The 243,793-nt window shown below is 38.6% G+C and overlaps 1 protein-coding gene and 1 long non-coding RNA gene across 7 annotated transcripts; both read right to left on the bottom strand.

Moving 5' to 3' along the window:
• Positions 1-81,701: 81,701 nt before the first annotated feature.
• Positions 81,702-98,994, bottom strand: VCAM1 (vascular cell adhesion molecule 1). Its single transcript, XM_004329799.4, has 9 exons — positions 98,797-98,994; positions 97,979-98,254; positions 95,425-95,745; positions 93,900-94,166; positions 91,645-91,920; positions 89,122-89,442; positions 87,977-88,243; positions 85,967-86,233; positions 81,702-82,614 (listed from the first exon to the last, which is right to left on the bottom strand). Exons 1-9 carry the CDS (start codon positions 98,858-98,860, stop codon positions 82,454-82,456), a joined length of 2,220 nt encoding a protein of 739 aa, XP_004329847.2. The 5' UTR covers positions 98,861-98,994; the 3' UTR covers positions 81,702-82,453.
• Positions 98,995-115,926: 16,932 nt separating this feature from the next.
• LOC141279687 (uncharacterized) lies at positions 115,927-234,920 on the bottom strand. Of its 6 annotated transcripts, none has more exons than XR_012334335.1 (4): positions 234,524-234,920; positions 134,059-134,088; positions 128,865-128,894; positions 115,927-118,617 (listed from the first exon to the last, which is right to left on the bottom strand). It is a non-coding gene; the product is annotated as an uncharacterized lncRNA (long non-coding RNA). The 6 variants fall into 6 exon arrangements; XR_012334334.1 differs by lacking the exon at positions 234,524-234,920 and adding an exon at positions 154,774-154,890; XR_012334336.1 differs by lacking the exon at positions 128,865-128,894.
• Between the last annotated feature and the right edge of the window lie 8,873 nt (positions 234,921-243,793).

Raw genomic sequence — 243,793 nt, forward strand, 5'->3', positions numbered from 1 at the left:
GCGACAGCAGCGGCAGGAGTAAGAGGTGAGGCTGTGAAAGGATTTGAAGTGGCACACAAGAGGTGTCTGACACCGCATTCTATAATCAAAAACTATGCATTGGGGCTTCCCTGGTGGCGCAGTGGTTGAGAGTCCACCTGCCGATGCAGGGGACACGGATTCGTGCCCCAGTCCGGGAAGATCCCACATGCCGGGGAGAGGCTGGGCCCGTGAGCCATGGCCGCTGAGCCTGCGCGTCCGGAGCCTGTGCTCCGCAACGGGAGAGGCCACAACAGTGTGAGGCCCGCGTACCGCAAAAAAAAAAAAAAAAAATGCATTGGACGCTAGGGAACTACTCAATTCAATTGGGAGAGGGCATATCAAGGGAAGGATTCATGGATCTCTATCCCTGGAGAACAATGTCCTCCAATAAATGTCATCATGCTTGTTATAGTCATTGTAACATTCCATTTTTATCATCATAGTTTGTTACCTACCTTAGTCTTGGATTCTTTTGGGTTTTAATTGAATATCCATCTTTGGTAGGGAGACCAATGCTTCTGCTGCTATAAAAAGTGCAACTTGTTGATGTGAAGGTGGAATGAATTCAAATGCTCCTAGTTTGATAGTGTGAAACACCAAATCTATCAGATCAACAGCACGGGACCTTTTAGAGTCTCTACAAATAGGATGCCTGTTTTGTTTTCTGGACAGATTCCCAGCACTTGTCTTTTAAATGCAGGCTTTAACACTGTATTTGCTTTATAATTCTCACCTCTCTTTTCCTTTCTTAACTTATCTTTAGCAACAGGAGAGGATTTGGGAGCTATAACAAAATGGTGACAAAAAAAGTAGACTGGGCTTAGTACATATTCATAGTAATGTGTGCAATGTCTGCAAAATTCTTTCTTATGTTTTGCCTGAACATAAATATTTACAACAGAAGCCAAAGCTGACTGTAAATAGCCATTTTTATTCTATTAAAAAGAAACTATGAAATCAGGTCTTTCATAAACTAGCTTTGTGTCTTTGGGTAAATAATGTAAACTCTCTGGGTTCCAGCTTATTCTTTTGTACATAATGTGTTTTGGTTAAATAAATTTTATTCTATTTTAAAATTCTATTATTCAGGCTTTCATTCTGCAATAAAATTTCCAATCACCAAGGAAGCCCAGAAAAATACCAGGAAATGTAACATTATTTCAATTATTATTATTACTGAGTTTCAAATTTCACTGGTGTTAATAGTTTGATTTAATAGCACCTTGTTAATGGAGTTTATTCTCTTAACCAGGGAAAAAGTAACATCCAAATGCCTGTTATACTGGACATATTGTCTTTAGATTTTTATCACTTAAAAGAGGCAGAAAAAAAATACTTTTCATACTGTTTAAAGGAAATGAAACAATTAATTTCTAATAGCAATAAATCAGTTAAGTGAAAGTTCTACACACCACACCCCTTGACGAGCACCTTGAAAGAAAGATTAAAACTGTTGCAAAATCCTTGTAGCATCAAAAACTCCCAATTTTCTTGGGAAGTTCCCCTGATTCCTGAAATTCAGAAAGTCTAAAGAACTGGATCTGATGAAAACTGAAAGAAAATCCCCTAACAATTGTGTTTAGCAATATTTTAAAAGAACAAAGTTTAAAATCTTAGTGAGTGAATTGGACCGGATGTGAGACATTCTGAGATCATCTTCTTTGACCTGATTGCTATCAGACATAAAAATAAAACCAAACCAGTAGACAGGAAGGGCTGCACTTCTCTGCATAAAAATGAAAGCTAATTAAACTCTCTGACAGTAATGAAACTAAAGAATGAAAAGTAAAAAAAAAAAAAAAAAAAAAAAAAAAGAATGAAAAGTAAAGAAGGTGAAGAAGAGGAAAAGAAGCTTCTAAAACTTAGAAACAAGAAAAGTAGTTTTACCGTGCAGGATGCTTTTGACTACCTTCGCCACCAGTGGCACTATCATTTATTAAATTTCTGTTTCCCAATATTCCACTGAATATTTTACGTACATTATACTTTACGTGCATGGATGGATAGCTCAGCTTGAGGGTAAGTGCATCTACTTAAGCAGTTCAGTTGCGTCGTTAGATTTGGGCAAATCTATTTTCATGAAGGTGCTGAGGATCCCCCTGGGAAATGACTAACCTTAAACAAAGAACCAGATATCACATGCCTAACACAATATCAAGCCTTAGTCATCAGAAAAGAGGAGAGAGGAGAGTTCACCCACTCCTCAAGTGACTTTTGTGTCACTTGGATTTATGCCTTCCTCATGGACCCTTTCTGGGTCAGGGAGAGAGAGTCAGGTGAGAGTGAGAGAGAATGTGCTCTAAAAGAGCATTTCCACTAAAACCCTGAAGTATTGGTACTCCTCTAATACAGTGTAACATAAACGAGGGAGAGAGACATGTCCCTTATTTATCACAATCCAACAAATAGTTTTAGCACATTGAGGGAGAAGTGTGTAGCAGGTGACTATAGAGCCCTTTGGTGAGAGGTAGCAAATGCTTAAGAAGGGCAGTGGAATCTGCTGGATGTCCCATGATAACTGACTGGATATATTCAGTAGCACTTCTGGAAATTCACTATTATTTCCAGAAAGTTTGGAGGCCAAAAAATGGGTGTATTCCAGGAAAGGCTAAATGGTCATAACAAATGTGTCACTTCTGTTTACAAGCCAGCATTGAGAAGAAGTCCTATAGCCTTGCCTAACAGCACGTAGGCAATATTGGGGAACCATAAAGGGTGGATACTGTAAGAAACAACAGGTGAGGGCAAAAGCTTGTGAAATATACTCTTAATTTGACCTCATTCATTCTCACATACCAGTGAGACCAAGGATAATAGTCTATATACATAATACTTTTATTTAATCCTCATGACAGATTCAGAGGTTACATAACTTGCTAGAAGTCACACAGCTGTTTCAGTTCTGCTTGACTCCAAAATATTTTTTTTTATTATTCCGTGTTTGCCACAAAGCTATATGCTTTAAAATAACCCCAAACATTCACTAAGTTCCTGCTCCATTCTTCATTATCTTATTTAGTTTTTTTACAACAATCCAGCGAGGTAAGATTGGTATTATCCTCAATTGGCTCAGAGAAGTTAAATGATTTGATCTAAGTCACAAAGCCTGCAAGAAGAGATATGGCTTAAGCCCAGATTTCCTTCCTTCAACTGGAGAGCTATTTCCATTCACTCTTTCACAATTGCACCCAGAAAGGTTAAGAATTTGCCCAGGGTCACACAACTAGCAAGCAATAGACTGGAATTTCAAATCAAATCACACAACTGCCAGTCTCATGCTTTTCGCATCACAACGCCTCTCCTTAGTGATGCAGACACTTCATTTATACCTATTATCAATGCCATCGATCTCAGGCTGTAAAACTTAGTTCACTGGAAACTACTGGTTCATTCAGTGACTGCTACTCTGGAGAATAATAGCTTATTTCTAATTTAAAACTTTATTTTTCATTTGAATATGTCATTGAACATCTCTAAAGCATAAACTCCTTTGTTCTTCACACTTTGAACAAAAATAACTTTTCCATTAATTGTATTAGACATCAAGTAGGCAAGACGAATGCTTAACCCTAACCCATGGGATGTTTTCAAGGCAGAATCTATAAAGAAAAACTCAAACAATGTCAGTTGACATAAGTTCAGATGGAAAACAGGTGAAAGACTAACAGGAAAAAAGAATTTAAGGGAAATAGATACTAAATACTGACTAAGGATTGAGCACAATTTTTTTTTCTAAATGTGTGTCATGAAAAATGGTAGGAAAGAAATCCTATAGTGAGAATATACTAGGGTGTAGATAGAATCAAAGCAGGAGGAGAAAACTAGAGAAAGTCAAGAGTTGTTTGCATATCAACTAATTTACAGGTTATTTCTCACTGCAAAATCCAGCCCTATGCAGATAGGGTTTGAGACCTGTCTCAAGTAGATTAAACTTTGTTTATTGGTAAATAGACTGATTTCTGCATACGGGATCTCAACTACACTCTGTTTAAAAATAGCCTTTAATAACAGGACATATTTCTAAGATGACCCACACTAATCTATCTTGAAATTATTGTGAAAACAAGGGGTGTTTAGACTTAACTTTCACCATTTTCCCTAAAGGGCAAACAACTGGCTCTAGTTAGAGAGACCATTAAAATGACTGCCTTTAAATCCAAAGTTAATGCAGAGAGTCTACAGCAGGGTCTCAACTCTGTCTACTCTTTTTTTTTTTTTTTTTTTTAGCTATGTACAGTCAATTTTAATCTATACTTTAAAACTTCCAATTATTACCATTTAAAATATTTTCTTGGCAGCTAAGTCATCATAAGTGTAAAAAAAAAAAAAACCCAGGAAGTTATCTACTTTGTAATAAATGAAATGTTTGCTGAATAGTAAGGCTATGCTATTTTTGGAGACGTTTATGTTTACATTTAATTGAAAATCATTATAATTCAATATAATTACTTCACAGTTAAATAACACCATTTAAACTACAAGCTAATAAAAAGGAATGAAATTATTTGTAATGAGGTGGATGGACCTAGAGTCTGTCATACAGAGTGAAGTAAGTCAGAAAGAGAAAAACAAATACCGTATGCTAATGCACATATATGGAATCTAAAAAAACGGTACAGATGAACCTAGTGGCAGGACAGGAATAAAGATGTAGACGTAGAGAACAAACTTGAGGACTCAGGGGAAAAGGGGAAGATGGGACAAAGTGAGAGAGTAGCACTGACATATATACACTACCAAATGTAAAATAGCTAATGGGAAGCAGCTACATAGCACAGGAAGATCAGCTCGATGCTTGTGACTATCTAGAAGGGTGGGATAGGGAGGGTGGGAGGGAGGCTCAAGAGGGAGGGGATGGGGGATATATGTATACATATAGCTGATTTGCTTTGTTGTACAGCAGAAACTGACACATTTTAAAGCAGTTATACTCCAATAAAGATATTAAATAAATAAATAAACTACAGGCTAATTTCCACTACTGCCATAGTTAAACATAATTATTTCTTTTTTATTTCTTTTTTAAAAATTTATTTTTTTAACTTTTATTTTACATTGGAGTATAGTTGATTAACAATGTTGTGTTAATTTCAGGTGTACAGCAAAGAGTGAATTAACTCAGACTGAAAAAGACAAATATATGATATTGCCTATATGTGGAATCTAAAAAAAATAATACAAATGAACTTATTTACAAAACAGAAACAGACTCACAGACTTAGAGAACGAACTTATTATGGTTACCAGCGCGGAAGTGTATCAGGGAGGGACAGGTTGGGAGTTTGGGATTGACATGTACACACAGCTATATTTAAAAGGGATAACCAACAAGGACCTACTGTATAGCACAGGGAACTCTGCTCAATACCTGTAATAACTTAAATGGGAAAAGATCTTGAGAAAGAATAGATACTTCTATGTAGATAACTGACTACTCTTTAGAATCGCCTGAGGAACTGTCAATAAACATTGCCAGGTGCCCCCCCCACCCCCACCCCCGCAGTCATTCTAACTTGATTGGAGTAGGGGAACCCAAACAACTATGTATGTTTAAAATATTATTCCCAGGTAATCTGACATCTAATCTATAGCCTTCCGCTATCAGTAATGTATGAGCATACATTTCTTTGAATAATCAGCCAGCCCACCCAAACAAACACAGCACAAGCCCTAACACATGGAAGATTAGCCATGTCATGCTGTGACTGGTTTGAGTTATTATTATGTTTTTAGTTTAATAGTTTAATTATTAGTGTATTCTTAGCAAACGCATATCATGACTGGTGATGAATCACATTTTTAATATGAGAAATCATAACAAGTCGGTGTTAAATCTTTTACCTTAATGAACATGGTAAAAACCTTTTCCACATCTTATTGTTAAATTTAAAGCTTTATCTTTAGCAATTCTCTCTGTTCACGTCTGTGCACTTCCTTGCACAGGGTTTGATGGCTCTCAGCGTGTCTGCTGTCTTTGTTCTTATACTCACCTATTCCTTTGTAATGTGGTAATTACTTTTAAGATAAAAGCCAGTCCCGACTAGGAGAGTACTGAGCTATTATTACCACTGGCTAATGTACCGCTGGAAGAACGTGCACAGTAAGCCAGAAAAATGGTTTTTCTTATGTTCTCTTATTGGTTTATTACTACAATTAAGGAAACCTTGGGCAAAATTTAGCTCTTAAGCAGAGAATAGAGATGGGGAAAAATAAAGTACATAAAGATGAGAAACAGTGAGTTTTCAGGGAGCAATTACTAAACCTAAGTCATTTTATATCTCAGAAGAGCAGGGTTTCAGCATCCGACCCTGATCCACTGGTGGAGAGGGAGTCTGAAATTCTATATATCCTCTGAAATGACAAGCAAAATAACGTGTGTGTGTATGTGTGGTTTTCGGGAGGTAGACGCCCTTGACCTTTACCAAAGGCTTATGAGTGAGGCATCAACAAATTGATTTGAAGGAAAATTCTCTGCTCAAGTCTTCTCTTTCTTACCAGTAACCAATACTGACTTCTTTGACCACTCTTCTCTTAGGATCCCTCTGCTGGTATAAGTCCATTAAGTACGTGCTACATTGCTTCAGTGTGTCCTTGCAAGAATTCCTAATTAATGAATATTGGAATCAGGCTTGCCTCTTATGTACAAATGCCACTAGGGCCAGGATTTTAATTTCCTGAACAACAACTGCTGCAACTTCTCTTCCTTTCCTGCCAACACTGCATCTAGTGATATTGTCTTCATCTTCTTTTTCCAGACTTTTTCATGTCTACTTGGTGGGTGGGTGGACCTGCTAGCTAGGTGCCATTGAGGCTTAGCACCTACCTAGATCCATGCTCTTCTCCTTTGCTCCATGGAGGGGCAGGTTGACATCCTCAATGAGAGAGCAAGACCTCAGCTCTCCTGAGTGAGCAGGAAGATAGAAAACAGGGTCACCATCTCATTATTTCTTAACACTGCATCAAAGTCTATCCATTTATTTATCCATGGCTCTATTCTTTTGCATGGAGAATTATCTATTTCCTATTTCAGTGCTGTTGGAATGCATTTGTGTGTGTGTGTGTGTGTGTAATTGTGTAGAGGGTGTGGTCTGAGGAATCAGGCTGTAGGAATGGGCTTATGATGCCCTTTCCTGATAATCAATGCTCAAGGCCAGACTGGTTACACAAAGTTCTCTGATATTTGAAGCAAGCTGTTGGCTTCAGCTCTACACATCAGGAGCCTGGTGCCATCAACCATGTCAATAATAATTGCTCTTATTTATTGATACTTACTGCATATAAGGCATATAATTTGTGTTATCTCATTTAATCTCCACAATAATCCTCTTAGATAGGTCCAATTATTATTCACAGATTATTATCTACAGATAATAAAATAAAGATTTAGTGTAACCAAGTAATTTGGGTGTCATACAACTAGTAACTGGTTGAGTTCGGAATTAAACAGAAGTCTGTCTGACTCTAGAGCCTCATGCTCATCAGTATTAACTCCATGTCATCTGGAAGGATCCAGTCTCTAGAGTAGGTAGATCCACAGTCAGGGAAAGGATACTCGTGTGAGCTTGAAGCCCAGGGAATAGAGCATTGGTTACGTATTTCTCACAGATATTTAAGAAGTACTTTCCTGTATCAAAAACATTGAAAGTAACAAGTTTTGATATGACCTTAAACATAATCAAAACAACAACAACAGCAAACAATATATTTAGTCACTTTAGACCTTGAAAACATCTAAATGTCCCCTTCAGAATATCCACAATTATTTATCTGCTCATCACAATTTACAGTGACTTTTCCTCAAGGAACAGATTTTTAAAATTAAAACTAGGAGATTGGTTCAAGATGGTGGAGTACACAGATGTGCTCTCCCTCTTGAGAGAGCAACAGAATCTAACTGCTGAACAATCATCGACAGGAAGACACTGGAACTCAGCAAAAAAGGTACCCTACATCCAAAGACAAAGGAAAAGCCACAATGAGATGGTAGGAGAGGCGCAATCACAATAAAATCAAATCCCATAACTGTTGGTGGGTGACTCACAAACTGGAGAACATTTATACCACAGAAGTCCACCCACTGGAGTGAAGGTTCTGAGCTCCACGTCAGGCTTCCCAACCTGGTGGTCCAGCAATGGGAGGAGGAATTCCTTAGAGAATCAGACTTTGAAGCCTAGTGGGATTTGATTGCAAGACTTCAACAAGACTGGAGGAAACAGAGACTCCACTCTTGGAGGGCAAACACAAAATAGTGTGTACCTCCTAGTATTGGAGGGTCTCCTGCAGAGGAGGGGTGTGGCTTTGTCTCACCATGAGGACAAGGACACTGGCAGCAGAAGTTCTGGGAAGTACTCCTTGGTGTGAGCCCTCCCAGAGTCCGCCATGAGCACCACCAAAGACCACGGGTAGGTTCCAGTGTTGGGTCACCTCAGGCCAAGCAACCAACAGGGAGAGAACCCAGCCCCACCCATCAGCAGAAAAGCAGATTAAAGATTTACTGAACTCTGCCCACCAGAGCAACATCCAGCTCTACCCACCACCAGTCTCTCTCATCAGGAAGCTTACACAAGCCTCTTAGATAGCCTTATCGACAAGAGGGCAGACAGCAGAAGCAAAAAGAACTACAATCCTGCAGCCTGTGGAACAAAACCCACCTACACAGAAAGATAGAGAAGATGAAAAGGCAGAGGGCTATGTAGCAGATGAAGATACAAGATAAAAGCCCAGAAAAACAACTAAATGAAGTGGAGATAGGCAATCTTCCAGAAAAATAATTCAGAATAATGATAGAGAACATGATCCAGGACCTTGATAAAAGAATGGAGACAAAGATCAAGAAGCTGCAAGAAACGTTTAACAAAGACCTAGAAGAATTAAAGAACAAACAAACAGAGATGAACAATACAATAACTGAAATGAAAACTACACTAGAAGGAATCAATAGCAGAATAACTGAGGCAGAAGAACGGATAAGTGACCTGGAAGACAGAATGGTGGAATTCACTACTGCAGAACAGAATAAAGAAAAAAGAAAGAAAAGAAATGAAGACAGGGTCCCAGAAGGAGAAGAGAGAGAGAAAGGTCCTGAGAAAATATTTGAAGAGATTATAGTTGAAAACTTATCTAACGTGGGAATGGAAATAGCCACCCAAGTCCAGGAAGCACAGAGAGTCCCATACAAGATAAACCCAAGGAGAAATATGTCGAGACACATAGTAATCAAATTGGCAAAAATTAAAGAAAAAGAAAAATTATTGAAAGCAGCTAGGGAAAAACAACAAATAGCATACAAGAGAACTCCCATAAGGTTAACAGCTGATTTCTCATCAGAAATTCTACAAGCCAGAAGGGAGTGGCATGACATATTTAAAGTGATGAAAGGGAAGAACTTAAAACCAAGATTACTGTACCAGGCAAGGATCTCATTCAGATTCGACAGAGAAATCAAAAGCTTTACAGACAAGCAAAAGCTAAGAGAACTTAGCACCACCAAACCAGCTCTACAACAAAGGCTGAAGGAATTCCTCTAAGTGGGAAACACAAGAGAAGTAAAGGACCTATAAAAACAAGCCCATAACAATTAAAAAAATGGTAATAGGAACATACATATCAATAATTACCTTAAATGTGAATGGATTAAATGTTCCAACCAAAAGACACAGGCTCGCTGAATGGACACAAAAACAAGACCCATATATATACTGTGTACAAGAGACCCACTTCAGACCTAGGGACACAACAGACTGAAAGTGAGGGGATGGAAAAAGATATTAAATGAAAATGGCAATCAAAAAAAAGCTGGAGTAACAATACTCATATCAGATAAAATAGACTTTAAAATAAAGAATGTTACAAGACACAATGAAGGACACTACATAATGATCAAGGGATCAATCCAAGAAGAAGATATAACAATTATAAATATATATGCACTCAACATAGGAGCACCTCAATACATAAGGAAACTGCTAACAGTTATAAAAGAGGAAATCGACAGTAACACAATAATAGTGGGAGACTTTAACACCTCATTTACACCAATGGACAGATCATAGAACAGAAAAGTAGTAAGGAAACAGAAGCTTTAAATGACACAATAGACCAGATAGATTTAATTGATATTAATAGTACATTCCATCCAAAAACAGCAGATTACACTATCTTTTCAAGTGTGCACAGAACATTCTCCAGGAGAGATCACATCCTGGGTCACAAATCAAGCCTCGCTAAATTTAAGAAAGTTGAAATCATATCAAGCATCTTTTCTGACCACAATGCTATGACATTAGAAATCATTTACAGGGAAAAAAAAGTAAAAAACACAAACACATGGAGGCTAAACAATACGTTACTAAATAACCAAGACATCACTGAAGAAATCAAAAAATACCTAGAGGCAAATGACAATGAAAACATAATGATCCAAAACCTATGGGATGCAGCAAAAGCAGTTCTAAGAGGGAAGTTCTTAGCAGTACAAGCCTACCTCAAGAAACAAGAAAAATCTCAAATAACCAATCTAACCTTACACCTAAAGGAACTAGAGAAAGAAGAACAAACAAAACCCAAGGTTAGCAGAAAGAAAGAAATCACAAAGATCAGAGCAAAAATAAATTAAATAGAAACAAAGAAAACAATAGCATAGATCAATAAAACTAAAAGCTGGTTCTTTGAGAAGACAAACAAAATTGATAAACCATTAGCCAGATGCATCAAGAAAAAGAGGGAGAGGACTCAAATCAATAAAATTAGAAATGAAAAAGGAGAAGTTACAACAGACACCGCAGAAATATAAAGCATCCTGAGAGACTACTACAAGCAACACTATGCCAATAAAATGGACAACCTGGAAGAAATGGACAAATTCTTAGAAAGGTACAATCTCCCAAGACTGAACCAGGAAGAAATAGAAAATATAAACAGACCAATCACAAGTAATGAAATTGAAACTGTGATTTAAAATCTTCCAACAAACAAAAGTCCAGGATCAGATGGCTTCACAGGTGAATTCTATCAAACATTTAGAGAAGAGCTAACACCAATCCTTCTCAAACTCTTCCAAAACATTGCAGAGGAAGGAAAAATCCCAAACTCATTCTATGAGACCACATCACCCTGATACCAAAACCAGACAAAGATACTACAAAAAAAGAAAATTACAGACCAATATCACTGATGAATATAGATGCAAAAATCCTCAACAAAATACTAGCAAACAGAATCCAACAGCACATTAAAAGGATCATACACCATGATCAAGTGGGATTTATCCCAGGGATGCAAGGATTCTTCAATATACACAAATCAATCAATGTGATACACCATATTAACAAATAGAAGAAGAAAAACCATATGATCACCTTAATAGATGCAGAAAAAGATTTTGACAAAATTCAACACCCATTTATGATAAAAACTCTACAGAAAGTGGACATAGAGGGAACCTGCTTCAACATAATAAAGGCCATATATGACACACCCACAGCAAACATTGTCTCAATGGTGAAAAACAGAAAGCATTTCCTCTAAGATCAAGAACAGGACAAGGATTTCCACTCCCATCACTATTATGCAACATAGTTTTGGAAGTCCTAGCCATGGCAATCAGAGAAGGAAAAGAAATAAAAGGAATACATATTGGAAAAGAAGAAGTGAAACTGTCACTGTTTGCAGATGACATGATACTAAACATAGAGAATCTTAAGGATGCCACCAGAAAACTAGTAGAGGTAATCAATGAATTTGGTAAAATTGCAGGATACAAAATGAATGCACAGAAATCTCTTTCATTCCTATATACTAATGATGAAAAATCTGAAAGAGAAATTAAGGAAATACTCCCATTTACCAATGCAACAAAAAGAATAAAATACCTAGGAATAAACCTAACTAGGGAGACAAAAGACCTGTATGCAGAAAACTATAAGATACTGATGAAAGAAATGAAAGTTGATACAAAAAGATGGAGAGATATACCATGTTCTTGGATTGGAAAAATCAACATTGTGAAAATGACTATACTACCCAAAGGAATCTACAGATTCAATGCAATCACTATCAAATTACCAATGGCATTATTTAAAGAACTAGAACAAAAATCTTAAAATTTGTATGGAGATACAAAAGACCCCAAATAGCCAAAGCAGTCTTGAGGGAAAAAAAATGGAGCTGGAGGCATCAGACTCCCTGACTTCAGACTATACTACAAAGCTACAGTAATCAAGATAATATGGTACTGGCACAAACACAGAAATATAGATCAGTGGAACAAAATGGAAATCCCAGGGACAAACCCATGAACCTATGTTCAACTAATCTATGACAAAGGAGGCAAGGATATACAATGGAGAAAAGGCAGTCTCCTTAATAAGTGGTGCTGGGAAAACTGGACAGCTACAAGTAAAGAATGAAATTAGAACACTCCCTAACACCATACACAAAAATAAACTCAAAATGGATTAGAGACCTAAATGTAAGACCAGGCACCATAAAACTCTTAGAGGAAAACATAGGAAGAACACTCTTTGACATAAATCACAGCAAGATCTTTTTTGATCCATCTCCTAGAGAAATGGAAATAAAAACAAAAATAAAGAAATGGGACCTAATGAAACTTAAAAGCTTTTGCAAAGCAAAGGAAACTACAAACAAGACAAAAAGACATCCCTCTGAATAGGAGAAAATATTTGCAAATGAATCAACGGACAAAGGATTAATCTCCAAAATATATAAACAGCTCATGTAGCTCAATATTAAACAAACAAACAACCCAAACCAGAAATGGGCAGAAGACTTAAATAGATATTTCTCCAAAGACGTACAGATGGCCAAGAAGCACATGAAAAGCTGCTCAACATCACTAATTATTAGAGAAATGCAAATCAAAGCTACAATGAGGTATCACCTGACACCAGTTAGAATGGCTATCATCAGAAATCTAAAAACAACAAATGCTGGAGTGGGTGTGGAGAAAATGGAACCCTCTTGCATTGTTGGTGGGAATGTAAATTGCTACAGCCACTATGGAGAACAGTATGGAGGTTCCTTAAAAAACTAAAAATAGAATTACCATATGACCCAGCAATCCCACTACTGGGCATATACTCAGAGAAAACCATAATTCAACAAGACACATGCACCCCAATGTTTACTGCAGCACTATTTACAATAGCCAGGTCATGGAAGCAACCTAAATGCCCATCGACAGACAAATGCATAAAGAAGTTGTGGTACATATATACAATGGAATATTAGTTGGCCATAAAAAGGAATGAAATTGGGTCATTTGTAGAGACGTGGATGAATCTAGAGACTGTCATACAAAGTGGAGTAAGTCAGAAAGAGAAAAACAAATATATATTAACACATATATGTTGAACCTAGAAAAATGGTACAGATGAACTGGATTTCAGGGCAGAAATAGAGACACAGATATAGAGAAGAATCGTATGGACACCAAGGGGGGAAAGTGGTGGTGTTGGTGGTGGTGTGATGAATTGGGAGATTGGGATTGACATGTATACACTAATATGTATAAAATGGATAACTAATAACAACATGCTGGGCTTCCCTTGTAGCGCAGTGGTTGAGAGTCCGCCTGCCGATGCAGGGGACACGGGTTTGTGTCCCGGTCTGGGAAGATTCCACATGCCGCGGAGCGGCTGGGCCTGTGAGCCATGGCCACTGAGCCTGCATGTCCAGAGCCTGTGCTCCGCAACGGGAGAGGCCACAACAGTGAGAGGCCCGCATACCGCAAAACAAACAAACAAACCAAAAAAGAACCTGCTGTATAAAAAAATAGATAAAATAAAAAGAAAAATTTTTAAAAACATTCAATCTAATTACACTTTATTTGTTTAATTATCAGAAAATATCAGTATACTATTACTTATCTATATTTAAATAACTGTTTTAAAACTGATTTTTACCTGCCCAGCCATGTTAGACATTATATCCATTTTATCTTAGGATATGACATAAAACTTATGGAATCTCTCTTTACTTTTTTATCCATAAATTGTATCACATATCTGCCACTTGATTGCAAACTTGATCTTCTGCACTCAGTCATGAGGGGATACTAGGCCCCAAAAAAACCTTTTTATTGTTTTTAATATTATACTAATAACTCTCACTAATTTGAATAGTCATTCATCAACTTTTATTTTGTTTCTTTTTATCTGTTTTACATTTTCTTCTTCTTCTTTTTTTTTTTTTTTTTTTTTTTTTTTTTTGGTGTGTGCCAGCCACTCTAGAGGATAGAAGATAAAGGCTTCAGAGTTTTTCTACAGGAAGTCATTGACAGATTTTTTATGCCCCTGGAATATTTCCCAAGAACACTTGATCACCTAGTAAAATTTATGTTAAGAACAATGATACTACTGATCAATATAAGACATCTAATTACCTAACACACTTTACAATATCTAGTAAATCCATACTTTTATTATCAATAATTGATGGAAAAAAGAGAAATGTATGTGAAGACTAAGAGACATGAAAAGGACATAAAGTTGTTTCTTGAGAAATCAAGTGGCCTGCCTTATAAACAAGTGATCTTGTTCATACATTAGTGCCCAAACCTATTTATTTCTCTGAAGAAATCATGTTTTCTTCAAATTATATACATCTTTTCATGCTCTAAGCTATGCATGAGGAAATCAGCCCAAAACACAATCTCAGAATCATCACAAAATAAGAAACTCCTTTTTCTGCTGTGATTTTTAAAAATCTTTTCTGTATTCCTACTTCACTAGAAGAATCCTCTTTTTTTGAAGCCTACTTACAATAAAATCTATCTTCTCATTTTATGTTAGAATCCTCAAAGACCACTTAAGGAGATCCTGGCTATCCCACATGAACAAGGATCAGTCAGTACTGAATCACTGGAATTCCATCACTGTAAAAATAACTCTGAAATTATAAGCCTAGAATAGAGCTATGGGTGTTCAATCCTTCATGACAGGCTGATTTCTGAAATTATTAGCCTAGAATAGAGCTATGGGTATTCAACCCTTCATGACAGACTGATTACTGCCTTCACACTTCTGGAATAGAGTCACAGCCTATATTCCTACAAATACCCAACAATTTAAATAATTACACCTATGAGCTCTTTTCTGAAAGTTTGCCCCATAAGTCCTTTATCATAAGCATCAGCAATCTGTTAAAAATCCATGGTTTCTGCTCCTTGTTCTGTTGTTATAGCAACCATCATACCATAGACATATGCAAAGAAAAGAACACCACCTAACCAGTAACATCAAATTGTCGTGACAATTGCTATGTTAAATACAAAATGGCAAACCAATTTCTAACTGCTGAAGCATAAAATCAAGGTACAACCATACTTTCAGATCTCTTTTAGCAAATATGTATAATAGTGATGGTGGTAGTGTTGGTAGTAAGTGATGGGATGGCTTGGAAAGCAGAGTTTGGAAGAGATAAGAGAAAAACACATTAGACACCTATGTAAAATGAGTTTGTGCAAAAGTTAATATTCAGTGTTAATTGAGACTCTCCAGGCATTGAAAGACAACTAATTATAAAGTGAGTAGCTCCTATGCAAATATAAATTATGAGATCTGTGTTTTACCCATCTAATAAAAAAACTCACCTCTTTTGTGCATCTTTCAGTTTGAAGAGATGTTTGTAAAATGTCCCTTATGGCTAGTCTGATGAGTTATTCCACTAAAGCTAGGAAAATCTTAATGTGGCTCCCTAGGGTTCTAGAGCAAGATCATGCCATGAGCAGGGGAGAATTACACGCCATTCAGAAAAGAGCTCTTGGCATGCTACCAGGCACACAGGTAAAGAAAGATCTGACTGTGAGGCAATAAGTGACTATCTGGCTAGAGCTGTTCATCATAAGTTGAATTTTGTCAGACCTACCAAGTCGTAAGATCAAGTATGCCCAGCAACAATTCACTGTAAGATGGAAATGGAATATCTGGAAGCAGGCATGAACATGGGCCAGAGGGCACAAATAAACTACATGAGTAAGTATCCCAGATCCACTAAACACTTGCAGGGGCCCTCATCCTCACCTTACATCTATAGCCATGGAGGTGGAGGGGCAGCGTATTCCCTTTGTGATGAGCTGATGGAGGATGAAAAAGACCAAGCTTAGTTTATGGATAGGTTGGCTCAATGTGTAGGTGCAAGCTAAAAACGGCTGCTGCATACTGCAATCCTTTTGAGGAGTGGCTCCAAAATTCAGTTGTGAAGGAAAATCCTCCCAATAGGCAGAGCCTTATAGAGTGCATACTCTTCTTTGTGTAGAAATGACCTAAAATAATAATATGCATAGACTCCTGGGTAATGGTGAATGGCTTAGCTGCATATTTAAAGGGCCTGTGAAAAGAAATACTTGAAGATCAGGGATAAGAAAGTCTGGAGAAGAGGCATGTGGATGACCTAAGGAAGTGGACATAAAATATGCAGATCTTTGTATCACATATCAACACCCAACAAGGATCACCTATAATGAAAGAGGCACTAACTTATCAAGGAGACAGAATGACTCAGCTAATTGACATCATCCTGCCTCTCTCTACAGCCATTCTTGTGCTAGCGCAATGGACTCTTGGAGCAGACATGTTCACAGTGATGAAGGCTTATGTGCAAGGCTTATGTGGGCTCCCATTCACCATGGTTGATCTAGCTACTGCTGCTGTCAAATACTCAACCTGCCCCATATACAGCCTGATCCCTAGAAGAGACCAATCAATCAGTTGGAATGAACTTGAAAGCAACAGGCTCAGTTGGAAGATCACAGAGTGCCCTTTATAAACCCATCATGGGACCAAGCTATTACTCTGGGTTTATACTTGAAAGTTTTGATTTCCATTTGATAGTCAGATGTTAGAGATATTTACTTTCATTTTCCCTATTAACAATTAATATTTAGCTTGATAGTTTTCACCAAATAAAATGCTGCTGAGCCTTGCCCACTAAAATGGAAACCATCAAAATTGAAATCAGTCATCAATCAGTCCAACGTGTGACTAAATCATTTTGGATAGATCTGGGTATTAATGAGACCAAAGTTGAAGTCACTGACCTTTTTAAAAATTTTATTTTAAGAAGGCATGTTTTATTTTTAGAATATGTGCAGCAGAAACTACCTGGTATATATCATCCATCTTCTGCTTGCCACTCTAATCCCAAGTCAAATTGGTATAATAAGTAGATTTACTTCCTCCTCCTTCTAGCCCTAGGTTATGGAACTCCTTAATATTACTCCTTGGTGACCCATATTTCTGATATTGAACTCAAACTAGGTCAGTGCCTACTACTCAAGTTTAACATAAGACTGGTGTACTATGATAGAAACATGCCTTAGACATATCAAGCACTCAAAAGGTATTTGTTAAATGAATTAATATGAATAACTAATTTCACAAGACATCAGTATTCGTAGGAGCTTCAGAAAATATTTTAAAATCATTTCTATCCCCTATCTTCCACACCTAATCAATCATTCTTTTACCTCCTGACTATGTCCATCTATAATCCATCTACTTCTGTTCAGTTCCACAGCCACCACCTAGTCTCTACCACTATCATCTATTGCTTGCATTACTGTTAATTGGTTTTAGGTCCCCTCCAATATATCCTTTACAGGGCAGTTAAGTGATTTTAAAGTGAAAATCTGATCACTTTATACCCCTGTTTAAAACACTTTAACGACTGCTCATTGCTCTTAGGATAAAGACCAACATACTTACAGAGACTTTAAATTCCTCCAGACCTGTCTTCTGTCCACCTCTCTGGCAATGGTGGTTCTAGAGTTCTATTAGGGTCAACGACCTGAAAAGTGAGGTCTGGATACCTCTCTAGAAGCTGAAATTAAGCAGCAAATGCTCTGCTTTTCTGATTTATGGGGGGTAGTTTCTATAGCTGATGATCTCTTAGGATGCAGCTGCTTTCCAGCTATACTCCCTTCCACTCTTCCTCATTCTTGTTCTGCTCCATCTTTGCTGGCTTTCTTTCAGTTCTCAGAATGTCCCAAGCTCCTTCCATCAGGGTCTTTTTGTTTGTCACTCTTTCTACCTAGAGCCATTTTATTGTTCTAAATATTACTCATCCTTCAATTTTCAAATTAAATGTCATTTCCTCAGGGAAAACTTTCTTGGACTAGGGTGGTTCCCCAAATCATAGGCTCTGATCTTCAAACATGTAGCATAGTCTCTCCCATTAGACCAAAAGCTTTGGGGATGCAGGAGCAATGTTTGTCTTGTTCACTGTAGTCTTCCTAGTGCCAAGCTCAGTGCCTGATTCATTCCACCCATGTTTGTTGAATGAATGAACTGCATTTCAGTTTGCACTGTAGTTGGAAGATACTTTACTGATAATGAAATTGGGTCATAGGATGGTTGCTAGTATTGCTCATGGTCTTATAAGATGAGTAACAGCAATATCAGAAGTGGAATGCTATACAGAACATTGATTCTGGACCCAGAAATCTTTATACATATGAACTCATTTAATCCCCCTACAGCTATATGAAATAGGTACCATTAGGTTAACTTACATGAGGTCACACAGAGATGAGTGATGGAACCAGGACTTGAACTGCTTTGACTCTAGGCGGAAATGACCATTCCAAATGCACCAGTAGAACTGTGAAAACAGACAGAATATAGCCTCATCACAGGCAGAGAGAAAATAAGCAAGTAAAACAACAAAAAGCAAGGATAATGGTAAGAATTTGAGGGCAGACCATGCTGAACAGATATATTCTTTTAAACTGAATGTGCATCTTGTGAAGTTACATGTATTCAGATGTGTCCTGTTAATTTGGTAACTATCATCTGTGTCCCAAAGTAAGGATGGAGGTGTATATTGTGGCTGAGGAAGCTGGAGGAATAATAGTACTTCAGATTTGATGTGAAGAGCTGTTGACATCTGGATGCTCCTTCTGGGAAAGAAAGTTACCCAGGAGTGGAGCTTGAGACTGTGACATGAGTAGTGCTAAGAGACCACCTGCTGCATATCACCTCTTACAAAGACACTCGGCAACATTCTCAAAGCCAAATGGAGAAAACATTTGTGTTTCAGAGAAAAAGGGGAAGAGGAGGGAGAGAGGAGAATATGACAAGGAGTAAAAGAGGATAGAGAAAAGAGAGACTAAGGAGAGACAAGGAAAAAACGGATGAACAACAGAGTATGAGACATGGCAGCATTTGCAGTATAAGTTTTAATGATTGTCAAAAGAACATTCTCAGAGATTTCATTCATTTAGAATGTGAGTGATGGGATAAGTGGGTTTTGTCTTTATTAATATTTCTACTGCTCTTTCTAAACATACCACTTTAAGACAGCAAAAAGAGGAAGAACTACAATCCTGTGGGACGAAAACCACAATCACAGAAAGTTAAACAAAATGAAAGAGGAGAGGATTATGTCCCAGATGAGGAACAAGATAAAATCCCAGAAAAACAACAAAATGAAGGGGAGATTGGCAACCATCCAGAAAAAGAATTCAGAATAATGATAGTGAAGCTGATCCAGGATCTCGGAAAAAGAATGGAAGCAAGGATTGAGAAATGCAAGAAATGTTTAACAAAGACCTAGAAAAACTAAAGAACAAACAAACAGAGATGAACAATACAACAACTGAAATGAAAAATACACTAGAAGGAATCAATAGCAGAATAACTGAGTTAGAAGAACAGATAAGTAACCTGAAAGATAGAATGGTAGAAATCACTGCCTCAGAACAGAATAAAGAAAAAAAAATGAAAAGAAATTAAAACAGTGTAAGAGACCTCTGGGACAACATTAAATGCACAAACATTTGCATTATAGAGGTCCCAGAAGGAGAAGAGAGAGAGAAAGAACGTGAAAAAATATTTGAAGAAATAATAGCTGAAAACTTCCCTAACATGAGAAAGGAAACAGTCATCTAAGTTTAGGAAGTGCAGAGAGTCACAGGCAGGATAAAGCCAAGGAGGAACACACTGAGACACATAGTAATCAAATTGACAAAAATTAAGACAAGGAAAAAAATATTAAAAGCAACAATGGAAAAACAACAAATAACATACAAGGGAACTCCCATAAGGTTATCAGCTGATTTCTCAGCAGAAACTCTGTAGCCCAGAAGGGAGTAGCCCAATATATTTAAAGTGATGAAAGGGAAGAACATACAACCAAGAATATTCTACCCAGCAGGGTTCTCATTCAGAGTTGATGGAGAAATCAAAAGCTTTACAGGGCTTCCCTGGTGGTGCAGTGGTTGAGAGTCTGCCTGCCGATGCAGGGGACACGGGTTTGTGCCCTGGTCCAGGAAGATCCCACATGCCATGGAGCAGCTAGGCCCATGAGCCATGGCCACTGAGCCTGCGCGTCCAGAGCCTGTTCTCTGCAACAGGAGAGGCCACAACAGTGAGAGGCCTGCGTACCACAAAAGAAAAAAAAAAAAAGCTTTACAGACAAGCAAAAGCTAAGAGAATTCAGCACCACGAGATCAGCTTTGCAACAAATGCTAAAGGAACTCCTCTAGGCGAGAAAGAGACCACCAACTTAAAACAACCTTTTACCTATATAGACTCTATATCAAAACATTGTGGGAACAGCAAACCCCAAATCTACAACAGACACATACACAAAAAGAAAAAGCAACCCAAACACAACACTAAAGCTGGTCATCAAACCACAAAAGAAGAGCACAAAAGAGGAAGGAAAGAAAAAACACATAAAAAACAAACCCAAAACAATTAAGAAAATGGCAATAGGAACATACATATTGATAATGACCTTAAATGTAAATGGATTAAATGCTCCAGCCAAAAGACATAGACTGGCTGAATGGATACAAAAACAAGACCCATATATATGCCGTCTATAAGAAACCCACTTCATACCTAGGTATACATACAGACTGAAAGTGAGGGGCTGGAAGAAGGTATTCCATGCAAATGGAAATCAGAAGAAAGCTGGAGTAGCAATACTCATATCAGATAAAATAGACTTTAAAATAAAGACTGTTATAAGAGACAAAGAAGGACACTATATAATGATCAAGGGATCAATCCAAGAAGAAGATAAAACAATTATAAATATATATGCACCCAACATAGGAGCACCTCAATATATAGGCAAATACTAACAGCCATAAAGGGAGAAATGGACAGTAACACAATAATAGTGGGGGACTTTAACATCCCACTTTAATCAATGGACAGACCATACAGACAGAAAATCAATAAGGAAACACAGTCTTAAATGACACATTAGACCAGAAGGACATAATTGATATTTATAAAGCATTCCATCCAAAAGCAACAGAATACACATTCTTCTCAAATGCACATGACACAGTCTCCAGGACTGATCACATGCTGAACCACAAAGTGAGCCTCAATAAATTTAAGAAAATTGAAATCATATCAAGCATCCTTTCTGACCACAGTGCTATGAGATTAGAAATAAACTATAAGAAAAAATCTGCAAAAAACACAAATACCTGGAGGCTAAACAATATGCTACTAAACAACAAATGGATCACTGAAGAAATCAAAGAGGAAATCAAAAAATACCTAGAGACAAACGAAAATGAAAGAACAATGATCCAAAACCTACGGGATGCAGCAAAAGCAGTTCTAAGAGGGAAGTTTATAGCAATACAATCTTACCTCAGGAAACAAGAAAAATCTCAAATAAACAATCTAACCTTACACCTAAAGCAACCAGAGAAAGAAGAACAAACGAAACCTAAAGTTAGTAGGAGGAAAGAAATCATAAAGATCAGAACAGAAATAAATGAAATAGAGACAAAGAAGACAATAGCAAAGATCAATTAAACTAAAAGCTGGTTCTTTGAGAAGATAAACAAAATTGATAAACCTTTAGCCAGACTCATCAGAAAAAAGGGAGAGAACTCAAATCAATAAAATTAGAAATGAAAAAGGAGAAGTTACAATGGACACCACAGAAATACAAAGGATCATAAGAGACTACTACAAGCAACTGTATGCCAATAAAATGGACAACCTGGAAGAAATGGACAAATTCTTAGAAAGGTACAATCTCCCAAGACTGAACCAGGAAGAAATAGAAAATATGAACAGACCAATCACAAGTAATGAAATTGAAACTGTGATTAAAAATCTTCCAACAAACAAAAGTCCAGGAGCAGATGACTTCACAGGTGAATTCTTTCAAACACTTAGAGAAGAGCTAACACCCATCCTTCTAAAACTCTTCCAAAAACTTGCGGAGGAAGGAACACTCCCAAATTCATTCTATGAGGTCACCATCACCCTGATACCAAAACCAGAAAAAGATACTACAAAAAAAAAGAAAATTACAGACCAATATCACTGATGAATATAGATGCAAAAATCCTCAACAAAATACTAGCAAACAGAATCCAACAGCACATTAAAATGATCATACACCATGATCAAGTGGGATTTATCTCAGGGATGCAAGGATTCTTCAATATACACAAATCAATCATTGTGATACACCATATTGACAAATTGAAGAAGAAAAACCATATGATCATCTCAATAGATGCAGAAAAAGCTTTTGACAAAATTCAACACCACTTATGATAAAAACTCTCCAGAAAGTGGGCATAGAGGGAACTTACCTCAACATAATAAAGGCCATATATGACAAACCCACAGCAACCATCATTCTCAATAGTGAAAAAAATGAAAGCATTTCCTCTGAGATCAGGAACAAGACAAGGATATCCACTCTTGCCACTTTTATTCAATATAGGTTTGGAAGTCCTAGCCACGGCAATCAGTGAGGAAAAAGAAATAAAAGGAATCCAAATTGGAAAAGAAGTTAAACTGTCACTGTTTGCAGAGGACATGATATTATACATAGAAAGTCCTAAATACACTACCAGAAAACTACTAGAGCTCATCAATGATTTTGGTAAAGTTTAAGGTTAAAAATTAATACACAGACATCTGTTGCATTTCTATATGCTAAAAACAAAAGATCAGAAAGAGAAACTCAAGAAATAATCCCATTTACTACCACATCAAAAAAAAAACAAAAAACCCAGGAATAAACCTACCTGAGGGGACAGAAGACCTGTACTCTGAAAACTTATAAGATGCTGATGAAAGAAATTGAAGACAACACAAACAGATGGGAAGATATACCATGTCTTGGATTGGAAGAATCAGTATTGTCAAAATGCCTATACTACCCAAGGCAATCTACAGATTCAGTGCAATTCCTATCAAATTACCAATGGCATTTTTCACAGATCTAGAACAAAAAGCCTTAAAATTTGTATGGAGACACAAAAGACCCCAAATAGCCAAAGCAATCTTGAGAAAAAAAGACAGAGCTGGAGGAATCAGGCTTCCTGACTTCAGACTATACTACAAAACTATAGTCATCAAAACAGTATGGTAATGGAACAAAAATAGAAATATAGATCAGTGGGACAGGATTGAAAGCCCAGAAATAAACCCATGCACCTACAGTCAATTAATCTACAACAAAAGAGGCAAGACTATACAATGGTGGAAAGACAGTCTCTTCAATAAATGGTGCTGGGAAAACTGGACAGCTAAATGTAAAAAGAAATGAAATTAGAACATTCTTTAATACCATACACAAAAATAAGCTCAAAATGGCTTAAAGACCTATATATGAGACTGGACAGTATAAAATTCTTAGAGGAAAACATAGGCAGAACAATCTCTCACATAAATCGCAGCCATATCTTTTTCAATCCACCTCCTAGAGTAAATAAAAACAAGAATAAACAAATGGGGCCTAAATAAACTCAAAAGCTTTTGCACAGCAAAGGAAACCATAAACAAAATGAAAAAACAACCCAGAGATTGGGAGAAAATATTTGCAAATGATGTGATTGACAAGGGATTAGTCTCCAAAATTTACAAACAGCTGATGAGGCTTAATATCAAAACAAACAACTCAATCAAAAAATGGGCAGAAGACCAAATATACATTTCTCTAAAGAAGACATACAGATGGCCAAGAGGCAAATGAAAAGATGTTCAACATCGCTAATTAATAGAGAAATGCAAATCAAAACTACAATGAGGTACCAACTCACACCAGTCAGAATGGCTATCATCAAAAAAATCCACAAACAATAAATGCTGGAGAGGGTGTGGATAGAAGGGAACCTTCCTAGAATGTTTGTGGGAAAGTAAACTGGTACAGCCACTATGGAGAACAGCATGGAGGTTTCTTAAAAAACTAAAAATAGAGCTACCATATGATCCACCAATCCCACTCCTGGGCATATATCTGGAGGAAAACTTGGTCTGAAAGTATACATGCACCCCAATGTTCATTGCAGCACTGTTTACAATAGCAAAGACATGGAAGCAACCTAAATGTCCACCGACAGAGGAATGGATAAAGAAGATATGGTGTATATATACAGTGGAATATTATTCAGCTATTAAATAAAGAGTGAAATAATGCCATTTGCTGCAACATGGATGGACCTAGAGATTGTCATACTGAGTGAAGTAAGTCAGACAGAGAAAGAGAAATATCATATGGTATCACGTATATGCGGAATCTAAAAAGAAATGATACACATGAACCTATTTACAAAACAGAAACAGACTCACAGACTTAGAGAACGAACTTATGGTTACCAGGAGAGGAAGGGATAGTTAGGGAGTTTGGAGTTGACATGTATATACTGCTGTATTTAAAAGGGATAACAAACAAGGACCTACTGTGTAGCAGGGGACCCTGCTCAATATTATAGGTAACAATCTAAATGGGAAAAGAATTTGAAAAAGAATAAATACATGTGTATGTATAACAGAACCATTTTGCTGTACACCTCAAACTATCACAACATTGTTAATCAACTATACTCCAATATATAATAAAAAGTTTTTAAAAAATAAAACATACCACTTCAAAAATAGTAATGTCATCTTTATAATGATCATTGTCAGTCTCACTCTGTCTTTTTTAAATATATTGGTTAAATACAGTATTTATGAAGTTGTACTTGTGGATTAGCCTGTCACTTCTCTTAGACTCCCTGCAAGCTTCCTTCTAGAAGCTCGATATTTATGCTGTACCCCAGACCTCAGGCCTCTTAGATATCTAGTCCTTTGATACTCTGTAAGTTGGGTAAAGGGTTAGGCCTGGATCAGAATGATCTTATCACCATTTCTAGTAAGACCAGGACTTACCTCACTATAGACTCTATTTTTGAGTACTAAGGCAGCATGTGCTTATAAAAGTGAACACATATACACAATTTTTAGCATAAACTATGAACTAGTTAGACTTTTAGGTAACTCAGTTTGAATAGAACAACACCAGAGAGGGGTGGGATTCTGATTCTAAGAGGGAGAATGTAGTGTGGCATTCAATCAGAAGTGAGGGAAAAAAGCAAAGCTCAAAACTGGAGAGTTTGTCCATGTACCATATATAAATTGGGAGTTGTGTTGTCTTCTCCCAAATCCCCTCTAATAATATAGGTGTCATGTGCAGTACAGTTGGTGTACTTCACAGGTGAATATTATAATCCTATGAAAGCATTTTGAGACTGCACGATGTGAGTCATGACAAAAATCTCAAGAATTATTATCATTTCTCTTCCACCCAAGAGGGCTCAATTTTTGCATCTCATCTATAGCAATGTACATTATGAAGAACTAATAAAATGAAATAAGATGAAAGCAATATCAAAATATAAAACAAAGCACAGATCATAAAGTACTAATTTCTTCAGTTAAATTATATTGTTCATTTTTAATGGAATGATTAAAGATAGAAAATCTGACATTACATTTTTTTTTTTTGTGGTACGCGGGCCTCTCACTGCTGTGGCCTCTCCTGTTGCGGAGCACAGGCTCCGGACGTGCAGGCCCAGCAGCCATGACTCATGGGCCCAGCAGCTCCGCAGCATGTGGGATCTTCCTGGACCGGGGCACGAACCCATGTCCCCTGCATTGGCAGGCGGACTCTCAACCACTGCGCCACCAGGGAAGCCCTGACATTACACTTTTTAAAAATCAAACTGGGAGGCTCAAAATTTATGTTAATACTTTCTCTTTGTATTCTAAATTTCCTTCATAATGGAATGTATATTTGAAATCTATTTGGTCTGCTAGTCAATTTATTTTGTATCGATGTGATTTCATGTAGTGAATTATTATTTTTTGCTTATTTAACTAGTTCTCAACATGTTACAAAGCAGACTATCCCCCCAATCAAATCTGCTACAAATATAGTTTTTACTTCTGTTTTATACAGAAGCTAGGTTATTAACAAATTTATTCTAATTCTTTCATATGAAAATTTATTTAATAAATGCCAGTTATTGACGTATTCCAAACCTATTTTTATATAGATAGGCCACTACTATTTAATACATATTAGCAAGCTCCTTGGAGTTGTTTTCTTTATGACAATTACATATCATTTTAATCTTACATGTAATGGGTCACAATTTCTTATTTTTCAATTCAGTTGCCATCACTACAACAATGATACTTTCTTGGGTATATTTTCTTCCTTCTGTTTCTTTTCTTTCACTCCTTCTTCCTGTGTGGTTTATTTTTATTTGTTTTCTCCTATTCATTTGAACTTTATCAACCTTAAACTTGGTTATATTTAGCCTTCATATATGTACCACCTAGAAAAGCATTCTAGTTTCTAAAGACTGCATGTGTTACATCTTTCTGTCAGGGCCTGCTCCAAATATGACATTATTTTAAACAGGAATTAATTGATTATCAAAAGTAATATAATACCTACCAGTAACTATTTGATCTTTATGATACTCAGGGGCTAAAGTTCTTGCTCAGGAAAAAAATTAAATTAAATCCATAAATATAAATAACATATTTAGATTAAAATATAGCTACATAAATCAATTCACAAGCAGTATATTGTACTAGTTCCTGCATGATGCTTTGTGGCACACAACTGTGGTTTGAGGTATCAAAAAATACTGAAACTCCATTGCAGTCCTGGCTCTGCAGAGCTTCCCTCTCATCTCCAGCAACTTAGCGATCATTTGAATCTTTGTCAGTTGAAAGGCAGGAGATTGTGCGATATCTTGCTTAGGTGTCACCGTATTGGTTGAGCCCCTGGTTTGTGGGACAGGTCTGCCCACCTATCCTGCTATGGTAGTCAAGTGCATAAGGATGACCTAGTTTCAGAATCAGATTCTTTCATTGTGCTGTTGACTTAACTAGCATGTCTTTCTGAATTTTAGAACTTTTTGTTTTGTTTTGTTTTGTTTTTTCACATCTTTATTGGAGTATAAATGCTTTACAATGTTGCATTAGTTTCTGCTGTACAACAAAATGAATCAGCTATACATATACATATATCCCCATATCTCCTACCTCTTGCGTCTCCCTCCCACCCTCCCTATCCCACCCCTCTAGGTGGTCACAAAGCATTGAGTTGATCTCCCTGTGCTATACAGTAGCTTCCCACTAGCCATCCGTTTTACATTTGGTAGTGTATATATGTCAATGCCACTCTCTCACTTCATCCCAGCTTTCCCATCTGCCCCATGCCCTCAAGTCCATTCTCTACATCTGCGTCTTTATTCCTGCCTGCCACTAGGTCTCTGCATGCCTCATACCTGACCATTCTCAACGTGTGTGTGTGTGTGTTTTGCCTGTGTGTATGTGTTAGTGTGGTTATCCTGCTAGCTCTGACCTTCTTAACACCCTTTCTTCAGTCCTTTCTTTAGGCAGTTGATCTGTTGAATATTCTGCTGACTGCATGTCCTCAACTTGCCTGAATATCCAGGAAGTTAAAAATCTGACTCTTCTGTTCTGAAAAAGCATAGGTCCAGTTTGATACTTTACTTTTAGTGAATCACATGGATAAGTCATTTGGGAGGGAGAGGTAACACTGCACTTTGCTAGACATTTCCCTCCTTTCTGAGTCCATCCTACCATGTCTGGCTTTGTGTGTCTCATCATCCTCTCATCTTCCAGTGGTCGGAGCTAACTGGTAACTTTGAGGCAAAAGAGCTGAGCTTTCATATTCCTGCACTGGGCAGTCCTTGACTTCAGGCTGCTGGGCAGTTTCTGTGCTCAGGGAAGCTGGGCAAGGGATCCCAGTAGCCCAACGGCAGTTCTCTGAAGAAGGTTGCCTGTGCCAGCCTTTAGGAGTAAAGCATACAAACCAGGGAGATGGATACCCAGAATCCATAAAAGGGATCTAAAGGCATCTGGATGAAGTGACACCGTGACCACTACACTAACTCCCATGGCAGTTAGTGCCTGAAGTAGATGCATGAAAGCATCTACATTCCCCTAGGAAATGAAGAGAAAGGGAATTGGCATTTCCTTATGCATCTGAACCTGTTCATTCTTTAAAGAGACATTTATGTTGACTGGTTTATGGCATTTATAAAATTTGTTTTCCATTGAAATTGTCATTTGTAAATTTGCAGATATGTACTAATTCAGAATTTTAACTGTTTATTCAACAAAAGAAGGAAATATTTACTTTGAAAAAAAACCCTCTGGGGGACTTCCCTGGTGGTCCAGTGGTTAAGACTCTGCACTTCAAATGCAGGGGGCATGGGTTCAATCCCTGGTTGGGGAACTAGAATCCCACATGCTGTGCGGCGTGGCCAAAAAAAAAAAAAAACCCTCTGTAGGTTGTAGAAAAACCATAGTAATGTATGTGACTGTCTGGTGGGATGATTATCTGTTGATGATTGCCTCTGGCTGTTGACCAATTTTGCATCACTGTAACAAATTCATCTCAGTATTTTGATTGTCTGTATACGTGTCTACTCTTTGAATTCTCCTTTGAACCAGTTGCAAAATCTTAGTGGTTCCCTTACAAACTAGTCTGGTTGAATAAAATCTTTGACACTTAAAAATGAACTTTTTTCTACAAGTTCCTTTATTAATAAATCTCAGTGTAGAAGAACAAGGTCCCCAAAAGACCCATATGATTAAAAGTGCAAATTTACTCCAACCTGGGATAAAAAACAAATAGCAGGCCTCAACTATCTAGGCCATAGAAATTTAGTGTGATTAAGATGCTTTTATCACACAACTGTAGTGCTGAACCATATTTGACTAACTTATTTTTTATGTCATTGGGACAAAATATGTGGTATGACTGAGCCGATAGACTGCATTATAATACAGTTTAAGGTCAGAACATCAAAAATAACAACAAAATAAGAGCAATGTTTTAAAGTCAAGTGACTGAATCAAGGTACATTTTTTTTTAAAGCAAAAAGTGCTAAAAATATTCCTGATACTTCAAAAACAAGATTATATATAATTTAGCTGCACATTTTAGTCTATTCTCTTTATATGCATGATGGCTTATTCTTCACCCTCTCCCAACTTATACTTGCTTTACCCCCATTAAATTATGTGCTATGTAGGTATAAAAAAATAGTAGTATCGACTTCCGGGAAGATGGCGGAAGAGTAAGACGCGGAGATCACCTTCCTCTCCACAGATACACCAGAAATACATCTACGCGTGGAACAACTCCTACGGAGCACCTACTGAACGCTGGCAGAAGACCTCAGACCTCCCAAAAGGCAAGGAACCCCCCACGTACCTGGTTAGGGCAAAAGAAAAAACTAAACAGAGACAAAAGGATAGGGACGGGTCCTGCACCAGCAGGAGAGAGCTGTGAAGGAGGAAAAGTGTCCACACACTAGGAAGCCCCTTCGCGGGTGGAGACTTCGGGAGGCGGAGTGGGGGAGCTTGGGAGCCGCGGAGGAGAGCACAGCAACAGGGGTGCGGAGGGCAAAGCGGACAGATTCCAGCGCAGAGGATCGGGCCGACCGGCACTCACCAGCCGAGAGGCTTGCCTGCTCACCCGCTGGGGCGGGCGGGACTGGGAGCTGAGGCTCCGGCTTTTGTCGGAGCACAGGGAGGGGACTGGGGTTGGCGGCGTGAACACAGCCTGCAGGGCGTTGGTGCGTCGCGGCTGGCCGGGAGAGAGTCCGGGGAGGGGTCTGGACCTGCCGAAGAGGCAAGAGACTTTTACGTCCCTCTTTGTTACCTGGTGCACGAGGAGAGGGGATTAAGAACGCTGCTTGAGAGAGCTCCAGGGACGGGCGCGAGCCGCGGCTAAGAGTGCGGAGCCCAGAGACGGACATGGGACGCTAAGGCCGCTGCTGCCGCCGCCAGGAGGCCTGTGTGCGAACACAGGTCATTAGCCACACGCCCTTCCGGGGAGCCTGTGCAGCCCGCCACTGCCAGGGTCCCGGGATCCAGGGACGGCTCCCCCGGGAGAACGCACGGCGCGCCTCAGGCTGCAACGTCACGCCGGCCTCTGCCGCCGCAGGCCCACCCCGCACTCCGTGACCCTCCCTACCCCCCCGGCCTGGGTGAGCCAGAGCCTCCGAATCAGCGGCTCCTTTAACCCCGTCCTGTCTGAGCAAAGAACAGACGCCCTCCGGCGACCTACACGCACAGGCGGGGCCAAATCCAAAGCTGAGCCCCTGGGAACTGTGAGAACAAAGAAGAGAAAGGGAAATCTCTCCCAGCAGCCTCAGAAGCAGCGGATTAAAGCTCCACAATCAACTTGATATACCCTGCATCTGTGGAATACCTGAATAGACAACGAATCATCCCAAATTAAGGAGCCCTGTGGATGAAAGGCTCTTGGTGCTGCAGCCAGGAGTCACTGCTGTGCCTCTGAGGTGGGAGAGCCAACTTCAGGACACTGGTCCACAAGAGGCCTCCCAGCTGCACATAATATCAAACAGCAAAAATCTCCGAGAGATCTCCATCTCAATGCCAGCACCCAGCTTCACTCAACGACCAGCAAGCTACAGTGCTGGACATCCTATGCCAAACAATTAGCAAGACAGGAACACAACCCCACCCATTAGCAGAGAGGCTGCCCCAAATCATAATAAGTCTACAGACACCCCAAAACACACCACCAGACGTGGACCTGCCCACCAGAAAGACAAGATCCAGCCTCATCCACCAGAACACAGGCACTAGTACCCTCCACCAGGAAGCCTACACAACCCACTGAACCAACCTTAGCCACTGGGGACAGACACAAAAAACAACAGGAACTACGAACCTTCAGCCTGCAAAAAAGGAGACCCCAAACACAGTAAGATAAGCAAAATGAAAAGACAGAAAAACACACAGCAGATGAAGGAGCAAGATAAAAACCCACCAGACCTAACAAATGAAGAGGAAATAGGCAGTCTACCTGAAAAAGAATTCAGAATAATGATAGTAAGGTTGATCCGAAATCTTGGAGATAGAATGGACAATAGAATGGACAAATTGCAAGAATCAGTTAACAAGGACCTAGAAGAACTAAAGATGAAACAAGCAATGATGAACAACACAATAAATGAAATTAAAAGTACTCTAGATGGGATCAATAGCAGAATAACTGAGGCAGAAGAACGGATAAGTGACCTGGAAGATAAAATAGTGGAAATAACTACTGCAGAGCAGAATAAAGAAAAAAGAATGAAAAGAACTGAGGACAGTCTCAGAGACCTCTGGGACAACATTAAACGCACCAACATTCGAATTATAGGGGTTGCAGAAGAAGAAGAGAAAAAGAAAGGGACTGAGAAAATATTTGAAGAGATTATAGTTGAAAACTTCCCTAATATGGGGAAGGAAATAGTTAATCAAGTCCAGGAAGCACAGAGAGTCCCATACAGGATAAATCCAAGGAGAAATACGCCAAGACACATATTAATCAAACTGTCAAAAATTAAATACAAAGAAAACAAAAGCAGCAAGGGAAAAACAACAAATAACACACAAGGGAATCCCCATAAGGTTAACAGCTGATCTTTCAGCAGAAACTCTGCAAGCCAGAAGGGAGTGGCAGGACATATTGAAAGTGTTGAAGGAGAAAAACCTGCAACCAAGATTACTCTACCCAGCAAGGATCTCATTCAGATTTGATGGAGAAATTAAAACCTTTACAGACAAGCAAAAGCTGAGAGAGTTCAGCACCACCAAACCAGCTCTACAACAACTGCTAAAGGAACTTCTCTAGGCAAGAAACACAAAAGAAGGAAAGGACCTACAATAACGAACCCAAAACAATTAAGAAAATGGGAATAGGAACACACATATCGATAATTACCTTAAATGTAAATGGACTAAATGCTCCCACCAAAAGACACAGATTGGCTGAATGGATACAAATCCTTACATCCAAAATTCCAAAGGAGAATTCTTAAATTTCTTCTTGGCTATTTAGTATAGAATAAACTTAAAATGTCATTTCTTCTTAAGAGTAGGCAAGTATTTTTCAGTTTCTATTTTTTCTAATTATATTCACTAGTTTGGGGTCCTTTAACAGGCGTGAACATCTGTTATTCCAAACAATAAAAATAATCAAGAAGTATTTAAAACTCAATCCAAGAAAAATATTTAACTTGAGATATTCTGCTTATTTTGTAGAAAAATTCTGGAATGTATGAGAGAGTGAGTCTGCTGGACCATCCTGTCTGTATACACATGGTTCAGAGCCAAGGCAGGAAGCACCCTTCCACTCTCACTACCTCTGTTCCAGCCTGTCTACCTCATAGATGCAAGGGACCACACGCCCATGTGAACTGGACTTAGAGAAGGGCCTCAAATCAGGCCTAATGAATTGAAAAGCATGAAATATTTCTGTGCTCTAACTCTATATTCAGCCCATCTTTATACCATCCCTCAAATGAAGTGGCAACTTTAGAAAAGTATTGTTTTTAAAACTAGCAAATTCCAACAAAAGTTACACTGTATGTTTTTATCAATTTAAAAATCTTTTGCTTTAGTTTTTTGTTGGACATGTAAGGCTATTAACACAGATGTTCTTTATTAGTTCTGTAATTTCAAAATAATCTGCAATATGAAATCAGGACTTCAAATGGTACACCAGAGTCAGAAACCACAAATTAAAGACATTTTGAAAGTATATCTCTTCTTTAGAGACATGGGCAAAAATAAATTTCTCTTTTGCAGTTAGTTCTCAAGATCGTATGGAGAATTCAGTGTACACAAACCTATACTAAGCATCTCATTCAGTCTATAATCTAAGATTTTAAGCTATGTTTTTATTTTTCCATGTAAAAAAAAAGTTGAAAACAATTAACTTCTTAAATACTGGTAATCATAGTAGGTTGCACTAGTTGACTCTAAACTGTCATTATTTTAGCTAGCAAAACAGATAGCATCTTTGATCTGATCTGCATTAAAAATTCTCAATTTCAGAAAACTTATCCATTTTCTTTAGCCAGGCTTTTATTCTGGATACCTATCTGTCAATTCTTTAAATCCAAGATTAAATGCCACACCCCCTTACTCATCACTTCAAAGTCCAGAGCAAATTCTCTTAAAACTACTTTAGCCTACATTGGCTTCTCTGTTCTTGATACTTCAGAGTTTGTCTCACACAATTTTTCACTCAGTTTCATCCTCCCTATATTTTTCTCTTGTTTCAGAAATGCAGTCTTTTCCTTTAAATTTCTAGCTCTTTGAGGTCAGAGACCCTATCTTATGTCTTCCTTAGTCTCCACAGTGTCTTATACAGTTCTAGACATATATTAAGTGCTCAATAAAGACTTGAATTTTTTTTAAAAAAAAAAAAGGATAGTCTCTTCAATAAATGGTGTTGGGAAAACTGGATAACCACATGCAGAAGAATGAAACTGGATCCCTATCTTACACCACTCACAAAAATTAATTCAAAATGGATTAGACTTAAACATAAGACCTGAAACTGTAAAACTCCTAGAAGAAAACATAGGAAAGCTCCTTGACATTGTTCTAGGCAATGATTTTTTGGATCTGACAACAAAAGCATAAGAAACAAAAGCAAAAATAAATAAATAAATGGGATACATTAAACTAAAAAGCTTCTGCACAGCAAAAGAAACCATCAACAAAATGAAAAGGCAACCTACAGAATGGGAGGAAAATGTGCAGATCATGTATCTAATAAGGGGTTAATATCCAATATATAAAGAACTCATACAACCCAATAGCAAAACAAAAACAATCCAAATAAACAAAGTCTGGTTAAAAAATGGGCAGAGGAAAAAAAAAATGGGTGGAGGAACTGAATAGATATTTTTCCAAAAGAAGACATACAAATGGCCAAGAGGTATGTGAAAAGGTGCTTGACATCACTAATCATCAAGGAAATGCCAATTAAAACCACAATCAGATAACATCTCACACCTGCTAGGATGGCTATCATCAAAAAGACAAGAGCTAACAACTGTTGAAAAGGATGTGGAGAAAAAAACCCTTGTGGGAATGTAAATTGGTACAGCCATTATGGAAAACCGTGTGGAGGTTCCTCAAAAAATTAAAAACAGAACTACCATACAATCCAGCAATCTCATTTCTGGGTATATATCCAAAGGTAATGAAAAGAGGATCTTGAAGAGATACCTGCACCCCCTTGTTCAATACAGCATTATTCATAATAGCCAAGTTATGGAAACAATCTGTTTCAAGCAATGGATAAAGATATGACATATATGTGTGTATGAATGTGTATATACATATTTATACATGTATATACAATGAAATAGTATGCAGCCATGAGAAAGAAGGAAATCCTACCATTTCTGACAACTTGGATGAAACTTGAGGGCATTATGTCAAGTGAAAAACTTCAGCAAGAGAAAGACAAATACTGTATGCATGATATCATTTATATGTGGAATCTAAAAAATCCAAACTCATAGCAACAGAGAGTAGAGTGGTGGTTACCAGGGGGTGGAGGTAGAAGAAATGGGGAGAGAGTGGTCAAAGGATACAAACTTCCAGTTTATTCAGTTATAAAATGAAATCATTCTGAGGATCTAATGTACAGCATGATGATTATAGCTAACAATGGTGTATTATATACTTGAAAGTTGTTAAGAGAGTAGATCTTAAATGTTCTCATCACAAAAAGGAAATGGTAATTATATGACTGGATGGAGGTGTTAGCTAATGCTATGGTGGTGATCATTTTGCAAAATACAAGCATATCAAATCAACAGGTTGCACACTTTAAATTTATACGTCAATTATATCTCAATAAAGTTGGAAAAAAGTGGAAGGGGAAAAAAAAATAGTAGTATCTAAGTAATAGACATGCGTTTTTAAAAAAATTAACAAACACCATGATGATAACAACTGGAATTTTTTCCTCTCAGAGGACAATGGAATTGCAAGGCATTCCATTCACAAATATTATAGTTCAATAGAAACTTTATACACATACCCCCAAAAGTCTATACCAGATTAGGCCACTTTACTAAATCACTAAAACTAGAAGTAATGAAAACATTGTCATAATTTTTTAGAGCCGTAAAAGTCTGAGGCACTCTGGGAAAGATGTTCTCATACAAGTAGAGCATGTCAGAGATATCAAGTTATCTTACAAGAAAGTCACCAGATACCCAGTAATCAAGTACACTCTAATGACAATGACTTTGATTTGATATGAATTCACTGGATGCACTCCCATTTGGACTGAACTACTGAAAGGAACACAGATATTGGGCAGCTAAGGTGGGCCTGCCCTCCTCCATGGTATTATACTGGGAATTTAGGAAATTAGTCTGAGTTGTTTATTGTAAATCACTATGTCCTTAAGGCCATCAATTCTCTTTATAAATTGCTGTTTCAACATAATTTGACAAAACTCTCAAGTGACTGTAGCTAAATAGCCTGGATTGAGAAAGGAATGGGAAATATAAATCAGCTTAGCTATCTTTACGTAACTGAGTGGCAAACAACAGAATCTTAATGTCAGCATTCCCAGTTTCCAGTAGTTATAAACACAGCCTTCCGCTTCCTAATGAACTACCACTTTGGCTCTACAGCACTGCTCATTCTTTCATATTTCTGGTACCTGCATTTTGTTCTGTTTGTTTTACTCTGGCTGTTTGGGGTTCTAAGAGAATCTACTTAGAAGGGTCTTGGCATTCATAGGTTTAATATTTAGGAATATGAAAAGCTGTGGAAACTATTGATAAGTAGGTGTTAGTGCCAATGAAAATATTTCAAGTAATCAGATTTTTCTTTATGTGCCATATTCAGTGAATGCACAGCAGACAGTATTTTATTATTTTTTAAATTTAATTTTATTTATTTATTTTGTATACAGCAGGTTCTTATTAGTCACCCATTTTATACACATCAGTGTATACATGTCAATCCCAATCTCCCCATTCATCCCACCACCACCACCACCCCGCCACTTTCCCCCCCTTGGTGTCCATACATTTGTTCTCTACATCTGTGTCTCTATTTCTGCCTTGCAAACTGGTTCATCTGTACCATTTTTCTAGATTCCACATATATGTGTTAATATACAATATTTGTTTTTCTCTTTCTGACTTACTTCACTCTGTATGACAGTCTCTAGGTCCATCCATGTCTCTACAAATGACCCAGTTTTATTCCTTTTTATGGCTGAGTAATATTCCATTGTATATATGTACCACATCTTCTTCACCCATTCATCTGTTAGTGGGCATTTAGGTTGCTTCCATGACCTGGCTATTGTAAATAGTGTTGCAATGAACATTGGGGTGCATATGAGCAGATAGTATTTTATTTCCAGGCTTGTTACCTGCAGGGTTTTTCCTTGGGGAACTGACAGAACACTGTCAGTTCTCTGAAATATGTCAACATTAATGGAGCATTGAGAGAGCATGGCTAAATAATTACTGGTTTGCTCATCTCAGCTGGGGAGCTCATTTCTCTCTGTCTTACATTCAAAGTCTTTTGAAAGTCTGTTTACTTAATCACTATAAGGAACATATAGAATCATGCAAACTAATTGAAGAGACAGATTCTCACAAGTGGCCAAACTTAGTTGTTCATTATTTCAAGGCAATTAATTCTATTTCAGGCTCAATGATACTGGTAGTTATTAGTGCTATCTGTCAAATATTCCTGTTTCTGCCCCATTCTGGGCACTTGGCAGGTTCACAATTTTATGCCCCTTTATTGCTAGGAAGAGAAACATATGAAAAGTTCTGCACAATGAGTTATAAGTAGAATGGTGTTTGTCACTTTGGGGTTGGAATTCTTGGTTTTCACAGTGAGACCCTCCAGATCTTGCTCTTTCCTTCTGCATGGTGATGGATAATTTTAAGAAAGATAATGGCTGTTCTATCAACCTGGGTCCATGAGTGACAAGGATGAACTGAATCTCCCAAAACCCACCTCACTGTCCTCAAATGGATACGAAACATGAGCAAGGAATTAATCTTTGTTGTTTTAAGCCACTGAGCTTTTAAGGTTGATTGGTACTACCTTAACTGATATCTATACTCATGCAGAAGTAAAGTTATAAATTACTAGTTGGACGTGACGGGAGAAGGAGAAGGAAAATACTTCAGGGCAGTGTATATCTGACCACAGAGATTGTTGGACAACCTGCCTCCAATTTCACAATCTTTACTTGGCTCAAACTCGCATTAAGATTCCTTTAATAGTGGCATGCTTCAGCACTGTATGCCACTAATAACATGCTTCTCAGATAGTTTCCCAATGGGGCTCTATGTACAAGATAACATAGAAAGACCTAAAAATAATATGGCTAAAATATGTTGATGCTTTGAAATGAGTTCTCTGCAATTTCTAAATTTAATTCAAGTCATCACACTGTTGCCTTGCAACCTCGTGGTGGTGCTTTCCACCTGAAACTGGTCCTGGTACTCAGTACTGCTGTCCTCCGAGGGCAGGTAGAGACCTAAGAAGGAGGTAGATCACTCCAGATTGGTAAGTGGTAGGTTTAATAAACAACTTACATAGAAGACTTGCCTTGGGTGGCCACAAGTTAAGTAGATCTCCACACCCACTACCAGAATCTTAAAAAGTTTATGTAGAGGCTTAACTGAGTCCAGTCACGTACATAGTCAAATGGTCTCATCACCGCGTTATTATCTCAAGGATGTATCCTTGGGGGAGCATCTGGGAGTGGAGAAGGCAAGTGGAACACACATTCCAAGGACAGGGGTGAGGAGCCTCCAATGCCTGGGTCCAGCTTGTGGGTCAGACCTGCGATCATATCTCTTGACGACCTCCCTCAACTCACACTCAACACAGCGGTGGAGACAAACATCTTTATATTCAAGAGCGCAAACTTGTGGATGAAAAAATCCACATATTTTTCTAAGTATTTTGTGCTATGGACTTAAAATACATTTTCTCAATGAATTCTGAACACTTCTTTGTGATCTGGCATTGTGATCTCCATGAACTGGTAATGTTGACAATTTACCGTTTTCATTTACAAAGCATTATGCTAGGTGCTTTATATACATTGACATATTCATTTACCATAGCAAGTCCATGAAGAGGAAGCTGAGATTCAGAGAATTTAAGAAAGCTAATTTCAAAGCCTGTAATGGCTCAATATTGCAGTGGGTGCTATGGAGGGATTATGATCATTAGAAATTTAGCATCTGTTAGAAAGATGACTAACACAGACGTTTCCTGATATGAAACTGAGAAAACCTCTGGCAAAGCTAAATAAATATAGCCAGTAAGTTCCTTTTGTAAAATACTATTTCCTCTGAGATTTTCCCCATTATCTGTCGGTTGCAACCATAGCATCTATTCAGTGGTATGAATAGTCATTAACTTTATTTAGCAAAAACATTATTACACATTAACTGAGATCCAGGTATCTTCATCCCTTTTTCTGTGCCCTAGATCTCGGCAGATTTTGCATCCACCTATGATCCTCTCAATTCAGTATCTTTAAATCTTTCTGTCTCATTTATTCAACTTGCACCCGGGGCTGAGAATGCAATCATCTGAGAATATGTTCCAGTAGTACAAGAAGGACATCACTTCATCTTTATTTGCAGGTGATTATTTCTCCTAACTTAATTGGACCCGTAAAATGTAAGGAGGCAACTGGAGAAGCTCAGACACTATGAAACTGAATTTAGAATGTAGACGCAAGAAATGCTAGGGCCTTAAAAGCAGAAAAGGGCATCCCTGACATGGGTAAAATCTTTTTATTCATGCTCAGTTTTCTGCTATGTGTTTCCCAAATGTGTCTCTTTCTGTAAGTACACTGCTTTGCAACTACCTCTATCAGCTCTTTCTCAGGTTTGGTGGTTTCTCCATTCTCGTCACCATTCGCCTAGCTCCAGCACTCACAATCTCCATGCCATCAGAATCTCTTCACTCTGGTTCATTTTCTGCAACATAGTCTGAATTGGTATCCTGAAACAAATCTAGTCACGTTTCTTTCATCCTTCAGATATTTGTTGGCTTCCCACTACCCGTAAGGGGGAAATAATTATGCATCACAGCCTGACATACAAGACACTTTGCAACTCAACTCAGTCCCAGCTTTCTTCTTGATCCTCCTTTACTGACATTTCCTTCTGAACTTCTTTCCTTCCTCCATTCCCAGCTCACCCCACCACCTGACAGGTTAATCACCAAACATCTCGCTCTTCCCAGAGTATCATGAGATATTTTCAGGTCAATGTGATCTGGGAGCTGGCTAGAATGCCTTTCCTTTGACTTTTCCATCTAGAAAACTCACACTTACTCTTTGGTGAAGCCTTTCCCAGCTGCCTCAGACAAAGTTCATCAGCCTCTTTATGAGACCAGCAAAGCTCTTTGTTCCCATTTATAGCATAGACTTCATTGTATCATAACTCATCTGCTCATAGGTCTCTCTTTTCTACTAAATTGGGAGCGGGGCCTATAATGTCTTCTGCATCGTTGTATTTCCTGTGGCTTGTGTGGTGCTTGGTACATAGCAAACGCTCAAAATTGTTTGCTGAATAAAAGGAGAAAGTTTTGCCCCTTAGTATATAAGTTACTAGTCCAAAATGGTAACTCAATCATAAGAAACAGACACTGTGGCCCATCACAGCCACTTGTGCCTCCAATTACTGAATTCTAGCAAGGGCTCCACCGAAACAAGACAGGCAGTTCTCCCGCAGGAGTTTCACACAAATACCTAGGTAAGCAGCGTTGCTATTTTGGGCATCCTGTCATCTCCCACTTGTCTCCAGAGCAATTGTAGAATGAGCTTTGTGCTGGCACTGATGTCTTAGGAATGTAAGCTCTGTGAGCTGCCACTGCTGTTTGTCTTCCTGTCACCCGCTGTCTTCTGAGCAGGCCCTTCGCATTGTGTCAAGTGTCCTGATTCAGATCACATCAAGACAGATGGCATGGTCCTCATGCAGGATTTTGATAGATAAGCTCCCTAGCTCTAGGTTAACAGAACACTTTCCTCCCTTGGTGCATGAATATTCAATAACTTCAACACTCACACGCAATCTCTGTTCGGAAAAGGAAATATACAGCAAGAATGAGAAAACCACACATGTCTATGGTCATTTTCTTTGGACATGTTCCTAGAAAAACTTGCTTCCACATATTATCCTTTTCCCATCCATAAAGACCCAATTTAAAATCTGTCTGGGAATCTAAAATATGACACAAATGAACCTATCTAGGAAACAGAAACAGACTCACAGACATAGAGAACAGACTTGTGGTTGCCAAGGGAGAGGGGTGGTGGGGGAAGGATGGACTGGGAGGTTGGGGTCAGCAGATGCAATCTATTACATACAGGATGGATAAACAAAGTCCTACTGTGTAGCACAGGGAACTGTACTCAGTGTCCTGTGATAAACCGTAAAGGAAAAGAATATAAAAAGGAATGTATATATAAATGTATAATGGAATCACTTTGCTGTAAGCAGAAATCAACACAACATTGTAAATCAACTATACTTCAATAAAAAATTTTTTAATGACTAACAAAGACATAATAAAATAAAATAAAATCTGTGTTGCTCAGGAAGCTTCCTCCTCTGTGCAGCCACTGTTGCAGTATGAGAGAGACTCTGAGTTGCTCTTTCAAAGGGTTCAAAACTTACCATTGTCAACGTTTTCCCCAGTGACTGCCAATTGTGTTAATGTGTCACTGCCAAAATTCATTCTTCAGTCATCTGTGAGCTTTCCCCCTTGTAGACAAGTCTGTTTATATATTCATATTCCAGTGACAGAGAACATATGGGCTGACTCATTCCACTGTAGCAGTACAGAATCAACAGTTTGCTTTAACTTAGCTAATTAAACCTTAAAATTAGATAACTGATTATATTCTCTACACAAATGGCCAGAGTATTTGGGAGCATACAATTATCACAATCCTAACAGCTATTCTAGTTTATTTTATGTTTATGGCTCTTCATTCCTACAGTTTTAAACAGCAAGCCTGGTTGGAGGTCATTTAATTGGTTCAGCATATAAAAAGTGCCCCCAACTTGCGCTGACTCATCAGCATTTTAATGTTACAGCACATACATGCATATAATCCCAGCTCGAGTTCCTTGCTCAGCAAAGTTAGAAGATGAGATTTTTGTACTTTTAAGAGTTTCTAAAAATATATACAGTAAAAAAGACAAACGACATGGTTAGTGTCTTTTGTTGTCTAAAAAATTCCTATTAGATCTTAACATATGGTTTGGATTATTAAAACTGTCACTGCTGAGATAATTTTTATATTAAAAGTAAAATAGTAGTAGACTGGGAGTCAGCATGCCTACATTATAGGCTCAGAGAGGTTAGACTGTGAGATTTTTGGAATCTTTAGCTTTCCAAAATTTCATTTTCATAGCTTTAAAATGAGAGGACTGAACCCAAAATAGTGTTTAACTTCTTCTTCTCCTTACTCCCCCCTCCTTCTCTTCCTCTTTTTTATTTTCTCTCCTTTTTCTTCTTCATTTTGCCATTGACCTGGGAGAGCTAACAAAGTTGTATGCATAGGCATGTAACCAGAAAAACAGAATTCCTCCCAATTTACCCCTGGGGATGTTGCATGGACTGGCCTCACAAATGCATATTTCCTCGCTTCAGCTCACAGAGTGTGATTGTGTCTTGCCTGGAAACACTATTTGGCCTAAAGCGATGAACACTGTAACTTCACAGTTTCTGTCAACTCTTGATAGATAGATTGATTTGAAACAGCTTAGAAACCAGAGGATGAACAAAACGGCTGGCAAGTGGGAGCGACTAATATGTTGGCTGATATTGTGAGGGGCTGTTCCCTTTGTAGGCAGGGGTCTGCACAGATTTTCTTACGTGTCGGGAAAATGTTTGTTTTTAAAATATGGAACTAGGTTACACTGTTTTCTAGAATAAATATGTGTCTCTGGGAGATGGTCTTGCCTGCGCGTGTGTTGATTCATTGGCTGAGACGGTATGACTGGTATGGCTTGTTCTTTTATCTCCCACTAGGGGGAGATTTTAAAGGGATCATACTCTGAACCATCTTATTAAAGCTCCACCAATGGGTTAAGCTGCACTGAATAAATCAATCTTTGGAAATTGCACTGTAGGGGACTTTATATTCCACGACTTGTCTCATGGGGGCAAGAGATGAATTCTGATGCAACTAAATGTCTGTCTCGGAATCTCCATACATTTTGGGCGGCAGACAAATTAACCTTAGTCTTTTCTGTGTAACTTCCCTACAAACCCTATAATCTGGGGTGTATGGAGTGCTGTCATGTGCAGAGAGTATGTGGGGAGGGGAGCCTATTTGGGTCTGGTCATTTGTCCACTCCAATGATGCTGAGATGCCACCATTCTTCACCATGTGGTCCCTTCAGGTCTCTCCCGATTCTATGCCTCGGTTCTGGGAAATAAATTATTTTGCTGAGCTCCCTGTACTACCATTTTCCTCGGTGGGGCTAGCCATCTTCCCTGTGCATGGATAGAAATCAGGCCTCAGGTCACCCCGCCTAAGAACACATACAGCTCTCTCGCTTGGGCTCTCTCCCTCTCCTTCCCCTCTTTCTCCTGCTCCCCTCTCTTTCTCTTCTTTTACTCCCTTTCTCTTTCCCTTCTCCCCAGTCAAGGGGAATCTTCTGGTGTAATTGAACAGGGAAGAATCCACTTCATAGCTTCACTCAGATATTTAACAGACATTTTAAGCTTCACATGTGCAAATCAAGACTTCTGAGTTTAGTTCCTCAAACTGCTACTTCTTCAATGTTCCTCATCTCAGAAAAGTGGGACTTCCTCACACTCAGAAGCCCCAAACTTGGAAAGTAATCCTTGATTCTTCCCGTTTCCTCACCCTCCTTATGCCAAATCTTCACCTGTTCATCCTCACATCCAAGTCTTACTTTCCCCTGTTTGTTTTGTCACAGAGGGACTGAATCCTGCAAGCTGTACTTCCCAGGGGTCCCTGGCAGCCAGCTGTCAGCATTGGCAACAGATCAGAGGGCAGGAAAAAGAGAGAAGCCAGGGTGTTTACCCTTCCCTGTGAGTGAGCCTCAGTAATGGCTGCATCTCCAGCCTCCTGAGGAACAGTTTCCCCCCCACCCTCGCCCCCGCCCCCCGCCACGTGTTCCAGTTACCGCCAAAAGCCCTGGCTTCTGGGCTATAATAGTATAACATCCTCACTTCATCCTCCCAGCATGGGGACAAGAGTGGCTTTCTGCTGTTGCCAACCTCTGGGAGGTCTCACCATCCTATATGGCTCCTTGGGTCTTGGATCACGTGTACAAATGATTCCTCCTTAAGCTCCCTCCATCGCGTCTTATTGGTCAGGCTGATATCAAATGCCCACGCTTAAACATATCACTGGCAAGAGGAATGGGATGAACACAATTGGTTTACATTAATCCACTTTCATCCTCTGGGACTGTAGAAGAGCCATGAATCTCGTAGCTACTGAATATTCATTTCCCCATTAAACGCGTTCATTCCCAGCAGCTGTTTCCACTATTTCTTAATCAAAAGAGGAAAATGATAAAGGTATTCAACTCTGTTTATTTATCTACATATTTGGAGGTATTAGTAAGTATTCTGAGAATGTTTTCCTACTCGCTGAACGATTTGTGGGAGCGGCAGTGAGATTAGAAACTGACACTAGTTCTGTTTTTGTATTTTGCTAGAGAATTTCATGTTTTTGAAATGTACTACTTTAGGCTATGCCCTTATTTGACTGTTGTGGGTGACAAAAGAGTTGCTGTTTTAAAAACAATTTTTCTCATTTTTTGTTGGGAAAGAGAAGTTCTGTGAGGAAATTTTTATTGACCATCTTAATGCAGAAGTCAAATGATATTTATGTAAAATGTAATAACGTGTGACGTTAAACTATATTGCATAAGGATGCATTGCTAAGAGGTAAAACTATAAAGAAAACTGCGGAAGTGAATACTCCAAGTGTCAGGATGGTGGTTACTCTGTGGGGAGAGAAACATTTGTTCTCTGGAAGAACCACGTGCTGCGTGCGCTACGTGTGCTTTGTGCATTTTTTCCTGTCTGTGTTGTATTTCACAATTGAAAAAGAGTTTAAAATATCAACAACTATTGCAAACTGCAGGACATTTCTCCTTAAAAGAAAATTAGATTATGCCACTCACACACTTAATAGTCTCTAATAATTTCCCAACACAATTAAAATCAGATCTAATTCCTCACTGTGGACCCCAAGGCTTTACAAGATCTAGTGTCCATTCACCTCTCTAACTTCTCCTATCTATTGCCTCTTGCTCTCTAATCCTCACCCACTCTAGACTTAAATTCCTTGAATATGTCAAACTCACACCCACCTCCAGGTTTCTGTACTTGCCATTTCCTCTGCTTAGAATATTCCTTTCCAAACTCTTCACAAAGCTAGTGCTACCTCAGATGTCATATTCAGCTCCCGGTTTACCATCACTCAGATGGTTTCTCTTAATACTGCAGCTATGTAACCCCCTGCCCCCACATTCACCCCATCCTCTCCCCACCACTGAGCTCTACCCCATTGCCTTGTTCTGTTTCTTTCATATACTTATCACCACATGAAATGATGAATAAAAGATATTATTTCATATACTGATCATTACTTGAAAGTGTCTTGTTACTGTGTTTACTTGACTGTTGCCACCTTCTACTAGAATAGAAATGTTTCTATTTTATTCATTGTTTTTATGCCCAGCACCAAAACCCAACATGCACAGAGCAGATGCTTACTTGTTGAATATTTTTTGGATACATAGTATTTCTTTATAACAGTATCTGCCTGTGAACGTAAATTATCTTAAGGTGTCTCTCTCAGGGGCATCTAGTGTATCTCCTTAATGGGTTTAAACCAGGAGTCAAGCAATGCTGACTGGGTTAAGACAGATGATGTAAGTGAATGAAGCTTCCCAGGTCAAAGAAAGGATAGTGGTGGGAACTAAGGTTTCAGCCTCTACTCAGACACATGAAAACAGCAGCCTAGGGTGGCTAGACCTTCTAATTGTTAAGAAAGTCAGAAATTCAAATTTCTCTGTGAAATGTGTCAACTTATTAAATGTTGGCCCAAGTTTTTAAAAATTCCATATGAACCTAGTAAAACATATCTGTGGATCAAATTTAACTCTGGGGTCTCTGGTTTGAGATCTGGTTTAGGAAATAGGAAACAAAATGGCAATCAAAAACCTACTCTGGGAAATAAGTATAGAGTCTGTTATCAGATTAAATGGAGGGAAGGAAAAGGGGAAAATAAGGGTAAAATAAAAGTTAGATTGACATCTCAATTATCCTGCCACAGGGTTTTTCTGAGTGGATAGTCTATGTGACCTTTTGTTACATCAAGGTGCTAAGATTGGTTTTACAGAGAGGAGTGAGAAGGCAGAGTTTTATTTGGGTTTCATGGAGAAAATGAGACAAAATGGTATCTTGAGGAAGGGAGGCTAGATGGAAATAGAGGGACTCTTTCCTTATAAAACCCATCACTGCTGTCTCTAGAGTAAAAGGAACACCATGTGATGAGAATCAGAAACCCATTAGAGACAATTTATGGAAGGTCTTGAAGTATATAAGGCAAAGAGGGTAGGAGCTGGGTTGACTTGGATGTACGTTCACACAGACTGGAGTAGCTTACATGGGAAAACTAGCCAAATAATGAAATCGCTAAAGAAAGAACTTTGCTTCTTTAAACCAAGAACTGTTTCAATTAATTAGCGATGTCTTGATCTGTTCATTTAGGCACAAACTATATCTATTCAATAAATATCAAATACGATTTTACTTTGTATATTATCAGGCAGAACAAAATTAATCATCAGCTAAGGCTGTCAGTTTCCACGGGAGGATTAGGTCTAGTTCTCAAACGAGTCATTTTCATAAATATAAATAAACATCAGATCTTTCAGATGATGAATGGAGGAAATTCAGCTCTGTTTACGGGAATGGGTCCTGAAATTGCTTTCTAGTTAACAGATGACTCCAAGTGCTTTCATTTGATGGTGAAAAGTGCCTGCCATACCCAAACCTACAGTCCAACAATAACCAAGAATATTTGATCGTAGCCATAGCCCAATAACATAAACATTGACAATAAAATTTGAATATTTGAGAAGTGAATTTATAAAAAGAATGAGGATGACGGTGATGAAGACTCAGCAGGTAAGAATCAGAATAAAAATAAGGCATGGAGAGAAAATCAGAAAAGGAAGAATGACTTACGAATAGAGAGTTGGAGATGAGAGGAAATAAGAACACTAAATTTAAACAAAACAAAACAAAGTGGAAAGGAAACTATGGAAAAGGAAGACAGAGGCAAGAGAAGCAGGATAAGAAAGATTATAACAGTAGCAGGAAAATGTTTGCTCGCAGATGTGGGAAGCCTCATAAATTTTGCAACGAGACATATGATGGGAGAAACAGGAGGTCCTTCTGCAGAATGTATAGTTAGAACAAAATTGTTTTTCTCATGTTCTAATGCTGACTTCTGAGTTCTGCTCTAGATAATGAACAGTTACCAGTAGACTGAGTGCCCTAAGTTCCAATTTCCTAAGTGGAACTTGGGCAAGTGACAGAACTTTTCCCAAGGAGGATCCTGATTTGTGTGACAAAGGACTTTCTGAAGCTGCCCTTAAAATAATACCTCCCACTGGGGAGCACTAGCTTCTCACAGGACTCTGGGGCCCTCTGGTCATTGGAGCACAACCAAAACCCATCAATTATCATCACAAATGTCCATTTCTTAAAATCCTTCTCATTTTCTCTTGCTTTGCTAATAGTGCTTTCAAATACATTGCTTGACAGACCCCAGATGGTATTTTATGGCAGTTTTTACTCTCCATAGGCAGAGAGCTGGCCATATAAACATAAGCATACACTAATAATCTGATCTGTGGATAAGGAAAGCTTATGCAATGCAGTGCAAGAAATCACAAAGAAAAATAAAGATACCACATAAAAGATTTCTGTAAATTAAAAGCAAGTTTAAAAAGAAGACCACAAGCTGAGGGAAATATATTTTCAAATTTACTATGTACTTCTGAATTGCCAAAGTAGTAAATGGTAAAAAAAAAAATAAAATACAAGCAATACAGAAGATATGTATGGAAAAGTGAAAGTGACTTTCTTGCCTTCTCCTTGACTTAATTCTCACTCTGTTAACAGTTTCTTAAGAGTTCTGCACACATATAAACGCTTTTCCTATGCACAAACATACCCCAAGTGTCTCCATCAGCCTTGCACTCCTCTCCCACCTCTAAAGGATGACCTCTCCCCAACATATGTAGGGGAAGAGGAGATTTTCCTTAATGAAGCTTTTCCTAGAGAAATATCTAGTCAGCAGAGTATCTTAATGTCTGTTCTGCTTGGATCACATTCTTGTTGCTAAACATCACTTCCAGAGGCCATAGACAAACTTCAACAAGATGCTGTTTGCTCTCCAAACATGAGCCACAGAAGGACTAATGTGGAGTAGGCTGCATTTCCCTTTTATACCTCAGCTTCTCATCCTCCCCGGCACCACCACAAGGGGTAGAGATTTTACCAAAGTGGTGAACTTAGGGGGAAAGCATAATGCTGTATGCTAAGTATGACTTTCCTTAAGGTTTAGGGAAAACAAAAACCAAGAGGAACACCATCCATGGGCAAGACCCAGTGCCCCTTAGTTTCACATTTCAGCTCTCTCTTCTTCTAACCTTCAGCAGGGAATTTTTTTTTTTTAAGGAAAACACAAACTGTGAGCAAAAAGATGGTCTTTTAATTGAGATATTCCCAGGATGCCTTAGTAGATAATCAGTGATAGCTGTTGACACACAGAGCCCCACACAACAAGCCAGGTGGAATGAGAATATGTGGGCACTCCAAATTTAGCCCCTTCAAGGTTTTCCTGGCCTATGTGACTCAGACATCTCTTTATTCTGATGAATGTATAGTAAATATTCAGCCAAACACACATGCACACACATATTCAAAGTAAAATACTAATTCTCAGAGACTGTACTGTGTGAACCATTCAGGAGAAATAGAAATATAGTCATAACTGATTCAAAATTTGTGATGTGTGTATTTCACTTTGGAGTTCCTATTTCACATTATTTTTCAGGATGGAGTTAATTGCTTTCTTTCAGTCGGAAACCCCCTCATTCTCAAACTCTTTCAAATTAGGCTCCTTTGTACCTGTGTGGGATAAGAAAGGAATTCAGTAAAGAGCAATGTCCCTTTTAATGGCTGTACCCTTAGCTAACCAGTTTAAAGTTAATCTGGTTTATAATAACTCAGTTAAATTCTTAATTAAGAGTTTTCCATTTGAGAGAAGTGAAGACTGATTTTATTCTTCCAGTAACAAACACACCCACTGATATATAGTGTTCTATTTTATAAAAGAGAGTAATACTGTACACATCTTAAAGATTGTCAGGAAATACATTTGTAGAAAAATTATAAAAGGGTTAATACCCTTGATAAAAAGAGCTCTTATAAAATCCATCTTTAAAAAGTTTGTAATAGCTAGATGGGCAAAAGAACAATACCATTTATAAAGAAAACTAAATAATAGAGTAATAATATGTGTATCTCTACAGATATATAAATCAAAATAAAGTAACAATGAGACATCATTGCTGTTCAGAACATTTACAAAAATATAATGAGAAACCTGGTAACAGTATGATGAGATGAGCCCTCTCATCTAATCTTTGTAGAATTATAACTTAGTAAGGCTACTCTGAAAAATAATTTGGCAATATGTATCAAGATATCTTCCCTTAGTACTTCTAGTGTATTAAACTCTTCTATATAAATGATAAGAACTATTGATTAAAATTTATGCATAAAATTTTATTTTGATATTAATTAGAGTATCTAAAATTTATAAACAACCTAAACATCAAACATTAAGGAACAATACAGATATATTACAGTGCATATATGCCATAGAATATTATGTAACCTTTAAAATTGTTTGCAGATCTTCTCTTTACTAACATAGGTAAAGGCATATGATACAATGCTTAGTGAAAATTCAGGATATAAAATTTTTACCATCAACATAAAAATGTATGGATTGACAATTGAATAAGCAGTGGCTAATTCTTGTTGTTTAAGGTTTGAATATTTAATACATTCTTCATCCTTTGTTAATTTTTTTCCAAAATTTTCCACAATGGCCACGTAATACTTTTATCACCAGAAAAATAACCCCTTGTATTTAAAAACTGTGAACAAAGTTAATATGTTAGACATAGGCAAAATATCAATGACAGAGAGAAAATGGTGAAAGTAGGAGCTGATCTAAGGGCTTTCTGACTCTAAAGCCAGAATGTTTTCAAAACAGGCACTATGATCTGAAATCTTATATACTCTTGAGTAAACAACATAAATTTTACCTGTAGGCCCATTGAAAAGCCTTGGAGTGATACTTTATAAGTCCAATTAACCACATTGGAAAAAAGAGTATCCATCCATACTACTTCATAGTTTACTTAGAAAAGGAAATTGTTACCCCAAAAGCTATAGTGAGTTAGACCTTTATATTTAGAACAATAGCACACTATTATTACAAAATCTAGTGCTTACTTTTATAATGTTAATAATTAACATTGAGGTGTATATTAACAAGTACATAAGCAAAAAGTAATTCACAACCTCAGAAAATTTTAAAATTATAAATTAAATTTGAAACCATGTAAATTAAGTTAACTATATCCCTTAAGAAGGGACCATATAATGATTCAGGTTTAGATAAACTAATTACAGATTCCTCTGGGGACTTCTCACACTGAATGGACTGAAAAAGCCCTATTTAATAAAATCCAGAAGTCCTGTAATAAATCCACTAGTTAGGCATTTAACCTAGTAATGCTCAGTGGTCAGACTTCAGGATGCATTCAGCATTTCTAAAAACAAGAAGTTCAACGTGAACTGAGGAAGCAAAAAAAATCCCTATGTCCTTTCATCTGAAGGGCAAAGGGCCAAATAAGAAGTTTGTGGAAATTCTACTTGACATTAGCATTCTCTACAGAAAGCAAAAGAGAATTCACACAGTTATTCCTTAGGGTAAATGGGTTGGTGCTCCAAGATGTTTCCAAATACTGTTGAGCAACTGAGAGTGTAAAATGCAGCAAAACCCTATATGGCAAAAGTAGAGATAGTTGAACACTCTTTTGTATTGTTTTCTCATCATAATCTGTCAGTAGATAATTAGACCAAAAATGGGGAAATTATATATAATATAGTCACAGAATCAACACATATTTATTGAGCACTTATTCTAGGTCCCAGAGATACACCAATAAGGCAATACTCCTGTTCTCAAGGAGCTGATGTTCTAGTGAGGGAGCACATAAGTAAACAATACATGATATCACTTCAGGGAGCAGTAAGTGCTATGAAGAAGAATGAGCAAGGGTTAGAGTAACAATACATGGTTGTGTGAAGCCCTACTTTATATAGAGAATGCTGGAAAGGCCACTCAGAAGAGGTCCAATTTAGACAGAGTTTAGAAGGAAGTGAGAAAACAAACTATGGCATGATCCAAAAGAAGAGTGTTTCCAGGTAGAGGGAAGAGGATGTATGAAGAGCCAAGGTGGAAACAAGCTTGACACAGTTTAAGGAGAGTACGAATGGCTGAAGTAGAGGGATCAGGAGAGTTAGAGATGAGGAAGCCAATGAGGAGCCAGATCATTTGGAACCTTAACAGCATAATTAGGATTTTATTCCAAATGCACTGGAAGCAATTGGAAGGCTTTAAGAGAGAGTGTGATGTGAGCCAGTTTGCTCTGAGTTTTGACTGCTGTGAGGGAAATAGATTTTTCAGGGAAATAAATGCAGAAATAGGGCAACTGTCTAAGAAGGTATTATTGCAGTAGTTCAGGTGTGAGATGATAGTGGCTTGGACTAGAGTGATAGAGATGAAGGTGGTAATGAATGATCGGATTGAAGATGTGGAGAATAGAGCCAGCAGAATGTGCTAATGGACCAGATTTATCATATGCGATATGGAGAAAGGTCAATGATGATTTCCAAGGTTGATGATGGAATTTCACTAAGTTGTGAGCTAAGGGAGAAGCAGGTTTAGGGGTATCAGGGAAGAGGAAGATTGGGAGACAGTCAGGAAATTACTATGTTTTGGATATGTCAAATTTGAGATGGCTGTTAAATATCCAAATGAACATAGCAACTAGGTAGTTGTTTACTAGAGTCTGAAGCTCAGGAAAGAGGTTTGGACAATAGATATAACAGTTATAAATTTGAGGGTCATTAGACTATAGATGAGATTTAAAGCCATAGTAATTGAGATTACTTAGGAAGTAAGGGTATCAAGAGAAGCTAAGGATGGAGTAGTACTGGACCACTTCAATAATTAGGAGTTGGATAGATAATGAGGAGCCATCAAAGACATGGAGAGGGAGTGTCCAGTGAGGCAGGAGGAAAACTAATAGTGTGGTATCTGGAAGCTCAAGGGGAGAGAGTGTTTCTAAAAGAAGGGAGGTGCCCAAAAACCAAGTAGTACAAGAATTGACCTTTGTATTTGGCAGCTTGGAGGTCACTGTTGACCGCAAGGAGAGCACTATGTGGGAGGTGGATACCAAGGCCTCAATAGAGTGAGTTAAAAGACAATAGGAGGTGAGGAAGTAGAGGTAGCAGAAATAGATTACTCTTTCATGGAATTTTGCTGTGAAGAAAGCAGAGAAATGGAGACATTGTATGGGGAATTGCTGGCAGGGAGGATTTTAAAATATATACATATATGTATACATTCCTTTTTAATACTGAAAGATACTAAAGCATGCTGATGATTGGAATATCTCAGTAGAGAGTAAAGATTCTCTATGTCTAATAACAAACAATTCTAATGTTTTAAATTTTCAAATAATGAAAAATCTGTTAAAAATTTAATATTCAGAGAAAAGAGGTGGGTTTTTTTCCATCTTTTGTGGGGTAGAAGTCTGAAAATTTGGGAAACTACTTGAGCACTGTTGATGAAAAGAAGGAGGGGGATTATAAATAATACATTGATACACTGACTAAATGATTTACTGATTTTTTGAACCACTCTTTGAATAGGTAATGTTATCATTTTCATTTTATAGTAAGAAAAGTAAGCTGAGAAATGCTAAGTAATTTGTCTAACATTAGCAAGAGGGAGAGCCAAGATTCCAAATTAGACCTGGTTTACTCCAGAGCCTTAATTCTTAACCATTAGAGGCAGATGTCCCAAAAAAGTCCTGGTTTGATATACTCATCAGTGACCCGCATTTATTTAAGAAGAGCTCCATTAATGTAAAAAACAAAAACTCTTTGGATGGAGTTTTGGTTCTGTTAATGGCAGAGTAGCTTGTATAAGATAAACATTTTTGCAAATAACACTTATACACTCTGGACAAACTATAAGAAACAAGTTAATTAAGGTATTGTCGAGTAACCAAAAACAGTCAGAAGTTGAGGATTTGACCCTTAAAAGAAGAGAACCAAATTGAGTGATATATATACCTGTATGGCTTTCTTCCTGGGGTCATTCCCTAGTCCATAAAATGTAGGATGATAGAACTCAAGCAGAATGTTACAATTTTATTGGCCTAAAGCGTTATAGAAGGAAATTGGGACCACCAGAGCAAATAGAGTTGAAGAGAAACTACAGAACCACAAAAGACCCAGAATAGCTAAAGCAATCTCAAGCAAGAAGAATAAAGCTGGAGACATCACACTCTCTGATTCCCGACTATATTACAAAGTTAAAGTAATCAAAACAGTATAACTCTGGCAGAAAACAGACACATAGACCAATAACACAGAGTAGAAAACCCAGAAATAGTTGCATGCCTATAGGGCCAACTAATCTTTGACAAAGGTGCCAAGAATACACAATGGGGAAATAATAGTCTCTTCAACAAATGGTGCTGGGAAGACTGGAGCTCCACATGCAAAAGAATGAAACTGAATCCTTTTCTTAGACCATATACAAAAAATCAACTCAAAAATGGATTAAAGACAAACATAAGACTGGAAACCATAAAATTCCTAGAATGAAACACAGGGGGGAAATTCCATATCACTAGTCTTGGCTATGATTTTTTGGATATTACACCAAAGCACAGGTAAAAAATAAATAAATAAATAGAACTACATTAAACTGAAAAGAACAAAATGAAAAGATGGAAATGGCAGAAAATATTTGCAAAATATGTATCTGATAAGAAGTTAATATCTAAATTATACAAAGAACTCATACAACTCAAGAGCAAAATAAATAACCCAATTAAAAATGAACAAAGGACTTGAATAGATATTTTTCAATAGAAGACATACAAATGGCCAACAAATACATAAAAGGTGATCAGGGAAGCATAAATCAAATGAGGTATCGCTCCACACCTGTCAGGATGGCTATTAGCAAAAAGTCAAAAGATAACAAGTGAAGATGTGAAGAAAACACAAGGATGTGAAGAAAAGGGAACCCTTATGCATTGTTGGTGGGAAAGTAAATTGCTACGGTCATATAGAAACTGTATAGAGGTCCCTCAAAAAATTAAAAATAGAACTACCATATGACTCAGCAATCCCAATTCTGAGTCTATATCCAGAAGAAATAAAAAGACTAAAGAGATATATGCACTCCCATGTTCATTGCAACATTATTCATAATAGATATGGGAGCATATCTATTATCTTTCCATAAAAGATATGGAAACAACTTAATTGTCTGCCAATGGATGAATAGATAGAGTAACTTTGGTATATGCATACAGCAGAGTATTATTCAGCCTTTAAAAAGAAGGAAATCTTGCCATTTGTGACAAGACAGATGAGCCTGAAGGACATTATGCTAGGTGAAATAAGCCACATGCAGAAAGACAAATATTTCATGATCTTACCTATAAATGGAGTCTAAAATAGTCGAAGTCACAGTAGAGGGTGGTTACCAGGGCATAGAGGTGGGGAAGTGGGGAGGTGTTGGTGAAAGGAAACAAACATAATATGAATAAGTTCTGGAGACCTAATGTAAATTATAGTGTCTATCATTAATATATTGTATGCTGGAAATCTGTTAAGAGAATAGATCTTAAGTATTCTCACCACACACACACTCACACACACACACAAAATGTAACTATATGAGGTGGTGAGTATGTTAATTAGCTTGATTGTGGTAATCATTTTACAATGCATATGTACATTAAGATATCACATTGTCCACCTTAAATATATACAATTTTTATTTGTCAATCATACTTCAATAAAGCTGAAAAAAGATAATGAAAAGAAAAATAAAAGAATTGAGGGGAAATGCCAGAAATAAGGGAGTCATAGAGCGGGGAGCCTCAAAATCTACTTATAAAGTCAACTCAAAACATTGGCTAAATTCTGACTGTACAAACATAGGCAATACTCTAATAATAGCAGGAAGGCTGAGAGAGCTGAAGAGATATTTTAATTGTTGCCCTTCTAAGCAACATTTGGTGGTCAAAGTCCACCAAATTACAAGATCTTGGTAACCATTTTGGGCTCTCTGTTGAAACCCCAGAAGGGCCATGTCTTAGGAATAAGACTACACTTCCAGACAAAGGGATTCACTGAAAACTAAAGGCAAAACTGAAATAGATTCTCTCAAAAAAAAGTGTACAATAAATCTTCTATGAGTTCAAACAATTAACTGCCTGTTAGAACAAACAAAACACTCTTTAGAGGAAGATAATAGAATCCAGAATGTTTATACTGTATTATTCACAGTGTCCAATAAACAAGCAAAATTAATAGACATACCAAAAAACTCAAGAAAGATAAGACTCAATAGAAATGAACCAGATGTTGGAATTAGAAGAAAAACTGTTTAAAATAACTATAATAAATGTATTAGAGTCTACAGGAAAAGATGGACATAGTGGATGAAGAAATGGGGAATTTCAGGAGGGATTTAGAAACTGCATAAAGAGCATAATGGAAATCCTAAAGATAAGAAACACACCTAAAATCAAAAATTTTGGAAAGTATTAATAATAGATTGAATACAAAAGAAGAAAGATCAGTGAATTTGAATAAAGGAAAATAGAAGTCATGTAAGCTGATGCACACAGAGAAAACAAAATTGAAACAAAAAGAGAGCAGATACTAAAGGACTTGTTGGAAGTAACAAGTAGTAAAATATGTGTGTAATAGGAGATACAGAAGGACTGGAGAGAGGATGGGGGGTAGACAAAACATGAAGAAATATAAGCTGAAAATTTTCCAGATTTTCTCAGAGTAACCCACACATCCAATAATGTCTGCAAACCTCAAGCAGAATGAAAACTGCATCTAAGCATGTCAAAGCCAAACTGCTGAAAACTAAAAGTTAAAAACAAACATAAAAGTAGCCAGGAGAATAAAATGCATATTAAATATAAATAACAGTAAGAAAATTAATTCAGACCTTGAAGGATAGAAGTCAATTGAAAAACATCTTTAAAATGCTAAAGGTAAAAAAAAAAAAGTCAATTAAGAATTCTATATTCAGGAAGTTATTCCAAATAACAAAAATGAAAACAATAGATTCAACATAATTCCTATCAAAATTTCAACAGGTTTTTTATTTTTACAGAAATGGAAAAGTTGATTGCCAAATTCATATAGAAGTGCAAGGCGCCCTGAATAGCCAAAATAATCTTGAAAAAAAGAATAAAGTCAGATGCTTCACATTTTCCAATTTCAAAACTTACTACAAAGCTACAGTAATTGTAACAGAATGATACTGGCATAAGGATACATTTATAGACAAATAGAATAGAATTGAGAGTACCTAAATACACCAATACATCTATGGTCAATTGGGTTTTGACAAGGGTGCTGGGTCTGTTCAATAGAGAAACAAGTCTCTTCAACAAATGGTGTTGGGAGGGAGACCTTCAAGATGGCAGAAGAGTAAGATATGGAGATCACCTTCCTCCCCACAAATACCTCAGAAATACATCTACATGTGGAACAACTCCTACTGAACGCTGGCAGAAGACCTCAGACTTCCCAAAAGACAAGAAACTCTGCATGTACCTGGGTAGGGCAAAAGAAAAAAGAATAAACAGAGACAAAAGAATAGGGACGGGGCCTGCACCACTGGGAGGGAGCTGTGAAGGAGGAAAGGTTTCCACACACCAGGAAGCCCCTTCACAGGTGGAGACTGCGGGTGGCAGAGGGGGGAAGCTTCAGAGCCACAGAGGAGAGCACAGCAACAGGGGTGCAGAGGGCAAAGCGGAGAGATTCCCGCACAGAGGATGGATGCCGACCAACACTCACCAGCCCGAGAGGCTTGTCTGCTCACCCGCCGGGGCGGGCGGGGGCTGGGAGCTGAGGTTCGGGCTTCGGTCGGAGTGCAGGGAGAGGACTGGGGTTGGCGGCGTGAACACAGCCTGCAGGGGGTTAGTGCACCACGGCTGGCCTGGAGGGAGTCCGGGAAAAGTCTGGACCTGCCGAAGAGGCAAGAGACCATTGTTTCAGCGTGTGCAAGGAGAGGGTATTCAGAGCACCACGTAAACAAGCTCCATGGATGGGCTCAAGCTGCGGCTATCAGCATGAACACCAGAGAAGGGCTTGAAAGGCTAAGGCTGCTGCTGCAGCCACCAAGAACCCTGTGTGCAAGCACAGGTCACTATCCACACCTCCCCTCCCCGGAGCCTGTGCAGCCCGCCACTGCCAGGTTCCCGAAAACCAGGGACAACTTCCCCAAGAGAACACATGGTGCGCCTCAGGCTGTGCAACGTCATGCCGGCCTCTGCCACCACAGGCTCGCCGCACATTCTGTACCCCTCCCTCCCCCTGGCCTGAGTGAGCCAGAGCCCCACAATCAGCTGCTACTTTAACCCTGTCCTGTCTGAGCGAAGAACAGACGCCCTCAGGCGACATACACGCAGAGGAGGGGCCAAATCCAAAGCTGAAACCCAGGAGCTGTGCGAACAAAGAAGAGAAAGGGAAATTTCTCCCAGCAGCCTCAGGAGCAGCAGATTAAAAGTCCACAATCAACTTGATGTACGCTGCATCTGTGAAATACCTGAATAGACAACGAATTATCCCAAATTGAGGTGGTGGACTTTGGGAGCAGCGATATGCAATATTTTTTTCCTTTTTCTCTTTTTGTGAGTGTGTATGTGTACGCTTCTTTGTGTGATTTTGTCTGTATAGCTTTGCTTTTACCATTTGTCCTAGGGTTCTGTCTGTCCATTTTTTTGTTGGATTGTTTTGTTTTTCTTTTTTTATTACTTTTCTATTTTTTTATTATTAATAATTATATTTTATTTTTTATTTTAATAACTTTATTTTATTTATTTATTTATTTTTTTTCCCCTTTTCTTCTGAGCCGTGTGGATGAGAGTTTTGGTGCTCTGGCCAGGTGTCAGGCCTGTGCCTTTGAGGTGGGAGAGCCAAGTTTAGGACATTGGTCCACCAGAGACCTCCCTGCTCCATGTAATATCAAACAGCCAAAGCTCTGCCAGGGATATCCACCTCAAGGCTAAGACACAGCTCCACTCAATGACCAGCAAGCTACAGTGCTGGACACCCTATGCCAAACAACTAGCAAGACAGGAACACAACCCCACCCATTAGCAGAGAGGCTGCCTAAAATCATAATAAGGTCACAGGCACACCAAAACACACCAACGGATGCGGTCCTGCCCACCAGAAAGACAAGATCCAGCCTCATTCACCAGAACACAGGCACCAGTCCCGTCCACCAGGAAGCCTAAACAACCCACTGAACCAACCTTAGCCACTGGGGGCAGACACCAAAAACTATGAACTACGAACCTGCACCTGTGAAAAGGAGACCCCAGACACAGTAAATTAAGCAAAATGAGAGGACAGAGAAATACACAGCAGATGATGGAGCAAGGTTAAAACCCACCAGATCAAACAAGTGAGGAGGAAGTAGGCAGTCTACCTGAAAAAGAATTCAGAGTAATGATAGTAAGGATGATCTGAAATCTTGGAAATAGAATGGAGAAAGTACAAGAAACATTTAAGAAGAAACTAGAAGCACTAAAGAGCAAACAAACAATGATGAAGAACACAATAAATGAAATTTAAAATTCTCTAGAAGGAAGCAATAGCAGAATAACTGAGGTAGAAGAATGGATGAGTGACCTAGAAAATAAAATAGTGGAAATAAATACTGCAGAGCAGAATAAAGAGAAAAGAATGAAAAGACTTGAGGACAGTCTCAGAGACTTCTGGGACAACATTAAAAACACCAATATTTGAATTATAGGGGTCCCAGAAGAAGAAGAGAAAAAGAAAGGACTGAGAAAATATTTGAAGAGATTATAGTTGAAAATTTCCCTAATATGGAAAGGAAATATTTAATCAAGTCCAGAAACCACAGAGAATCCCATACAGGATAAACCCAAGGAGAAACACACCAAGACACATATTAATCAAACTATCAAAAATTAAATAAAAAGAAAAAAATATTAAAAGCAGCAAGGGAAAAACAACAAATAACACACAAAGGAATCCCCAGAAAGTTAAACAGGTGATCTTTCAGCAGGAACTCTGCAAGCCAGAAGACAGTGGCAGGACATATTTTAAGTGATGAAAGGGAAAAATCTACAACCAAGATAACTCCACCCAGCAAGGATCTCATTCAGATTTGACAGAGAAATTAAAACCTTTACAGACAATCAAAAGTTAAGAGAATTCAGCACCACCTAACCAGCTTTACAACAAATGCTAAAGGAACTTCTTTAGGCAGGAAACACAAGAGAAGGAAAAGACATACAATAACAAACCCAAAACAATTAAGAACATGGTAAAAGGAGCATACATATCAATAATTACTTTAAATGTAAATGGATTAGATGCTCCAATCAAAAGACATAGACTGGCTGAATGGATAAAAAAAACAAGACCCATATATATGCTGTTTACAAGAGACCCACTTCAGACCTACAGACACATACAGACTGAAAGGGAGGGGATGGAAAAAGATATTCCATGCAAATGGAAATCAAAAGAAAGCTGAAGTAGCAATTCTCATATGAGACAAAATAGAATTTAAAATAAAGACTATTACAAGAGACAAAGAAGGACACTACATAATGATCAAGGGATCAATCCAAGGTGAAGATATAACAATTGTAAATATTTATGCACCCCACATAGGAGCACCTCAATACATAAGGCAAATGCTAACAGCCATAAAAGGGGAAATTGATAGTAACATAATCATAGTAGGGGACATTAACACCCCATCTTCACCAATGGACAGATCATCCAAAATGAAAATAAATAAGGAAACACAAGCTTTAAATGATACATTAAACAAGATGGGCTTAATTGATATTTATAGGACATTCCATCCAAACACAACAAAATCTTTCTTCTCAAGTGTTCATGGAACATTCTCCAGGATAGATCATAACTTAGGTCACAAATCAAGCCTCGGTAAATTTAAGAAAATTGAAATCGTATCAAGTATCTTTTCCGACCACAATGCTATGAGACTAGATATCAATTACAGGAAAAAATCTGTCAAAAATACAAACACATGGAGGCTAAACAATACACTAGAAAATAACCAAGAGACCACTGAAGAAACCAAAGAGGAAATCAAAATATACTTAGAAATAAATGACAAAGAAAACACGACAACCAAAAACCTATGGGATGCAGCAAAAGCAGTTCTAAGAGGGAAGTTTATAGCAATACAATCCTACCTCAAGAAACAAGAAACATCTCAAATAAATAACCTAACCTTACACCTAAAGCAATTAGAGAAAGAACAAAAAAATCCCAAAGTTAGCAGAAGGAAAGAAATCATAAAGAGCAGATCAGAAATAAATGAAAAAGAAATGAAGGAAACAATAGCAAAGATCAATAAAACTAAAAGCTGGTTCTTTGAGAAGATAAACAAAGTTGATAAATCATTAGCCAGAAAAAAAGGGAGGGGCTTCCCTGGTGGTGCAGTAGTTGAGAGTCTGCCTGCCGATTCAGGGGACAGGGGTTCGGGCCCCGGTCTGGGAAGATCCCACATGCCGCGGAACGGCTAGGCCCATGAGCCATGGATGCTGAGCCTGCGCATCCGGAGCGTGTGCTCCGCAACAGGAGAGGCCACAAGAGTGAGAGGCCCATGTACTGCAAAAAAAACAAAAAAAAAAAAACAAAAAAAAAGAAAAAGAAAAAAAGGGAGAAGACTCAAATTAGAAATGAAAAAGGAGAAGTAACAACTGGCACTGCAGAAATACAAAGGATCATGAGAAATTACTACAAGCAACTATATGCCAATAAAATGAACATCCTGGAAGATATGGACAAATTCTTAGAAAAGCACAAACTTCCAAACTAAACCAGGAAGAAATAGAAAATACAAACAAACCAAACACAAGCACTGAAATTGAGACTGTGATTAAAAGTCTTCCAACAAACAAAAGCCCAGGACCAAATGGCTTCACAGGTGAATTCTATCAAACATTTAGAGAAGAGCTAACACCCATCCTTCTCAAACTCTTCCCAAATATAGCTGGGAGGAACACTCCCCAACTCATTCTATGAGGCTACCATCACCCTGATACCAAACCAGGCAAAGATGTCACAAAGAAAGAAAACTACAGGCCAATATCACTGATGAACATAGATGCAAAAATCCTCAACAAAATACTAGCAAACAGAATCCAACAGCACATTAAAAGGATCATACACCATGATCAAGTGGGGTATATCCCAGGAATGCAAGGATTCTTCAATATACGAAAATCAGTCAATGTGATACACCATATTAACAAATTGAAGGACAAAAAACATATGATCATCTCAATAGCTGCAGAAAAAGCTTTTGACAAAATTCAACACCGATTTATGATAAAAACCCTCCAGAAAGTAGGCATAGAGGGAACTTACCTCAACATAATAAAGGCCATACATGACAAACCTACAGCCAACATCATTCTCAGTGGTGAAAAACTGAAACCATTTCCACTAAGATCAGGAACAAGAAAAAGTTGCCCTCCTCAACACTATTGTTCAACATAGTTTTGGAAGTTTTAGCCACAGCAATCAGAGAAGAAAAAGAAATAAAAGGAATCCAAATCAGAAAAGAAGTAAAGCTGTCACTGCTTGCAGATGACATGATACTATACATAGAGCATCCTAAAGATGCTACCAGAAAACTACTAGAGCTAATCAATGAATTTGGTAATGTTGCAGGATACAAAATTAATGCACAGAAATCTCTTGCATTCCTATACAATAATAATGAAAAATCTGAAAGAGAAATTAAGGAAACACTCCCGTTTACCACTGCAAGAAAAAGAATAAAATACCTAGGAATAAACCTACCTAGGGAGCCAAAAGACCTGTATGCAGAAAACTATAAGACACTGAAGAAAGAAATGAAACATGATATAAACAGATGGAGAGATATACCATGCTCTTGGATTGAAGGAATCAGTAATGTGAAAATGACTATACTACCCAAAGCAATCTACAGATTCAGTGCAATTCCTATCAAATTACCAATGGCATTTTTAACAGAACTAGAACAAAAAATCTTAAAATTTGTATGGAGACACAAAAGATCCCAAATAGCCAAAGCAGTCTTGAGGGAAAAAAATGGAGCTGGAAGAATCAGACTCCCTTACTTCAGAGTATACTACAAAGCTACAGTAATCAAGACAACATGGTACTGGCACAAAAACAGACATATAGATCAATGGAACAGGATAGAAAGCCCAGGGATAAACTCATGCACCTATGGTCAACTAATCTATGACAAAGGAGGCAAGGATATACAATGGAGAAAAGACCTTCTTCAATAAGTCCTGCTGGGAAAATTAGAGAGCTACATGTAAAAGAATGTAATTAGAACACTCTCTATCACCATACAAAAAAATAAACTCAAAATGGATTAAAAACCTACATGTAAAGCCAGACATTATAAAACTCTTGGAGGAAAACATAAGCAGAACAATCTATGGCATAAATCACAGCAAGATCCTTTGTGACCCACCTCCTAGAGAAATGAAAATAAAAACAAAAATAAACAAATGGGACCTAATGAAACTTCAAAGCTTTTGCACAACAAAGGAAACCATAAACAAGATGAAAAGACAACCCTCAGAATGGGAGAACATATTTGCAAATGAAGCAACTGACAGAGGATTAATCTGCCAAATTTACAAGCAGCTCAATCAGCTCAATATCAAAAAAACAAACAACCCAATCCAAAAATGGGCAGAGGACCTAAATAGACATTTCTGCAAAGAAGATACACACATTGCCAAGAAATACATGAAAGAATGCTGAACATTACTAATCATTAGAGAAATGCAAATCAAAACTACAATGAGGTAACACCTCACAACAGTCAGAAGGGCCATGATCAAAAAAATCTACAATCAATAAATGCCGGAGAGGGTGTGGAGAGAAGGGAACCCTCTTGCACTGTTGGTGGGAATGTAAATTGATACAGTCACTACGGAGAACAGTATGGAGGTTCCTTAAAAAACTAAAAATAGAACTACCATATGACCCAGCAATCCCACTACTGGGCATATACCCTGAGAAAACCAGAATTCAAAAAGTGTCATGTACCACAATGTTCATTGCAGCTCTATTTACAATAGCCAGGACATGGAAACAACCTAAGTGTCCATCATCGGATGAATGGATAAAGAAGATATGGCACATATATACAATGGAATATTACTCAGCCATAAAAAGGAATGAAACTGAGTTATTTGTATTGAGGTGGATGGACCTAGAGACTGACATACAGAGTGAAGTAAGTTCAGAAAGAGAAAAACAAATACCATATGCTAACACATATATGTCAAATCTAAAAAAAAATGGCTCTGATGAACCTAGGGGCAGGACAGGAATAAAGATGCAGATGTAGAAAATGGACTTGAGGACATGGGAAAGGGAAGGGGAAGCTGGGACGAAGTTAGAAAGTAACTTTGACATATATGCAGTACCAAATATAAAATAGATAGCTACTAGGAAGCAGCCACATAGCACAGGGAGATCAACTCGGTGCTTTGTGACCACCTAGAGGGGTGGGATAGGGAGAATGGGAGGGAGACGCAAGAGGGTGGAGATATGGGGACTTATGTATATGCATAGCTGTTTCACTTTGTTATAAAGCAGAAAGTAACACACCATTGTAAAGCAATTATGCTCCAGTAAAGATGTTAAAAAACAAACAAACAAAAAAAACAAATGGTGCTGGGACAACTGAATAACCATATGTGAAAGAATGTAGTTGAACCTCTGCCTCACACCACACACCCAAATTCACTCAAAATGGTCAACGACTAAGTATAAGAAGTCAAACTATAAAACTCTTAGAAGAAAATATAGAAGCAAACCTTCATGAACTTGTTTTCTTAGTTACAACAACAACAAGAAAATAGATAAATTGCACTTAAAGTAAAAAAAACTTTTGTGTATCAAAGGGCATGGTCAAGAAAGTGAAAAGATAACCTATAGAGTGGGAGAAAATATTTTCACATTGCATATATGATGCGGTTTAATATCCAGAATATACAAAACCTCCTACAATGCAACCAAAAGACAATGCAATTTTTAAATGAGCAAAGAACCTGAAAAGACATAGCCAAAAAAGATATACAAGTGGCTAATAAACACATAAAAAGATGTTCAACATCATTAGTCATTAGGGAAATGAAAACCATGGTGAGATAGCACATCACACCTACTAGGATGGTTACAATTTTTTATTAAAGGAAAATAACACATGACGAGAATGTAGAGACACTGGACCCCTCATACATTGCTAGTGGGAATGCAAAATTGTGCAGCTGCTGTGAAAAATAGCTTAACATTTCCTCAGAAATCTAAACATAGGCTATTATCCAGCAATTCCATTCTTACCTCAAAGAATTGAAAACAGGGACTCAGACAGATAATTGTACACCAAAACTAATTGTAGCATTACTCATAATAACCAAAAGGTGGAATCAACCCAAGAGTCTATCAACAGATGAATGGATAAACAAAGTGTAATTATATACATACAGTGGGATGTTGTTCAGCTGTAAAAAGGAATGAAATTCTGATATATGCCTCAACACGGATGAACCTTGAATACTATCTATAATAGGCAAATTCGTAGGGATAGAAAGTAGATTAGAGGTTACCTGAGGCTAGAAGAGTAGAAGTTATTTAATCGTTGGCCACAGAGTTTTTTGGGGTGATGAAAAAGTTTTGGAAATAGATGGCGGTGATACTTGCACATTAGGAATGCAATTAATACCATTGAACTGTACACTTAAGATGGTTAAAATGTCAAGTTTTATGTTATATATATTTTATCACAATAAAAAATTTTAAATTGTATAAAAAAGAAAGCAAATACATTTTAAATAATCAAAAACAGATTAAAAATGTTGTCAGCACCTCTGCCTTGCAAGGAATGTCAAAGCTTTTCGTCCTGAAAGGAAACAATATAAAAATGGAAATCTTGATTGAAAGGAAGGAAGGGAAAGAACAGGATATTGTAAATATGTGGGTAAATATAAAGGTCTTTCTCTTCTTAATTTCTTTAAAAGTAAATTGACTAAAAGCAAAAACAATAACAATGTATTTTGGGTTTAAAACATATTTTGGGTTTTAAACATACAGTATAAAATGTATGATAATAATAGCACAAGCAGAGCAAGGGTTATAAGTGAAACTGTGCTGTTGTAAGGGTCTTACATTGTATATCTAATAGTATAATATTAATTCTAGATAGATTGTAACAAGTTAAGTATGCATATTATAATCCCTAGAGAAAGCACTAAATATAATAATATAGAGGTAGTTAAAAACATAAATAGAATAGATAGAATGAAATTCTTAACAATACTCAACTGAAGGGAAGATAGGGAAAAAAAACTCACAAAACAAAGCAGACAAATAGAAAACAAAGAGGTGATAGATTTAAACCCAACCATATCAATAATTACATCAACTGTAATGAACTAATATAATTAAAAAGCAGAGATTGAAGACTACATAAAGAAGCATGACCCAGTTATACAGTTTAGAAAGGATGCACTATAAAGACACAGTTTGAAAATAAAAGGGTAGAAAAATATGCAATAAAAACATTAAGTATGATATAGTCATACCAGTCTGCTATGAACATCAAAGAAAGGAGTCTTCAAGACAGGAAAAATCATCAGGGATGAAGTTATTTGATGATAAAATGTTCAATTCATCGAAAAGATCTAATGATACTAAATGCTTATGTTCCTAATAACAGTCTCAAAATACATGAAGCAAAAATTGACAGAACTAAATGGAGAAATAGATAAATAGATTTGTTTCTACATGTTGCTAGATTTGATTTGCTAAACATTTTTCTGTCTATGGATACATGAATTGGAAGACTCAATATTGTTAAGATGTTAGTCTTCCCCAAGTTGATATATAGATCCAAGGCAATCCCGTTTAAATTCTAAGCAGTTTTTTTTGGTTTTTGTAAAGACATATGCTAAATCTAAAATTTATGTGAGAATTTAGAGGACCTAGAATATAATCTTTAAAAAGATAAATAAAATTGCAGCTGTTACACAAACTGACTCCAAAACTTATCAACCTATTAAAAAGCTACAATAATCAAAGTAGTAAGGTATTGACAGAAGTAGAGAGAAATAGACCAATAGAACTGTATAAAGAGACTAAACATAAACATTTTTTAAAGTTAAATGATTTTTTACAAAGCATCAAGATAATTCAATGGAAAAAGGAAAGTCTTTCAACAAATGTGCTGTAACATAGAATATTTGTGTAGAAAAAAAAATGAATCTCAACTGCTACATCATGTGATACATAAATATTAATTTGAAATGGAGGATGAGACTAAACTAAAAAACTAAAACTATAAAGCTTCTAGGAAAAAAATTAGGAAAACATCATGATTTTCTGGTACCTAGAGATTTCCTAGAACTCCAAAAGCACTAACCATAATGTAAAATGTATATAGTGTAGTTTGTCAATATTAAGAACTTCTGCTTTCAATGAAACACTGATAATAAAACAAAAATGTAAGCCAGACTAGGAGAAAATATTTGCAATATGTATATCTGACAAAGGACTTGTATCTAGGTCATATAAAGAACTTCCATACTACATCATCATCACCATCACCACCATCATCATCACCAAACAACCTGGGTTTTAAAATGGACAGAAGATTTGAAAAAAAAAAAAACAAAACAGTTCATAAAAGAGATTATATATGAACATGGTCACGAGACATATAAAAGCCTCTTTTGACACCACTAGTCTTCAAGGAACTACAAATAAACACCACCATGATATGCCACTCCCTATCTACCAGAATGGTTAAAATTTAAAAGACCAACAATACTAAGTGTTGTCAAGGATGTGGAGCAAGAGGAGCTCTCCTACTTTGGTGGTGACTGTATGAAATGGTATGACCACTTTAAAAAGTTTGACAGTTTCTTATAAAGTTAAATGTACACCAATCCTATGACCCAGCAATTTCACTCTTAGTTTTTTAACCCAAGAGAAATGAAAACACACTTGGTGGTGTTGGTTCTGAGCTCTTTTTTTTTTTTTTTTTTGTGGTACACGGGCCTCTCACTGTTGTGACCTCTCCCGTCGCGGAGCACAGGCTCCGGACGTGCAGGCTCCGGACATGCAGGCTCCAGATGCGCAGGCTCAGTGGCCATGGCTCACGGGCCTAGCCGCTCTGCGGCATGTGGGATCTTCCCAGACCGGGGCACGAACGCACATCCGCTGCATCGGCAGGCGGACTCTCAACCACTGTGCCACCAGGGAAGCCCTGGTTCTGAGCTCTTTAAAAGACATTTTCATAAACAAGCTTTCTAAAACATCTCCACTTCCTTACATCTCACTTACTCCTCCAATCACTGTTATCAAGCATCATTCTCTGGACTCCCCTGAAATCACTGAAATCAAGCATCTCAAGTGCTTGAAAGTTCATAGTAATTAAAGAGGTTTCCTTGGTTTGAGATCAGCTGGAGTGAATAGTGTTTCATGGGTTTGATTATTCTCAACCTGCTCTGTCATATCCTGGATTAGGGTAGCTACATTATGGTATATTTTGTTGATCATGTTGACTCTATACACAGCCAGCTCTGTAATTTAATTAGGCAATGGGACCTTAGATGCCTCCTCTAGGCTGTCTTATATCCCCCACTCCCGACCCACCACCCCCTAGTTCAGGCCATCATTACTTCCTTTATATTTCTGCAAGAATTCTTACCTAATGGCTCTCCCTCCTCTCTCATAATACGCGTCTACTCTTCACAGGGCTGAGTGAGTAAGGTTCCTAAAGCACATCTCTGTTCAAATAACTTTGTGTTTCCTTTTGCCAGCAGGATAACATCCATACACTTAGGGTTGATGTTCAAGGCCCACCACAATCTGGTCCTGATTTAGCATGTCCTGGTCAATTTAAATACTTGATTCCAATTCAGCTGATCAGGGCAAAATTGCAAATAAAAATACCTCATATTTACTGAGTGTTTACTCTGTGCCATTCACAGATTATCCTTAGCATGGTTGTCACAAGATTTGACCTAAAGTGATCTTTGTCCTAACCTGACTCTTGCTTTGTCATTCTGTCATCTCACCTTAACCACCAGCTCTGTTACTTCACCTTCTTCATCCATTTCAGTCCCTCTGATTATGGCATCCTGAGTTTTTGGCTTCTCTAGTTGCCTCTGCCATCATTTCCTTTGAGTTCTGTATTCTTATCACCATGACATTTGTCCAACTTTCCTGTTTGTTAACTAACCCTTTTTCTTGTCCTCTAGATGCCCTTCTTAGAATTACCACCACAGGAAGACTTGTTGGCACTGACCCCAGCAACTTGGGCTCTATTCTATTCTTTGGCTTTGATATCACAGGGGTGGACCCTGGACATTCTGAACCTAGCCTTCCTGGTTTATTATAAAATCATGCTGTAGATTTCCTAGAATGTCAGGTTTAAAAGGAATCCTAAAGTCTATAACAGTACAACCACTAACTGAGTTAAAAACCCTATGTTCTTTCTCTTATTTTGCTCATTCCTTTGAATAGTGCTTCAAATATTTGATGGCAGAATTCATATCCCTAAGTCTCCTGTTTCTAATCTAAATATCCCATTTTCTTTAGTCATTGTCTCCAGCTTGACTGATTTCCTCAAAATTAGCTTTATTTTTATTACTGCCCCTTTTACAATAAATGGTGGAAAGAATTTTTTTTTAATGTCCCAATTATGTTCTGACCAGTTTGGGCTAGAATAGGGCTTTATGTTATTTACTATTAACTTTTACGTAACTTTCCCCATGATGATGATTGGGATCTTTTTAAATCCTTGTTCTGGAATCAGTGTATTAGTTACTTCCTGCTTCAGCTTCAGTCTCATCTCAGATCCGAATCACGGTGCTGGGGTCAGAGTGCCATGCTTCTTCCCACAAAGGGCAGCAGCTTTTACTAACTTCTCTGCAGCAATGTACAGATATACAACATATTGCCGTGGGTATGTCCAGATATGTCATGAGTGTTGGAGAGTTCTGCACAATTCTCTTCTGCTAATTGTAACTCCCACTCATCTCGCATTCACTGAAACCATCTGAATGCCAGTGAGGGACATATTATCAGATAGAAAACGTTGAATCCATGTTGATTTACTTCTTAGCGTTAGTAACAAATTCCTCTTCACACACAACTGATTGAAACACATCCATGTGCTTATAACAGATGAGATTCCTCCACATACGAGACTTCCTCTAGGTACTGATCAATAGTACACCTAGTACGCATTGGGTAGTCATTTAACCAGTTATTCTAACTGTTCCACATCCTCTCCAAACATTTAAAAAAACTTTATCAAACCCTTGCCAAAACTTTGATTTCATCATGTCTATTGCATTCCTTTTATTTAGAGGCTTCATGAAAAATAAAAACTAGTTTGTCTTAATTTTCTTTCCCCTTTCAAGTTCTGATTATTACTGCTCCATTTTTATTTTTAAAAGCTTTAGAATCTTAACAGGGTCCATGTCAAGCTCCCCTTTCTATGCTGTTTCTATGCAATCTACCTCCATTCATCAGGATTAGTCAAGAATTAGCGGATTCCTTTTTCTTTGTAATTGGGATGTGATTCTCCTCTCTAATGGACTCATTCACCATCCCCAGAACACACCCTCCCTTTTCTCTCCTCCACCCGCGCCACCCCCCCTCCCCACGAACCCCTACCCCGCTGGCTCTCCTAGCCTTTGCTTAGGGTCTGGAATATCCTGTTCTATTATGTAACTGTGTCTGTATGTCTTGGCTCCTCGGCTACAACCATAGTTTTCTGAAGGCGGGAGCCCTTTATTATACTTCATAGCGTCTAGTGAAGAGCAAAGCACCTAACAGTCCAGTAAAGACATACTTTCTGAATGGATGAATGAGGACACATTAATTTTTCTTAGCTTTTCTTCATGTGAATACTCCTGCAAAAAATATTCCAGCATATATGCCTTCTTGTGAACGGATGCTTTTATATCTAGAGAGTCCCAAGAGCTAAGCTATTTGTATTAAAAAAATAGATGTTGCTAGATTCCTTTTCCCAAAGACTTTATCTGCATTTCTCCCAGCCATGTATAGGAGCATTGCTTTTCTCACAGCTCTTTTAGCAATAAGTATTTTGTGTTGGATTTTAATCTTTGATGAGTTCATTATTAAACATTTGCAATATCTTTACTATTAAGTTTGCACATATTTTCATATGTTTTTTGATCTTTTTGATTTTCACTTCTGTGAATTTGTTCTTATTGTGAATATTCAGACTCTTTGCCCATTTTCCTGTTTGGTTGCTTGTCTCTTTTTATCAGTTTAAAAAATTTTTGTGTATTATTGTTATTTATTCTCTGCTCAAACTTAGCATTGCAAAAACTCTTTCCAGATAAATTGTTTGTCAGGCAGTGTTGGTGGTACAGTGGTGAGCATAGCTACTTCTAAATAAATTGTCTTTGAGCTTGTTGTATACTTTTCAATACTTTATGTCTTTCAATAAGATTTTATAGTTTTCTTTATAAATTATATTGACAAATTTATCCCTAATTATTTTGTAGTGTTTGTCAATATTGAGAAAATTTTTTCTCATTTCTATTTCTAGGCCCGTATTATTAAAATAAAGTTATTGATATTTGAATATTCATCTAGTATCCACCTATTTTTACCATTACTGCTTGTTATTGTTGTGGTTGTTACTCAGATTTATTGGGTGTTCATACCATCAGCAAAAGCAGATAAGTTGATCTCATCGTTTTGAGACTAGTTATTTTATGTTCTCGTTGTTTTGCATTATCTAGAACTTCTAAGACAATGTTTACTAATAATGGTGGCATGAACAAAAATTTGGAATTTCTTGGAAATTAAGACTGACTCTTCTAGATAATTTTTGGATCAAACAGAAATCAAAAGTGAAAAGATAACTAACCTATCTAGAGAGGAGTAAAAAAGAGACATTCTACCAAAACCTATAGAACCTAGAAAACACTGTAGTCAGAGGAAAACATATATATATTCTTAAATGACTTCATTATTAATGAAAAGAAATATTAAAAAATCAAAGGGGAGAGAAGAATTTAATATCCATTTTAAGAATTTAGGAAAGAAACTAAAATGGAATTAATTTAAAAATTTTAAAATGATCCTGTCCCTTCTGTCTCCCTCTTATAAGGACCTTTCTGATTACATTGGACTCACTTCAGAAATCCAGGGTAATCTCCTCACCTCAAGATCTTAATCCTATCTGCAAAATGCCTTTTTACCATATAAAGTACCATATTCATAGGTTCCAAGGATTAGGGCATGAACACTTTTTTGGGGGGTGGGGGGGTCATTATTGGGCCTATCACACAAAAATTTGGGCTAAACTTCTCTTTTCCAAAATGATCAGTTTCAGCTAAACACACATTAATTAGATTTTCTTTACTCTCTGTATCTTACAGTTTTAATTCTTTCTTACACGCACTAGTACAGAACACTATAAAGCACTCATTCTGCCTTTTAAAATTATTCTTTTTTTCCCCCATTTTCCTTCTTGCTGACTTTTAACCTCTTTCTTTCAAGGTTTCCAAATTCTAAAAGTATAAATACACATAATGATCAAACATGTGCTATACCTTAAGTCCAAAGCGATTTCCTCAAGAGTTTGCTCATGATGGCAGATGGCCGCTTAAACATAGTAACCTATATGTTTATTTTAAATTCAACAGAAAGGAGATTAGTGTCCAGTGAACAATGTTGGATATTTAACATAAGGAATCTGGGGTTCTTATGCTCTTCAGAAAACATACCACAAAAACTTATCTGAACAATATTATCAGCCCTTCTTCCTTCCCATAACAAACTGAAGACCTAAGATAGATTTCTTTTTTAAGATTACTTGCCATCTGTTCTTCAAAGATGACTAAGCCTGTAGAAGTCTATTTCATGTGTATGAACTAAAAGTAACAGTATAGAGAATAACAGTGCCAATTCTGGAATCAGACAAACCGTGGTCAACAATAGCTCCATCGATTATTGAACTTAGGAAAATTACTTAATTATTCTAGTTTAATTTTTCTATTGGTCAGATAACAGTACGTAGCTGGATTAATGTAAGTATTAAATAATTCATGCAAAGCACTTAATCCAGGATAGGCATGCAGTAAATTCTTGATAAAATTACTTATCAGTTCTTTTTACAACATCTCATTAAAAATGTGCCAGACACATCACACAAGGATTTGTTCCCCAGTTTTGATCAGCCTGAAAAACAAAGGCACTCTAACCCTGGAATCAATGGGACCACTGCTGAAAGAAAACTTTCAAGGTCCTTATTCCCCTATGCATGTCATTAATGTTGACCTCATTTGTTGATGAAAAAGAAACAAGTTGGTTTATGCTATCATTAGCCTAAGATCCTGAGTATATACTTCTTCAAAAGGAAATAGGAAAAAGAAAGATCTAGTTCCCTAGAATTTCTCTGTTACTATTAGTCACGTTTCTCTTTTCTCTTCCTGATAAAGCTATAAAAACTCTATTTAAAAGACTCCTAAAGTTTCTTTACTTTGTTCAGACAGTTTGAAAAATTAAGACTAGTGCTACTCAGATAAATCCTAGAGGAGCCCATGTCCCCTTTGCATGGCAGAAAGAAGGGCCAAAAAGCAGACTTTTCTTAGCAAGGGTGAAACTGGAAGAGGTGTAAAGTAGTATACTCTTTTATTATATCAAAGATGTAAACAAAATTGCAGAGCTACCTGGTTGAAAATTTCTGAAGAAATAAAATGAATTAGTAAATTCAGTTGCTCAAACACAGTAATTTAAAATAATAATGTGGCAGTTTTACTCTTTTCCCAGGATTTCCTCACGTCTTTCTTTATCTGCTTAAGTATTATCAGATTCCCACAGTAGTAAATTATGCAAGACTGGAAAAGAGTGAACAAATGATTCTTGAGGCATAAAGTAACAAAATTTGTATAAGGAACCTGAGGTCGGCTGGATAGCTGGTGAAATATTGAGGTTTAAACCTCAATATTTCACTTTAGTGTCTCCAAGTAATTCTGGCTGCGTCATTCCCCAAGTCCTGTGAGAGTGTGGAGTGATGGTGTGCAGGCTCTTTATGTCACCTTCCCTCCCTCCAAGGCCTTATTTAGAAATTCCAGAGGTGGTTTAGTGGTGAAAGGTTGTTCAAGTACCTTCCTCTCCTTTTTATTCTCTTCAGAGCAAACACTCAAATACTCAGAGAGCCAAAGCAGCTGTCTCACTCTATGTCTGGATCGCAGAGCCCTAAATATTTATAGGTCTTTGAGAATTCCAAGTCTCAAGTTCAGGTAGGATGCTATTTTTACTTGGTTGCCATTTGAAGACTTACTTGCAGTGGTTAACACACTAGAAGATAACTTTTTTGACTATAACTCTAATACTTTCTAATTTGGAAAACTAATTAGAATTAGTCATTCTAATTTAGTCATTAGAATGACTAAAAAAATTTAGTCATTCTAATTTGGAAAAATATTCATACCAAATATTTTATTTGGTATAAATAAAATAAAAATACCCATAATACCACTGTCAATGTAACACTGTGATCTCCTTTCCTCTCTCTATGTGCATATGCATATAGACACAGAGTATTCAGATTTTTATGATGTTTTCACATTTTACATACAATTCTTATTCTGTTTTTATTAATCTATTATTTTGTTATTTCTTTACTGGAACATAGGCATTTCCCCATGCCAATAAATATTTTTTGAAAATGTTATTTTAGTAGCTAAATAATATTCTGTTTTATCCACATATAATGTAAGAAAAATGGTTCTCCCATATCTCACTACTGTGGCAGCCCTGGAACTAAATAATGGAAAGGAAGTTATCACTAAATGCAGAAAGCTGGGAGGGGAGTCTCTGGGAATAGTCAGGGGACAAAGGTATAGATAGAAAATATCAGATGAACATGAGGTGTCAACCTCCTAGAGCATTGCCCTGCTCCTGTTGGTTCCTTTCAATGGCTCTTACTCCTGAACAAAGCCCAAACTTCCAAGTCAGCATTCAAGGCCTCCCACAATTTGCTACAACTCACTTTTCCAACTTCAGTTCTTACTGTACTTGTTTACACTTTCCCATGTTTCTGCCAAATGGGCTGGTTGCCTCTTCTTTACATAGAAGTCAAAGGTCTTTGCTCCCTCTATACCCATGCTCACTCTTTCCACTTCACATTGAATGTCTCTGCCCTTCCTTATAGTGACTTGTCTACATCTTATCCCTTGTTTCAAGATGCAGCTTGAATAGCACCTCCTTCATGGAGCTGTGCCTGAGTCCTTCTATCTCTCCTGGCCAGAGTCAGTGTTTTTCTCCTCTCAGTTTTATCTTTACCTATGCATCAATTTTTACTTGAATTATGGCTATTTGGGCACACATCTTATTACTCCTTTTAGATTACGCATCAAAATTTTTGAATATTTTCATGTCACAGTATTGTCTTCAACATTGTAATTTTTATTGGCACACACTAAGGAACTAATAGCATCCACTGTTATACTGCTCACTTATCACTTTGTGCCCTTATTTGAGTAAAACTCACCTGAATGGTCTTTCTTACATTCATCAGAGAAATGTTTTTTGATGGTAACTGATCTCCAGAGATGGTCCCCAATATTTCCTCTTCACTCTGTAAATTCCCAAACACATCAAGATGTGGAGCTACCTCCTACCTGCAACCCTCAGAATCTGGGCTGGCCTTGTGAATTGGCTTTGAGAATGCAGTAGAAATAATAGTCTGAGACGTCCAAACCCAAGACATGTGAGGAACCCATACTACAAAGCAAAGAGCCAAGGTTGTCTTTGACAGCCACAGGTGAGCTCCCAGCTGACAGCCAGCAGTAATTATCGGCCATGTGGGTGAATCACATTGAATATTCCAGCCTACTCAAGCCCCTAGACAACTGACCCAAACCCATGAAGAAGAAGAGCACAAACCCATGCAGCCCACCCTAGTCAGCCCAAGAATCATTAAACATAATAAAATGGTTGTCATTCTCTACTACCCAAAGCAATCTACAGATTCAATGCAATCCCTATCAAACTACCACTGGCATTTTTCACAGAACTAGAACAACAAATTTCACAGTTTGTATGGAAACACAAAAGACCCCAAATAGCCAAAGCAATCTTGAGAACGAAAAACAGAGCTGGAGGAATCCTGATTCCTGATTCCCTGACTTCAGGCTATACTACAAAGCTACAGTAATCAAGACATATGGTACTGGCACAAAAACAGAAAGATAGATCAATGGAACAGGATAGAAAGCCCAGAGATAAACCCATGCACATATGGCCAACTTACCTTTGATAAAGGAGGCAAGAATATACAACTGAGAAAAGACAGCCTCTTCAATAAGTGGTGCTGGGAAAACTGGACAGCTACATGTAAAAGTATGAGATTAGATCACTCCCTAACACCATACACAAAAATAAGCTCCAAATGGATTAAAGACCTAAATGTAAGGCCAGAAACTATCAAACTCTTAGAGGAAAGCATAGGCAGAACAGTCTATGACATAAATCACAGCAAGATCCTTTGTGACCCACCTCCTAGAGAAACGGAAATAAAAACAAAAATAAACAAATGGGACCTAATGAAACTTCAAAGCTTTTGCACAGCAAAGGAAACCATAAATAAGACCAAAAGACAACCCTCAGAATGGGAGAAAATATTTGCAAATGAAGCAACTGACAAAGGATTAATCTCCAAAATTTACAAGCAGCTCATGCAGCTCAATAACAAAAAAACAAACAACCCAATCCAAAAATAGGCAGAAGACCTAAACAGACATTTCTCCAAAGAAGATATACAGACTGCCAAAAAACACATGAAAGAATGCTCAACATCATTAATCATTAGAGAAATGCAAATCAAAACTACAATGAGATATCATCTCACACCAGTCAGAATGGCCATCATCAAAAAATCTAGAAACAATAAATGCTGGAGAGGGTGTGGAGAAAAGGGAACTCCCTTGCACTGCTGGTGGGAATGTGAATTTGTACAGTCACTATGGAGAACAGTATGGAGGTTCCTTAAAAACTACAAATAGAACTACCATATGACCCAGCAATCCCACTACTGGGCATATACCCTGAGAAAACCAAAATCCAAAAAGAGTCATGTACCAAAATGTTCATTTCAGCTCTATTTACAATAGCCAGGGCATGGAAGCAACCTAAGTGTCCATCATCGGGTGAATGGATAAAGAAGATGTGACACACATATACAATGGAATATTACTCAGCCATAAAAAGAAACGAAATTGAGCTATTTGTAGTGACGTGGATAGACCTAGAGTCTGTCATACAGAGTGAAGTAAGTCAGAAAGAGAAAGAGAAATACCATATGCTAACACATATATATGGAATTTAAGAGAAAAAAAATGTCATAAAGAACCTAGGGGTAAGACAGGAATAAAGACACAGACTTACTGGAGAACGGACTTGAGGATATGGGGAGGGGGAATGGTAAGCTGTGACAAAGTGAGAGAGAAGCATGGACATATATACACTACCAAATGTAAAATAGATAGCTAGTGGGAAGCAGCCGCATAGCACAGGGAGATCAGCTCGGTGCTTTGTGACCACCTAGAGGGGTGGGATAGGGAGGGTGGGAGGGAGGGAGATGCAAGAGGGAAGAGATATGGGAACATATGTATATGTATAACTGATTCACTTTGTTATAAAGCAGAAACTAATATACCATTGTAAAGCAATTAAACTCCAATAAAGATGTAAAAAATAATAAAAATAAAATAAAATAAAATGGTTGTCATTTTAAGCCACAGAATTTTGGGGTGGTGTGTTACACAACATATAAACCTAACACTGATACACAAGTTAAACCATGTGAATTGCTGATATTGGACAGGTTTTGACTGACAACCTCATATATTTCAACCTAATACGAATAATGCCTTGATATTGTTCTATTGCTCTTAGCTCTTATTCTAAGTAAGTTATAACGCTCTTCTCTCAGAACCCACTCAGCATAGAGAGGTTGAAAGTTATCACCATAACAGTAAATAATAATAACAGTAAATAAATAAATGAATATTATGTATTGACCAAAAATTAAACAATCCAACAGAGAAGTGTGTTGTATATACTAGTGGTCCATACACAACACTAAAGAGAAAACCCCCCAAGTTCAGCTTTTCCAAACTTCAGTTCTTTGCCTACCACCTTCATGATTTAGGGCACGTCTTCATACTCACTATAAGATTATCTACATTATCTTTACTCAGAAAAATCATTTTAGTGAAACATTATATCCCTCCCATCAACGGACCTATTTAAAGAGACTCAAAGTGATAGAATGTTACTGGCTCTCTTTGAAGCGTATATGTTAAGATAGACATATTTACATACCCACAGGTTCTGATTAGATCATCAGACACACAAGTAGCACAACATGTGTCTTAAAACACAAAAGATCAGAGTTCTTTCTTAGCAACATTGTGAAAAACCCAAGGCTTTCCTTCATCTCCTATTTCTCTTTTTCAGTATACTTATCACTCTCCAAACCACAACCTGAGGCATCCATTTCTTCCTAGTACCCCAAATATCGCTGGTCTACACAGTGACATTTGATCTACAACCCTCCTCAGTGGACAGCACTTAAGCTCCAAAGATTTCTTGTCTTCTTTTCCAACCACATTTATCCTGTTCACCAACTCCATGGGTTTTGTTCTCCAATGGAAAGAGTGAATATAAAGAATTCATCTAGACTACTTTGTTCATGCTTATGCTTTCAAGGTACCACGTATACACAAACTATTTTAATTTTTGGTTTACTTCTTTGTATTCTGGCCTTTCCATTAAATATGAGGTAACTTACAGAAAGTGTTTAATAAAATATAAATGTAAGGAAAAGGCACAAGAGGCAGAAGAAAATGCAAACTGGTACAGATGTAACCAAGGGGAAAATAGCACTCAAACAAACAAAATAGTCCATAAAATACCACACATATGCTATAGTTAATATGTAAATTTGACTAAGAATCTCCTGGTTGATCAAAGAATAAAGAAGACAGGTCTTTTATATTAATCTCCTTAATCATGATTTAGAAGAAAACTAATTTCTTCAGGTAAATGTTGTTTCCTGCATTGTATTCTAAAATTAATCTCTTATATGGATCCTTATAATGTGGAGCAGAGAAGTGTAAAATATAAAATAAACATTCCTACAACAAATAGAGAAAAAATTTCTAGAGAGTGTTTCTAGCAGTATTCTTTGATTAAAAGTGAGTTCAGACTTCTATTTCTAGTCAAGGTAAGGGGTTGGATTTACCATTACAATTGAAATAATGACAAAGCCAGAGAATATATATGAAACAATGTTTTTCAGTCTTTGGATAGGAGGTTGCAAAGGACAGTGATATTGGCGAGAGTGGAAACAAATGAGGTAAGTCTTCTGATTGCCCAGATTTACTGCCTGGAAAGAGTTTCCAGACTATAACTTGAAGAGAGAGGGAACTCAGGCAGAGCCTTGGGACTTCCTGAAACTGAGAATTGTTTAGAAGTTGAGAGAGGCTAGGGTTGGTAAAGTGTGCAGGACAGAGTTCCAGAGAGGAGAGAGCTACACAGAGAGAGCTCTGGAAATCTTCAGAAAATCTCCAAGTCTTCCTCAAGCTGGGCTATGACAGTTTCCTTTGTAAGAAAACTACCCACATATGGGGAAAGAGCCACCCAATAAGAGCAAGGGGAACAATTCTTGGGTTTCCACAGGACAAAGCATAGTTTGTGCTCCCTTCAACAAGAGTGGGAAAAACTCATAAATCATAGGATATCAGGTAGAATACTCAAAAGAGTATTGATTCAGTAATAAAAGAAAATTAGCTCTGGATTAAAGGTGGCTCCAGTCTCACAAAACAATACTTAAAAAATAAAAAACGGCTTCCCTGGTGGCGCAGTGGTTGAGAGTCCGCCTGCCGATGCAGGGGATAAGGGTTTGTGCCCTGGTCTGGGAGGATCCCTTGTGCCATGGAGCGGCTGGGCCCGTGAGCCATGGCCGCTGGGCCTGCGTGTCCGGAGCCTGTGCTCTGCAACGGAAGAGGCCACAACAGTGAGAGGCCCGCGTACCGCAAAAAAAATAAATAAATAAAAAATAAAAATAAAGAAAATAGAAACCTCAAAAGGGTCAACATTTCTCCAAGTAACTTAGCTATGACTTAGAAGAAAAGCTCAGGAATATTTATAAGAATATGAATATATCCAGCACCAAGCAAGGTAAAATTCACAATGTCTTGCATCTGATAAAAAATTAAAGGCCACAAAAAAAGCAGGAATGTATGACTCATATTAAAGAGATGGGCCAATCAATAGAAACAGACCCAGAAATGACACATATGATAGAATTAGCAACAAGAACATTAGAAGTTATTGTAATGATATCCAACACATTCAAGAAGGTGAAGGAAACTTGAACATGGTAAGTAAAGGCCCAAGTAGAACCACTAGCCATGAAAACTACTACTGGGATTATTTTAAAAAACACACATTGAGTAATAGCAGATTAAACAATGTAGAAGAAAAGATTAGTAAACTTGAAAACATAGCAATTGAAACTATTCAAAATGAAACACAAATAGAAAAAAGACTAGAACAAAGAAGCAGAGCATCAGTGAGCTATGGGACAATGCTAAGCACCCTTTTGTATCTGTATTGGAGTTTACAAAAGGGAAGAGGTGGGTGGTACGGAAAAAAATTTTTTGAAGAAATAATGGCTGAAATTTTTCCAAACTTAATGAAAACTATAAAGTCACAGATCTAAGAATCTTAACAAACCAAAACACACAAACACACACACACACACACACAAACACACAAATCATAAAGAAAACTATATGAAGGCACATCATAATCAAATTTCTTAAAGCCAGTGTTAAAAATATCCTAAAAACAACAAGAGATAAAAAAGATGTTACATTTAAAGAACAAAGATAAGCAGATTTAGAAGAAGGTGAAACATTTTTAAAGAACAAAAGCAAAAACAAAAACATAACCTTGTCAATCTAGAATTCTATACCAATAAAGTTCTCTGACCATTTATCTGATTAACTTCCACATTGGAGGAAACTACTGACCTGAAAACTTATGTGAGGCAACAAGATGATACCTGTCTCTGTAAATTACATTGTAATTTAATGGAACATAATTATTGTATGTTTATAAAATAGCATAACCATTTGAATGTATAAATTTGTTAATTAAATTATATATTCATTTTATTAAAACTATCTTTCAAAATGAAAACTCAAAAAAAAAAATAACCCAGAGACGTTCTCAGAAAAGAATTCATTACCAGCAAACATGTATGTACTATGAGAAAAGTTAAAGGATGTGTCTAAACAGAAGGAAAATGATGGCAGAGGAAAATCTGAATCTACAGAAAAGAATGATGAGTACTAGAAACGGTAAATATGCAGTTAAACATAAAAATTTTCTTAATTTTCAAATATCTTTAAAAGATAATTGACTTTTTAAAGTAAAAAACAACAGCAATGTATTGTGGGGTTTATTACACCTGTAAAATAGAAATATCTTAGCACGAAAGCTGGAAAGGGGAGATAAGAAAATATATATTATAAAGTTCTCATATGTGAAGTGGTGTAATATTTAAAGATGTACTATAAATCCTAAAGCAACTACTAAAAACAAAAACAGAGAGTAATAACTACTAAAAATATAACAATCAATCCAAAAGAAGGCAGAAAAGAAAAGGAAATATGCAGTAAAGAACAGATGAGATTATCTTACACCATACACAAAAATCAACTCAAAGTAGATTAAGACTTAACATAAGACCTAAAACTATAAAATTCCCAGAAGAATATGTAGGGGAAACCAACAAAGGACAGGTATCCAGAATATATATGTATCTCCAGCTCAAATGATCCTAAACCCAAAGAGTTGTTAAATGTATGAAAAGATGTTCAACCTCACTAATAATCAGGAAAATGCAAACTTAAACCATTATGGAAAATCATTTTATACCCATAAGAAAGGCAAATTTTTAAGTCAGACAATGCCAAATTTTGGTAAGCCATTTAGTAATGTGAACTCTTATTCACTGCTGGTGGGAGTATAAATTATTTCAATAACTTCAGAAAATAGTTTGGCTTTCCTTATAAACCTGAAAGTGTACATTTCCTACACCCCAGCAATTTCATTAGAATGTATACATTTTATAGGAATTATTGTACCCTAAGTTAACTCTTACACATGTTAGTCAGGAACATGTAAAACAGTGTTTATAGACGCTTTGATCAGTATTGTAAAAATGGAAACAGCCCAAATATCCATCAACACTAGAATGTATAAATAAGCTGTAGCAAAATCTTATAATGAATATACAAAGCTAAATACAATATGGATGAATTATTCAAAAACATAATTTTGTGTGAATAAAGTCATAGACAAATATATTGTTTGATTATTTTTATGTAAAATTCAAAAGTTGGCAAACAAAATAATGTTCTACTTAGGGTTTCCTATATAGGTATAAAATCTCCAAAGAAAGGGAATGGTTAATGTATAATTCAAGATATCGCTTATGCCTCAGTAAGAGAGCTGCAATCAGTGAGTAGCATCTAAGAGGTTCTGAAGAATAGTAATGCTCTATCTCTTGGCCTTAGTGGTACATACAGGTGTTCACTTGCTGCCCTTTAATATGTGTATGTTCATCTGCATTCACTCTTTCTGTGTATACTATATTTTTGCAGATTCCAAGGTCACAAAACCAGATATTTCAGTTCAATAGGTTAGGATGGCCCCAAGAAATGTGAATGTGTGTCAAGTTCCCATGATGATTCTGATAAAAGTAATCTGAGGACCATACTTCAAGTATCTGCTTATTAGTTCTATGGGTTTGAACTCTTTGGTCTTTGAACTTGACATTTCACAAAGAGCTGCAACATGATTAAAGGAGGCAATTTATAATAAATAAACACACAACTCTTTCAATTCCAGAAATTATCACTTTACTATACAAAAAACCCTAAACATTTACAAAAGAAAATCAAAAGCAGTTGCATTTTTAGACCACATTGGGAAAGTTACACAAGAGTCTGATGAACAAACAACATCATAAAACGTCTCTGTACCATATTAGTACCATCCAGAGAAATCCAATCAACCATTATACCATAGGTTGAAGTGTTTAGTACCTGAAAGTCAACCCAGTGTCCTCTTGGTTTATCATTTGCCTATAGCAATATAAAATCCTAACATCTTTACAAAACATGGAATTGTTGTCTATGAACTTTATAGGAATAAAATTTTGTTAAAGGAAATAAAATATTAAAAAGATGACATAGTTCAGCTGCCAATCAATATTAAGATGTTTTAAGTTATAACAGTCAATCCAAGCAACATTTTAATAATTATAGAAATGTGACTATAGTGTGCTGATATTCCAAGCAATCTTCCTATGGCATAGTTTTATTTTACATATATACAAATCATGTTATTGCATATACACATCAAGAAACTACTACAGTCGTCACATCTCAAAGGTAGTGCCTATTTTTTAGGCAGAAGTTTTCCTTTGGCTTCTTGCTCACAACAAGGGGCATAGGCAGCCATTTCTTTCCAAGAGTTCACTACATTCAAGGAAGTCTGCACTCCTAGCTTGTTGTTTTCCTCATGGAATGATGAGCAGTACTGAGGATTTGAACTGATAAATAGTGTCTCTGATTGAACATTTCAAACATTAACTACACTTTTGATTTCTGTGCTTCTACAAGACTGTATGACCCTTTCATGTTGGCTTTTCTAGCAAAGTAAATAATCATTCCAATGGCAGGTATTATTAAGGAGGATGCACAATAGAGCACGAGAAGTTCAGGAGAAAAATAATGCTTGTTACTTTCTCTTCCTGGAAAATAACAAAATGGATGCAATTAATGTCTAGTATAAAAAGAAATTGTTTAAGAATAATAGTTACATGTTTTATTTTAACAGTACAACTCGTCCTCTAAAGAGAAGTGAATCAAAGTAGTTATAAGAACCAACAGGACCCAAAATACATATTTCTTTGAATTATTTAAATAATCAGTTAGCAGTTGCTATGGTCATGATGAGTCTAAAGATGACAGTTGTTGATTTCCACAAACTTGGATTCAAATAGATTCAGGTTCAATAGCAGAATGGAAGGAAGGGAGCAACTTTTTAGGACTCATTTGGAAGAGCAAGAATTGGAGAAGAGGGTTTGCTTTGGGAAATAGAAACATATACTAAAGAACTAGGACTCTGATCATTATGAATTAAAATAACTAAACAGTTCTCCAAGAAAAGTCTTGTAACACCTAGAGTGTAACCATTATAGTCAAACACCACATATAAGATAGTAAGGGAAAGAATTGTTGTCGATGGCTTTTTAGAGATATATAGAAAACTTTATATTTTGTATCTCTGAAGTAGGGCATCTTAATATACATTATTCCTCTTCAGCATTTATATCACTTCTTGATAATATGAAGTTTTTTGGATAGCATTATGTTTTAGCTTAAATATGACTTACTCAGAAAGACATTCTCTGACCTGCATCTCCTCCAGCCTAAACAAGAAACCCTAATATACTTTTTTTCCTAATATAGTTATATAACCCACTACACTTTCCCTCCATAGCTCTAATCACAGCTTATAGTTAAACATTTGTTTGCTTATCTATTAATTTTGTCTTCCTCCTTCAGACTGTGAATTACATAAGCACATGTATCTAGTTTCTTTTTGATCCACCACTGAATAGCCAGTACCTGGCTCCCTGCTTGGAGTAGCTTGCACCCAATAAATATCTTTTGAATAGTAATATATTTTTTTCTTTCTACATCCTGTCATTTTGACATTTTGTTGTAAATTGGGTATATAAGATAATAGTATACAAAAACTTTAAAATTAGTACTCTTTCTACTTACAAAAATCATCTGACCCCTACAATACTATTTAATATCTTAACCTTATAAGAACATCTATAGAAGATAACATGGTATTTACTGAAGTTTCATCTCTATTTATATTTACATTTGCACAGCATTGTATGACCTCACAAATATCGTTTCTTCAAGTGAGGTATATATTGTCTCAGTCCTGGAAGAAATGAGTGATTTGACCTTGATAATCATTGCTTTACTTCTAGGAGTTTCTAATCACTGGAGATCAACCAAGAAGAAAAGAATCATTGGAGTCAGATGACAGGGAGTCCATGTTTTTGAATTATTGAGGTCAAAAACACTTCACCATAAACATAATGATAATTGCCTATTTTTCTACTTTCCCTTGCTAGAGTAGAACTAGTCAGAGTACAAGGGTAATATTTCAATAGAATTTCCATTATCATAATTATGGTTAAGCATCAATATTGATAACCTGCTGAGCAATGGTATCTCTGCTCCTATTGTTTTCTTTTCAATTTAATACATATTATCTTTTGCCTTTTGTTTTCCCCTCAGATATCTGCAGTAAAATACAAATTCGCTGTTGAGTTGGTTACCAGGGCAACCTTCAAATACAATTTTCTATTAGCTGTATCAACACTGAAAATCCTAAAGACTCCCAACCAGTTCTATCACTGGAATACATTCAAGCAAATATATTTGTAAAAAAAAAAAAATTAATTTTAAAACTCAGCTAATTACAAAAGATGACTAGTTGAAAATTCCCAGGAAAAATGTCAAATTTTTGTTTCCATTCATTTGTAGTTATTTTAAACCATATTTAGTTTGGAGGTACTAGCTGAGTGCCTAATGTGCTTCAATTTGTTCATTTAAATAATGAGTGAAAAATGGCAAATATGTAAGTTACTAACTTAATAAAGCAATTAGTAAAGACAGCAATGTATGAGAGATAAAAAGTGGAGAAGAAGCTTTGGTGTGTCTTTAAAAGAGAATCGTTAACTACAAAAAGAAATATAAAAATGTTAGGAGTCCAAGTTCCTGGGACTAGGCTTAATTAAAGGTGTTCTGGAGGCATTGAGGATTAAATAGGAATAAATGAATTTCAACCTACTCATAACCAAGATCTCAATCCGTCCAGAAACATCCCCAACCTCATTGGAAGCACTGATTGCATACATCCCTGTGTCACTTTGAGTAACATGATACTAGGTAAATGTTCCATTCTTTGAACACATAGTAACTTCATTGGCCAGATCAACTCTTTTCAGGATAATCACTGCAGGTGGATGACTAAAAGTTTTACATGTAATCGTGATATTTTCCCCTTCTTTAACATTTCTAGGTGTATGTATTGATATTGTTGTGTTCTGAGGAGGTACCATGAAGACAAGAAAACATATGGTAAGGTCTTGTAATCTTGAGAGATTTGGCCAGATGAGTAAAATTTTTATCCATTTTCTGACCCACGTTTAAATTTTCTTTACACTGATGAGTAGTTGCTAACTCTGAGAGCCCAGTGCCAGAGGCTCTTAAGAATTGGCATTTGTTTGCAAGAATGTTCACTTCAATTTTGGCTTCCAACACACAATGGGAGCTCATTAGCACTCAAGGAGTGGGAGACAGAGTAGTAAAGTCTGACGTGTTCTGCTTCCACTGATAAGATCAACAGATCCTACTGTGTGTTCACACAAGGGGTTAGGAGATAAAGAGGCTTCTGAAGTTTCTCTGCTGGGGCCACTGCCCCCTCCCTCCCTCTCTCCATCAGAATGGGGTAAAATGGACAAGGAGCTTGGATTTTCTAAGGAGACAGTTCTGTAGTCTAGAGTTTCCTTTATGTTATTCAGCATTAAGATCACCATACTCAGTTATTTTCCTGAAGAGAGTCAATCCAGAAAATATGTACTTACTCCGTGTTCAGAGAGTGACACTCTCTTCTGGTAGGAAGGAAAAGGGTCTGGATAGAACTTTTCTTTTTCCATGTGCCAATTCTACTTCTCTAGTTTCCTTATAACCCTCAGGGAAAGGTTTTGAAAATACATTTAAACACTTTGGAAATGCAGGACCTCAGAGACCAATGATGAATTGTCAACGTTTAAAAAAGCAAACGGGAATTCTACACTGACCAATGATTGATTAATGTCAACTTCCTGGCTGACTCCATAGGATAGAGCAGCTGTGCATGATTATTTTAGGAAAGACTAAGAAATAACCATAATCATCATGGAATTCAGTTCCATTTTGCTCACTCATTCACCTAATCCTTGAAATTCGTTACAATTCACCAAGCCTCTGACCGATTATAAAAAATAATAAAAAACAAAAACAAAAACAAACCTTTAACATCAAGTGTTATGCTTCTTAATTGCAAGCCAACTTCATTTTTAGATTCACATTCGTATACTCCCGCATCCTCCAACTGGGCCCTGTGGATGGTATATGCACCATCTGTAGACTTCAGCACTATGTAGCCTGACCCTGCTTTTTTCTTCAGGATTATCAAAGTTTGGGGGACATTTCCACATGTACAGGAGATAATGACAGTGTCTCCTTCCTTGACACTCTCAGAAGGAAAAGCTGTAAGTCGTATATCTTTTGGAGCAACTGTGGAAAGAATTTAAAGATACCTCTGACTGAATGAAATATAAACCAATCCCATATTAATTTAATGACAGTAACAATAGCTGTCAAGATGGTGTTTGTGCTTACTGTTTGCATTAAATATTTAGAGGGGTAATTAAAGAAGTCAAGCATTTACTGGATTGTTGTAAATGATCACATTTTAAATAAAAGAAGACAACTCTTATGCTTCTTTCATGTCCCTTAATATAATTCTTTACCCAGCCTAGCCAATGAATAAGTGTTTTAAAAACAGCTGTAGGTTTCAAATGTGAAAAAGAACTTTTTTTTTTCTGGTCACACTGCTGTGCAAATATTTCTTTAAGTATAAAGGCCATTACAGGCTTCTGAGTTCTGAGCTGGACAATCCCAGATCAAGAAATTAAGCTCTGGGGCTTCCCTGGTGGCACAGTGGTTGAGAATCTGTCTGCTAATGCAGGGGACACGGGTTCGAGCCCTGGTCTGGGAGGATCCCACATGCCGTGGAGCACCTAGGCCCATGAGCCACAACTACTGAGCCTGCTCATCTGGAGCCTGTGCTCCACAACAAGAGAGGCCGCGACAGTGAAAGGCCCGCGCACCGCGATGAAGAGTGGCCCCCGCTTGCCACAACTGGAGAAAGCCCTTGCACAGAAACGAAGACCCAACACAGCCAAAAATAAATAAATTAATTAATAAACTCCTACCCCCAACATCTTCTTTAAAAAAAAAAAAAAAGAAATTAAGCTGTGCTTACAATCCTTAACAACACCAATTATCCTGGGCTAAGTACTTGACATACAACATCTCTGTTAATACGCAACCCGTGGAGGGAGGTACCACATCACCATTTTATAAGTGAGATTCCCATTAAGTTCATCTGTTTTGTGACTTGATTTGATACTCTTTCCCCAACCAGAGCTACATCCTAAGGGCTTTCTTTAAGGTAGTGCATTGCCCTGCCAAATTCTTCCTTTAAAATACAAATTATTATTGTAATGATGTAACAAGAAAGTCACTAATATCTTAGTGGAAACAATACCAAGGGGTAAGAGCGGAACTGACTGCTCTAGTGAAGAAGAGAACCTTGAACCCCAAAAGGGAAGGTATGAGGGAAATCCAAATCACTTCATGATTTTGCCCAAAACTGCCTACAGCTTCATCCTGTCAACTAGGAATTGTTTTGTTCTCAGTCTTGCCTCTCCATCCTGGCAAGAATGGGTCTGGATCTGCTAACTTCATCCACCCTAGTGATTCTATGCCATTAAACTGATAAACCAGAGGGCATGGTCACTGCTACTCAATCTCAGAATTTATCAAATGTTTAAGTGCCTTCTTAGGCTCCTAAGCACACACTAGCAGGCATCTTGTGAGATTGCCACTCAGAGTTTAATCCAGCTAGATAAGGTAGCTTTAGTCCTAAGTAATTTCAAAATACATATATACATCTTCCTATCCTTATTTCAATGCCATAATCAATGCCTTGTAAGTGTAACTGGAACTCTTGGCACAGTTCCTGGATTCCACCTGCAGTTGAAAGAATTTTGGGATAAGTGACTTGGAATGGTTCATGGGGAAGTACTATTCCAGGAGTTTTCCGTGCAGAGGAAACATCATGAGCTCTTCAAAACGCTCAATGCATTCTGTTTTAGTAAAAATTTTGTTTGTTTCAAAAAGGACTTTTTTCAAAACCAGTAACACAACCAAAATAAGACTAGCAATCATAACTCATTTAATCACTTAGCTCACCTTGGATAATTAATTCGACTTCTTTTCTGCTTATTCCAACCTGGTTAATGCCTTCACAGACATAAATACCAGAATCTTCCATTTTTGTAGACGTTAAGGTAAGAGTGGTATTCTCAGAAAGAGGCTGTAGATCCCCATTACTCAGCAGCCTGCTCCACAGGATTTTCGGAGCTGGAAGGCCATCGCTAGAGCATGTCATATTCACAGATCTACCTTCCTCCAGGATGGAGGAGGGGCTGATCAAGATGGTTGTATCCCCGGGAGCAACTGAAAAGGTGGGGACACTTGTTAGCTTGACTCTTTATACACCGAGTTCCAAAGAACTTTGATAATGTTGCAAAACTGGGCTATGGATTCGCGGATTAGAACAGTTTATAAATCTTGATAACTTTCCAAAAGAGGTTTCTGTCCACATTTACTTTAGCAGGTACAGAACGATAGAGAGTAGAATATGGACACATCCTGGATATTTTCCAATGGAAATAAATTCTGTAGAAACTCTCTTACTATCAAAGAATGGATGATCAATGATAGTACATATTGACATTTATGGTACATTAAACATGACCATGAACTATGTGAATCACCTATGAAAAGGTGGACTCTATTTTTCTACCCCTTGAATCTAGGCTGTCCTTGTGACTAACTTTGACCAATATATCCTGGAAGAAGTAACACAGTAGGACTTCCAAGCCCAGGCCCCAAGAGGCCCCTTTCATGATCACCCTCTTGAAATACTGCACTCTGGTGACTATACCTAGGCTACCTTCCTTGAGAGACACCACATGGAGAAAGAAAGGCCAAGAAACACCAGAGAAGGCCCAGACATGTGAGTGAGGCCACCTGGGACCATCCCCCACTGACCTGCCAACTGACTGACAATGCATGAATGAGCTCATCTAATACCACATTGAACAAACTGCCCATCTGACCTCTTCCCAAATTTCCAGCTTAGAATCATAAGCCAATAAACAGTTGTTTTAAGCAGTGGGGGTGGTTTGTTATAATAATCATTATTTTGTTGTTCCTTTTCAATTATTTTTTTCACAATGGTTTTAACTATCAACCTAATGTTAACTCTTTCCTGGCAACCATGATTAAAAAAAATTCATATTAAACTGTGGATACATCATGCATGTACTTACCATTAACATATAGTATCTGTGTACTCTGCCTTTGTTTGGGTTCAAATTCCATTTCATCAATAGGTAACTTAGCCAGACAAACAAGAACTTTTCCCGTGTCTTCAGTGGTGGGGATGAAGGTCATTTCCAAACTCTTGGTCTCTAGGGATTTCTTACTTACATCTTCCAAAAAGATTTTATTCTTCATAATACTCTCCCCTTTAAGTAATTCAATTTCCAGCCGGTCAAAAGGGTACACATCAGGAACCTTACAGCTTACAGTGACTGGGTTTCCACTCACTAACAGACCACTCATCTCAATTTCTGGATCTCTAAGGAAGGCTGCAAACGTCAAGCAAAAATGATGTTTACATGTGACAGTCAAGGAAAAACAGAACTAATCTCTATTAAATGCAAAGGTCTCAAAATGCAGATTTTAATTCACCTGGGATAGGATGATCACTAATATATAAATAACAACATTAAGTATAAATATTTATGACATTAAATATAAATAACGCTGGAAACGAAAAATAACTAGCACATCAAATCATCAGGTAATAAATATACTTTTTATTCTTCTCTAGTGATGCAATCTTGCTGACAGCTGTGGCCTGGTCTTTTCAATGGACATGTCAGCTTCCACCATCCTATTTAGTAACTATATATTTTAAACATTTTAAATATTTTCCAGGACGTATTGGATATTTACTATGTGCTAGTCCCTTAACATTCATTATCTCAGTCTTCAAAACGGCATAATCTAATGGGTATTTTACAGCTAGAAAAACTTATAGAGAATGTATTTTACAACTAGGGAAACACAAAATTCATAGAGGCTAAGAGTCTGCCATTTGGCATCATATCTAGTAAGTCACTGAGCTGAGATCAGAATTTCTATTTCCTTGAGCTCAGAGCCCAGGCTTGGTTTCACAGAGCCATGCAGCCTCTCATCTCAGATAAGACCCAAGGGCACTTCTCAGTTTAGACATTTTCATTTGCAATGGCCAAGTTTAGGCAGAAAGTCTTAAATGTTCCTTGGATAATACTTGTAGTTAAGAAGAAACTATGAGATTTAGATTCTGAATAACATTTATAACACATCTTATGCAAATCAATAAATGTGAGATTAGAGTGGTTATCAAGAGCAAGAGCCATGCTAAAATTTTTTTCTCCTTAAGCGAAGTGTCGTTAAAGTGATACATTCTCTAAAGTTTCTATATGATGGTAAGGCTTCACTGCTGGTTCTCATTGCTGTTGGGAATGTGCCTACATCAGCAGGTCCCGGACTCTTGGTAATACGATAACGCAATAAATTTACCCTTCTTCTGAGAGATTCAAATCCCTTTACGGACATACTCTAACTCATACTGAACAAACTCCTGAGGGGTAACACAAGTTTGGGCAAGATTTCTGGAGGAAAATCTCTACAATTGTTCTCTTGAATTCCACTGAATAAAAACAAGGCAGAATAACCTACTCAAAGTGTAACTTTATGATCACTTTGTATATTTTCTCCCTCGTTCATTATAAACTGAGGAACTCCAGCAATGCCAATTCATAGAGATTTGAGGCTGTAAAGGATTTTTGTTAAGGTGACAAGAACAGCAAGAAAAAGTGTAGTGTATTTATGTGGTGTAAATCAATATTCAAATCTAGTGCAGTCTCCTGTTTCTACTTTTTGTCTGCCACTGACCATCCCCAGTGACAAATCTAACGCCCTGGCTTTCTTTTGCTCCCCATTGCCTCATTTCTCCCATCCTGCCAATCGGCTTTCAAATGTGCCGTCAAAACAGACCTACTAGAGCATGGACTTGAGGATACGAGGAGTGGGAAGGGTAAGCTGGGACGAAGTGAGAGAGTGGCATGGACATATATACACTACCAAATGTGAAATAGATAGCTAGTGGGAAGCAGCTGCATAGCACAGGGAGATCAGCTTGGTGCTTTGTGACTGCCTGGAGGGGTGGGATAGGGAGGGTGGGAGGGAGGGAGACGCAAGAGGGAAGAGATATGGGAACATATGTGTATGTATAACTGATTCACTTTGTTATAAAGCAGAAACTAACACACCATTGTAAAGCAATTATACTCCAATAAAGATGTTAAAAAAACCACAAAAAACAGTATGCTTGGGCCTCACCCCCAATTCAAATAATTGAGCAGCAGTCATCCCACCCTGTTATCTGAGTGGACACTGACTACACTCCTTGCACACGACCACCTCTGTACACCCCACATACACCCAGAGGGGGATGGGAAGCAGGGAGCATGCAGTGCGTTCAAGTCCATGATGAGAGAGTATCGACAAGACACAGCCTAAGCATTGTGGATGCTGGGTTCTTATGTAATATCTACTTAAGACTTAGGCCAATTAAGTTACATGAAAAATTCTGGTTCAGAGATTTAGGAACCATTCACAATGCTAAATTCCCCTTCTAAACACAAGGATCTTGTCTTGTGTCACAGATTCACATTCTGTTTCTTCCAGTGGAACTGGGAACAACGACGACAAAACAGTAAACAATTCTGAAAACCACTTACAGTAGAGCTCCACGTGGATTCCTTTTTCCAGTTTCTTATGCCCACATGTCACGGTGCACAGATAAAAATGTTCGTTCTCAAATCTCACAGGACTCAGGGTCAATGTGGACTTGGACCCCTCGCTCCTCACCTTCCCGTTCAGAGGACTGTCTATCTGGGTTCTCCAAGAAAAAGATGGGGACTCGCAACCCATGACATCACAGGTCAACACAACTGAGTCGCCAATCTGAGCAGCAATCTGGGATCCAGGGGAGATCTCTACAGTAAACATTTTCTCTGGGGGATAAAAGAACAAGACGAAAAGAAGATAAGATTCTTTTCTTCTTTCATCACAGCTCAATATATGGTCTTTTTTTTTTCCTGGCCTCTTTTCAGCTAACATCTATGCCAGGAATAAATTACTCCTTTCCACCTTGGGACCTTCAGAAATGAAACCACATCTTTTAAGAACAAATGCACAAGACGTTGTTGATTCATTCATTCAATAGAATGAATAAGGATAAAAATTTGTCAAGACAGAGATTGGCATCTTTTCAGCAAAAAAAATCATTCTCCACTCAAATGTAGTTTATCAAATCCCTGTAACAGTGGAAAAACAGCTCAAAAATATAAGAGGTTCCAGTGTGTCAAGCATTGTGGAAATCACTTTACATATATTATCTCATTTAATCCTCACAACTTCATGAGCTGATATTATTAATTCTGTCTCCCTCTCCTCCCCTTCTTCCTCCTCCTCTTTCTTCTTGAGGAAAAATGATAAATAACTTCACCCAGGTTACAAGTGGCAAAATTAGGACTTGAAGCCAGGTGGGTCTGATTCAAGATCCCAGCTTTCCAATTGCTTGAACAACTAAATCAAATCATCCTCATGTGGAGATAAAACGAAATCTAAGAAAAGTACTGAAAAAAAGTTATACAAATATGTCTTCTGATTAGAAGCAATACCCGTAACAGACCAGTACTTAGAGCTTCTGTATCAACAGAATAAACCTGCACCATTGAAAGTCACACAGAATCACATTGAAAGCAAAGGCAAAATCTAAGCATTAAAGTGGTATGCAGGCCACCTCTTAAATTTGTTTGATACAATATAAAAATACTTTACTATTGACTCAGGGGCTGAAAACTGAGATGCCAGGGCAAACTCCTAAGTCTCAGATATCCAGAAAAGCTCTTTGGCTGCCAGTGCCATCCCTGCTCGTTGTTTCTGACTAGATTGTGAAGAGTTTTATGCGACTATTTTAAAAAATGTGAATTTTAATTTACATGCAGTTAGGGTTTGGTTGAAGTAATATAAAATGTGCACCTTTCTTGTTTAAGGTAGATAACTCTGGTAGCAGTGCATAGGATTATGTTGGGGGACAGAATGATAGCAGGGTGACCATTCAAAGACAATTATCTATAGTTGAAAAACCGTGGGGTTTGGGGTTTAAATGGGCCTCTATTAAATGTCATTAATGAGCTCTGTGACTCTAGGCAAATTGTCAACTATTCTGTGCCTGTGTTTTTATTCACCTCATAAGGTTGTGGTAAAGAAAAAAGACGTAACATTTATAAAGTGGAAAGAGAATTCCTGGCAAATATTAGGTGTACAAGCAATAAGGGTCATTATTAATCTCTGGGAGACACTATTCTCTCATCTGTAAAATGGATATAAAATACATACTCGTTAGTTATTTCTTGAAGATTAGAGGAAACATACGTAAAGTGCCTGGAATATAGCTGGTGGATATTATTTATTGATAAGAACATCTTTCAAGAGTCCAAGTGAGAGATGATAAACTAAGGCAATGGCAAGAGGGTTGAAGAAAAGAGATCAGATTCTAGGGATCATTTTGAGGTAGAACTGACAGGTTTTGGTGATATGGAATAGGAACATGAATTTCAGAGTAAACAGCACATAATACATAGTTCAAATCTTGGGAGTCCAGAGTTAGAAGGGAGGAGGACCAGATGTGGGAACCTGAGAATACTAATATTCAAGGGGCAGAAGGACGAGAGAAAGCCAAGGAATGAGGCAGTGAAAGAATGATGAGAAATGGAAAGGAACCAGAAAAGCAGAGCCATGGAAGTTCTGGCAGGAAAGATTTCCAAGAAGTATGAGTAAGATGAATATATAATTGTATTAAAGCACATGACGATCAGATGGATCATCAATAAAAGTTAACGAAGTAATTTTGGCATTGAAGCTATTTCACTATTGCTTAAATCCAAATGACGGCAGCTTTATCAGTCCTTTTTCGCATTCTGCTTACCTTGAACAATTAATTTCACCTCTTTTCTGTCTTTCCCAACCAGATTAACTCCTTCACACATATAAATTCCAGAATCTTCCATCCTCATAGCAATTAAAGTGAGAGTTGCATTCTCAGAAAGGAGCTGTAGATTCCCATTGTCTAATTTCTTGCTCCAGAAAATCTGTGGAGCTGGTAGACCTTCACTGGTACATGTCATCGTCACGGAATCACCTTCTTGCAGGCTTGTGGAGGGGTTCACAGATATAAGTGTGTCCTTGGGTGAGACTGAGAAGGCAGAGCACAATAGTAGTCATTGCTAAGCATCATCTTGATCCAATAGGGCTACAGTATTTCTCTCATAGACTTTATTTACATACTTTCACAAATTTGACAAACTTTCTCTGCCAAACTAGGATAAAGAATTGCTGAGTCATAAAAATTAGTCAATCCAGTTTCTGACTAATTTGATGGAGTTACTTTTTTTGATGTTTGGTGTTTTCAGATGGCCATAGATACTCAGAAATTAAGAAAACCCTTAGAATAATGTGGTTCAATCTCCTAGGTAAGGTAGAAGTTCTGGCTCAGCTTCCTTGCCAAAGGTTCATTCAAGTCGGCTTCAACACTTATGGTGCAAGGAAATCCATGTCTTATAGTAAGCACAGTCCATTTGATTTTTGGACAGCTCTAGTTATTAGAGCACTTTCCCTTTATTGAGCTGAACTCTTCCTCTTTGTAACTAACTTTTATACACCGGTCATAGTTCAGTCCTCTACTGCTAAAGAATATATCAAATCCCACTTCTACGTGACTGTCTTTCAAATATTTAGTTATAGCTCTTGTTTCCAAGTTTTATATTCTCTAGGAAAAATATCTATTTTGACTATTCTTCTCAAAACATTGATAAAACGTTTCCATCTCATTCTCTTTCAACTAAACTTGTTATAGAAGGCAATACTCCTTTTAAGTATGGTGTCAAAGCAGACCAGAGCATTTTAGCCTAGAACAAAGCACAGTGAGTCCACTCCTACCAATTTTGGGATTTCAAGACTGCTTCAGCTCCCCCAGCCGTCTCAGAGAGCATGGAGACAATCAAACCTCATCTCCTCTCTCTCACCCCACACATATGTGTCCAGGTGAGCATACATATACGCACTCACACACAGAATAAGTGCCCACCTCGTAAAATCTCTATACCTTGATATTTCAAGGCATGGTATACGAGTTTACAAAACATGATTAAAAACATTTTATCACTTGAGCCTATTTCCTACTACCCGATCAGGTGGCATTAGTAGTCCTCTTTGATAGACTGTGAAATTAAGTGACCCAAATTCACACAGTTAGTAGAGTCAGAACTTAAGCTCAAATCTTCTCAACACAAATTTGGTGTGCTTATTAAATTATGCTATTGTCAAAAATTATGCTCTCAATGAATCAAAATGGTGTAAAAACTACAAACACGTTTCTTCTTGACTTTAGCTGCTAAGTTTACTGCTGTATAGATCCAAGACTAAGTTCCCATAGACTTTACACAAGTACTTACTGTAGACTTGCAGTTTTTTTGTAGTCTCCCTTACTTGGGGTTGAGAATCAATTTCATTAATGTGTAATGTAGCTTGACAAACAAGAGCTTTCCCAATATCCTCATCAATAAGAGTGAAGGTTACTTCCAAACTCTTCGTTTCCTGGGACTTCACTTCTGAAATCTCCAGAAAGTTCTGTGTCTTCATGGAATGGTTGCCCTTCAGTAATTCTATCTCCAGCCTTTCAAATGGGTAAACATCAGGGACCAAACACGTGACTGTGACTGGCTTCCCAACCTCCAGGGGACCACTCAAATGGATCTCTGGGTCCTTAGGGAAAGCTGCAAAGTTCAAACAAATACATGCAAATGGACTTTTTGTTCATGTTGTATGAGGTCCCTTACTGATTTAAATCAATGTAAACTAAATCTAATATGTTTGCGAATACAGTCTTAATACAGAAGAATTGTTTAAATAGCCTTTCATGGTTTGGGGTAGGTTCAAGAACTGGAATCTCCTGTTAGAGAGTTCAGTTCTGATGCTGCATGTACTAAGTGTTGCATGTTATCAGAGTGAAAGGAAGGCGAAGAAATTCATGTTTATTGAATACTTATGTGTGCCCATCACTGTGCTATTCAGTTAACACCAATGACTTTATTTCATCCTCACAACAACCCTAAGAAATAGATACCACAATTCATAGATATGAAAACATAAACTTAGCACATGTGCATAACTTTCCTAAGGTCACACAGCTAGTAATGGTAAAGCTGGGATTTAAACTCAGGATTTTTATTAGTCTGTACTGCTATTGAAGATATTTTTATGTTATATCACATTCTCTTATTTTAGTGAGGGCAGATATATTTCATTTTATGGATAAGGAACCTGAGGCTTAGAATGGCATTGCAAAGAATAGTTATTGGGCAAAATATGCTAAGAAATGAAAAGAACAATTCTAAATAATTGGTTTCTGAAAAATGGTGCCTCTGACAGGCATTCATCCACCAGAAAGGTACACCTGTGCAGTCTTTAAATTCTGGAAGGCATATTTGCCTCCCAAAATGCCTAACTCAAAGTATAACTAATACTCCATTTGAACTTTTTAGTGTCAAGGGACACATTAGTTCAGTCAGCCATTGCTTTCCTTGCAAGGCTACTTTTCATTGCAAACTGCCAGGATGGTAACACATTGGCTCGATTCAAGACTGTGAAATAAGAATACAAAGTTTCCAACTCTAAAGAATATTACAATCAAATGTGGAATGGAGACAGGACTGTTAAGCATAATGAAAGACAGACATTCTTGAAAAAAAAACTAAAAAACTTCAGCCAAGATAATTAAAGCCAGAAGGGCCTTCATTTCTCTTTTTAAATCTTCAACTATTTGGTACTTGCGAGGAAAGGCAAAGGAACTGGAAATGTTTTGCTATGTGAAGAAACAGTATTTTTCATTTTTCCACCAATAGTCCTGTCCCTCATATTCTGAAAGAAATGCGCTTATAATACACAGAGTTTGCTGTCAGGTAATACAAGAACTCACTACTTTCCCCTGTATTTACATAAGGGGGCCTTTCAAGGAGCTCAGGAGGCTGCACAGACATAAACTCTGCATGTACAACCAGCATAATTGAAAGCAGCCGGCCAGGCACAGTTTCTTGGGAAGCACTAGCAACATACAGGCTTCTTGAAGAATCAGTTAAGGTTACTGGACAAAGTTGTCTCCACTACAGCAGAAGAGAAGCAACATAAGTAGAAAAGATAATCAAATGATGTCTTTCTGAAGAGATGACTATCAAGGATTCCAGTATTTTGGAAAGAGCAGTAACCAGAATGCAAGTGATTTATTTCAGGTTATTTTTTCACTCCTTTTGCTAACTTTCTTTGCTGGATTGAGAATGGATTTGGGTACATTTTGGTAGGCTGGTAAACGAGGGGTATTCATTCACATTCACAAGGCAAATCTAGTTCATTATACAAATATCTTTGAGGTTGAGTGATTGAGCATCAAGACTTAATGGCACCAATTTATCTCCACCAAAGTCAAATGAGTGAAATGTTTGCAGATATTTTTCTTCTAGCTAAAGGGGAAAACTTTGTACAGGAGCCCATTACTAAATTATAGATCCCCTGCTTAATCTTTAAACTAATTTTAAGCACCAAATTGCATAAGAATAAATAAATGGAAAATCCCTGAAGTATGGAATTCATAAATCATTTAGACACATGGACAAGTGAACATATAAGGATATAATTGAATAGAAATTTTTTAAAATAAAATAAACAGAACCTTAGAGATCTTCACTTTATGATTAAGAAAACTGAAGCCTAGAGAAGTTGAGTCTTACCCATGGTCACCATGTTTGTGGCAGAGTTGGAAATAGAAGCTAGGATTTGGGTCTCTGGTCTAGTGCTAGGTTCAGCTGTCTCTAGCTTTCTTGGTACACTGGGTCCTCTAGCCAAGAATCTGGACATGAATATACTTTTTTCTTTCTTTTCTTTCAAAACTATCCTTTTAGAAACTTATTTTAAAGCAAAATGGAGAGAAAATCAAATATTCTCTGAAGTACTCACAGTAGATCTCCACTGGGATTCCTTTTTCCAGTTTCTGAGACTCACAAATCACTGTGCACAGGTAATAGTGTTCATTCCCCAGACTAACAGGATCCATGGTCAGCGTGGATTTGGTCCCCTCATTTCTCACCTTCCCGTTCAGTGGACTGTCTATCTGAGTTCTCCAGGAGAACGATGGGGACTCACAGCCTGTTGTGCTACAAGTCAGTGAGATGGAGTCACCAATCTGAGCAATAATTTTGGATTCAGGGAAGATGTCGATTTTAAAAGCTTGAGCTGTGAAGGCAGAAAGAAAAAAACAAACACTGGTTTGTTGAGTATTCTAGTTCTTCTTCTCTGTTCTAGTATAACACCCAAAATACAATCTGGCTGATCTCTTTCCTAAACTGCTTCCAACTAACGCAAGGCAGCATTGAAGTCACTTTCAAAAGAAGGTGTTGAAATCATCTTCGCTTAGGAGAACCCTCATTCTGACCTTGATGCCCATTTATCAGAGTTGTTTTGTCACTAGCTAAGTTTGCTTTCATTATCAAGTGCAGGAAACTAAAAGACAGACCTTCCTAGAGATAGAATCCAATTACTCATTTGACATTGGAAAAAAAGTATCCAAAAAACATCAACTTTACAGCTGTAACTATGACAATATAATGGTGTCTAGCAATACTCAATAGCACATTAAAAGTTAGGTTAAATTAAATTTTCCCACTCTTTAAAAATCCTAGTGCCTTTCTTTACGACCATAACAAAACTGACTGAAGCCAAAATCAGGGCTAAAATGGAATGCTAGCATTTGGAACAAATCAAGGAGAAGAACTTACAAACTGCAAACACCATCCAAAGTATATTTGAGGCTCCAAAGATCACAACCATCTTCCTAGGCATTTTAAGTTGCTGTTGTTATGAGAAAATAATGGTTCCAAAACCCTTCTTTCTGTCCCCACTGAAAGTGCCTGGGAAGTCTTGAGCTCCTAAAGCCAGTGAGGTTCAGTGAGGAATGAAATAGAAAGTCTGCTCTTTATAAAGGGTCTTGTTGCAGAGACACAGAGGCGGAGGGAAATCCCTTCAAGGGGAAACCCGGAGCAGAGCCAGAAAAAAAGTTTAACTGACACCCAGCCAAGTCCAGTGTTAACCCCTTCCGTTGCTCTCAGTACTGAAACTACTATCTCTGCCCTAGAAAAAGAAAACACTTCCAAGCCTATAAAATTAAAACTTTTCCTGATTTTTCATTCTGAAAGGATATCTTTGCATGAAATATATAAAGTAATGCTTGTGGCAGAATGAGGCTTTCTGAATCCAATGGGGAAAAGAGAGAGGGAAAAATAGTAAATTACACTCTAGTTTTTGAAGTGGCTAAACAAGCACTATGTCATGTGAACTGATTCTTCTCCATTAGGAAGATATATTTGCAATTCTAAAACAGAGACTAAATTTTCTCTTGCAAAAAAAAGGAAAAGATCTTTTCTTTTGATGAGTTATTTTTTAAAAGAGAGACAGCATAGCTTCTTAGTTTTATACATTTTATTCACAACATAGTTTTTTTGACAACAAACATCCAGCTTCTGAAATGATTTTCTTGAGTAGAGAATAAAGGAACACTACCAGAACAAGAGAAAGAATTTTCCTCTTCTGTTTTAGAAAAGTTACCAATTCTTTGGTTCAGTTGCTGGATAATTGGAAGTCTTTTGCAGACTTAAATGAAATGTATGGAAGTCATCTGAAGTGGTAAATCTCTTGACTGTGAGATTTAACCACAAACACAGTTAAAACATGAAAAATAATTTGTTTCTCTTTTATGGTAGGTGACAACAACAATTTTATGCTCTTTTTCCCCGCCAGTGAAAAGACTTTTTAAAAGGTATTTTTAAATGACTGTTTTTGCCTTACACACACATACTTAAGTCTTTGCAAAATGCTTGCCCATCAAAAAGAAACCGGAATAGCCACTTCCTTGTATTAGACTTGTGCAGGTCTTCCTCCCACACTGGATCATCAGTTCGTATCATGGTCCCAGACCAGTTCTTGTTCAGCATTGTATCTACCTCTGCCTTCCCAATATCTAATGCTTGGTTTTGCACTTAGTGGGTACCAAAAAAGTGCAATCATAAATATTATAAATTAAAATTTGGAAGAGAAACTTCCAAAATGCTAGCAATAATATGTAAATAGTGCATGAGAAACATGTTGGATTCTACAAAACAAAAAAAAATACCAAAGCTCACGGGCTCCCAGGGATGTGTACAATAAACAGCCCTGTGCTATGTGACTGAGGAAGGCCATAACTGAGGTTTGGAACTGATAACTGCTCCTACATGGCTGGAGAGGTTCTGGACCTCCTCTTGGATGCTGATGAGGCTCCCACTCAAGGCTAAGGAGAGAAAAAAAGTGGAAGAAGCTACTGGCTGTGATGGTATATAAGTGTGGCTTCATCTGCCAAATAGCTAAGGATCAGAAAAGGGGCTTCAGGCAAAATTAGCTGATGAACATGTAATCTAGAGGTCTTTTATAATGTTCATGTCATGGAAGAAGATTATCAGAACCATGTATGTTAACTGCTTAACTCAGAAGAAATCAAAAGGGAATTATGGAGTTTTATTGTACTCTCTGGGGTGTAAAAACACAAGTGAACCGTAGGATCCAATTTGGGATCACTGAGAACAAGTCATAGCAAATAACTTCAGTATCAAGCTTGGATATGATTCCAAGCTTGGAACATTGGAGAAATATCTAATCTATTGAATTAGTTCATAGTGGTTTCAGCAGAAGTCCCTCATGACATACTTGAGTTGGATGACATTTGAGGTCCTACCAGCTCCTTCCAGGTTGAGTTGACTGTATTCTCTTCTGTGACCTCTTCATTAGAGCCTACTAGCAGTGAAGTAGTTGTCATGCTGCATTTACCTGTTAACATGTCAATCATTCCTAACTTACATACTCAGGTGTTTTCATTTTCCATCATAGCATCTAGCCCAGAATAAGATATTCTTAAAATTTGTGGAATGAATGAGTGAATAGAATTTCAAGTATAAGGTTAACAGATTGGGACTAACCTATCTGGATAGAGTGTTAACTGTGTTTTTTCTTTGAAATTGTTCAGTTCAACATTTTTATCAGTAACACAGGAGACATGATTATCTAATTTATTCATAATGCAAAACTGAGAAAGACAGTTAACCTTAGAGATGACAGAATCAAGATAAGGATGATCTCAAAAGATGTAATAATGGTCCAGATAATGAAGTGAAATTTAATGGGAATACATTAAAGTCCAGCATTGAAATGTAAAACATCAAAGTCTTGAGTAAAATATGGAAGAGTTTTGACTTGATGGTAATCCATAGGAAGACCCTCTAATGGTTTTAGTGAATCACAAAGTGAACACAAGGCAACATTGTCATGAGAAACCAAAATAGATGTTGATAAGCTCAAGGTGAACTCATAGCATTCAACCTTCTTATCACCTGAGGCCATAGTCTCCAAGACCATATTGGGAGCAGAGGTGTCTGATTCAAGGCTCTAGTCCTTATGAGAGAGACTGACAAAACAGAGGGTGTCCAGAAGAAAGTGATAAGGCTGGTAGATGGTTTTAAAATCCCTGGCCTGGTAGGAGCTGTTAAAAGAATAGGATGTTTAGTTTGGATAAGAGACACCTATGAAGTCATTTGATAAATAAATGACTGATGTGTGAAGGAAGGAATATACCTGCTGCTCTGTGCTATATCAGAGGCTAAAGGTAGGGCTTACCGGTAGGTAGTTACTAGATTATTAGCTGTAGGAAGGCCAGGGGTATGTGTGTCCTGTTCACCACTAGAGCCTCAGCACTTAACACAGTGACCAGTAGATAGTAGGGGTTCAGTAAATCAATACTGAATGAATAAATAACAATTTGAAAAAGAGCTTGACTCAGATCCCATTAGTCCTGAATTCAAATTCACTACTCCACCTGGGAATTCCACGACTTTGAGCAAGTATAGGTAGCCTCTCTACACTTGTTTACACACGCTCAAATAGGGATAATAGTATCATTTTAAGTGATTCACATGATTTTTATGACTATCAAGTCAAAAGTGATCATCTGAAATCTCTTTAAATAAAAATAGCAAAGTTCTCATTGGTTCAAGAGGGTGGAGTAGAAGGACGTGCAAGAGAACTGGAACCACAACTAACTGCTGAACAATCATTGACAGGAAGATACTGAAATTCACCAAAAAACATATCTCACATCCAAAGACAAAGGAGAACCTGCAATGAGATGGTAGAAGGGGCTCAATCACAATAAAATCAAATCTCATAACTGTTGAGTGGGTGACTCACAAACTGGAGAACACTTATACCACAGAGTCCACCCACTGGAGTGAAGGTTCTGAGCCTCACATCAGGCTTCCTAACCTGGGGGTCTGGCAACAACGGGAGGAGGAATTCCTAGAGAATCAGACTTTGAAGGCTAGAGGGAGTTGATTGCAAGACTTCAACAGGACTGGGGGAAACAGAGTCTCCACTCTTGGAGGACACACACAAAGTAGTGTGTGCATCAGGACCCAGGAGAAGGAGCAGTGACCCCATAGGAGACTGAACCAGACCTTCTTGCTAGTGTTGGAGGGTCTCCTGCAGAGGCGGGGGGTGGCTGTGGCTCACCGTGAGGACAAGGACACTGGCAGCAGAAGTTCTGGGAAGTACTCCTTGGTGTGAGCCCTCCCAGAGTCTGCCATTAGCCCCGCCAAAGAGCCGGGTACGTTCCAGTGCTGAGTTGCATCAGGCCAAACAACCAACAGGGAGGGAACACAGCCCCACCCATCAGCAGACAAGCAGATTAAAGATTTACTGAGCTCTGCCCACCAGAGCAACACCCAGCTCTACCCACCACCGGTCCCTCGCATGAGGAAGCTTGCACAGGCCTCTTAGATAGCCTCATCCACCAAAGGGCAGACAGCAGAAGCAAGAAGAACTACAATTCTGCAGCCTGGGGAACGAAAACCACATTCACAGAAAGATAGACAAAATGAAAAGGCAGAGGAGTAAGTACCAGATGAAGGAAGAAGATAAAACCCCAGAAAAAAAACTAAATGAAGTGGAGATAGCCAACCTTCCAGAAAAGGAGTTCACAATAATGATAGTGAAGATGATCCAGGACCTCAGAAAAAGAATGGAGGCAAAGATCGAGAAGATGCAAGAAAAGCTTAACAAAGACCTGGAGGAGTTAAAGAACAAACACCTAGAAGAATTAAATAACAAACAAACAGAGATGAACAACACAATAACTGAAATGAAAAATACACTAGAAGGAACCAATAACAGAATAACTGAGGCAGAAGAAAAGATAAGTGACCTGGAAGACAGGGTAGTGGAATTCACAGCCTTGGAACAAAATAAAGAAAAAAGAATGAAAAGAAATGAAGACAGCTTAAGAGACCTCTGGGACAACATTAAACACAACAACATTCGCATTAGAGGGGTCCCAGAAGAAGAGAGAGAGAAAGGACCTGAGAAAATATTTGAAGAGATTAAAGTCAAAAACTTCCCTAACATGGGAAAGGAAAGCCACCCAAGTCCAGGAAGCACAGAGAGTCCCAGGCAGGATAAACCCAAGGAGAAACATGCCAAGACACATAGTAATCAAACTGACAAAAATTAAAGAAAAGAAAAATTATTAAAAGCAGCAAGGGAAAAATGACAAATAACATACAAAGGAACTCCCATAAGGTTAAGAGCTGATTTTGCAGCAGAAACTCTACAAGCCGGAAGGGATGGCACAATATATTTAAAGTGATGAAAGGGGAGAAACTACGACCAAGATTACTCTACCCAGCAAGGATATCATTCAGATTCGACAGAGAAATCAAAAGCTTTACAGACAAGCAAAAGCTAAGAGAATTCAGTACCACCAAACCAGCTCTGGAACAAATGCTAAAGGAACTTCTCTAAGTGGGAAACACAAGAGAAGAAAAGGACCTACAAAAACAAATCCAAAATGATTTAAGAAAATGGTAATAGGAACATACATATCGATAATTATCTTAAATGTGAATGGATTAAATGCTCCAACTAAAAGACACAGGCTCGCTGAATGGATACAAAAACAAGACTCATATATATGCTGTGTACAAGAGACCCACTTCAGACCCAGGGACACATACAGACTGAAAGGGAGGGGATGTAAAAAGATATTCCATGCAAATGAAATCAAAAGAAAGCTGGAGTAGCAATACTCATATCAGATAAAATAGACATTAAAATAAAGAATATTATAAGAGACAAGGAAGGACACTACATAATGATCAAGGAATCAATCCAAGAAAATCTAACAATTATAAATATATATGCACCCAACATAGGAGCACCTCAATACATAAGGCAATTGTTAACAGCTATAAAAGAGGAGATCAACAGTAACACAATAATAGTGGGGGACTTTAACACCTCACTTACACCAATAGACACGTCATCCAGACAGAAAATTAATAAGGAAACACAAGCTTTAAATGATACAATAGACCAGATAGATTTAATTGATATTTATAGGACATTCCATGCAAAAACAGCAGATTACACTTTCTTCTCAAGTGAACATGGAATATTCTCCAGGATAGATCACATCTCGAGTCACAAATCAAGCCTCGCTAAATTTAAGAAAGTTGAAATAATATCAAGCATCTTTTCTGACCAAAATGCTATGAGATTAGAAATCAATTACAGGGGGAAAAAATGTAAAAACACCAAACACATGGAGGCTAAACAATATGTTACTAAATAACCAAGAGATCACTGAAGAAATCAAAGAGGAAACCAAAAAATAACTACAGGAAAATTACAACAAAAACAGGACGATCCAAAACCTTAGATGCAGCAAAAGCCATTCTGAGAGGGAAGTTTATAGCAATACAATCCTACCTCAAGAAACAAGAAAACTCTCAAGTAGACAATCTACTTGACACTTAAAGGAACTAGAGAAAGAAGAACAAACAAAACCCAAAGTTAGTAGAAGGAAAGAAATTATAAAGATCACAGCAGAAATAAATGAAATAGAAACAAAGAAAACAATAGTAAATATCAATAAAACTAAAAGCTGGTTCTTTAAGAAGATAAACAAAATTCATAAACCTTTAGCCAGACTCATCAAGAAAAAGAGGGAGAGGACTCAAATCAATGACATTAGAAATGAAAAAGGAGAAATTACAACAGACACCACAGAAATACAAAGCATCCTAAGAGACTACTATAAGGAACACTATGCCAATAAAATGAACAATCTGGAAGATTTGGACAAATTCTTAGAAAGGTGTAACCTTCCAAGACTGTACAATGAAGAAATAGAAAATACGAACAGACCAATCACAAGTAATGAAAGTGAAATGGTGATTAAAATCTTCCAACAAACAAAAATCCAGGACCAAATGGCTTCACAGATGAATTCTATCAAATATTTAGAGAAGAGCTAACACCCATCCTTCTCAAACTCCTCCAAAAATTGCAGAGGAAGGAACACTCCCAAACTCATTCTATGAGGCCACCATCACCCTGATACCTAAACCAGACAAAGCTACTACAAAAAAGAAAATTACAAACCAATATCACTGATGAACATAGGTGCAAAAATCCTCAACAAAATAGTAGCAAACAGAATCCAACAACGCATTAAAAGGATAATACACCATGATTAATTGGGATTTATCTCAGGGATGCAAGGATTCTTCAATATACGCAAATCAATCAATGTGATACACCATATAACAAATTAAGGAATAAAAACCATATGATCATCTCATAGATGCAGTAAAATGTTTTGACAAAATTCAACACCGATTTAGGATAAAAACTCTCAGAAAGTGGGCATAGAGGGAAACTACCTCAACAAAATTAAGGCTATATATGACAAACCCACAGCAAACATCATTCTCAATGGTGAAAAACAGAAAGCATTTCCTCTAAGATCAGGAACAAAACAAGGATGTCCATTCTCGCCACTATTATTTAATATAGTTTTGGAAGTCCTAGCCATGGCAATCAGAGAAGAAAAGAAAATAACAGGAATACAAATTGGAAAAGAAGAGGTAAAACTGACACTGTTTGCAGATGACATGATACTTATACATAGGAAATCCTAAAGATGCCACCGAAAAACGACCAGAGCTAACCAGTGAATTTGGTAAAGTTGCAGGATACAAAATTAATGCACAGAAATCTCTTGCATTCCCATACACTAATGACAAACGATCAGAAAGAGAAATTAAGGAAACAATCCCATTCATCATTGAAACAAAAAGAATAAAATACCTAGGAATAAACCTACCTAAGGAGGTGAAAGGCCTGTACTCAGAAAACTGTAAGACACTGATGAAAGAAACCAAAGATGACACAAACAGATGGAGAGATATACCATATTCTTGGCTTGGAAGAAACAATATTGTGAAAATGACTATACTACCCAAAGCAATCTACAGATCCAATGCAATTCCTATCAAATTACCAATGGCATTTTTTACAGAACTAGAACAAAAAAATCTTAAAATTTCTATGGAGACACAAAAGACCTCAAATAGCCAAAGCAGTTTTGAGGGAAAAAATGGAGCTGGAGGAATCAGAGTCCCTGACTTCAGATTTTACTACAAAGCTACAGTCATCAAGACAATATAGTACTGGCACAAAAACAGACATATAGGTCAATGGAACAGGATAGAAACCCCAGAGATAAACCCACGCACCTATGGTCAACTAATCATGACAAAGGAGGCAAGGATATACAATGGAGAAAAGACAGCCTCTTCAATAAGTGGTGCTGGGAAAACTGGACAGCTACATGTAAAAGAATGAAATTAGAACACTCCCTAACATCATACACAAAAATAAACTCAAAATGCATTAAAGACCTAAATGTAATATCTGACAATAAAAAACTCTTCAAGGAAAACATAGGAAGAACACTCCTTGACATAAACCACAGCAAGATCTTTTTTGACCCACCTCCTAGAGTATGGAAATAAAAACAAAGATAAACAAATGGGACCTAATGAAACTTAAAAGCTTTTGTACAGCAAAGGAAACTATAAACAAAATGAAAAGTCAACCCTTAGAATGGGATAAAATATTTGCAAATGAATCAGCAGACAAAGGATTAATCTCCAGAATATATAAACAGGTCATGCAGCTCAATATTAAAAAAAACCACCCAATCAAAAAATGGGCAGAAGACCTAAATAGACATCTCTCCAAAGAAGACATACATACAGATGTCCAAGAGGCACATGAAAATCTGCTTAGCATCATTAATTGTTAGAGAAATGCAAATCAAAACTACAATGAGGTATCACCTCACACTAGTTAGAATGGGCATCATCAGAAAATCTATAAACAACAAATGCTGGAGATGGTGTGGAGAAAAGGGAACACTCTTGCACTGTTGGTGGGAATGTAAATTGATACAGCCACTATGGAGAACTGTATGGAGGTTCCTTAAAAAACTAAAAATAGAATTACCATATGACCCAGCAATCCCACTACTGAGCATATACCCAGAGACAACCATAATTCAAAAAGACACATGCACCCAATATTCATTGCAACACTACTTACAATAGCCAGGTCATGGAAGCAACCTAAATGCCCATCAACAGACGAATGAATAAAGAAGATGTGGTACATATATATAATGGAATATTACTCAGCCATAAAAAGGAATGAAATTGGGTCATATGTAGAGATGTGGATGGACCTAGAGACTGTCATACAGAGTGAAGTTAGTCAGAAAGAGGAAAACACATATTGTATATTAACGCATATATGTGGAATCTAGAAAAATGGTACAGATGAACCAGTTTACAAGGCAGAAATAGAGACACAGATGTAGAGAACAAATGTATGGACACCAAGTGGGGAAAGTGGGGCCGGCAGTGGTGGTGGTGGTGGGATGAACTGGGAGATTGGGATTGACATATATACACTAATATGTATAAAATAGATAACTAATAAGAACCTGTTGTATAAAAAGTAAATAAATTAATTAAACAAAACAAAAAACAAACTTATGGTTACCAAAGGGGAAAGAGAGGGAGGGATAAATTAGGAGCTTGAGATTAACATACACATACTACTATATATATAATAGATAAACAACAAGGTCCTACTGTATAGCACAGGGAACTATATTCAATATCTTATAATAAACTATAATGGAAAACAATCTGAAAAAGAAATAGAAAAGTGATTCAATGTGTGTGTATATATATATATATATATATATACACATAACTGAATCATCTTTCTGTACACCAGAAACTAACAACAAAAAAAGAAAAAAAAGAGAAATGCAAATATTATTTACCTTCTAAATAGTTTTTAAAATATTGATTACATGTTGAAATGATCATATTCAGGATATGGGTTAAAAAATGTATTATTAAAATAAAAAATAGCAAAGTGCTGTGTAAATGGCATGTATTAATATTAAGATACAACACTATTAAGTTCACTGTGAAGAAGGACATTCTAGTTATTACATCTTTTAAACAATGGAATGGGTTGCCTTAGGAATTCACCAACTCCTACTCACTGCAAGTTGTCAAGCAAGGTTGGGTGACACCTCCTAAAAATGTGGTAGGCGTCAAGTTTTGTTTTATATGAGATATCCAACTGGATGACCATTAAGGTGCCCTTCAAAGTTAAAATTCTTTTATTGTCGACAGTGTTATCCATCCTTTCTAGCCTAACTTCACCAATCCCCTCATTGTCCATTTCAAAATTCTAAGCATCTTCTGATGCTCCTCTGGATGGACTCTCAGAAGTTTCAGGCATACTTCTTTCAGCCGGTTTAATACCAGCCACATTTGTAGTAACTCCAACTCTTTAAGACTTCCAAGTAATCAATCTGTTATGGGCTTCCCTGGAGGTAAAGTTCCTATCTTTTTCTAACACATCTGAGGCAAGTGACATTCCTAGTAGTAACAGTGGCTTTTAATGGCAGCCATTCTCACCAAGGTAAGAGGAGGAGCAATTCATTTTTTGGAGGGCATATCAGAATGGAGAAGGGAATGTGAAAGACCCCTTTGGTAGATTCTACAATGTCAATTCCTCCCCACTTTGAGAATTACTCTGGATAGGTTAAAAAAAATCTTGTCTGTAACTGCATTAGGCCCTGTGCAATAGAAATCTTTCACAGTGACTTAACAAATGTGAGATCTAAGGGTATGCAGTTCAAGGCTGTTTCAGCTACTTGATAAAAACATTGAGAAACAAGATCGAGTCTAGTCTCTGGGTTTGTCATCTATAGTGTGTCACTAACCCTCATGATCATAGAACTGCTGCTTCTTCTCCAAACATTACATCTGTATTTCAGGCAAGAAAACCAGAGAAAACAAAGGGCAAACAAGCAAAGCCATTGGAGATTATCCCGTTTTAAAGAGTTTTCCAAGAAGTCCCAAGGAATGACTTCCACTTATATTTCATTGAAAAGGTGGAAGAGTGAATATTTTTTTCATCTTTTTCTTTTTTACTTTTTTTCTTTTTGCTGCTTCTTTGAGATTTAATACATATATCTTAAATAAATGAAAAAAATTCAAAGCCAGAAACAAGAAATGACAATTCAAAAATATAAAACTTAACCCCAAAAGTAAGTAAATTAGCTTATTTGCAAGTGTAAAACGAAACTCTTTATTTTTTTTGAATTATTTTTTATTGGAGTACAGTTACTTTACAATGTTGTGTTAGTTTCTAATGTACAGCAAATGAATCGGCTATACGTATACATATATGCCCTCTTTTTTGGATTTCCTTCTCATTTAGGTCACCACAGTGCATTAAGTAGAGTTCCCTGTGCTATTCAGTAGGTTCTCATTAGTTATCTACTTTATACATAATATCAATAGTGTATATGTGTCACTCCCAAGGGAGATTGAATATTTTAACTGAATACATTGTTGCCCCAAATGAATCAGGATTCTTTGTATAAGAAAAGAGAATGGATGAATTAGGCAATTAGCAATGGCAGTCACAGTTTCCTAATATATATAGATATAGATATACAATTATCTTCGGATTCTTTTTCATTGTAGGTTATTACAAGATACTGAATATAGTTCCCTGTGCTGTATATTAGGTCCTTGTTGTTTATCTATTTTATGTGTAGTAGTGTGTATATGTTAATTCCAAATTCCTAATTTATCCCTCCCCCAGCTTCCTGCTTGGTAACCATAAGTTTGTTTTCTATGTCTGTGAGTTTATTTCTGTTTTGTAAATAAGTTCATTTGTATCATTTTTTTAGATTCCACATGTTAAGTGATATATGATATTTGTGCTTCTTTGTCTGACTTACTTCACTTAGTATGATAATCTCTAGGTCTATCCATGTTTCTGCAAATGGCATTATTTTGGGGGTTTTTATGGCTGAGTAGAATTCCATTGCATATATGTACCACATCTTCTTTATCCATTCATCTGTCAATGGACGTTTAGTTTGCTTCCATGTCTTAGCTATTGTAAGTAGTGCTGCTGTGAATGCTGGGGTGCATGTATCTTTTTAAATTAGGGTTTAAAATTAGAGTTTTCACTCTTGACTCATAATTGGAAGTTTTTACCTTTTGATTCCCCTTCACCCATTTCACCCACACTTTACCCCCTCAGATTCACTCTTAGGGACCTAAGATTCTAATGTCAAAAGAGGAATTCTCTTTGCCTCTTGTTGGAGCTTAGAAGAAAAATTAGTAGAGCCCCTGAGCATCAAAACACACTTCCTATCCATTCTTCCAGTTGCCTCCAGTCAGCCTTAAATGGGATTTCCTTGGAAACCAGCCCCATAAGACAGTCCCACAAACTTCCTGACCCCAAATGATTCCCACTCTATTTTTCATTTGCAACATGAGCAACACTAAGGAACTGAGGAGATGAAAATATTCAGGTCCTCTTCTGTTCCAAAATGATTACAAAACATCTGTTTACATTGTGAGGGGCTACTTAGAGAGGACATTTCATGAGCTTGTGGTAGATAAGGACAAATAAATACATGAGAAAGAAAAAAAAAAGCAAATGCCATGGGAGAAAATCACTCTAAACCAAAATGTGTTAGCTCCATTAATAAATTGCTTATTTAATTGGGAATGATCTTATGATTTACAATGACCAGAGTTTTGTATAGAAAACAATAAAAAATATTTTTCTGCCATTTGACTAGATCATAGACATTTTCCCCCCAAAGCACAATACCTTTGGAAATCTACCTTTAAACATAATTGTTTAAATTTATGTGCTAAATTAAAGTTCCAGTATTCATAAAAAACACATAAGTTTTTTTTGTAACCCAGACCCATTTTAAGAATTGTAGCTCAGCATTGCACTGAACAGTTTAGGAAGACATAGTCAGGAGTAAGGACACCTGGGTTTTGCCTCTATAAATAAAAGTGTAATCTAGGGCTTGAGTCTTTACTTCCAGGGTCCAAGTTTTTTCATCTGCAAAACAGAAGGTGGCAGGATAGATGGTTTGCAAAGTTCTTCCCTTTCATCATTATGATTTCTGGGTTAAAAATGAGTAGCAAAAGAACTATAGATAAATTGACCAAATATCTGCTTGTCCAGGTGTTATGACTCTAAGCAAACCAGCACAAGTCCTCTTGCAAGGCAGATATTTCTTTGCAGAAACCTCATGGAAATCCAATTGCATGTCTTTTTTAAAAAACATGCTATTGCTTTTTTATGCCTTAAACAGACTCCCTGCTGTTGGGTGAAGCTCTGGGCTGTTGTATCTACTCTGTATGTCCCAATGTTTCTATTTGGGCCCCTGGACATGAACATGTCTATTTCCCCTCCACAGCTAAGGCTGGTGACAAAATGAATATTTATGAGTGCCTCTTATGTGCTAAGCACTGTTCTAGGTGCTCAGGACTACAGTGGTGACAAAGCAGATAATATCCCTGCTTGCTTTTACGGAGTTTACATTCTAGTAGAATTAAGCAAAGAAATATGAAGAGAAATAAACTAGCAGAGGGAAGGTAAGTTAGAAAAGACAGGGAAACAAAGCAAACCCCAGATGGAAGTACAATGTGTTTGAATAAGAGAATGGTCGGTTTCTTTCAGAAATCTCTCCTCCCATTTCCCCTTCTGTCTATTAAAAAAAATTTGTTAGTGGCCTTCGATATAGAATATGGTGTGAAATGAATATCTTAAGAAATCACATACCTAAAAGAATCACTGATTTTTCCATGCAGCCAGGTTCAGCTTCAGCAGTGCAGATTCTGTATGGTGTAATATTGGATTAACCAAAGTTGGGAGTTTGCCAGGTAAGGACAGTAGAGGAAAATAGGGGCATAGGAGGTGAAGGTGAATCTGGGACATGGTATATGGTAACAATAAGAATCAAAGAACTGTTAAATTTGGACTGTAGAACAGTAAGTGAGTTGAAAAAAAAATGAGGAGGTAGTGGTCAGAAAATGGGAATCTTGATATCAAAATTACGATTAGGAATATTTTGGGTGATGACAAGTTTTAGAGAATGACTATGAAATGGAATGACTAGGTTCTATAGAAGCAATGATTATTATAAGCAAAGAAGTCAAAAGTCAGAGGCCAGTTCTATGAGGGTATTCAACTTATTAAAAATAAAGATAGGAGTGGTGGAGAGGAAGAGATTGAACCATGTGTCCAAATAATTAATGAATGAAGAAGGGTCACCAGAAGTTATCAGGAGGTTAAAGAAGATGGGCTTTGGGAAGTAGTGGAGAGGAGTAATGTTTGGGAATTGGCAATGAGAAGAAGAAAAATCCTTAATCTAAACTCAGGCTCAGTGGCATGTGGGGGTCACCATCTGCTAGGACTTCAGTGGAAAGAGTGTTATCAAACCAAGCCAGTCTTCTCTTGGAATAAAAAGATGAAGGAAAGGCTTAATGAAGGTAGAGATTATCAGAGATTTTGCAGATAACTAATCTTAAATTCTGGAGAGCACAATGAAAGTCTTGGAAGACCTAGAATTGGCACAGAATAAGGAATGTACAGAAAGTTATTAATAATGAGTTCAGAAGTTTAGACTTGTGAAGAAGGACCTAAAGAGAGATGGATTTCATCCTGATGATCTCTTAGAGGAAGGTCAGAGATCAGACCTAATTATCACCATCTTCTGGATTTGGTTTCATAGGCAATTTGTACTGGTAAGACTAAGATAAGCAGGGGAGGGTTGGTCTTTCTAAGAGCTCACCGAACTTTGGAAGAAGAGTAGAATGGAAGAAGGTCTTTACAGGAGTAACTCAATAGTCTTCCTTTAAATCCTATAGCAGAATCAAAACATTGGTACAGCCACTATGGAAAGCAGTATGGAGGTTCCTTAAAAAACTAAAAATAGAGCTACCATATAATCCAACGATCCCACTCCTGAGCATATTTCTGGAGAAAAATATGGTTTGAAAGTATACATGCACCCCAATGTTCATTGCAGCGATGTTTACAATAGCCAGGACACGGAAGCAACCTAAATGTCCATCGACAGATGAATGAGTAATATACATATATACAATGGATATATGGTACATATATCCATTACATATATGGTACATATATACAATGGAATACTACTCAGCCATTGAAAAGAATGAAATAATGCCATTTATAGCAACATGGATGAACCTGGAGATTATCATACTCCGTGAAGTAAGTCAGACAAAGAAAGACAAACATCATATGATATCACTTATATGCAGAATCTAAAAAGAAATGATACAAGTGAACTTATTTACAAAACAGAAACAGACTCACAGACTTAAAGAATGAACTTATGGTTACCAGTGGGGAGGGTGGGAGAAAGGGATAGATTAGGAGTTTGGGAGTGACATGAACACACTGCTATATTTAAAATAGGTAACCAACAAGGACCTACTGTATAACACAGGGAAATGTGCTCAGTACTCTGTAATAACTAAAATGGGAAAAGAATTTGAAAAAGAATAGATACATGTATATGTATAACCAAAGCACTTTGCTGTACACCTAAAGCTAACACAACATTGTTAATCAACTATACTTCAATATAAAATAAAAATGTAATAAATAAAATATATAAGTTACAAGGATATATTATACAGCACAGGGAATATAGCCAATATTTTATAGTAACTGTAAAAGGAGTATAATCTATAAAAATTTTGAATCACTATGTTGTACACCTAAAACTAATTTAATATTGTAAATCAAGTATACCACAATAAAAATAAATAAATAGAAACAAACAAAATCTTATAGCAGAATCATTAACATTTGCTAACCCTGCTTCAAATAAATAATAGACTTCTGAGGGTATAAACAAGTACTAATGAAAGAAACACCATATCCTGATGAGTTGAAATACCCCAATTAATCTTGTCATCTCATCCAATTTAAACATCATATGTTCAAAGGTTAATTGAATCATAGAAAGATTTTATAAAGATATCTCACATTCATAAAGTGCTTTATAATTTTGTTAATTCTTTAATATGTTTTATCTCAAGTGAGCCACTTAACATTTCTAAGTACTCAGGTTGAGTATTTTTTATCTCCATTAAATGAGGAAGAAACTGAGGGTCAGAGAGGTTAACTGACCTCCTCAAAAACACACAACTAGGTAATAGGAAAACTAGGACTAGAAGTGAAGTTTTCTGATTCCATGTCTAGTGCCCTTTCTGCTCTAGCACAGTGCCTACTTTTGAAACAACCTCAATTCAGTTCAACTGCAGATCTTTTTTGATCTTCCTGTACCAGTGGCTGTCCAGGAAAACCTTACGGATAACTTAGGCATCACCTTTTCCTGGGATGTGGTATTGTCAGAGCAAACTATTTTTATCCATTTTGCTTCTGATGTCACAGAACAAACTTTCCATTTCCAGATCACACTTAAATTTCTCTGCCCTGATAAGCAAATATATTTGTAAGAAGTAATGTTGTGAAGTAAATCAACTGAATTCAAAAATTCCCTCTGTATGTTTTTGTTGGCTCAGAACATAAGCTGTGGAAATTCCAAGACTGCCATATAAAAAATTAGAAAAGCTTGCCTGTGATTTGTCACTTTAACTAAAATAGGACTTAAGGAGCATATTCTGCTTTTGAAGACTGTGCCAGGATAAATAGGGTAAATACTAAGCGATTAAAATCTTTAAAAATGAAATTATAACAAAAATTTCAATGTTCTTATGGAGATTAAAAATATTTTCTATAAATGTTCTAGGTAAGTTTTTAAGAAGCCCAGAGGGAAATAAATATATAGGGAGAAATGCTGAATGTAAAAATGAAAATAGACAGCTTTGACCTAAAAGATTTCCCACTTGAAGGAGTCAGGCATCTAAGAATCTATGGGCTCTGTTATTTCCTCTAAATCAGGACGGAGACCATGTTTGCCTCAGATGACAATAATCTTCCTAAGCCAGATGGCACCGGGCAACCTGACATTTTCCATGCCTCTCAGGATTCTGCAGGAGCAGCAATGGATTTGGCAATTTTATTCTCTTCTCAGGGATGTTCTTAAATTTTTTCAGAGAATTGCTATAACACCCTTTCTTTTTAGATTAGCAAACTGGACAAAACTTAGAAATAATTGTGCTGTGTAACTTATCTTCAAAGCAGTCAATCCAGAAAGACCACTGTGAAGGTCCACTGGACAAAAGTTTCAAAACCATAAATGAGATGTTTGTGTTGGAAGAGATCTGAAAATCATCTAGTCCTGTGGTTCTCAACCACAGAGCAGTGATCAGGTGTAAGAGCTGTTCTTTGGAAATTATTTATTTTTAAAAAATAGATTAGATTGCAGATAACTCCTATGACGGTCATCAGGCTTACTCACTTGCATTCTGAAATGCTTTCCTGACTGGGAGTAAAGAGGTGGAGTTAAACAGCAAGTTTCCTGTGAATTGCTCATAACCCACAGTCTATCTTATCTGCTACATGGTTAGTAAGATAACAGACATTCTGTTAATTATTATTGTTGCTGCAGTTAGGAAAAAAAGATTGCAATCTTTTTTTTTTAAGTTATTTATTTATTTTGGCTGAGTTGGGTCTCCGTCTCAGTTGTTGTATGTGGGTTTTCTCTAGTTGCAGCGAGCCGGGGCTACTCTTTGTTGCGGTGTGTGGGCTTCTCATTGAGGTGGCTTCTCTTGTTGCAGAGCATGGGCTCTAGGCACTCGGGCTTCAGTAGTTGCAGCACGTGGGCTCAGTAGTTGTGGCACATGGGCCTAGTTGCTCCACGGCATGTGGGATCTTCCCGGACCAGGGATCGAACCCATGTCCCCTGCATTGACAGGCGGATTCTTAACCATTGCACCACCAGGGAATTCCCAAGGCTGCAATCTTATTTGTTTTGCATCCTTGCAAAATATTCATGGGTTTCACCTAAATCTGGGTTTGTGAAAAAGAAAATCATCCATTCTATACTGTGGTGGAGAAAAATTTGAGTCCCTCTGATGAAGCCCAACCCCATCCGATGTAAATGCAGCAAACAGCGACCACCGGAATCACAGGGAGCAGAAGCTTGGCTGGGTCTGGAACTCAAATCCTGAGTGAGCTCTTTCCACTAATCTCTGGTGATACCAGAATATCTGCCTTTAGGGTTGGTTATACATTACAAATAAAATAATTTTGAATAGTTCCATTGAATATCAGCAAGGAAAAGGAACGCATGACTATTTTGAGGAAAAGGACATAAAATTAATTCTTTAAAGATCAGAGATACCAAGAAAGTAAAAGAGATAATAATAAATTTACAGAATGTAGCATTTGATTTATTGCAGAAAAAAGAGTAACATCTAAAATATTTCAAAAATAATATCTTGTAGGCATAATATATTCTTCCTCTGTGGCCCTTAACAAGTCTGTTATCTTATTCATTTTGACATTATCCTTGGGAGGAAGGCCCACTTTACAGAATGTAAACAGTAAAGAGAGTGTTTCGTGGTTTTACAAGATTATATATTTGGAGGCAGGATGGTACTGCAAATCCTGGTTCCACCCCTTTTTCTTTCTGAGCAACCCAAGGGAAGTTACTTTGCCTCTTTAGGCAAAGGTTTCCCCATCTATAAAATAGGATTAAAAATAACACCCACCTAACAGGATTGTCTCAAGGGTTACATAAGATCATGCAAATAGAGTTAACAACACATTTCATGGTAAACAGAAAATACTCAATAAATATCAGCTACTCCAGAGAGAAAGGGAGAGCATATGTGAACAGTGATTTGTGATCTGCTTCTATTGGATTCTTTGGTAAACTGATGAGACAGCATCCAAAATACACCAATCTTTTAAAATAATTTTTGGCCAATTATGTAAACCAGACTGTCTACAGTTTTGGATCATGAAGAGAGGAAGAATGGGGAAATTGAGTGACCCTATGTGAATTTGCCCTATTCTCCATTTTCTGTGTTGCTGGGGTGTATGCGTGTGTGTGTGTGTGTGTGTGTGTGAGTGTGTGTGTGTGGTGATCATTACTGGAAAACAGTCTTCTGGAATCTGAAACAGAAGGTCACAGTATCATCTTGAAGTCTCCCCATCACATAGTGTAACCTGGGGATGAGATTGAAATGGAGAGATTCAGAACACTGCCTCAACACTGGGCAAACGATGTTCTCTAATAGTGTGGTCCCAAGTGTGGTCCCCAGGCCAGCAGCAACAGCATCACCTGAAAACTTACTAGAAATAAAATTTTCAGACCTTACCCCAGATCTACTGAATCAGCAACTCTGGGGGTGGGGCCCAGCAATCTGTGTGATTGTGGTGCTGCTAAAGTATAAAAACCACTGTTCTCCAAAGAGTCCTCCCCAAGGAAATACCCTTTTCTTCCTAGGCTATTGAACAAAAGCGACCAGAAACATATTCCTATGGCCTAACCTACTTCTTAGCACAGAGCCTCCATATGTATCAATAGTTTTGTTCTGGAGAACATTAAGTCACAGATAGAAGTGTCAAGACGAAATTAACATTATTTTATGTACTTGATCCAAAAAGTTTAAAAATGAGGGCAATCAGAGACATAATATTCTAATTTCCTATTGTAGTTTGCTTTTTCCTCTAGGTTTAATAGCTTAACAACTTTTGAACTGGACAAGATCTTGGCATTTGTCTAGTCCAACTAAAGCCCAGAAGAGCCATCATGTGCTCAAGTACATGAGGTTGTTTACAGCAGAAAGCATAAAGACAACCCAGGCCTTTGGCCTAAAATTAGCTCACTGCTTTTCCAGTGAACTAATACACTGTGCTACTTTTTGAAAGATAAAAATGCCATAGAAATTGAGGGAACTTAAGAGAAATTTTTTCTGAAATTCTAATCTGGCCTATCCCTAAACCCAGTTTCCTAATGCTTTTACAGATTCTGTAAAAGACATCTGCTCAAGTGACGGGTGACATTGCTATTGTCCAAAAAGTCATAGAGGAAATTTTCCTAAAAATCATAGGGTTAGATGGTGGATGGATGGATAAAAACCATTGAGTAGGGGATCAAAATCTCTTAGGTAAAGAATTACAGTTTTTAAAACATCCTCCACTCCCCAAACACACACACTCCTGCGTCCCAGGAATCTCTAAGAGACGACTCCTCCTCTCTCTCCCCAAGTTGAGATTCAATCATTGCTCCTGAAGTAAGTCTCCATGGTGAATTCCAGGATGCATTCTTCCTCCCAAGAGGATTCTTTGATTTAGCATGAAGTTCAAAGCCCCTGTAAAAGATAGAAATGTCCATGTAAGAATGTCTGGAATGGCTGTATCAGGCTTTCTTGGGGACTGAGAACCTTGCGTTGATAAAAGAGGTATTGCAGTGTGGTCACTGGGGCTGCCATGTGACAGTATCAGAAGAATGTAGTAGCTTTGTGTGGAATAACATTAAAACAATGCCTACAAAATGACTAAGTCAGTTACAAAATGTAATTGTTCTAATACTCAGATTATTATCGTTAAGTATTTATAAAATATTTTCGAGGACTCTATCATAAGTCGGTTTTACTCTATTTTCTTTTCCCAGCAGATTTAAACCTGGTCTCCCTCCTCACAAGCCCATGGCATCAGGCTTTCCATATGTTTCACATACAAGGGGTACCAATTAAAAGCATTGTTACCCTTTTTTTGACAGATCTTCAGGAGTCAATCATCTTCCTAGAAATTCACATTAAGACCTTCGTTAGCAAGTTGTATGCACTTGATTTTGCCTAATTTTAATACAGAGGTACTATTTCTAGTACACCAGGAAACAGTTAAATGAGATCAGCTAGAATTGCCTTCAGCCAACAGGGAACTTGTATATCCCCCTTCACTAACCTTGCATTTGATTACACTATAATCACAAAAGAGGGAATGGTTAGATCGCCCACAGTAAATATAATACAACAAATCTAACCCACTTTCCAGTTTCAGGATAGGACAAGCTTGTGGAGACAATGTGACATGATGCTAAAAATAGAGAAGAACCTTGTAGTCAGAAGAGAAAGTTTCACTCTTTACTCACTGAGTAACGGTAGGCAGCTCAAAGTCTGAACTTTCCATCACCTGTTAAATGGAGATGGTAATGACAGTACCAGCTTTACATATAAGAAAAAGTGGCCACCAACACCCAAACTAGAGTGTTTTAAATATATTCTAGCCTTATCATCAGCAATTCTACCTTTGGAGTAGAATTATAGGGTCCAAAGAGATTCTTACACAGATCATTAAGGGTCACATACATGGACATTGACTTCAGCATCCTTTGGAGTGAGATAACTAGAGGTAATCTGGGTGCACATCACTGAGAGAATGCGTAGAGGAAGTTATTTGTCATTAGGTAAATGTATCATAGGGAAAATGTACACATTGTATGGTAGTTAGAAGCAAGGGACTAAATGTACACAGAGTACGTGGATGAATCTTAAATATACGGTCCTGAGGAAAATTTTAAAGTAAATAGAATTATAAAACATAAATTAAATGTAGACAAAAACATGTATTTTGAAAGAACATGTACAAACCAAAAGGTACAGAATGAATACATTATAATGGTTACCTGTGGGGAGGTGGAATGGGAATGAGCAATAGGAATAAAATGGAAGAAAATAAAAAATAACAGAGGAGTCTTGCTTTGACCAGTGATGATATTGTGCCATCAACTGAGGGCATCATTAACTCAATCCTCTGATGTCCAGACAGTGAAAAAAATATTATATAAATGGTATTTGTCAAGAAGATAATTGTTGCCTCCCCGCCAAACTCTTCATCTCTTTCTTTCAACTCTTCATTGAAGAATTTTCCTTCCTTTGATGCTCATTCATTAACCATAGTAATTCTTCCATTAGAAAAATTGATATGAATAACTTATTTATATATTGTTTTTTGTATCCCATTGTCTTATTCACTCTAATACTATTTTTTTTTTATTACTGGATAGAAAGAAAAGATTAAAATAAAAGGCTCTCCCTTTTATGGTGGAATTTAACACCAAGGTAAATGGGTGGACTCTTTGAGAGCATGGTGGATCCTCCACTGGTGCCAGATCACAGACATTAAATGTCATCAGAGACCTGTGACTGTAGATTGAAAATTTGAATAAGATCTCATATATAATCAAAAAACATCACAAATAGCTGATTATTCTCTTCTCTCTTTGAAAGTTGGCTTAAATTAGAAGTTTTCAGGTCAAAGTGGTCCCCCTACCATTCTTCCCCAACACACACATGGCTTATTCAGTGAATATGTCTACTTTAATCTACTAATACCTTTGCGATTTTGTGTGTGGAGTGATACAGGAGAAGTGAGGTACAGTTGAAAGACTTGAATAACTAGGACTTGGGGGTAACAAATAAAAGACTGATTAAGGTAAAACACAGTTTAATGGATGCACATCCAGCTTGTTGCCCAGCAAAATCTCTCTCATCAGTCACCCTCACACTGCCTAGTCATCTTGTTTACCCCCACTGAGGAAGTGAAGGAGTTACAGTGAGAGGCTCTCTTTTATGTATTAACAAAAGGGCAGGCGTTTGTAGGTGTAATGTGGAGGAGGTTTCTTATTCTGTGGATTATGTTTAACTTGTCACCTTGTCATCTTTCTTCTGTGTTTCTTATATTCCCGCTTTTACATCTTCACGTTGTAATTTTTTCTGAAATTCTAATCTGGCCTATCCCTATCCCTCCTTTTTCCATGAGACGTTAAGGGTCATCAAGTTTTCATAGCCATTGTCAAGACACTGTCATTTTTTCAGGAAAAGCACTCACTGCACTTGTCCCTTTCTACCTGGTAACTTCTTTATGATATTTAAAGTGTTGAAGACTCTTCTTGTTCTTTCCTCATTTTGATTACTCAGTGTCCCAGATCTTCTAAGGCAATGAAAGAGCATAATATCTGGCCTGCCCTCAAGAGATTTATCTTCCAAAATATCTTTCAAAAATAGTCTACAGTAAGAGCATTGACAAATAAGAGCCTTAGACATCTCTTGCTCTCTCTCTCTTGCTGTCTCTTTTTTTACTTGATTTAGGAGCATTTCTGTAATAATTATTTCACCAGCATGCTCTGTGACTTCCAAGAAACATCCAAATATTGAATAAAATAAAGAATTTTAAGACACCATTATTTACGGTATACTGACTTAAGTGGATGAATTTAATTTTAGTCATCTGTGGGAGTTTAAATTCTGTTATGATGTCCAAATAAGAATAAAATTCCATCTATATTATTTGCCTGGATTTCCTGTGGCCTGGTATTGTGGAGCACTGGAAAGTTTGACACAGAAATGTGTTGACCAGACTGGATGCTGCCAGTTGCTCTAACCAGTCATAAGCCATGGTTAGAAATTAAAGGCACAGCAAGGTTGATTATTTTCCCTCCTGGTTTCTAAGGAAATACTGCTAGAATTTATGGATCCAAAGGGAAGAATGGAGTAGATGAATGATATTTTGTAATAATAAGAGCAGGTGTTGGTCATGGTATAGCCTTCTCTTGTCGTCTTGAGGAGCAGTTCAGACAACCAGCTTTCCTTAAATGCATTTCTACTCTGGTGCCTGGACTGAAATATACAATGCACAACTCTTTAAAAATCCTATGATTCAAAGCATAATCTTCATTTTCTGTTTCCCCTCAGAATGATTTGTCAGAAAAGAAAAGAACTGTGTCAAACAAATCTCCAGAAAAGCAAAATAACATAACCAATAAAGTCAATCATTTCTTTGATCATTTTCTTTATATTATCTTAATAATTTCTTATAGGAAAATCCAAAATCTACATTTCAAATGTTCTTACAGCTGACATGGGAGCAAATACATGGTTTGCTAGCTTTTCCCCCACAAGCCTTGATGTCACCAAACACATGATGCGGAATAAGATAGGGCTGAAACATTAATGTGAGAACTGGGAGAAGGTCCAGTCAGAGGCAGCTGTGTTGAGTTAATGGAAATGATGCGGGAGGGGAAGTGGGAAAGCACCAGTCAAAGGTGGTAAGGAGCTGGGAAACATGGCTGAGAAATAAGCTGAGGGAGAGATTTGGACTTGTGCTCTTTTCTATCCATCCTCATTGCACTAGAAGGGCAATAAGGATGTTTGCTGTATTGCCACTGCAGGACAGAAAACCAGCCAGGTCAGTGCAATGTTAGCCAGAAACAACAGAGCAGTGCCAGAGGCCAGCTAGAGGGGAAGCGGGTAACAATATATGCAGAAAGAGCAGCAGCCCCTGAGAATTCCTTCTACCCTTTCCCTCCTCTTTCCATATGCTGACGTTGTGCTAGCTTTGCAATGTGTCAACCTAGCTAGTATGAACTACATTTCCAAGAATTCTTTTTCTCTGTATTTCCAGTTAAAGACTTTTGCACAATATTGGATAGTAGAAGTGACATAGCATTCAGATTGTTTTGGTTTGGTTTGGTTTTGGGGTGGTTTTTTTTGTTTGTTTTGTTTTTCCTCACAATGTCAGAGCAAGATAACCAGGAGTTTTTGAAGTTCATGAACATTGTCACCTTGCTGGCTTACTTCACGGACATGCAAATGATCCAGATTCTCTTAGAAACTCCTTCATGTTTTCTGATTCAAGAGCTAGATGTCTTGGGTCCACGATGAAGTGTTCCAACATCTCACTGCCGTGAGGTTGAAAGCAGTGAGAACTGACACAGGTTCCCATCCAGCACTGCAGGTTCCAACTCATGCTTATGAGCTCCAGTTTTTCCTTGCTGTCTCTGACTTTATATCCACGTTTCCTTTCTGACTGACTTCTCTACAGACTTCAAACTCCAGCATCAGAAATGAAGACAACAGCCCAGCAGAGACTGTTTAACCAGCTCTTTCCACTGTGTAGGCTTGAATCACCATAACAAATCCATTAATATAGTGAAATAAATGTATTTCCTTCAAGTGATTCTCCCTAGACTATACAGAGATCCAGTAGGTTACAAGCAAAGCAAAAAGCTTTCAGAAAGAACAGTCCCCTAGGTGAAGGCATGACAAAATTTGTCAAGGAACAGGGTCAACTGTGGAGAAGAGGAATGGCAAGGGGGTCATGAAAGAGTCTTGCTCCCCTACTGGGATGACTTTCCCATTCTGCCCCTATTCCTGAAACTTACCACAAGGATCACAGTTAGCCTGGAATTTAACATTTTCATGAAAGCCAGTTGATACTCCCAGAGGACTATGAGCTCACAGGCACACTAACAAGACATCTGATACCAGGATTAAAAAACAAACGGAAAAACTTATACCTGAAAAATAAGGCTTAATTAACCAGAGAGGTAAATTATTTAAATTAAACATTATAATTGTCTTCAAAAAGATGAGGGAGATATTATTAACATAAAGAAAGAACTAGCAGTTATAGAGTATAACCAAGTGGAAATACTGTAGCAGAAATATAAAATTTGAAATAAAGAACTCAATATATGGTATAATAGAAGAATAAATACAGTTGAAGAACAAGTTAGTGAGCTGAAAGGTGAGAATGAAGAAATCTATGAAAGCACTAGGAAGAAAGTTGTGGAAAATATAAAGGAAGATTTAATAAGAGATGTGAAGAACAGAATTAGGAGAGTCAACATTTATATGAGAGTCACAGAAAAAGGGAGAAAAACAATAAAAAGTAAAGGTCTACTTGAAAGAATGAAGACCAATTATTTCCCAGAATTAGAGAAAGATGTAAGACCTTGGAATGAAAGGGCTCATAAATTATAAAATGGCATAACGAAGAAAAGAACTGTACTTATACATCTTATAATAAAATGTTAAAAATTAAAAGACAGAAAAAAATTCTAAAATGCTGCTGGAACAAACTGCAGATCACCTATAAAGAAGTAAATATAAAAGTAATATCAGATTTTGCAACAGTAACCTAAATGCAAGAAAACAATAGATATTGTTTTGAAAGAAAAGAACTTCATTTTTTTACTTTCACAGCCAACTAAGCTATTACTGAAATGTGACAGAAAAATTTCTTTGGGGGCATATAAGGTCTCAGAAGTTTACTGCACAAGAACTTTAAAAAAAAAAAAAACCTTTTGGAGAAAGTGCTTTAGCAAAACGAGCAAGAAACTCAGAAGGAAGCTATAAAATGCGTAGTGTTTTCAGTTAACCAGTACTGCATAACAAATCACCCCAAAGCTTAGTGGTTGAAAACAATAGCATTTCTTTTGCTCACTAGTCTGCAAACTAGGCAGGTCTCTGGGGACAGCTCTCTCTACCCACTTTAGCAGTGGCTCAAAGGTTGGTGTGGAGAATTATCTGAAGGTTCACTCACTCGTGTGACGGGCTCCTGGGCTGAAGAAGACTCAATCACCTGAAGAGTGGAATAGCTGGAACTGCTATCAGTATCTCAAATGTAGCGCTGACTCTCCACGTGATCTTTCCAGCACAGGGACTTCAAGGTAGCCAAATGTATAACATATTGACTCAGGACTCCCAAGGCATGTGCCTCAAGAGAAAAAGCCAAGTGGAAGTCATATTGCTTTTTGACCTAGCCTATTCCATCTTGTCGGTCAAGTACGAGTATGATATTTTACATTGTTTACACGCTAACAAGTTAGCCTGCCACATTTTTATGAATGCTGGCAGAAGGCACAAGACTCTTGGGTCAGAGACAAAGGATAGATCATTACTTGCAGTAATAGCAGTAGATGGAGAATAAGCATTTTCTTCCGCTAATGCCTGGAGCCCCAGTTCCACAGGGTGATGAACAGAGGGTCAAGTGACAACTCCTCATACACTGGGTTGCATTACAGAAGAGGAGCATTGAGCTTAGGAAATACAAATATATTTTACTGGACAGTAAACATGCTCATCCTTTGCTCTGGAGAGTGACACTATCTCTATTCCAAGACTTTAAGCAAATCTTTCCTTTGCTCTGGAGGGAGATAACTATTTTATCTTCTAAGTCAGTTTATTACAGAAATATCCTTCCAAAGTTAGTCTAGAACAAATGTGGTCAATATCTCTGCTTGGAAGACATGATGAAATGCAAGAAACTGACAGAGAATTGTCTCTCAGGAGTCTCATTTCTACTGCATTTTATTTGTTAGAAGGATAAATATTTACTAAGGGAGATTGAAGCACAAGGACTTCTGCTTCCAACAAAGATAGAGTAACAAGGACCAGATTCACTCTCTAGTCTGAAACCAAAAACTGGACAAAATATATGAAACAATGTTTTTCAAAACATTGGAATTAGACAATGACTGATGGTAATCCCTGAGAAAACAAACAACATAAACCCTATGATTGCTCCAGCTACTGACTTGAGAGAGTTTTCAGGCCTTGACATAGGGATAGGGATCACAAGCAGAGCTCAGAAAATTCCCTGAGACAGAGCTGAGTGTCCAGGGAGATCAAGGTGGTTAGAGTTCCCAGGGCAGAGTACAGGCGAGGAGAGAGCTGTATCCAGAGATGGAACCATTGGACTAATAAACTTACTAAAAGTTACTGCTATCTTAAAAAAAAAAAAAAAGAACTAAAAAACCAAAAGAACTCCAAGTCTCAAGCTCATTTATATCAACCCAGAACTAAAACTGCAGAAAATAACAATAGGCAAGAGCTAGAGGACAAAAGAGAAATTTTTTTCAAAAAAATGGAAATTAAAATGTGTTAAGATGATTGTCTGCTTGTATAGAAGGGAAATATGAAGGGTAATAAATTGACAGAAAAAAGTATGTGTAAGTAAGCCATACAAAAAGAAAAATAGAGTATTATTTTTAATTGGCTAGATTATAATTTAATCTACCCAGAGGCAGGAGAAAATAGTTTTTAAGGAAAACAAGGTAATTAGAATATATAAAATGAGCTAGCAGAAATGTTTTAATATAAGAGTAATTAAAATAAGAATATATGGATAAATTTAGTGATCAAAAGAGGAGAGTTTTGGGCTTCCCTGGTGGCACAGTGGTTGAGAGTCCACCTGCCAATGCACGGGACACGGGCTCGTGCCCCGGTCTGGGAAGATCCCACATGCCGTGGAGCGGCTGGGCCCGTGAGCCATGGCCGCTGAGCCTGCGCTTCCGGAGCCTGTGCTCCACAACAGGAGAGGCCACAACAGTGAGAGGTCCGTGTACCGCAAAAAAAAAAAAAAAAAAAAAAAAAAAAGAGGAGAGTCTTAGTTTATGTTTGCAAAACCAAGACCAGGAGTAAGTAGTTTACAAGAATCACCCAATTATAAGAAAAGGATAAAGAGAGTTGAAACTAAAAGGAGAAAAGACAAATATGCACCAAAAGAAAGCCAGGATAAAAATTTTAATATCAAAATACACTTGAAAATAAAAACATCATAAGAGTTGAAGAGGGATGTTCTCTAATGCTAAAAAAAAATGCATAATCATCAAGAAGTCACAACTGGTAACTGGAAATACTAACTCACCTCTCTCAGAAAGTGATATGTGAAGCAGAAAATTTCTTGAGAATTAAAATTAATTAGCTATAATGAAAAGAGCATGGGACTTGATATCAATTCAAATTGATCTCATCTCTATTGGGTTCCAGTTTTCATCTCTATGTCCTAGCTTTGCTCCTTTCAACAAGTCACTTATCTTTGAATGTCAGTATCCTCCTCAACGATAGGATACACAATACCTAGCTGACCAACTGTGTGACTTGTTTGCCTCTCTGAGTGTCAATCTCCAATTTCTATGGTAGCTATTTAAAAGTACCTGCTACGCAAAACTCACCAGGTTGGTCAGCCTTAAATAAGAAAATGTATGTAAACTGTTTGGTGAAATGTGATGTCCTATATTTTATTATTGTTGTTCTTATCATTATAACAGCAATTTGCTCACTGTTTAGCTGTACTGATTTAAAAGTTAGAACATGTCAATGTAATAATATTATCATGTATGTTCACAGAATACATATATTTTCACACTATTTTTCACCACCCGAAGAGTTAGGTGTTGATATCTCCACTGTAAAGACAATGACACTAATTCAGAGAGTTCATGGAACTTGACAAGGACCATCTAGCTAGAAAACAAGAGCCTGTGTTGAACTCATATCATCTCGACACCACTGTTAAAATACATTATATTCACCAAGTAAAATACATGTAACAAATATTCCAATCAAACAGTGAAATGACACTCTAGAATGAGTACAGACTAGAAAAGGAGATGGCCTCTTAGCCCTTAATGAGCTGTGGAGGGCATAAGGAAGTCATTAGAGAAGCAGTCAGGTTTCATTGCACCTCAGAGCATGAGAGAAACTGCAATGTCATAAATGCAGTGAGACGTCTACTTCCCTGAGTCCTCAGCCAATGGTAGCCAAGAATGGCACGGACAGCTTGATACTGTCAACTATTCCACACAATGCTCTATTTCAGAGGAAATGTATGGGGATAGTTTCCTCTCCTACACATGGCGTTCCCTCAGAAATCACAAAATGAAACCAGATGCTGAAACAAAGGAATGGTCTTTCTTAGCAGGGGTGGAACCAGTTGAATGCCCTGGTCTCTGTTCTCTCATTTATCAACAGCATCCAGGAACCCACTGCCTTTCTAAGCAGGAAAGGCACTCCACGTGCAATGGAGCCAAGAGGATAAGAAGGGTCTCAGTGGTGCGGTTGTTTGGAAGACACCCAAGGCATCTGTCAAGCACCTTCTCTCAGTGTTAGTGAAAGGCAAGACTGGGTTAAAATTGTGAGGAAGCCACTGTAAGTCCTCTCCCCTCCCCCATCCCATGTTTCAGAATCTTCTTGCTGGGAAAGTCCCATTTCCCTTTCCACTTACTGGCCAGCTTTCTTCTGCTTCCTCATTGCTCTGGCTACAAAAATCTCATTTTAATCATTTACACCTGGGGTGAGAACAAAAGCTTTTGTTCTGGGGACCTTAGCTCTTCAAGCTCCATCTCCAGTTGTTGACTGAGAATCTCAGTCACCTTATTGAGGCAATTTTGAGGAGAAAGAGGAGGAGCTTTGGGTGAAAGAAGCTGAGGGTCCTTCCAGGCCTGTGAAATCTCAGAGCTGAGGTGTAGACTTCCTCCCAGGACTGCAGGGCAAAGGAGTGGGCAATTCCCTTTTCACCTGCCAGCTGTGAGATCCAAATCGCACCATTTACTAACTGAGAATTTTGAGGAAGGAAATTTTGTGGCTACCATGTCAGTGAGGTGGAAAAAATCCCATTAGGGGTAAGTGGGCTGTTTTACCAACCACAAAGAGGAAATTAAAATCTTTACCCACTGAAGCATGTAGCTCTGCTATTTTGGGACCAGGAGTGATTAAACCAGTATTAGGAGAAAAGCAAACACAAATTATGAGAGTTTCTAATTAAATAACACACTTCAACCTTAGACTTTCCAGCAGAAGGTAAGACTTGAGAATAAACGTGGTCCCATCTTTTTTACTTTTAACCATAAAAGTTATCCACATTATGAACTTCTCAAGGGAAACTAGTTAACCAGAGCCTAACCTGCTGGGGTATTATCAGAGCTGAACTGATTGAGGAAAGCAAATATCTAACTCCAGTCAGCTCTGTGTGGATGTAGGAAAATACTCACCTCCAGCCTGTTCTAGCCATTCTGTCCCACCTAAGGGGAGAGGGGGCAGGAAGTGAGAAACACTTCTGAAGTTCCCAGTCCAGAGGCACAGGCTCACTAAAAGACTGAGACCTAATCATAGGACTATAGAACACTTCCCCTCTCCCACACCTCACCACCACATTACTAAAGGCCTCTTGACAGCAGTTCCTTTCACCTGCATCATGTCTAGCTATCAAGATCCAGCAAGGACATGGAGCAACAGGAACTCTCATACATTACTGATGGGAATGCAAAATGGTACAGCCACTTTGGAAGACAGTTTGGTAGTTTCTTACAAAACTAAATACACTCTTACCATATGATGCAGCAATCATACTCCTTGGTATTTACCTAAATGAGTTGAAAACTTAGGTCCACACACAAGCCTGCCAAAGGATAGTCACAGTGAAACGGAACAGGACCCTATGGTCCTTGACCCCCATGTCCTCTGCCTGCCTTTCTTCTATGGAAAAACTTTAGCTAAAGAATAAGTTTAATCAAAGAAGTCAGAAAATGCAGAAACAAAGGAAAACAGTCCAACAAGACTAAATAATAATAGTTTAGTCGTTAAGCATAGTCAAGGACTTTTAGTTCCTTCTCAAGGGCTATAGATAATATTCTGAGCCATATCCTGTGAGCTGTCACATAGGTACTGAAACCCCTACCACGTAGAAAAATTAACTACATAATGACCAGACTGTAACCATGACATGAACTGCCACAATTGTAAGAACTGGCCTCAAAGAAATAGGAAAAAACTGACCCTGGAACTGAAGATTTACTGTACTTAAAACAATCAAGATGACACTGATCAGACCACCCCATGACCAATTTCAAGATGACTGTCAGAGCTGACTGTGCTGTTGCTACATGTAGCCCCCTCCCTCCGCCTATAAAAGCTCTTGCCCCCGATTGTCAGTTGGGAGGGAGTTGGCCTCTGGACAGGAGTCCGCCTTCCCCCACATTTGCCGGCATCCAAAATAAAGCAAACTTTCCTTTCCACAAATCTTGGCTCTTTATTGGCTTTTGAGCAGTGAGCAGCTGGACCCCCTCTCCACACACACTTTCAGTTACAATAGCAGCTTTATTTATAATTGCCAAAACTTGGAAGCAACCAAGATGTCCTTTAGTAGATGACTGGATAAATAAACTGGGATACACCCAGACAATGAATATTATTCAGCACTAAAAGGAAGTGAGGTATCAGGCTATGAAAAGACATGAAAGAAACTTAAATGTGTATTACTAAGTGAAAGAAGCTAATCTGAATAGGCTGCATACTGTATGATTCCAACTCTATGACATTCTGGAAAAGGCACAACTATGGAGACGATAACAAGATCAGTAGTTGCAAAGAGTAGGCACAGGGAAGGATGAAAAGACAGAGCACAGATGAATTTTAGGGAGCTAAAAATATGATTTTAAAAAGATGTATAAATGTTATCATACATTTGTCCAAATCCATTGAATGTCCAACACCAAGGGTGAGCCCTTAGAACTTTGGGTAATTATGATGTGTCAATGTAGATTCATCTGAAGTTAAAAATGTACCATTCTGATGGGTGATGTTGATAGTGGGGTAGGCTGTGCATGTGCCTAAGGGGTATATGGGAAATAGCTGTACATTCCTCTCAATTTTATAAAAAAAATATATTAAAAAATATAAAGACTTTAAAAAAAGAAAGAACCATTTGGCCATGCTATCTCAGTGTCTGACCACTTCCACCAAAAAGAAAAAAAACCCAAGTAAATGTCACTTTTCAGTACCAAATCTATGTGTAAGTTGCATGGCTGTTTGTTTAATAACAAGGGAGTGTGGCTGGAAAGTCAGAACTAGTGGTGGAACCCAAAGTGAGTAAAGATCACCCAGAGGCGTTATTCATAAGCTATCTTCTTTGGTTATAAATCCTCAATAAAACCATAGTTTTATAACAAACATTTAGTGGAATCAAACTCAGGCATCTCAAGATTGTTATTAATTTCATTCACATTCAATTGGTCCAGTGTTGCTGGCCTGACACCTGGAGACCATTAATTAATCGATAGCAATGGCAGCAGGTGGTGATGTATTTCAAGTGTGCTTGCGAAAAATATTTTTTAAACAACTATTTTGGCAACAAAGTTCAGACCAACCCCTTTCAGGTTAGTAGGCCTTTAGGTCACATTTTGAAAGGCAAAGAGATTTCCTGTACAATAATCTTCCTCTATCTTTACTTCAATTGCAAGGTAAACTCACTGTAAGACATTTAATTTATTTTTCCCAGCAAAAGGATGATTGATTGCACCCAAATGAAGAAGGGGGTTCAGGAAGAGGAAAAGATAAATGAGCATTCCTCTGCCCAAAGGACACATTCAAACTCTTATGCTTAGCCCATAGGACGGTTCTGCTCTCCATCGTCCATATGCTGTAGTCTGGGGATCCAGTAGGGAGCAATTACCAACCATGTGTGCACATAGCATAAAGCATGGAGCACCGTGCAGCCTCCAAAGACTCTCAGTGTAACCAGAGTATATAGTTTCCTTTAAAACAACAATATTACAGTAACTATTCTCACACTGCCATGGAACCTGATTAAATGCTGGAAAAAATCTAAGCTTTTCTGCCTCAACCACTGCCTGGATTTGGAGAGGAAGAAAAGACAGAAAGGAACCCATAATGGAGGGTGAAGAGCTTGTCAGAAAAGATTTCACAGGAAGGATATCCCTTGGGCTGAGACTTGCAATATGAGTGGATACTCTTCTGGAATTCTCGAAGAAGGGGCAGTCTGAGTCAAGATTCAGAGATGAGAAACAGCCTGGCATATCACATCCATGACTTCCACCTCATCCTCATTGCCTGGTGTGTGCTCATGATTTGGGACGGTAGCATCAAAGCCTGCACGGTTTAAGTGGTTCTCTCTTACTCTCTTCCCAGTGCCTGGGGTGCCAGATCCATTCTAAGGAGTTCTACCCTAGGCAATGAGCAACCTCAAGGCAAAGATAGCGTGATCAGAGCTGTGCCTCAGAAAGATCACTCAGGTAGCAGGAAGAAGGATGAATGGCAGAACCATTCGGAATTAAATGTAACAGCCCAGAAAGAGTAAGAAAAGTTGCTGGCCTGAACTCAGGGCCAGACTAAAATATGTGGAGAACCTGAGTTGGCTAATTATTTGCCCCTACAAACTGGTATTTTCTCGTATTTGCTCTACATGTGTTTAGAGAAGGGACTGGGTGCTAATCAACACCCAGCCCTGTATTGCCCGCAACCCACCTGCTTGCCAAGGCAGCTTAGAGACCACCTGCTGTTACTAAAGCAGATTCCATGAAGGCCTCAACTCTCACTCCAACAGCTGCCATTTCCTCCTTAAAGGATTATGGTGTAAACAAAATTTCTAATGGTCTTTAAGCACCCCTTATAGATTAGCATTCTAGGCTTTAAGCTGGCTTGACATACCTCTTGGTCTGTCTCTGCTTAAACTAAATCATAGCAGAGTATTTAGGTAGGAAAAGATAGACACAGGAACTATTAAAAAGGAGAATGTGACGTGGTGACTGAAAAGCAGGAGATAAGGCAGAGGGAAAAAGTCAGTAATGGACAATGAGAAAGAAGAACTGGAAAGGCAGGAAAAGAAACTTGAAATAGATGGGTCTTAGAAGCTGTATTAGGGCTGAATAACACCCCTCAAATCACAGAGGCTTACCATAGGAAAATCTCAATCATGCAAAATCCAATGTAATTCCCAACAGGGAGGCCCTCCTGGGAGGCTCTTCTCAAAGTGGTGACTCAGGCTATTTCCACCTGTGGCTCTGCCTTCTCATGGTTTTAATATTGCACTGGTGTCAGTCTGCCAGCAGGTGTTTAGAGGATCGTGAACCTCAGTTCAGAAGTGATGTATCACTTCCTCTCACATTGGTGGCAAAAACTAGTCATGGGGCCCACCTGGACATAAAAGGGACTAGGAAATGTAATATCCATCTGGGTGCTACTGTCCAACAACTCTGCACCACGGAAAGGGACCCCAAAACGGTCATCTCCCAGCCAACTCTGCCACAGACAACAAGGGGAGACAAAATTCAAACATGAGTAATTGATAAAGATTTTTTTTTTTTTAGATTCCATGAAGAACCTAGGGACAGGACAGGAATAAAGATGCAGATGTAGAGAATGGACTTGAGGACACAGGGAGGGGGAAGGGTAAGCTGGGATAAAGTGAGAAAGTGGCATGGACATATATACACTACCAAATGTAAAATAGATAGCTAGTGGGAAGCAGCTGCATAGCACAGGGAGATCAGCTCGGTGCTTTGTGACCACCTAGAGGGGTGGGATAGGGAGGGTAGGAGGGAGATGCGAGAGGGAGTGGATATGGGGATATATGTATATGTGTAGCTGATTCACTTTGTTATAAAGCAGAAACTAACACACCATTGTAAAGCAATTATACTCCAATAAAGATGTTTAAAAAAAATTCGTTTTTCATTCATCATATGAATGGGTAAACAAAATGTGGTATATACATAATATGTAATATTATCCAGCCTTAAAAAGGAAGGAAATTCTGACACATACCAAAACATGAATGAACCTTCAAAATATTATGCTAAATAAAATAGCCAGTCACGGGCTTCCCTGGTGGCTCAGTGGTTGAGAGTCCACCTGCCGATGCAGGGGACACGGGTTCGTGCCCCGGTCCGGGAGGATCCCGCATGCAGCGGAGCGGCTGGGCCCGTGAGCCATGGCCGCTGAGCCTGCGCGTCCGGAGCCTGTGCTCCGCAACGGGAGAGGCCACAGCAGTGAGAGGCCCGCGTAGCGCAAAATAAAATAAAATAAAATAGGCAGTCACAAAAGGACAAATATTGTATGATTCCTCTTCTATGAGGTACCTAGAGTAGCCAAAGCATAGAGACGAAAAGCAGACTGGTGGTTGTCAAAGCTTGTGGGGAGGGTGAATGAAGAGTTGTTTTTAATGGATATAGAGTTTTGGGGAAGACAAAAATGTTCTGGAGGTGGATGGTGGTGATGTTTGCACAATACTGTGAAGGTACTTAATGCCACAGAGATGGACAGTTAAAATGGTTAAAATGGCAAATTTTATGTTATGTATACTTTTCCACAATAAAATTGTTTAAAATTTTTCATGAAGTTCTCTAGTCCTGCTTAGCCCTGTGAAAATATGTAACAATGAATACTTACCAGGCATAAACCCTTCCAGGAAAAGGTTACCTATAAACAGAAAAGACATAACTTTTAATTATATATATATATATATATATATATATGTATTATCTACTTTAATTGAATTAAAAGCCACAGAATAATTTGTCTCCAAGGCAACCTTCAACTCTAGTAGAAACTGAATCCCACAGGTTTTCAGGTCTAGGCAAAAAGCAACTGGGTTTCTTTAAGGCTTTGCCTAGTTCCCTTCAGACCTGGATATGTACCCCAAATTTGTGGCAACTTGATCTATCACACAAATAAGGACCAGAATATCAGTGGAAGAAAAGCATGAGAGCAAAACATATATATACAATATGGCACTTCTTTTTCAAATTAATATGATATTATATACATAGTATATATAATATATATAATATTATATATATGCATGTATCACTTAAAAATTAACAGTAATCTACTGTAAGCAGTGTTATCACAAGAAATGGTTGATTTCTTCTGTATACTTGTCTTCTTTTTCCAAAATGTAGTAAATGTGTATTACCTTTATAATCTACTAGTCTAAGAGGCAGATAGTTTCTCAGGCTCTGAGATGGTTGATCTTGTAAACTTTGGGAAAAAACTTCCGAGTAGACGCAATAGTGGATCTCTGAGATACACCTTCCCTCCAGAGATTTCTTTTTTTTCTTTACTCAAGAACATTTAACACCTTCTAACTTGAGTAGGCTTAAGTGTCCGCTGTAACTTAATACTTCTCAGAGGACCAGAAGATAAATCTCTTGTCAAGGAACGTGCCACATAAACAACTTCCACAGTGATTTTAACCTTCCTAACAAATAGTTCTGTCACAAAGGGCACAGAGGAAGTGACAGGACATCTAAGTAAAATATGCAACAGTGGCAAGAAATGCATTTGTGAAACTGTCCCCCAAAGTCCTGACAAACTACATTTGTACTCTCCTTTTTCCTTTTTTGCCCACCATTATTCTGACCCTCTTGTTTTGAATTTCTTATTTGCTTGTCCTTCTTCAGTCATCTCTGCAGCATCCTTTAAGACAGTTATTGGGCCAAAGGGAACAGGAATTCATTGCTCACGTTATAAGTGTCTGGTGCAAAGGAAGCACTTAAGAACTTTTTTTTTTAAGGAGCCAAGACTGAAGACTGCAAAGCCGCCATTGCATTACAAATGCAGTGTTTGGCTAGTACTTCACTTTAGTCCTGCTACTAGGGAGGCTTCAATGGGGCCAAATTTGTAAATCCCTAAGGAGGAGCCAAAGTAGAGCGATTCATTTTCATTGCCTTTGGAGTAAGGGAAGGAATTATAAATTTGACAATACTTTTTGTTTTATACACTTTTATAAAGATTAAGGTGTGCATAATTTAAATACAAAAGTTCTTGCATTTCTTCTCAGATTTGGTCACACCTTTTTCTTTCATTGTTTTTTTTTTTTAATTTTATTGGAGTATAGTTGATTTATAATGCTGTGTTAGTTTGAGGTGTACAGCAAAGTGAATCAGTTATACATATATGCACTCTTTTTTAGATTCTTTTCCCACATAGGCCATTACAGAGTATTGAGTAGAGTTCCTTGTGCTATACAGTAGGTCCTTATTAGTTATCTATTTTATATATAGTAGTTTGTACATGTCAATCCCAATTTCCCAATTTACACTCCCCACCCCCTTACCCCTGGTAACCATAAGTTTATTTTCCACATCTGTAACTCTATTTTTGTTTTGAAGATAAGTTCATTTGTACTCTTTTTTAGATATGGGTTGATATCTCCTCCAAGGTGACTTAGGGTCCTGGAGGGTCAGAACTATGTTTTCTAGCTTCTCTTATATAAGGGGCAGAGTTCAGCACTTTGCCAGACATGTGGCGGTTGCTTAATATATACATGTTGATTCATATTTTTAATCAAGGAATATATGTACTTTTTGAACACAATGATAACAAAAATATTCTAAATATCAATATTTGAAAGACTTTCATAGAAAAAACAACAGCACAGTCTCCTGTACACATCCCCTATTCCCCACCCATCCTTGACTTAGGCAACTACTTTGAATTCTCATAGTCATTTCTGCTGGCAATTTTTCCATATTACTTTCTCATGTGCCTATTATTTTTTGATTTATCAAATTTACATCTTCCCTGTTGACTTTTTGCATCCGTAGAGGATTTAATGCCCTTACACCACCACTGCTCACACACTCAGTTCTCCTCTCCCCTTGTCCCACTAAAGGTATATCACAATGGTAGGAGAAATAATCAATGGACATATTACAAAGATAATGTAAATATTATTCACTGCTCAGCCACTGTATGCAATAATTACATTTTCCTTTGTTAACAACCTTCTGTTTTGCTTTCTTTTATCATTTGCAAAGGTTTCTATATGACTAATTACTCCATCATATTTGTTAAATATTTGTCTGTGTTATTTTTCAAGAGCTCTTTTCTTTCCCCTAGGGTTCTCCTCTCTGGATTTTTGCATCCTTCTGCCCAATGTCATCCTGGGACTTCCTTCTCTTGGCTGCTATTCCTTAGCTAGCTGTTTCCCAAGTCTTGTCTTCCTCTATCTAGATTTACCCATCATCAATAGCTTTCTATGACAGGACGCATGGAAATTACATCTTTTGAGATCTCATATGTGTAAAAGTTAATTATGTTTTCACACCTGATATCTGAATACAAATGAGCCAATGAATGCGACAGGGAATAGCATGTTCAAAGACCCAGAGGCAAGAAAGCATGGCACATCTGTGAAACTATAAAAGAGTCACTGGCTTGCCCCAAGCAGACGAACAATAAGACACTATATTGTAGCATCATTTTTATAAGAAGAAAAGTCCAAATGAGAACAAAAGAAACAACTTCAGCTGACTATTAATTCAATAACTTATCAAAGCCAAGAATCATCTGGAAGAGCACAAGACAGTCTTATCTATAGAGTCAAACAGAGTTAGAGAAAATACCATTAATGATTTTACATTCTAAACCAAAATTCTAACAGCAGCAAGATGTTGTGGAAAAAGATGAGTCAAGGAAATGTTTTTCTGCTGCTTTCAATAATTTCTCCTGCTTCCGAGTGAGATGGTTATGGCTGTTTATTCATTGTAGTGGTTCTAAAACTTGACTGTGTATCAGAATTACAAGGAAAGCTTCAAAACAAATCAAGTTCCAGTTTTCACCCCTGACCTACTGAATGAGAAATTCACTTGGCCAGAGTTTAGGAATGAGAATATGGGATGAGGGGAAAAGAAACTGAGATTATTGTGGATCAGCAATTAATGGAAGCCCACCTCTCTTCCATGCTTTTAGAATGTCCAGTTACCCTCCTACTCAGGGAGCAAAGCCTATGCCTTATACCTCACTATATTCCAATGCCCAGAACTCTCTCTGGCTAATGGCACACACTCAGTAAACTTATGTTGGATAAAAGAATGGATGATACTCTTCACCTTAAACTATAATTGCTGATAATATACCTGCCCCACAACCCTACCACCCTTAACTACCCTGCAAGATACTTGAGGGCCTGAATGATATGCATTACATCAGCATACCTAAATAAAATACCCAAAGTATAAATACAGGAAACTGTAAATAAAATAAGAAGGAAGTTATTGAAATACAGAAGATACATTGTATGTAAATTTAGTATCTGTTTTAGCTGGTTATTTTCTTTCTGATATCAAAGGCTCAAGTCAAGGCATTTTGTTGCTGTTTTTTTAAAGAATATGGAAGCAAAACTAAAATTTCAAGATTGCAGATGAGGCTGAGAAGTAGGGAGAAGAGGAGACAGCCAAAGACCTCTGGGAGACTCTTCCGTGCTGAGGTAGAATTGAATTGGATGGACATAGGAGTCCTATTAAAAGGAAATTTTGCAATGTTCTTCTTACACAACTGTTAATTAGCCGCATATAGTCTCTGTTGTATTTCTGGGTAAATAAATATTTACATTATGGAAACCATATCTGACTATTATTTGCAAGAGATAATGAACAGCTGACTAATACCATCTTTAGTGAGGACATTGAAAACTTCCTCATCCAGGAAGACGATACTTAACAGGGTAAGTTTAACCAGTGAGCTGCCAGCGTTTGAAAAAAGAATCAAATAATTACAATAACAAGCTTCAAAACAATTATCCTAAAAATTTTAAATTCAAGGGCTAAGACTTTGGAGTCATCTGAATCTAACAAATCTTGAAATATCGTGCCACACAAAAGTGTAAAATTCCCAGACATGTCATTTTTGATGATAAGTCTTATACAAGGACAAACTTTGTGGTAAGAAATTTTCCTTCTTTTCCTTTGGGGAGAAATAGAAATTCTGTCAAAACATCCTATGGTCATTTTCTTTCCTTTCAGTTTTTAAATTTTTTTCTGGTTATTAAAATAATAAGCATTTATTTGTAAAGTACACACAAGTAGAATATCATCATTTTTTTTCTGAATTCCTTACACAACTGAAATATAGCATGTAAATTTAGAATCTTGACTTTTTTTCACTTATTTGTAAATAAATTTTTGACCTATTTCTGATTGTTCTCTTGTAATACATTCCAGAAGAACAAATAGGGTGTGAACACTAAGAATTTTAATATATACAGCCAAATTGCTTTCCAGAAATTTTGTACCAATATACCACCAAAATTTGATGCCCATTCTATTTCACTCTAATTAGCACTGGATTTTTAAAAAATTTTTCTTTGCTAATCTAAAAGACAGAAATGTAGTTTCCTTTTTGTTTTAATTAGCATTTATTTGAGTACTAGTAAGGACGTTTACATTTTCCGGTTAGTTACAATTTTCTTATGTGAATGGGAGGTTCATGTCCTTTGCCCAATTATCTCTAAAGGTCTTACTGCATTAATTATCATTTTGTATGAGTTCTCAATATGTTAAGATTATAAACCTATCTATCATGTTTCATACAAATACCACTTTCTTGATTCTAAGTTGCCACTGATGGGAAGACACACCATTACTTTAATAACAGCTTTTAGAAAAGCAAAGAAATACTATATTTATAAGATGTTAATTATAAAATGTCTTGATTTCAGGGATGTTAAAATACAGGTAGTTTTAAAATGTTAAAATGTGGAGAATGTTAAAATATGGAGTTAGCTCCAAATCAATACAGTGTGAATTTACTGTGAATTCTTATAAATTAATCAGATCATCTGATACCGAACAGAGTCATATGACCAAATATCTAAAAATGTACCCAGTTTGATGAAATACATGAATTTTAATATGGGTCATTAATATGTTGAACCAGTGGCAGTTCCTTGAACTTGGATCATAAATTATTCTAAGCCATTTAGTTGATAAGTGCTGCTTGATAATGTAGAACTTGACAGACAAGAACTCTGCTGTGAATGTTAATATCATGTGACTTTTATGTGTCAGGAAACATACACATCTACCTATAGTCATGTATATATGTATGAATATATCTATCTACCTATCTGTCTATCTATCCTGAGTATGTATGTATGTGTGTGTGTGTGCACGAGTGTGTGTGTGTGTATAATGTTCCATTAATATTGAGTGTTTAACATTTACGAAAGCTGCCATCATATGGCCACTTTACCAGAATTCTTTTCATGTTCATTATCCATCAAGAATCATAGAAATTCCTAGAAAATGTGGTTGTTTTAAAATATGAGTGTTTGTTCTAGTATGCATAGGATGGATAAAGAACAAGGTCCTACTGTAGAGCACAGATAAATATATTCAATATCCTATGATAAACCATAATGGAAAAGAATATGAAAAAGAATATATGTATATGTATACTGAGTCACTGTGCTGTACAGTGGAAATTAACACAATATTCTAAATCAACTATACTTCAATAAAATTTTTAAAAATGAAATAAGAGTGTTTGTTGATGTGGAGTTATATATGTAAAACTTATTATAATGGCATAGTGTAAATCGAATTTCTCTTACAGCATCAAAAGCTTAAATGTGGTACTGTGAGTATACTTCCTTACAAGCCAGTGGTCCATATGTAAGCCACCCACTCACACACCCACACACCCAATAACAGTAATTATAGCTATCATGTATTGAGTGTCTGCTCATGCGCTAATCACTGTGGAAGAATTTTGTGAAGAAAGAGCAGTCCAGGCAGAACCAATAGATTGGCTCCAACTTCCTTGCTTATTCATTCCAATAATCACCTGTATGCCAGGCACTGTTCTGTGTGCTGGGAGTACTGAGGCAAACGAGAAAGACAAGGTCCCTGATCTGGTATTCTCAACGGGGTAGGCTTGCCATAAGAACAGACAGTAAACAAGTTAACAACTAAAGAAGAAAATGTCAGAGTGGGAGAAGTGCCATGAAGAAAATGAAATACAGTCATGTGGCCGTGACTGGTGGGAAGACCTGTCTGAGGAAAGGTGTCCTCATAGGGTGACCAGGACTATCTTCTTGAGTCTCAGACCCACCTGCAGCTGCCACTTTAGCTTCCTCTCTAGAACCGGCAGACTATGCTTCAAATTAATTGAAGTCTGATTGTCTTGCATTAAAAGGGGGATAATGACTTGTCTGTCATTTAAGAGTTTATATTTGGGTATAAAATTCAAACTGTAAGGTAATTGTTGGTTCTTAGCAGTATTATTTAAGATGGTTACTGGGTATCTTGTTCCTCGTGACAATAATAACTACCTCAGTAAGTCCCTTAACCAAAGGCTCTTTGGAGCTGTTTATCAGGGCAGCCACCAACTAAAGCCCGTTAGTGGAGGAGATGTTCCTCCCAGTCTGGATGAGCAAACCCAGTTCCTTGGGGTCCTATGGTTGCTAAAGTGAAGCTCACTCCAGTCTCTGCATCCTTGTGCTCCATCACTTACCTGGAATGATGGAAAAATGCGATGTTTGTTCCCCACTCGTCTGGAGACATTTTTTTCCCTTTACCATGGTTCTAGGCATGGTGGGAGGGAGCAATAATGCATGCTTTTGTTTTGTTCACACCTATGAAACTACGTTTTCTGAGTAAAGGTCATTCTACTTTTAGTTGAATATTTAAAATTTGTCTTTAATTAGCCAGCACTACTCAGTCTGAATCACCTCACACTTATCCCAGCCCTGTTGGCTCCTGTCTTAATTTAAATTTTCAATACTTTGCTCATCATGAATATTTTTTGCATTAGTTTTTATTTTTCCAAAATATTGCATTAAAATATTATTTATCTTGATTACTGAGTTACTCCCTTAAATTTGGTACCTGAGATGAGCACCCTGCTTTCCTCACCCTAGTCCAGATCCTACCCTGAATTACTGTGTGGACCAGAGCCCACCTCCCAACCACATTGAACTGGGAGTAATAAATGTTTCTTGTGCTAAGCCACTGATGTGTGGGAGCAGTTGTTATAACACCTGAAGTCATTTACCTTAATTAATTAATTTATCTTGGATTAATTGTATCCTGGATACGCAGTGGATGTTTCTTAAACTTATCCTTTATTTAATAAAGACTTCTATTTCTGTAATATCCAAGATTTTTCTTGTGGCTAACTCAGGAGATGTACTGATAATTAGCTTCTATTATCATTTTGGAATCCATTAAAAACCTTATATCAGTGGTTCTGCTGAGAACGGTCTCCCAGTTCTGATAGCATACATATCCAGTTCTTGAGAAACAGTATAGCATAGCGGTTATATGCACAGACTGTGGGGTCAGATGTTCTGGATCTGAACACAAATTTGGTAGACTGAGGAATCTTAGGCTCAATATTAAATTCTTTGAAACTCAGTTTCTTCATTAATAAAATGGGGCACGATTTAGCTTCAAGATGGCAGAGGAGTAAGAGGTGGAGATCACCTTCCTCCCCACAAGCACATCAAAAATACATCGATATGAGGAACAGCTCCTACAGAACACCTACTGAATGCTGGCAGAAGACCTCAGACTTCCCAAAAGCTGTGTGGCTGACAGGGTCTTGGTGCTCCAACTGGGGGTCAAGCCTGTGCCTGTGAGGTGGGAGGGCCGAGTTCAGGACATTGGACCACCAGAGACCTCCCGGCCTCACGTAATAACAAACGATGAAAGCTCTCTCAGAGATCTCCATCTCAACGTGAAACTGGCTCAACTCAATGACCAGCACGCTACAGTGCTGGACACCCTATGCCAAACAACTAGCAAGACAGGAGCACAACCCCACCCATTAGCAGAGAGGCTGCCTAAAATCATATTAAGTTCACAGACACCACAAAACACACCACTGGATGTGGTCCTGCCCACCAGAAAGACAAGATATAGCCTCCTCCAACAAAACACAGGCACCAGTCGCCTCCACCAGGAAGCCAACACAACCCACTGAACCAACCTTAGCCACTGGGGGCAGACACCAAAAACAACAAGAACTACGAACCTGCAGCCTGCAAAAACGAGACCCCAAGCACAATAGATTATGCAAAATGAGAAGACAGAGAAATACACAGCAGATGAAGGAGCAATGTAAAAACCCACCAGACCAAACAAATGAAGAGGAAATAAGCAGTCACCTGAAAAAGAATTCAGAGTAATGATAGTAAAGATATCCAATATCTTGGAAATAGAATGGAGAAAATGCAAGAAACATTTAAAAAAGCACCTAGAAGAACTAAGGAGCAAACAAACAATGATGAACAATACAATAAATGAAATTAAAAATTCTCTAGAAGGAATCAATAGCAGAATAACTGAGGGAGAAGAATGAATAAGTGACCTAGAAGATGAAAGAGTTGAAATAACTACCACAAAGCAGAATAAAGAAAAAAGAATGAAAAGCATTGAGGACAGTCTCAGAGACCTCTGGGACAACATTCAATGCACCAATACTTGAAATATAGGAATCCCAAAAGAAGAAAAGAAAAAAAAAGAGACTGAGAAACTATTTGGAGAGATTATAGTTGAAAACTTCCCTAATATGGGAAAGTAAAGAGTCAATCAAGACTGGGAAGCACAGAGAGTCCCATATAGGATAAAGCCAAGGAGAAACACGCCAAGACACATATTAATCAAACTATCAAAAATTAAATAAAAGAGGGCTTCCCTGGTAGCGCAGTGGTTGAGAGTCTGCCTGCCGATACAGGGGACACGGGTTCATGCCCCAGTCAGGGAAGATCCCACATGCCATGGAGCGGCTGGGTCCATGAACCATGGCCGCTGAGCCTGCGTGTCCAGAGCCTGTGCTCCGCAATGGGAGAGGCCATAACAGTGAGAGGCCCATGTACCGCAAAAGAAAAAAGAAAAAATTAAATAAAAGAAAAAATATTAAAAGCAGCAAGGGAAAAGCAAGAAAAAACATACAAGGGAGTCCCCATAAGGTTAACAGCTGACCTTTCAGTAGAAACTCTGCAAGCCAGAAGGGAGTGGCAGGACATATTTAAAGTGATGAAGTAGAAAAACCTACAACCAAGACTAGTCTAACCAGCAAGGATCTCATTCAGCTTTGACAGAGAAATTAAAACCTTTACAGACAAGCAAAAGCTAAGAGAATTCAGCACCACCAAACCAGCTTTACAACAAATACTAAAGGAAATTCTCTAGGCAGGAAACACAAGACAATGAAAAGACCCACAATAAAAAAACCCAAAACAAGAAAATGGTAATATGTACATACATATTTATAACTACCTTAAATTTAAATGGATTAAAGCCTCCAACCAAAAGACATAGACTGGCTGAATGGATACAAAAACAAGACCCATATATATGCTGTCTACAAGAGACGCACTTCAGACCTAAGGACACATACAGACTGAAAGTGAGAGGATGGAAAAAGATATTCCATGCAAATGGAAATCAGAAAAAGCTGGAGTAGCAATACTCATGTCAGACAAAATAGACTTTAAAATAAAGATTATTACAAGAGACAAAGAAGGACACTACATAATGATCAAGGGGTCAATCCAAGAAGATGATATAACAATTGTAAATATTTATGCACCCAACATAGGAGCACCTCAATACATAAGGCAAATGCTAACAGCCATAAAAGGGGAAATCGACAGTAACACAATCATAGTAGGGGACATTAAGACCCCAGTTTCACCATTGTAGTGATCATCTAAAAAGAAAATAAATAAGGAAATGCAAGCTTTAAATGATATATCAAACAAGATGGACTTAATTGACATTCCATCCAAAAATAATAGAACATACTTCTCAAGTGCTCAAGGAATATTCTCCAGGATGGATCATATCTTGGGTCACAAATAAAGCCTTGGTAAATATAAGAAAATTGAAATCATATCAAGTATCTTTTCCGACCACAATGCTATGAGACAAGATATCAATTACAGAAAAAAATCTGTGAAAAATACAAAGACATGGAGGCTAAACAATACACTATTAAATAACCAAGAGTTCACTGAAGAAATCAAAGAGGAAATCAAAAAATACCTAGAAACAAATGACAATGAAAACACAACGACCGAAAACCTATGGGATGCAGCAAAAGCAGTTCTAAGAGGGAAGTTTATAGCAATACAATCCTACCTGAAGAAACAAGAAACATGTCAAATAAACAACACAACCTTACACGTAAAGCAATTAGAGAAAGAAGAACAAAAAAACCCTGAAGTCAGCAGAAGGAAAGAAATCATAAAGAAATGAGCAGAAATAAATGAAAAAGATATGAAGGAAACAATAACAAAGATCAATAAAACTAAAAGCTGGTTCTTTGAGAAGATAAACAAAATTGATAAACCACAAGCCAGACTCATCAAGAAAAAAAGGAAGAAGACTCAAATCAATAGAATTAGAAATGAAAAAGGAGAAGTAACAACTGACACTGCAGAAATACAAAAGATCATTAGAGATTACTACAAGCAACTCTATGCCAATAAAATGGACAACCTGAAAGAAATGGACAATTTCTTAGAAAAGCACAACCTTCCAAGACTGAACCAGGAAGAACTAGAAAATATAAACAGACCAATCACAAGTACTGAAATTGAAACTGTGATTAAAAATCTTCCAACAAACAAAAGTCAAGGACCAGATGGCTTCACAGGTGAATTCTATCAAACATTTAGAGAAGAGCTAACACTGATCCATCTCAAACTCTTCCCAAATATAGCAAAGGGAAGAACACTCCCAAACTCATTCTATGTGGCCACCATCACACTGATACCAAAACCAGACAAAGATGTCACAAACAAAGAAAATTACAGACCAATATCACTGATGAAAATAGATGCAAAAATCCTCAACAAAATACCAGCACAGAATCCAACAGCACATTAAAAGGATCATACACCATGATCAAGTGGGGTTTATCCCAGGAATGCAGGGATTCTTCAATATATGCAAATCAATCAATGTGATAAAACATATTACCAAATTGAAGGAAAAAAACCATATGATCATCTCAATAGATGCAGAAAAAGCTTTCAACAAAACTCAACACCCATTTATGATAAAAACACATCAGAAAGTAGGCATAAAAGGAACATACCTCAACATAATAAAGGCCATATATGACAAACCCACAGCTAACATCGTTCTCAATGATAAAAGACTGAAACCATTTCCACTAAGATCAGGAACAAGATATGGTTGCCCACTCTCAGCACTACTATTCAACATAGTTGTGGAAGTTTTAGCCACAGCAATCAGAGAAGAAAAAGAAATAAAAAGAAGAAGTAAAGCTGTCACTGTTTGCAGATCACATGACACTATACATAGAGAATCCTAAAGATGCTACCAGAAAACTACTAGAGCTAATCAATGAATTTGGTGAAGTAGCAGGATATAAAATTAATGCACAGAAATCTCTTGCATTCCTATACACTAGTGATGAAAAATCTGAAAGTGAAATTATGGAAACACTCCCATTTACCACTGCAACAAGAAGAAAAAACTACCTAGGAATAAACCTACCTAAGGAGACAAAAGACCTCTATGCAGAAAACGATAAGACACTGATGAAAGAAATTAAAGATGATACAAACAGATGGAGATATATACCATGTTCTTGGATTGGAAGAATCAACACTGTGAAAATGACTATACTACTCAAAGCAATCTACAGATTCAATGCAATCCCTATCAAACTACCAATGGCATTTTTCACAGGACTAGAACAACAAATTTCACAATTTGTATGGAAACAGAAAAGACCCCAATTAACCAAGGCAATCTTGAGAAAGAAAAGCGGAACTGGAGGAATCAGGCTCCCTGACTTCAGACTATACTACAAAGCTACAGTAATCAAGACAATATGGTACTGGCACAAAATCAGACATATAGATCAATGGAACAGGATAGAAAGCCCATAGATAAACCCACACACATATGGTCACCTTATCTTTGATAAAGGAGGCAAGAATATACAATGGAGAAAAGACAGCCTCTTCAATAAGTGGTGCTGGGAAAACTGGACAGCTAAATGTAAAAGAATGAAATTAGAACACTCCCTAACACCATACACAAAAATAAATTCAAAATGGATTAAAGGCCTAAATGTAGGGCCAGACACTAACAAAGTCTTAGAGGAAAATATAGGCAGAACACGCTATGACATACATCACAGCAAGATCCTTTTTGACCCACCTCCTAGAGAAGTGGAAATAAAACCATAAATAAACAAATGGGACCTAATGAAACTTAAAAGCTTTTGTACCACAAAGGAAGCCATAAACAAGAGGAAAAGACAACCTGCAGAATGGGAGAAAATATTTGCAAACAAAGCAACTGACAAAGGATTAATCTCCAAAATATACAGGCAGCTCATGCAGCTCAATATCAAAAAAACAAACTGCCCAATCCAAAAATAGGCAGAAGACCTAAATAGACATTTCTCCAAAAGAGATATACAGACTGCCAACAAACACATGAAAGGATGCTCAGCATCGCTAATCATTAAAGAAATGCAAATCAAAACTAAAATGGGGTATCACCTCACACCAGTCAGAATGGCCATCATTAAAAAATCTACAAACAATAGGGGCTTCCCTGGTGGCGCAGTGGTTGAGAGTCCGCCTGCCGATGCAGGGGACGCGGGATTGTGCCCCGGTCCGGGAAGATCCCACATGCCGCGGAGCAGCTGGGCCCGTGAGCCACGGCTGCTGAGCCTGCGCGTCTGGAGCCTGTGCTCCGCAACGGGAGAGGCCGCAACAGTGAGAGGCCTGCGTACCGCAAAAAAAAAAAAAAAAAAAAAAGTAAAAAAAAAAAAAATCTACAAACAATAAATGCTGGAGAGGGTGTGGAGAAAAGGGAACTCCCTTGCACTGTTGGTGGGACTGTAAATTGATACAACCACTATGGAGAACAGTATGGACAGTCCTTAAAAAACTAAAAATAGAACTACCATATGACCCAGCAATCCCACTACTGGGCCTATACCCTAAGAAAACCATAATTCAAAAAGAGTCATGTACCACAATGTTCACTGCAGCTCTATTTACAATAGCCAGGACATGGAAGCAACCTATGTGTCCATCGACAGATGAATGGGTAAAGAAGTTGTGGCACATATATACAATGAAATATTACTCAGCCATAAAAAGAAATGAAATTGAGTTATTTGTATTGAGGTGGATGGACCTAGAGTCTGTCATACAGAGTGAAGTAAGTCAGAAAGAGAAAAACAAATACCATATGCTAACACATATATATGGAATCTAAAAAAAAAAAAAGCTTGTGAAGAACCTAGGGGCAGGACAGGAATAAAGACGCAGATGCAGAGAATGGACTTGAGGACATGGGGAAGGGGAAGGGGAAGCTGGGACGAAGTGGGAGATTGGCATGGACATATATACACTACCAAATGTAAAATAGATAGCTAGTGGGAAGCAGCCACATAGCACAGGGAGATCAGCTCAGTGCTTTGTGTCCACTTAGAGGGATGGAATAGGGAGGGTGGGAGGGAGACACAAGAGGGCAGAGATACGGGGATATATGTATATGTATAGCTGATTCACTTTGTTATACAGCAGAAACTAACACACCAGTGTAAAGCAATTATACTCCAATAAAGATGTTAAAAAAAAAAAAGGGACATATAATGGTACCTATCCCACAGTGCTGTGTGAGGGAGAAATGAGGTAAAACTCAGCATATAGTCAGCACATGGCAATTATTAGTAGTTATTCTAATATTCTTTTGGGTGGAGGTCACTTTTTACCTCTCCCACTTTGGTATTCGTTGTAAATCTGAATTGAGAAGATACTTACCAACTAGCAGTGCTGAGTTGTTTTAGCAGAACCATGGACGCTAAAGCAAAATTTAAACTGAAACTTAAAAAGCTGCACAGTAAAGAAGTTCCATGTCAGTCCTGTTGCTGGGAAGGCAGTAGTATCAAAAGGCAGGGTCACGGGAGCCTTTGGGATTTCCATAGCTCAGAAGCTCAGGTGCCAACCTGACTCCAGAGAGCTTGGGTTCCTGCCCATAATGGGAGCTGTCAGCAGGGGAGTTATAAATATATATGGAATCTCCTCTCCCATTGGATGAAATTCAAAATATGCACTGGCAATGAGAATTAAGATATCTTTGCCAAAAAGAAATCAAGAAAAACAATGGACATTGGAATTTTCTCTGGAAGTCTACTTCCCACAGGGAGTTTTTTTTTGCTTGCTTCCTTGCTTGTTATCTGTAAATGTCTCAATTCACAGAAAAGGACTATTAACAGAAAAAAAGAATATTACAATATTATCCCATGTCTCAATGGGAACTTTTAGAAGAGGAGATCAGATAGGAAAATTAACTTGCTCTTTCAATTTACCGAAAAGATTTGTGTCCCGGATTATGGACTCATGGATTCATTGAGCTTAAAGCCATAAGAAACCCTTGAAAGCACTCAGACACCTCCTTCTCCCCGCGCCCCTCCTCCTCCTCCTTCTTTTTCTTCTTCCTCTTCTTCTTTGCAAATGAAGAAACTAAGGCCTCAAAAGGAAGGAGAAGGGCTTCCCTGGTGGCGCAGTGGTTGAGAGTCCGCCTGCCGATGCAGGCGACACGGGTTCGTGCCCCAGTCCGCGAAGATCCCACATGCCACGGAGCAGCTGGGCACGTGAGCCATGGCCGCTGAGCCTGCGTGTCCGGAGCCTGTGCTCCGCAACGGGAGAAGCCACAACAGTGAGAGGCCCGCGTACCGCAAAAAAAAAAGGGGAAGGAGAAGCTAGGTCCCCTGACTCTTGGTCTAGTGCTTATTCAGTATGATTCTTCACCTGGCATATGTTCCCCAGTCTTTCTTAAGAGTTCTACAGTCATACAAAAGCCCAGCAATGACTTTCACGCTGCCCAAAGACCTCATAGCAGGATACTATAAACATGATAATATTTGTAAATTCCAAATTCTTCTTATACTTTTAAATATTTGAAGTGGAAAGGATCAAGCAATGGTTTTGAAACTAACACCAATGTCTCTTTCACGGGATAAACGTTACATTTTAGTTGCTTAGGGCTGGGACTGCAGACATACATCTGCTCTTTTATTTGGAGACTTGGGCCCTCTCAGATAAGATTTGTGTTTTGAAAGAACACAGAAAGAAGGAGGAGCAGCTATGGAGGGGCTGCTAACCAAGGAGATTATCTTTGAAGGCACCTATGGGTTATGAGACCCTAAAGGCATAAAACCCAAAGAAATTATGCTTCCTTTATGCATTCATGCAAAGAACATACATGCCATGCACTGTGTACAAACTGGAGAATCAAAGGCTCTGCCCCAAAGGGGGGCAAACACGTAAGAATCTATAATGCAACCTGATAAGCATAGTAACTAGCTTGGATTCTAGGAGTCAGGCAGGGCTACAGCAATGGGGACTAGTGACCCAAGTTTTGCAGGATGAGTAAGTTTAGGTGGACAAGATAGGAAGGGTGTTCCTGACAAAGGAAACAGTAAATTGTTGTTCATCAAAGGTGGTGACTGGTGACTAAGTTCTGAAGGATGAGTAAGAATAAGTAGACCAGATAGGAAAAAGCAATCCAGAAAGAGGAAGCCAAGTAAATCTTGAAAGTTTCTTTCCAGTCCTGATAAGCTCACGAAGGGCAGGGGCCATGTGCTGCTCAACTTTATCACCCTAACTCTAGCACAGAGCCTAGCAGAGGGTAGGGTATGTGGAATGAATGGCTGTTGAGTAAATGATGGATGGATGCAGGGAGCAGGCATCCTCCTTTTCAGCCTGTAGAATTCCACACTCTATCCCAAATGGGGCCTGAGAATCCATGTACTTTTCCAAGCTCCCCTGAACCTCTGGCATGAGACATTCATCAGACACTATGACCAAGGGTAACACCTGGCAGCAGCTGCTCAGCTGTCCAAGACACACCAATCTGAAGAGGAAGGTACTGTTTTCCTAATTTTGGGCTCTGGTGGGAAATGAAGTAAATCTTAACAAAGAGATAAAAATAAGCTGCAGGATAAATCAAGTTGTCCCTTAATAAAAACATGGACTAGGGCTTCCCTGGTGGCACAGTGGTTGACAGTCCGTCTGCCGATGCAGGGGACACGGGTTCGTGCCCCGGTCCGGGAAGATCCCACATGCCGCGGAGCGGCTGGGCCCGTTGGCCATGGCCGCTGAGCCTGCGCGTCCGGAGCCTGTGCCCCGCAACGGGAGAGGCCACGGCAGTGAGAAGCCCGCGTACCGAAAAAAAAAAAAAAAATCCACCTTAAAAACATGGACTAGGGGTATGGGTGGGCGGTGGTGAACAAATTAAATTCCCCTTAGAGAGTGGACAGTCTTCCTTTGATGTTGCTTTTTAAATTAAGGATCTTTTTATAGTATCTGGATAAAGTAAGCTGTCCCTCTAGCTACACAGCTGACAGAATTCAAGAGGAACGTGGTTAAAACTCCCCAGATCCCTAGTCTCTGAAGCCTTCTCCTGCTTCTGGAAACTAGAGTTTGGGCTAACAAGCCTTTGGTTGTGAGAGCATTGGGGAAAATCATTTTCATCATGTTGGATTTTTTATATAAAAATAATACACACCAATGGTATTTTTTTCAAACAGAACAAAAGGATAACATAATCAAGTAATATTCATAATTGTTGGACCTAGGTGATGGGTAAATGGGCAGGGGGCTCATTGTGTCATTCTTTCTATCTGTGTATGATTAAAATTTTCCATAACAAAATATATTTTTAAAAGGAGTTTTTATCCATCCCCATGGTCTATATCACCTTAGGCCTCCAATTCCAGAGTTAGACATGGTAATGATCTCTTCTATAACCTTCTAAACATTTTCTGACCATTTACAAACACATATATCCATGTACAGAGCCTTACTTTTAAAGTAGTATCTCATATGCATATTATTCTGAACCTTCATTTTTCTTTCTTCTTAACAATACATTGCAGAATTCTTTCCACAGCAAAGCATGCAGCTCTCATTCTTTTAATGGCTATATAGTATTCCATTAGAAGTAGCTATCAACACTCTGTACACTCTGTGGAATTCATTTTTTTATATATTTGCAAATACAATAGGTGAAAAAGTGTTTCATTAATTATAAGTAAGGGCCAGCATGTTTTCATATGTTTATTGGTCATTCACATTTCTTTCTTTGTGAAGTTCTCATTCAAATCTTTTGCTCATTTCTCTTTCAGGAAATTTTTTGTCCTATCTTGTATTTGTCTGTAATGTTTCTCTAATAATAATAAGGCATTTTTCCTCTTATCTGATGTATGCTGAAGATATTTGGGGGCACAGTGTAATGATGTGGTCAAGAGTAACACTCTGGAGCCAGATGACAGGGCTGCTGGAACCCTTGTCACTCCTGACAGGTAATACGGCCAACCTATTCCAAGCATCCATCCATTGAATTGTACTGTTGGTAAAAAATGTTACAAGACTTGCCACTCTTAATACCAAAGACACCAGATAGGAAAAATTTTATCAGCGCATGTATGCGCGTGCGCGCGCGCACACACACACACACACACACACACACACACACACACACACACACACACACACGCTAGGAGGCTTCCTATGAGCCTTTCTCAAGAACTTTCACAGGTGGATCCAACCGCATCGACCTCTGCCAAAGCCTTCAGTCTTTTCATCTTCCAGAACGGTGACCCATTTGGAAATACCACCCCTCCAGGGTGCCCTGACTACTGAACCACCCCCGTTCCCACCATTTCCTCTCCTCCTCTCCTCTCTCTCCTCTCCTTACCCACTCACCCACTCTTCCCCCTCACTTCTTGGAGTCCTCTCTGCCCTTGGAGGTCTTGGAGACCTCCCTCCCCTGTACCTCCCTCTCCTCTACCTCCCTCTCCTGTACCTCCTGTACCTCCCTCTCCTCTACCTCCCTCTCCTCTACCTCCCTCTCCTCTACCTCCCTCTCCTGTACCTCCTGTAACTCCCTCTCCTGTACCTCCCTCCCTTGTACCTCCCTCTCCTCTACCTCCCTCTCCTCTATCTCCCTCTCCTCTACCTCCCTCCCCTGTACCTCCTGTACCTCCCTCTCCTCTACCTCCCTCTCCTGTACTTTTCCTCCCTCTCCTTTACCTCCTGTACCTCCCTCTCCTGTACCTCCCTCTCCTCTACCTCCCTCTCCTGTACCTCCCTCTCCTCTACCTCATCCATCTCCATGAATGACTCCTTCCCATCCACACAGTCTGCTGAACATAGCAAGGGATCCACTGGACAATGATTAACTGCACAGACTCTGGGATCAGGTAGCCTATGGACAATTCCTGACTCCACCCTTTATAGCCACGTGGCCTACACAAGTTCTCCACCCTTTATAGCCACGTGGCCTACACAAGTTCTTTGCCAAGATCATAAGAATATCTCGCTTTTTGAGGATTACATTAGTGAATATGTGTAAAGCATTTAGAGCAGTGCCTGATCTACAGCAAGTATTATCGAAGTGTTTGCTAAATAATTCACATTTTAAAACATGTCTCTCCTTTCACACACAAACAACAGTGTACTCATCCTAGATCCCACTTTCCTCTCCAGTCACCACCCCGAATTTTCCTCTTCCCTGACCAGCCACGCTTTTTGAAACAGTCTCCTGCATTCACTTCCTCCACTTTCCAACCTTGTATTCATAACCCAACTTGCTGCAGATGGAATTCACTAAAGCTACTCTTACCAAAGCTAATACTCACAACTTCCTAGTTGAATCCAATAGCTGCTTTCCAGCCTTTATTGATTTGTCATTAGTGTTTAATGTCACCAAATATCATCCCCTTGAAAGGCTCACTTCTGACTCTACAGCACCATCACCTTCTTGTGATTCTCCTCCTAACCGTCCAGCCACTCCCCTTTGCCCCTTTTATGTTCCTTTTCTTTGGCACAGTCCCTTAAACAGTGATGTCCTCAAGGTTCTGTTCTAGGTTCCTCGGTGACCTCAGGCACTAACAAAGCTTCGAGTACCATTGCTATGCAGATAATCTTCTAATCTCAATCTCCATTCCAGATCTGGGCTGAGACGGAGAGCTAGCTGCCTCCTGGACATCCTCACTTGGATGAAGAGCTAAAACTAGTAAGTTTAAACGTGTCAATGAGTCTGCATCTTCTCAAACATCTCCTGCTCTCTGAGTTCCCTCTCTTAGAGAATGGTGCCAGAGTCCACCCTGTCCCCCAAACCCAAATCCCAGACTTGCTTCCTGGGTGCTCCCCCCTCCTAAGCCTCCACATCTGGTCAATCAGCTATTGCTCCAGTATCTTCTAAGTCCATATTTTTCCTGCATCCCAATTCCACTAAGTTTCTGGCCTGCACCAGCCTCCCGACTTGCCTCTTCCCTCCTCACTGAAGCCAGAGCGATCTTTCTAAAACTCTGACCTGATGCTCTGTTTCCTCAGCTGAAAGCATGTCAGGGGCTACCTGTTGCCCTAGAGTCCATCCAAACTCTTAACCCAGCAACCAGGGTACACCAGAGGTCACTTTCACCTGCCACAGAGCTGATTTTTAACAATCCAGGAATTTTGCATGCCCGTTGGTAGTTGGTAGCTGATATCAGCCACAACAGGAACAGTCTATGGAAATCAGCCGACGCCCCCCGAGCTGGTTTACCAGCCCACATTCACCTACCACCTCATCCCCTAAAACTTCCCAGCTGCAGCTCTGCTCTCCAGCTACACTGAATCACTGCCAGTTGCCTCTCACTTCTGTGCCCGTGTACTACCACTGCTTCTGAAGGGCATCTCCTCCTCTTCTGTAGGCGCTCTCCTACTTATTCCTGCATCAGCACTCACCTCCTCAGGGGGGCCTTTCCTCAAATTGACAGATGTACTCCTTCTGCGTGCTGCCACAGCACCCTGTCCTTCATAAGTCTGTGTCAACATCTATGTCTACATATAAAATGAGGGCTTGCTATTTGCCACACGATGTAAAAGAAGTTGACATGCGTGACCTCATTTAATCCTCACAATAATCATAGGAGAGGTTGACTGCTTAAATGAAGACATTTGGTCTTAGAGCAGTTCTGTAAGCTCCACGAGTTTAGAGGCTGCCTTGCACACCCAGTACATATGACAGTGCTGGTACTTAGTAGGTGTTTGACACAAGTAGATATTGAATAAATTAATTCTAAATCACTAAAATAACTGCTTGACAAATTCTACATTATAACATTCCCAGGTCTTTGTCCCTACAACTTATTAATATTCATACATTCTCTAGAAGCATACAAATGATGCTGACTGAAAAGTTTACCCACTACTCTCCGTAAATAGCTGGTGCAAGAACCCTTTTGCAGGCGGCAGCAATCAAGAGAGCACCCTAAACTACTGTTAATCAGACCCCAGCCCCACACTGCTCCTGGGTTTCCATGTACCTGTCAAGCCTCAGGGGCTGGAGCTTCTCTCTTAAAAGCATTGGCTTCTTGAGGTTCTGCAAGATGCATAAGTATTTTTTCAGTGTTTTGTTTTTAAGCTGTGATTTCTCCATGACCATCCCTGAGATTCAATTGACCTTTTCCCACGGTTTCAAAATAGCAACCAAGAAGCTGGGTTTTGAAATTGAACCGGAGACAAGGGTTATGAACCTGAGTGCTCCCCCAGCCATTTGGAGGCACTGCAGATGATGAGGGCACAGCTTTCAAAAACTTTTACCCAGAAACAGTGTCTCCCAACAAAACGATGTTCATTTGGGAAAGAAACTGCTACCAACCGATTTTACCTCTGGGATTTCTTTGGCGTTCATGACGAGTGTCTATAGCACCTGGGTCAAATGAGAATTATTTGTGTGAGTTATTTGAGCCTCTCAGGAAATGCCAAAGTTCCAAATATTCTGGTCATTAAAAATTCTTGGAAAGAGGAGAGTGCTCCAATTAGACCCAACTATAAGAGCTTTGATGCAGGACGAAGCTCCATCTGGACCCCAAGTAATCACTGAGGAATACTTTTTCACAGGGAAGTAAACCATGCTCTCATCTAGCTTTATGTTTTCCATTGGTCATTGCAGGGTTTGGAACTTCCACTTGGAAGTCGTTGGTGAGAATAAAAATATTTTCATTTATTATTTTATCCACAGCACCCACTTTCAAATAAAATGTTTCTCCCTCCCTCTTAGGGTTTTTCCTAGGTTTGAGTTAATTCTTTGCACAGGGAATAAAGCTGGTGCCAAGTACAAGTTAATAATTATATTATGCTTATTCTCTGGGGAAGCTGAAGTCTGATCAACTTCCTCCACATTGTAGAACTGTTTCTTCTTTCCCTTGAAGGTTTCCTTGCTCTCCCCCACCCTCCCCCCAACCACCACACACAAATGATTCGTGTTTACCTTTTCTGTCCTAGTCTTCTTTTGCAAATCACTTTATTCTCTGTAAAACGCCTTTGATAATGAGGATCTCTAACTGTCTTCTCACATCCCATTGGCATTAGATCAATTGTACAAAGGTTATCTTGAGGTTTCGTCTAGACTTTTAAAGAAAGCATCCTGGAAATAGTTCCAGGCTTTTTGATTAACTAGGCAGTTCTGGAAATCGTCTGCTTTTGTCATTCCTCACGTGAATTACGGTATTCATCGCTGGCCCTCTATATCAGGGTGTGCTGCTGAGAGTTTCTGCTAATACAGGATGCAACAGTTTGGATTCTCATGAAAGTGTTCATTCTGAGGTCATTTCACCTTTATATATGAATCTTTATTTAGATCTTAATAAATGAGAGAGTCAATGTTAGACCTTTACTAAAAAATTCTACCAAGCCCTTATCATAGAGATCAGTGTGGCCCTCAAATTTTTTTCCTTCTGATGGCCTTAACCTCTTTTGGCTCAATTTAACTTTGTTTCAAAGGAATTTGGATCAGAGAAGACTGTGTAGGCAACCACTCTTCATGATTATCAACTTTGTTCCTATGTGGGAATCTACATGCACAATTCAGAAAACTATGGTGACTATAATTTTATTCAAATTGATCAGTAGCGTGTGGCTGGCTGCATGGGTGACGTCAACATGTTGATTACAAAACAAGATCAGCTCTACCTTCATGAGATGGGGCCAAGAGCTGCTTCTTGCTAAGTAGTCTCTTGCATACTTTGTCACTAAAAGAAAGGCAGGGAAGGAACTAACCTTCATTGAGTGCCACATGCCAAACACTCCCGCAAACAATTTACATGGGTTTAACTGAAAATTCATGATTACAGGAGGGTGTGAAATAGCTCTTTATAACAATAAGAATGGGGAATTCCTTAACCTAGGGGTGTTATGGATTTTACAGATTCTTGTTCAGTCTGAGGGAAATTTCTTGAGGGAAGGGGTTGAGTAGCTGAGTTTAAAAGACTTTCCTGTCTTGAATAATTATTGGTCCAACTCATGAATGTATTTCCTTAGTTGCTGCTTCCTGCATTATTAGCTTTGCCCTATCTCTGTGTTATTAAGTATTTAAAGCAGCTCGTTAATAATTTACTGCTCTGCTTCTATATGGCTGTTCAGCTGCTACCCTAAGGTTGGAATTTCTCCTGGGCTGCAGCTCAGTTCTTATGTTGGCTCTTGTTCTGCTTGGGCTGCTGGTCCTTCTCCCTTTTTCAGAAAATCATGGCGATATTTCTGGTTGACTCCTGATGTTACACCTGCTAACTCTTGCTGATTCCTCCCAGATATTTCAACTCCTGGTCCGTTCTGGACTTGTTCCACCTTGTTTGGTTTCCCATTTTGTATAACCGTACTCTAGATCTGATACACAGGACATGATTGACAAAGGCACATATGGTTGTCTATATCTAGGGACCTCTGTATGGTTACACTGAATAGATCACATTGACCAAAAGTTATGACCAGGATGATTCTGGAAATTATTCTTTCCACTGGCCTACAGGTCTAGGCTTGAAAATAAAATCAAAGAGTAATCAAGTTGTTGATCCTAAAAACCAACAAATAGTTGCAGGAGAATCTAAATCTGCTTACCTATTTTCTTGAGGAGTAGCATGTAATGAATTAATAATAAGTAAGAAACTATATGTCAAAATCATTTTCTGATGTTGCATAAGTCTTATATGACACCATACAATTGGAAATCTCTGATTTTCTGACTACAGAATGGACTTAATATAGTGCTAGTTACCAGATATTTAGTGTAGTTTCTTTCCTGATTTCAAAGACTATTTTTTAAATATTAATTTTTTGGAAAAAATTTTTTAAATTTAATATTTTTAAAAATAGTCTTTTGTAAAAGGCTTGGCAATTCCTGCATGAGAGGAGAATGATTACAAACTGATTAGATGCTGATTAAATGTAGTTTATCTCCCAAATGGCTGTCATCAGTTCTTTCCCCCCTTTTACATGCACACAACACCTCCATCTAAAGAGAAGTCCATTCCTTCACCACTCAGAATCTGAGCTCTCCCCTGAGTGCTTCAACCAATAGGATATCATGCAGATAACATTGTGTCAGTTTTGGGTTTCGTCTTTGTAAGGACTGGAAGTTTCCATGTCCTGCCTCTTGGAGCCCTGAGCTGCCATGTCAGAAGTGCAAGATACTTTGCTAGACAGAAAGACTACTTGGAGGAGCTCAGAAATGACAGACATGTGATGAAGAAGCCATCTTGGACACTCAGCCCAGTTGAACCTTCACATGGTTCCAACTCAGCAGCTCTACAACAGCAACTGCACGAGAGACCCCAAGTGAAGTCTGCCCAGACAAGCTCAGTCAACTCACAAAACTAGGAGAGATAATAAGAAATTGCTGTCTTAAGCCACTAAGCGTTAATGTGTTTAATTACATAACTGTAGACAACTAAGACAAATGATTCTCAAGGTTCAGAATAAGGCAAGAATCCAAACCAAGTACTTCCCATTAAAAATTTTATCTCTGAATTTCCCTGTCCACATCCAACTCATTTGGCCTTTCTCCAGTTGTTTTATCCATAATTTTAGTAATGAATGTGAATTATTACTGTTAAGCCTAAGTCTTATATATGTGTACATGTATATATAAATCTTAAAATTTGTTTATAAATTTACTATATAAATACACACAATTCACAAAAGCTATTGGCACATCACAAAGTCAGGATGGTAGAATTAATGGTGGGGAATCCCAATGGAGATCACCAAATTTTACATGTCAATGATTTATTGGGCAGCAAGAATATTTCATCTGATATATGCTCTTATTCTTTTTCCACAAAAAGATACTAATGGAAGCCATTGTATGGTCCACTAAAAATATCCAACATGATAATCTGCTATCTGGCTTCCAGGAGATATTAATCCTTTGCCATAACTAATGGACTTTTCCAGCCCCCAGAAAGTGGAAATATAAAGATCCACAGTTGGATTTCTGAACATCAGATCAGTCTTCCTGCTGAAACCCTCTGACTCTATATCTTAATTTCAGTAACTGGACTTCTGATTTGCCTTTTTTGTCCAAAAATAGAGAGGAAGTGTGTAGGGGAAAAGTAGCCAATATATTTTACATTTACAACATACTAGGCATTTTTCTATGTGCTTATAGGTCATCTCCTAGTCCAAGGATAAAGGTGCTTTCTTCCCCTCAGTTCTCTGTATCTCAGCAAATGTCACTAGTGCCCATCAAGTTGCATATTCCCTAACCAAATGAAATCTTTGATGACTCTCTTCCCTTCATACTTTGGGGTTTTTTTGTTTTGTTTTGTTTTTTAATTTATTTTTGGCTGCATTGGGTCTTCATTGCAGAGCACACAGGCTTTCTCTAGTTGCAGCGAGTGGAGGCTACTCTTTGCTGTGGTGCACGGGCTTCTCATTGTGGTGGCCTCTCCTGTTGTGGAGCACGGGCTCTAGGCACGCAGGCTTCAGTAGTTGTAACTCATGGGCTCTAGAGCGCAGGCTCAGTAGTTGTGGCACATGGGCTTAGTTGCTCCGTGGCATGTGGGATCTTCCTGGACCAGGGCTCGAACCCATGTCCCCTGCATTGGCAGGTGGATTCTTAACCACTGTGCCAACCAGGGAAGTCCCTCACCTCATACTTTGAATCAACTCCATTATCAAGTCCTGTCATGTCTATCTCTAAAACGACTGAATTTTACACTTTAAATGGGTACAATTAAAACAAATGTTATGGTATGTGAATTATACCTCAATAAAGCTATTATTTAAAAAAATTTAAAATACATCTGGAATCTTTCTACCTCTCCTTGTCACCACCACTGTCATCCTTATTCAAACCTCCATCTTCTTTTGCTGGATTACTGCAGCAGCTTCCTACCTAGTCTCTCTGCTTTAGGTCTTGCCCTTTTATGGTTTATTTCCATGTAACAGTCAAAGCAATCCTCTAAGACATGGTAAAGTCAGCTTGTGTGAGTTGACAAGTGCTTATTGTGAAGTTTTCAAGAATTTTCTAAGCCAGTTGTTAAGTACAGACATCATTAAAACTTAAATTTTGTAAATGTATAATTAGATAAATTTTAATAAAACAAAGGATAATATTCAAAAAAATTAAAAAAGAAAGAAAAAGTGATCCTCTAAAAACATAACATGTTGGTTTCTTGCTCCAAACCCATCCAACGATTTTTCATCACACTGAAAATAAAAGCCTTCCAGGCCCCACATGATCTGGCCTGTCTTTCCAACTTCATATCTATTACTCTCCACCTGTTCTTTTTACTGCTGCCACACAGAACTTGCTCTTTCTAAAACGTGCCAAGTTCATTCCTGTCTCAAGAATGAATAGTCTTAGCATCATTTGTTCACTCTTCCTAGGACGTCTTTCTCCAGATCTTTCAGATCTCTGTTTAGTGTTTTCTCATCAGAGACCTCCCAAGGCAGTTTTATATGAAATAGTAGTCACCCAACTCCCTCACCCTCAATTTACTCTTTATCTCTTCAACTTGCTTTATTTTTTTCTTTATAATGTTCATCATTACATGACTTTTTGTAACACTGTTATTTGTCCACAGCAATGTGGTCTCCATGAGTGGAGAGGCTCTGTCTCCAGCACTTAGAATAGTACCTGACACACAGCTGGTACTCAGAAAATATTGTAGAATGTTGAATGAGTGTGAATGATGAATGAAGAATGAAGAAATAAATATTATAAACATCCCTCTTTGCTAAGTTCACCAGTTCTTCCTCATATCACAGACAGCAACTTAGCATAATGAGATTATGCTCTGATTGGGTCTTATTTCCCCCCAGAACTCTGTGGGTTGCCAAGGTCACAGTCACTTTGAAGAAATACCAACAACCTCAAACTGGTAGGAAGAAAAGTTTTCTAATATGCCCTCATAAAAGGCCAGAAATGCCCTTCTCCCATCAAAAGGACACTTGGACCAATTAATAAGCTCTGGGCAACAAACATATTTTCCTAAAATTATCCATCCTGTAGCCCAATAACATAGTCCCAAAATGATTTATTGCATATGGGTATATGGCAAGCCCTTGCTGGACATTAAATATGTAAAAAATAAATTCAATATAGTCACTTGGAAGATCCCCTCTGCTTCCTGTGACTAATTTTATATACATGGTTTAAAAAATGTAACCTGATTTTTCAATAATATAATTATTTTTAAATTTCAAAGAATTAACATATTTCTTATTCTCTACTGTGGTGAGAGCTACCTTAAAGTCACTCCTTGCCATTGACGATTTCCTCTCTTAGTGTATATTCTCCTTCTGCCCTCCCGTCAAAGAATATATCCATCTTCTTTTCAAGACGGTAGCCCACTCATTGTGCTCTTATTCCACTCCTTCCCACTACACTTCCATCATTCAATGTCTATAATTTTCACTATGATATATCTCAAAAGAACATCCCCATTCTGCACTGAAGTTGTTTCCTTATCCATCATCACTAATTTCCTCCTCTAAGCCCAGTACCACTTTCCACTTTCTCTTCCTCCTAGAGCTCTCTAAAAGTGTTAGACACTGTTGACCTCTGCCTCCTCCTCAGACCCTCCTCTCCCTCAGCACAGTGCTCCTGGGCTCTCCTGTCCTCTGCCCCTCTTCTCCCTATCAGTGCTCCTCAGGCTCCCTCCCAGGTTTATCTTTGCACACCCTGAATGTGGGGAGCCTTCAAGACTCTGCCTTTTAGCCATATTCCCCTTTGATAATCTCACCTGCATCCATGGTTTCAACTGTCATCTCTTTAGGGGGTCCCACAGGTCTACATCTTCAATCATAATCACAATCCTAAACTCTATTCCATAGATCCATATGCCTGCTAAATATTTCTATCTGAAATTCTTCAAACTCAGCATAGCTAAAATAAAGCTTATTGTTTTCCCATTTCACAAGTCAGTTCTTTCTAATTTTTCCATTAATGACACCACCACTCTTCAGTCATCTTCAACTCCTCTCTCTCTCTCTCTCTCTCTCTGTGTGTGTCTCTCTTTGTCTCTCTCTCTGCCTCTGTAGCTCTCCTCTCTCTCTCCTTTGCTCCCCAAACCCATCAATTTTCAAGCTTTGTTGATTTCCTGTGAAGGTTGTCTATGTATGTTCTGTCCTTTTCATTATACTTGACAATGCCCTGGTTCTCCCTTTAGTATCTCCTGCCTAGACTCTTCAAGTAGTCTTACAGTATATGTGTTGCCAAAGTGAGCACTTCAGGTAGTCTTATAAATGTCTTCAGTTTCTCTCCAACCCCTTTAATTAGCTTCCAAAACCTCCAATGCTTGCCATATCCTACTGAATAGATTCTAATTTCTTTAGTCTGAACTTTAATGCACTATTATTTCTCTATGTGGCTTCTTACCCTCCACCAAAAGTGTACTACCCACTTTTTTCCTGAGTACACCTTTTGTTTGAGGACCTTCATATGTCTCCTAATACTCTCCTTCATCTAGACTAACTTTCCCCGTTTCCTTCTCACAAAATCTTACTTTTTGTGTCCAGTCTGAAGGACGCATCCTCTATTAAGTCAACAGAAATCGATGACCAACCCCAGTCAACAGAAATCTCTCCTTCCTCTTACATCTATAAAATGTTGCTTACACTTCAATTTTAAAATTGTGGTTGTGTCTAGCTACTTCCTCAACTGTATTTTAAACTCCTTAAAAGTAAGGATGGCTTCTCTGGTAGATTATATTATTATTCTCAAATATTTACTGTCTTTGTGGAAGAATCATAACTGTCTGCCCTTCATGGGACGTTTAGCTACATGACTGGCTTTGGCCAATTAAATTTGAGCAGAAGTGATATATGCCACTTCTGGTCCATCGTGTATTTCTGTCATCTCTTTTGTCCCCCTGCCACAAGATAGGCTTGTCCCAATTAGCTGCTCCTCTTGTCCAGATGCCAGAATAAAAAAGATGGAAAGTAGAGGTACACCTAACTCACAGTGGACATTAACACAAATGAGAAATAAACCATTGTGTTGTGAGTTATTGAAACCTGGGGGTTGTTTGTTAAGGCAGCATAACTTAGCCTACATTGAATCCACTTCTTATCCAATTCAACAAATATTCAGTCATTCATTTCATAATCCTGAGAATATACCCTATGCCAAGACTACTTTAAGTATCATGAAAATTACAAAAATTCATAAAGTGTCATGTCTGTCTTCAATTGTCTTAGTTCTGAGTAGTAAGATAAGACATGTTTTTGGGTTACTACAATACAATGCAAAATATCATAAATCTCTTTGGAGACCTGCAAACAAAGAGCCACTAGGTTTCAGGAAAGGGAGAAATAGCATTACACTGGAGAAACCAGAAAAAGTTGCATAAAGTATTATTTGTATCTTGCTCTACACCTAGCATATAATAGGTTTTAAAGATGTGCTGAATAGAGAAATAAATGAATTAATAGTAAAGCAAAAAACATGGACAGTTAGTTTAGTCAATAAAGGCTGACATTTCTGTGTTAATTAAATCACTTAATTTGCCATATCAGGGCAAGTGAAATGGTTCAGGGTAAAAGAACTCAGGCACTTAAGAACTTGTGAGTGGGTGAATTTGCTTTAACTAGATCCTCTGATTAAAGAAATCTTACTCATTGACACTGGCATCTTTTAAGCTCCAATTATTTCTGGTTTGTCATGTGGCTTTTCATATGATCCACTGCTTTTAGCAGGCTGCTTAAGCAAGTTTATCTCCTAGTCAGCAACCAGAGGGTTCCTATTTTCAGTTTTATTCTTGATGGGAACCATCAAGCAGAACCTTTGGGGCTGGTACTTCCAAGTTCATTAGGGCTAAGAGAACTCGGTCCAGGGATCAGTAAGGCATGTACAAGTCCCCAAAGTGGGCAAAGATAGTCACCTTAAATAGCTTAGCACAGAATTTTTAGAATAAAGCTTTCCCTCCATAACTCTGACACATGCTTCTGGGATGATTCAAGTGATAAATGCCCTATTCCTGGGTTAATAAATTACAAATTCGGGAATGATTTAAATAGCTTAATCATGCACCCAGTGCCACAAACAGGAAAACGTTGAGTCCAGGAGGACAGGACAGGAAGGCCATAAATGAACTCTTGTCCTAGCTTTCCCCTAACCTAGACTGTGCCCGTAGGGCAAAAATTCTGTCTCTCGGGTCTCTTCAGCTCTGAATTTCTCTGAGTCTGTGAAACTATGCATATTCAAAAAGATTTGCCTCTGGGAAGTTGATAGCCTACTTTCACTGGACATTTTTCCAAATGACAGTGGGACTGAGGATCCTCCCCCTTCCCCCATGGTTAACTAACTAAGCAGGGTGAGCAGGTTTTGTGAAATGCCAGCCCCAGAGGTTACCACAGCAGAAGCCACAGATGCCTACACCTGAATGCAAGTGCCCCCACTGGAATAATATCTTTCGATAATGCTAACATGGCGACAGTGGTATGAAAGGGGCTCTCTTTTCCAAGAGAGACCATTCTCTAATGATAAAGTGATGATGCCAAGGGTGCTGAGTCTATGACAGAGTTTCTGAGAGAAGAATAATGTCACACTCTCCACAGCTCAAACCCAAGCTCAACAACATAGTCATTCCTGACTTTAGACAAGTTGCTGACTCTCTTTGTGCCTCTGTTTTCAGATCTTTATGACAACTACCTTGTGTGGCTATGATGAGGTTATTTTGAGGATGTGAAAGTTCCCAGGGCTCCACAAGCTTTCACATGAACTTAACGCATGTTAGTTTTCTTCCTCTCGGGAGGCCCCCTTAGTCCACTTTGGTTCCTATCTTGAATATTATTTCATTAACTTTTTTTTATTTTTTTCACTTCTTTTTAAAAAAATTTTATTTTATATTGGAGTACAGTTGATTAACAATATTGTGTTAAAGGTGTACAGCACAGTGATTCAGCTATACATATACGTGTATCTATTCTTCTTCAAATTCTTTTCCCATTTAGGTTATTACAGAGTATTGTGCAGAGTTCTCAGAGTTCTCGCTTTATCTTTTAGTTAAATACTGCTTTCCCCTATGTTTAATATGTTTCACAATAAGCTGAGAAACCACACACACACAAAATTGTCTAATCCAGGATGAAAAAAAGTGCCAAATCATCTAGTGTAGACCCATCATCTACTTTTAGACTTATTGACAAAATTTGAGATCTCTCATTATCCCTCAAAAATTCCCTTGACCCATAACAACTTTAGTTTTAAAGTTCCCTAAATACTAAGCAGCACTATCTCCTGGCTCATCTCTGATAATTACCCCCGAAGCTCCCTTTCTGGAAGCTGGCAGTCTTAACTCACCCCAACTCCCTCCCCAGCTTCCCAACTCACTCAAATTCCTGTATCCACCCAATGCTCGCAGTGGCTTCCACCAACAAATTGTTCTTAACACTGTCCGCTCTCATAACTCTCAAGAGTAACACTCACCACCCTCTCATATAGCTGAATGAATGCAAAGGGGTTTCATACCCTTCCTTTTTATTCTTTGTCTCTATATTTCAATATTTTCAGGCATAATATTGGCTGTGTGCTTCAGTTAGCAGAGGAGGAAATTAAAGGACAGGAAGATGAATGATTTACCCAATGCCAAGAAATTAACAGCAAAGGTCAAGGTTAAAACTCAGCTCCCTGCCTTTTCTTAATAGCAGGGTCCCTGGTTCAGGGAAGGCTCTTCATAAACATTTGTTGAATAGGTATTGCATGAATGTTTCCTCCACTGTAAATTGACAGTGACACTGACACTTTTCTGAAATTGGTGCAACCTATTGTTGTCTTCAAGATTAAGTGTTGGGATATTACTTAGGAGTCCAGATGTCTGTTTAGCTCTGGTGCTTCAGGTTAATAAGATGTGGTAATACACACACACAAAAATACAACTTTCAGAGATTTCATAAGCTAAGACAGAAGACAAAACAGAGGAAGTTGGTTAGTCTCATTCTATGAGGAGACAGAGGAAGGAAAATGATCAGGGCACTAGTGTTATAATTTATTATGTGCTTTCATAAACCTTAGCTTCTTTGAAACTCACATCAACCCTATGGGGATGGTAGGGCAGACATCATCTCCATTTAGCCTTTGAAAAATTGAAAACTCAAAGAATTTAAGTGAATATTCCCAGCTTACAAAGTTAATAAGTGGTGGAAACAAAACTAGAGCCCATGTCTTCTCTTTCTAGATGAGAATTAGTCATTCTTGTGCTATCAATCATCAGTTATAAAGCATTTAACCCTTGATGCTGAGTATGGCTTTTTTTAAATGGGTGTATTCTACCTTCCCACTTAAGGACACTGAGGGCAGGGCTGTGTCATCTTCATATTTGATTCCCTATATCTAAGCTGAGTTTCTTTCACAAAGTAAACCCTAAATGACATTTAATAACAATGCTATTATTCTGATGGATAAAAATAACATTTTTAAGGAACAGGAGCTATATTTAGCAAGTTGGCTCTTTCATGATATTGACTAATTAATTCCCTGGTCACATTACCCAGGCAAGATTGAAAAGTTTATTTCTTAATGCATGTCCCATCAACTTTAAGCAACAATTTTTTTGAGGGAAATTGGGTCATTTTAAGAGAAGTGCTTTTTTTTTTTTTTTTTTTTTTGCGGTACGCGGGCCTCTCACTGTTGTGGCCTCTCCAGTTGCGGAGCACAGGCTCTGGATGCACAGGCTCAGCGGCCATGGCTCATGGGCCTAGCCACTCCACTGCATGTGGGATCTTCCCGGAGCAGGGCACGAACCCGCGTCCCCTGCATCGGCACTGCGCCATCAACCACTGCGCCATCAGGAAAGCCCAAGAAGTGCTTTTAACTCTTTCTGAAATGTGCCTTCTTCTGGCGTCTCTAAAAAAATCCCTGATTTGCCAAATGATGAAAAATATATTCTCTCCTGAACTCTAGGATTAGAAACATGCATGTTTTTTATTTACATGCAGCAGATAGCATGGCCTGTGATTAAAAGGTAATCCAGACGCACAGGACCTCTGAGGAAACAATTCCTGCACAGTAAAGCCGTGGGAGGTTTGGCAGTCCGGATGGCTCATTCATCACAGTACGGAAGGCAACCTCTCAAGAACTTGTAAACGAGATGAAGAGCTCTCTCGGAAGGTTAGGGCAAACATGTACCAGCCCTCTGTGTTCTCTGGTTAGGGTCATTTCACTTATGATGATTCATCTTAATCTTCAAAATTCTGGGAAGTATATGATACATCAGGAGGGAGGTACCATATTTCTAAGCTGCCAGACTTTAATATGAAAAAGAAATCCTTTCTGGATGACCATAATTTAAGTCAGAAAACAGCGGGACAGAGTGCAGAGTTATGCATGGATTGTTTAGTCAAAAAAACCCTAATAACGAACAGAGCAAAAACTGGATTTAGGAAGCTAAATTGAAAACTTATTTTGGTGAGCTTCAGAAGGGACACTTCAGAACAAAAATTGACCATAAATTTTACCATATTTTGCTTTTTGAAATGAAATTGTTTCACTTCAGACTAAATACCACTACTTATGTCCCCTTCACCTCTACTGCTATATTTCTGGAATATATTCCCTGTGATTTCCGTAGATTTTGGTCTTATTTGCAATGGAAAAGGAATTTGGTGGGTCACATATCTCTAGAATCTCTTTTTGTAGTTTGTTCTAACCTATTCATACCCCCTCTCCTACTATGTCACACACCTCTGGACCACTTGGCAACTGTAATGAATGAAAATGGCTGGTCCAGAGGCAGCTCAATTTAAGGCAGAGAGCTCCAGGTGACAAGCCAACTGGGTTGTACAGGTATCAGGCCTGTGACTTCAGATCAGTAGCATCTTATCCTTCTTCCTGTAACAAGCACTAAATCCTACAGGTAACAGGTATTTAAGAAACACTATATCACTGCAACAACTTTATGCCAGCATAAGCCCACAGAAATGGAGATCAGTAAAATACCTAGGAAGTTACTGCACAAAGTAATTGAACAGCAGATAAAAATTGTACTCTAATGTTGGTTCTGCTGTTCATTTGTTATTTTATTCATGCATTCAGCAAGTAGCTGTTGAATGGCTACTAGGTGCTGGCCACTAGAAACGTCTTGGTAAACAAGACAGATACGGTCCCCACAATCACAGAATTTACAATCTAGTGGGAGAAGGGGTACAGAGAAGTTGAGAGGAAATCACGGTAGCTTGTATTAATGTCATCAAAAAGGAAGAATTATAGTGCACTATTGAGACCACAAAGGAGGGGCAACTACTGCAGGTAGGTGTGTGTGTAGAAGCTGGTCAACAGGGGCTCATAGGATTAAACTGTAGTTGATAGTTAGCTTGATAGAGGGGTGGGAGGTGGGCAGAGGAGGAGCCAGCATGTACAAAGGCCCAGAGGCTAGAAAGAACATACTGTTAATTCCACATGTTTGACAATCTTCCCACAATTTCTTTTCCTCTCTGTGACTGAAGACAATGTCGTATGTCGTGGCCAAATAATTGGGCAAGACTGTGTCTGGAGTTGCTGAAACCTCTTGCCCATAAACGTTGTTTTCTATGTTTAAAAAGGTTAAGCTGTCTGAGTATGTCATTTATTGCATTCCCACTTAAAACTGTGATCAACTTGCAGACAGGGATCATAGCTCACTGTATTTCCCAGAACCCATGGCCACATTCTGTACACATTGGAAGCTTAAGAAATGCTTGTGCTAAACAAATAGATAAACAACAAAGAAAGGTCAGCACCCAAGCTGGAACTCCCAGAATTTTCAAGGGAGTGGCAATGTTTATCCAACAGGGGTTTTTAGCCAGTGTTACTTGCTTAAGTTCAACTTTAGGAGCTTAGTCACAAAGATTCTCATTAAATAGTATCTTAGCAATCCAAATAGTCGCTGACCCTCTGACTTGAGTTAGTTGACCTGGTTGATTAAGGAAGCCAAAATCAGGAGCTTCAAATCTCAGGAGAGGTTTGTTAGCTTCAGGGAGAGAAAGGAGATCCAGTACCTAGTCTCATACATCAGCCATACCCTGAGCTCTGGCCAGGCTGAGGGAAACAGCATTGCATATAGCGCGTGGCCCATATTATGGGCTAGGCACTGTATTAGGTGCTGTTGACATAGACATAAATAAGAAGTAGTTCCTGCTCCTAAGGTGGACCTGGCACACAGTAATTGTTCAATAAATATTTGTTTAAAAACTGAGTGAACACAATCCCACCTATTCAAATAAATATTATAAAATATGTTGCAGTTTTGTTTTTCTAGTGGGGCTCTCCCCTAGGCTGTAGAAATTTTTGTGTCGTATGAACTCTTTGTAGTTTCTACAAAAGGAAAATTCTTCCTCTCAGGTCCTGAAGGAACCCCTACAGCTGCTTTTGAAAACACTAAGAGCTGCAGCTGAAGAAAGGACCCTGATCCCCCTCTCACGGAGACTGCAGTGTAAGCCTCTGTTCCAATGTTACCCTACCCTGGGCACAGCTGTTGGACCAAAAGAGTTGCTCTGAGCATCGCGGCATGGGCAGTAGCCCTCAGTAAACTGCAGGCATCCTGAAAGAATGCTCTTCTACAAAACACACACATTTTATAAGTAGCAGGACTCCACTCCAGCCCTTGGATTGCCCAAATCCAGGGCTCACAGCCACCAAGAAGAAAGAGTCCTAACAGAAGGGATCATTATTTCCCGATGCAGAAAACAACATATTCCCTTCCTCTGAAACCTTAAAACCACATGCATTAGTGTCATATTCAGTCATAAACTTACTTGGAATAAGATCTCTCCCTCTCCTCGGTAGGCATAGTCTCAAATCTCAGGGAGTCAAGTTCTTATGTTTACCACCCTCAATAACACTTGTCAGGAGCTCTGGCTTTTGAGTCCCCTTTGCCGTGAGCAAGCCATTTTTCTTTCAGGGCACTTTCCTTGGGCATCTTTGGAATGAATTGCAGCCAGGACTTAGCTATTTCTTGGGTGAAGAAACCTGATTGGTTTCTCATATTTGGGGAATAATGTGGATGATTGGGTGTGTGAGAGAAATGAGAAGGGCACTGTGACCCCTCTGTGAGTATTAACCCCTTGTAGTGATGGGGCAGCAGGGCAGGAAGACAAGATTAACCAAACGGCAATACAGTAACAAGCTCAAGATGCAATTTTTATTACTGTCTGTACAACTTACATGGACTTGGGAAGAAAAGAAAATAATAATGAGCTGCAATACCCCACAACTGAGCTTTATTGACAAAAAATGTTTTTCATCAAAACCCAACTTCTTTCATTCATTTCTTCCCTACTTCTCACTTCCTCAAGCTGACTGAAAATATTTTCTGCCCTGGTTTCTTCCATGTGGTTATTTGATCATCCATCACTCACACAGCAAATATGTATTGAGCTGCTGTCCTGTACCAGGCACTGAGGAGTATGTTCCAGAGTTTCTATCTAGTAATTAAATATTTGATGCATAGGGTGATAAGCACAGTAAAAAGAAATCTACAAAGCATGAGGACAGGGAGAGAAAGGCATACATATGTCAAGATCTCTTGATTTTCTGGGAAAATAAGTACAGGCAGAGGATCAGGTAGCCAAGACAGAACTCCAGGGAAAGGAAAAGTACTAACAGCAGCCAACACTTACTGCTGTGTTAGGCACTGATGTGTTTACAATGTGCTAAGCACTGTTCTACGTTCTTTACCTGTGTCAATCTCTCTAATCCTCACAAGAACCAGATGACAGAGCCTCTATTATTGTTTCCATTCTAGCAACTGATACACAGAAAGACCAACTAATTTGGCTGAATCACACAGCTAGACAGTGTCAAAGGCACAATGAGAACCAGAGCCTGAGCTCTTAACCACCAGAGGATAGCACAGACAGAGATATATGCAAAGGTCCAGAGATGAGAGGTCAGGGCCTTCTGGAGGAAATGGCAGTCAATATGAATGGGACAGAGTCTTCATGAGGGAGCATCGGAAGCAAATGGAAGTGAAGAGGTAATATGCAGGATGATGAAGAATCTATGTACCCTGCTAAAGTTCTTACTTAACCCTGAGAGCAACTGGAGCCATGAAAGTCTTTATACCCAAGCTCAGATCTACGTTTCAGGAAGATGACCAACAGCACAGTACAGAATGGATTGCAGAGGGGTGGGTGAGCAGGAGACCAGTGAAAACAGTCAGATAGCTGTACAGGTGATAAATGGTGAGGGGCCCGACAAAGGGAATAGGAGCAGGAAGGGAGGGAGGGAGAACAACAGGAGCTATTTAAGTGATAAAATTTACAGAACTGGGAGGGAAACTGGGTGGATGTAGAAGTTGATCCAGAAGAAAAGGAAAGGATAACTTCTAGATTCAGGATAGGGTAGAACCTATGACATTAACCAGGACACGGAATGTAAGAGGAGTGCCCAGTTTAAGAAAAAGACAGTTTGTTCGGTTTGGGAATATTACATTTGAGATGCCTGTTCTCGCAATCTATTGCTACATAACAAACCATCCTAAAACAGCACTTTAAAATAATAATTTGTGATGGTTGCTCATGGTTCTATGAGTCAACTGTGTTCAGCTGGGCAATTCTTGCTTGTAGGCTCTCAGATAATTACTGTCAGTTGTTGGCTGGGCTGCAATCTTCTAAAGGCTCAGTTGGGCTTGCTGTCCAAGGTGGCTCACTCACGTGGGTGGCAATTGTTGCTGCCTTTTGGATAGAAGTTCAGCTGGGCTTTTCCACCTACACGTGGCTTCCCCATATAGCTTGAGCCTCTCTCAGCAAGATAGCTGGGTGACAAGAGATAGAGTCCAACGAGCAAGCATTTTAAGAAGCCTAGGCAAGGGGCTTCCCTGCTGGCGCAGTGGTGAGAGTCCGCCTGCCGATGCAGGGGACGCAGGTTCGTGACCTGGTCCGGGAGGATCCCACATGCCACGCAGCGGCTGGGCCCGTGAGCCATGGCCGCTGAGCCTGCACGTCCGGAGCCTGTGCTCCACAACGGGAGAGGCCACAACAGTGAGAGGCCCGCGTACTGCAAAAAAAAAAAAAAAAAAAAAAAAAAGCCTAGGCAAAAGCTGCAAAGTTTCTAAGGACATAGCCTTGGGAACCATATCATGGTGAAGAGTGACTCACAGGGTCATCCCAGATTCAAGGAGTGGAGACTCCATGGGGCTTGAAGATAGAGAAGCATACTTCATCAAGCCCATCTTTGAAGACTAACACAGTTCCTTTGGGACATGCAGTTGGAGAAGTTTAATTGGTATTCAAGTTATGGGTCTCTAGTTCAGGGAGAGATCTGGGCTAGGGATCTAGCTGGGAAGACAACCAATATGCAATTGGTGATTGAAACCATGGATGTAGATGAGATCTCCCAGGGAGAATGTGCAGAGTGCAACAAGAATGAGACCTGGGGAAGAACCTTGAAACACCAACATCTGAAGGGTAAGCAATGGAACAGCAATTCTCGGTCTCCTAAAAGAGCCCAAGAATGTGGGGCTATAGAAGCAGAGAGAACCATGAAATGATATGTTTATATAAGCCAAATGCAACGTGTCAAGTAAAGGAAATATCAACAGTGCCAAATGCTGCAGAGAGGCAAAGTCACGTGGGGCCTGAAAACTATTTTCACCAGATTTGACAATTAGGTGGTCATGGGTGACCTCAGTAGAAATAGTTTCAGGGAATAGAAAAAGCAAAGAAAAAAATAAAACAGACTGAAGTGGAATAGACTGTGAATGGTAGATGAGAGAGACAAGGCAAGAAGCTATCACAAGACATACAGTTGAAGGAAGGTTTGTGTTTTAAGATGCTTAGGGCAAGGGCTCTGGGGTCACATTGACTGTTTGCATGGATTTGCATTTCGGCTCTCCCAGCTGCATAACTTAACCTCTCTAACACTCAGTTTTCTCTGAAAAGGTAACATTTAAGCTGACACTGGAAGTATGAGCAGGAATCAGTCAGGTAATGGGTTGGGAGAATAAAGTTCTTGGCTGGGGTAACAGCAAGGATGTAAGTGAGTCAGGACCACGCTTGGCTTGTGTGAGGAAAAGACTGGAGTGGGACCCGCTGGCTGGGGAGGCGGTCAGGAGTAGCAGGAGATTGAGCTGAGGAGAAAGGAGTCCGTCTTTCTGGGCTTTATACTTGCGGGAATTTCATTCTAAAAGCAATGGAAGTCATTGGAATATTGTAAACAGAGGAGTGACATTATTTGACACATTTTTAAAAGATCACTCCGCTTTAAAAGTAAACATACACCTACCCAGCAATTCTACTCCCAGATATTCACCCAAAACAAATGAAAACATGCATTCACAAAAAGGCTTGTGTCGAGAATATTCATAACAGTTTTATTCGTAATAGCCCAAAACTGGAAACAGTCCATATATCTATCAATTTTTTTAAAATTATAAACACACTGTAATATATTCTTAAGTGGATTATTACTCAGCAACAAAAAGAAATGAATTACTGGTACTGCAACAACATATCTCATGATTCCATTTATATGATATCCTGGAATAGGCAAAGCTAACCTACAGTGGAAAAAACTTAGAACAGTGGTTTCCTTGGAGATGAGAGTGGGAGCAGGGATTGCCTGGGGAGGGTAGAAGGGAACTTTCTGAAGAGGGGGTTACTGTTATACTTGATAAGGGTTAAGGTTACACAGTCAAAACTCAGCAGATGTAAATTTAGGAATTAAATTTTACATTAAAAGAAACAAGACAAAGAACTACTCAAATATTGAACTCCAGTTAACTATATGTAAGCTGAAGTGTTTAGAGGCAAGAATACTGATGTCTACAATATCTTTGAAATGCACCCAAGATGGACTAGGGACTTCCCTGGCGGTCCAGTGGGTAAGACTCCTCGCTTCCACTGCAGGGGGCCCGGATTCAATCTCTGGTCACGGAACTATGATCCCACATGCTGCACGGTGAGGCCAAGAAAACAAAAAGATGGACTAATGGGTGAATTGAGGGATAGATGGGTAGAGAGAAATGTACTAAAGCAAGTATATGTATTATGTGCTGAATTTTATCACCTCAAAATTCATAAAATCCTAACCCCTAGTATCTCAGAATGTGACCTTATTTGGAGATAGGGCCTTTAAAGAGGCAATTAAGGTGAAGTAAGATTATATGAGTGGGCCCTAATCCAATATGAGTGGTATCCTTATAAAAAGAGATTAGGAAACAGACAACACAGACTGACGGACAACCCTGTGAGGACAGACAGAAGGCAGCCACCTCCAAGCCAAGGGGGAGGCCTCAGAACAAACTAACCCTTGATTTTGAACCTCTGGTCTTCTGAAACTGTGAGAAAATACATTTTTGTTGTTTAAGCCACTCAGACTGTGGTATTTTGTTATGGCTGCCCTAGCAAACTAATACGCATAAGTAAAGTGTTAAAGGTAGAATCTAGGTGGTAGATATGAATGTTCACTAAAAATTATTTCAACTTCGCTGAATTTTTCATAGTCAAATGTTGGGGGAAAGTCACTCTGATCTCTGTGTACACAGCATTTAGGGAACAACTGTGAAAGTTGGGAGGAGGCTATTACAGTGGCCAAAGTGAAGAGTGATGGCAACTTGGACTAAAATGGTGAGAGTGGATTTGGAGAGAAATAGGCAGATTTTATATTTATGTTGGAGATAGAAACATCAGGGCTGTCTGAGAGATTGGATATAGAATATGAATAAAATTACAAATTCAAGGATGACTGCTATGTATTTCTACAACTGTCTGGCCAGTGGTATTTACTAAGATGGAAAATATCAGAGGTACAGGAGTAAATCATATTTTGTTTTGGTTCTGTTAAGTTTGAAATGCCTATGGGTGATCCAAGTGGTATTGTCAAGTAGTAAGTTAAATATAAAATTTAGAGCTCAGTGGATACAAAACACGTAAACTGTTTAGCACAAGGCCTGATAATTAGTAAGCATAATAAATGCTTAGTATTATTTCCAATTATCTTAATTATTATAGGAGCTGTGATAGAGATAGATCTATTAACATTGTATATTGGTATATTCTGCCTTAGAAAGGAGATAAGATTAAAAACATATAGTTGGTTCTTTGAGAAGATAAACAAAATTGGGAGCTTCAAGATGGCGGAAGAGTAAGACGTGGAGATCACCTTCCTCCCCACAGATACATCAGAAATACATCTACATGTGGAACAACTCCTACAGAACACCTACTGAACGCTGGCAGAAGACCTCAGACTTTCCAAAAGGCAAGAAACCCCCCACATACCTGGGTAGGGCAAAAGAAAAAAGAATAAACAGAGACAAAAGAATAGGGACGGGACCTGCACCAGTGGGAGAGAGCTGTGAAGGAGGAAAGGTTTCCACACACTAGGAAGCCCCTTCATGGGCGGAGACCATGGGTGGCAGAGGGAGGAAGCTTTTCGGAGCCATGGAGGAGAGCACAGCAACAGGGGTGCACAGGGCAAAGCGGAGAGATTCCCGCACAGAGGATCGGTGCCGACCAGCACTCACAAGCCCGAAAGGCTTGTCTGCTCACCCGCCGGGATGGGCGGGGGCTGGGAGCTGAGGCTCGGGCTTCGGAGGTCGGATCCCAGAGAGAGGACTGGGGTTGGCTGCGTGAACACAGCCTGAAGGAGTCTAGTGTGCCACAGCTAGGCGAGAGGGAATCCGGAAAAAGACTGGAGCTGCCAAAGAGGCAAGAGACTTTTATTTGCCTCTTTGTTTCCTGGTGCGCCAGGAGAGGGGATTAAGAGCACCGCTTAAAGGAGCTCCAGAGACGGGCGCGAGCCACGGCTAACAGCGCGGACCCCAGAGACGGGCATGAGACGCTAAGGCAGCTGCTGCAGCCACCAAGAAGCCTGAGTGCAAGCACAGGTCATTATCCATACCTCCACTCCCGGGAGCCTGTGCAGCCCGCCACTGCCAGGGTCCCATGATCCAGCAGGAGAACACACGGCACCTCACGCTGGTGCAACGTCACACTGGCCTCTGCCGCCGCAGGCTCGCCCCGCATCCGTACCCCTCCCTCCACCCGGCCTGAGTGAGCCAGAGCTTCCGAAGCAGCTGCTCCTGTAACCCTATCCGGTCAGGGTGGGAACAGACGCCCTCACGTGACCTACACGCAGAGGCGGGGCCAACCAAAGCTGAACCCCAAGAGCTGTGCGAACAAAGAAGAGAAAGGGAAATCTCTCCCAGCAGCCTCAGGAGAAGCGGATTAAATCTCCACAATTCAACTTGATGTACCCTGCATCTGTGGAATACCTGAAGAGACAACGAATCATCCCAAATTGAGGTGGTGGACTTTGGGAGCAACGATATATATATATTGTTTTCCCTTTTTCTCTTTTTGTGAGTGTGTATGTGTATACTTCTGTGTGTGATTTTGTCTGTATAGCTTTGCATTTACCATTTGTCCTAGGGTTCTGTCTGTCCGTTTTTTTGGTTTTTTGGTTTTTCTCTACTATAGGTTTTAGCGTTTGTTATCATTGGTGGATTTGTTTTTTGGTTTGGTTGCTCTCTTCTTTCTTTCTTTTTTTTATTACTTTAAAAATTTTTAATAATTATTTTTTATTTTAATAATTTTTATTTTATTTTATTATATCTACTTCTTTCTTTCTTTCTTTTTCTCCCTTTTATTCTGAGCCGTGTGGATGACAGGCTCTTGGTGCTCCAGCCAGGCGTCAGGGCTGTGCCTCAGAGATGGGAGAGCCAAGTTCAGGACATTGGTCCACAAGAGACCTCCCAGCTCCACATAATATCAAATGGCGAAAATCTCCCAGAGATCTCCATCTCAACGCCAAGACCCAGCTCCATTCAACAACCAGCAAGCTAAAGTGCTGGACACCCTATGCCAAACAACTAGCAAGACAGGAACACAACCCCAACCATTAGCAGAGATGCTGTCTCAAATCATAATAAGGTCAAAGGTACTCCCAAAAACACACCACCAGAAGTGGACCTGCCCACCAGAAAGACAAGATCCAGCCACATCCACCAGAACACAGGACTAGTCCCCTGACCAAGAAGCCTACACAACCCACTGAACCAACCTTAGCCACTGGGGACAGACACCAAAAACAATGGGAACTATGAACCAGTAGCCTGCAAAAAGGAGACCCCAAACACAGTAAGTTAAGCAAAATGAGAAGACAGAGAAACACACAGAAGATGAAGGAGCAAGGTAAAAACCCACCAGACCTAAAAAATGAAGAGGAAATAGGCAGTCTACCTGAAAAAGAATTCAGAATAATGATAGTAAAGATGATCCAAAATCTTGGAAATAGAATGGAGAAAATACAAGAAGCATTTAACAAGGACCTAGAAGAACTAAAATGAAACAAACAATGATGAATAAAACAATAAATGAAATGAAAAATGCTCTAGATAGAATCAATAGCAGAATAACTGAGGCAGAAGAACGGATAAGTGACCTGGAAGATAAAATAGTGGAAATAACTACTGTAGAGCAGAACAAAGAAAAAAGAATGAAAAGAACTGAGGACAGTCTCAGAGACATCTGGGACAACATTAAATGCACCAACATTCGAATATAGGGGTCCCAGAAGAAGAAGAGAAAAAGAAAGGGACTGAGAAAATATTTGAAGAGATTATAGTTGAAAACTTCCCTAATATGGGAAAGGAAATATTTAATCAAGTCCAGGAAGCACAGAGTCCCATACAGGATAAATCCAAGGAGAAACATGCCAAGACACATATTAATGAAACTATCAAAAATTAAATAAAAAGAAAAAAATATTAAAAGCAGCAAGGGAGAGGGGCTTCCCTGGTGGCGCAGTGGTTGAGAGTCCACCTGCTGATGCAGGGGACGCGGGTTCGTGTCCTGGTCCGGGAGGATCCCACATGCCACGGAGCGGCTGGGCCGCTGGGCCTGCACGTCCAGAGCCTGTGCTCCGCAACGGGAGAGCCCACAGCAATGAGGCCCACGTACCACAAAAAAAAAAAAAAAAAAAAAAAAAAAAAAAAAAAAGCAGCAAGGGAGAAACAAATAACACACAAGGGAATCCCCATAAGGTTAACAGCTGATCTTTCAGGAGAAACTCTGCAAGCCAGAAGGGAGTGGCAGGACATATTTTAAGTGATGAAGGGGAAAAACTTACAACTAAGATTACTTTACCCAACAAGGATCTCATTCAGGTTTGATGGAGAAATTAAAATCTTACACACAAGCAAAAGCTAACAGAAGTCAGCACCAGCAAACCAGCTTTACAACAAATGCTAAATGAACTTCTCCAGGCAAGAAGCACAGGAGAAGGAAAAGAGCTACAATAACAAACCCAAAACAATTAAGAAAATGGTCATAGGAACATACATATTCATAATTACGTTAAGTGTAAATGGATTAAAGATCCAACCAAAAGAAATAGACTGGCTGAATGGATAAAAAAGCAAGACAAATATATATGCTGTCTACAAGAGACCCACTTCAGACCTAGGGACACATACAGACTGAAAGTGAGGGGATGGAAAAATATATTCCATGCAAATGGAAACCAGAAGAAAGCTGGAGTAGCAATTCACATATCAGACAAAATAGACTTTAAAACAAAGACTATTACAAGAGACAAAGAAGGACACTGCATAATGGTCAAGGGATCAATCCAAGAAGAAGATATAACAACTGTAAATATTTATGCACCCAACATAGGAGCACCTCAATACATAAGGCAAATACTAACAGTCATAAAAGGGGAAATCAACAGTAACACAATCATAGTAAGAGACTGTAACTCCCCACTTTCACCAATGGACAGATCATCCAAAATGAAGATAAATAAGGAAATACAAGCTTTAAATGATACAATAACAAGATGGGCTTAATTGATATTTATAGGACATTCTATCCAAAAACAACAGAATACACTTTCTTCTCAAGTGCTCATGTAACATTCTGCAGGATGGAACATATCTTGGGTCACAAATCAAGCCTTGGTAAATATAAGAAAATTGAAATAGTATCAAGTATTTTTCCTGACAACAATGCTACGAGACTAGATATCAGTTACAGGAAAAAAAATCTGTAAAACTACAAACACATGGAGGCTAAACAATACACTACTAAATAACCAAGAGATCACTGAAGAAATCAAGAGGATATCAAAAAATACCTAGAAACAAGTGACAATGAAAACATGACAATCCAAAACCTACAGGATGCAGCAAAAGCAGTTCTACAAGGGAAATTTATAGCAATACAATCCTACCTTAAGAAACAAGAAACATCTCAAATAAATAACCTAACCTTACACCTAAAAGAATTAGAGAAAGAAGAACAAAAAACCCCAAAGTTAGCAGAAGGAAAGAAATCATAAAGATCAAATCAGAAATAAACGAAAAAGAAATGAAGGAAATGATAGCAAAGATCAATAAAACTAAAAGCTGGTTCTTTGAGAAGATAAACAAAATTGATAAACCATTAGCAAGACTCATCAAAAAATAAGGGAGAAGACTCAAATCAATAGAATTAGAAATGAAAAAGGAGAAATAACAACTGACACTGCAGAAATACAAAAGATCATTAGAGATTACTGTGAGCAACCATATGTCAATAAAATGGACAACCTGGAAGAAATGGACAAATTCTTAGAAGAGCACAACCTTCTGTGACTAAACCAGGAAGAAATAGAAAATATAAACAGACCAATCACAAGTACTGAAATTGAAACTGTGATTAAAAATCTTCCAACAAACAAAAGCCCAGGACCAGACGACTTCTCAGGCGAATTCTATCAAACATTTAGAAAAGAGCTAACACCTACCCTTCTCAAACTCTTCCAAAATATAGCAGAGGGAGAAACACTCTCAAACTCATTTGACGAGGCAACCTGATACCACCCTGATACCAAAACCAGACACAGATGTCACAAAGAAAGAAAACTCCAGGCCGATATCACTGATGAACATAGATGAAAAATCCTCAACAAAATACTAGCAAACAGAATACAACAGCAAATTAAAAGGATCATACACCATGATCAAGTGGGGTTTATCCGAGGGATGCAAGGATTCTTCAATATACGCAAATCAATGTGATACACCATATTAACAACTGAAGGAGAAAAACCATATGATCATCTCAATAGATTCAGAAAAAGCTTTTGACAAAATTCAACACCGATTTATGATAAAAACCCTCCAGAAAGTAGGCATAGAGGGAACTTACCTCAGCATAATAAAGGACATATATGACAAACCCACAGCAACCATCATACTCAATGGTGAAAAACTGAAACCATTTCCACGAAGATCAGGAACAAGACAAGGTTGCACACTCTCACCACTATTATTCAACATAGTTTTGGAAGTTTTAATGACAGCAATCAAGGAAGAAAAAGAAATAAAAGGAATACAAATCAGAAGAGAAGAAGTAAAGCTGTCACTGTTTGCAGATGACATAATACTATACATAGAGAATCCTAAAGATGCTACCAGAAAACTACTAGAGCTAATCAATGAATTTGGTAAAGTAGCAGGATACAAAATTAATGCACAGAAATCTCCGGCATTCCTATACACTAATGATGAAAAATCTGAAAGTGAAATTATGGAAACACTCCCATTTACCATTGCAACAAAAGGAATAAAATATCTAGGAATAAACCTACCTAAGGAGACAAAAGACCTGTATTCAGAAAATTATAAGACAGTGATGAAAGAAATTAAAGATGATACAAACAAATGGAGAGATATACCATGTTCTTGGATTGGAAGAATCAACTTGATGTAAATGACTATACTACCCAAGGCAATCTATAGATTCAATGCAATCCCTATAAAACTACCACTGGCATTTTTCACAGAACTAGAACAAAAAATTTCACAATATTTATGGAAACACAAAAGACCCCAAATAGCCAAAGCAATCTTGAGAAAGGAAAAGCGGAACTGGAGGAATCAGGCTCCCTCACTTCAGACTATACTACAAAGCTACAGTAATCCAGACAGTATGGTACTGGCACAAAAACAGAAATATAGATCAATGGAACAGGATAGAAAGCCCATAGATAAACCCACGCACATATGGTCACCTATCTTTGATAAAGGAGGCAAGAATATACAGTGGAGAAAAGACAGCCTCTTCAATAAGTGGTGCTGGAAATCTGGACAGCTACATGTAAAAGAATGAAATTAGAATGCTTCCTAACACCATACACAAAAATAAATTCAAAATGGATTAAAGGCCTAAATGTAGGGCCAGACACTATCAAAGTCTTAGAGGAAAACATAGGCAGAACACTCTATTACATACATCACAGCAAGATCCTTTTTGAACCCCTCCTAGAGAAATGGAAATAAAAACAAAAATAAACAAATGGGACCTAATGAAACTTCAAAGCTTTTGCACAGCAAAGGAAACCATAAACAAGACGAAAAGACAACCCTCAGAATGGGAGAAATATTGGCAATGAAGAAACTGACAAGGATTAATCTCCAATATTTACAAGTAGCTCATGCAGCTTAATATCAAAAAAACAAACAACCCAATCGAAAAATGGGCAGAAGACCTAAATAGACATTTTTGCAAGGAAGATATACAGATTGCCAACAAACACATGAAAGAATGCTCAACATCATTAATCATTAGAGAAATGCAAATCAAAACTACAATGAGATATCATCTCACACTGGTCGGAATGGCCACCATCAAAAAATCTACAAACAATAAATGCTGGAGAGGGTGTGAAGAAAAGGGAACCCTGTTGCACTGTTGGTGGGAGTGTAAATTGATACAGCCACTATGGAGAACAGTATGGACAGTCCTTAAAAAACTAAAACTGGAACTACCATATGACCCAGCAATCCCACTAATGGGCCAATATCCTGAGAAAACCATAATTCAAAAGAATCATGTGCCACAAAGTTCACTGCAGCTCTATTTACAATAGCCAGGACATGGAACAACCTAAGTGTCCATTGACAGATAAATGGATAAAGAAGTTGTGGCACATATATACAATGGAATATTACTCAGCCATAAAAAGAAATGAAATTGAGTTACTCGTAGTGAGTTGGATAGACCTATAGTCTATCATACAGAGTGAAGTCAGAAAGAGAAAAACAAATACCGTATGCTAACACGTGTATATGGAATCTAAAAAAAAAAAAAAAAAAGGTCATGAAGAACCTAGGGGCAAAACGGGAATAAAGACGCAGACCTACTAGAGGATGCACTTGAGGACGTGGGGAGGGGGAAGGGTAAGCTGGGACAAAGTGAGAGAGTGGCATGGACATATATACACTACCAAATGTAAAATAGATAGCTAGTGGGAAGCAGCCACTTAGCACATGGAGATCAGCTCAGTGCTTTGTGACCACCTAGAGGGGTGGGATAGGGAGGTTAGGAGGGAGGGAGATGCAAGACAGAAGAGATATGGGGATATATATATATATATGTATAACTGAATCACTTTGTTATAAAGCAGAAACTAACACACAATTGTAAAGCAATTATACTCCAATAAAGATGTTAAAAAAAAAAGATAAACAAAACTGATAAACACTTAGCCAGACTCATCAGGAAAAAAAGAGAGAGGACACAAATCAATAAAATTAGAAATGAAAAGGAGAAATCACAGATGACACTGCAGAAATACAAAGGATTATGAGACTACTACAAACAACTATATGCCAATAAAACAGACAACTATGAAGAAATGGACAAATTCTTGCATAAGTACAATTTTCCAAGTCTGAACCAGGAAGAATTAGAAAATATAAACAGAGCTATCAGAAGTAATGAAATTGAAACTGTAATTAAAAATCTTCCAACAAACAAAAGTCCAGGACCAGATGGCTTCACAGGTGAATCCTATCAAACATTTTGAGAAGAGCTAACACTGATCCTTCTCAAACTCTTCCAAAAATTTGCAGAGGGAGGAACACTCCCAAATTCATTCTACAAAGCCACCATCACCCTGATACCAAAACCAGAAAAAGATATCACAAAAAAAGATAATTATAGACCAATATCACTGATGAACATAAATGCAAAAATCCTGAACAAAATGTTAGCAAACAGAATCCAACAACATATTAAAAGGATCATACAACATGATCAAGTGAGATTTATCCCCAGGATGCAAGGATTCTTCAGTATACGCAAATCAATCAATGTGATACACCATATTAACAAACTAAGGAATAAAAACCACGTAATCATCTCAATAGATGCAGAAAAGCTTTTGACAAAATTCAACAACAATTTACAATAAAAACTCTCCAGAAAATGGGCATAGAGGTTACCTACCTCAACATAATAAAGGCCATATATGACAAACCCACAGCAAGCATCATACTCAATGGTGAAAAACTGAAAGCATTTCCACTAAGATCAGAAACAAGACAAGGATGTTCACTCTACCACTCTTATGCAACATAGTTTTGGAAGTCTTAGCCATGGAAATCAGAAAAGAAAAAGAAATAAAAGGAAGACAAATTGGAAAAGAGGAACTGTCACCATTTGCAGATGACATGATACTATATATAGAAAATCCTAAAGATGCCACCAGAAAACTACTAAACCTAATCAATGAATTTGCTAAGTTTGCAAGATACAAAATTAATGCACAGAAATCTCTTGCATTCTTATACACTAATGATGAAAAAGCTGAAAGAGAGATTAAGGAAACAATCCCATTTTCCACCACATGAAAAAGAATAAAATACCTACGAATAAAACTATCTAAGGAGGCAAAAGACTTTTACTCAGAAAACTACAAGACACTGATGAAAGAAATCAAAGATGACATAAACAGATGGAGAAATATACCATGTTCTTGGATTGGAAGAATCAATATTGTGAAAATGACTATACTACTCAAAGCAATCTACAGATTCAATGCAATCCCTAGCAAACTACCAATGGAATTCTTCACAGAATTAGAACAAAAAATTTTACAATTCATATCAAAACACAAAAACCACAAATAGCCAAAGCAATCTTGAGAAAGAAAAACAGAGCTGGAGGAATCAGGCTCCCCAACCTCAGACTATACTACAAAGCTACAGTAATCCAGACAGTATGGTACTGGCACAAAAACAGAAATATAGATCAATGGTACACGATAGAAAGCCTAGAGATAAACCCATGCACATATGGTCACCTAATTTATGGCAAAGGAGGCAAGAACATACAATGGAGAAAAGACAGCCTCTTCAATAAGTGGTGCTGGGAAAACTGGACAGCTATACGTGAAAGAATGAAATTAGAACACTATCTTACCCTGTACACAAAAATAAACTCAAAATGGATTAAAGACCAGACACTATAAAACTCTTAGAGAAAAAAAAAATAGGAAAAACACTCTGATATAAACCACAGCAAGATCTTTTTTACCCACCTCCTAAAGTAATGAAAAAAAAACAAAAATAAATGAATGAGACCTAATTAAACTTCAAAGCTTTTGCATAGCAAAGGAAAACATAAACAGGACGAAAGGAAAACCCTCAGAATGGGAGAAAATATTTTCAAATGAAACAATGGACAAAGAATTAATCTCCAAAATATACAAACAACTGGTGGAGTTCAATATCAAAAAAACAAACAATTCAATTAAAAATTTAGGCAGAAGACCTAAATAGACATTTCATCATAGAAGACATACAGATGACCAAGAGGCACATGAAAAGATGCTCAACATCACTAATTAGCAGAGAAATGCAAATCAAAACTACAATGAGGTATCATCTCACACCAGTCAGAATGGCCATCATCAAAAACTCTACAATCAATAAATGCTGGAGAGGGTGTGGAGAAAAGGGAACCCACTGGCACTGTTGGTGGGAATGTAGATTGATACAGCCACTATGGAGAACAGTATGGAGGTTACTTAAAAAACTAAAAGTAGAGCTAGCATATGACCCAGCAATTCCACTACTGGGCATATATCCTGAGAAAACCAAAATTCAAAAAGAGTCATTGTACAACAATGTTTATGGCAGCACTGTTTACAATAGCCAGGACATGGAACCAACCTAAATGTCTATCAACGGATGAATGCGTAAAGAAAATTTGGCACATATATACAATAGGATATTACTCAGCCATAAAAAGACACGAAACTGAGTTATTTGTAGTGAGGTGGCTGGACCTAGAGTCTGTCATACAGAGTGCAGTAAGTCAGAAAGAGAAAAACAAATACCGTATGCTAACACATATATATGGAATCTAAAAAAAAAAAAAAATTGGTACTGATGAACATAGTGACAGGACAGGAATAAAGATGTAGACATAGAGAATGGACTTGAGGATGCGGTGGGGGAGGGGAAAGCTGGGCGAAGTGAGAGTAGCATCGATATATATGCACTACCGAATGTAGAATAGTTGTCTGGTGGGAGGCAGCAGCATACCGCAGGGAGATCAGCTCAGTGCTTTGTGACCACCTAGAGGGGTGGGATAGGGAGGGTGGGAGGGAAGCTCAAGAGTGAAGGGATATGGGGACATGTGTATGCATATGGCTGATTGATTCACTTTGTTGTACAACAGAAATTAACACAGTATTGTGAAGCAATTATACTCCAGTAAGGATCTATTTAGGGCTTCCCTGGTGACGCAGTGGTTGAGAATCTGCCTGCCAATGCAGGGGACACGGGTTTGAGCCCTGGTCTGGGAAGATCCCACATGCCGCGGAGCAACTGGGCCCGTGAACCACAACTACTGAGCCTGCGCATCTGGAGCTTGTGCTCCGCAACAAGAGAGGCCGCGACAGTGAGAGGCCCACACACCGCGATGAAGAGTGGCCCCCGCTCGCCACAACTAGAGAAAGCCCTCGCACAGAAACGAAGACCCAACACAGCCAAAAATTAAAATTAAAAAAAAGATCTATTAGGGGCTTCCCTGGTGGCGCAGTGGTTGAGAGTCCGCCTGCCGATGCAGGGGACACGGGTTCGTGCCCCAGTCTGGGAAGATCCCACATGCCGCGGAGCGGCTGGGCCCGTGAGCCATGGCCACTGAGCCTGCGCGTCCGGAGCCTGTGCTCCGCAGCGGGAGAGGCCACAACAGTGAGAGGCTCGCGTACGGCAAAAAAAAAAAAAAAAGATCTATTAAAAAATATATATATTTTTTAACTATATATATTTTTAAACTATATATATATAGTTAAATCTGAGCTGCTATGTGAAACGGTTAATATAAAGCACATGAACGAGATCCTGCACTGAATAAGACAGGGCTGAGAGAGAGCTTGGTATGTCCTGTTATCTCATCCACCCCTCAGGCAACGTCACTTCCTCTGATCACCTCAGAGAAATGAGAATTTATTGTCCATTAAATAACTCATTATAATGTTTAATTACTGTTGCAGTCACTGTTTTCTTTTTTTCTATTTGAATTTGTCTAAAAATAATGAGAGCTCAAATTATTGGCTCCAGAATGCAGCTTCTTAAAATCTTAATATATGGTATGACTATGTTTATGTTTACCTGATATGCCAGAGTCCCTGGATTGATTTTGCATTATTCTTGGATGCAAAAAATTTAATTCATTTTAGACATCTTTATTAGAATTTCATATTCTTCATCAGATACAGCACACAGATAGAGCCCCTAGATTACCCATGTAGGCAGGAAAATTGGGGAAAAAATGAAAACCTGTCATCTATGTCATTATCTCAGCACTAAGTCTTTAGGGAGTAGGAAAAGTGTCACTCAGAGCATCCCTGCCATTGTCTGAGCTGCATCAGTACCACCAGCTGTCTGACACGATCATTTGGAGCTTGCTGAAACTTGCATGTTTTCTCTTCCATCTATGCATCCCCTCCCTCTCCTTGGTGGAAACAAGACCAGTGTTTGTTCAAACTCAATAGAAAATAGTAGCAAGCACCATCTTGGTTTGGCTTTTCTTTTCATGGTAACAGCTAATAACTCACTTGAGAGCTTGACAAAGGGCTAGGCACCATGCTAAGCGCCATTTCATTCAACCTTCCCCGCAACAGTCCCGTGAGGTGGTATCTATTATTATCCACATTTTACAGATGAGGTATCTGATGCTCCAAGAGGTTAAGTAATCTGCCCAACTAGCAAGTAAGGGAATTGGAGTTCAAAAGAAGTCAGGTGGTTGATAGAGAAAAATCTTCTAACTGCTGTGTCTTCAGCATCACTGATGGGAACGACTCAGGAGCCCAGAGGGTAAGGAGGGTGGGCTGATGCTCCTGAATCCTCAGCAACAGCCATGAAGCTACACAGCTCCTGTTCTGCCTCTGAGGACACAGCTGAATGAGTAGCCTCTGCTCTGTATGAATTCGGAGGTTTCCCTGGTAAGTCCCTCGCCACAGACCCCCAAACCCGCCTAACTCTCAGCTCATGTCTGTAGTGATTTTACCAGGGCATAAACCTTCACATGTCCCCATGAAAATGAAGCTGAACACAAATACCCCTTCAAAAAGTAAAGGTGGCTTAAATTCACACTAATCTAGACGTGACATGTGTTGGTTAGATTTAGCTATTGGAGACTGCAGAGAAACAGAGGAAGAGCAGCTCACTATAAAGGGCATGGAGGGACCTGGAGAATATTCAGAAATAAGCATGTAGGTTCTGACATCAAACTATACTTACCAAGTTGCTGATTGTCAATCAACCCATTCCAAGAAAGAATTAAAGGGGATGTACACTGGCCCCCTACCTATTCTTTCCACTCTGGAGCCTCACAATCTAATGTATGGGACTTCACACACAAAACCAAGCTCCCACCTTGCCTCCTGTCTCCCTTGCTGCTATTTATATGCAATTTATATTGATAAGCTAGTTATTTGAAGAAATGAATCCATTTCTTGGCAAAATCTATTTATACAACTGGTATAAATCAGCGCTTCTCCAGGGCTTCGTCCCACGCTGCTCCACTGTACACAGAGGGGGCAGCATTTTCCTCATGATGTGGAGAATGGTGATCACAGGTGGGAAACTCTGTCCCACAGGCTTATTCAGACCTTGTCTAAGAAGTCCCGCACAGCCATTAACTTTATTCCTGAAGAGGCTTCAAGAAAGGACTGATAAAGAGATTTGCCTGGGAGTACTGGGGTAATCTTATTATTTAAGTCACAAAATCAAGTTAATGCCAACCAAGTACTATAAAGGTTTATTTACTTACTTTATTTTCCACATTAAACTAGAGCTGGATTGAGAGGCAACCCAGCCAGAGAGCTGTCCCTAACACCAATCTAAAAGGGGAGCCACAAAACACCTGGTACTACAACCTCGCCAAGATGTGGTAAGATGGAAGAAATGTGTATTGACCTGACTACTTTTAGAATACTGAATATGAATGGAAGGAACACTGTCTCCTAAAAGGAGTGAAAGAATCAAAGGGACAAGTTAAACTGCCTTCTAAGGAGGTAGGAAGTGTTAGCCCCAGGGCTGTTGCTTTGCTGGATGAAATTTGCAAATTTGGGTCCAGAGCTGAACTGCTCCGGACTACAGAGAAGAGGCAGAGCACTCTTACCAAATAGCACTCTGATTCCTCTCTCTCTGTTTGAAGGAATGCCAAATTATTCCTTTGCCCAGGGGAGCCACCAGTCTTGGTGTGGCCCTGGAGGGAGAGCTACATGTGGACATGGGTTGTACCTGTTTTGTTCGGAACTGTTCACTAAGCATCTAGCTCAGTGCCAGCCAGAGCACTCACCCTAGAGGCATGCCATGGCTCTGCTCCAGGGGGTGCTATTCACAGAGTGTACAGGCACTGTGTTCAGCCTCACAGATGGTGCACCACCTTTAGGGCTGCATATAGTGGCCTCTGAGATTTGTTGGTTGACCTACTGAATGAAAAAATGACATACAGATGGAGGAGGCATTAACATTTTCCCACCACTCTTTTCCCCACATTCACTTCATTGTCTTTATTTAGTCTCATGCTTGCTTTTTTTTTTTTAACATCTTTATTGGAGTATAATTGCTTTACAATGGTGTGTTAGTTTCTGCTGTATAACAAAATGAATCAGCTATACATATACATATATCCCCATATCTCTTCCCTCTTGCATCTCTCTCCCTCTCACCCTCCCTCCCAACCCATCCCTCTAGTTGGTCACAAAACACCAAGCTGATCTCCCTGTGCTATGCGGCTGCTTCCCACTAGCTATCTATTTTACATTTGGTAGTGTATATATGTCCACATTTTATCCCAGCTTACCCTTCCCCCTCCCCATGTCCTCAAGTCCATTCTCTAGTAGGTCTGCGTCTTTATTCCCGTTCTGCCCCTAGGTTCTTCATGACCATTTTTTTTTTTTTAGATTCCGTATATATGTGTTAGCATACAGTATTTGTTTTCCTCTTTCTGACTTACTTCACTCTGTATGACAGACTCTAGGTCCATCCACCTTACTACAAATAACGCAATTTCATTCCTTTTTATGGCTAATATTCCATTGTATATATGTGCCACATCTTCTTTATCCATTCATCTGTCGATGGACACTTAGGTTGCTTCCATGTCCTGGCTATTGTAAATAGAGCTGCAATGAACATTGTGGTACATGATTCTTTTTGAATTATGGTTTTCTCAGGGTATTGGCCCATTAGTGGGACTGCTGGGTCGTATGGTAGTTCTATTTTTAGCTTTTTAAGGAACCTCCATACTGTTCTCCATAGTGGCTGTATCAATTCACATTCCCATTCAACAGTGAGAGTCAAACAAACAAACAAACAAACATTTTGTTCTCTCGGATACCTATTTTTACTCACAGGTTTCTAATAACCAGTTTGGCTTATTCTCAGTGGATTGTTTTGACTTTGGGTAGTCACAGAATTAGGATAAAAGGTACATATATGGTTCAGTTTCCTAATTTCCTTTCTAAGGCCTAGCTTCTAAACTGGAATTATTTGTTACATTTTAAATATATAATTTGTAGTCTTTAATCTTTACAGATGATCAAGAATATCATCTATTCTTTAGAAAGAGAAGAAGCCAAAGACTTGAAATGTTAATGATTCAAGTTAGCAGAAAGTGAAAATTGTTGATAAACTGGACACTATTGTTTTACATATATCTGCCTAGGGAGAGGTGGTAGAGGAATTCTTAAAGTTGCATAAATACTTTCTAACCATCCAAGGGCAGTTCAGTGCACTTTCAAGAATTTGTTCTTATGTCCCCCAAGTCCCATTCCAGTACATGTTATTATTTGTGTATCATGATCTAGAGCAGAAAAGGGTAACTTTCCTTCATGAGTGCCTGCCCTGTATGTTCTTCAGTTAATATACTTTACTAAAATAAAGAATTTGCCACTGTCTATTATCAGATTCAGACAGAGTATTCTGTTCTTGAATTGGCATGTCTCTGGAGTAAACATCTCTTGGCAAAACATTTGTGTTTGTAAAACCTTTGTGTTTGAAAAACAGAGAAACCTACCACCCAAAAAGAATCTTATTCTAGCCTCCCATAAAAATCAGCTTGAAAAAATGCAGCAAAGTACATTTAAGCAGTAGCTAGTTCATCACTAGTTGTTACCCTGAATTCAGCTAGTTTTTTCCCAAGCTAACTTATGTGTAGTTAAGGCCTAAATCTACATCCTTCTAGATTTACAGTAAAGTTTCTTTCCCTAAGTACTTCCAATAACTAAACAGTTAACACATGGTTCACATGGCCTGAATCTGATTGCTGGAATCTCCCTAAAAGTGCTTTCCCTGGGGCAGAATTTCCCTGAGAAAATAAAAGAACAAAAGAAATGAAGTCAAACTTTATTTTGGAATTTCTGTATTGGTAAGGAAATGGAGCTATTAATCACAGAAAGTAGGTCTTCAAGTTGAATTCTCTAAAACAGAACTGCATGGTACTTGTAAATTTAAAATACAGAAAGCAAGCAAGCCATTGGCAGTAGAATGACTGATTTGGAAGCTTCACATTAGTCATTTTATTTGATTTTGAAGTGACCAACCATAAGAGGTATATTATGACTGCCCAATTATTTCCTTATATTCTGAACAGGTGACTGTGGATATGTCCCAAGCATACACGACATGGGAGCCAACACCACCAGGACTATGTGAGGGCCTGCTAACAATTCTTCCCAGCAAGAAGAGTCACCCTGGAAAGCTATACACATCTATATGGGTTGATATGAAGGGAGAACTACAGCTACTACATTTACAAAACAGTACACAAAATAATACCTAGTTTTTGGTAAAATACAGAGCTAGAGTATAAATGTCTATATATGCCAAAAAAAGGTATGGAAAGATATATACACTAAAATGCTAACAGTGCTGAATAGTAAGAGAGTGAATGATTTTTATTTTCCTCTTGTACTTTATTACAGTTTCTGAATTTTTCTAATAGTATTTTTTTTCATTTTTTTAAAAAAAGATACACCTAAACATACCTTTTCTCTTTCCTGCTGGAATTTCATTTCTTTTTTACTGTCATATTTTTCTTAACACTCTTCAAGTGCAACACTTACTATCATACCCTTCACTATTTGCAACTAAGTGGAAGGAATTCAGACTCTGAAAAAAAAAACATATTGATGATATGATATCTAATGGTGATGAGGATAAATTGGAGGCCACATAGAAAAAATTAAAATTCCATTTTTTTTTTCCTAGAAGAATTTTTAAAGGCCCTTTAAGGTTTATATAACAATCTGGCTATACATGAAATTGTGGTATTTACAGTATCTGTTATCATTGGTGGTCATAAACATAACTTGATTTTTTTCCAACAGAAAGAAAAGTATGCAGTGTTCTCCTGTTAATTCACATAACTAAACACCTCGAAATCTCCTGGAACTGATAAAGTTTATCAGAAGCTCTCTCCCAGGAATGAAGGGAAGTTTATGCATTTAACAGGCATAAGTTCTCATATGCAGAGTATTTTTTTTAAACTTGTAAAATACAGTGGTTTCTGGCAACAAAACTTTAATAAGCATTAACTTTGATGGTGCATGAGGAAGGATACTGGCAATTACAAGAGAAAAATATGCTCTTCATATGCCCTTGACTGCTTCTTCTCTGGGCACAGGTCATTCTGTGAAGCAGACACATAGTTGCACAAGGGATGGACATGCACAAAGTTGGGAGGAGGGGCAAGGGATGGTCGGGGAGACAACCACATAACCAACCAGAGTCAACAGGGCAATGTTCCAGACAATCTGAAAACTTCATTGAATGCAGAAAACCACAATATGGAGGTTGAGAACACAGGTTCTAGTACAGTGATTCAACATGTAGTGTGCATGGAAATCACCCAAAGGAGCTAGAGTGTGCCCAAGAATTTGCATTTTTAATAAGTTCACAGATATTGTTGATGCTGCTGGTCTGTGGGTCACACTTTGAGAATAAACAGAATCAAGTGCCTCAAGTACAGTCTCTACCACTTACTGACTACCCGACAGCAAGCAAACGAATGTGCTAATCCCTCGCCAGTCAACTCTGTGAAATGGGGCCATAATAGTCCCTGCCTCACAGTACTGTTGTGAGGATTAAATGAGAGATGTCATCTAAGGCTCTTGGCAAAATACTCAATAAACATCATAACTGTAGTTTTGATATTATTATTCCTGCTTTTTTTTAACATCTTTATTGGAGTATAATTGCTTTACAATGCTGTGTTAGTTTCTGCTTTATAACAAAGTGAATCAGCTATACACATATATATATGTATATGTATATATATATGTATATATATATATATATATATCCATCCCCATATGTCTTCCCTGTTGCATCTCCCTCCCTCCCACCCTCCCTATCCCACCCCGCTAGGTGGTCACAAAGCACCGAGCTGATCTCCCTGTGCTATGGGGAAGGGTAAGCTGGGACAAAGTGAGAGAATGGCATGTACATATATACACTACCAAATGTAAAACCAATAGCTAGTGGGAAGCAGCCGCATAGCTATTATTATTAATATTAATATTGTTTTGATAGTTTATCTAACCCCACAAAGCAGTTGAGGACACTGAGGCCCCAAGAGATTGAGTGACTCTCACATGGTTCCCGAGCCAATGACCAGTACAGCTGGGATGTGGACCCTGAGCTTTCAGGCACTCTCACGACACCAGACTGAGCGTGCCGTGAGATATCTTGAAGAGGTTGAGCATTTTTCAGCTGGTCTCAAACCCATGATCTTCATGTTGGAAATAAATACAAAAACTAGCCTCCAAAGGACATGAGCATCTAATAAAGCTGACTAACAAGAACCTTGCACCGCTTCTGCCAGATTGAAAGAGAACGTACAGTACTGGGTTATCAAAACAGGAAACCAAGGCCGTGCTGAATGAAGAAACTGTTAACGGCCCTAATAACTGAGGTGCTGGCATTACCCTTATTTCTGGAGAAGGCGAGGAGTCTGGCTGACATTAAACACATCCCTTAACCCCCAGGAACATGTAACGGGGACAATTCACAGTCACAATATGAACCTCCAGCAGGACGCTTGGGATAACAGGAGGTTATTGTCAGAGCATTGCCTGCCTTTGGCCTGCTGAGAAAGAAAGAATTCCTTAACTTTAGCTTTAATAAAGTGCACAATTACGCATTTTAGAAGAACAGAACAAACGTCCTTTCCCCAGCCAATAGAATGTGATGTGCTTTTCAATAAAGCTGCTGAGAAGGGCAATAAATCCTAGCCTGGTTGTAATACTACGTCTAAGCTGAAAAACAAGGAATAAGATGCTCTTCTCAAGTCTCCAGTCAGCTTTCTGCTTTGGGAAATTGGGACATTAGGGAGAAACAGAGATCCTTAGAACATTTTCTTCAAGGCAGATCTGAAAGGAAGATTACTAAGAATAACTTCAGAACATTTGGAAGATTCCAGTAATTTTTACATAAACTCAGAAAATTGCTTTGAATTTTACTGAATTAACAATTTAATTCCTAGAATTATTATGAAGATTCATTGATTAATATATAAAAAGAGCTTAATACAGGCCCTAGCACATAGTAAGTGCTCTATAAGTGTTTGCTGTTATATTAATAATTAGGAATTGTTATGACGATTTGGTATTATTATAAAGTCACAGGGTTTACAGGTTGGTTCAGATCTCTGTGACTCTCATGACTATGTGAGGTAAAGAAATTTGCTCTCTCATTGGGCTAAAATAGAGAGAGAAAGAGAATGATTGAGGGGAAAATAAACATTTTGACAATAAAAGTTTTATTAAACATGGAAACAATCCTTTTTACGAAGAACTGAATTTAATGTTTTGGGTGGAAGAGTGGTTGTTTTGTTTAGTTTTGTTTTCATGAGTTAACATATTCTATGGAGAAACATTCAGGACTTTTCAAAACCACAGTTGAAGGCTTGTAACCTGAGATAGTCAGAATATGTGCATAAACACACAAGTAGGAAGCATTATATGTCTTTTTTTCTTACTTTCTAGTTCATCAAAATCAGGTTAGTTAATAGTGAAATAATCATCTCACAGAATATTTTTCTACCATATTTGTTTCACTAATTGTAATTTTTGTTTTATAATTTTTAAAGTCTTCTTAAAATTTTTAAGAATACTTAACTTTATTTATTTATTTATTTATTATTTTTGGCTGTACTGGGTCTTAGTTGTGGCTTGTTGTGGCATGTGCGATCTTTAGTTGTGGCATGTGGACTTCTTAGTTGCAGCATGTGGACTCAGTGGCATGCGGACTTAGTTGCGCCATGCATGTGGGATCGTTGGGTTCCCCGACGAGGGATCGAACCCAGGCCCCCTGCATTGGGAGCACGGAGTCTTACCCACTGGACCACTGGGGAAATCCCACTAACTATAATTTTTTCATGGGCCCTGACATCTTACTGAGTTCTGAATGACCATTTGTATTATTATTTTTGAACTGGACAGTTCCACCTACTCATGGTACTAGGGCCCAAATGTATGTATTTTAATACAGTATTGGAAATACAAAATTATGCAGCTATGGACTTCCCTGGTGGCGCAGTGGTTGAGAGTCCGCCTGCCGATGCAGGGGACACGGGTTCGTGCCCCGGTCTGGGAAGATCCCACGTGCCGCGGAGCGGCTGGGCCCGTGAGCTATGGCCGCTGGGCCGGCGCGTCCGGATCCTGTGCAAAAAATTATGCAGCTATTCATGATGGTAGCATAAATATGATCCCAGGCAAGTCAAAAAGTATGCTGATTGAGTTATCCTCCACCTCAGCTGACTCCTACTGACCCAAAACACACTCTCCTCCATGTCCCATATAGTCCCCTAACTTCCTACAAGGGGTGACTCTGAAACCGAAGCATTAGGTAGGATTGTGGTTAAATATTTTGCTTTTAACTTAGGTAACATAATTTCATACAATAATAAGTAGAAGTCAAGAGAGGGGAGGGAATTCCCTGGCGGTCCAGTGGTTAGGACTCAGCCCTTTCACTGCAGTGTCCCAGGTTAGATCCCTGGTTAGGGAACTAAGATCCCCCAAGCCGTGCAGTGCGCCCAAAAAGGAAAAAGAGGGGGGTAAAAAAGAGAGAGGAAAAATGGGGGAGGGGAGCCAAGATTTAATGTTAACTACAGCCCCTGGAAAAGAAGTCCACCTTAGATAAACTTGTTCTTTGTTCTCTACCATACTTATTCCGCGGCAAATTTATATCTTAGACCAACATGTTCTGTTAGTGGAGGATGTCTAGACACATTTCCCGTTCCACTCTGCCATAAAGGCAAGCACCTTTTGTTTTGAAACCTACTGACTGGCTACATCAGGTACAAAGTGTTATCAAATTAACCTAGCTCTAAATGCTACTTTCCCCAGAAAAACTTTGAGGAAATCAAAACAGCAGCAGGTTATCCAGGCAAATACTTATTTAGCTGTCATTAGCTCTTGGTGGGAGTCCTAACTCTACCACTAAGGGCAAAAGAAGGCAACATTATTTCTCAACTTCAACTTTTGAATTCTTACTAACAAAAAGGACTTTTTTATTCTTTATTAAAGCTTAGGAGGAAATAGTGATATATCTTTGATCACTATAATGCTTTACTTACAGAATACAATAAAGACATTTCTCAAATAGAAAAATACAGTGTGATCTTCATCTGCAAATAGAATTATGTCCTTCATAGCAGAATTCAGGCAGATCAGCTAGCTAATTCTGGTCCAAATCACAGTGATTCATTACATAAAAATTCATGAAAGGAACAAATTTTCTTTCTCTAGAAGGCTTCCAGGCCATCTTTCTCAAAGCTCCACTAATAGTTCTGTACTTCAGAGCTTAGGATGCCCTAAGCTCTGAAAGACCAGTGGCTGGGCAGTAACGTAGTGCCACCTAGCTTCCCTCCTGAGGGATATTTGTCCATCACTAGATGTTCTCAAATGCTTACAGAAACTAGACTGGATTCAGAAATGTGCTAAGGCTTTATGAGGCAGAAATAGAGAAAGGAGAAAGTTTCTCCTTTCATATTCCTGCAAAGACAACTGACCATCAGAGGTGGACCCTGGACTTAGGCATGATCTTCTACAATCTAGAAGTCCCACCATCATATCTAGCCTCTCCCCACCCCATCACCCCTACACTCTGCAGGAGGAGAATATGTATTGTAGCATATACAGTGCTTATGGTGGTGACTACCCACATTGCGTATTCCTTCTAACCACCTCAACATATGCCATCAGTATTCCCACCTCTGTTGTAAATGCTTTCCCCAGACTAAAGTTTCCTCCCCATTAATTCTCCCTTTCAAATCCTTCCAATTTTTCAAGCCCCACTTCTTTTATGCAGTCTTCCCTAACTATACCAAACTCCAATAATAATTTCATCTCTGAGTTACATTGTGTTTTCAGTTCTTCCTTGTGTCTTTTGTTACTCTGCATGCACTTCCTTGCCCATTCCAGTCGTGTACCTGGAGTGTCCTACTCATCCTTCAAGACTCATCTCTGCTCTCTACACTGTTCTTGACCACACACACTCCCTCCTTCAGACAAACTGAGACACTGCCTCCTTGGTGCCCATACATCTGTTAGGGAACTCATTTTTTTCCTCACCCTATTAGAATCTAAGCAGGGACTGTGTTTTAGTCTTCTGCTTTAAAATAATCATTGATACATTGTTATTGAGTTAATAAATGGTTGAAAGAATGAAATAAAACCTTTTAACTATTTCATGTGTTACTGCTCATTGTTTCTCCAACTAGTCTACATTTCCTGGGGAAAGACTATATCTTTTAGTCTTTCCATTGCTATAATCCTGAACACAATGACCAACCCCTGCCTAATCCCTTGTGACCTTATCAAAAACAAAAACAAAAACCCTGCATTTCCCTCGTGAATTGATTTTCCCACTCTCTGAAGCAGTCTCCTCTTTCCTCACATCGATACTACCATTCTCATTCCCAACTAAAGACTGCTTCTTTTTTAAGAAATTTTATTGAAGTATAGTGGATTTACAATGTTATGCTAATTTCTGTTATACAGCAAAGTGATTCAATGATACATATATATATTCTTTCTCATTATGTTTTTTGAATATTGAATACAGATCCCTGTACTATACAGTAGGACCTTGTTGTTTATCCATCCTGTATATAATAGTTTGCATCTGCTAATCCCAAACTCCCAGTCCTTCCCTCCCTGACGTCCTCTCCCCCTTGGCAACCACAAGTCTGTTCTCCATATCTTTGAGTAGAGATGTTGCTTCTTATTTCACTGAAAAGTAGAAGCAATCAGGATTTCTGGCAGTATAGTTGACCAGAAACTGTAAAACCTGCCTTCTACATAATATCTAAAAATGCTCAATAAAGTATTTTTTAAAACCCTTTGCATATGATTGGTGAAATGGCAGGAAAATTAGGGAAATGAGAGGAGGAAAGAAATAAGATGGGAGAGAAATGAAGCATACGAGACATGCTAGGCATGTGCCTTTGGTTTCATTGCTGAGGAAGGACTGGAGATAAAACTTATGGTGGCCCACGGCATGGGAGCGGGTGGGAGTCTGTCCACAGAAATCCAAGACATGGTCTATTCTCAACGCATTAGCCAGAGTGATCATTTTAAAGTGTCATTCAACGGCTCACAACCCTCCAATGACTCCTTATTTCCTTGAGAGGAGAATCACAGGCCTTTAAAGGCTCTCTGTGACCTGAGGCTCTTCCTCCCTCCTTGAACTCCCTCTTGTTTCTCTCCCTCTCTCTTCTTCCTCTCCAGCCACACTGGCCTTCTTCCTCTTCCTTATGCTATTGATATCCCGGATATAAATAGCCATACTATTGTCTACATCGGGTCCTTAACTCTTTCTATTTCCCTTTCCAGTTCCCTAAACTTCATGTGACTTATCCCTCACTTCATTCAGCTCAGTGCTCAATATAATATCCCAGAAAGGGCTTCCCTGACTGCATTATGAAAAAACAAGAGACCCCACACCCTTCACTTTCCATCCTCTTACCCAGCTTTATCTTGCTTCACAGTGCTATCACTGCCTGAAATTACACTTCAAATTTTTATTAAGTATTTATTGCCTGTCTTCTCCACCTGAATATGAACTTTATGAGGGAAGAGACTTTCTCTTTCTCATTTACATCAATAAACCAATCCTAGACTGGGCTGGAAGAGAGGGGTGCTTTATTCACACATAATTTTTCAGAGCAGTAGGGACTTTGGAAGAAAGTTGGCACCAAGGGAGGTGTAGTCGTCATTGGGAAATAACTGCTATGATATACAACCCCTGAAGTTCAGGAACTTAACACAGTAAAGGGTTATTCCTTGCTCAGATGGAAGTCCTCACAGGCGTTCCAAGTCAGATGGCCCAATGGGTGAGCAGGCACCCTCAATCTAGGGGCTCTGCTATCCCCTAGGACCTTGGAATCCTCCACTGGATCCTTTGCATCTGACCAGAAGATGAAAAACTAAGGAGAGCATAGAAAATTATCCAGAGGCTTTAGGCTTTAGGAACTTGTGAGTTCCTTTTGTCAGAACTCACAAGGCCATATCTAACTGTGAGGGAGTCTGGAAAAGCAGTCTACCTGATTCTAGAGGGACGAGGAAGTAGGGTTTGATGCACACATAGCATAGTAGGGTCTGTGCAAAAAGTAAACAGCAGGCAATGCACAGCTGAGGTACAAAGGATGAGAAACTTACCCTGGAATAGTGTTCTAGAGGAAGGGAACAGCAGATGCAAAGGCAAAGAGGTGTGGGAAAATAATAGTCCATTTTAGGAACTTCAGGTTGTAGATATGACTGTATCCATTGTGAACATCCAATGCAAAATGAAAAGGTGTAAGGTTGAGGAAATAGGCAGAATCTAGACTATGAAAGACCCTGTATGCTGTGACAAAGGGTTCAGACTCATCCTGAGGGTGGCAGGGAGCCACTGAAGGATATTAAAGGCAAGGGTTGGAGAATAATATGATCAAATGTGTGTTATTGAAAAATCACTCCGATGGCTGTATGGAAGATGAATTTGGGGTAGAGAGAATGGAGACAGAATAATTAGACAGGAAGCTATCGCAGAAGTATCAATATAACAAGAAATGTTGAGGGATGGGAATCAAAACTAAGATAGTAGTTATATAGTGCTTGTTTAAAAAATTTTTAAAGTCTCATGAGCAGATTTATTGTCTTTGATGAGCTAAAGACTCTAATATTATTCCTGGAGCTTAGAAAGCCATCTAACACAGGTTAGCAAAGTCACATTTTAATTAAATTTCTAATTGGATTTTTAATGCTTGTCATTAAAAATTAGAGGTCAGTCTAAATGGATAAAGCTATTTCCAGTCGATGCTAAGAGATTACTTGGGGCGGGGGAGCAGGCAGTAAAAGGTATGAGTGAATTTTCACTTACCTTGATAGTGTGTGCAAGAGTGGGAAAAATTGATGAACATCTCCCCGCAATACCCACTGTGATAATATGATTCTAATCAAAGAACAGATGAAAAGGATAGCTTTTTCATCATAAACTGTATTCAACTCTACTAGATAAATTAATATCACACTTCAATTAAATTGTTTTAGGTGTTTCTATAACCACAACTACTAACATTTTTACATTTTCTCCTTATAATTATAAACTTTTCCATTTCCCTGAATCATTACTGATCCACAATACTAATTCTCTCTTTTTCTTTTTTATGGGGAGGAGGGGAATCATATTTTTTAATTCAAAAATTTTTTTTTCAGCTTTCTTGAGTATAATTGACAAATAAAAGTTGTATATATTTAAGGTATACAATGGGATAGTTTGATATATGTATCCATAATTACCAAAATCAAGTAAATTAACACACTTTTCACCTCACATAGTACCATTTTTATTTATTTGTTTATTTTGGTATGGTGAGAACACAAGATCTAGTCTATTAGCAAGTTTCAAGTACAAAATACAGTATTATTAACTGGTCACTATGCTGTACATTAGAATTTATTCCTCTTATAACTGAAAGTTTATACCCTTTGACCAATATTTCCTTATTTTACCAACCCTCCAGTCCCTGGTAACCACTATTCTACCCTGGTTCTATGAGTTTGACTTTTGTAGATTCTACAGATAAGTGAGATAATACAGTATTTGTCTTTCTCTGTCTGACTTATTTTACTAAACATAATGTCTTCCAGGTTTATCCATGTGGTCACAAATGACAAGATTTCCTTCCTTTTATGGCTGAATAATATTCCATCGTGTATATATGCCACATTTTCTTATTCATTTGTGAACAGATACTTAAGTTGTAGGTTGTTTCCATATTGTGGCTACTGTAAATAATGTTATAATGTTATAAGCACAGGGGTCCAATATCTCTTTGAAATCCTGATTTCAATTCCTTTGGCTGTATACCCAATAGTGGGATTGCTAGATCATATGCTAATTCTATTTTTATTTATTTTTCAAATCTCCATGATGTTTTCCACAGTGGCTGATCCAATTTACATTCTCATCAACAGTTTACAAAGGTTGTTTTTTTTCCATACCTTCACCTACAAGTATCACTTGTGTTTTTTTTAAATTAATTTTTATTGGAGTATAGATGCTTTAGAGTGTTGTGTTAGCTTCTACTGCAGAGCTAAATGAATCAGCCATACATAAACATATATCCCCTATCTTTTGGATTTCCCTCCCATTTAGGACACCACAGTGCATTAAGTAGAGTTCCCAGTGCTATACAGTATGTTCCCCTCAGCTGTCTATTTTATACATAGTATCAATAGTGTATATATGTCAATCTCAATCTCCCAATTCATCCCACCCCACCCCTTTCCTCCTTGGTATCCATACATTTCTCCTCTACGTCTGTGTCTCTATTTCTGTTTTGCAAATAAGATCATCTATAACATTTTTCTAGATTCCACATATATGCGTTAATATACAATATTTGTTTTCCTCTTTCTGACTTACTTCACTCTGTATGACACCCTCTAGTGTCATAGAGAGTGCCATCCATGTCTCTTCAAATGACCCAATTTCATTCCTTTTTATGGCTGAGTAATATTTCATTGTATATATGTACCACACCTTCTTTATCCATTCCTCTGTTAATGCACATTTAGGTTGCTTCCATGTCCTGATTATTGTAAATAGTGCTGCTATGAATGTTGGGGTGCATGTGTCTTGTTGAATTATGGTTTTCTCTGGGTATATGCCCAGTAGTGGGATTGTTGGGTCATATGGTAGTTCTATTTTTAGTTTTTTAAGGAACCTCCAACTGTTCTCCATAATGGCTATATCAAGTTACATTCCCACCAACAGTGCAAGAGGGTTCCCTTTGCTCCACACCCTCGTCAGCATTTGTTGTTTGTAGATTTTTTGATGATGGCCATTCTGACCCGTGTGAGGTGACACCTCATTGTACTTTTGATTTGTATTTCCCTGATAATTAGTGATGTTGAGCATATTTTCATGTGTTTGTTGGGCATCTGTATGTCTTCTTTGAAGAAATGTCTATTTCCGCCTTCCACCTATTTATTAATTGGGTTGTTTGTTTTTTCAATATTGAGCTCCATGAGCTGTTTGTATATTTGGAGATTAATCCTTTGTCCATTGCTTCATTTGCAAATATTTCCTCACATTCGGAGAGCTGTCTTTTTGTCTTGTTTATGGTTTCTTTTGCTGTGCAAAAGCTTTGAAGTTTCATTAGATCCCATTTGCTTATTTTTGTTTTTATCTTCATTACTGTAGGAGGTGGGTCAAAAAAGACCTTGCTGTGGTTTATGTCAAATAGTGTTCTTCCTATGTTTTCCTCTAACAGTTTTATAGTGTCGGTCTTACATTTAGGTCTTTAATCCATTTTGAGTTTATATTTGTTTACATTGTTAGGTAGCGTTCTAATTTCATTCTTTTACATGTAGCTGTCCAGTTTTGCCAGCACCACTTATTGAAGAGGCTGTCTTTTCTCCATTGTATGTTCTTGCATCCTTTGTCATAAATTAGGTGACCATATGTGTGTGGGTTTATTTCTGGGATTTCTATCCTTTATCATTGATCTATATGTTTGTTTTTGTGCCAGTACCATATTGTCTTGATGACTGCAGCTTTGTAGTATAGTCTGAAGTCAGGGTGTCTGATGCCTCCAGCTCCATTTTTTCCCTCAAGACTGCTTTGGCTATTCGGGGTCTTTTGTGTATCCATACAAATTTTAAGATTTTTTGTTCTAGTTCTGTAAAAAATGCCATTGGTAATTTGACAGGTATTGCATTTAATGTGTAGATTGCTTTCGGTAGTAAAGTTATTTTCACAGTATTGATTCTTCCAATCCAAGAACATGGTATATCTCTCCATCTGTTGGTATCATCTTTAATTTCTTTCATCAGTGTCTTATAGTTTTCTGCATATAGGTTTTTTATCTACTTAGGTAGGTTTATTCCTAGGTAGTTTATTCTTTTTGTTGCAGTGGTAAATGGGAGTGTCTCCTTAATTTCTCTTTCAGATTTTTCATCATTAGTGTATAGGAATGCAAGAGATTTCTGTGCATTCATTTTGTATCCTGCAACTTTACCAAATTCATTGATTACTTCTAGTAGTTTTCTGGTGGCATCTTTAGGATTCTCTATGTATAGTATCATATCTTCTGCAAATAGTGACAGTTTTACTTCTTCTTTTCCAATGTATATTCCTTTTATTTCTTTTTCTTCTCTGATTGCCGTGGCTAGGACTTCCAAAACTATGTTGAATAATAGTGGTGACAGTGGATATCCTTGCCTTGATCCTGATCTCAGAGGAAATGTTTTCAGTTTTTCACCATTGAGAATGATCTTTGCTGTGGGTTTGTCAAATATGGCCTTCATTATGTTGAGGTAGGTTCCCTCTATGCCCACTTTCTGGAGAGTTTTTATCACAAATGTATGCTGAATTTTGTCAAAAGCTTTTTCTGCATCTATTGAGATGATCATATGGTTTTAATCTTCAATTTGTCAATATGGTGTATCACATTGATTGATTTGCATATATTGAAGAATCCTTGCATCCCTGGGGTAAATCCCACTTGATCATGGTGTATGATCCTTTTAATGTGTCATTGGATTCTGTTTGATAGTATTTTGTTGAGGATTTTTGCATCTATATTCATGAGTGATATAGGTCTCTAATTTTCCTTTTTGTAGTATCTTTGTCTGGTTTTCATATCAGGGTGATAGTGGCCTCATAGAATGAGTTTGGGAGTTTTCCTTCCTCTGCAATTTTTTGGAAGAGTTTGAGAAGGATGGGTATTAGCTCTTCTCTAAATGATAGAATTCACCTGTGAAGCCACCTGGTCCTGGACTTTTGTTTCTTGGAAGATTTTTAATCACAGTTTCATTTTCATTACTTGTGATTGGTCTGTTCATATTTTCTCTTTCTTCCTGGTTCAGTCTTGGAAGGGTAAACCTTTCTAAGAATTTGTCCATTTCTTCCAGGCTGTCCATTTTATTAGCATAGAGTTGCTTGTAGTAGTCTCTTAGGATACTCTGTATTTCTGCAGTGTCTGTTGTAACTTCTCCTTTTTCATTTCTAATTTTATTGATTTGAGTCTTCTCCCTCTTTTTCTTGATGAGTCTGGCTAATGGTTTATCAATTTTGTTTATCTTGTCTAAGAACAAGCTTTTAGTTTTATTGATCTGTGCTATTGTTTTCTTTGTTTCTATTTCATTTATTTCTGCTCTGATCTTTATGATTTCTTTCCTTCTGCTAACTTTGGGTTTTGTTTGTTCTTCTTTCTCTAGTTCCTTTAGGTGTAAGGTTAGATTGGTTATTTGAGATTTTTCTTGTTTCTTGAGGTAGGCTTGTATAGCTATAAACTTCCCTCTTAGAACTGCTTTTGCTGCATCCCATAGATTTTGGATCGTTATGTTTTCACTGTCATTTGTCTCTAGGTATTTTTTGATTTCCTCTTTGATTTCTTCAGTGATCTCTTGGTTATTTAATAACGTATTGTTTAGCCTCCATGTGTTTGTGTTTTTTACGTTGTTTTCCCTGTAATTGATTTCTAATCTCATAGCACTGTGGTCTGAAAAGAAGCTTGATATGATTTCAATTTTCTTAAATTTACTGAGGCTTGATTTGTGACCCAAGAGGTCATCTATCCTGGAGAATGTTCTGTGCGCACTTGGGAAGAAAGTGTAATCTGCTGTTTTTGGATGGAAAGTCCTGTAAATATCAATTAAATCTATCTGGTCTATTGTGTCATTTAAAGCTTGTGTGTCCTTATTTTCTGTTTGGATGATCCGTCGATTGGTGTAAGTGAGGTGTTAAAATCTCCCACTATTATTGTGGATGACTTTATTTCCCCTTTTATGGCTATTAGCATTTACCTCAGGTATTGAGGTGCTCCTGTGTTGGGTGTATAGATATTTACAATTGTTTTATCTTCTTCTTTGACTGATTCCTTGTTCTTTATGCAGTGTCCTTACTTGTCTCTTGTAATAGTCTCTATTTTAAAGTGTGTTTGTCTGATATGTGTATTGCCCCTCCAGCTTTCTTTTGATTCACCTTTCTATGGAATATCTTTTTCCATCCCTTCACTTTCAGTCTGTATGTGTCCCTAGGTCTGAAGTGGGTCTCTTATAGACAGCATACATATGTGTCTTGTTTTTGTATCGATTCATCTAGTCTGTGTCGTTTGGTTGGAGCATTTATTGCATTTACATTTAAGGTAATTATAGACATGTATGTTCCTATTACCATTTTCTTAATTGTTTTGGGTTTGTTCTTGTAGGTCCTTTTCTTTTCTTGTGTCTCCCACTTAGAGAAGTTCCTTTAACATTTGTTGTAAGGCTGGTTTGGTGATGGTGAATTCTCTTAGCTTTTGCTTATCTGTAAAGTTTTTGATTTCTCCCTCGAATCTCAATGAGATCCTCACTGGGTAGAGTAATCTTGGTTGTAGGTTTTTCCCTTTCATCACTTTAAATATATCCTGCCACTCCCTTCTGGCCAGCAGAGTTTCTGCTGAAAAATCAGCTGATAACCTTATGGGGATTCCCTTGTGTGTTATTTGTTGTTTTTCCCTTTCTGCTTTTAATTTTTTTTCTTTGTATTTTATTTTTGTTAGTTTGATTAATATGTGTCTCAGCGTGTTTCTCCTTGAGTTTATCCTGTATGGAACTCTCTGTGTTTCCTGGATTGACTATTTCCTTTCCCATGTTAGGGAAGTTTTTGACTATAATCTCTTCAAATAATTTCTCAAGCCCTTTCCCTTTCTCTTCTTCTTCAGGGACCCCTATAATTCAAATGTTGGTGTGTTTAATGTTGTCCCAGAGGTCTCTGAGACTCTCCTCAATTCTTTTTATTCTTTCGTCTTTATTTTGTTCCTCAGCAGTTATTTCCACCATTCTATCTTCCAGCTCACTTTTTCATTCTTCTGCCTCAGTTATTCTGCTGTTGTTTACTTCTAGTGTATATTTCATTTCAGTTATTGTGTTGTTCATCACTGATTGTTTATTCTTTAGTTCTTCTAGGTCCTTGTTAAACATTTCTTGAATCTTCTCAATCTGTGCCTCCATTCTATTTCTGAGATTCTGGATCATCTTTACTATCGGATACTCTGAATTCTTTTTCAGATAGTTTGCCTATTTCCTCTTCATTTATTTGATCTTGTGAGATTTTACCACAATCCTTCATCTGCAACATATTTCTCTGTCAGCTCATTTTGTCTAACCTACTGTGTTTATGGTCTTCTTTCTGCAGGCTTCAGTGTCATAGTTCCTCTTGCTTCTGTTGTTTGCCCCCTGGTGAGTGAGTTTGGTCCAAGGGCTTGTGTAGGCTTCCTGGTGAGTGGACGTAGTGCCTGCACTCTGGTGGGTGGGGTTGAGTCTTTTCCTTCTGTAGGGCAGGTCCTCCTCAGGTGGTGTGTTTTGGGGTTTCTGTGGGCTTAATACGACTTAAGGCAGGCTGTCTGCTGATGGGTGGGGCAGTGGTCCTGTCTTGCTGGTTCTTTGGTGTGAGGTGTCTAGCACTGGAGCCTGCACGCAGTTGTGTGGGGCTGGGTCTTTGTGTTGATATGGATACTTCTGGGAGCATGCATACTGATTACTTTTCCCCAGACCCAGGAATTCTCTGGCAGTCCAGCATCCTGGACTCTACGCTCCCACCCTGAACACCCAGGCCCAACCCCTGGCTGGGGAACCAAGAACCAACAAGCTGCACAGTGCAACCCAAGAAAAAAGAAAGAAAAGAAAAGACAAAAAAGAAAAGAAAACAAACAAAACTCAAGAGAAATAGCAAAAACAACAGCAAAAAACAACAGCAACAACCACACATCACACACTTACACACACACTCACACATACAGAAAAAAGGAAAAACAAACACACAAAAAACCCAAGGGGACAGGCAAACAAACAGAAGAATTCTAATATGAGAACAGTCAATAAGGACTAAACTAATAAAAACCAAGAATGACAAATAAAACAAAAAGCAAACAAACAATAAAAACGGAAGAAAACATAAAATATACACGTTAAAAGAATGAAAAAAATGAAAAAAAAAATTTAAAAAGAAAAAAGAACAAAGATAAGAGAAAACACTGCAAAGCAACAAAAAAGTAAAGTAAAAATAGAAAAATAAAAAATTATATATATTAAAAAAGTAAATACATTAAAAATGAAAGATAAAAAATAATAAAAGCAACAACACCAACAACTGAGTAAAACAAAACAAACAAAAAATAATAGTAATAAGAATATTTTCCTGGTGCCTCCTCTGTCAGTATCCTTGCTCCCACAGTGAGCCAGAGCCAATCCTCACCTCCCCTTCCAATACCTCTAGTTAGGTCTCTGAACCTGCGGTGGGCACTGTGGAGCCAGCTCAGACTCTGACCTGGCCTGATCCCCACATGTACTTGTCCTCTGAGTCCAGTGCTGTGAAGGCTAGACAAGTCTCAATTGTTGAAACACTCATTGTCTATTCAGGTATTCCACAGATGCAAGATTTACCCAGCCAATCTTGGGCTGGGTAATCCACAGCTTGTGCAGCTGCACGGAAAGATTTCTGTTCCACTTCCTTAGTCACCCCGCTCCTGGAGCTCAGGTTTGGTTTTGACTCCACCTTTGTGTGTGCACTGCCCTCAGGCATCTGTTCCTTGCCCCGGTGAGAGGGGGCAAAACCAGCAGTTGCTTGAGGCACACTTACTCACTCATGTCGGGGTAGGGGTACTGAGACCATGAATATAATGTTTGCAAGTTGCCTGCGGCAGCAGGACCAACAAGCAGTTGGAACAGACTGTGGCACACTTGTTCTGGTGGGTGTCCCTCCCAGTGGAGCTGGCGTATGGGACTGGTGGCAGCCCTTCACCCTGCACACCTCTCAACAATGGCACCTCACTTTTCAGGCAGACTACACTCTCTCTAGGGGCATTCCTGGCCATGCACCCCCTCATTCCCATCCCCTCTACTATATCCATGCTCCCAAAAGCTTTCCTCTCCCCAGCCCCATTCTCCCAACCCCATGCTTCAGCACTCAGTCCCCGCCAGCATCAGCGGACTCTTGTCCCAGGCAGGGGTGCCCAGGGCTGATTCCCAAGGAGGCTTTGGAATAGTTGGCACCCAGGCACCCAGAGCCCTCATGGGTAGAGGAGACCCAGGCCTGAGGGGGGAGTGGACCCATTCAAATGGGAGTTCCTCCCAGTGCCGGAGGTCAAGGAAGCCTTGGGAAGGGAAAGGGAAGGGAGTTATAATGGCGGCTCCACCCCTTGTGCACCACTCAACAATGACACCTTGCTTTTATGGTATCTCAGGTTTTTTCCGCAGACTTTCCCAGTGGTGGAGCTCCTTACTCCTGTCCTTTCAGGCTGTCTTTTCACAGCCAACAACTATCTCCTCCCTGGGTCGGCGTTACAAACCTCACTTTCCAACACCCAGACCCCTTTCACAACAGGCAACTCACAATTCAGGCTGGAACACGCAGAGGTGCGGTGTAGAGCATGCGTGCAATTCTTACTTTGTCCTGCCTTCCACAGACCATCTGCTGCATTCTCCTTTGATCCCCTCGAGGTCCTTTTCTGTCCCAGCTGATTTCCACAGGGTGAGGGAGTTTTTTTGAGTGTGGGGACCTCCCTTCACCATCAGCTTCCCACTAGGATTGCTGGTCCCTTTTTTTTATTCCACTTTTCTTTTTTTCTTCTTTCTTTCATACTTTTAGATGTCTGAAGTCTTCCACTAATGTTCAACAGGTGCTCTGTGGGAATTGTTCCATTTGTAGATGAATTCTTGACCTACTTGTGAGGAGCAATGAATTCCGCATCCTCCTATTCCTCCATCTTGACTCCTCTCTCATCGGTTTTTTTTTTTTTTGGCTGCATTGGGTTTTTGTTGCTACATTCAGGCTTTCTCTAGTTGCGGCAAGTGGGGGCTATTCTTCACTGCAGTGCACGGACTTCTCATGTCAGTGGCTTCTCTTGTTGTGGAGCATGGGCTTCAGACACGTGCTTCAGTAGTTGTGGCATGCAGGCTCAGTAGTTGTGGTGCACGGGCTTAGTTGCTCCGTGGCATATGAGATCTTCCTGGACCAGGGCTCGAACCCATGTCCCCTGCATTGGCAGGTAGATGCTTAACCACTGTGCCACCAGGGAAGCCCCTCTTGTCTTTTTGAGAATAGCCATCTTAACAAGTGTGAGGTGACATCTCTTTGTGGGTTTGATTTGCATTTCTCTGATAATTAGTGATGTTGCTCACCTTTCCATATATCTGTTTGGAAAATCCTTGGAAAAATGTCTATTCATATCATTTGCCCATTTTTAAATCAGCTTATTTGGTTTTTGCTATTGAAAAATACCTGTACACTGAAAACTATATGACATTGATGAAACAAATTGAAGAAGACACAAAGAAATGGAAAGACATTCCATATTCATGGATTGGAAGGATTAATATTGTTAAAATGTCCATACTACCCAAAGTGATCTGGAGATTTAGGTGATCCCTATCAAAATACCAGTGGCATTTTTCACAAAAATTTAAAAAAAAAATCCTAAAACTCATATGGAACAAAAAAACCCTGAATAGCCAAAACAAACTTGAGAAGGAAGAGGCATCACTCCTCTTGATTTTAAACTATATTACAAAGCTATAGTAAGCAAAACAATATGGTACTGGAATAAAACAGAGTCATAGATCAATGGAACAGAAGAGAGCCCAGAAATAAACCCACACATATACAGTCAACTAATATATGACAAAAGCACTAAGAATACACAATGGGGAAAGGATAGTCTCTTTAATAAATTGTGTTGGGAAAACTGGATATCCACACGCAAAAAAATGAAATTGCATTCTTATAACATACCCAAAAAATCAATTCAAAATGGATTCAAGATGTAAATATAAGACCTGAAACCATAAAACTCCTAGAAGAAAACATAGAGGAAAATCTCCTACCAGAAACAAGACAAAAAGACAACCCTCAGAATGGGAGAAAATATTTGCAGATGAAGCAACTGACAAATGATTAACCTCCAAATTATATAAATAGCTCATGCAGCTCAATATCAAAAAACCAAACAACCCAATCAAAAAATGGGCAGAAGACCTAAATAGACATTTCTCCAAAGAAGACATACAGATGGCCAAGAAACACATGAAAAGATGCTCAATATCACTAATTATTAGAGAAATGCAAATCAAAACTACAATGAGATATCACCTCACAACAGTCAGAATGGCCATCATCAAAAAATCTACAAACAACAAATGCCAGAGAGGGTGTGGAGAAAAGGGAACCCTCTTACACCATTGGTGGGAATGTAAATTGATACAGCCACTGTAGAGAATGGTATGGAGTTTCCTTAAAAAACTAAAAGTAGAACTACCATATGACCCAGCAATCCCACTACTGAGCATATACCCAGAGAAAACCATAATTCAAAAAGACACATGCACCCCAGTGTTCATTGCAGCACTACTTACAATAGCCGGGACATGGAAGCAACCTAAATGTCCATCAGCAGAGGAATGGATAAAGAAGGTGTGGTACATGTATACAATGGAATATTACTCAGCCATAAAAAGGAATGAAATTGGGTCATTTGTAGAGAGGTGGATGGACCTAGAGACTGTCATACAGAGTGAAGTAAGAGAAAACAGAAAGAGAAAACAAATATTGTATATGAATGCATGTATGTGGAATCTAGAAAAATGGTATAGATGATCTTATTTGAAAAGCAGAAATAGAGACATAGATGTAGAGAACAAATGTATGGATACCAAGGGGGAAGTGGGGGAAGGGATGAACTGGGAGATTGAGATTGACATATATACACTATTGATTGATTGATACACTATTGATACTATGTATAAAATAGACAACTAATGAGAACATACTGTATAGCAGCAGTCCACAACCCTTTTGGGACCAGGGACCGGTTTGGTGGAAGACAATTTTTCCATGGACGGGGGCCAGGGAGACAGTTTCAGGATAATTCAAGCACATTACATTTATTGTGCACTTTATTTCTATTATTGTTACATTGTAATATATAAAAAAATAATTATACAACTCACCATAATGCAGAATCAGTGGGAACCCTCAGCTTGTTTTCACTTGCCACTCACTGATAGGGTTTTGATATGAGTCTGCAAGCAACTGATTTATTATGGTCTCTGTGCAGTGAAACCTCTCTGCTAATGATAATCTGTATTTGCAGCCACTCCCCAGTGCTAGCATCACCACTCAGCTCCACCTCCAATCATCAGGCATTAGGTTCTCATAAGGCATGTGCAACCTTGACCCCTCGATGCACAGTTCACAGTAGGGTTTGCGTTCCTATGAGAATCTAATGCTGCCACTGATCTGACAGGAGGTGGAGCTCAGGTGGTAATGCGAGCAATGGGGAGCGGCTGCAAATACAGATGATGCTTCGCTCGCTCACCAGCCTCTCACCTCCTGCTATGTGGCCTGGTTCCTAACAGGCCAGAGTCCATGGCCTGGGGGTTGGGGACCCCTGCTATATAGCACAGGGAACTCTACTCAGTGCTCTGTGGTGACCTAAATGGGAAGGAAATCCCAAAAAGGGGGGTTATATGTATATGTATAGATGGTTCACTTTGCTGTACAGCAGAAACTAACAACATTGTAAAGCAAATATACTCTAATAAAAATTAATTAAAGAAAGAAAATCTCCTGATATTAATCTTGGCAATTACTTTGTACTTGACAACAAAAGCTCAGGAAACGAAAACAAAAATAAACAAGTAGAACTACATCAATCTAAAGCTTCTGCATGGCAAAGAAAACATTCAACAAAGTGAAAAGGCAACCTAAGAAATGGGAAAAAATATTTGCAAACCAAATGTCTAAAAGAGGGTTAATACCCAAAACAATTCTTAATTAGAATGATTAGAATGTGCAATCTAGATATTTTAATGTCACTGAAAGAAAAAGAGGAAGAAAACCAGTGTGTTTTTTATTTCTACTCTGAAAAAATAATTAGAAAGATTCCAGAAAAGAAGAAGGCAAATTAAAGCATCAGTAATACTTTTCAAAAGAAACCTTTACAAATCTAAAATCACTTTTTATGATAATACCTATTATATTGAAATGGTAGAATTACGGGTGAGTGACTTATTTTTCTCCATCAAACTCTCTGTGTAAGTACATTACTTCTATAATAAAAATGAATAAAGATAGATTCACTTTGACAAGTTAATTTGCTCATAAAGTTATCATGGATTCCTGAGTTCAAATCCCCACCACTTATGTGACATTGAACAAGTTAATATCATTATTATCATTATTATTATTATCATTACCAGTAGTATTATTAATGCAATAGAAAGCATTCAGCATGTATTTTGTGCCATTCTTTTAAGCACTTCATGTACATTAGCTCATGTTAGTGAATCTTTCAAAATATACTTCTTCACCTATTAAAAAGTTGGTAATAACTCCTTAAATAGCAATTATGAAGATTAGATGAGATTATATATTAAAAGCATGTGGCAAACTGTATGATATTATGCATGTGTTGGTTTGAATCTTTGTACATTCTGATTATAAAGAACATTCAGATAATAAATATAAATTCACCGATGCTTTGCTTTTAAAAAGAACAATGGGGGCTTCCCTGGTGGCACAGTGGTTGAGAGTCCACCTGCCGATGCAGGGGACACGGGTTCGTGCCCTGGTCAGGGAAGATCCCACATGCCGCGGAGCAGCTGGGCCTAAAAAAAGAACAATGGTAGTTTTGTCCTACCACTGAACTTTAAGAAATTGGCTTCTTTTAACCTTAACTAGTTTCTGAGAAGCAGATACATGTAATGAACTGAAGTAAAAATTGTTATTTTGGTTTTAGGGCTTAGTATTTTCCACAGTTCAAAAGATGGTGAAAGCACTTATTGCCAGAAAAGTGCTAGGGAGGAGAGCCGGAGAAGGGGGGAAATTCCCAGTCCTTGATAACAGAACAATGGAATCAGGTTCTGAGCTCTCCGTTCAACAGTCACTGCTGTTTCTGATGCTTCGCTTTCATGCTCTTCACAGACTAAAACGACTGTGTATTCACAGTGAGACACGCTTCTCTCCCTTTGCTAGTTTAGTTTATAAAATATGCAAATTATTTTTCAGACTGCAATAAATGAAGGTAAGAAGAAAGGTTGCCTGTGTCCAGAAAAATCCTTACCACCGGTGCTGAAAAGACTGACTTAGCAGAGTGCCACACTGTATCTCTCTGGTTCAAATTTTGGGCTACGTTCTACACTGCATCCCCTCAAAAAAAGAACCTTTTGGTCATCAAACTGTTAAGCCAGAAACTTAGAACTATGCCTTGGTCCTCCTCTTCTGTCAACAAACCCCACGTTTCTATCCCAAAGGCATCCTGTCACCTCTCGCTGATCTCCATTTCTATTGTTGCCCCACTGTTATGCATCTCCCCTGAACTTCTACAACAGCTTCTAACTCTTCCTCTCTTCTTTCATCCCTGATCGAATATGTCTCCCCATTTTTCTCTCGCACTTTTACTCTATTCTAGGGTAATTCCTTCAATTCAACCTCCTAGATCTATGCTGTCCAATATGGTAACCACCAGCCACAGGTGGCCACTGAGCACTTGAAACATGGTTGGTCCAGAATGAGATGTGTTGTAAATACAAAATACACACCAGGTACTCAAACATTTTGAATGAAAAATAAAAGAATGTAAATATCTCATTAATAGTTGTTCATATCTATTACATTTGAAAATGATAATATTTCAGGTTAAATAAAATATATCACTAAAATTAATTTCACCTGTTTTTTCACTTTCATAAGGTGGCTGCTAGAAAAATTTAAATTATACATATGGTTTGCATTGTACTTATTTTGGTTAGATCTCTTCTCCATTGCTAATTCAGTTGTCAGCTGCTACATTCAACCTTTTTACTGAGGGGTGTGGGGTATTTTGTAAATCAAGTTTTTAATTTCCTAAAGCCCTTTTGTGTTCTCTAGTTGCTTCTTTTTTGTAGCTACTACTCTTATTTTGTGAGTTTAAAAACTTCTCAAATATTTCTGGAGATAAACAGAATTTTGTTAAATTCCTATATCCTGTACTAACTCTATTTCCTCAGGATTTAGTTTCTCTATTTTCCCCCCTTTTTGAAGCCTCTCTTTCATGCTGCTGGTTTCTCCTCCAGTGGTTTTGATTCTTGGCTACTCATATCTAAAATGAGTACCTGTACTGATCAGTTATTGGTGGCTGCATTCCGTTTCCTGAGCCCAAGTGAAATGGCATTTCCCTTAGCAAGGAATAAGGATATTGATCAATGTAATCCTAAATGTGAGTGGGCAGAGACATGTGGCCTAGCTGGCTTCTCTTTAGGGCACATGAAGAACTTGCCTTTTCCGTACAGAGACTCCTTTTTTTTTTTTTTTTTTTTTTTGCGGTACGCGGGCCTCTCACTCTTGTGGCCTCTCCCATTGGGGAGCACAGGCTCCGGACGCACAGGCTCAGCGGCCATGGCTCATGGGCCCAGCCGCTCCGCGGCATGTGGGATCCTCCCGAACCGGGGCACGAACCCCTGTCCCCTGCATCGGCAGGTGGACTCTCAACCACTGTGCCACCAGGAAAGCCCCAGAGACTCCTTTTGATAATACCTGGAGCACTGCCCTAATTATCTCTCTGGCCCCAAGATTTACTTTGGAGCTCCTCAAGGTATATCATCCATTCTATTTAAAGTTTTCAGCTTATTGCAAGAAATAATTTTAACCTAAGGAATGGAAACTAAAACTTGTTACAGAACCATGTGGTAGTGGAGTCAAGAGAAAGAAAAAAAGAGAAGAAGAAAATACAATATATCATCACAGAAAAGTTTTCAGGCTTACCCAGGCAGTTAGAGCTACGTCTTCTTCATAGCAGCCCAAACCTTGCAAGAAGGCAAGACAAGGTACAAATGAGGGACATCAACTATCCATATATCTGATAACAAATTTCTCATCCCTAAATCTATCCCAAAATGAGTTGAGCTGTCTTGGAGTTCTCCTCATTAGATAACTTTGCATTGGGTAAATAGGAGACGAAATTAAAGTATTCAACATGTTTAAAACTGATGACTTCTAAGGTCTAGTCTAGGGAGCTACCAAGAAGAACATCCTGGGGTGTGTCAGAAATAACACTGAACTGGAAATCTTGGCATAGAGTACCAGCACTGCCAGTAACTGACTGTACAACTCGGGAAAGTCTCTTTAACCTCTCTGGGACTTAATTGTGAGCAACTCAGAAATAGTTTGTCTTTCCCAGAGACAGACCGCCTGGGTACAGTGGACTTCCTTTTGGCTCAGTTGTCTCATCTGTAACAGGACTCAGGAAAAGTCCTCTATAAAGGGCCAGATGGTAAATGCTTCAGGTTTTGCAAAACCTAATACAGTTTCTGTAGCATTTTCTGCTTCTCTCTCTCTCTCTCTCTTTTTTTTTACAATGTTCTAAAAATGTAAAAACCATTCTTAGTTCATGGGCCCTACAAAAATAGGCCACAGGCCATAGTTTGTCTATCCTTGATCTTCAGAGATAATAAGAGTACTACTGCATAGGCTTGTCGTGTCTATTGAAAGAGTAAAGCATGTAAAGCATTGGAACACTGCATAGTACATAGGAAGCTCTCAAAAATATTAAATGGCATGGTTACTACTATAATTGTTATCATATCTTCAGTATCTAGCTTAGCATTGGGAACACATCATGACCTCAGTAAATGATTATTAAATAAATTAATATGTAAAGGAAGGGGCTTGGACTCCATAATATCTGCGCTCTCTTCAAGCTCTGCAATTCTATAACCCTCCCGTCTCAGAATGCGTGTTGACAGCAAGCATTGGCCCAGTGCTTGAAGGGAAGTCTGGTGAGAGTTGGAGGTGATGCCAAGTAAAGCCGGCAAAAATATTAACCTGCTGAAAAAAATGTTTCAATATGTAAGACTGAAATAAAAACCTGAAAGGCCAAAAGTCCTAGAAAAGTACTTAACAAATCCAAGTATGATTTTTGTTACATATATTTATGCAAAGTACAGTTTGCCAATTTAATTTAGAAAGCCTGTCTTTTCTAGTGAAGTGAGCTACTCCCTGGAGCCTTGATATCATCTCTTGAAAAATTTCATGAATTTACGATGACCTAATTTTTATCCACAAATGACAGAAATTAAACATTGAAGATGGTGAGGGGAGGGGGAATTAGATAAAAGTGGTCAAAAGATACAAATTTCCAGTTATAAGACAACTAAGTACTAGGGATATAATGTACAACATGAATATAGTTAACACTGCTGTATGATATATGTGAAAATTGTTAAGAGAGTAGATCCTAAGAGTTCTCATCACAAGAAAAAAAATTTTTTATCTATGTAAGATGATGAATATCTACTAAACTTACTGTAATAATTATTTCACAATATATGTAAGTCAAATCATTATGTTGTATACCCTAAACATAGTCACTGCTGTATGTCAATTATATCTCGATAAAACTGGGGAAAAAAATTGTAGGTGCCCTGAGGTTCCAGCAATACTTTCCTTTTCTCCATCGAAGATTATACCAACAATTTAAGATGACACAGATCAATTATCAAATTAGTAAATATCGGTTAACATCTTTGGAAGCTGAATATACAATGAGCCAACTAACATTGCCCTGTTATAACCCCATTGTGTATAAAAATTAGGTTTAAATGCTTAATGAATTGTGAAAATATAATTTCTAAGTTATTACTCTTGTAGAGGTGACTAATAATCATATTACTGACTTAAAAAAAAAAGAGAAAGAAAGGCTGTCTTTCTTCTAAGCCAGTGATTCTCAAAGTGCAGACCTCGAAGGAGCAGCAACAATAGCACCTAGAAATTGGTTAGAAATACAGATTCTCCTCCCTGCTCCAGACCGAGTCATAAATTCTGGGAATGGGGCCAGCAATCTGTGGTGGTAACCAGCCCTCTAAGCAGGATCAAGTTTGAGAGTCACCATTTTAAACCAGCCCCTTCCTCAATCATCTTCTTAGTCTTATCACCTTAGTCCATTCAAGCTGCTAAAACAAAAATACCATAGACTGGGTGGCTTCAACAGCAAACATTTATTTTTCACAATTCTGGAGGCTGGGAAGTCCAAGATCAAGGAGCCAGCAGATTTGGTGTCTGGTGAGGACCCACTTCCTTGTTCATAGATGGCCATCTTTTCACTGTGTCCTCACATGGGGGAAAGGGGCAAGGGAGCTCTGGGGTCTCTTTTACAAGGGCACTAATCCCAATCATGCAGACTCCACTCTCATGACCCAATCACCTCCCAAAAGCCCCACCTCCAAATACCATCACACTGGGGATTAGGTCTCAGCACACTGGGGATTAGGTCTCAGCATATGAATTTGGGTGGTGGTGGACATTGGCGATGTGAGGGGGGGTGAATGTTCAGTCTTCAGTCTCACCAAATTCAGGATTTGGGGTCTCTTCTTCAATTAGCATAATCTTTATAGAACCAGAACAAGTCTCATTTTTCTGTTCTCCCAATTCTTGGATCCTTTCTCCTCTCTCTCCTTCCCTTATCCAGTCCCTTCCCTTTCCTTATATCCCCTTTCAGTGCCTATGTTCTGGGCCAGGCCTTCCCAGACCACAATGAGCACGTCATTTGCTGAAATCTTTAGTATTAACTCTACTACAATTTAAACTCTAATCACCCTCTGTCTTGCACTGTTACTAAGTTGTTTTATTGATTCAAACTAAAATCATTTACTAAGGTTCTACCTGGAGCCAGATTCTGGACTAGACTCTGTGACGGTTCAGACATAGAACCTATCTCCAAGGAAATAATCTAGTAATGGATGAGAGGAAACTTACAAGTAATAATAAATGTAGAAAGCATGCTTAAAGGGGGCACAGATAAAAGCATCATTTCTTGGTCTTTAAATAGCACTCATATGTATTTGACTTCCAAATTTACATCTTCAGCCTGGACCTCTCCAATGGTTCCAATATCATAAATACAACTCCACACTCCATATCTAGGCCTGAATGCCACAGAAACACCGCAATCGTAGCATGTTCACAACTGAAATTATAACCTTCCTCCAACCAACTCCCTTCCCCATCTTCCCCATCTTTCTTTCACACTTCACATCTGAGTATGATTTCCTGCCAGCTCTACTTTCAAAACAGTTGCAAAAGCTAACCGTATCTCATCACTTCCACCATTACCACCAAGGTCTTAGCCTTTGGACAATGCTCTTGCTTTCATGCCAGCCTATTTGTAACCCAGCAGCTGAAACAATCCTTTTGAAATATAAGTCAGATGATGTTACTTCTCAGCTCAGACCCTGCAATGGCTTCCCATCGCTCTGTGATTAAAAGCCAAATCCTTAAATAGCTATGGGATCTGCACCCCGTCCCCCTCCCACCATCACACATCTGCCCTCCTCACCTGTTAGACTCACTCACTCTTCTCTGGACTCCCTGGCCTTGCACTTGTCATTTCCTCCCCCTCAAGTACCTCCCAGCTCACTTCCTCATTTCCAACAGGTCTCTGGTTGAAGATCGTTTCTCCATGAGGCCATTCTACTCGAAATTGCAACTATTCTCCCCCCACTCTGGAACTCTATACCGTTTTCCTGTCTTATTTTTCCCAGGACATTTATCACCATCTAACATAGAATATATATATATATTTTTGTATCCCCCCCACTAGATTATAACCTCCATGAGAGCAGAGACTGTTGTCTACACAGAGTATATATTTGTTGACTAGATGGGCAAATGAAACAATGATGTGTTACAGCAGTCCAAAGAAAGGGCAGAGTACTTCCGATCAAACGAATAAAGAAAGGTTAGGGTGGAGGTAGCATGTGAGTTGGTCCTCCAAAACTTGGTAGAGTTTAAACAATAATAGATGGTTCATGGAGGCTTACCTTTTTTTTTTCATGAATAAGTTCTGAGGATCTAATGTACAGTATGGAGACTATATTGAATAATACAATATTGTATACTTGAAATTTGCTGAGAGTAAATCTTAAACAGATCTACTTAACCCTTTACGGATACTTACTTATGGAGACTTCTCTTTTTACCAAACCTAGGAGAGCCCATTATCCCCAAATGTAGCTAAAACATTGTACTATTATGGTATAAAATATATTAAAATTATATCCTTTCAATGTTATATTAATAATATTATTACATTAATACTAATTATTAGTAGAGTCAAAAATAGTTTTAAATTGTTCTGTGAAAAAGTGATTGAGTGGAGCAGGCAGGGAATGAAGACCTTTGTAGGCTCTGGACAGGACCCAGGGTGCACACAAAGGCTTTCAAGGTGAGAGAGATGAAGATGTGGAGCCACTGACTTCCTTTTCTGGGTCAAGGTGTAGTCAATGATCCTTTTCTGATGAGATTAGGGATATTTGTTCTTCATAAATTGATGGAAGAGCGATTTTGTTAGGCGATAAGAGTAAAAAGCTTAGCATTAAAGAAGGTGTGTGTGTACATCAGTAAGCGAGTGTGTGTGTGTGTGTGTATGTGTGTGTGTGTGCATGCATATGTGTGTGAGAGCTATGGAAACAAAGAAAAGGGAGAGGAGCTGCTTCCAGACAGGGTACAGTGAGCACGACTCAGGGAATACACAATAATGGATAAATAGTTGTCAAATGGATGACGTCCCACCAATTTAAAATAGCCCCAAGAAGAATCTTCCTAACCCCTCACTGATGATTTTTTGATTCTCCTAAAACTCAGCTCGTGATTCATCTCCCCCAGGAAAACTAAATGGTGCACCAATCTTATCTTCTCTGCAGAAAACATGGCATCCAAAACAGAATATTTATGCTAGAAAGAACCTTGAGAGTTGCTTATTCCATTCACTCTCATTCTCCAATAAGATGGGGGGCTTCTGATATGTGTAGAGCCTGTTCAAGGTCACAGAGCTGGTTAGTATCAGATCCTGCACTGAGTCCAGGGCTTCTGGCTCCATGTCCAGGACTCCTTCTCCTTCACCAGCTGACACTGTTCCACTGTATTGTTTGCTTTATTGAACAACAAAGCAAGTCAGGTGGCCAGTACTTGCTGGTGTATCATCTGACATTATCTTGCAGAACTTGGATTCTGGCTTACACTTGAGTTCCTACTGAAGGTCAAGGTTGGCTTAACAGTTGTTCATTTCATTCATTCAGTAAATATTTATGGAGCCCTTACTCTGTGCCAGGCACTACTGATCCAACAATGAACATGACAATCATGGTCCTGTCTTCACAAGAGCTGCTTACATGTTGGTAGAGGTGAGAGAAAACAAGAACAAATAAAATTACCAAATACTGAGATAAGTGATTCGGAGGAAACAAACAAGGTGGCTGTGGTAGAGAATAGAAAGGGGACCTACCTTAAGTAGGGTGGCCAGAGGAGGTTGCTAAGAAGTGTCACCCAGGCTGAGTATGAGGTAGGGGAAGGAGCCAGGCACTGGAAGAGTTTCTAGACAGAGGGAACAGCAAATGAAAATCCCTTGAGGCAGCAAAGAGCTTCGCATGCCTGAGAAGCCAAGAGAAGACCTGTGTGTCTGGATCACAGTGAGGGAGGGAGAGAGTGGAGGCAGGGCCAGGGAACATAGGACGTGGATGCCCTGGTTTGGAGCTTGAATTTTATATCAAGTACATGGAAAGGCACTGAAGGATCTTAAGTACATGGTTTTATTGACATATTAATAAGTTCCACTCACGTCAAAAGGGAAAAACTCACTCATCATAACTCTGCAAGGTAGGTACTATTATGATCACCATTTTATAGCTGAAGCAATTGCAGCACAGAAAACTTAAATAAATTGCCTAAGTTCATGGAGCTAGGAAGCGGCAGAGCCAAGATTCAAATCCAGGCCATATGATTCCTGAGTATTCACTCTTAACCACTACACTTTTTTTTTTTAACATCTTTATTGGAGTATAATTGCTTTACAATGGTGTGTTAGTTTCTGCTGTATAACAAAGTGAATCAGCTATACATATACATATATCTCCATGTCGCCTCCCTCTTGCGTTTCCCTCCCACCCTCCCTATCCCACCCCTCTAGGTGGTCACAAAGCACTGAGCTGATCTTCCTGTGCTATGCGGCTGCTTCCCACTAGCTATCTATTTTACGTTTGGTAGTGTATATATGTCCGTGTCACTCTCTCACTTCGTCCCAGCTTACTGTCCTCAAGTCCATTCTCTACATCTGTGACTTTATTCCTGTCCTGCCCCAGGTTCTTCAGAACTTTTTTTTTTAGATTCCATATATATGTGTTAACCGCTACACTTTTGGTTTTTGCTGAATAAGAATTTGGTGAGGTGGGGCAGAGGGCAAGAGTGGAGGCAGAGATATCAGTTAGGGATCTATTCCAGGAATCTAAGGGAGAAATAATGGTGCATAAATCAGGATGGATGGAGGAGGTACTGGAGATGGAGAGAAGCTCATGGAGTTCAGATATATTTTGGTAGTAAAATTGACAGGATTGGATGATGCAGTGGCTATAGGAGGTGAGGAAAAGAGAGGAATCAAAGATAGTTCTTAAATTTCTAGCAAAAGTCATAAATCAGGCTTCTGGGGGTACCATTTATTTAGATAAGAAAGACTGGTAGAGAAGTGAAACAGGTTTTAGAGGTAAAAAGTCCAGGTTTTTGATTTAGCTACCTTAAATTGGACAGATCAAGTAAATGTCTGAATGAGTCTAGAGCTCAGGGGGCTGGATATAAAAATGTGTAAGTCATCTGCACAAAGATTGTTTTTTAAAGCCATGAGAATGGACAAGACAACGTAGGGGAGAGCATAGAGAAAGAAAGGAAGAAAGAGAGAAAGAGAGAGAGAGAAAGAAAGAAAGAAAGAAAGGAAGGAAGGAAGGAAGGAAGGAAGAAAGAAAGAAAGAAAGAAAGAAAGAAAGAAAGAAAGAAAGAAAGAAAGAAAGAAAGAAAGAAAGAAAGAAAGAGAAAGAAAGAAAGAAAGAAAGGAAGGAAGGAAGGAAGGAAGAAAGAAAGAAAGAGGATCTGAGACACACTCTGAGGAGAGGATGGACCTCAGACCTTGATTAGAGATGGGTCCATCAAAGGAATTCTGAGATGCTTTGGACAATGAAATGGGGTAAGCCATAAAGTATGGTAACAGAAAATCCAAGACAGGAGATGGTTTCATAAAAAAGGGAGTTGTTAATATGTCAGATGTTGCTGAGAAGTCAAATAACAGGGGTGAGTTATATCACCTAAGCCATTTCATACCAGTGACTCCAGGAAGCTCTCATCATTTAAAGACCTGCCCAGCCAGTTCCCACATGTAGGAAAGTCTGCATTTAAGTCTTCATTCCTTTTTTCTTTATTTTATTACATTCAAAGTCCCATCAGTGAAATACCAAATTGAATCATTTCTACCCCTGAGAGGTAGTAAGTTTCAGATGATTTCTGGATACAGGAGATTTGATAAGGAAGAGGAGGGAGAGAGAGTGTAAGGGGGGAAGAGAGGGTACTGTCAAAGTCGGGGAGAGGGAAAAGCAGAAATGATGGGAGACATCAAATGGCACAAGAAAATAGCCTGGGGCCTGCTCACTACACTGAGTCACTTCTGTTTTAAAATGGTACTCTGGCTGACATTTGATTTGATAAATGAGTATAAAATCTCCCTTACATTTCCTCAGGGTATAAGCAAACATTCCCTTTATATACGATACACCATTGATAATGAGGTTCTTAACACACTCTCCTTACAGTCCTTATATCACCATCCTCCTTGAGGATGTATTAGGGACACAATTAAGAACAAAACTCTTATAAACAATATGTAAACACCACATGATGCTACCATTGGACTAACAGAGACGTGGGGAATGAGAAAGACACATTTGGTGACTTGTATCTTCAGACCAACCCACAACCCTCAGGAGTGTGCATGTGCCAGAGGGAGGGCTCCCTTCCTAGTTGGGGGCTGGATGGACTTGGATTCTAGCTGACACACTTGAGCCTGAACCCACTGGTTGTCCACTGCTTTACACTCTTAAATCTTTGATCTTTCACAGATCCTGAGGGAAGACTAAGCTGGAAAACCGGTTCACCTTCAGTGTCAAACGTTTCCAATCACCTGATGGGAAGTAGAAATGCCATTCATCAAAGTACTTAATTCTTTAGAAACCTTCATTTCACAGGTCTTTAGAGGAACAAAACAAAGGAAGTCAGCATCCTCTCCACCACTTGTGGTTAGGAAAACAATGATGTCATGTAACAAATGTTTCTTAACAATAGAAAATTCTACTCAGATGAATGAATAAATAATGAATGAACTAACAAAATTAATGAATGAAAGAAAAGGCACATTATAAATTGATTCCCTATAGATTATTCCAGATACTCTTCCAGGGGCTGTGATTCCTTCCAGACTCCAAACAGGGCATGAGATGAGGACAGATAGGACAGGAATACAGGAAAAAGCTACAAGGGGGATAAACAAAGAGACCTTGGCCCCTGGGTAGTGGCGGTGACTATCATCTGGACATTTGTCCTTGTGGAGTCTTTTAGACAATCAGAGCCAACTCTTCTCAAATCCCTTATCTGAGGACGAAACTTCCCTGACTGTGCAAAAATGAAGCAGCTGATGGCCTCCATAAGGAGGCATTTTTGAAGAGCAAGCATTTCCCCTGTTCAGGGCAACCCACTTCAGAGAAGGTTAGCGTTCCTGGAGAGGCTCCAAACTGTCCAGAGAGACTCTGTCCCTGTAGTCTAAACGAGGAGAAAAGTCAGCAAGATTCCTGTTTTATACAGCACACACAAACAACAACCAAAAAAACCCTTTCGCTTGGGGCCTAGAGGATTACAAAGTGGGGGGTGGCCACGACACGTGAGTACAATCATGGTTCCTGGGGCCTCGGGGCCGCAGTAAGTGGATGGCAAAGCCAGAACTGTGATTTGGCTCTCAGGTGACGATGCCAGGCAGAAGTGCCCTCACTTTTCTTTTTTGTTTTTCATTAATCAGTGGCATTTCCTATTTAAGCCCTAGATTGCTCCACTTAGAGGTGTTATAGATCCAGTTGTTTGATGGGTCTCCCTCATGGCAATGGTGCCTTGATAAGATTCCGTGACCAGAAGTGAGACTACATTGTCCTGTCCATGACTTTCTCCATGTTCTTTTCTCACCTGCAAGGGTGAGAACCCTCTACCGTCTCTATCATCTCCACTTTGAAAAATGGGCAATTGTCTGTAATTATTATCTGTGCCTAGTATCAGTACCTTGAAGCAGTATGGAGTAAAGAGCAAACACATCAAATAAAACTGGCTTAGCGTCCCAACTCCACCATTCACTAATTGTGTGACCTCAGATAAGTTCCTCAACTTCTCAGAGCCTCAGTTTTCCAAATCATAAAATGGATCTGTGAGTCTGTACTACACAGGATTATTGTGAGGATTACACGGTAACATATACAAGCTCATCACACACTGTTGGCATTTGGTGAGCACTCAGTAAACGCTGGTTCTGTTCTGTCCCAACAGGATGCTCGCTCCAACCAGAAATGACTCTACTTTTCCCACACACTCTCCCAGAGTGTTTATTATTTGCCCATTTACAGAATGTCTATCATGTCCTGCTTTATGCTCTCTACTGCACTGGAAGCTTTTTCAGGACGTGGGATGTGCAGTGTGTTGTTTCCTCATTTCCCTACTGCTTGGCATCTACCTTCACATGAATAGCACTCCGTGAACATTAGTTAAAGGAACAAATCTTTCTCTCTTATCAGAACAGATCAGAAGGTAAACATTCCTCCAAGTCGTCCTTATTTACAAGTCTTTACAAAGAGAAAGGATTCAAGAAGTTCAGTAACATATTTGAGATGGGGGAGGTGAGTGCCTCCTTCATTCTAAAGTTTTCACTTTATGATCTTATCTATTTCTCACATCAAACCTCCTTTAGCCCCAACTTACAAAAAGGAAATAGACTCAGAAATATAAATAGTTTGCCCAGGATTTCACAAACTATAATAGCATTTTAGTTACCCTAATTGAAATATTTCTATGCAAATTAAAAGCGATTGAGAAAGAGACAACGGTTTGGGTCCAGAGTCCCTGGCAATCATTAGTCTTAATCAGTTTTCAATTATGCCAGACACTACACATAAGTGACAATAATAACTGAGAGTCTGGTAACAACTTGGTCAATTTATAAAAACTGCCCATTGTTTTCTTTAAAAAAATTTAAAAAACAAAAAAGCAACTTCCTGGAGCCCACAAGCCCTCTTTATTTACTAAAGTTCCAAATCCCATGGTTATCTTTTGTCTCATTCCAATATGCAAGGCCCTTCACCTAGTTAAGAGATACTTGTCCAGAGAGATGTTATTTTAAAGGCTGAACTTTGCACGCTCAGCAGTCTTGCCCTTGAATCAGAAACAGTCTGTTCAACAGAAGTCCCTGGAACTTCACCATCCAAACAAACATGGGGCTCAGGAACACCTCCCCCATCTCCGGGGAGAGGGTCCAGAGAACCACAGAATTAAAACAGCCCTGCCGTCTTTCCTCAACACAGGATTTTCTCTCCAAAGTGTCTGTACTTCAAATCTCTGATTTATGTAAGAGAGAAAACTTTACTTAGGTTCTAAGTGTCCTTAGTATTTTTTTCTTCCTCCTAAACCAAGGCAAACACAGGTTCACTATAACATGAGACAGCAGTGGTAGCTGAGGCCCAGGAAGGGGTGGGGGTGAGGATGCAGGGGTGAAGTAAGAGGAGAGCACAGTATTTAGAAAGGAGCATCTGAGATTATTTTGAAACACAACATTAGAATCCATAAATCTAGGAAGTGAAATTCCCTCAGGTTCCATAGTCATGTTATCTGGATGGTTTACACAGAGTTAAAGCCTCGTGGTTAGTATAGAAGCTACCCAGGTTTTAGAGCACTTCCTTTTCATTCTCTTCCATTCTCTCCTGGGATCTGACCTGTGGTCTGATCCCCAGCTCTTCATGGCCCTGCAATCTTGGCCTGCCTTGGTCACCAGACCTCTCTCTCCTCCCCTTTTCATTTTGGTGACTATTCAACACCATCCTTATGTTTCTATTGCATGCCTGGGGTGTGGAGGGTGTTTCTGCTTTTACTTCGTTGTTTGATTCTATCTGTCAGCCACATAAAAGTCACCCTACATCCTTATATGTTCACGGTTCTATAGGCATATTTGAATTTCAAACAAATATGTGATTTTACAAACACAGTATTTTACATACTGGTTCCCAGTCCAGGGGAAATATGTCCATAATATCAATTATGTTTTCAGGGAGATTGGTCATATTTCTATAAATCACCTCTGAATTTACCCCTGAACCAATAGGCAGGTTTTAGGGATCAGAAATTCTCCCACAAGAAAGTCCTTTAAAATAGAAAGATGGTCCTAGCTTGGTACACTCATAGAGGTAAACCAAGCTTATCAAGGCCAGGCCACCACACTTCCATTTGTATTGTTAAGATGGGTTTTATAATTGCACAATGGGAGCCATTGATTCAGAAAGAGTGTAAGTTAATTAATGGATAATAAATCTATAACAGGATATTGAAAGAGACTCAGAAGCATCCAGAATCATTACGCTCAATGGCCAAGGGCAATTTCTGTGAACACACATGAAATATCCCTTGATACTACTAGAAAAGACCTCTTTTTATAAAAGGATAGAAGGAATAAGTGTGGTATCTTTTACATGAGATGAGAGGGTCTGAGGGAAAGACAAATCAACCTGTTTTCTCAGGAGTGACCAGAGTCACTCGGAAATATTAGGGCTTCTTACAAGAAACAGTGAAGAGGGCCCATTTTAAAGTACTTTTCTTTTTCTCCTTGTAAAAGATGAATGATATTTTTGACTGATGATTGGTTCCAGGAACTAAAACTGTGGAACAGACTTGAAGGAGAGCTGGATGGGAGACACAAACCCAAACTTTAGAGGATGGGTGATGGGAGGAAAGGATTGCAATAACAAGAGTTTTCTGGAGTATGTTTGATTTTCAGAAAAGACAGGGGCTCTTGGGAACAAACTTGGCTAGAGTTATCTCAACATCCTGACCCAGCCCTGGGGAAACTTGTAGTGGGTTAAAAACAAAAGGCAGCACAGAGGTCAGCTTCAAAGGAGCCCAATAACATTGTGATACCTGCGGAGGAAGGATTCTCTCCAGACTTCCTGAGAGAAACTTCACCAATCACTAGGGTGAGGAGGTTACTTATGGTGGCTCTGGGTGGCAGCCAGGTCAGCCTCCTGGGCACAAGCAAGAGCCGCATCAGTCAATTAAGATCATGATAACTTCTACAAATACTCTATCTTCCTTCAGTAAGCATCTTCTAGTCATACGTTCTCCAGCTGTCCAAAGTTCCCATCTGCAATGAGGTTTTGAAAATCATACGCAAATGCAGTGTGTTTTGGTTTCTAAGAAAGTTCCAGAGCTAGTTAGCCTCTAGGTGACACAAACTGCATTTATCTCCAGATCATCTGTTCTTGTCCTCTCCCAAACACTGATTCAATATTTTTTAATTAATTCACTTTATTCTTTAGAGAATTTCAGGTTTGCAGAAAGATTGATCAAAATGTACACAGAGTTCTCATATTGCCTCTATGCCCCCCCCCAACACACACACTCTCTCTCTCTCTCTCACTTTTTCTCTCTCTCTCTCTCACAGTTCCCCCTATTATTATCCTCTTACATTAGTGTGGTAAATTTGTTACAATTGATAAACCAATATTAATACATTATTATTAACTAAAGTCCATAGTTTACATCACGGTTCATTTTGGGGCTGTACAGTTCAATGGGTTTTGACAAATGTATCATGACTTGTATCCACCATTGTAATTTCATACAAAATAATTTCACTCTCCTAAAAATGCTCTGTACTCCACCTAGTCATCCCTCCTCTTTTCCTGTGAACCCCTGGCAAGCACTGAGCTTTTTACTGTGCCCATCAATTTGCCTTTCCCAGAATGTCATATGGTCGGACTTGACCTATTCATATTGGCTTCTTTTGCTTAGCAATACGCATTTAAGTTTCCTCCATATCTTTTCATGGCTTGGTAGTTCATTTCTGTTTGATGCTGAGTAATATTCCATTGTATGGATGTACCACAGTTTATTTATCCATCCACCTACTGAAGGACATCTTAGTTGCTTCCAATTTTTGGCTATTATGAATAAAGCTGCTATAAACATTCATGTGCAGGTTTCTGAGTGGACATAATTTTCCAACTCATTTGGGTAAATACCAAGGAGCATGATTGCTGGATCATATGGTAAGAGTATGTTTAGTTTTGTAAGAAACCACCAAACTGTCTTCCAAAGTGGCTGTGCTATTTTGTATTCCCACCATCAATGAATCAGAGTTCCTGTTGTTCCACAATTTTGTCAGCATTTGGTATTGTCAGTGATTGGATTTGGGTCATCTTAACAAGTGTTCAGGGTATCTCATTGTTTAATTTGTAATTTCCTAATGACATATGATGCTGAGTATCTTTTCACATGTTCATTTGTCATGTGTATATCTTCTCTGGTGAGGTTTCTGTCAAGGTCTTTGGCTTATTTTTTAATCAAGCTGTTTAGTTTCTTATTGTTGAGTTTTAAGAGCTCTTTGTATATTTTGGATAATAGTCTTTTATCAGATACATAATTGGCAAATATTTTCTCTCAGTTATGGGTTATCTTTTCATTCTCCTAATAGTATCTTTCAAAGAGCAGATTTTTTAAAATTTTAATGAAGTCCTGTATATCATTTTTTTTCATGGATTGTCCTTTTTGGTGTTGTATCTAAAAACTCATCACCATACCCAAGGGCACCTAAACTTTCTCCTATATCATCTTCTAGAAATTTTATAGTTTTATGTTTTACTTTTGGGTCTATGATCCATTTTGAGTTAATTTTTGTGAAAGGCATAAGGCTTGTTTCTATATTATATTTTTTGCATGTGGATGTCATTATTTCAGCATCGTTTGTTGAAAAGACCATCATTTCTCCATTGAATTGTCTTTGCTCATTTGTCAAAGATCAGTTGACTATATTTCTGGGAGTCTAATCCCAGACTCTTTATTCTGTTCTATTGATCTATTTGTCTATTCTTTTACTAATACCAATTTTGTCTTGATTACTGTAGCTTTATAGAAAGTCTTGATGTTGCATAGTATCAGTCCTCCAGCTTTGTTCTTCTGTATCAATCTTGTGTTGGTTATTCTGGGTCTTTTGCATTTCCATGTAAACTTGATAGTTTTTGTCAGTATTCACAAAATAACGTGCCTGGGATTTTGATTGGGATTACATTGAATCTATAGACCAAGCTGGGAAGAACTGACATCTTGAGTTTTCACATCCATGAACATGGACTATCTTTCCATTTACTTAGATATTTTAAAATTTCTTTCATCAAAGTTTTGTAGTTTTCCTCATATAGATCTTGTGTATATTTTGCTACATTTATACCTAAGAATTTGTCTTTTTTTGTATTAATATAAATGGTGTTCTGTTTTTAATTTCAAATTCCAATTGCTCATTTTTGGTACATAGGAAAGCAGTTGACTTTTGTACATTAACCTTGTATCCTACAACCTTGGTATAATCCTTTTTAGTTTCAGGAGGTTTTTATTTGTTTGTGGTGAGGGGTTGTCAATCTATGAGATTTTCTGCATAAACAATCATGTCATCTGCAAACAAAAACAGTTTTGTTTCTTCTTGCCCAATCTGTATATATTTTATTTCCTTTTCTTGTGTTATTGCACATCATGTTCATGTATGGTTTACTTCTTTCTGAATATTTTTAATAGCCATGTCTTTATTTTGATTATTGGTTACTGTCTATGAACAATTTGATTTAATTCAATTTGACTTGATTTAATGTGTTTAGTTTGACTTAATGGGTTTATAAAGCTACTCTTATACTTTAGCAACTGAGTTTCAATAACTGTAGTAAACCAGCATCTCTGAGGGTGAGTGATGTGCCAGGAAAATTACAAACTGAAATTCTCACATTCCTGTAAGATTGGTCCAAAAGATAGCTGGAGAGGCACACTTGTAAAAGAGATTCAGTTCTATGAGAAGCATTTTATACTTTATCGAGATAAATAATTTATTGTTTATTTATTCTAAATATGGGGTTGGCCAAAAAGTTCATTCTGGCTTTTCCATAAGATGTTACAGAACTTTTGGCCAACCCAGCATATAATCTGATAACTAATGATATCTGATAATCACTTTCTGCAGGTGAAAATCCCAGAACACAATGTCTCCCCTTTAAAAATAATTGCAAATTTTACTTTTACTTATATGATAAAATTCAACAAAATTGTATTCATGTGAATGAAATACCACATGTCTACAGGCAACAATCAAAAGTCAACTTTTCCATATTAGAGGAAGTGAGTGTTCTTAAGGTCCAGCAAGATCTGGTATAGGCAACTGCTTAATCTTCTTTAACCTAGGACTGCCTCTGTGTGTGTGTGTGTGTGTGTGTGTGTGTGTGTGTGTAGCCATCTTAATAACCTTCTCTATAAGACTCTTCCTCTACACAGAGAATCTGACTAACCTTCTGCATCCTTCAAAGCTACAAGCTAATGTTTATTTTTATACACCTGTAAAATGCACAAATTTTCTCTTCCTAAAGTGAGATAGTTAATAGAGGCATTTTACTGCTAAGGCTGTATGTAAGACAGGACTTATGATAAACAGCACAGTTGAAAAAAATGCATGTAGTTGTTAAGGAGAGTATAGCTACTCCTGAAATCAGAAAAAGGAAGTAAACTGTGTTTCTTCCTCAAAGAGACAGATCTGGAGAGTCCTGCTACTATCTCAAATAATCTACTTGCAAATTTCAAAACAAAGGACACAAGGAAATTACAGGCTGTCTCTTTGATTTACAACTTCCCCCCAACCAGAGCTGGTACTTACACTGCTACGTCTGAAATTGATCTGTGTGGGAAGGTTTCAGAGGGATGGCCAGCCAACTGGTACACTGCTGCCAAGTCAGCTGATGCCACAGCCTGGTATGGGACCCTGGCCAAGTAACCCATAGTGTCTACCTGAAGGAGTTATTGTGCAGAGGTGGAGAGCAGTGCGGGGAGAAGGGGGGAGGAGGAGAAAGTTATGGAAATACATTTTGAAAATCCAAAGTGCAGTTGAAATTCCAGTCTTAATGAAAAACAGTAACAGGCTCCGCTAAATACCCACAAAGCCCTGCTAAAAATATGTGAAGTTCATCCAGAGTTCAAACCTCAGAATTATTTTTATTTCCCAGCTTAGGCCTATCAAAACTGCCATGAAGCCTTTGGCTGTTTTAGTGAGAAAACAATCTGTCCTTGCAAACTAACCAACATGTTCTTACATCACAAAATGAAGCCAGAAGTGAAAGAAACTTGACAAATCTCTCCTTGCCGTTTTACTGAGGTTTAAGAGCACTGAGTTTGGAGTCAGCGAATATAAATTTGAACTTATTAGCTTCTTGACAACCTCACTGAGCTTCAATTTCTTAACCTTTAAAGTGGATTAGGCATAGGCCACTATACTGCGTGGAATAGGAAAAATTCAAAATCGCTTTCTTTCCACTGTTACATTACTGATTTGAATCATGTGTAAGTCCTCTCTATGGTCAGAATTACAATGTAGCTGAACCATAGCTGCTTCCCACTGACCCACAACACACGAAAGCTAAGACATTGAAAGGGAAGAAAATGTTTAATTTGGAAACCAAATATCTTTGAGACACTAATCCAGATGTAAACTGAAATCACACTGTCCTCTGAAGTTGATACGAAAGTATGTCGAGCCCTGCCCCTCATTCAGTGGGAAGTTTATTGCTCTACTTCAGATTTCTACAGAATCTCAGGGGCTTGTGTTTATTTCTGGCTTCAAGTCCCTGCTTTCGCCACACATCGAAACTCACTTGAGGCTCACCTCCCCTCCTCTTCACCCATCCCCAATGAAACTACCCCCCACACACTCCCCCATTCAGAGTTCTTAAACAAAACCACTCACATAAACAACTGAGTAGATGGCAAACGTTACTGAAAGTTTGAAGATGCAGAAAATTTTACAATAACAAAAGCAACTGAATGTACACTACAAGGCATCCGGTGCTGAAAGGCATCTTGCCCCTTGCCTTTTCCCAAAGGAACCAACCTCCTTCCTACAGCCCAGCTCACTCTCCCTGTCCATACCCTCCTGCATCAAGAGTCCCCTCACCTGATCTGCAGAGAGATTTCTCTCTCTACACCCTACTTGGTGCTGGTCCTTCTGTGGCTCATCCAGAGACACCCTGATGGGCTCTGTTAGGCAGAGAGCCATCCACTTGGAGCCCCAGTGTCACTAGTAGAGGCTGTGAGATTTTATTCTTTCCTTCTCTGCACTGCTCCCTCCAGCAGTCTCTGTAAATTGAAGGAAGTAGTATAGAGATTTATTTTCCTACTCATACATGTTATTATTCCCCAAACACCTAAGACAGACCTGACAATTTAAGGATTTTTTTAATGAGTATGTACTTTGAGCAGTTTTAGGTTTATAGAAAAGTTAATCAGAGTATACAGAGAGTTTTCGCACACCCCTCCACCCTCTCCCCTTCACACAACCACACTTTCTTGTTCTTAACGTCTTGCATTAGTGTGGGAAACATGTTATAATTGAGGAACCAATATTGATACATTATTATTAGCTGAAGTCTATAGTTTACATTAGGGTTTACTTTGTTTTATACAGTCTATGAGTTTTCACAAATGTACAATGACATGTGTCCATCAATACTGTATCATACTGTCCTACATTTCATTGTCCTAAAAATACCTTGTGCTCCATCTATCCATCCCTTCCTTCCTTCCCCACAAAGCCCCTGACAAACACTGATAACAAGGTAACATAGCTAGTAAGGGGTGAAGTCAGTGACTATTGGACTCAAAATTTAGTGCTTTTAACCGCTGTCCCACCTGTCCTTTTTCTTTAGGCTTCCCTTACAGAAGAAAGGAAAATGGCTTTCTCAAATTCAATTTTAACTTGCACTTCATATGAAACCATTCTGTGTTAATTATCTTCACTGTCAGACACGGTACCTTTATGTGCTGAGGCAGTTTGTGCTAATCTGTGTCAAAAGGAATAAATGATAGCAACTTTGCTCAATGAAGTATTATTTTCTGGTCACCAGTGCTCAGAAAGAACCCTTGAGATCAACAACCAAATAAATGTACATAAGTTGTAAACCTTCAGAAAAGATTATGTTTGAAATTTAACCCACTATCTGGGGGGTGGGGTGGAAAGTATATAAGACTTTAACTCCACATTAATATAAACTACAAATAAAGCACATTAAATTAGAATTTCCAGTTCAATAGTAGATACGAATGGTAAATAAGGGAGAGTAAGTAACTGTAAATAAAGAAAGCCCTCCACTGCATACCACTTGCTTGGTACAGCCAGATGCCTCCAATCATCTTCATCTTTAATTTTTGACAGCAAATTTCTGCTGCGCTATCAATGATTGACTGTAATGTTTGCATGTGGCTGGCTTGGTTACTCTTTGGGCATTTGTTTTCCTACTTCTCAGTCATTATTTTGCAGAGATGATCTGCAAATGGTGCACCCAGTCAAGTCTGGTCTCTGAGGATCGCAGTCTACGGGGCCCAGCACTGACCATGGAAACTTTGACAAGAGTGGTATTAGAGGAATAGTGGAGGCCAGACTGGAAAGGGTTAGGAGAGGTAAAGGACTGAGAAAATAGGTTCATGGAGGACAGACTGTTTAATGAATAAATTTGGCTGTGAAGGACCTGAGCGTGTCTGTAGAACAGAAGCCAGTAAACAAAAGCCAGTAAGTTTTTCAGCCAGTAAAATTCTGTAGAACAGAAGCCAGTAAGAGAGAGCAACAAAAGGTAAAGGAGTAAGAAAAAAATAGCTACAGTTCCTGGGGTCCAAGGAGGTGGGAGGGAATGTTGCTCTTAGGGCGCTGCTGAAAACCCATCGCAGCTGGAGAAGGTTATAGGAAAACTCTCTACTCCAGGGGGAAGGGAAGGGTTACATGATGGAGCTAGAACTACAACTGGGGGAGGGGGGGAGGAGCCCTGGAAAGGAGACATCCCGAGACCCGGGGATATAGTACCTGCTGAGACTGAAGCTGAATAAGAGGAACAGAAAACTCCCCTCACCTTCCCTACAAGGCTGGCAAATGCTGAATAACAAGGAAACAGGCCCTCTGTGAGTACAGTGCAAAGGGAAAACCTAAGGCAGAGGTTGGAGCAGACATTGTGAAAACCCTCTGACAAACCAGTCCCACCAGAAACACAAGGGATCCTAGAGGCATTTGAAACCTGGTGCAGAGGGTAACTATAGCAAAAGCAAACCTCGAATCTTAACTCCTAACTAGATTAATTCAAATCTCCACACTAAAGGCCCAGCAGAAGGAAAGATATGCCCATTTCCAGGTATAAAACTCTCTGCCTCAGCATCTTCTGTCTTGTAGCTTTCAACAAAAAATTATAGAAAAGGCATGAGAAAAACAACACACTGCCAAGAGACAAGCAGTATTGGAACTGGAAATTTAACGATTAAGATGTTAAAACCTCTACTAGAAAAGATGGTAAACATGCAAGATCAGATGGGGACTTCACTGGAGAGGTAGAAACCATAAAAAATAAAAGAGAGAATTCTGGGGGGCGTGGGGGGCATAAATCCTGGGGATTGTTTGTAGGAACAAAAGTAAAAGGTGAGGAAGAACAAGAAGTCAGATGACTGACTTCTGGGACGATGGTGGAAGAGTAAGATGCGGAGATCACCTTCCTCCCCGCAGATACACCAGAAATATATCTACACGTGGAACAACTCCTACAGAACACCTACTGAACACTGGCAGAAGACCTCAGACCTCCCAAAAGGCAAGAAACCCCCCACGTACCTGGGTAGGGCAAAAGAAAAAAGAATAAACAGAGACAAAAGAATAGGGACGGGACCTGCACCAGTGGGAGGGAGCTGTGAAGGAGGAAAAGTTTCCACACACTAGGAAGCCCCTTCGCGGGCGGAGACTGTGGGTGGCGGAGGTGGAAAGTTTCAGAGCCGCGGAGGAGAGGACAGCAACAGGGGTGCGGAGGGCAAAGCGGGGAGATTCCCGCACAGAGGATCAGGGCCGACCAGCACTCACCAGTTCGAGAGGCTTGTCTGCTCACCCGCCGGGCCGGGCGGGGCCGGGAGCTGAGGCTCGGGCTTTGGTCGCAGCGCAGGGAGAGGACTGGGGTTGGCGCCGTGAACACAGCCTGCAGGGGGTTAGTGCGCCACGGCTGGCCGGGAGGGAGTCCGAGGAAAAGTCTGGAGCTGCTGAAGAGGCAAGAGACTTTTTCTTCCCTCTTTGTTTCCTGGTGCGCGAGGAGAGGGGATTCAGAGCGCTGCTTAAAGGAGCTCCAGAGACAGGCGCGAGCCGCGGCTAAAACTGCGGACCCCAGAGACAGGCATGAGACGCTAAGGCTGTTGCTGCCGCCACCAAGAAGCCTGTGTGCGAGCACAGCTCACTATCCACACCCCCCTTCCGGGGAGCCTGTGCAGCCCGCCACTGCCAGGGTCCCAGGATCCAGGGACAACTCCCCCGGGAGAACGCACGGCGTGCCTCAGGCTGCTGCAACATCACGCCAGCCTCTGCCGCCGCCGCAGGCTCAACCCGCACTCCATGACCCTCCCTACCCCCTGGCCTGAGTGAGCCAGAGCCCGCGAATCAGTGGCTCCTTTAACCCCGTCCTGTCTGAGCGAAGAACAAACGCCCTCCAGCGACCTACATGCAGAGGCGGGGCCAAATCCTAAGCTGAGGCCCTGGGAGCTGTGAGAACGAAGAAGAGAAAGGGAAATTTCTCCCAGCAGCCTCAGAAGCAGCGGATTAAAGCTCTACAATCAACTTGATGTACCCTGCATCTGTGGAATACATGAATAGACAACGAATCATCCCAAATTAAGGAGCCATGTGGATGAAAGGCTCTTGGTGCTGCAGCCAGGAGTCAGGGCTGTGCCTCTGAGGTGGGAGAGCCAACTTCAGGACACTGGTCCACAAGAGACCTCCCAGCTCCACATAATATCAAACAGCGAAAATCTCCCAGAGATCTCCATCTCAACACCAGCACCCAGCTTCACTCAACGACCAGCAAGCATTAGTGCTGGACAACCTATGCCAAACAACTAGCAAAACAGGAACACAACCCCACCCATTAGCAGAGAGGCTGCCTAAAATCATACTAAGGCCACAGACACCCCAAAACACACCACCATACGTGGACCTGCCCACCAGAAAGACAAGACCAGCCTCATCCACCAAAACACAGGCATTAGTCCCCCCCACCAGGAAACCTACACAACCCACTGAACCAACCTTAGCCACTGGGGACAGACACCAAAAACAACGGGAACTATGAACCAGCAGCCTGCAAAAAGGAGACCCCAAACACAGTAAGATAAGCAAAATGAGAAGACAGAAAAACACACAGCAGATGAAGGAGCAAGATAAAAACCCACCAGACTTAACAAATGAAAAGGAAATAGGCAGTCCACCTGAAAAAGAATTCAGAATAATGATAGTAAAGATGATCCAAAATCTTGGAAATAGAATGGAGAAAATACAAGAAGCATTTAACAAGGACCTAGAAGAACTAAAGATGAAACAAACAATGATGAACAAAACAATAAATGAAACGAAAAATGCTCTAGATAGGATCAATAGCAGAATAACTGAGGCAGAAGAACGGATAAGTGACCTGGAAGATAAAATAGTGGAAATAACTACTGCAGAGCAGAACAAAGAAAAAAGAATGAAAAGAACTGAGGACAGTCTCAGAGACCTCTGGGACAACATTAAACGCACCAACATTCAAATTATAGGGGTTCCAGAAGAAGAAGAGAAAAAGAAAGGGACTGAGAAAATATATGAAGAGATTATAGTTGAAAACTTCCTTAATATGAGAAAGGAAATAGTTAATCAAGTCCAGGAAGCACAGAGAGTCCCATACAGGATAAATCCAAGGAGAAATACGCCAAGACACATATTAATCAAACTGTCAAAAATTAAATACAAAGAAAACATATTAAAAGCAGCAAGGGAAAAACAACAAATAACACACAAGGGAATCCCCATAAGGTTAACAGCTGATCTTTCAGCAGAAACTCTGCAAGCCAGAAGGGAGTGGCAGGACATATTGAAAGTGATGAAGGAGAAAAACCTGCAACCAAGATTACTCTACCCAGCAAGGATCTCATTCAGATTTGATGGAGAAATTAAAACCTTTACAGACAAGCAAAAGCTGAGAGAGTTCAGCACCACCAAACCAGCTCTACAACAACTGCTAAAGGAAATTCTCTAGGCAAGAAAGACAAGAGAAGGAAAAGACCTACAATAACGAACCCAAAACAATTAAGAAAATGGGAATAGGAACATATATATCGATAATTACCTTAAATGTAAATGGACTAAATGCTCCCACCAAAAGACACAGATTGGCTGAATGGATACAAAAACAGAACCCATATATTTGCTGTCTACAAGAGACCAACTTCAGACCTAGAGACACATACAGACTGAAAGTAAGGGGATGGAAAGAGATATTTCATGCAAATGGAAACCAAAAGAAAGCTGGAGTAGCAATTCTCATATCAGACAAAATAGACTTTAAAATAAAGACTAATAGAAGAGACAAAGAAGGACACTACATAATGAACAAGGGATCGATCCAAGAAGAAGATATAACAATTGTAAATATTTATGCACCCAACATAGGAGCACCTCAATACATAAGGCAAATACTAACAGCCATAAAAGGGGAAATCGACAGTAACACATTCATAGTAGGGGACTTTAACACTCCACTTTCACCAATGGACAGATCATCCAAAATGAAAATAAATAAGGAAACACAAGCTTTAAATGATATGTTAAACAAGGTGGACTTAATTGATATTTATAGGACATTCCATTCAAAAACAACAGAATACACATTTTTCTCTAGTGCTCATGGAACATTCTCCAGGCTAGATCATATCTTGGGTCACAAATCAAGCCTTGGTAAATTTAAGAAAATTGAAATTTTATCAAGTATCTTTTCTGACCACAACACTATGAGACTAGATATCAATTACAGGAAAAGATCTGTAAAAAATACAAAAACATGGAGGCTAAACAATACACTACTTAATAACGAAGTGATCACTGAAGAAATCAAAGAGGAAATTTAAAAATACCTAGAAACAAGTGACAATGGAGACACGACAACCCAAAATGTATGGGATGCAGCAAAAGCAGTTTTAAGAGGGAAGTTTATAGCAATACAATCCTACCTTAAGAAACAGGAAACATCTCAATTAAACAACCTAACCCTACACCTAAAGCAATTAGAGAAAGAAGAACAAAAAAACCCCAAAGTTAGCAGAAGGAAAGAAATCATAAAAATCAGATCAGAAATAAATGAAAAAGAAATGAAGGAAACGATAGCAAAGATCAATAAAACTAAAAGCTGGTTCTTTGAGAAGATAAACAAAATTGATAAACCATTAGCCAGACTCATCAAGATAAAAAGGGAGAAGACTCAAATCAATAGAATTAGAAATAAGGAGAAGTAACAACTGACACTGCAGAAATACAAAAGATCATGAGAGATTACTACAAGCAACTCTATGCCAATAAAATGGACAACCTGAAAGAAATGGACAAATTCTTAGAAAGGCACAACCTGCCAAGACTGAATCAGGAAGAAATAGAAAATATGAACAGACCAATCACAAGAACTGAAATTGAAACTGTGATTAAAAATCTTCCAACAGGGCTTCCCTGGTGGCGCAGTGGTTGAGAGTCCGCCTGCCATCGCAGGGGACGCGGGTTCATGCCCCGGTCCGTGCCGCGCAGCGGCTGGGCCTGTGAGCCATGGCCGCTGAGCCTGCGTGTCCAGAGCTTGTGCTCCGCAACGGGAGAGGCCACAGCAGTGAGAGGCCCGCGTACCACAAAAAAAAAAAAAAAAGAAATCTTCTAACAAACAAAAGCCCAGGACCAGATGGCTTCACAGGCGAATTCTATCAAACATTTAGAGAAGAGCTAACACCTATCCTTCTCAAACTCTTCCAACATATAGCAGAGGGAGGAACACTCCCAAACTCATTCTATGAGGCCACCGTCACCCTGATACCAAAACCAGACAGCGATGTCACAAAGAAAGAAAACTACAGGCCAATATCACTGATGAACATAGATGCAAAAATCCTCAACAAAATACTAGCAAACAGAATCCAACAGCACATTAAACAGATCATACACCATGATCAAGTGGGGTTTATTCCAGGAATGCAAGGATTCTTCAATATATGCAAATCAATCAATGTGATACACCATATTAACAAATTGAAGGAGAAAAACCATATGATCATCTCAATAGATGCAGAGAAAGCTTTCGACAAAACTCAACACCCATTTATGATTAAAAACCCTCCTGAAAGCAGGCATAGAGGGAACTTTCCTCAACATAATAAAGGCCATATATGACAAACCCACAGCCAACGTCATCCTCAATGGTGAAAAACTGAAAGCATTTCCACTAAGATCAGGAACAAGACAAGGTTGCCCACTCTCACCACTCTTATTCAACAGTTTGGGAAGTTTTAGACACAGCAATCAGAGAAGAAAAGGAAATAAAAGGAATCCAAATCAGAAAAGAAGAAGTAAAGCTGTCACTGTGTGCAGATGACATGATACTATACATAGAGCATCCTAAAAATGCTACCAGAAAACTATTAGAGCTAATCAATGAATTTGGTAAAGTAGCAGGATACAAAATTAATGCACAGAAATCTCTGGCATTCCTATACACTAATGATGAAAAATCTGAAATGGAAATCAAGAAAACACTCCCATTTACCATTGCAACAAAAAGAATAAAATATCTAGGAATAAACCTACCTAAGGAGACAAAAGAACTCTATGCAGAAAATTATAAAACACTGATGAAATAAATTAAAGGTGATACAAATAGATGGAGAGATATACCATGTTCTTGGATTGGAATAATCAACATTGTGAAAATGACTCTACTACCCAAAGCAATCTAGATTCAATGCAATCCCTATCAAACTACCACTGGCGTTTTTCACAGAACTAGAACAAAAAATTTCACAATTTGTATGGAAACACAAAAGATCCCGAATAGCCAAAGCAATCTTGAGAACGAAAAACGGAGCTGGAGGAATCAGGCTCCCTGACTTCAGGCTATACTACAGACCTATAGTAATCAAGACAGTATGGTACTGGCACAAAAACAGAAAGATAGATCAATGGAACAGGATAGAAAGCCCAGAGATAAACCCACGCACATATGGTCACCTTATCTTTGATAAAGGAGGCAGGAATATACAGTGGAAAAAGGACAGCCTCTTCAATAAGTGGTGCTGAGAAAACTGGGCAGGCACATGTAAAAGTATGAGATTAGATCACTCCCTAACACCATACCCAAAAATAAGCTCAAAATGGATTAAAGACCTAAATATAAGGCCAGAAACTATCAAACTCTTAGAGGACAACATAGGCAGGACACTCTATGACATAAATCACAGCAAGATCCTTTTTGACCCACCTCCTAGAGAAAAGGAAATAAAAACAAACAAATGGGAACTAATGAAACTTAAAAGCTTTTGCACAGCAAAGGAAACCATAAACAAGACCAAAAGAGAACCCTCAGAATGGGAGAAAATATTTGCAAATGAAGCAACTGACAAAGGATTAATCTCCAAAATTTATAAGCAGCTCATGCAGCTTAATAACAAAAAAACAAACAACCCTATCCAAAAATGGGCAGAAGACCTAAATAGACATTTCTCCAAAGAAGATATACAGATTGCCAGCAAACACATGAAAGAATGCTCAACATCACTTATCATTAGAGAAATGCAAATCAAAACTACAATGAGATATCATCTCACACCAGTCAGAATGGCCATCATCAAAAAATCTAGAAACAATAAATGCTGGAGAGGGTGTGGAGAAAAGGGAACCCTCCTGCACTGTTGGTGGGAATGTAAATTGATACAGCCACTGTGGAGAACAGTATGGAGGTTCCTTAAAAATCTACAAATAGAACTACCATATGACCCAGCAATCCCACTACTGGGCATATACCCTGAGAAAACCATAATTCAAAAAGAGTCATGTACCAAAATGTTCATTGCAGCTCTATTTACAATAGCTCGGAGGTGGAAACAACCTAAGTGTCCATCATCGGATGAATGGATAAAGAAGATGTGGCACATATATACAATGGAATATTACTCAGCCATAAAAAGAAACGAAATTGAGCTATTTGTAATGAGGTGGATAGACCTAGAGTCTGTCATACAGAGTGAAGTAAGTCAGAAAGAGAGAGACAAATACCGTATGCTAACATATATATGGAATTTAAGGGAAAAAAATGTCATGAAGAACCTAGGGGTAAAACAGGAATAAAGACACAGACCTACTAGAGAATGGACTTGAGGATATGGGGAGGGGGAAGGGTAAGCTGTGACAAAGCGAGAGAGGCATGGACATATATACACTACCAAACGTAAGGTAGATAGCTAGTGGCAAGCAGCCGCATAGCACAGGGAGATCAGCTCGGTGCTTTGTGACCGCCTGGAGTGGTGGGATAGGGAGGGTGGGAGGGGGGGAGACGCAAGAGGGAAGAGATTTGGGAACATATGTGTATATATAACTGATTGATTTTGTTGTAAAGCAGAAATTAACACAGCACTGTAAAGCAATTATACTCCAATAAAGATGTTTTTAAAAAATAAAATAAAATAAATAAACAAACAAATAAGAAGTCAGATGACTGTGATACTATTTACTGAGGTAGAAAACATAGAAATTCTAATTTGGGGAGGAATGTTCATTATTTCAGATTTGGACAATTTGAGTTGAAGGAATTGGTGGAACATCCACGTGTGTATATTCAATCAAGGGTAAACAGAGATGTAGAGTTCATGAGAGACATCTGGGCTGGATCAGCAGGATACAGATTGTTGTTTGAATCATTGGAATGGATAACCTCTCTCAAAGAGATTGTGTGCATTGAGAATAGAAGAGAGTCAAGACTGAAAACACTGGGAAAACCAGCCTTTGAGGAGTGGGCAGAGGAAGAGGAGCCCACCAAGGAGACCAAGAATGAGCAGGAAGAACAGCAACGAAGGATGCCCACAGTGCAAAATGCTGCAGAGAAGTCAGTAAGATAAGAGACTACTCTATCTGGCAACAGCGATGTCACTGATAAGCTAGAGAGTGTGGTAAAATGAGAGACAGAAAGTGAGTTGGGTGAACAAATGGAAGTAGAGACAGCAAGAGAAAATACCTCTTTCAAGAAGCTGGGCTATAAAGGTAAGGAGAGAAATAAGGTGGTACCTGGATGGAGATAGCTCATCCTCCATAGGGAGCATTTCTTTGCAGAGGAATCAGCTTGAACATATTGAAGTGCTGATATGAATGATCCCGTTTGAAGAAACAGGGGAAAGAGAGGGAACTTAACTGATAAATGGCTTCACTGAAGAGATCAGTGTCAACTGGCTCATTTTCACACTCTCAGCATTTATCTGGTGTATATTATGTAGTAGGAAATATGTCACTGAATAAGACACTGTCCTTGCCTTTAATAAGACACTGTCCTTGTCCTTGTCCTTTGGTCTGTATGCCTATTTATGGCCTACATAGGCATACAGACCAAAAACTAAACAAAACAATTGCTATATCGCGAGATACGAGCTACAGGTTAATCATAGGGGGTTATGAGAGCGTGTAGGGAGGCTACCTAATTCAGTTTTAGGAGGTCAAAGACAATTTCCAAAAGCCAGAAAAATGTAAGGTAGTAGGAAGGAATCACTTGATTTCTAAACAAAGGACACAGTTTATGATGTTCAAGAGGCTACAGAGAGCACTGATCATTCTAGAAAACAAATTTAGTGCTTCCTTTCATAAGTGTTCATTGCACTTACCATTTTTGCTTCTTGTCAATTATCCCAACTGTAATGAATGAATAATGTGTGTAATTATTTGTTTGATGTTTCTCTCCCCTAAGTCCCCAAAAGGCAGGGACCACAACTCTAGTTTTTGCACAGGTATATAGTAGTCTTATGATAAACGATTGGAACCAAAAATGTAATAATTATGTCTCCCCTTATCTCTGTGGGGAGAGTCAGAAGAAGAAATCATTGGAATGTGTTCCACTTGGAAGCAAAGCACGTTAAAACCAACTGTATCTGATTCTTGACTGCAGGCTCTGACATGGTCTCTTTGCAGATGAAGGCTGGACCCGCTGCCAACAACCCACGTGATGCAAATGCATCAAGGTGGGGTCTATTTTTAGCTACAGCAAATTACCATTCCTTTATGCTTTTAGATTTTTATCTCTGCAAATGAGTTCTCTTGTTCTTACATTTTTTCAGCATCAAGACTGGCTTCTTTCATGAAGAGAGAAGATAGTCTTTAAGACAAAGAGCATTTCTCCTTTCATCACCCCAGCCTGGAAGTTCAAAGAGATTTTGGAGAGCTGCTTGTTGCTATTCCTGAGAGTAAGGATGGTCCTTCCATACTTTTTGTAATGACACTGCAGACTCAAACTGGGGTGGGGGAGACTCAGTCCAAAGAAAACAAAATGAAGATTTGACTGTGAGTCTAGTCAGAGACATAGTGTTCCATGCAATTCTATCCAATTGGTTAATAAGAAACTGACATTGTATAATTATAGATTGTAAGGTCGGATCTTAACAAACGGCACCGCGAAACAGAGGAAAGCTTCAAGTGAGCTTTATTAGGGAGCACTCCCGGGCGAGATTCACTGGTCCGAGAGAAAGGGGCCAGAGAAGTCGCATCCGGGAGAGGGTTGGGCAAGATTTTATAGGGGAAGAAGGGAGAGGGGTGTGGTGAATCTGGGAGGACGCAGGGTATTCCTTATTTGGTGGTCTTTTCGGGTATCCTGGGGGACGGTTGGTCCCGCCCCTCGAAAGGCGGGAAGGCTGGGCTGGGTTCAAAGTCCCCAAGTCAGTTTCTGGAACTGGGTGGTCCGGAATGTCTCCAGGGCAGTTTCTGGAACTGGGTGGTCAGGAGAATTTCGGTCTGATGCAACCTGTGAATCTGATTGTGTTCCCCTGCCTCGGGCCAGTTGGCCTTACATAGATTTTTTTACTATATTTGTAAAAAGGTCATGTCATATAAAAATGAGCTACAAGCTCCCACAAACAAATACAGTTTATATAATGTCTTGAAGATGTCTTCAAGGTCAGGTAGCTTTCTGGGTTAACAGATGTAGTGCTGTTGGCAAAGTTGTCAGCTGAAAGGTGGTGTCAGCACAGAGGAGGGATCTCATTGTGAGAATCCCGTTTCTTGTGGGGGGCAGGGAGTAGAAGAAAACAGGGGACCTGAATATCAGGTAGGCTG

The sequence above is a fragment of the Tursiops truncatus genome, chromosome 1, assembly GCF_011762595.2.
Source record: "Tursiops truncatus isolate mTurTru1 chromosome 1, mTurTru1.mat.Y, whole genome shotgun sequence".
NCBI classification, from domain to species: Eukaryota; Metazoa; Chordata; class Mammalia; order Artiodactyla; family Delphinidae; genus Tursiops; species Tursiops truncatus.

Bases quoted from the DNA above. Each gene is read 5' to 3' on its own strand.
- VCAM1 (XM_004329799.4), bottom strand. From the start codon at position 98,860: ATGCCTAGGAAGATGGTTGTGATCTTTGGAGCCTCAAATATACTTTGG. The intron at 94,167-95,424 runs GTAAGTACTTGT...CTGCCTTCTCAG, and splicing joins AAAAAAACTGCAAGTCTACA to TCTCACCCAAGGACACACTT. The intron at 88,244-89,121 runs GTAAGTACATGC...CCACCTTTTCAG, and splicing joins ACAGATACTATATGTTAATG to TTGCTCCCGGGGATACAACC.